A 266,374-nucleotide genomic window follows, 5' to 3' on the forward strand; every position below is an offset into this window, starting at 1 on the left:
CAACAATTGGCCAGGACTCATTTTCCTTTAACAAGCCAAGAAGGGTCACAAAAGGAAGCACAGGATCAGACCTCTGTGCTACCGCCAGAGCAGTATTAACTCCTGAGATGGGAGTGCAACTTATTCCTACAGATTTAAAGGGCCCTCTACCTCCCAAGATGGTTGGAATTTTTTTGGGAAGAAGCTCTAGTGCACTTAAGGGACTTCTAGTTGTCCCGGGAGTTATTAATCCAGATTTTACAGGAGAGATTAAGGTTCTTGCATCCTCCCCACAAGGAATAATTTCTATAACACCAGGAGATAATATAGCCCAACTCATGATTTTCCCCAGCTGCCATAATAATTATCCTTCTGCCATGACAACTCGTGGAGACGCAAGTCCACTGGGATCAATTTAGCTTGCCTTACTATGGATTTAAAATGAAGACCAATGATGACTCTGTCGATTAAAAATAAACAATTCTCTGGACTCCTTGATACAGGAGCTGATACTAGTATTATTACTTTTAAAGATTGGCCAAAAGATTGGCCTCTAGATGAAACAGAATAGACATTAAGGGGACTGGGCGTTGCCACAAGTCCAAAAAGGAGTAGTGCCCTATTATCCTGGAAAAATTCAGAAGGCCAACAGGGAACATTTCAACCTTATGTTTTAGAACACCTGCCTGTCAATTTATGGGGCATGTTCTTACACAAATGGAACTAAAACTTACAACAGAAGGTCATTATGGATCAAAAGCTCAGGCTATCATGCTAAAACAGGGACATTTATGGGGTAAGGGGCTTGGTCGCCATAATCAGGGAGTTATTCAACCTATTGACATTCAAAGTAATCAAGGTCGCATGGGCCTGGGTTTTTCTTAGGGGTCACTGAACAACAAAAGATTAAAATAACCTGGAAATCTGATTCACCAGTTTGGGTCCCTCAGTGGCCCCTTTACCCAGGAAAAACTCAAAGCGGCCCAAGAATTGGTGCAGGAACAATTAGCAGCAGGACATATTAAATCCTCTACCTCTCCATGGAATACTCCTATTTTTGTCATCAAAAAGAAATCAGGTAAATGGCGACTTCTTTATGATCTTAGGGCTATTAATGCCACGATGCAACCCATGGGTCCAGTTCAGCTAGGCCTTCCAGTCCTCACAGCCCTACCTAGAGGCTGGCCTACTTTAATTGTAGATATCAAAGATTGTTTTTTCTCTATTCCATTACATCCTACTGATAGTGACAGGTTTGCATTTACTCTTCCATCCTTAAACCATCGTGGACCTGATCAATGGTTTGAATGGGTAGTATTGCCACAGGGTATGGCTAATAGTCCTACTATGTGTCAGATCTAGGTTGACCAAGCTTTAAAACCAATTCAACAATTGTGTTCTAAATTAATTATTTACCATTACGTGGATGATATACTGGTATGTCACCCTGAAGAAAATGAGTTAAAGAATGTCTATTCTCAGATGGCAAAACAACTTAAGTCCTGGGGGCTTATTATTGCTCCAGAAAAGGTACAATTTGACAATACTCAGGAATTTTTAGGAACCCTTTTAAATAAAACTATAGTTAAACCCCTAAAAACTACCATTAGAATAGATCATCTAAAAACTTTAAATGACTTTCAAAAGCTGCTAGGAGATATAAATTGGATCCTACCTTACATACGGCTATCTACAGGGGAGTTACTTCCTCTTTTTAATATCCTTCAAGGGGATACTCATCCAACATCTTCCAGAGTACTTACTCCTGAGACACGCCAAGTTCTAAAGCTAGTACAAAAAAACTTGACCTAGCACAGGTGGACAGGATTGATCCAGAAAAGCCATTACAATTCATTGTTATTCCAGATGCAAAACTACCTACTGGAATATTCTGGCAAGAAGGACCTTTATTTTGGGTTCATTTAGCTTGTTCCCCTGCTAAAACATTGTTACCATATCCTGAAGCTGTAGCTCAATTGATATTAAAAGCACTAAAATCCTCTATTAATGTGTTTGGGTTTCATCCAACTACCATTGTAACTCCTTATGACAAAAGCCAGCTTCTGTGGCTTTATAATTCCTCAAATTCATGTACTATTATTAAATGTTCCACCCAAGATATATTTGATAACCATTTTCCTAAACATCTCTATCTTCAATTTTTCATCAATAATCTTATAATTTTTCCAAAATTTACTAGGCATCAGCCTATTCCGATGGCTCCTGTAGTATTCACTGATGGCTCAAAGACAGGGACTGGAGCTATTAGTTACCAGGGTAAAGTTCAGACATTTATTTTCCTGGTCACCTCTGCTCAACATACTGAAATTCTTGTTCTTGAGGCTTTCAAATTATTCTCTGACACCCTGATTAACATTCCCTGGGACAGTCTCTATGTGGTTCAAGCTCTTTCTAATCTAGAATGTGTAGGACTTATTGCTCTCACCTCTACTGTCTCTGGTCCCTTACGGACTCTACAACAATTGATATGGGATCACAGAGACCCCTTCTTTATTGGACATCTTAGGGCCCACACTAATCTGCCTGGACCCTTAACTGAGGGAAATAATCTGGCAGATATGGCTACTAGAGATATACATATTTTTTCTGTGGTGGAAACTGCTCAAAAGTTCCATCAACAGTTTCATGTTAATTCCACCACTCTAAAACTCAAGTTTAACATTACTAAGGATATTGTCTGTGCTATTGTTAAATCCTGTGGTCAATGTGCAGTCCTCCATCATCCACCCTCAATAGGTATTAATCCAAAAGGACTTTTACCTAATCATCTGTGGCAAATGGATTTTACTCATATCCCAGAATTTGGTAATCTTAAATTCATTCATGTGTCCGTGGACACTCACTCAGGAATTATATTTGCATCTCTCCATAGAGGAGAAAAAACTAGAGATGTGATCACCCATTGTCTTCAGGCCTTCTCTAATTGGGGAGTACCTAAACAGATCAAAACTGATAATGGCCTAGCATATACCTCAACCTCTTTTAAACAATTCCTTAAAAAATTTGAAATCACCCTTACTACAGGAATACCTTATAATCCTCAAGGTCAAGGCATTGTTGAACGTGCCCATCTCACCCTCAAAAATACACTTTATAAACAAAAAGGGGGAATAGGGGACACCTTCTTGTCCCCAAAAGACAAACTTTCTGTTTCCCTTTTTATTATAAATTTTTTAACCTTGGATAATGAGGGTCGCTCTGCCACAGAACGGCATGCTAACCCTATGAAAAGCAACAGGGCCACCATAAAATGGAAAGATGTTCTTGATGGACAATGGCATGGCCAGGATCCAGTTCTTTACTGGAGTTGAGGCTCTATTTGTGTCTTCCCACAGGATAAGCCAATGCCTATCTGGGTGCCTGAAAGACTGGGGCAAGTGATAACAACTATACCACAAACGGAAGACATAAGGACAGAAGATGAAAAGACATCTGAGACGTGATCATTTTGACCTGCCTTATCAGTATGGTGACTAGTCAACAGTTTTGGGGGCGGTTGAAGACATCCCCTACCCACTCCCTTTAACTAACACTTCCTCAGTGTACCCAGCCATATTTTCCACCAATAATTCAGCAGGATTGCCCTATATTCCTTATGATAAAACACAAGCAACTGTGAATTGGAGGTTTGTCTTTGAGTTACCAGGAACTCTGTTTTCAGATTTCCGGTTACTCACATAATCCTTGCATTTACCTAGCTAATCGTACTGATGGACACTTACTCAGCAAAGATACTAGAACCCCATCATAAAGGCCCTGTTTTTCACAAGGTAAAGTCATAAGTGATGGATGGGGAGAAGGAACTATATTACAAGGTATTGCACCAAGATTGGACTATAATAAAACTTGTTATAAAATAAATTTTCCTTTTAGATGTGAGGATAGGCCACCTCAATGGCCACCTATTAGGCAGTCTTGTATAGACTGGTATTATCCAAAATGCCTTGCCCAAAGATCATTTTTTTACCGAGGACCAGGAACAGAACAAAATGAAACCTGTTATGGAACTAATTTTACAACAAACTATGATACTTTAACTGGTCCTTCTCATCCTTTTACTTTGTGGACAGTATGCGGATCATGGGCCTATCTCAATATTGCCCCCATGACATTTCTTTTAGGGAGACAAGTAAGATACTCCAATTATTCATATAATTATACTTATTATAGTAATGGCAATACAACATGGGAGGATAATGTAAAAGTAAACTGGAAGAATCAAGATGGAAAAAATCGTACCTATTCACCTACCCCTGTGTGTGTGTCCCCAACTTTTGTGTTTCTTCTCACATCCAATGTAACCAACTCTACGACACTAAATTGTTCAGATTATTCTTGTGTTTTAGCTCAATGTTGGAACGCATCTACTCATACCCTGGTGATAATTTTACGAGTACCAAGATACCTGCCTGTTCCAGTGGATATCAGTTCTCTTTCTAATACTCTCGTAAAAAGACAAAAAAGAGATTTTGGTATAACAGCTGCAATTATTACAGCAATAGCTGCATCAGCTGCTGTCCTTGCCACTGCAGTTCCTACAGCTCAAGCTTTAAATACACTTTCTTCTGCTACATCAGAAGCATTACTTACTCAGGATCAGATAAGTACCCACTTACATACAGGAATCCTGTAACTAAACCAAAGGATAGATCTACTCCAAGAACAATTAGATATTGTAGAACAAATCATTTCTATGGGGTGCTCTTATCATTCTATTGCCCTCTGTGTTACTACAGCTCCTTATAACAATTTATCTCTTGCTGCTAATATTTCCAAACAACTATCTTCTCTATTATTGGGCACTTGGACCCATAAATTTGACAATTTAACCACACGATTACAACACCAAATTACTATAATTAATCACACCAAAGTAGACACCCCAACCCTGGCATCTACTGTTCATACACTATCCAACAAGTTCTAGGATGGGTCTGACAAAATTGGTTACAGACTGCTATCTTAGGAGTGATAATTTTAATAGCAATTATTTGGATTTACAACAGGATTAGACAAACCTGCCTACTACAAAGAGGACAAGCTGCTGTGATTAAACAGGCATTTGCAGTTCTAGGTACAGAAAAAAAAAAAACATATATGGCTTAATATGCTGGATCGGTAGTCAAAGACCAGTAAAATTCATGGGAACACATACCAACCTAAGACAGGGTCCTGATGCCTAGAGGTTAGGATTCCAATGACGGGTAAGGATGATGTTCGCATGGACAACCTAAGACAGGCATGCTCTGGAGCCATATAATTAAATAAATAAGGGGGAGATGTTGGGTTCATTTGCTGGCACCCCCCAACATTGCTCTCTCCAAGATGGCACCTGGCATGGTGATACAATGAGTCTGCAGTGCAATGCTGAACAACAGGAAGTGCATCTGATTGGCGTTTGACTCCTTTCCCGGTTCATGCTGAGCTCGTGACCAGTGCATGCATCCATTTCCTTAGCCTAAAGCCCATGTAGTTTACACATGAATATTCACATGCACTTACTCTGATTGGCTTATGCTTTACTTCTGCTTATCAGTTTATCTTCACTTAGATATATATGAGAGGGAACAAAAAATAAAAGACAGACCCTTACTACATATTGGTGTGTGTGTGTGTTCCTTTATTGCCACTGGACGATGATACTGTAGTTTTTTGAGTTCTTTATATACTCTGGAAATTAGTGCTCTATCTGAAGTATGAGTGGCAAAGATATTCTCCCACTCTGAAGACTCTCTGTTCCCACTGCTCATAGTTTCCTTTGCTGAGAGAAAGCTATTTCGTTTGAATCTATCCCAGTTATTGATTCTTGATTTTATTTCTTGTTCTATGGGAGTTCTGTTAAGGAAATCTCATCCTAAGCCAACAAGGTAAAGATTTGGACATACTTTTTCTTCTATAAGATGCAGGGTCTCTGGACTGATTTCAAGGTCCTTGATCCATTGTGAGTTGATTTTTATGCAGGGTGAGAGATAGGGGTTTAGTTTCATTCTGTTGCATATGGATTTCCAGTTTTCCCAGCACCATTTGTTGAAGAGGCTATCTTTTCTCCATTGCATATTTTTGGCATCTTTGTCTAGTATGGGAAAATTGTATTTATTTGGGTTTGTGTCCGTGTCTTCTATTCTGTACCATTGATCTACCTGGCTATTTTGGTGCCAATACCATGCTGTTTTTGTTACTATTGTTTTGTAGTATAGTTGAAGTTCTGGCATTGCAAAACCCCTTTTTTATTCTTCCTGCTAAGGATTTCATTAGCTATTCTGGGTTTCTTATTCTTCCAGATGAATTTCATGATTGCTTGCTCTATTTCTGTGAGGTACATCATTGGGATTTTAATTGGAATTGCAATGAATCTGTATAGCACTTTTTATAGTATGGCCACTTTGACAATATTAATTCTACCTATCCAAGAACATGGGAGATCTTTCCATCTTCTAAGGTCTTCCTTGATTTCTCTCTTCAGTGTTTCATAGTTTTCATTGTAGAGATCTTTTACCTCGTTGGTTAGATTGATGCCCAAGTATTTTTTCTTTTTTTGAGGCTATTGCAAATGGGGTTGTTTTCCTCATTTCCCTTTCAGCTGTTTCGTCGCTTGCATATAAAAATTCTTTAGATTTATGTGTGTTGATTTTATATCCTGCTATATTGCTGAATTCATTGATGAGGTCTAGAAGTTTTCTGGAGGAGGTTTTTGGATCCACTAAATACAGAATCATGTCATCCGCAAATAGTGACAGCTTAAGTTCCTCTTTTCCTTTTTGTATCCCTTTAATTTCTTTAGTCTGTCTAATTGCTCTGGCTAGAGTTTTGAGGACAATGTTGAACAGAAGTGGTGAAAGAGGACATCCCTGTCTTGTTCCCATTTTTAAAGGGAATGGTTTCAGTTTTTCTCCATTAAGAATGATGTTGGCCATGGGCTTAGCATAAATAGCTTTGACAATGTTCAAGTATGTTCCTACTATCCCTGTTTTTTCTAGTGTTTTCAGCATGAAGGGTTGTTGTATTTTCTTGAACTCTTTTTCTGTGTCAATTGAAATAACCATATGATTCTTATCCTTAAGTCTTTTGACATGATGGATTACATTCATTGACTTACGAATGTTGAACCATCCTTGCATTCCAGGGATGAACCCCACTTGATCATGGCACACAATTTTCTTAATATGCTTTTGGATACAGTTTGCCAATTTTTGTTAAGGATCTTTGCATCTATATTCATCAAGGATATTGGTCTAAAATTTTCTTTCCTTGATTTCCTGGTTTGGGTATGAGGGTGATATTAGCTTCATAGAATGAGTTTGGTAGGGTACCTCCTTTTCTATTTTCTTGGAATACTTTGAGAAGTATTGGAATGAGTTCTTCTTTGAAGGTCTTGTAGAACTCAGTTGAGAATCCTTGTGGTCCTGGGATTTTCTTGGATGGTAGATTTTTAATGGCTTCTTCTATTTCATGCTTGATATTGATCTGTTTAAATTGTATATATGCTCCTGGATCAGTTTGGGAGGAGCATATGTCTCTAGAAATTTGTCAATGTCTTTGGTAGTATCTATTTTTTTGGAATACAGATTTTCAAAGTAGCTTCTCATTATGTTCTATATCTCAGTGTTGTCTGTCGAGATATTTCCTTTTTCATCATGAATTTTAGTAATTTGAGTCTTCTCTCTCCTTCTCTTTGTTAGTGTGGCCAAGGGTTTGTGTATTTTGTTTACTTTCTCAAAGAACCAACTTTTTGTTTTGTCAATTTTTTGAATTGATTCTTTTGTTTCAATTTCATTGATTTCAGCTCTGATTTTAATTACTTCCTGTCTTCTACTACTTTTGGTGTTGTTCTGTTCTTCTTTCTAGGGCTTTGAGGTGTAATGTTAGGTCATTTAGTTGTTGACTTTTCATTGTTTTCTGGAATGGGCTCCATGCAATGAATTTTCCTCTTAGTACTGCTTTCATAGTGTCCCAGAGATTTTGATATGTTGTATCATCATTCTCATTGACCTCTAAGAATTTTTTAATCTCCTCCCTGATGTTTTTTGTTATCCATGTTTCATTCAGTAGTATATTATTTAGTCTCCAGGTCTTGGAGTAATTTCTGTTTTTTATTTTGTCATTGATTTCTCTTCTCAGTCCATTATGATCTGATAGAACACAAGGCAGTATCTCTATTTTGTTGCATTTCCTAAGGGCTGCTTTTTGGCATAACATATGTTCTATTTTTGAGAAGGTTCCATGTGCTGCTGAAAAGAAAGTGAATGTGCTCGTTGATGGATGGAATATTCCATATATGTCTAGTAAGTCTAGGATATTGATTGTGTTATTAAGTTCTATGGTTTCTTTGGCTGGATTTTTTTGGAAGATCTATCTAGTGGTGACAGTGGTGCATTAAAGTCAGCCAGAATTATTGTGTTGTGGTCTGTGTGATTCCTGAAATTGAGAAGGATTTGTTCGATGTACAGGGATGCACCATTGTTTGGGGCATAAATATTTACTATCGTTATGTCTTCCTGATTTATGGTTCCCTTAAGCAGTATGAAATGTCCTTCTTTATCCCTTCTGACTAACTTTGGCTTGAAGTCCACTTTATCTGATATAAGGATGGAAACCCCTGCTTTTGTACTGAGTCCATGTGCATGGTAGGTTTTTTCCCATCCTTTCACCTTTAGTCTGTGGATGTCTTTTTCTATGAGATGAGTCTCTTGCAGGCAGCATATTGTTGGGTCTTTCTTTTTAATCCATTCTGCCAGTCTATGTCTTTTGATTGATGAGTTTAGGCCACTAACATTCAGGGTTGTTATTTAGATATGATTTGTATTCCCGGTCACTTGGCTTATTTTTGGTTTATATGTTGGCTTGGTTTCTCCTTTGAGTGGTTTTTCTCTAAGGTAGTTCCTTCCTTTGCTGACCTCCATTGTTGTTTTTCATTTCCTCCTCATGGAATATTTTTTTGAGAACATTCTGTAGTGCAGGCTCTATTTGTAAATTCTTATATTTTGTTTATCATGAAAGGATTTTATTTCATCTTCAAATCTGAAAGTTAGTTTTGCTGGGTACAGGATTCTTGGTTGGCAACCATGTTCTGTCAGAGCTTGAAGTATGTTTTTCCAGGCTCTTCTAGTTTTTTGAGTCTGGGTTGAGAAGTCTGCTGCTTTCCGTATTGGTCTCCCCCTATGTGTAATCTGATGCTTTTCTCTTGCGGCCTTCAAAATCCTATCTTTATTTTGAATGCTAGGCATTTTCATTATAATGTGCCTTGGTGTGGATCTGTTGTGATTCTGTGTATTTGATGTTCTGTAAGCCTCTTGTATTTGATTTTCCATTTCATTCTTCAGGTTTGGGAAATTTTCTAATATTTTTTCATCAAATAGGTTGTTCATTCCTTTTGTTTGTATCTCTGTGCCTTCCTCAATCCCAATAATTCTTAAATTTGGTCTTTTCATGATGTCCCATAGTTCTTGGAGATTCTGTTCATGATCTCTTACCATCTTCTGTGTTTGGGCAACTTTATTTTCAAGATTAAATATTTTGTCTTCATTGTCTGAGGTTCTGTCTTCCAAGTGGTCTAGTCTTTTGGTGATGCTTTCCATTGAGTTTTTTATTTGGTTTATTGTCTTCTTCATTTCAAGAATTTCTGTGTTTGTTTGTTTGTTTGTTTGTTTTGAGAATCTCTATCTTTTTGTGAAATGATCTTTTGCTTCTTGTAGGTGCTCTTTCAGCTTATTGGTATTATCAGTCATTGCCTGCATTTCCTCTCCTATCTCATCCTTTGCTTTGCAAATCATCTTAATCATGTATAATCTGAAGTCCTTTTCTGACATTTCTTCTAACATACTGTCATTGGATTCTGTTAATATAGAATCTAGATTATTTTGGACCATTTTCTTTCCTTGGTTTTTCATGTTGAAAAGAGACTCTGAGGGAACAGGTTAAAAAAAAAGGAAAAGAGAGGAAGAAAAGTAAAGAAATAAAAACAATTTTTTTAAAAAGGAGAAAAAAGAAAATCTACTGTATTACAGTCATATACTAATGTTACCTCCCAGTGTTCCATATCCTGATGTATGAGAGGTATCTGACAATGAGTTTCAAGCCTCCAGCAGGCATCACAGGATGGGATTTGCCCCACCCAATGATCGGAGCTATGGCTTCAAGGATTATCCAAGATGGCCGCTCTGGCTTCAACATGTTCTGGCAAATGGGGAGCTGCAGCTCAGGAGTGGACGTGGTCAGTTGGAGGTCCTGAAGATGGGATGCGGTTGGTCATGCAGGGGTCCTGGAGGTTCGGTGTGTTTGGTGTGGTTGTGTGATCCTGGAGGCCGGGTGCAATCAGTCGGTCTGGGGTCCTGGTGATAGGGCACAGTCAGTTGGTCTGGGGGTCCTGGTGGCAGGGAGCAGTCAGTCGATGTGAGAGCTTCAGAGTCAGGGAGTGATTGGTCGGGCTGAGGGATCCAGGAGACGGGGCTCAGTCAGTCCGGCCAGGGGTCCTAGGGGGCCGGGCTGTTGTCTCAAAATGGCGGCAGCCACGTGTAATCAAACCTGCAGATACTGTAACAGTGAACTTCCAGGCAACAGCAGGCAGCTGGTTCTCCACTGGTGGTCGGCAATCAGTTTGCTGACTGTTGTGAACCTCGTGCATTGGGTGATCGGGCAGTGAACCTCGTGTGTTGGGTCATGGATAGGTGTAAGGCAAGATGGACAGGCAAGAGGCAGGCAAATGGCGGATGACAGATGCCTGACAGTGAGCAATCTGCACTCAAAAAAGGCGATGATATGCTGGCAGACTGTAGGTCATCACAGCAGATAAATGGATTAAGTACCAGGGGATTGATAAGCAGAAAAATCTGCCTCACTGAGGAACAGATATCCTCTGCTTGAAACTGGAGTTATGGAGCGACAAGGAACACAGCCTCCCTCTAGTCCACCATCTTGGATCTCTGGCATATTGTCTTAACTCAGATTGTTTTGTTTTACCCAGGTATTGGCACTCCAAAGAGAGGAAACCAAAAAGAGAATAAAGAGTGTCTCTCACATTCAACCCTTTAGATATTAAGCAGAGCCTGTCATAGATTTTACATTATGACTTAAACATAGGGAGGACTTGGCAATTAGGGATATTATGAGTAGAGTCTGCCAGAACTGGTGGCCACTGAAATCAAAGGATTGGGGGGGTCACCTTTCCCTCTGTGGGTTAAATTCACTTCTGTCAGCAGCACTGTTAAATAACTCCAGTAAGACAAAACAAGTCTGATCATAAAGAAAAAAAAATATATATATATATATAAAATATCAATATGTATATATTGTTGCTCCCTGTCAAGCAACAAGGTCTGATGTATCTCCTCAGGGCCCACCTGAGGAGAATATGGGGCCAAGAAGGATGATGAGTGTCAATGACAATGGAAACCCACCAGAGCCGGAAGGTCTGTCAGCACACAAAGCACAGCAGGAACTCGTTAATTGAGGAAGTTACACAGCTTTTATGTAGGGTGGGGGCTAGGTGGGAACCAATTAGCTTAAAGGTCAGCAAGGCACCAGGGAATCATGCAGGGGAGAGTCCTATAGGACTAAATGGCAAGCATGAGCTGATCACGTTCACAGAACTGCTGGTAACCAATCCCTGACAGTAGTGGATATAGATGAGCAGGCCAATCAGGAAGTTGCTGGGTAAGAACACATTCGTCAGTTTCTGGGGGACAGTGGCAGTACAAAGATGTCCGGGTAAACTGTTGGTGGATCAGGCAGTGCCACGTATGAGGAGGAGGTTGCCACGAGGGTGCAGGCGCCATTAGGGTGCATCCCCTACAATTCCCCTTTTTGGTTTTATTAGCCCCCCCCCCCCCCCCCCGGAGCCAGTTGGAAGGTGGAGCTTCTGTCTTAGGTTGTCTCCTCTTTGGAGATCTTATCCGTCTCTGAATACTCCACAGCACCTCAACAGCTCAGGGGGGAGGGAAACCTCATTAAGAGCCTGTCTTAGGTTGTCCCACTGCACCTGGGATCTTATCCGTCATTGGCTCAAGGGGTCTCTGGGGGTTAAACTTGCATTACCATCATATGCTTCCTCATAACCAGTGGCTAGCCATTGGTATTGTACTTGGACATTCATTAATTGTACTGCCTTCAAAAGTTTCTGTATGAACTGTAGAAGGGAAGTAAGTAAGGGAGCCAGCTCTGTAAGCCCATCCAGAAGAAGCTCGATTGAAGCTCGGTACACTGTTTTTCTTGCAGTTGCTTGATCTTGTCATGGATGATTCTGGACCGATCAGCATAACAGCAGCATTCCTCCTGAAGAAACAATAAAGCCCTCCTCCCCTGGCAGTTAGTAAATTTAATTCTTTCCCATGTTGTAGGACTACTGCTGCAAGGGAATCTAATTGTGCCTGGAGGTCTAAGATTGCACTAGCTATTTATTGCATATCATCTATTAATTGTTGTGAAGGTTTATTATATAAGGTAAGAGAGGTGCGTAGTCCCACAATTTTGGCTCCTGCTTTAGTAGCTACCTTGTTCTTAACATGTTGTTCATAAAGAGGGATCATGCTCATTTGGATATTGTGCATATCCATCCTCTGGGGCCAGTACTCTCACGTATTGTTGCCTTAACATCATTAATTGGACTGTGCTTACATGGTCCTTAATAAAAGCTATTAACCTATTTACAATGCAGGGGCTGAAGGTTAGGAGTAAGAATAAAATAATAAGAGGCCCCAAAAGGTAGACATCAAGGTGGTCAACCAAGGGGAGGAATTAAACCATGATTCAAACCAGCCTTGCTGTGCTTTTTCTCCTTCTTCCGTTTGGTTAGTCCTTATCTAACTTTAGCCATAGATTCTTTAATTACTCCTGAATGGTCAACATAAAAGCAACATTCTTCACCTAGGGCTACACACAATCCTCCTTGCTGTAGGAAAATCAAATCCAATCCCCTCCTGTTTTGCATTACTACTTCTGCTAGGGAAGTGAGGGATTCTTGAAGGTGGGAAAAGGAGTTTTCTAGCTTCTCAATATCCAGATCAACAGCTGCTCTTAAACCAGAGTAATGTTGGTTCTGAGTTATCAAGGAAGCTGTTCCTGTTCCAGCTCCTATGAGTCCCATACCCAGAATCATACTTAGGGTTAGGGCCATAAGAGGTTCCCTCTTGGTCCTAGGGGGTGGTTCCCTCTTAGTCATAGATAGAAGTCCTCATCTGAATGATATAATAGCCTGGGAACTAACCTAACAAGCACACAGAAGCCTTGGGAGTTACTGATCACTTCTGTATGGGCACATGGTGTGAGTCCTGTAGAACAAGCCCACCAAGTGTCCTGCTGGGGGATTAGATATTCACCTGAGTTGCTCAGTGTTACAGTTTGCTTGCATAAAGATTGATGAGATACAGGGATATAGCCTACACAGAGCCCTTGTCCAGTAACTTGTTGTAAGGTCAGGGAACCTTTTGATTGCCAGTGCCATTTGTTAGAGTTGTGGGAAGAGGTATAGTTTCCTAGAGTTGCTATGCCTTCATAATATGGTGGGGCTGTATCATAACAGCCAAAAGGATTTAGTTATATTGGGATTAGAGCTGTTTAGGACTAAGTAGGATTGTTCTAGAAGAGCTAACAGGGGGTCCTCGAGGGTCCCCATTGGGAGAGTGGTAGACTTCAGTAGCAAGGTCTTGGTGCTAGGAGATGTGTTTGAGAGATATGTTAGGCTTGGTTTCAGGGTACTGGTTTGCTGAATGGGTTGTTTGCTTGGATTAAGTACCTGGTTGGGCCCAATGCTGTTTTGCTTAGGGGTTTCTGGACCAACTTAATTGTGAAGATTAGTCCAGGATTATACCCGCTGCGGTAAGGCTTTAGTCCCCAGGTTTTTCCAGCCTCCCAGTTTGCCTTTTTTCCTGTGGGGGTGAACTTTATGACTAATGGGTTGCGGCGTCCCCCTGGAGTAGCTAATGGGAAGGTAGAATATTCTGATTGGTTTTTGTCATAACATGGCCCACAGTTTACCTTTTTACCTTGCTGGTGGCAATAACCTCGTCCCACTTCTTGCATGTTTTCACCCCTTTCCACTGAGATTAGTTCTCCAGTGATGGGGGGGTCCACGTGATACACCCAGTAGATTCACAACCCCATGCTTTACAGTAGGTGCTTTTAGGACCTCTGCACTTGGCAATTTGCTTTCTGTCTCTTGAGTGAGCGGGGCAGACATAGAACCCTAGGCTTCTGGTATTGCTGCGACCTCCAGGAGTTAAACACCCATACTCTGGGAAGTGTTCCTGATCTGAAGGGTCCCATGTATTCCCCACAAGGTCACACAAGTCCACAAGGAGGTCAGGGAACCAAGTTCCTAGAGGGAGGAACTAAGGAGGTGGGGATTTCCTTGAACTAGTATAGTACTTACAGTTAGGAAGCAAAGAGTTACTAAAGGTCCCATGGTAAGCTGAGGGATTTAGGGTTTAGTATGGTTTTGATACTTATGGTATAGCTCCAGGTGCTCCAAGAAAGCTTGGATGATGATGGCACTAATGAACACCAACAGAGAGATGATGAGCAGTTTGGTGATGATGAGGCAAAGAGTCCACCAAGGTTTTTGCATACCTGTCAAAGACAAGAGAATACCATACCTCAAGAGGTGGAGCTCCTTGGGTCAGTATTATCATTTTGTGAAGGGAGGGCATCATTTGGAGGGGGGTGATATTTAATGTTCTTTGCAGGGACCCAAATGGGCTTGTCCTCACCAATAGGAAACACACATCCAAATCCCCTTCCAACAGTTATGAGAGGGTCAGGACCTCCCCAGGCCCCTGTGAGAGGGTCTTTCCATTTTACTTTGATGTTGTGATAGGGTTACCGCAGTTGCCCAATGCTTTTGGAAAGGGGAGAGATGATCATTTTTGGAGAAATTTAAAATATTTAGAGTGCATAGTGTCATCCTTAATTGATCATGGGGGGATGATACTCCCCCTTTTTGTTTTAATAGCTGGGTTTTTAGGGTTCTGTTTTGTCATTCAACAATTGCTTGACCAGTGGGATTGTAGGGTATGCTGGATGCTCCAGCATTCTACAAATGTGGAGAATGATTTACTGGCAAAGCAAGGGCCATTGTCAGTTTTGAGTTGTTTGGGTAGGCTGAGAACTGCAAAACATTGTAGCAAATGATTGATAGCATGTTTTGTCTTTTCTCCGGCATGGGGTGTGACCCAGCAGGCATGTGAGAAGTATCAATGGTTACAAAGACATATTTGAGCTTTCCAAAAGGAGCATAATGGGTGACATCTGTTTGCCACAGATGGTTAGGTGTTAACCCACGGGGATTGACTCCAGCTTCTTGCAAAGGAGGTACTTGTAGAAAAGGTGAACAAGATTTACAGGTCCGGGTGATTCATTTTAGCTCCTTAATAGGGACCTGGGGATACCTGTGGTGTAAGCCCCACCAATTAGCATGAGTAAACTCATGAAAGGAGGTAGCCTCCTCTTGGAAAGAATAGCTTTGCAGAGAAGATGCTAAGGAGTTAGTAATTGTACTGCCCTGAGATAAAATACCTGGGAGGCGTTCATGCCTCCAGAGGTGCTGCAGGAATATAGGGTTAGTCCTCAACTTTAACAGGTTTCTTGCCTGAAGCATTAAAGGGGTGATGGGATTATCATCAAGTTTAATGTATGACCAGGGGAAGTTAGGGAGCAGATTGGCAGCATAGAGGCTATCAGTAAACAGGTTGAAAGGCTCTTGTATCTCATTTAAGGCTAGAACAATGGCATAAAGCTCTTTGAATTGTGCTGAACCTTGGATGTTATGGACTAACATCCTGGGGGTTTCATCACCCTGCATAGAAAGTGGTAAAATAACTATTTCTGCTCCTCTTTTTCCCCCATCTGAGAACACTGTGAGAAAGGAAGGATTAGCCTCAGGTAAAAACAATCTTGGTGGGAAAAGTAACAAATTTTACATACACCCTATTGATAACAGGTACTATAATAGAATATTAAATGATAGAAATAAATCCCCAATAAAATTTACTGTTTATAATTACCATTACAGACAAGTTTAGTTTGGAGAATAGCAGCTTGATAAATTCCCTGCTTTAAAACTTGTATACCTGGAAAATATGAACACATTTAATATACAAAGAGTGACCATTTCACAATTACCTTGACACTTTTATATTACCCAATTTAGTTTTTAAACCTCAATTTTCAAGACTAATTGTCTAAAGAATGAAACTTAACAGATATAATGTTAAGAGTAAATTAGTGTCTGTAAGAAATCCTTGTCAATTTAGCATATAAATTAAACTTTGGTTTATATCAGTGTAGTAGTAGTTGACTTTAAGAAAAACCTTAAACAGCTTTAACTGATTGTCTTACATACTTGTAACCAAATTAGTTACATGCAAACTTGTTGACAGTTGCCCTTTACTTACAGACTTTATTAGCACTTACTTAGACCCTCATGTATTTCATTATATAACACTTTCTTATCCAGAAAGATTTTGTTCTTCACTAAATATAGTTCCATTTTTAGAGCCTTTTATTTTCTCTTTCCTATCCATTGAACCCTTTTTGTTCACATTCTGAAACAACTCTTATGAAATTTCTGAATGTAGATAAATTACTCCATTTTAACAAGATAAAACACTTTGTTGTTTATAGTACTCTAACTGAAACACAGTCGAAACCTTTAGAACCCTTTGTATATAGAATTGTACCTGTTAGGACATAAATCTTAGTAACCTTGTTTTTAGTCAAGGTATGAGACAAGTGTCCTGAACAGTATTTGCCATCTTTTTCCTGTTGAAGAAAAGTCCTAGAAATAATTGATATTAGACATTTCATTAACATCAACATTTCATTAGTTTGACCTTAGAGACTTGCAAGTTATTTCTAAAGACATTTCACTTTTATTAGTTTACCCAATTTAAATTGAACCTTTTTAAATCACGTGAATTAAAAATATTTGGATCCATTTTTAAATTTTAATTTTAGGAGTGCTCAGTTTTGATACAGACAAAACATGACATCAGACAGCAAGACATACAAATAACACAAAATCAAAGGCCTTGTAACTTTATAGGTGAATTTCCATTTCAATGTAACAGATGTTCAATAATAACTCTAGAGTTGGATAAAAATAGAACTGATCAAAAAAAATCATTAACCTAGGTATGTAGGATCAAAATTATGAGCTCAAAAGTACAGCACTAAAGAAAAACAAAACAAAACAAGAATACTGGAAAATGAGTTAGTTCTGTGTAGCAGCCCAGGAGTTTAAGTCTCAGGTTGCTCCCCCACTGAGTCTGTTGCAGTTTTTCATTCCAATGCAGGCTTCAGCAAGACCAGGCAGGGGCAAGGAGTGACCCTGTGCTCAAGATAAGTTTTGTATCCGGATAGGGTGGAGGAGGGGCTGAAGAAGCCTGGAAAGGGTTAGAAGAGGGAGTGGACTCCAGGGAGGACTGCTTCAAGGACATGGGTGTTCCCTCCCTAAGTGGCCATGGAGCTGCATCAAAGGGATCAAGAGGGGGGCCTGTTTCTGTCTCTTGTGATAGTTTCTCTTGGCCCTTGCACGGGAGGACCTCAGGACAGTCCTTTGGAGAGCCAGCGCCTTTGGAGAGGCCCCTATCTTTATCTGGGTTGTGAGTAGGACGCAGTGGGAAACAGCTTTTAAGGGCTGCAATAGTGAGGAAGGCCCTGAGAGGGGGGATATCTCCCTTATTAACTTGTGCCTTACGAAGAAGTTGTTCAATTCTGTCCCATGTTTCCCAGTCAAACAAGTTTGCTTCAAGCAGCGAAGGGGCTGCCTTAATGAGAGCCTTCCAAGTCTGAAACGCCTGGCTATCTGAGAGTTCTAATCCTCTACTTCTTAGGAGAATCCTAAGGGAGTCAAGGTAGGGGTCCAACTTGGAATTGGACCATCCCATATCTTATGGGAGTACACTCACTCGCAGTCCGATTGACCTGTTGGCGACTTCGTGATCCTCACACGGGGCACCAGTTGTTGCTCCCTGTCGAGCAACAAGGTCCGATGTATCTCCTCAGGGCCCACCTGAGGAGAATATGGGGCCGAGCAGGATGATGAGTGTCGGCGACAATGGAAACCCACCAGAGCCGGAAGGTCTGTCAGTGCACAAAGCACAGCAGGAACTCATTTATTGAGGAAGTTACTCAGTTTTATGTAGGGTGGGGGCTAGGTGGGAACCAATTAGCTTAAAGGTCAGCAAGGCACTGGGGAATCATGCAGGGGAGAGTCCTATAGGACTAAATGGCAAGCATGAGCTGATCATGTTCACAGAACTGCTGGTAACCAATCCCTGACAGTAGTGGGTGGAGATGAGCAGGCCAATCAGGGAGTTGCTGGGTAAGAACACATTCGTCAGTTTCCGGGGGAGAGTGGCAGTACAAAGATGTCCGGGTAAACTGTTGGTGGATCAGGCAGTGCCACGTATGAGGAGGAGGTTGCCACGAGGGTGCAGCTGCCATTAGGGTGCATCCCCTACAATATATAAAGTGTATGTATAACATATAAAGTACATATGTATAATATATAATGTATATATATAAAATATATAAATCTATATGTATATATCTATATCTCTCTCTATATATAGTATATATTTAGGTATACAGGATGAAAGAAGAAGTCAGCAGGAAAAAAAAAAGAGAGTTTTCCCCTAAAGATGAAATGGTCATAATTACCCTAGCAAAGTAGCACATGAAATATCTATCAAAGCAGAGAACAATTTTGGATCAGAGTCAGGAGTCAGCCATTTACCTTTGTCTCCCCTTTTCTTCAGAACCCCAGAATACAAGAAAGTTTTATAGCAGTTTGGATTTAAAAGTGAAACCTTATTTTCTTTGGTCTGAAATCAATTTCAGAAGTTGTTTCTGCATTTCTAGGTGTTAAGATGGTGTTCATCTTTCTCTTGAGCTATCACTCTCAAACTTCCAACTAGTATTTGGGTCAGCCTTGAATACTGAAAAAGATTAGACATTTTCCCCCCAGGTTTAAGGGTCAAGGCAATTCCAGCCTATGAGGCCTGTGCCAGATGTATTACCCATCTGAATGACAAAGGAGGAAGAAGATGCCCCTTGGCATCCTTCCATTATCTGAAACGAATTGAGAGTCCCTTGAACCCTGTGGACCTCAAAGCCATGGAGGACTATCCCTTAAGACCTGCTGGTTGGATTAGTCACTCTTTTTTTTTTTTCATACAAGGAACTTTATTTTGCGCAGACGAATTTACATCTGCATGGGAGAAGGGGGAAAAAGAAAAGAAGAAAGATGGTGCACGGTTCCTCTCAGACATAGGAATGTCGTGGGCTGAGAGGAACCAATCATGAAGGAGAATTCTTACAGACTGACTGATGGGCCAATGACATATTAGGACATAATGCTGGAGGCAGGAAGATTACAGCAACATAAGCTGGAAATTCCTGTAACGTGAGAGGCGGGCTAACGCAGATTGACAGGTGGTGGGGGAAGCCGGGAATTCCTTACATTCCCCCATTTCATTTTATATAAAAAATTAAAAAATCTTGCTCTCCAGTTCTTTTTGAAGCCTTCTCTCCTTCCTGCCTAGGTGACTGGGGTTGGTTTTGCAGGTGAGATGTAAAAAGTTTATTCTCCTCCCAGGCTTCCAAAGGCAGATGATTTTCATGGACTTCATTTTCTCAATTTGATTGAGCCCCTATTTCTGCATTAACTGCCTGTCCCCAATTCTGACTTCATTTACCCCTCTAATTCTAGGAACTCCTTCACTGTTTAGGGAAAAGGGCCGATGACCGATCTGACTTCTTCGAGCTGGTAGTGGACAGCATGGGGCAAGCAGTTTGGAGGTTCCTTTTTAGAAATCGGGTCAATTGAAGGGTTCATGGTAGAAGTCCAGTTGCGGGGAGAGCAGGCTGTAAAGGCATCTGGGGATGGGTGCTTCTATGGGAGAAGAACAAAAAGACATGAGTACTGAAATGAGATTGATACAATATAAATGTTGCAGGATCTGGAACATGCTAATGCATATTATAAAGATGACAGAAATCAATAATTCCTCACCAGGGGGTGGAAGAACTGAGAAGTTGTTCCCATAACAAGGCCTAGCAAAGGCTGGAGAGGATTATAAAGATGACAGAAATCAATAATTCCTCACCAGGGGGTGGAAGAACTGAGAAGTTGTTCCCATAACAAGGCCTAGCAAAGGCTGGAGAGGACAGGCCTTTATTTGGGAGCTTTAACATTGTCTAGGTTATCAGGAATGTGAACACAACATTTAGTAGAGATCTGTATACTTCTGTTACTAGCAAACATAGATTAAGCCTACCTGTGTCTGTAGGCCTTAAACTGACTAAAAACTTCTGACTCTGGCAGTTTCTCTTGATAGTTACTATTATTTTTAAATGCCCAAGAATGGCTATACTTTGGTTTTATCTGATTTTCTAGGTGTTTAAGATCAAGCTGGTCAAAGTGACCTGTTTCTGTCTGTTAAAGAGTCAGCTGAGTTTCCACAGGGGTCACTCATAGAGAACTTAAGAGCAGCTTCTTAGCTCCATTAGTGCCATTTGGTTAGGCAGGGTCTTCTCCATGACGTGACTTTCTTTGAAAGCATCAGGGAAGTCTCCCTTTTTCCATGACCCTCCTCTACAGCAGGTGCACTGAGTGGCTTTTCCTCTAGCGGCCTCATCAATCTCCTTGATCAGGAGGTTGTGTGACCCAGAGTTGCAAAGCTCCTTGGAGAAGTCCTCTTGTTCCCTGGGTTCAGGCTGACTTTGAGGGCAAGACCCAAATATGGACTTTTCTTGACCTCTCTATTTAAAATCTCTATTTCTAAGTTTGATCTTAACCATCAAGCAAGTCAGTCTCACCAGTCATAAAGTAAGAGTACTGGGCTTTGGCTTTAATGTCTATAACTTTACAGTTATTTACCCCCTTTTATCTAATTGGGGTTTACATTATCTGTTCTATAGGTGATGGCTTACTATTCCAAGTTAATTTATGATGTTTCCTCTTGAAGCAGTACTTCTGCAAAATATTGATCAGGCAACAATTAGAGTTTATAAGAAAAATACAAAATGGAGTCCTCAACAGTAAAACATTCAGTTTGTCAAATAGGTATTTTGAATTTTGGCTGAGTTCCCATTTGAGATCACAGTAATCTTCACAACAAACATTAAACTTTTGAACACAACTTTAAATGAGTTAAAGTCAGGCTTACTTGGGAGCCATTGTAATATGTAGCAGGGTGGTAAGGCAGAGTCTTATCTCAGGTAACGTGGGGCTTTTCAGTGAGGGGCAAAGGAGTATCTAAACACAGAGTTTGAAGATTAAGCTGAGATCAGATGGAGCTCTGCTCTCTGATGGAAATGTGGATCTAAAGAGTATTAGCAATCTTAGCAATCTTTATATGTGTGCAATGTCAGGTTATATATGCCCTATTGATGACAGGTAATAGAACATTAAATGATAGGTTTACCATTACAGACAAGTTTAATTTGGAGAACAGCAGCTTGATAAATTTTCTGCTTTAAAGGCTTGTATACCTGGAAAATATGAACACATTTAATATACAAAGAATAATGTTTTTAAATATGTTACTCCATGGAATAGCTTTATAAATTAATCAGATGTCTCTAACAAACACATTTGAGTAATCCCATACATGTTGCTTATTGTAGAAAAACCAAGACATCAGACAAGTGTGCCACTAGTATTTGCCATCTCTTTCCTGTTGAAAAAAAAGTCCTAGAAAAATTGATGTTAGACATTTTATAAACATTAATATTTTATTAGTTTGACCACTTAGAGACTTGTGAGTTAATTTTAAGGACATTTTACTTTTATTAGTTTACCCAATTTAAATTGAACCTTATTAAACCTTAAAATTGAACCTTATTAAACCTTAAAATTGAACCTTATTAAATCACGTGACTTAAAAATATTTGGATCTATTTTTAAATTTTTAATTTTTATGTGCTTATATTTAACACAAAAGCAAAGGCCTTGTAATATTTATTTCCATTGCAATGTAATGGATGTTCAAAAATAACTCTAGAGTTGGATAAAAAGAACTGATCAGAAATTATTAACCTAGGTCCGTAGGATCAAAATTGTGAGCTCAAAAATACAGCATTTAAGAAAAATTAAGTCCTGGAAGAAAAATGATAATGGTTATTAATTAAAGCATGAGAAAATGAGAAGGAGAGAAAAGTTGAAAGGGAGAAAAGTATTCTGAGTTGTAGCCAAGGAGAAATTTAAAATGGACACTTTTACACTTTTTTTTTTCCCCTTAGGTTTGAAACTGGTTTCCTACTGCGCCTTTCTTCATTCACATGTTAATGTAACCCTTGACTGAGATCTGAATCTGAAAGGGGCCAATATGTTCTAGCAGAAACTTGATGCTTAGGTACTTTTAATTTCTTGAGCCTGCAGGGAGAGCTGAGAGAGAAAGAAAAGATTTGAAAATAAGGAATTAGCCAAGAGAACGTGTTCAGGTTTTACTCCCTCCATGCCAACCACCTCCCATAAAGAAGATAGAATGTGTGTACGAGACCATGTGGTGGGGGGACTTGGTGGGCTGGATGGTGGAGCGGAAGTAGAAACAGAATGAGGAAAAGGAGAGAAATGAACAGGAACTTTTGCAGTAGGAGACCTGTAAGGACATGACTCATCAGCTGGATTAAATTTAGAAGAGAAAGGATTAAAAGGGGGAGGAGAAGCAGCAAGAAAGAAAGGAAAAAGATGAAAGGGAAAGGTTCCTTTCCATTCACCAGGTTGCCCGCATATGTATTTAATTATAACTAGTACAATTAGGCATATTTTACCTAGTATAAAGCTAGAATTTAGGGTGCCATAAATAGACCATTCTGACTTACTATCTAAAGGACAATTTAGCTCTGATTTAGGGAATAGGTGAAGGAGTTTGAGATGATTCAATAAACATCTCAGGGGCAAGTTTGCTGGGGTGGATGTCCTGAGTCCCATGGTAAACTGAGACCCATCTGGCTAGTGATTTCAGCATCCCAAGACCATGATGCCAGGCAACGAGAGGTTAGAACAAAGGCTTGGTCGTCACCAAAAAAAAACCCAATGTTTAACCGGGCATATGCCGAGAGGTTCTGAACACCTGGCCAGGATTTCAAGCAAGATGCAGCGGGAAATAAGAGAGAGAGAGGTTCAGACCCTGAGAAAGAATCTCAGCACCATAAAACCCAGGAGTCCACCCAGCAACTAGGACCAGCTCTGGGTACCATGGAGATACCCCCACACCTCGGCAGTCCGGCGGCCGAGCCACAGCCCAGGCGGCGGAAGCCATGAGAGGGAAGGGGGAGCCTCGGGTGGTGAGCGAGAGGGAATGGGACCACTGTGCCGTGGGCTGCAGAGATGTTTCTGGTCAGGGGCCTAAGGAAACTCACCAATTCTGGAGTCCGGTGTTGTGTGCAGAAAACTGGGCATCCCGGTAAATGGAAGATGAGCCTGTATAAGGGGTGCAGGAGCTTGCGGATAGGGTACTGCCTGCTTAGGCAGCAGAAAAAAAAACCCATCCCCGAGTCTTCAGCACCAGATGTTAGGTTGTAAAAAAGAGGCGTGCAGTTGTGGTTCGTCGCTAGCTCCCAGAAACGCTTCACAGATACAGGTCTCATACAAGGAACCCTTTATTTTGCGCAGAGGAATTCACGTCTGCACGGGGGAAGGGGGAAAAGAAAAGAAGATGGATTAGTCACTCTTAACCATGCAAAGCACTGAAAAAAATTTTTCTTTGTCTCCTGTGATCCTCAAAATGTGGGTGACCAAATATTGAGGCCTGTCTCTAATTTACATGGGATTAGATGAGCTGTCCTTCTCAACATATGGCACATACTCCCTTTTCTTTGTTTGATTTCCCTTTCGAGAGGAGAAACCTTGATTTTCTGTACTGCATCTACCCTCAATTATGGAGACACTGTACACAGCATTGTGCATCTCAAAGGGGCTCAGTTTTGCTAAAGGAGAGACATGTCCCTAAAGGTCATTTGCCCTGGACAAGTTCTCAGGCTTTCTTGATGTATTTGCCATCACACTCCTACTTAGATTCACTATTGTCCTATTCTATTTGTTATAAAAAATTTCATCTTTAGTCATTCAAGGGTGTTTTGGTTGTGTTTGTTTTCTGTTTATAAGTTTAAAATTATTGAAAGAGCAACTGGAAGTGTTGGAAACCTAGGGCATGGGACCCTCCTCATGAGTGGGAGCATACCAGGGAAAATTATGGAGTTAGGGTCCTAAAAGGCACTCAAGGTATTGAAAATTCCCAATAATCTTATCTATGTGTTCTTATACACTGGAATTCAGAAGGGTATTAAAAACCTGGGTCTACATGATTATTGCAGTGCATGTGGGAAATACAGTAGAGAGACACAGAGACCCTGAGGCTTACATTCTAGGGATTAGTGGGTTGCCTCTTTCACAAAGACCTCTGACAGACTAAGACTTTGTTTCAGAATCCAAGATATATCAGGAGATAGAGCCTTCCACCATCATACTAAGTTAGTCTGAAAGTGAACGAAAGAAGCAGAACCATGAACTGACCTGTCAACCTGTTCATGTTTCATGGAGAGGAGCTGAGACAAAGCTTAACCAATATTCCTCCATCAGGAATGAAGCAAATTGAGCAAGTCTCCTTCAGTAAGCCTTCTTGCTACCCTTGTCTTTGGAATGGTGGCCAGGTTGTCCACCTTTAAGTAACTGACAGGTGCCCAGTACTTCGACAGAGACTTTTTCTAAAATCTATAGGTCCACTTCACTCACCTTGCTGGTGATTACCCCTCATTGGACATCCATATTAAACCAGAATTGTGAGATGAAACACACTTCTTTGCTTTTGATGGAAGGTGCAGATTTCTGTAGTTGAGAATTGGTTCAGCTCTTACTTGCAGGTCATGCGCTCTTGTGTTGCAGCATGTCCCAGAAGGTCACTATCAATTTCTTGCTCTTTCTTGGTTCTTGTCTCCTGAATTAGAAGAATAAAAATCCACAGACCAGGATGAGTCAGTTTAAGAATATGATTTTTTGAAGAACTGGAACAGAACTTTCACAGTGCAACAGGGGACCCAACAGCAGGTTTTCTCATTGTGTGTTTTTCTAGAAATTCTTGTAGCACTTGGGTCACAACTATTGGTCCTAACTTATGCTTATTAGGGTCTGGAAAAGTACTAAAACTATTGGTCAACACTTCAGTCCCAACTAACATTCGAGTCTGCCCCAATTTCATTTTATTGCTGTAGGTCAGGAAGTGGGAGATTGAGGTTGTCAGATTCTCTACGCTCACAAGTAATTGGCAGAAGCACTGAAATGTGTACGCTGCTACACCATGTCTCTGCACTGTGCCCAGGCCTGGCCACTACAGGGTGACAGGTCAGCATTCCTTGGGTCGAAGTGCCTTAGGCCCACTAGGCTTCAGGCTCAAGGCCCTGCAAGGCAGGCTCTTTGCCACAGTGGTCCATGTTTTCCACTTGCCTTAAAAACCACCTGGACTGCTGTTCCACTGCTATCCCACTCTGTTGCTGCTGCTCAGCAAGGACCAGTAGGCTGACTGTGTGTCTTGGCATGTGGGGAGCCATTTTATCACTTTATGAATCAATATAACTCATAGCCAAAGGCAAATAAAATAATTCCCTCAAATGTGGAATCTACAGGAAAAAACTAGAAAGTAAATCAGGTTAAAGTTGAAGGGGTACTGTTAGTTGAAAGGAAAATGATAAGGTAAAGGATGTGTAGGGGGCAAGGGTGAGTTTTGTTGGGGTGTAACTGATCAAAATGTATGCATACAAAAGTATTACACAATGAATTACACTCTTCTGTATAATTAATGGGTACTAATAAAAAAAGTGAATAGTGGCAGAGTAGAGGATATGTGTGGATTCCAAATGATTTGTAATTCAGGATTCAAGCATCAGGAATACTGCTTCCCAGAGCAGTGGGTGGCAGTGGTAATACACCAAATCTCAATATCAGAATCATAGCAACAGAATTCAAGAGTTTTGAACTTAGGACAAGGAAGAATATCTTGGGAATCCAGCAGATAGCACCTGATTGCACTCCACTGTGCAGGGGATGGGCAACCCAAGCAGAACGCAAGAATGAATTTGTGAAGAAAGTTTGGCACAGCAGAACCCACATAATAGAGAGATAATCTGAACTTGACTGTCCCAGAGGCAGCACAGTGATCAAGTGTGTCACGGGTGCTCCATGCTCCCTGACTGGAGAGCAGTGAGCTGATATGAGTCACTGTATTAGGAAGGCCAAAGCAAGTTTCTGCTGTGATTTTCCATGGAGGGAGCCAGGTAGTTCATAACAGACATGAGCCCACTATTCCAACATGCATCAGGTATGAGAACTAGAGTCCTTCTGGCAGGGCACCACTGAAGCAGACACAGAGGAGATTTTCCCAGAGGGACAGAGGGCAGTGATACAGTGTAGAGCACATTCTGTTTGTCCTTTTCATTTGGCAGTTTACAGGACATGCCAGAGAAATCCCAGAAGCACATTTGTGGTTGTGGGCACATTTGTGCTCATGCTCTGATCCTGCAAAAATAAAATGGTGGGTAGATAATTGTATGAATAGAGAGAAAAGTTGGTACTTTGCCTAAAATGTGTAGCCTTCAGGATGACTAATTTTGTTGTAGCTTAAACTGATGAGAAGGGAATCTGAGAGACAAAAAAAATACCTTTTCCCAGGCCACTCCAGCAGAAAGCATAGCTAACATTACAAAGAAGATGGATTCAACAACCCCAAGCCCATTTTCTCTGTAAGTGATATACAACCCAAGAAGAAACAGAACAGTGTAGCACAGGCAGCCAGCATCCATTCTTCTCTACAGCTTTCACCACTTCAGCAGCAGAGAAAACCCTTATATTTTTGCAATAGGATTTTTCTTTATTTTTTCTTTATGTTTTATTCAGTTTTTTCACTGATGTGAGTGACAGACATGACAACAATTGGAGGAGAATAAGTTTATTGGACACATGGTTTCAGAGGACTCAGTCCATAAACAGTTCATCCATTGTTCTGGGCTTGAGATGAGGTAGAATATCATGGTGAAAGTGTGTGGAAGAGGAAAGCAGCTAAGGACATGACAATCAGGAAACAGGGTGAGTGCTCAACCCAAAATCATTACACCACTGACCTACATTCTTCAGTCACAACATCTGCCTAAAGTTAGCACACAGTTAATCCTTATCAGTCTATCAATGCACTGATTGGGTTAAAGTACTCACAGCACAACCATGTCACCTCTAACTTGTGTTGCATTGTCTCACACATGAGTCTTTGTAGAACAACTCATATAAAAATGATAGCATCTATCCATTGGCCTTTAAGAGCTCTTGTCCATTTCATACTACAAAATGCATTTACACCATTAACAAGCGTCCCCATAATCTAAAAAGTTCCAATATTATCCCAAAGTCCAAGTTGAATGTGCTCTCTTAGACTCAAGGCAAACTCTCAGCATGAGCTCCTGTAGAAATCAAAAGTATGCTATATATAGCCAATATATAATGACCCAGAGTAAACTTTTCCGCTCTACAAGGAAGAAATCAGGGCACAGAAAGAAAGAATGGGACCAAAGTGAGACTGAAATCCAGCTGAGTGAATAAGCTCTGTAGCTCCAAGACTCTGGGACACGTGATATTGTGATGTTCTCTCTACAGTGCTCATGTAACTCCAACCCTATGACCTTGATTTTTCAGGCCAAACTCCTTTCTCTTGGTTCATTTTGGCTCAATTCTTCAAGATTTCTTTGGCAGAGAGACCACATAACTTACATCTTTCAATCTCAGGGTCTTTCATTACATTTTTACTTTCCTTCTCACTTCCTTATGCTCCACCCTCTCCAGGGCAGCCCACATGGACCCTGGCCCTACTGCAATTCTCCTACCTTCCCGGTGTTCCTTCGAAATTTCAGTGGAAGTTTTCATTACTCACTAATTCTAGCATCCTGCATTCCTGAAACACCACCACCAAGAGGCTTATGCCAAGTTCTGCTGCCATCTCAAGCAGTAGACAAGCCTCATGAGATCACACCTGTGTCATCCTGTGAGTGTCTGGGCAGCTGAACATGATGAAAAATGCCTTTCTAGGATCCAATGGACCAGGAGGGTGCCCCAAGGGTCTCTTCTCAATGGAGTTTCTACTTTTACAACTGTAAGTCTGCAGTGGGTGTGGTCTTTACAATTTCTCAGATGCTCCCAAGCCATCTTTCCTACTCGTTAGAGTTAATGTACTTAGCAGCATCCCTCTAGGGACTGTAATCTCTTTGACAATGACATCTTCCCTATCGCCATTACTCACACTTTTCTAGCCAAATTGCAGTTTTTCAAATCTTTATGCTCTTCCTTCAGCTCCTGGTTATCACAGTAAACTTGACTAAAACCACCAGCAAAATCCATGCCACACCATGAATGCTGTGCTGCCTTGAAATTTTCTCCAAGTTTATTTAGTACATCACCTTTAAATTTAGTCTCACCCAATGTCCCAGGGCATGGGGAAAATGTGCACATGTTCTTTGTCAGAATATACTATGAGTGACGTCTAGCCCAATTTCCAATATAGCTGTCCCTCTGCCCTGAATGCTCATGATTGCAGTCTTCACTGTCCACAGTTCTACAGACATTCTTGTCTTCTGAGCTCCTACCAGAATGATCCATTAAGCCCCAATCACAATATTCTAGGCCTTTTCCTGTTTGTATTTCTAAACTTTTAAAAATTCATCCCACAAAACAGCTCCAAATCCTTTTGAACCACATGGTCGTATTAGTCATGGCAATGACTCCTCACTTTTTGGTACCCCTTTCTGTTTTAGTCAGATTTTCACCAAAAAAAAAAAAAAAAAAAAAAAAAAAAGACATAAAGATGTAACAAAACATTTTAGTGAAGGAAGTTTATTCAGCACTTATAACTTCAGAGATCTCAATATGATGTCCAGCCCACTCTATATCTCTGGGCCCAAGGTGAGCAGGGACATCTCAGCAGAATTCTGTGGAGAAGGAAAAGAGCTCATGATATACAAATCAGGAAGCAGAGACAGTGACCCAATCACCAGGGACAAAATATAAAACCCAAAGGTATTCCTCAAGGAACTATAAGTTACACTTACAATCTACCTGTCTACAATAACCACCCAGTTAAACCATGTTCATGGACCAATACATCAACTAGATTAAGGCTCAAATAACCCAATCATTTCACTTCTAAATGTTTCTGCATGCATTGCCTCACATGTGATCTTTTAAGGATAGTTTATATCTAAAACACATCCCTTCTTTCCTCCAATTTTCTATCATGCATTGATGTGAATGTGTTTATGTGTAGGTGGGTAAGATCTAACTGTGATGATTTACTCATGGACATATATGTATGTATAAATATTTTCATTTTTATTCTATTTTCTTCCTTGCTTTCATTTTGTTACATTTTTCTTTCTTCAGCCATTTTTATTTCACCTTGTTTAGACTTCAGGATGTAGGATTTTTAATTTTCTTTTATTTGTTCTGAATAGTCTTACATGACTGTAGAATGCATTTATACAGTTTGACAGGTCATACATAAATAGAGTATAATTTATCTGATTATACATAAGAATTGTTTTAGGTGTCTTCATTTGGCATTTTGTTTGATTTTGTTGGTATTTTTATTTCTGTTATCTCCTCTATTCCCCCTTTAGTAGTCTTTCCCTCTCTCTTTTTTTTTTTTTTACCTATTATGTTTCCATGGGTCTTGCTCCCCCTATTTAGCCATTACTTGCTACCTCTCACATACTCTATCTTAGTTCCCATTTTGAATATTTTCAACTTTCTTTCACCTTTCTACCTCATTATCCTTACTCTTAATAAAGTGAACAATAATTTAGCATAAATAATTGCTACCACCATCATTCATGTTTTCACATTTACTTGTACTGGTAAGGACATATTTACATCTGCAATTTGCTTTAATGCTAGATCTACTTCATGGCAGATTATCATTATTGTTGCTAAATGCTGACTCTGTCATTTCTCTTTTCATGGAAAAGATCAGTGCACATGCCAAAGTAGGCATTGGACATTTATTCTAATATTGATATAATATTAATATCTAATATTCTACTGCAGTTGCTCTTCCATGCTTATGCTTTGTCCAATAAGGAATGCAAAGTACAACTTTTCATTTCTATGTTTCTGCACAATGTAGATTTATACCATCTGTGTAATCATACATCTACATAGGGTAATGATGTCTATCCCATATCACCATTTTTAATATGCCCACTCCCTCTTCTCTTTCATTTCCCTCTACATAATCTAAAGTTTCTCCATTCTTCTCTCATTTCCCACTGCATTACCCCCATTATATATCAACATATGAGCTCACAGGATAGAGACTCTTTCTGAAATACAGCCACAATTCAGCAAAATTAGTGTACACATTCCTCTCCACACTACCCAACCCCACTAGAACTCAAACAATACTTTAACACAAAAAATATGTGATTTGTGACAGCCACAGTGGCTGAGATATGGGCGATGGGGGAGATGAAGTGGGATGAAAGACTGGCTCCTCTGCTGCTTGAGCAGAACCCAAGGGAGATCCCAGCAAAATAGATGCCCAGTCCAGACTGGAAACAGCTGGGCTCTGGAGGTGTGCTGATTCAAAAGTTTCACCAATAATCATTTCACAAACCGCAGAGCTCTAGATAGACCCAAATCCTGCCTCTAGAAGTTCCACTTCTGGATACCCATTTCACAGAACTCTACGATTACCCCCTCACTGTGAGTTAAGTATACATCACTCACCAACACACCCCAACTCATACTGCTGAGAAGAAAAGCTGACAATGGGCAATATGACTAGGTACACATAAAAAAGAAGGAATTGACATCCCCAAACTACTACTCCTGCATGCAATACGTACCTCAAGAAAAAAAAAGTGGAAAGAAAGACAATTAGAAAGTGCCAACCAACATATAATATTATAGACAAGTTTTTGACCATCACAATGGAAACAATTTTTTAATCTTCCACCAAGTCCCTTTTCTTAATTACAAGTTCAGCACTTTTTTTCTAGTTTTAGATGGACAAAGTACATTTATTTTATTTTATTTATTTATTTATTTGTGGTGCTGAGGATTGAATGCAGTGCTTCACATATGTTACACAAGCACTCTACCACTGAGCCACAATCAAGACCCATAAAGTACCTCTTTGGTTTTAATTTGTACATTCTGAATGATTCATGGACATTTGTACACATACACATTTGTTTCACAATTCTTGTTACTAGCATTTCTTAAAGGTACATATTTTCTTTCCTTTTTTTATTTTTACAGACTGCATTTTGATTCTTTGTATGCAGATGAGGTACAACTTTTCATTTCTATGTTTCTGCACAATGTAGATTTATACCATCTGTGTAATCATACATCTACATAGAGTAATGTGTGCTTGATAATAGCCATTCTCATAGAAGTAAGATGAAGTCTTAAAGTTGTTTTAATTTGCATTTCTATAGTTACAGGAGATGTTGAATACTTTTTCCTGTTTATTAATTGCCTGTATATCTTCTATAAACTGTCCAATCCTTGGTCCATTTATTGATTGGGTTCTTCATATTTTGGTGTAAAGTTTTCTAAGTTCTTTATAAATTTTGGAGATTAGAGTTCTATCTGAAGTGCATGTGGAAAATATTTTCTCCAACTCTTTAGACTCTCTTTTCACATTATTGATTGTATCCTTTCCCGAGAAAAAGTTGGTTAGTTTGAATTCACCCCATTTATTGATTCTTGCTTTGATTTCTTGTATTTTGGGAGTCTTGTTAAGGGAGTCTGATCCTAAGCCAACATGATGAAGATTCAAGTCTTCTTTTTCTTCTCTTTGGTGCAGGATATGTGGTCTAATTCCTAAGTCATTGATCCATTTTGATTTGAGTTTTGTGCAGGACGAGAGACAGAGGTTTTATTTCATTTTCTACATATGAATTTCCAGTTTTGCCAGCACCATTTGTTGAACAGGTTATCTTTCTTCTATTGTATGTTTTTGGCTCCTTTGTCTTGTATGAGTTAACTGTATTTTTGTGTGTTTGTTTCTGTGCTTTCTATTCTGTACCTTTGGTCTGCCTGTCTATTTTTGTGCCAATACCATGTCATTAATGTAACTACTGCTCTGAAGTATAGTTTAATGTCTGGTATTGTGATACCTCCAGCTTCACTCCTTCTACTCCAGATTGTTTTGGCTATTCAAGGTTTCTTATTTTTCTAGATGAAGTTGATGATTGCTTTCTCTATTTCTGTGAGGAATGTCATTGGGATTTTAATTGGAATGGCACTGAATCTGTATAGCACCTTTGGTAGCATGGCCATTTTGACAATATTAATTTTGCCTATCCAAGAACATGGGAGATCTTTCCATCTTCTAAGGTTTTCTTCGATTTCTTTCTTTAGTGTTCTATAGTTTTCATTATAAAGATCTCTCACATCTTCTGTTAGATTGATTCACAAGTATTTTTATTTGAGGCTATTGTGAATGGAGTGGTTTTTCTAATTTCGCCTTCAGATAATTCAGCACTTATGAATAGAAATGAATTAGATGTATGCATATTGATTTCATATCCTGCTACTTTGCTGATAGTTCTGGAAGTTTTCTTGGAATTTTTTGAATCCTCTAAATATAGAATCATGTCATCAACAAAGAGTAACACCTTGAATTCTTCTTTTTCTGTTCATAATCCTTCAATTACTTTGGTCTGTCTTATTTCTCTGGCTCATGTTTCAAGGATGATATTGAATAGAAGTGGTTAAAGAGGGCATCCCTGTCTTGTTCCCAATTTTTAGGGGGAATGCTTTCAGTTTTTCTTTGTTTAGAATGATGTTGGCTGTGGGCTTAGTACAGATAACTTACAATGTTGAGGAATGTTCCTACTATCCCTAATTTTTCTAGTGTTTTAAGCATGAAGGGATGCTGTATTTTATCAAGTGCTTTCTCAGCATCTATTGAAAAAATCATATGAGTCTTAAATTTAAGACTCATATGATGAATAACATTGATTGACTTCCAGATGTTGAACCAACCTTGCATCCCTGGGATAAACCCCAGTTTATCATGGTGCACTATCTTTTTAATATGTATTTTTATGCAATTTTCCAGAATTTTGTTAAGGATTTTTGCATCTATGTTCATCAGGGATATTGGTGTAAAGTTTTCTTTCCTTGATGAGTCTTTGTCTGGATTTGGTATCAGAGTGATACTACCTTCATAGAATGATGTCGTAAGGGTTCCCTCATTTTTTATTTCTTGGAATACTGGAGTATTGTTGTTAGTTCTTCTTTAAATGTCTTGTAGAATTCGGCTGAAAATTCATCTGGTCCTGGGCTTTTCTTGGTTGGCAGGCCTGTGATGGCTTCTTCTATTTTGGTGCTTGAAACTGATCTGTTTAAGTTGTGTATGTCTTCCTGATTCATTTTAGGTGGATCATATGTCTCTAAAAATGTGTCAATGTCTTCAATGTTTTCTACTTTGTTGGAGTATAGACTTTCAAAGTAGCTTCTAATTATTTTATGTATTTCAATGGTTTCTGTCATGATCTTTCCTTTTTCATCATGAATTCTAGTAATTTGAGCTTTCTCTGTACTTCTCTTTGTTAATGTGGCTAAGGGCTTATCTATTTTGTTTACTTTTTCAGAGAACCAACCTTTTGTTTTGTCAGTTTTTTGAACTGTTTCTCTTGTTTCAATTTCATTGATTTCAGCACTGATTTTAATTATTACCTGTCTTTCACTACTTTTTGTGTTGATCTGTTCTTCTTCTAGGGCTTTGAGATATAATGTTAGGTCATTTAGTTGTTGACATTCACTGAAAACAAATGGGGTAAAATTTTGTCTCTGGTTGTACATGAAGTAGAAGCATACCATTTGTGTAATCATACAAGTACATAAGGTTTGATTAATTGTTATTTTTCCTTCCCCCACCCCTCCTACCCCTCTTTTCCCTCTATACAGTCCCTCCTTCCTACATTCTTGCCCCCCTCCCACCCCCCATTATATATCATCAACCACTGATCAGCGAGATCATTCGTCCTTTGGTTTTTTGAGATTGGCTTATCTCACTTAGCATGATATTCTCCAACTTCATCCATTTGCCTGCAAATGCCATAATTTATTTTATTCTTCTTTATGGCTGAATAATATTCCATTGTGTATATATATATATATATATATATATATATATATATATATATACCACAGTTTCTTTATCCATTCATCAACAGAAGGACATGTAGGTTGGTTCCACAATCTGGCTATTGTGAATTGAGTAGCTATGTGGCTGCATCACTGTATGCTGATTTTGGGGTATAGGCCAAGGAGTGGGATAGCTCGGTCAAATGGTGTTTCCATTTCAAGATTTCTAAGGAATCTCCACACTGCTTTCCAGAGTGGCTGCACTAATTTGCAACCCCACCAGCAATGTATGAGTGCATCTTTTCCCCCACATCCTCACCAACACCTATTGTTCCTTATATACTTGATAAACACCATTCTAATTGGGGTGAGATGGAATTTTAGGGTAGTTTTGATTTGCATTTCTCTTATTACTAGACTTATTGAACATTTTTTCATATATCTGTTGATTGCTTGTAGATCTTCTTCTGTGAAGTATTTGTTCATTTCCTTAGCCCATTGTTGATTGGGTTATTTGTATTCTTGGTGTATAGTCTTTTGAGTTCTTTATAGATTCTGGAGATTAGTGCTCTATCTGAAGTATGAGAGGCAAAGATTTTCTCCCACTCTGTAGGCTCTCTCTTCACATTACTGATAGTTTCCTTTGCTGAGATAAAGCTTTTTAGTTTGAATCTATCCCATTTATTGATTTAGTTGTTGACTTTTTTTTAGTGTATGAATTCAATGCTATGAAATTGTTTTCCTCTTAGTACTGCTTCAGACTGTCTCAGATATTTTGATATGTTGTGCCATTGTTCTCTTTTACCTCTAAGAATTTCTTTATTTTCTCCTTTTTGTCTCTTGTTTTAATTGCATCATTCAATAACATATTATTTAGTCTCCAAGTGTAGGACTAGTTTTTGTTTTTTATTTTACCATGGATTTCTATATGAATTTCATTATGGTCTGACAGAATACAGGGTAGTGCATAGATACTCCATTGTTTGGGGCATGAATATTTAAAATAATTTAAATAATAAAATAACAAATAATAATAAAATAATTTAAATAAATATTTAAAATAATATTTGTCTTGCTGGTTTATGGTTGCCTAAAGCAGAATGAAATGTCCTTCTTTATCACTTCTGACTAACTTAGTTTTGAAGTCCATTTTATGCGATATGAGGATGGAGACCCCATGTTCTTTCAGAGCATCAAATATATTGTTCCAGACCTTTCTTGTTTTTAGGGTCTGAGCTGAGAAATCTTCTGATATCCTTACTGGTTTCCCCTTATATGTAATCTGACACTTTTTCTTATAGCCTTTAAAATCCTATCTTTTTTTGTATGTGAGGTATTTTCTTTATAATGTGCATTTGTGTAGATCTGTTTTAATTTTTTCATTTGGTGTTCTGTATGTCTCTTGTATTTGATTTTCCACTTTATTCTTCAGGTTTTGGAAATTTTCTGATATTATTTTATTGAACAGGTTGTTCATTCCTTTGGTTTGTATCTCTGCCTTCCTGAAACCCAATAATTCTTAAATTTGATCTTTTCATGATATCTCATAATTCTTGGAGGTTCCAGTCATGATTTCTTACCATCTTCTCAGTTTGGTCCACTTTATCTTCAAGATTAAACATCTGTCTTCATTGTCTGAGATTCTGTCTTCCATGAGATCCATTCTGTTGGTGATGCTTTCTATTGCATTTTTAATTTGGTTTATTGTTTCTTTCATCTCAAGTATTTCTGCTTTTTTTTCAGAACCTCTATCTCTTTATTGAAGTACTCTTCTGCTTCCTGCATTTGCTCTTTTATCTGTTCATTGGAGTGATCATGTATTGCCTGCATTTGCTGTCTTAACTCTTTCTTGATGGATTGTTTTAATTATATAGATTCTAAACTCCTTTTCTCTCATTTCTACTGTGATACCATCATTGGATTTTGTCAAAATTGCATCTTGGTTTGTTAGGGACATTTTCTTCCCCTGTTTTTTTATATTATTTCGTTATATTCCCATCTATCGGTGAAGATCTGAGGTATTACATCTTCCCCCTGTAAGGTTATTGTGACCCTACAGGTTTCCAATAACTCCTCTTTGAGGGGAAGATCAATATTAGTAGCACCCAATACAAACATTATGCTGCCCTAATCCAGATAGCCCCTATACAGGCATTAATAGTATTGAAATAAATAGAATGAGTTCAAATATTTTCTACAGTATAGCCAAAAGGCTTGCAATGAGCTCTACAACTTCTAGTGGGGGACAAAGAGGATGGAGAGGGGTGTAGGATGTAACTGTTAGTGGCATAAGAAGTGAGTAAATAGAGGTACCTGATCAAGGGAAGACTGAGAGTGGGATCAAAAGAAGTTGATCTTTAGCATGAGAAAAGGGAGAAAGAGACTCCATGAGAATAGGTAAATAAAAGGAAAATAGAGTGGGAGAAAAATAAAAAATAAAAAAAGAACTCTATGGTTCACAACAATTCACCACTCAAACCTCCCAGTTCTCAGTATCTTCATGCAAGTGTGGTACCTGTCAAAAGGCCTCCAGTCTCCTGCAGGTGTCTCAGGAAGGGAGCTACCCTCCCCCAAAATGGTGGCCACAGACTCAGGAATAATTCAAAAAGTCTGCACTGGCCTCCAAAGAAGCAGGGGAGCGGTGGTGTGGGCATCGATTCTGTGCGTGGCAAGGGTGCAAAGGTCCAGAAGCAGTGCAGGGTGGCGGGCACCTAGACTTGACTCTATATGTTGAGGACTAGCAGTTTTATTATGCATTGGTTATGTTTTATATGTTTTATGTTAGTATTGTTTCATATTGTTTTTCTCTGTCTATTCCCTTGATTCTCTTCCTTCCTTTACTCTGGCAAACAGTCAAATTTTATTATTCTCTCCTTCACTCTTCCTTTAATACTTCACTACTACTGCCTCTCATTCTCCCTCTCATACATTGTATCCTACATCTCCTATACATTCTTCCTCTTCACCTTTTTAAAATAACCAACAATTCAGTAAAGGTGTCTCTACTGTTGGCATTTGCCTGTACAATACCATTTCTGTTTGGAGTGTCAATTAACAGTGTAGATGCCAAAAGAGGAACAAAATGTAATGGTTTGGATGTGAGATATCCCCCAAAAACTCACATGTGAGACAATGCAGGAAGATTCATTGAGGAAATGATTGGGTTTTAAGAGTCTTAACCCAATCAATAAATTAATTCCTGATGGAATTGATTGAAGTGGTAGTATATGACTGGAGGAGGTGTGAATTGTGGTGTGGCTATGGGGTATATATTTTGTATCTGGAGAGTGGAGTCTCTCTCTCTGCTTCCTGATGATACAAGCTACTTCCCTCTGCCACACTCTCCCATCATGATGTTCAATCTCACCTTGTTTCCCAAGGAATAGAGCCAGACTATTTTCTATGGGTTAAGACCTCTGAAACCATGAGACTTCAAATAAACCTTTCCTCTTTATGGTTGTACTAGTCAGGACATTTAGTCACAGTAACAATATAACTGACTAAAACAGATATTGGTACCAAGATGTGGGGGTCCTTGCTGGACTAACTGAAGCATATAGTTCAGTAAATTTTGGAGTTTCCTGGAATTTCCGGGAGGAATTTTGAGATGCTTAGAAGTACAAGCTGAAATTGATTTAGATTGTTGTAGGTGGAGATTAATGGCCAATTCTGGTGGGAGCTCAGAAGACCAGAATGGCAATAAGAACTTAGGTAGTGATGACAGGCCTCAAGAGGATTCAGAAACGGAGGATTGTATTGGAAGTTGGAGTAGAGACTATTCACATTATGTTTTGGCTGATAAGTTGTCTGCATTTTGCCCATGTCCAGAGACTTTCTATGAGGTTCATATTAGAGTCAATGGATATCTTAATTGGACAGAAGAAATGTCTAGACAGCATACCATTCACTAAGTGGCTGGGTATTACTGGTGGTTTTTTGCCAAACTTATTGTGATAATCAGGAGCAGAAAGCAGAGCAGAAAGATTTGGAAAAAGTGAACTTGAAAGGCTGAAATAAAACTAGGGCTAAGGAATTTGCAGTTGTTAAAGACATTACTGCCACTACAGAAATGCTAAAGACTTTCCTAAAAACATTAAGAAACATGGCTTGAGGGCATCTCAGAAGCTGTCAAAACCACACTCACCTCAAGTTCAAGGGAATAGAGATGAAAATTCTCTTGAGAAGAGACCAGTGGGGCACCCCTCTTTGCACAATGGGACCCAGGAAGCTTTTTGAATGTGTTCAGTCACCCAGACACTCAAAGGCTGCTGTAGCCAGGGTCCCTGGAGGCTTGGCTAGTGCTCAAGATGGCAATAAACCTTGTCAACAACCATGTGGTGCTGGTTCTGCAAGAATGTAGTATAATGGAATTAGGGAGTCATGGAGGCTTTCACCAAGATTTCAAAGGAAGGACTTGGAGGCCAGGCAAGGTGCATTGGGGTGGGAGTCCATGCAGGCAACCCCTGGAAAGATGAAATGTGGAGATTTGAAAGGGAAGCTAAAGTTGCAGTGGAGAATCCCAAGATTAAAAAATGCCAGTAAAGTGGGACATCATCCTAGGAAAGCTGCAGGAATTGAGCAGAGACCAGACATCAGGAAGGCCACGTGGGCTGCAGCCAATAAGGTCACAGTGGTGGAGCTACATAAGTCCTTTGGAGAGAACCTGAAGATGTCATTTGCCCCAGATTTTAGAAATAGAGCTACAGGACTTGTTCACCCAGCTGGATTTCTTTCTTGCTTTGATCCCATTCCTTCTTTCTATGCCCCTATTTTTGTAAATGGAAGTGTTTATTCAGTACCTTTATATATTGGGTATTTGTAAGTTTCTTTTAATTATATAGGAGCTCACAATGCAAGATTGCCTTGAGCCTCAGACTTTGCACTTTAACTTTGAGCAATCTTGGAACTGAGGACACTATGGGGACTCTTAGAAATGGAATAAATGTATTTTGCATGGTCAGAGGGTTGTGAGTTTTGGGGGGCCAGGGGCAGAGTGTTATAGTTTGGATGTGAGGTATGGCCCAAAATCTCACATGTGAGACAATGCAGGAAGGTTCAGAAGAGAAATTTTGGGTTGTAAGAATCTTAACCCAATCAGTGAATTAATCCCTGAAATGGTAGGGTATGACTGGAGGAGGTGGGGATTGGAGTGTGGCTATGTGGTATATATTTGTATTTGGAGAGTGGACTCTCTCTCTCTCTCTCTCTCTCTCTCTCTCTCTCTCTCTCTCTTCTTCCTTGGGATGCAAGCTGTTTCCCACTGCCACACTATTCTGGCATGATGTTCTGCTGCACCTTTAGCCCCAAGGAAATGAGTCAGTCTTCTATGGGCTAAGGCCTCTGAAACCATGAACCTTCAAATAAACCTTTCCTATTTTATAGTTGTGGTAGTCAGGTCATTTAATCACAGTAGCAAAATAGCTGACTAAAACACCAAGTGCTTAGTTTAATCCTGAATATTGATTGCTTTGGTTGTTGTTATTTGTCTCCACATAAACTGTGAGGCACTAGAAATATTCAGGAACATTATAAATTCATAGGACAGAGTTCTTCCATCTCTGATTCTTACTGATAAATGAGTTTACCACCATACAGAATGAAAAACAAGGGAACAAACCATCCCAAACAAACCAAACTATCCCATTAACAGAATCAAAAGATCTTGAAATGGAGGAATTTAAAAAGTTCGTAGTTAAAATAATCTGCAAGTTAAAACATGACATAAGGAGGAAATTTGAAGAGAAAAATTCAGGAAGTGAAAATCTACTTCAATAAGGACATATAAATACTGTAGGAGAATTGGTCAGAAGTTCTCAAAATGAGGAAATTAATAAACCAAATTTAAATTCAGCAGACACCATCCCAGAAAATGAGATCACTAGAAAGATAAGAGTTTCAGGCATCAAAGACAAAATATATAATCATGAAAATAAAGTTGACCAGTGAGAAAAGATGTTAAGAGAACACAAACAGAATTTTATGACCTATGGGAAAACAAGAAAAGGGCAAATTTATGATTTTTGGGGATTGATGAAGGCTCAGAGATACAAACCAAATGGACACAGAGTCTTATCAATGAAATATTTTCAGATCATTTCCCAAAATTTAAGAACAAAATGTAAAAGCAAATATAGGAGGCTTATAGGACAACACATATACAAAATTGTGACAGACCTACACCAAAGCACATAATTATGAAAATGCCCAACATACAGAATAAGTTTAAAATTTTAAAGACTGCTACATTAAAAAAAAAATTGTTTTGAGGGAATCCAAACCAGAACTCTTCTAATTTCTCAACACAGACTCTAAAAGCTGAAAACTGTGCTTGCTTCAGCAGCACATATACTAAAAGCTGAAAACTTGGAATAATATATACCAACCTCTGAAAGAAAGTGAATGCCAAACAAGAATATTATATCTACCAAAAGTAATCTTCAGATGTGATAATGAAATAACATTTCACTAACAATATTTAAAGGAATTCACTGCACTATAAAACAAACTCAATAAAATATTTCATGAAGTGAAAAATGAAAGTAAAAACCAGTAAAAGGAGGAACCTCACTAGAAGAATATTCAAAGGAGAAACTAATTAAATTAAAAACCAGAAGTTAATTCAAATGATAGGGAATAAAATTTATTTCTCAATAATCACCTTGAGTGTAAGTGGCCTAAAACTCATCAATCAAAAGTCATGGATTGGAAGGTTGAATTAAAAAAAAAAAAAAAAAAAAAGAGATTCAAGATGGCGGACTAGTAGAGGGTGGCTGCGTTTCGTGTTGCTCCAGGACTCAGGACTCAAGAAGAGGAGATATAGAGAGCCTTGGGACCAACTCAAAGCAGCCGGGCGAGAGTCCCCCACTGGGCAGGCGTCCCAGACGGGGCAGGAGTCCTGGACGGGGCGGTAGCCCTAAAAGCAGGGATCTTTGCAAAGTAGAACGGCCGGCGAGGCGCCCCTCCCCCGCCCCGGAGCAGTGATCGCAGACAGCTGGGAGCATTGAAGAGGGGGCTGCCCAGAGGAGAAGGAGAAATACCGGCTCGGCACGTCGCTTGGAACTGGATCAGCTGCACCAGGGCTCCGGGCGGCTATCCAGAGGAGCAGCGTGGACTCAGGACTCAAGAAAAGGAGATATTGAGAGACTTGGGACCAACTCAAAGCAGCTGGGTGAGTGTTTCCCACTGGGCAGGCATCCCGGACGGGGCGGTAGCCCCCGGACAGGGCGGTAGCCCCGAAAGCAGGGATCTTTGCAAAGTAGAACTGCCGGCGAGGCGCCCCTCCCCCCGCCGGAGCAGTGATCACACACAGCTGGGAGCATTGGAGAGGTGGCTGTTCACCACAGCGCTTGGACTCGGCGCAACCCACCCGCGCTCTGGGAGGCTGCCCAAAGGAGAAGGTGCTTGGTGAGCTGTTTGGACTGAACGTGACCACCCCTGAAAACAGGGGGCTGCCCAGAGGAGAAGGAGAAATACGGGCTCGGCACGTCGCTTGGAATTGGAGCAGCTGCGCCAGGGCTCTGGACGGCTATCCGGTGGAACAGCGTGGTGAGTGGTTTGGTCCCAGAGCATCCACTCCTGAACATAGGGGGGTTGTCTGGAGAAGGAGGAGGAGCGCGGAGGGGTGCTTGGGCTCGAAGTGACTGCACCAGGGCTACGGGAGGCAGTCAGACAAGACGGTGCACAGTGAGTTCTTGGGACTCGTGAAGCACCAGATCTCTGGGTGACTGCCTGGTGGAGAAAGTGGTGCGTGGTGGGTCACTTGGTCTTAGAGCGACCGCACGGAACAACAGGTGGCTGCCAGAGGAAAAGGCATGTGGCGGGTCACTGGGACTCGGAGCGACTGTAAGGGGCTCCAGGTGGCTGCTCAGAGGAGGGGCCTCATAGCCAGGCGAAAAGTGCAGAGCAGGGTCCTAGACGGCTTCTTGGTGGAAGGGCCCCACAGACAAACTGAGGGGCGGAGCAAAGGCTCCAGGACTGCAGGCAGCTTCTCTGAGGAGAGGCATCCGAAGGAGATTCGTTTGCGAAGGGTGAGGCTTCCAGGCCCAGGAGGTAGGTCCGGGTCCCTGGGAACATTGCAGAAGAAGGCTGCCCAGCCCAGGCGGTAGTTGTGAATGGAACGGAACCTCTGGGAGGAAAACCGACCAGCGAGACCTCCCCACTGGGTGACTCCTCCCTGTTGGGTGAGGTTCTCCCAAAAGGACCGTAAAATCAGAGACACAGGCCCAAACTGGTCTTGCATCAGCCCATAACCTACTTCCCTTCTAGATGACCATTCATCAGCAAGTGAAGGTACCTCTGCCCACTAGCAGGGAATATACCCCACCAGAAGGCCACCACCCCTAGGGAGTCAGCTCCCTTGTGGAGCACTGCATTATCAACTTCCTCCAAGATTTCAGGCTACTGAAGACTAAGAGGGGATATAATAGAAATCTTCAGGGATATTATAAGACAATAGAGGAAATCTGCAATATCACAGCGGTCAACTGATACCTGAACAATATGAGAAAACAAGGAAAGAAAATGCTGCAAACAAATCTAGATGTTACATCAATGAAACCCAACGAAAGCATGGCAGAAGAAATGACAGAAAGGGAGTTCAGAATGTACATAATTAAAATGCTCAGGGAAGCAAATGACGAGATGCAAGAGCAAATGCAGGCACTGAATGATCACACCAATTGACAGTTAAAAGAGCAAATATAGGAAGCAAAAGATCACTTCAATAAAGAGTTAGAGATATTGAAAAAAAACCAAACAGAAATCCTTGAAATGAAGGAAACAATAAACCAAATTAAGAACTCCATAGAAAGCATAACCAATAGAATAGAACACCTGGAAGACAGAACATCAGACATTGAAGATAAAATATTTAACCTTGAAAACAAAGTTGAACAAACAGAGAAGATGGTAAGAAATCATGAACAGAATCTCCAAGAATTATGGGATATCATGAAGAGGCCAAATTTGAGAATTATTGGAATTGAAGAAGGCTTAGAGAAACAGACCAAAGGAATGAACAATCTATTCAATGAAATACTATCAGAAAATTTCCCAAATCTGAAGAATGAAATGGAAGATCAAGTACAAGAGGCTTATAGGACTCCAAATATACAAAATATCAACAGACCCACACCAAGGCACATTATAATGAAAATGCCCAACATACAAAATAAAGACAGAATTTTAAAGGCCGCAAGAGAGAGGAATCAAATTACATTCAGGGAGAAACCAATACAGATATCAGCAGATTTTTCAATCCAGACCCTAAAAGCTAGAAGGGCCTGGAACAACATTTTTCAAGCCCTGAAAGAAAATGGATGCCAACCAAGAATCTTATACCGAGCAAAACTTACCTTCAAATTTGATGATGAAATAAAATCCTTCCATGATAAAACAAAAGCTAAAAGAATTTACAAAAAGAAAGCCAGCATTACAGAACATTCTCAGCAAAATATTCCATGAGGAAGAGATGAAAAACAAAGAAACAAATCAGCAATGGGAGGAACCATCCTAAAGGAATTGTCAAATAAAGGAAGAACCAAGTCGTCTCAAAATAAATAAATAAATAAATAAATAAATAAATAAATAAATAAATAAAATGAACCAAATGACCGGGAATACCAAGCATATCTCAATAATAACCCTGAATATTAATGGCCTGAACTCATCAATCAAAAGACATAGACTGGCAGATTGGATCAAAAAGAAAGATCCAACAATATGTTGCCTGCAAGAGACTCACCTCGTAGAAAGAGATACACATAGACTAAAGGTGAAAGGATGGGGGAAAACATATCATGCACATGGACTCAGCAAAAAAGCTGGGGTATCCATCCTCATTTCAGATAAGGTGGACTTCAAGTCAAAACTAGTCAAAAGGGATAAAGAAGGACATTACATACTGCTTAAGGGAACCATAAATCAGCAAGACATAACAATCATAAACATCTATGCCCCAAACAGTGGCTCATCCATGTATGTCAAACAAATCCCTCTCAATTTCAGAAACCAAATAGACCATAACACAATAATACTAGGTGATTTGAACACGCCTCTCTCACCACTGGACAGATCTTCCAAACAAAAATTGAACAAAGAAACCATAGATCTCAATAACAAAATCAATAACTTAGACTTAACGGACATTTATAGAATATACCATCCAACCAAGAGCGAATACACTTTCTTCTCAGCAGCACATGGATCCTTCTCTAAAATAGACCATATATTATGCCACAAAGCTAATGTAAGCAAATACAAGAAGATAGAGACACTACCTTGTATTCTATCAGATCATAATGGTTTGAAGTTAGAAATAAATGAAAGAGTAAAAAACAGAAGGTACTCCAATACCTGGAGAATAAACAATATGCTATTACATGATGAATGGATAACAGAAGATATTAGGAAGGAAATTAAAAAATTCCTAGAGGTAAATGAGAACAAAGAAACATCATATCAAAATCTTTGGGACACTATGAAAGCAGTACTTAGAGGAAAATTTATTTCATGGAGCGCATTCAATAAAAGAAGTAAAAATCAACAAATAAACAACCTAACACTTCAGTTCAAAGCCCTAGAAAAAGAAGAACAGACCAACACCAAAAGTAGTAGAAGACAGGAAATAGTTAAACTCAGAGCTGAAATCAACGAAATTGAAACAAAAGAAACTATACAAAAAATTGACAAAATAAATAGTTGGTTCTTTGAAAAAATAAACAAAATTGATAAACCCTTAGCCACTCTAACAAAGAGAAGACGAGAGAAAACCCAAATCACCAAAATTCGGAATGAACAAGGAAATATCACAACAGACACGATTGAAATACAAAACATAATTAGGAGCTATTTTGAAAATCTATATTTTAACCAAATAGAAAATTTCGAAGACATCAACAGGTTTCTAGAGACATATGAATTGCCTAAATTGAACGAGGAGGACATACAAAATTTAAATAGATCAATTTCAAGTAATGAAGTAGAAGAGGTCATCAAAAGCCTACCAACAAAGAAAAGTCCAGGACCAGATGGGTTCTCAGCCGAGTTCTACAAAATCTTTAAAGAAGAGCTCATTCCAATACTTCTCAAAGTATTCCATGAAATAGAAGAGGAGGGTACCCTCCCAAACTCATTCTATGAAACCAATATTACCCTGATACCCAAGCCAGACAGAGATAAATCGAGGAAAGAAAATTTCAGACGGATATCATTAATGAACATTGATGCAAAAATTCTCAATAAAATCTTAGCAAATCACATACAAAAATATATTAAAAAGATAGTGCACTATGATCAAGTGGGTTTTATCCCAGGGATGCAAGGTTGGTTCAACATCCGGAAATCAATAAATGTAATTCACCATATCAATAGACTTAAAGTCAAGAACCACATGATTATTTCAATAGATGCAGAAAAAGCATTTGATAAAATACAACACCCCTTCATGCTCAAAACACTAGAAAAAATAGGGATAGTGGGAACATTCCTTAACATTGTAAAGGCCATCTATGCTAAGCCCATGGCTAATATCATTCTAAACGGTGAAAAACTGAAAGCATTCCCCCTAAAATCTGGAACAAGACAGGGATGCCCTCTTTCACCACTCCTATTCAATATCGTTCTTGAGACTCTAGCCAGAGCAATTAGACAGACCAAGGAAATTAAAGGAATACGAATAGGAAAAGAAGAACTCAAACTATCCCTATTTGCGGATGATATGATTATATACTTAGAGGAACCAGGAAATTCCACCAGAAAACTGTTAGAACTCATAAGTGAATTCAGTAAAGTGGCAGGTTACAAGATCAATGCTCATAAATCCAATGCATTTTTATACATAAGTGAGGAATCCTCAGAAAGAGAAATTATGAAAACTACCCCATTTACCATAGCATCAAAAAAAATAAAATACTTGGGAATCAATCTCACAAAAGAGGTAAAAGACCTCTACAATGAGAACTACAGAACACTAAAGAAAGAAATTAAAGAAAACCTTAGAAGATGGAAAGATCTCCCATGTTCTTGGATAGGCCGAATTAATATTGTCAAAATGGCCATACTACCAAAAGTGCTATACAGATTCAATGCAATCCCAATTAAAATCCCAATGACGTACCTTACAGAAATAGAGCAAGCAATCATGAAATTCATCTGGAAGAATAAGAAACCCAGAATAGCTAAAGCAATCCTTCGCAGGAAAAATGAAGCAGGGGGTATCGCAATACCCGAACTTCAACTTTATTACAAAGCAATAGTAACAAAGACGGCATGGTACTGGTACCAAAATAGACAGGTAGATCAATGGTACAGAATAGAGGACACGGACACAAACCCAAATAAATACAACTTTCTAATACTAGACAAAGGTGCCAAAAATATGCAATGGAGAAAAGATAGCCTCTTCAACAAATGGTGCTGGGAGAATTGGAAATCCATATGCAACAGAATGAAACTAAACCCATATCTCTCACCCTGCACAAAACTCAACTCAAAATGGATTAAGGACCTTGGAATCAGACCAGAGACTCTGCAGATTATAGAAGAAAAAGTAGGTCCCGATCTTCAACATGTCGGCCTAGGACCAGACTTCCTCAACAGGACTCCCATAGCACAAGAAATAAAAGCAAGAATCAATAACTGGGATAGATTCAAACGAAAAAGCTTTCTCTCAGCAAAGGAAACTATCAGTAATGTGAAGAGAGAGCCTACAGAGTGGGAGAATATCTTTGCCAATCATACTTCAGATAGAGCACTAATCTCCAGAATCTATAAAGAACTCAAAAAACTCTACTCCAAGAATTCAAATAATCCAGTCGACAAATGAGCTAAGGAAATGAACAGACACTTCACAGAAGAAGATGTACAAGCAATCAACAAACATATGGAAAAATGTTCAACATCTCTAGTAATAAGAGAAATGCAAATCAAAACCACCCTAAGATTCCATCTCACCCCAATTAGAATGGTGATTATCAAAAATACAAGCAACAGGTGTTGGCGAGGATGTGGGGAGAAAGGTACACTCATACATTGCTGGTGGGGCTGCAAATTAGTGCAGCCACTCTGGAAAGCAGTGTGGAGATTCCTTAGAAAACTTGGAGTGGACCCTCCATTTGACCCAGCTATCCCACTCCTTGGCCTATACCCAAAGGATCTAAAATCAGCATACTACAGAGATACAGCCACATCAATGTTCATAGCCGCTCAATTCACAATAGCCAGACTATGGAACCAACCTAGATGCCCTTCAATTGACGAGTGGATAAATAAACTGTGGTATATATACACAATGGAATATTACTCAGTCATAAAGAATGACAAAATTATGGCATTTGCAGGCAAATGGATGAAATTGGAGAATATCATGCTAAGTGAGATAAGCCAATCTCAAAAAGACAAGGGACGAATGATATCGCTAATAAGTGGAGGATGACACATAATGGGGGGGAGGGAAGGGTTAGTGTTAGGGTTAGAGTTAGGGTTAGGGAGGGGGGCAAGTATGGAGGAAGAAAGTACTGTATAGAGGGTAAAGAGGGGTGGGAGGGGTGGGGGGAAGGGGAAAAAAATAACAGAATGAATCAAAGAACATTACTGTATGTGGATTTATGATTACACAAATGGTATGCCTTTGCGCCATGTACAAACAGAGAGGCAACATGTATCCCATTTGTTTACAATAAAATTAAAAAAAATAAAAAAAAAGGATGTGTAAGAACCCAGAAAACCACACACCAGACATGGGAACTCATATAAGGAAGTTTATTGAGCACACACACTGAGTGTCTCCCTGTAGGGTAAGAGAGAAAATGAGAGGAAAAGAAAAAGGGCACAAACACAGGAGAGTGAAATGGAGGAGATAGAATGAAAGCAAGGAGGAGAGAAAGAAGAATGAAAGCGAGGAGAGGAGAAGAGAGAGAAAATGGCAGGGAGCTATCCTTAAGCCGTCAAATTTCATGGGTTAATGGGACCAATAATGGAGAAGGATACTTGCAAGCTGACTGATGAACCAATAGCTAGCAAGGATGTTCACAGACTGACATGTAGTTGGAAGGCAGGGAAATGACTACAGCAAAAAGGGCAGGGAAGCAACAAGAAGTTGGGAAAAGGGAAAATGACTGCAGCTTAAAGGGCAGGGAAGCAGCTTTATATTATATTACATTCCCCCATTTCTGTTTTTGTAAGAAAATCTTTTGTTTTTTCCCACCTTATCTCTCCTTCCTGCCTATGTGACTAGGCCTGGTTTTGAAGGTGAGATGTAAAAAGTCCATTCTCCCAGGGGCAGTCTTCAACTTCCAGACTTCCAAAGGCTTTCATGGACTTCATTTCCTCAATTTGACTGATCCCCTATTTCTACACTAACTGCCTGTCCCCAGTTCTGCCTTCATTCCCCCCTCTAGTTTTAGGAACTCCTGTACTGCTGTAGGGAAATGGGGACTATGACTGCTCTGGCTTTGTCAAGTTGGAAGGGGGCAACATGAGGCAAGCAGTTTGAAGTTCCCTTTTTAGAAATTGGGTCAATCGAGGGGTCCATGGTAGAAGTCTGGTTGGAGAAGAGCAGGTTGTAAAGTCATCTTGGGTGGGTGCTTCTATGAGAGAAGAACAAAAAGACATGAGTACTGAAATGAGATTAGTACAAGATAAATGTTGCAAATCTGGAACATGCCAATGAAAATCATGAAGATGACAGAAGTCAATAATCCTTCATCAGGGGGTGGAAGAACTGAGAAGTTGTTCCCATAACAAGGCTTAACAAAGGCTGGAGAGGACAAGGCCTTTATTTGGGAACTTTAACATTGTCCAGGTTATCAGGAATGTAAACACAACACTTAACTCTTAATGTCATTGATGTCCCCAGAAAATATAGTTAAGCTACTTAATGTCATCTGATTTTTGTAAAATATCCCTTTATTGGTATAACCTGTGTTTAGTAGAGATCTCTGTATTTCTGTTACTTAGTGCTAGAAAATCATACTAGCAAACATATATTAAGCCTACCTGTGTAGCATAGGAAGGTCTGCAGGCCTTAAACTGACTAAAATTTTCTGACTCTGGCAGTTTCTCTTGATAGTTATCAGGCACATTTGCCTAAGAATCTCACTTTTGTAGCTTTTAGTCTTTATTCTAGTGGACTAATGCAAGTGTACATCTTAAGTTACATTTAACTAATATTTCTTTTAAATGCCCAAGAATGACTATATTTTGGTTTTAACTGTTTTTCTAAGTGTCTAAGATCAAGCTGGTCAAAGTGATCTGTTCCTGTGTGTTAAAGAGTCAGCTGAGTTCCCACAGGGGTCACTTGTAGAGGACTTGAGACCAGTTTCTTAGCTTTTGTGCCATCTGTTAGGTAGGGTTTCCTCGATGAGGTGGCTTCCCTTAGAAGCACCAGGGATGTCTTTTCCCATGACCCTCCTCTATAGCAGGTGTACTGATTGGCTTTTCATCCTCTAGTGTCCTCATCAATCTCCCTGATCGGGAGGTCATGTGACCCAGAGTTTCAAAGCTTTTTAGAGAAGTCCTATTGTTCCCTGGGTTCAGGCTGACTTTGAGGGCAAGATACTGTTTTTTTTTTTTTTTTTTTTTTCCTTGTCCTCTGTATTTAATTTCAATCTCTAAGTTTGATCTTAACTATCCAGCAAGCCTGTCTCACCAGTCATAAAGTAAGAGTGCTGGGCTTTAATTTCAATGTCTATGTCTTTACAGTTATTTATCCACTTTTATCTAATTGGGGTCTACATTATCTGTCCTATATGTGATGGCTTACTATTTATTTCAAGTTAATTTATGGCGTTTGCTCTTGAAGCAGTACTTCCACAAAATATTAATCAGGCAACAATTAGAGTTTACAAGGACAATACAAAATGGAATCACCAACAGTAAAACATTCAGTTTGTGCAATAGCTATCTTGAATTTTGTCTGAGTTAGTATTATATCCCCTGTTTGAGGTCACAGTAATGTTTACAACAAACATCAAATTTTGAGCACAACTTTAAATGAGTTAAAGTCTGGCTTACTTTGGAGCCATTCTAACATGCAGCAGGGTGGGAAGGGAGGCAGAGCCTTATCTCAGATAAGGCGTGGCTCTTTACAAATCTTAAGTGAAGTGTTCTAATTCTGATGTTGATCTTTACTCCTTTCTTAAATGTCATTTTAAGAAGTTTACATATATTGATTCCTGAGTCTATATGAACATTAGTTAACACAATTTAACATTATATCTAAAACATAAAATAAAGACTGAGAGAGCTTTTAACTTTCCTTTTGTGTGGCAAAGTAGTAAAATACTTTCATGTTTCATGATATTAACCTTTAAACAAATCAGGCTCTCACTAACTTTTAGATATACATTTACATTTTAAAATTTTTTATCTCAGTGTAAAAAGTAACAAATTTTACATATATCCTATTGATGAAAGGTCCTATACTAGAACACTAAATAATAGAAATAGGTTCCCAATAATATTTAGTCTTCTTATAAGTTTAAAATTACCATTAGAGACAAGTTTAATTTGGAGAATAGAAGCTTGATAAATTTTCTGCTTTAAAGACTTGTATACCTGGAAAATATGAACACATTTAGAACCTAACAGACATATTGAGAGTAAGTTTTACCAACCTATGAAAACACCAATAATGTTTAAGTATATTATAAACATCAACATTTTATTAGTTTGACCACCTAGAGACTTGTGAGTTAATTTTAAAGATATTTTACTTCTATTAGTTTACCCAATTTAAATTGAACCTTTTTAAAATCACATGAATTAAAAGTATTTAGATGCATTTTTTAAATTTTTTTAATTTTATGCACACTTATATTTAATACAAAAGCAGAGGCCTTGTAATGTTCATCTCCATTGCAATGTAATGGATGTTCAAAAATAACTCTAGAGTTGGATAAAAAGAACTGATCAAAAATCATTAACCTAGGTATGTACGATAAAAATTATGAGCTCAAAAATATCCTAGAAGAAAAATGATAATGGCCATTAATTATAGCATGAGAGAATGAGAAAGAGAAAGACAGAGAGAAGAGGTGAGAGGGAGAGATAAAGTGTTCTGTGTTGCAGCCCAGGAGAAATTTTAAATGGACACTTTTTTTTCTTGGACTTGAGAGTGTCTCCCACTGCCTTCTGGCTTCCTCTATTTACATTTCAAGGTAAGCCTTCACTGAGATCTGAAAGGGACTGAGATAACAGGTTCTTGGATGCAGAAAATGAAACATTATCTCCCACTACTTGTGAGGAATGGAGCTGCTATATCATACTCCTTACTGGGACATGCCACTGATTGTTGGGCTGGTTACTCCCTCCATACTGGTGTATGTGGGACCTCATGACAGGAGGACTAGGAGGGCTGGGCAGGGGAATGGAAGCAGAAACAGAGCTGTGTCGAAGTTGGAGAAGGAGAAGGGTTTAAAATGGGGAGATGAAGCCAAAAGAGGTGTTCAAGTTTGCAGGAAAAGCCAAGAAGGCCAGGAAAGAAGAGACTTGAAGATAAGAAATCCCTTTCCATCTACCCACTTGCTCACAGAAGCTGTGTGCCATTACATGGCCATTTTGGATTGATTATCTAAAGGGTACTGTAACCAAGTATCATTAAGTTTTGATGACTTTAAGTCGGGGTCAGGTGAAGGGTTCTAAAGTTGTCTAATAGACATCCCAGGGGTGAATCTGCCAGAATGGAGGACACAGATCCCATGATGGAGACCGATACACCCAAGTCTGTGGCCAGGGTGTCCCAAGGCCAGAGTAGTCAGCTGGAGATGAGGAGGCAGCACATTGATGGTGTCATCACACAAGCATCAATGTGCGCCAGCAAAAAAGAATGGTGGGGACCTGACATCAGGTTTTCAAGAGGGGATGAGGGTGAAGATGAGCCTCAACCCTGAGAGAGAATCTCCACCATAAAATCAGAAACCCACCCAGCAGATGAGATGGACTAAGGGGGCCAGCTGTAACTATCAAAGTTGTGGCTGGGGGTACCTGCACCCCTGAGCCGCCTCAAGGACCCTGGACACTCAACAGTCACTTCTCAGGTTGACAGAGGAGTGTTTGAGTCAGCCTAGGGGAGCCTGCCTAGGGAACTCACCAATCTGAAGTCCAGTGTTGGATGCAGAGAACTGAGTGTCCAGTTGAATGGAAGGTAAAACTAGAATCTGGGGGTCTGGGGCAACAGATGGTATTCCACCCATCTAAGTGGTGGTAGAAGACTCATCGGAGTCACTGCACCAATGTAAGAACCCAGAAAACCATGCCAGACATGAAAACTCACATAAGGGAGTTTATTAAGCACACAGAGTGTCTCCCTTCAGGTTAAGAGAGAAAATGAGAGGAAAAGAGAAAGGGTGCATGTGCAGGAGAGTGAAATGGAGGAGACAGCATGAAAGCAAGGAGGAGAGAGAGAGGCATGAAAGTGAGGAGAGGAGAAGAAAGAGAGAAAATGGTGGGGAGCTATCCTTAAGCAGTCTAATTCCACAGGTTAATGGGACCAATAATGGAGAAGGATACTTGCAAGCTGACTAATGAACCAATAGATAGCTAGGATGTTCACAGACTGACAAGTAGTTGAGGGGCAGGGAAATGACTGCAGTGTAAAGGGCAGGGGAGCAACTTTATATTATATTACAGAATGTCTTCAAGAGACTACCTCTTAGGCAGACATACAAAGACAGAAAATGATAAGATGGGAAAAGGTGTATCAATCACATAGCTGTCTTCAACAAGAAGGGGTTCCTTTTCTCACATCAGATAAAGTGGATTTCAAAGTTAGTCAGAAGGCACAGGAAATTCATTTTTATAATACTTAAGATAATCCTACATCAATAACATTTAACAATTATTAATATGTATGCCCCAAACAGTGAAGCATCTATGTACTTCAAACAAAACCTTATCAATTCCAAGAATCAAATAGACCGCAATGCAATAATAGTAGGGAACTTTAACATGCATCTAATCACTGGATAGACTGATCAAACAAAAACTAAACAAAGAAGTTATGGAAATAAATAATACAATTACTAATTTTGGCTTAACCAAGATATACAGAATATTTCATCCATTAATGACTGAAAACACTTTCTTCTCTGCAGTACACAGATTCTTCACTAAACTAGACTTTATCTAAGGCCACAACTAAACTCTTAGCCAACACAAAAGGAATAGAGATAATACTTCTTTGCATTCCCTCATACCATACTTGAATGAAATTAGAAATCATTAATAAAATATAAAATAGAGTCTATTCTAACACTATGGGACTAAAAAATATGCTATTGAATGAACAATGGACAGTAGAATAAATCAGAGATGAAATTTAAAAAATACTTAGAGGTAAAGGAGAATCATGACACAACTTATCAAACTTTCTGGGATACTATGAAGGCACTGCTGAAAAGAATGTTCATTACACTGAGCATGTTCTTTAAAAGAAGAGAAAGCTACCAAATAAATAACCTAACATTTCATCATAAAGCCCTATATAAAGAAGAAGAAATCAACACTAAAAGAAGTAGAAGGCAGGAAATAATTGAAATCAGAGCCCCAAATCAATGAAATTGAAACAAAAAATTTTAAAAAATAGACTGTCAGGAGCAGTGAATGAATTATGGTCTTTGAGCTGTCTGGAGACATAGGCAATACCTCTTGTGAATTCTCAGGGTGAAGGTGTCGATTTGAGATTTCCTGGTTGCTATGGTGATGCCCTAATCAAAGGGAGATTCTGTGATGGCTACAGAGTTTATCAGATCTTAATCTTGGGTTTAAATGCCACCTGCTAATGGATAAAGAATTATGGGCATGAGCTGATAGTCTTATCAGGTTATTCATACTCATGACCTTGATTCTACTTGCTTTGAAGAAACCTTCTCACAATAAACCTTCTTAAGTTGTTTAAAGCTATATAATAAATGTGCCAAGTTTGATCATGGTCATCTTCCCCCATCAGTTCTTTGCTGAACCAACAATTCCCAGAGTTTTCTCTATTTGTGTGCCTATCTTTTCTCAATACCCTCATCATAGCTTTAGGGGACTTAATTAAATGAGTATGCAGGACAAGGCAGTTGGTGCCCGAACAGGAACCCCAAACACTTGAGTTCTTTTCATCTGTCAGGCAAGTGGGGTGTTTTTAAAAAGATGCAGGTGGATAAAGGAAGGACAGGAGGGAGTTTCTATATAGCTTGGTATAAAATATGGGACAGCTAGGATCCAAAGAAAGGGATCTCCATGTTGCTGTGCTTATGCTTAAGCCTATGCTTAAATCAAAGAAGGCACTATTGTTACCATTTTTTAAATTATTTTTTTGAAATTTGTGCCTGGTTCCTTAAAGAGGGAGCATTAAATGTAGACACAATGTAGGCAATTTGTGCCCTACTTAATGTAATACTTAAGGCTCAAGGAATAAAAAGGATAAAAGGGGCTCTTCAGAGAAAACACATATCAGAGCACCATGCTTTAAGAGAATGAAACAGCAGGTTCCCTTACTTCTTAGCTTCTGCTATATCTCTATCTTTTTTAAGCTTGCATTTTAAATGTAAATTGTGGAGACCTTCAAGAAAGACTTACAGAGAACTGGTTAAGACAAAAGAAATAAAGGGTATCACTTTTAAATTATGAGAAAGACTTCCAGAGAAATGGTTAAATCAAAAGAAAAAAGCTTTACTTTTAAATATTAACCATGTGTGTTTTGCTGGCTATCTTTTCCACTTTTTTGTTCTTAACTATTTTCCACCCTAATCTTACAGCACCAATAGAAAAACAATGGAAAAAATCCAAATGTGCAAGCTTTCCTTTTCTTAAAAATCTTTTCCTGAAACAAAATCTGGAGGATATTGCAGGCTCCTGCATTCTTTACATATTTAAACTGACTCTAATTTAAGTTAAAAATAAACTGAACTGATAAAGATGTTTCACATGGTCTTTTACTAAAGTATTGTAGACATGTAATTTTTCTCATGAACTTCTCTTTTTTTTAAGGTCCTGGGTTTTTGGGTCCATGATTTTATGGTGAATTCACATTTGATCTTGCACACCTAAATTAATATATTCTCCTAATAGGTTTTATTTTATCTAGCTAAAGAGGGTTTCATACTCTATTTTTGTTCAGAGGCCAATTTTCTAGGGATGCTGATGTTTGGGGTGCATCCAATAGCCATTAATGATGAGTTGTGGCCAGCTACCTATATGTTTGTTTTTAGTGTTCATCATGGATGTTAGATCTCACATCTGGCATTTCCAAATATTTAAGTTATATTTAAATATTGGCCTGCCCTATATTTAAGTTATAATGTAAATGTCTGATTGGCTGTGTTTGAACTTCCGATTATTTAAATCTAATACAGGCTTTAATGAACATCTGTAACATTGCCTCCTACCCATGGAACCCCACTAAGAAAAATACAAAATCATTTTTTTTTCTGTTTTATATTTATGTGCACACCTGTGTGTTATTATTATTATTTTTTTGTTTGGATGTCACTGAGGGATTTTAATGAGGGAGGAATGATGTAATCAACACTTTTTTTAAAATACAAGTTTGGCAGAAAGGCTGAGGATGGAAAGGCAATGGTGCACACACGGAGACTCACAGAAAGCTATTTCCATATTCAACAGATTGTATGTACTGGATAAGGATGATTTAGTGGAAATGCATTAAATGGGTCAGCTTCTGTACATATTTAGGAGATAAAACCTACAGGTCTTGGTAACTGATTAGATATGGAGGGTGAGTGAGAAGAAAGGGCCAAGAAAGTCTCTATACTGTGGATTTTCTTATGGTGAGCAAGGTGTGCACACTGTCTGAAAGACTTCCTGCAAACTTTACATTCATAGGGTCTTTCCCCAGTGTGGTTTCTCTGATGCAGAGTAAGTGACCCACTATAGCTAAAGGCTTTCCCACAGATATTACATTCGTAAGGTTTCTCTCCAGTATGAATTCTCTGATGTTGAGCAAGGCCTGAATTCTGGCTGAATGTTTTCCTACATTCCTTGCACATATAAGGTTTTTCTCCAGTATGACTTCTCTGATGTTGTGCAAGTGAGGAGCTATTGCTAAAGGCCTTCCCACATTCTGCACATTCATAGGGCTTCTCGCCAGTATGAACCCTCTGGTGCTGATCAAGGTATGCAATCTGACTGAAGGCTTTCCTACATACTTTACATTCATAAGACTTCTCCCCAGTATGAACTCTCTGGTGTTGAGCTAGGTGTGCATACTGACTGAAGGCCTTCCTACATTCCTTACATTCATAGGGTCTCTCTCCTGTATGAATTCTGATGTACAATTAAGTATCCATGATGACTAAAGTCCTTCCCACACACATGACATATGTAAGGTTTCTCTCCAGTGTGAATTCTCTGATGTTGAGCAAGAAATGAACCATTACTAAAGGCCTTTCCACACTCAATACATTCAAAAGGTCTCTCTCCAGTATGAATTCTCTGGTGTTGAGTCAGGTGTGCAATCTGGCTGAAGGCTTTTTTACATTCTTGACACTGATAAGGTCTCTCTCCAGTAGGCACTCTCTGGTGTTGAGCTAGGTGTGCATTCTGGCTGAAGGCCTTCTGACATTCTTTACATTCAAAAGACTTCTCCCCAGTATGTATTCTCTTATGTTGAGCTAGGTTTGCACTCTGGCTGAAGGTTTTCCCACATTCAACACATGCATAGGGTTTCTCTCCAGTATGAATTCTCTGATGGAGAGTAAGGGATGAACTCTGATTGAAGACTTTCTCACATTCATTACATTTCAAAAGTTTCTTTTCTACACAGACCTTCTTATGTTTCATTTCAACAGATTTTTTTTTGGATAACTTCTCTTTTGTGGTTCACACTTATGTACTCTTTCTTTGGTGGGGAACCTCTGATGTGAATCTAGTCTTGCATCCAGATTGAATGTTTCCCAAGATCTATTATACTCATTACTTTGATCTTCAGGGAGGATTTCTTCATGAGTGGTGATCAACTGATTAGAGAGTATCTCCTGACTTCCCACCTTGTTCTTAAACCAGCCCTCACTTTCACAGTCTTTCAAATTGGGACAAACAAGACTCTGAGTGAGATGACTTCTTCCCATTGTCACTACTTTGGCTGATACTTGATAAACATCTTGCTTTGATGAAAAGTCACTGTTTTTAAATAGATGCTCCCAATCAGGGCATGTTCCTCTTGTTCCCTCCTTCTTCGCCATCCAGGGCTCTTTTCCTTGCTCCAATAATGAGATCACATCTGGCTTAGAAAAATAAATCCCCAGTGATACCAGGGTTCTGTAGTTCTCCAACATGACCCTCCTGTACAAAGTCCTCTGAGTGGGATTCAGCCATTCCCATTCCTCTTGAGTGAAACTTACAGACACATTCCCAAATGTCACCAAATCCTTTGACATGGCTTTAAGACTTTTAAGAGTTTATGACAGTTCTTCTGTCCTTCTCCTTCAAACTCTTCTCTGGAAGAAGGGCAGTGTCCTGAGAAAATAGAGCCTCAGCCGCGAGCTTGGCCCGTGCGCACTGGCATGGTGTCACACTGTCACACACAGTGTCACAATCAGCCTCAGCCGAGAGCACAGCACGTGGGTGCGGTCGCACGGTTGCGTCCTCCCATGCTGTCCCCTGGCCCCTGGCCCCGGCCTGCCCCTGCTCACTGCCTCCTTGCTCGGGGAGCGCGTTGGCGGGCCCAGGACTGGATCTCCACCACCCTCCATGCTCACAAAGGCCCCGCGTTCTGGTGCAGGCGGCTGGAAGTAGGGGCAGCAGGGGTCAGTGTGGGGCATGATGGGAGGCTGCAGGACTATGGCCACAGGACCTGCCCATGGCAGCCGCCGTGTATATTATATTATTGTGTCTAATATGTATTTGTGTTCATATGTCATGAACATGGTATCAAAATTTATGTGAAGGAAGGGTTTCAAGATGGTGGACTAGAGAGTAGCTGCATTTCATATTGCTCCAGGGCTCAGGATTCATGAAGAGGAGGTATTGAGAGACTTGGGACCAACTCAAAGCCGCTGGGTGAGTCTCTCCCATTGGGGAGGTGACCCGGATGGGGCAGTAGTCCCAGAATGCAGGAAACTTTGTGACGTAGAGTTTCCAATGAGACACCCCTCCCCCAGCTGGAGCAGTGAACTTGGACAACTGGAAACATTGTAGAGGACGGTCACTCAGCACAAAGCTTGGACTCGGAGCAACCCAACAGAGCTCCGAATGGCTGCCCAGAGGAGGAGGCATGTGGCAAGTTGTTTGGACTCAGAGTGACCACACGGGAACTCCAGGCAGCTGCCCAGAGAAGAAGGAATGTGGCAGGTCACTTGGACTTGGAGCCACCACAACAGAACTCCGGGCGGATGCCCGGAGGAGGAGGCATGCAGCGGGTCGCATCCAGGCAATTAGGGGCAGAGCACGGTCCCAGGACCTAGGCAGCTTCTTGGTGGAAGAGCCACACAGAGACAAGCTGAGGGGCAGAGCAAAGGTTCCAGGACTGCGGGCAGCTTCTCTGAGGAGGGGCAGCCTAAGGATACTCTTCTGCATAGGGTGAGACTCCCAGACCCAGAAGGTAGGTACGGGACCCTGGGAACATTGCAGAGGAAGGCTGCCCAGCCTAGGCGGTAGTTGTGGATTGAGGGGAACCTCTAGGAGGGGAACTGACCAAAGAGACCTCCCCACCAGGTGAGGCTTCCCTGCTGGATGAGGTTTTCCCACAAGGATGGTAAAACGAGACACAGGCCCAAACAGGCCTTGCCTCAGCCCGCAGCCTAGTTCCCCTTTGGATGACCATTGGTCAACAAGTGGAAGCACTTCTGCCCACTAGCAGGGAATATAACCCACCTGAAGGCCAACACCCCTAGAGAGGCAGCTTCCTTGTGGAGCACTGCATTATCAACTCCCTCCAAGACTTCAGGCTACTGAAGATGAAGAGGGGGCATACTAGAAATCTTCAGGAACACTATAAGTCAACAGAGGAAATCTGCAATATCTAAGTGATCCACTGATAACTGAACAATATGAGAAAACAAGATGAGAAAATGCCCCCCAAAAATCTAGATGTTACATCAATAAAATCCAATGACAGCATAGCAGAAGAAATGACAGAAAAGGAGTACAGAATGTACATATTTAAAATGATCAGGGAGCAAACAATAAGATGAAAGAGCAAATGCAGGCATTGAATGATGAGATGAAAGAGCAAATGCAGGCATTGAATGATCTCACCAATTGACAGTTAAAAGAGCAAACACAGGAAGCAAAAGATCATTTCAATAAAGAGTTAGAGATATTGAAAAAAACCAAACAAAAGAAATCCTTAAAATGAAGGAAACAATAAACTAAATTAAGAACTCCATAGAAAGCATAACCAATAGGATACAACACCTGGAAGACAGAACCTCAGATATTGAAGAAAAATATTTAACCTTGAAAACAAAGTTGAAAAAACAGAGAAGATCATAAGAAATCATGAACAGAATCTACAAAAAGTATGGGATATCATGAAAAGGCCAACTTTAAGAATTATTGGGATTGAGAAAAGCTTAGAGAAACAAACCAAAGGAATGTACAATCTATTCAATGAAATAATATCAGAAAATTTCCCAAATCTGAAGAATGAAATGGAAAATCAAGTACAAGATGCTTATAGGACTCCAAATACACAAAATTACAACAGACCCACACCAAGACACATTATAATGAAAATACCTTACATACAAAATAAAGACAGAATTTTAAAGGCTGTGAGAGAAAAGAACCAAATTACATTCAGGGGGAAATCAATACGGATATCAGCAGATTTTTCAATCCAGACCCTAAAAGCTAGAAGGGCCTGGAACAACATTGTTCAAGCGCTGAAAGAAAATGGATGCCAACCAAGAATCTTATACCCAGAAAACTTACCTTCAAATTTGATATGAAATAAAATCCTTCCATGATAAACAAAAGCTAAAAGAATTTACAAAAAGACAGCCAGCATTACAAAACATTCTCAGCAAAATATTCCATGAGGAAGAAATGAAAAACAATGATGCAAATCAGCAAAGGAAGGAACTATCCTAAAGGAATTGTCAAATATAGGAGGAACCAAGCCATGCAAAACAAAACAAAAAGCCAAGTGACCAGGAATACAAATCACATCTCAATAATAACCCTGAAAATTAATGGCCTGAACTCATCAATCAAAAGACATAGACTGGCAGACTGGATTAAAAAGAAAGATCCAACAATATGTTGCCTACAAAAGACTCATCTCATAGAAAAAGATACCCATAGACTAAAGGTGAAAGGATGGGGAAAAACATACCATGCACATGGACTCAGCAAAAAAGCTGGGGTATCCATCCTCATTGCAGATAATGTGGATATCAAGCCAAAGTTACTCAGAAGGGATACTACTTAAGTGAAACATAAATCAGCAAGACATATCATAAATATCCATGCCCCAAACAGTGGCTCATCCATGTATGTCAAACAAATCCATCTCAATTTCAGAAACCAAATAGACCATAACACAATAATACTAGGTGTTCTTAACATGCCTCTCTCACCACTGGACAGAACTTCCAAACAAAAATTGAACAGAGAAATCATAGATCTCAATAACACAATCAATAATTTAGACTTAATGGACATATATAGAATATACCATCCAACAAAGAGTGAATGCACATTTTTCTCAGCAGCACATGGATCCTTCTCTAAAATAGAGCATATATTATTCCACAAAGCTAACGTTAGCAAATACAAGAAGACAGAGACACTACCTTGTATTCTATCGGATGATAATGGATTGAAACTAGAAATAAAAAGAGTAAAAACAGAAACTACTCCCACACCTGGATGCTAAACAATATGGTATTATATGATGAATGGATAACAGAAGATATCAGGAAGGAAATTAAAAAATTATTAGAGGTAAATGAGAACAAAGAAACATCATATCAAAATCTGTAGGACACTATAAAAGCAGTACTTACAGGAAAATTTATTTCATGGAGCGCATTCAATAAAAGAAGAAAAAGTCAACAAATAAACAACCTAACACTACAGCTAAAAGCCCTAGAAAAAGAAGAACAGACCAACACCAAATGCAGTAGAAGACAGGAAATTGTTAAAATCAGAGCTGAAATCAATGAAATTGAAACAAAAAAAAAACAATTAAAAAATTGACAAAATAAATAGTTGGTTCTTTGAAAAAATAAACAAAATTGATAAACCCTTAGCCACACTAACAAAGAGAAGAGAGAAAACTCAAATTACTAAAATTTGGAATGAACAAGGAAATATCACAACAGACATGATTGAAATAGAAAACACAATTAGAAACTATTTTGAAAATCTATACTCCAACAAAATAGAAAATTTCGAAGACATCAACAGGTTTCTAGAGACATATGAATTGCCTAAATTGAACGAGGAGGACATACAAAATTGGAATAGACCAATTTCAAGTACTGAAATAGAAGAAGTCATCAAAAGTTTACCAACAAAGAAAAGTCCAGGACCAGATGGGTTCTCAGCCAAGTTCTAAAAAACCTTTAAAGAAAAGCTCATTCCATTAATTCTCAAAGTATTCCATGAAATAGAAGGGGAGTAAACCCTCCCAAACTCATTCTATGAAGCCAATATCACCCTGATACCTAAACCAGACAGAGACACATCAAGGAAAGAAAATTTCAGACCAATATCCTTAATGAACATCGATGCGAAAATTCTCAACAAATTTTAGCAAATCGCATACAAAAACATATTTAAAAGATAGTGCACCATGATCAAGTGGGTTTCATCCCAGAGATGCAAGGTTGGTTCAACATCAGGAAATCAATAAATGTAACTCACCATATCAACAGACTTAAAGTCAAGAATCATATGTTTATTTCAATAGATGCAGAGAAAGCATTTGATAAAATAGAGCACCCTTTCATGTTCAAAACACTAGAAAAAATAGGGATAGTGTGAACATTCCTTTACATTGTAAAGGCTATCTATGCTAAGCCCATGGCTAATATCATTCTAAATGGTGAAAAACTGAAAGCATTCCCCCTAAAAACTGGAAGAAGACAGGGATGCCCCTTGCACCACTTCTATTCAGCATTGTCCTTGAAACTCTAACCAGAACAATTAGACCAAAGAAATTAAAGGTATATGAACAGGAAAAGAAGAACTCAAACTATCCCTATTTGCTGATGATATGATTATATACTTATAGGAACCAGGAAATTCCACCAGAAAATGTATAGAACTCATAAGTGAATTCAGGAAAGTAGCAGGATATGAGATCAATGCTTATAAATCTAATGCGTTTTTATACATAAATGATGAATCTTTGGAAAGAAAAATTAGGAAAACGACCCCATTCACAATAGCTTCAAAAAAAATAAAATACTTGGGAATCGATCTAACAAAAGACATGAAAGACCTGTACAATGAGAACTACAGAACACTAAAGAAAAAAATTGAAAAAAATCTTAGAAGATGGAAAGTTCTCCCATATTCTTGGATAGGCAGTATTAATATTGTCAAAATGGCCATACTACCAAAAGTGCTATACAGATTCATTTCAATTCCAATTAAAATCCCTAATGTTGTACCTTACAGAAATAGAGGAAGCAATCATAAAAGTCATCTGGAAGAATAAGAAATCCAGAATAGCTAAAGCAGTCCTTCACAGGAAAAATGAAGTTGGGGGTATCGCAATACCAGAACTTTAACTCTACTACAAAGCAATAGTAACAAAAACGGCATGGTATTGGTACCAAAATAGACAGGTAGATCAATGGTACAGAATAGAGGACATGGACACAAACCCAAATAAATACAACTTTCTCATACTAGACAAAGGTGCCAAAAATACGCAATGGAGAAAAGATAGCCTCTTCAACAAATGGTGCTGGGAAAATTGGAAATTCATATGCAGCAGAATGAAACTAAACCCATATCTCTCACCATGCACAAAACTCAACTCAAGATGGATTAAGGACCTCAGAGTCAGACCAGAGACCCTGCATCTTGTAGAAGAAAAAGTAGGTCCAGATCTTCAACATGTCAGCTTAGGACCAGACTTCCTCAACACAACTCCCATAGCACAAGAAATAAAAGCAAGAATAAATAAGTAGGATAGATTCAAACTTAAAAGCTTTCTGTCAGCAAAGGAAACTATCAGCAATGCGAAGAAAGAGCCTACAGAGTGGGAGAAAATCTTTGCCACTCATACTTCAGATAGAGCACTAATCTCCAGAATATATAAAGAACTCAAAAAACTATACACCAAGAATACAAATAACCCAATCAACAAATGGGCTAAGGAAATGAGCAAACACTTCACAGAAGTAGATCTACAAGCAATCAACAAACATGAAACAATGTTCTACATCTCTAGTAATAAGTGCAAATCAAAACCACCCTAAGATTCCATCTCACCCCAATTAGAATGGTGATTATCAAGAATACAAGCAACAACAGGTGTTGATGAGGATGTGGGGAAAAAGGTACACTCGTACATTGCTGGTGGGATTGCAAATTAGTGCAGCCACTCTGGAAATCAGTGTGGAGATTCCTTAGAAAACTTGGAATGGAACCACCATTTGACCCAGCTGTCCCACTCCTTGGCCTGTACCCAAAGGACTTAAAACCAGCATACTACAGAAATACAGCCACATCAATGTTCATAGCTGCTCAATTCACAATAGCCAGATTGTGGAACCAACCTAGATGCCATTCAATTGATGAATGGATGACGAAACTGTGATTTTATATATATATATATATATATATATATATATATATATATATATAGAGAGAGAGAGAGAGAGAGAGAGAGAGAGAGAGAGAGAGAGAAAGAGAGAGAGCAAGCAATCATAAAATTCATCTTGAAGAATATGAAATTCAGAATAGCTAAAGCAATCCTTCACAGGAAAAATGAAGCTGTGGGTATCACAATACCAGAATTTCAACTATACTTCAAAGCAATAGTAACAATAACGGCATGTATTGGTACCAAAATAGACAGGTAGATCACACAATGTAATGTTAGTCAGCCATAAAGAATGATAAAATTATGGCATTTACAGACACATAGATGCAATTAGAGAGTATCATGCTAAGTGAGATAGGCCAATCTCAAAAAAACAAAGGTCGAATGATCTCTCTGATAAGTGGATGATGACACATAATGGGGGGTGGTAGGGGTTAGTGTTAGGGTTAGGGTTAGGGAGGGGGCAAGAATGGAGGAAGGAAAGACTGTATAGAGGGAAAAGAGGGGTGGGAGGGGTGGGGGAAGGGAAAAAATAACAGGATGAATCAAACAACATTACCATATGTAAATTTATGATTACACAAATGGTATGCCTTACTGCATGTACAAACAGAGAAACAACATGTATCCCATTTGTTTACAATAATAAAAAAAGAAGAAGAAATGTGAAAATGAGTGTTCATAAATTAAACTTAAAGAAGATATGAATCCAATTTTTTTAATTTACATGACTTTAAAAAAGGAGTTCAGTTTAAATTGGGTAAGTAAATAGATTAAAAAAACATGTCTTTAGATTTACTAATTTAAAAGTTTTTCTAGCTGGTTAAAAAATTTAAAAAGTCTGTGGTTTCTACTAAATGTCTGAAATGTAATATCCATTGTTTCCAGTTTTCTTCAGTAAGAAAGAGATGGCTACTATTGTTAACAACATTTACTTGATATCTGGGTTTTGTATTTAAATATGTTAATTATATTTAACATAAATGGGATTAATCATAAATTTGTTAAGGAGACACTTGATTAATATACAAAGTTAAAATGCTACAATATCAACTGCTTAATATAAAGTCAGACACCCTAAACAAATATATTGAAAAATTATATGTTTTTATAAATTGTTAAATGAAAATGTTTTGAGATTGCTTTGTTTTTGTGTCTTCACTATAAATGCCATTACTGGGTGTTAAAATTCTCTTCTGTGATTTGTATACAAAGAGTATTAGAGGTTTTGATTCCATTACAATTATGTACTATGAAAAATAGCATTTCATCTTATTAAAGTGGAGTAATTTGCCTAAACTCAAAAATTTCAAGAGTTTTGTTTCTAAGTACAAATCTGAAAAGAGGTCAGTAACTAGGTAAGAGTTTTTTTGGGGGGGAATCAATGGTTATTTTATTTTTTTAATTTATTTTTATTGTACACAAATGGAATACATCTTGTTTCTCTGTTTGTACATGAAGTAGAGGTATACCATTGTGTAATCATACATTTACATAGGGTAATAGTTTTCGATTCATTCTGTTATTTTTTCCTTCTCCCACCCCTCCCACCCCTCTTTTCTCTCAATACAGTCCCTTTCTCCATTCTTGCATTCTTGCCCCCCTCCCAACCCCCATTATGTGTCATCATGCACTTATCATCAAGATCATTCATCCTTTGGTTTTTTGAGATTGGCTTATCCATATTCACATATTCCATTGTGTATATATGTATTATATATATATATATATATATATATATATATAATAGTTTCTTTATCCATTCATCAATTGAAGGGCATCTAGGTTGGTTGCACAATCTGGCTATTGTGAATTGAGCAGCTATGAACATTGATGTGGCTGCATCTCTGTAGTGTGCTGATTTTAAGTCCTTTGGTTATAGGCCAAGGAGTGGGATAGCTGGGTCAAATGGTGGTTCCATTCCAGGTTTTCTAAGGAATCTCCACTCTGCTTTTCCACAAAATTTTGTGTTACTATTTACCATAATGGGAACCTAAATACATATTTAAAAGACACTGCACTAATTTGCAACCCCACCTGAAATATATGAGCGTACCTATCACTTCCCACTGCCCACGGAGGAAATGATAACACATACGCCTTTTTTGGTGCAGTGAAGCTTCTTCTCTTTAATGTGGACACAAGGCTTTCCAATGCAGAACTACTCCAGGTTATAAAGAATACAGGGACCAATCAGAAAGTTGTCTCTGCGGTGAATGCATGGACATATCAAGTAAATGTCTAAAACATTTTCTGTACACAAGCCAAGCACAAGGTACATCAGCCAATCAGGAGTACTTCCTGAAACTTGTTAACAGCTTCAAGCTTTTTCTGGCACCGTGCCAGGCACCATCTTGAAGATCAGGCCAGGGCATGCCCACCTCCACGGGCCCTTAGAGGCAAGTGTCCCTTACATCTCCCCCTTTTCTTTATATTAATTTGGATTGGGACCGTGCATGTCTTATGTTGTCCATGGTGAACAGCATCCTTAACATTTTATTCTCCCAGGGGCAGTCTCCAACTTCCAGAGGCAGATGAGTTTCATGGCTTCATTTCCTCGATTTGACCAGATTCCCTATTTCTACACTAACTACCTGTCCTTAATTCTGGCTTCATTCCCCCCTTTAGGAACTCCCAACTGCTGTAAGGAAAAGGGGGCACCGATCATTCTGGCTGCTTCAAAGCTGAAAGGGGGCAGCGTGGGGCAAGCAGTTCGGAGTTCCCTTTTTTAAAAATTGGGTCAATCAAGGGGTCCAAGGTAGAAGTCTGGTTGGGGAAGAGCAGGTTGTAAAGTCATCTGGGGGTGGGTGCTTCTATGAGAGAAGAACAAAAAGACATGAGTACTGAAAGGAGATTAGCACAAAGTAAATGTTGCAGCATCTGAAACATGCCACTGAGTATCATGAAAACGACAGAAGTCAATCTCTCACCAGGAGGTGGAAGAACTGAGAAATTATTCCCATAACTAGGCCTAATAAAGGCTGGAGTGGACAAGGCCTTTATTTGGGGATTTTAGCATTGTCCAGGTCATCAGGAATGTAAACACAACATTTAACTCTTAATGTCATAGATGTCCCCAGAAAATATAGTTAAGCTACTTAATGTCATCTGATTTTTGTAAAATATCCCTTTATTGGTATAACCTGTGTTTACTAGAGATCTCTATACTTCTGTTACTTGGGGCTAGATAATCATACTAGCAAACATAGATTAAGTCTACCTGTGTAGCTTAGGAAGGTCTTAAACTGACTAAAAACTTCTGACTCTGGCAGTTTCTCTTGATAGTTATCAGGCACATTTGATGAAGAATCTTTCTTTCATTTGTAGCTTCCAGTCTTTATTCTAGTGGGCTAATACAAGTGTACATCTTAAGTTACATTTAACTATTATTTCTTTTAAATGCCCAAGAATGGATATAGTTTGGTTTTAACTGTTTTGCTGGGTGTCTAAGATCAAGCTGGTCAAATTGACCTGGTTCCTGTCTTGTTAAAGAGTCAGCTGAGTTCCCACAGGGGTCACTCGCAGAGGACTTAAGAGCAGCTTCTTAGCTCCACCAGTGTCATTGGTTAGGCAGGGTCTTCTCAATGATGTGGCTTTCCTTGAAAGCATCAGGGATGTCTCCCTTTATCCATGACCCTCCTCTGCAGCAGATGCACTGAGTGATTTTTTATCCTCTAGTCTCAACAATCTCCTTTATCAGGAGGTGGTGTGACCCAGAGTTGCAGTGCTCCTTAGAGAAGTCCCCTTATTCCCTGGGTTTAGGCTGACTTTGAGGGCAAGATACTGTTTTGTTTTTTTTTTTTTTTTTTTTTTTTTTTCTTGGCCTCTGTATTTAATTCCAATTTCTAAGTTTGATCTTAATCATCCAGCAAGCCAGTCTCACCAGTCATAAAGTAAGAGTACTGGGCTTTAGCTTCAATGTTTATAACTTTACAGTTATTTACCCTTTTATTAAAGTACTACCACATACTATCTGTTTTGTAGGTGATGGCCTATTATCAAAAGTTACCTAGGTTGTATGTTCTTGAAGCAGCTACTTCTGCAAAACAGTAACAGGCAACAGTTTTACAAAATGAAATTAGCAAGAGTAAAAACATATTCAGCTTGTATAATAGCTATCTTGAATTTTGACTGAGAATCACATTATATACCCTTTTTGAGATCATAGTAATTTTACAACAAAAACCAATCTTCTGACTATAACTTTAAACAAGCTGAAGTCTGACTTATTTTGGAGTCACTCTAACATGCAGTAAGGTGGGAGGCAGACCCTTATCTCAGGTAAGGTGTGGCTCTTTACAGATCTTAAGTGTTCTAATTTTGATGTTGATCTTTGCTTCTTTCTTAAATATCATTAAGTGGTTTACATATACTGTTTCCTGAGTCTATATAAACTTTATAATTAACATAATTTAACATTGTATCTAAAACATGAATCAAAGAAAGGCTGAGAGAGCTTTTAACTTTTCTTTTGTGTGGCAAAATGCTTTCACCTTCTACGATATGAACCTTTAAACAAATCAGGCTGTCACTAACTCTTAGATATACATTTACATTTAAATTTTTATCTCAGTGAAATAAGTAACCAATTTTACATATATCTTATTGATAATAGGTCCCATAATAGAATATTAAATGATAAAAATAAATCCCCAATAAAATGTACTCCTTAAGTTTAAAATTACCATTACAGACAAGTTTATTCTGGAGAATAGCAGTGCTTGATAAATTCCCTGCTTTAAAAACTTGTATGCCTGGAAAATATGAACACATTTAATATGCAACTAGTGACCATTTCACAATTACCTTGACACTTTTATCTTACCAAATTTAGTTTTTAAAGAAAAATGTAGACTCTGTAACATAGTACAATACTCTCACAGTTGTTTAACCATAATTGTATACACCCCAATTTTAAGACTAATTGTTCTAAAGAATAAAACTTAATAGACACAAAGTTAAGAGTAAATTAGTGTTTCAAAGAAATCCTTGTCATTTTACCATGTCATTTTACCATATAGACTAAACTCTGGTTTATATCAGAACATTAGTATTTCACCTTAGGAAAAACTTTAAATAGCTTTAGCTGTCTCACATACATACAACCAACTTAGTTACACACAAACTTGTTGAAACTTGCCCTTTACTTACACAGACTTTCTTAGCACCTACTTAGACCCTCATGTATTTCATCACACAAGCACTTTCTTACCCAAAAACATTTCCTTTTCGCTTTTACTAAATATATTTTCAAACCCAGAACCTTTCATTTTCTCTTTCCTTTCTGTCAACACATTTTTGTTCACATTCTGAAACAACTCTCATGAAATTTCTGAATTTAGATAAATTACTCCATTTTACTAAAATAAAATACTTTGTTGTTTATAGTACTCTAACTGAAACACAGTGAGAGGAGAGATGGTAACTCTAAATCCAAATCTAAGAGCTCCTTGGAGCTTTGCAGAACTGGAGGGGGAGCAGGAGGAAGTGGTAAGGAAGCAGATGGAACGCTCACCCTCTGGGTTGGGGTTTTACCTGTTAGAACATAACTCTTAATAACCTTGTTTTTAGCAATGACACAAAGCAATTTTAAACACTTTTTAATTTACCAACCTATGAAAACACCAATAATGTTTAAATATGTTACTCCATGGAATTTAAGGACTTAAAAGTACTTGATGTTATTTAACAGTTAGCATTTTAACTTTGTAAATTAACCAGATGTCTCTACAAATACATTTGAGTAGTCCCATACATGTTAACTCTTGTAATGTAACAGATGTTTAAAAACTCTGGTTGAATAAAAATAGAACTGATCAAAAAAATCATTAACCTAGGTATGTAGGATCATAATTATGAGCTCAGAAATACAGCATTAAAGAAAACCAAATCAAAATCCTAGAAAATGAGTTAGTTCTGTGTAGCTACCCAGGAGTTAAAAAACGAACACCTTTCTCTCTCTTTTTTTTTTTTTTCAGGTTACTCCCCCCTCTCCCGCTGAGACTGCTACAGTTTACATTCCAATGCAGGCTTCAGCAAGGCCAGGCAGGAGAGAGGGAGGGATTTACTTTGTACTAATCTCACTTCAGCACTCATTTTAAAATACAGCTACGTAAATCTATCAGCACACAAAAATAAATCACCTTAATAGCAATAGAAAAAGCAAAAGCACACAGATTAACTTTTCAATAGACACATCTCAGTCGCAAATCCCTGTGAACTTTATCTAGTTGCAAATTCCTGTGAACTTTATCTTGTCGCAAATTTCTGCAAACTTTATCTTGTCGCGAATTCCTGCGAACTTTATCTGGCCAAAATTTTCTTTTATAATTTTACCTGATTTATCTCCTGCTTTGTTTCTCTGAGTTCCCGGGGTTTGGCACCACTTATCACTTCCCACCACCTTTGGAGGAAATGATAACAAGTACGTCTTTTTTGGTGCAGTGAAGCTTCTTCTCTTTAATGTGGACACAAGGCTTTCCAATGCAGAACTACTCCAGGTTATAAAGAATACAGGGACCAATCAGAAAGTTGTCCCTGCGGCAAATGCATGGACATATCAAGTAAACACCTAAAACATGTACTGTACACAAGTCAAGCACAAGGTACATCAGCCAATCAGGAGTACTTCCTGAAACTTGTTAACAGCTTCAAGCTTTTTCTGGCACCGCGCCAGGCGCCATCTTGAAGATCAGACCAGGGTGTGCCCACCTCCGCGGGCCCTCAGAGGCCAGCGTCCCTGACATGTACCTTTTTCCCCACATCCTCATCAACACCTATTGTTGCTTGTATTCTTGATAAATACCATTCTAATTGGGATGGGATGGACTCTTAGGGTAGTTTTGATTTGCATTTCTCTTACTACTAGAGATGTGGAACATTTTTTCATATATATGTTGATTGCTTGTAGATCTTATTCTGTGAAGTGTTTGTTCATTTCCTTAGCCCATTTGTTGATTGGGTTATTTTTATTCTTGTATAGTTTTTTGAGTTCTTTATATATTCTGGAAATTAGTGCTTTATCTGAAGTATGAGTGGCAAAGATTTTCTCCCACTCTGTAGGCTCTCTCTTCACATTGCTGATAGAAGGCTTAGGTGTGGAAATACATTTTAATATAAAAAGAAAAGGAAAATGGTTTTGGATCAAAAAGAGTTTTTGTCTGATATAGTAAAAAAAAAAAATTTAAATGTCTATGTAAGTTACCAAAATGTTTGAAGGATAAATTTCAAAAAGTTTGTATATGACTAATTTGGTTATATGTAATCAGGTAAAGAAAGTTATTTAAGGTTTTTCTACTTGTAGAAAGAAATTTTCTACTCTATGAGACTGAGGGCCTGGCATGGAGCGTGCTCTCAGAAACAGATAAGAAAAAGTGGTTCTTCACAGATACCTGTTATATTTCAAGAGGTTAATTAGATTTCCTAAAAGAAAAAAGTAAAAAATGACCCTTTCCCCAGACACAAGTGAAAATTTAAAGTACTGACCATCAAATGCCAGAATCTCATTCTTCTTAAAATTTGAGTACTAGCCCATAATATGCGTGTGTGTGTATATATATAATATAATATTATATATAATATAATTATATATATATATAATATAATATTATATATATCACATTTTCTTTATCCTTTCATCTGTTAAAGGGCATCTAGGTTGGTTCCATAGTTTAGTTTTTGTGAATTGAGCTGCTATAAACATTGATGTGGCTGCATCATTGTACCATGTTGATTATAAGTTCTTTGGGTATATATGGAGGAGTGGAAATTTATTTATGCCACTTAAAATTTTGTAATGACATAAATATAATGTCATAAGTTACAAAATTTTGTGTTACTCTTTACCATAATGGGAACCTAAATACATATTTAAAAGACAATAAGGGGAAATTGGTTCATTTAAAGGTTAACAATATAAGATGTAAAGATATTTTGCCATTCTCCCACAAAAAAAAGGGGATTAAAATCTCTGTTAACTTCTTTGATTCATGTTTTAAATGTTGTGTATAATTATGTTAACTTATTAATATTGACTCAAAAATTGATATATAAAAAAAATAAAAGCTACCATTTGAAAATTCTGACATAAGTTTCAGAAATAGAACACTTTACCTAAGAATTGTCAAGAGGCCACCTCACCTGAGTTAAGACCCTACCTCTAATGTTATTCTATGTTAAGATAACCACTCAAGTTTATTTAAACTGAACTTCCAAAGATGGATTTTTGTTATAAAGATTACTGTAATTTTAATATAAACAGGAAGTATAATTATATAAATAAGTAAAGGTTTGAGATTACCAAAAATTTATGCTTCTTGGTTCATAGCTTCAAAAGTAACTTCTAATATTACAATCTGAGATGATTTGAGATAATAAGGACATCACCTAGAGGACAAAAATATGTAAGGCAGACTTTCAGTTCTTATACTAACCCCATTTCATGATTCCATTGTCCAGCTTATTGTTAAAAACAAAAGTCAAGTCATACAATTGGTGAAAGTTGAGCATTCTTTTCTTGTGGTGCCCCTTTTGGTTCAACAACAATATTGACTTTGGCAATCCTTACATGCTTGAGAGGTGAGTTTGCAGATTTTCCTGGCTAAGTGAAAAATACTCAAGTCTTTTCCCACTGTTTAGCTACTTTTACAGTACAGGGATGTTCTCTACAATAAAATTGATAATGCTCCAGCTTATATTCATTCTTCTTTTTAATAGCTTTATGTTCAATATTATATCGATCACCAAACAAGAATGAACTCACTTGTCCCTTAAGTTACAATTACAAAAACTAAAGGTGGGTGGGAGGTAGAAACCCACAAAGTTGTTTGAATCAGTTTAAATTTCTTTTTAAATTTTTTAAATAGTAATGCTGAAATTGTCACTGCTGTTTGAGCAACATGTTTCTCACTGCAGTAGGTTTGTCAGGCCTAGTCTGGTGGAGACTAGGACAATGGAATGAACAAACAAACAGGACAATGGAATGAAACAGATCTGGTAAAAATGTGGGGCAGAGGCCATGATTGTGTCATACCAGAAGGAACAGTTCATCCTATCAAGGTGCCTGAGCACATTATTCATCACCACAATGGAGGATCTCAAGGTACAGGTCAAACAACTGAAGAACCTGACACATCAGGCTGAGCAGACTTACAGCAGAAGGAACTAAGTCTCCAGCCACCATGTCTGTGGCTATGATAGTTTAATTAAGCTTTCAGGTAAGTAAGTTTCATGGGGAAGCTTATTGGACTTACTTCCCAGATCCACCTTTAGTACACCAAGCTGTGTGGACCATAGAATCCATTACAGTATTTACTAGTAATACTCAAATGATGGGAGGTTTTTCAGATAAGCATATTATACTTATTCATTCAATTGGGTTTAATTACACTGTATATAGTGGGAACTTCACAATAGGTTGGTCCCACAAAGAAGTTGGCTGTTTAAAGTGGTCCCAAAGGAAAAGGTAACATATGGGGGAGCCAGGGTGGTCAATCTCACTGGCCACTTGGACTTAAAATTATAAGTTTGGACAGTTACAATAATGGGAATTTCCAATGTAAAAAAGTGTTTCCCATGGGGCATCCACCAATAATTATTGCCCTATTCATGCTACAACAGAATTGGGTACCTTTCTTAAATGGATAGAATGTGCTAATATTTTCCAGTGTGATATAAAGTCCCTGATAGTAGTGAATATATTTTGGACTGGTCCCTCAGAATTGATGAGACAGCTATGTCAGGATTCCATGACTCCTGGATGATTGGTTAGGAAAGTTCTTACCTTCTGTAGTGGTGGCATGGGAAAAGATTTATGGTGTTTTGTAGCAGCCTTAGATATCAACAATTATACAGGCAGTCCCACAGCTGACTTTATGGATAGGAAATATAAAGCAGCTTCCTGCTATGTCCTATGGGCCTGTGTCCAATCCGCTTATGTTTTGATTTCTGGAAAAGTGAAAGTAAAAAGAATTGGAGAAAAATATTGTGTAATTTGTCAAGAATATAATCTGATTAACTGCATTACTAGGTATAATAAAAGACATCGAGTGTTTGTATTAGTTCAACCCCACTCTGTATTACTCCTAGCTAACATTTCAGAGCCCTGGTATTCTGATGTTGGAGTTCAATTCTTAAAATAGATGCATGCCCATCTAAATAGACTCTGGAAGCTATTGGCCTTATTGTACTTGGTGTAGTCACTTTGGTATCTGTTTTGTTCTCTGCTATAATATCCACCATTGCCTTGTCCCAAAGCATTAAAAATGCTCATTTTATTAATAATTTGACTCAAAAAATTTCAAAAACACTACAGAATCTGGTGAATATTGATGAAAAGATTGAGACTAAATCAAATACTTTGGAAGCTATGGTCATAAATATAGGAAATAAGCTTGCTGCCCTCAAACCAAGGTAGCAGCTCTGATGCCACACTGGCTACAAATTTGTGTTACAGTGGTCAAATATAATGCTTCCCAATGGGACAGAGAAAAACTTAAAAATCATTTAATGTGCATTTGGCAGAGAAATAATGACAATCTAGACCTTATGGAGTTACATTATCACACCCATGATATTCAGTAACAAAATAAATTGAAGAAGACCTTAGACAATAGAAAGACCTCCTGTGTTCTTGAATAGACAGAATTAATATTTTGAAAAATGGCTATACTACCAAAAGCACTCCACAGATTTGATGCAATTCCCATTAAGGTTCCAATGATGTTCTTCATATAAATAGAAAAATTAGCTATGAAATTCATTTGGAAAAAAGAAACCAAGAATAGGCATAACAATCCTTAGTGAGAAAAGGAATGCAGAAGGCAACATAATGCCAGAATCTAAATTATACCACCTAACTATAATAACAGAAACAGCATGATAGTGGCAAAAATAGAATTGAACACAAATGTAACAGAAGGACCAGATACATAGCTACATAAATACAGTTATCTCATACTAGATAAAGGTACCCTAAACATACTTTGAAAGATAACCTCTTCAAGAAATGGTGCTAAGAAAACTGGAAATTCATAGGTAGTATATTGAAATTGAACCCTTATATCTGATGCTGCAAAAAACTCAACTAAAAGTGAATTAAGAACCTTGGACAAACAACATTACTCTATGTAAATTTATGATTACACAAATGGTATGCCTTTACGCCATGTACAAACAGAGAAACAACATGTATCCCATTTGTTTACAATAAAAAAAAATAAATAAAAATAAAATGAAGTAAAAAAAAAAAAAAAAAAAAAAAAAAAAAAGAACCTTGGCATTAGACCAGAGACCCTGTGCCTAATAGAAAAAAGACTAGGCCCAACTTTCCATCATGTCGATTCAGGAACAGACTTCTTCAGTTAGATGCCTAAAGCACATAAAGTAAAATCAAGAATCAGTAAAAGATATGGCATCAAACTAAAGAGCGTCCTCATAGCAAATGAAACAATCAAGAACATGAACAGAGAGCCTACCTAAGAGGAGAAAGTTTTTACCACCTGCACCTCAGATAGAATATTCATCTCCAGGATATTCAAAACACAAAAAACATAACAACAAAATAAGAAATAACCCAATTAATAAAGGAGTAAAGGAACTGAACAGGCATTTCACAGAAGAAAAAGTATGAATGGTCAAAAAATATACTAAAAACTATTCAACATCTCTAGCAATTAGAAAAATGCAAATCAAAACAACACTGAGATTCCATCTCAATGCAGTCAAAATGAATATTATCAACAATACAGTTAACAGTAAATGTTGGCAAGGATGTGGGGGAAAAGTGTCACTCATACATTACTGGTGGGACTGAAAATTGGTGCAACGACTCTGGAAAACAGCATGGAGATTCCTCAGAAAACTTGGAATGGAACCACCATTTGACCCAGCTCTCCCACTCCTTGTCTCATACCAAAGGACAATATCAGCATGCTATAGTGACATGGCCACATCAATGTTTATAGCAGCTCTATTCACAATAGCCAAGCTATGGAACCAAACTAGTGCCCTTCATAGATGAATGGATAAAGAAAATGTGGTATATATACACAATGAAATATTAATCAGCCATAAAGAAATATGGAATCATTGAATTTACCAGTAAATGGATAGAGCTAGAGAATATCATGCTAAGTGAAATGAGCCAGTCCCCAAAAAACCAAAGGCCAGATGTTCTTTCTGATACATGGTGGCTAATCCATAACAAGGGAGGATAGGTTGGGGAAGTATAGAATTTCATTGGATTATACTGGGGGAAAGGAAGGGAAGGGAGATGGGAGAGGATTAGGAAAGACAGTAGAATGAATTGGACTTAACTTTCCTCTGTTCATATATGAATACACAACCAGTCTAGCTTTACATCATGTACACCGACAAGAACGAGATCAAAATTGGAATGAGTTTCACTCCACATATGTCTAATATGTTGAAATGTACCCAACTGTTTTGTATATCTAAAAAATACAAATAAACAAATAGACAAATAAAAAACAAAAAGTCAATATATAATGACCCAGAGAAAACATTTTCATTCTACAAGGAAGAAATAGGGGCATAGAAAGAAGGGATTGGACCAAACAAGACTGAAAACCAGCTAGGCAAATAAATTCTATAGCTCCAAGTTCAGACTCTGGGACACATGATATTGTGATATTCTCTCCAACCGGCTGGTGTGACTTAACCCCTGTGACCTTTATGGTTTCAAGCCACATGGCCTTTCTCTTGGTTTGTTTCTGCTCAATTATTGAAGTTTTCCTTGGCTAATATCCCATGTTACTGGCTATTCTTAATTTGAGTTATCTCCATTGCATGCTTCTCCCCTTCTCAAACCTTCATATATCATCCTCCTTGGGACAGCCTGCAAGAACTCTGACCATACAGCAATTTGCCTGGCTTTTCAGATTTTTCTTCAAATATGAGTGGAGTCCTTCATGACCCCCTAACTCCAGCATCTTGCAATCCTGTGGAAACAGCACCACATAGTTAATGGAAGTTCTATCATCAGGACTGTTAGGAACATGACTACTGCAACTTCTGAGTGCTTGGCAGGTGAGAGTGGTAATAAAATCTTTCTAGGCACCCCTGTGAAAATGGGTTGACCCTGGGTTTAATTCTAAAAGAAACTTTTACTTTGGCACTCTCAAGTCTGCAACAGGTGTCTTTCTAGGTTCCCAGTTGCCCTCAAGTTATCTTTACTATTTTTTTAAGGGAATGAAATTAATAGCATCCCTTTAGTGGCTATAATATCTGTGCTGATAACAACTTTCCTAGCACCAGTTTTACTCACACATTTTGGACCAATCTGAAGTTTTTCCAATTTTTCTGCTCTGCTTTGCATTCCTGATTATCACAATACACTTGGCTAAAAGCCACCACCAATATCCATACCATGACATAAATGCTGTGCTACCTTGCAATTTCCTCCACCAGATTATTTAGACCAACGTATTTAAATTTAACCTCACAGAAAATCTCATGATGTGAGCACCTTCTTAACCTAAATGTAACATGAATGACCTCTAGTCCAGTTTCCAACAGAATCTTCCTGCTCCTCCAAATCTTCATGAGCCCAGTCTTTCTCCCGTCTTATCCATATTCTGGTCTTTTAAGCTCCCACAAGAATCACCTATATCTTTGTTTACAATAGTCTAAGACTTTTTCAACTTCTATCTCTAAATCTTTTAAACATTCTTCCCCCACAAACCAGATTCAACTGCTTCTGAACCACATGACCAGGTTAGTCAGAGCAACAATCCCACTTCTTGGTACAAATGTCTGTTTTAGTCTGCCTTTTGTCATAGTCACACAGTATCCTGAAAACAACAATGAAAGGATTGTTGTTACTTGGCTTACAGTTTCTGAATTCTCAGTCCATGGATACCCACATTCATAGCTCTGGGCCTTGGGATAGGCAGAAAAATATGACAGAAAGATGTGGAGGAGGAAAGCAGATCAGAAAATGGAAATCAACAAGCAGAGAGAGCTTTACTCTCTGGAGACAAAATATAAACCCCAAAGGCATATCCCCAGTGATACCTCCTCCAAACCCTCCCTGCCTGTACAAAATTGTACAGTTTATGTAATTCCCAATCACTAAAGTTGTGATTATTAACATGTTAGATGACATAAGAGACAACTGCTCTTTAATGTCTGAACTAGTTGGTGTTTTTTTTTTTTCCCCTACTGTTAAAGCTGATGTTATATGCTGACCCCATCATTCCTATATAGGAGGTCATTAGTTTCAGAGATATCAAAGTAGACACTGGACATTTATCTTAAGGCTGTACATGTGTTGCTAATGACATGACTCCCTGACTGTAAAGCCATGCAGAAAAGCAGCAGTGGAGCTTTAAGGCAATGGAGCAGCAGAATGGAGGCCTAAAAGTGTGAGAGTGCATGCTGGCAAGCACAGTAGGCAGCTGCATGGAGCACATGTTACAGGCACTACAGGCTTGATGCATAGCACGCCAGCATTGAAGCAAGCCAGCAACACTGATCTGTCATTGCTCTGTGGGCAGGCCTGTGCATGGTATAGATGCCTACTGCCAAAGCCCACTCCACATGGCACTGCAGACCTAAACTCCCACTTTCTGATATGCCAAAGAAAATGGAAATGGTACAAACTTGAACAAAGTTTGGGACTCAAGAATTGACCAATAGGGTTAGCACATTTCTGAACCCTAATCAGCATAAAGTTAAAACAACAGGAGTGAACCCAATTTCTATATACATCCCCACACTAGAACTGTTGGATGGTTAGAGAAAGCCTGTTGTTGTTTCCCCTCTTGTACAGCAAGAGTTCCACTCCTCTTCTTCCATAAACCCTACTGATACACTCACTCACTCTTGTCTGTGGAATTCATTCTGTGATTTCATGAAACAAGAACTCAGGAAGAAGAAATTGATGGTGAGTTGCTGGGGTCTGGGACTGCAACATTGGAGGGCACAGTCCACCATTAAATGCTGCAACACTACTTGGTTGCAGAGGACTGCACCTCACACAGAACTCACCTTCCTGCATAAACAGAAAAACTTTAGTCTCACCCACTAGCAGAAGCAAAGGATCAAATTTCATCTCAAACTCCTGGTTTCAACTTTAACTACTGAACATGGGGCCACATGGTAAGAGTGAGTGAAATGGACAACAGAACTATTGATTTTTTTATGGGGTTCTACATACTGTTACAAAATTTCCATAAAAATTACTGGAAACCTGTTGGCCAGTTGAAAGTGGAGAGAGCAGTAGTCAGTCTAAAGGCATAAGTGACAGGCTTCCTGGAAGCGGCATGCCCAATCCCCTTCATCCCTGACAGAGAAATGAAGGCCAAGCTCTGCTTCAGTTTCTCTCTGTGTAACTCAGAAGAGGTCAACAGATAAGTTTATGTCTGCTTCTTTCTTGAATTTTCAGACTGGCTTGGCCCAATGGTGGAGAGTTGCCCTTGCCCACTGTTTCTTGGATCCTAAGACAAAGTCTTAGTATTATTTGAGGTCTTGGGGAAAGAGGCCACTCACTAGTGCCCAAAGATTGAGCCCAAAAGTCCATTTTCTCTACTCTCTCTCTCACACATGCATCACAAAAAAACATGGAGGTCTTCTTTTCTTTTACCACTCTGAACCTCAAATAATTCATTAGGACACATAGATAAGGTTGCAGAGAAATTTTTAATTCTAGAGCACCTTTTAAGACCCAAACTCCATGCTGTCTCTGGTGAGCACTCATGCACAAGGAAGTTCCCAATCCCTAGGTTTCCTAACAAGTCCTGTCTGTTTTTCTTTGGGTGATGGTAAACACATCAAATGAATAAAATAAAAATCCAAGCAAAGATTCTGAAGTCATTTAAGATCAACTACTTACAGAAAAATGAGCAGGGCTCAGGGGCCCTAAGTATGAGTATAATAGCAAATACATCACAAAAGGCTGAGAACCTATCCAAGGCACGCAACCTTCAAGGACATGTCTATCATTAGCATAATAACTGAATGCCTCCAGGTCATGAAACACCATTTATACTGCCTCCATAATAGAGGGTAGACACAATACAGTAAAACCAGGGTTTCTGCTTTTAAGGGGGAAATGACACAAGGAGAAGGAAATTTGGGTCTTACCTTTTTTATCCAACCAGCCCGAAACATACTCAGGTCTCAATATATGGTCACTCATAGTTTGAGGATCATGGGAAGCTTCAAGTACTTCATGTTGGATGTCTCAATACTCAGCTGAGAATCACAGGAAACTAAGTACTTTGAATCAGTAAAAGCAACTAATCCAACCAGCAGGTCTCAAACGGTGGTTGCTATTGGCTTCAAGGGCAACAATATTGAGGGAAGACGCAATTTCATTTATACAATCGAGAAATGCTAAGAAATACCTTCTTCTGCCTTTGCCTTTCAGATGGGCAATACTTCATCTGGCACAAGTTCTCCTTTAGGAAACATTTTGAGACCCTGGGGTTCCTTTGACCCACGAACATGAAGAAGAAGAGGCTAATGCTTTTCTGTGCACAATCTTAACCTGAATACTGGCTGGAGGATATGGGGAAATGGCCAAAAGGGGCAATATAAACAATGATAGCATTTTACAGTTACACTTACTTTTTAAAAGGAAAAGTTAATGAGAGGCATCCTAAATAAAATATTTTTTTGTTTTTGTTTTTGTTTTTGCTTGGAGATCTAACCAAAATTTATGCAACCAATTTGAACTAGATTCTGCTCTCTTGGCAGCACTAACAGGCATCAGAGAATCAGTTTTTCTTAGAGAAAAATCAAATAGATAAAAGCCTTTTCCTGAGTTGTTATGCTATCCTTTATCAGAGTTTTGCTGCAGAGTGTCAATATCCTTGGGGTTCATAAAATGAGTCTCCAACCTACCCACAAAGCAATAGGAAGGGGTCTAAAGGGCCAACTAGGCTAGAGGTCCCTTTTTCTCTGTGACTTGACACAAATACTGACTGACTTAGGAAGATTCTCTGATGACCCTGATAAATATATACAGGTATTTGAGGGCCCAACACAAATTATTGACCTAACCTGGAAATACGTAATGTTGCTGCTAAACTAAATACCTTTAAGCACTTAAAAACAGGCTGCTTTACAGGCAGATGAAACCTACAGATATCAACTAAATGTAGTTCAAGGCCCAAGAAAATTAATCATTCAAAATGAAGCAGATTCAGAAAAAACCACCCAAGAGGATGACAGGCAATTCCCTGGGAGGACATGAAATGGATTTCAGATGACCACATGGGAGAATGGGAACAAAAGTATTTTCAGACCTTTGTGCTAGAAGGATTAAGAAGAAACCATATTAAACTCCTAAGTTATTCCAAACTGTCTCTGGTAATGGAGGGGGTTGAAAAATTCCCTCCACATTTTCAGAAAGACTCAGGAAATTATTAATTAAATAAACCCTCAGATTCCCCAGAAGGTCAACTTATATTAAAAGACTAATTCATAACTCAGTCTGCTCATGATGTTAGGAGAAAATTACAAAAGTCAGCTGCAGAACAAGAGAACATTCTAGATAGTGTAATTACAACTGTCACTGTGCTCTTTTACAATTGAGACCAGGAGACCAAAGAGTAAGAGAGAGAAAGGACAAAAGAAAGGCAGCTTTTCTTACAGGCAGTTCTGCAGATGGCTAATATCAGAGGCCATGCTCCCTGGATCATAATGCTACCACCATAGTCTTCTACAGCTTTGGCCAAAAGGGACATGACAATAAACACTGCCCACAAAAGCAAAAAAGGTCACTATCTCTCTGTTCTATTGGGTGGTCAGATTTTCCTCAAAGGCAAGGACTCCAGGGACAAATTTCTCACTTCAAATGGTCTCACAAAAAAGAATGATGGGAGGGAGGCTAGAGCAACCCACAGTCACTGAGTAAGACTTCCCTGCCAGGGAGATAAGCTGGACAGGCATCAGTTGAGACTTCCCTGCTGCAGAGGTAGGCCCAGAGAGCTGGGAACAGACCAGGTGGGCCCCAATCCATAGTCTAGTGCCCTTGCAGCTGACCATCTGTCAACAAGTAGAGGTGCCTCTGCCCACCAGAAGGGAATATACCCCACCTGAAGTCCAGCATCCCTAGAGGGGCAGCATACATTTTGGGTCATTGCATTATTGAGACCCGCCAAGACTTCAGGATACTAAAGAGTAGGAGAGGGGAAGATACATGAGAAATATGAGCAAACAAGGGAAGAAAGGTCCCGAACAAATCCAGATGCTACATCAATAAAATCCAATGACGGCATGGCAGAAGAAATGTCTAAAAGGGAGTTCAGAATGTACATAGTTAAAATGATCAGAGAAGTGAATGATGTGATAAGAGAGCAAATGCAGGCATTGAATGATAGCACCAATCAACAGTTAAAAGAGCAAATGCAGGAAGCAAAGGATGATTTCAATAAAGAGATAGAGATTCTGAAAAAAGAAAAAAACAAAAATTCTTGAAATGAAGTAAACAATAAACCAAATTAAAAACCCCATAGAAAGCATAACCAATAGGATAGAACACCTGGAAGACAGAACCTCAGACACTGAAGACAAAATATTTAATCTTGAAAACAATGTTGACCGAACAGAGAAGATTGTAAGAAATCATGAATGTAATCTCCAAGAATTATGGGATACCATGAAAAGACCAAATTCAAGAATTATTGGGATTGAGAAAAGCACAGAGAAACAACCAAAGGAATGAATAATCTATTCAATGAAATAATATCAGAAAATTTCCCAAATCTGAAGAAAGAAATGGAAAATCAAATACAAGAGGCTTACAGGACTCCAAAAATACAAAGTTACAACAGACCCACACCAAGTACCATTATAATGAAAATACCTAACATACAAAATAAAGACAGAATCTTAAAGACTGTGAAAGAAAAATATCAAATTACATTCAGGGGGAAACAAATACAGATATTAGCAGATTTCTCAAACCAGACTCTACAAGCTAGAAGGGCCTGGAAGAGCATTTTTCAAGCTCTGAAAGAAAATGGATGCCAACAAAGAATCTCATACACAGCAATACTTATTTTCAGATTTAATGATAAAATAAAATCTTTCTATGATAAATAAACACTAAAAGAATTTACAAATAAATAGCCAACACTACAGAAAATTCTCAGCAAAATATTTCATGAGGAAGAAATGAAAATCAATGATGTAAGTCAGCAAAGGTAGGAACTACCCTAAAGGAATAGTCAAATAAAGGAGAAACCAAGTTAAGTTAAAAACCAAAAACAAAAGCCAAAATGACCAGGAATATAAATCACATCTCAATAATAACCCTGAATATTAATGGCCTGAACTCATCAATCAAAAGACACAGACTGCCAGATTGGAATAGAAAGAAAGACCCAACAATATGCTGCCTTCAAGAGACTCATCTCATAGGAAAATATGCCCACAGACTAAAGGTGAAAGGATGGGAAAAAATATACCATGCACATGGACTCAGAAAAAAGCAGGGTTATCTATCCTCATATCAGATAAAGCAGACTTCAAGCCAAAGTTAGTCAGAAGAGATAAAGAAGGACATTTCATACCACTTAAGGGAAGCATAAATCAGCAAGTAATAACAATCATATATTTATGCCCCCCAAAATGGCTCATCCATGTACGTCAAAGAAATCCTTCTCAATTCCAGGAACCAAACAGACCACAGCACAATAATACTTGGTGACTTGAACAGACCTCCTTCATCACTGGACAGATCCTCAAAACAAAAATTGAATGAATAAACATAGATCTCAATAACACAATCAATAATTTAGACTTCACAGACATATATAGAATTATTCCATCCATCAAAAAGCTAATATAATTTCTTTGCAGCAGCACATGGATCCTTCTCTAAAATAGATCATATGTTATGCCACAAAGCTACTCTTAGCAAATACAAGAACATAGAGATATACCTTGTATTCTATCAGATCATAATGAAATGAAGTCAGAAATAAATGACAGAATAAAAAACAGATTGCTCCAACACCTGGAGATTAAATAATATGCTATTGAATGATACAGGGATAACAGAGGGCATCAGGGGAGAAATTAAAAAATTCTTAGAGGTAAATGAGAACAAAGAAACATCATATCAAAATCTCTGGGACACTATGAAAGCAGTACTAACAGGAAAATTCATTTTATGGAGCACATTCAATAAAAGAAGAAAAAGTCAACAAATAAACAACCTAACACTTCAGCTCAATGCCCTACAAAAAGAACAGATCAACACCAAAAGGAGTAGAAGACAGAAAATAGTTAAAATCAGAGCTGAAAGTAATGAAATTGAAACATAAGAAACAATCAAACACATTGACAAAATAAAAGTGGTTCTTTGAAAAAAATTAAACAAAATTGATAAACCCTTAGCCACACTAACAAAGAGAAGGAGAGAGAAAACTCAAATTACTAAAGTTCAGTATGAAAAAGGAAATATCATGACAGACACTATTGAAATATAAAACACAATTAGAAGCTATTTTGAAAATCTATACTCCAAAAAATAGAAAATCTCAAAGACATTGACAGGTTTCTAAAGACATATGATCCACCCAAACTGAATCAGGAGGACATACAGAATTTAAATAGATCAATTTTAAGCAATGGAATAGAAAAAGTCATCAAAAGCCTACCAACAAAGAAAAGTCCAGGACCAGATGGATTCTCAGCTGAGTTCTACAATACCTTCAAAGAATAGCTCATTCAATACTCCTCAAAGAATTCCATGAAATAGAAGAGGAGGGAACCCTTCCAAACTCATTCTATGAAGCTAATATCACCCTGACACCAAAACCAGACAAAGACACATCAAGGAAAGAAAACTTCAGACCAATATCCCTAATAAACAGAGATGCAAAAATTCTTAACAAAATTTTAGCAAATTGCATACAAATCGTATTAAAAATATAGTACACCATGGTCAACTGGGTTTCATCCCAGGAATGCAAGGTTGATTCAACATCTGGAAATCTATAAATGTAATTCACCCTGTCAACAGACATAAAGTTAAGAATCACATGATTATTTCAATAGATGCAGAAAAATCATTTGATAAAATATAGCACCCTTTAATGCTCAAAACTTAGGGATACCAGAAAAATTCCTAAACATTGTAAAGGCAATCTATGCTAAGCCTTCAGCCAATATCATTCTAAATGGAGAAAAAATGAAAGTCTTCCCGCTAAATACTGGAACAAGGCAGGAATGCCCTCTTTCACCACTTCTATTCAACATTGTCCTTGAAATTCGAACCAGAGCATTTAGACAGACCAAAGGAATTAAAGGGATAAAAATAGGAAAAGAAGAACTTGAACTATCCCTAATTGCTGATGACATGATTCTGTATTTAGAGGAGCCAAAAAATTCCACCAGAAAACTTCTAGAAATCATAAATTAATTCAATAAAGTAGTAGGATATAAAATCAATGCTCATAAATCTAATGCATTTTTATTCATAATAGATTAATTTTCTGAAAGAGAATTTAGGAAAACTACACCATTCACAATAGCCTCAAAAAATAAAATAAAATACTTGGGAATTAATCTAACAAAAGAGGTGAAAGAACTCTACAATGAGAACTACAGAACACTGAACAAAGAAATTTAAAAAAATCCTCAGAAGATGGAAAGATCTGCCATGTACTTGGATAGGCAGGATATTGTCAAAATGGCCATACTACCAAAAGTACTATACAAATCAATGGAATTCCAATTAAAATACCAATGATGTTCCTCATAGAAACAGTAAGCAATCATGAAATTCATTTGGAAAAATAAGAGACCCAGAGTAGCTAAAGCAATCCTTAGCAGGAAGAGTGAAGCAGGGGGTATCGCAATACCAGAACTCCAACTATACTATAAAGCAATAGTAACAAAAATGGCAAGGTATTGGTACTAAAATAGACATGTAGATCAATTGTACAGAATAGAGGACACAGAGACAAACCCACATAAATACAGTTTCTCATACTAGACAAATGTACCAAAAATATGAAATGGAGAAAAGATAGCCTCTTCAACAAAAGATGCTGGGAAAACTGGAAATCCATATGCAGCAGAATGAAATTAAACCCCTATCTCTCACCCTGCACAAAACTCTACTGAAAATGGATCAAGAACCTTAGAATCAGACCAGAGACCCTGCACCTTATAGAAGAAAAAGTAGGTCCAAATCTTCAACATGTTAGCTTAGGATCTGACTTCATTAACATGACTCCCAAAGCACAAAAAATAAAAGCAGGAATCAATAATTTTGATAGATTCAAACTAAAAACCTTTATCACAGCAAAGGACACTATCAGCAATGTGAAGAGTTAGCCTACAGAGTGGGAGAAAATCTTTGCCAATCATATTTCAGATATAGCAGTAATCTCCAGAATCTATAAAGAACACAAAAAACTTTACACCAAGAATACAAATAACCCAATCAACAATGGGCTAAGGAAATGAGCAGAAATTACACAGAAGAAGATCTACAAGCAATCAACAGATATATGAAAAAATGTTCAACATCTCTAGTAATAAGAGAAATGCAAATCAAAACTACCCTAAAATTCCATCTCACCCCAATTAGAATGGTGAGTATCAAGAATACAAGCAACAATAGGTGTTGGTGAGGATGTGGGGAAAAAAGAACACTCATACATTGCTGGTGGGATTGCAAATTAGTGCAGCCACTCTGGAAAGCAGTGTGGAGATTCCTTAGAAAACTTGGAATGGAGCCACCATTTGACCCAGCTATCCCACTCCTTAGTCTATACGCAAAGGACTTAAAATCAGCATACTACAGTGATGCAGCCACATCAATGTTCATAGCTGCTCAATTCACAATAGCCAGATTGTGGAACCAACCTAGATGCCCTTCAATTGATGAATGGATAAAGAAACTGTGGTATATATACACAATGGAATATTACTCAGCCATAAAGAATGACAAAATTATGGCATTTGCAGGCAAATGGATGAAGTTGGAGAATATCGTGGTAAGTGAGATAAGCCAATTCCAAAAAAAAACCGAAGGCCAAATGATCTCTCTGATAAGCAGATGATGATACATAATGGAAGGTGGGAGGGAAGCAAGCATGGAGGAAAGATGGATTGTATAGAGGAAAGAGGGGTAGGAGGGGTGTGGGGAAGGGAAAAATAACAGATTGAGACAAACATCATTACCCTATGTACTTGTATGATTTCACAAATAGTATGACTCTACTTCATGTACAACCAGAGAAATAAGTTTACCCCATTTATTTACAATGAATCAAAATAAATAAGTTTAAAAAAAGAAGGAATGACATGCCAAGAGACATTCTCCTTTGACTCCAGGTATCAGATATTTACCTCATACAGAATCCCTGGGTGATACTGACTATTAAGGGAAATGAAATTAATTTTCTCCTCAACACTGAATCCATATTTTCTGTCATCTCAAACCCAGCCTTCCTCTCCTGCCACAGTACAACCACAAGGGATGTGTCTTGAAAGACTGTGACTAGACTCATAGTGCTGTTAGGATGATCTCCTCTTTTCATATGCCTTTGTGATAATTCCTGAAAATACTCTCCCATGAGGGGGAGAGAAATTTTGACCCAACTAGGCACCACAGTTCTTTAGAACAGGTTCTTAAGAACAGTTATCCAGAACAGGTACTTTGTATGCGCCTGCTAGAAACTAACTTTAACCCAGAAGTCTGTGCTACACAGGTCAAAGGAGCAATAGGAGGCACCCTTGTCCAGATCAGTCTCAAGGATCCTACATTATTTTCCCACCAAAAACAGTATGTCCTGAAACCAGAAACTAAAATGCTTACAAGGTATATAGATTGCTTAATGGTATAGGATGTAATTAGACCCTGTAACATTCCATGTAGTACCACCATTCTGGGAGTACAAAAATCCAATGGGGAATGGAAGCTAGTACAGTACAGCAGATCAAGAAATGAGGCATTTGTTCCCATACATTCAGTGGTCCTTAATTCTTACACATTGTTATCCCAGATTCCTGAAGATTCTAATTAGAATACAGTTTTAAAAGATGAAATTTTTATAGAGATCATTGCAACCAGGTTATCAATACCTGCTTGCTTTTTGGGAACACTCTGACTAGTCCACCCACTCACCTGGACTCTTCTACTTCACATGATCAGAGACAGGTCCCAACTCTTGGGCCACACATTGGCTCAAGACCTATTTCATTTCAGTTACATACATGTTAAGATCATACATTATGTAGATAACATGCTTTTGGTGCTTCAGCTGAGGACACCTCACAGGAAGATACCCAAAATTACTTAATTTCCTGACAAGAAAGGAAATAAAATTTCACAATCCAAAGTCCAACTTTGGCAAATTTTTGTAAGATTTTTGGGTTAATATTGGTCCAGGGAATCTGGATGTTAGCAGAAGACAATTAAAACTAATTCATCCTTGAGCACCCAAGACATTCAAAGAGTTAAGGGCATCCCTTGGTGTAACAAGATTTTGGAGATTATGAATCCCAGGGCATGAGGAGATAGTTTGTCCTATATCAAGTAGTAAGGAAGGATGAAATGGCAGGAACACACATTCTGGAATGAGAACCTGCTACCTGATTATCATTGCCCATCTTATGAAATCTCTCCTTTATGCTCCAACCTTCTGACTACCATAGGATATAATTTTAATTTGTAGGTATCTGAAAAAAATGAAATGAAGTCAGGAGTCTGAACACAGCTTGAGGCCCCACTCAACAAACTGTGGGACACTTAAGTAAAGAATTAGACATACTAGCAATAGGATGGCTAGTCTGGGTATGACCTGTGGCAGCAATAGCACCTCTGATTTCTGAGGATACAAGATACTTTGGAAAGAGACTTGACAGTATTGACCCCCCAGAATGTAGTGACTGCTCTCCTGCAAGGGAAGTTTGTGGCTCTAAAACAATTACCTCCTCAAATTTCAGAAATTATTACAAGAAAGACCATCAATACTAAAGATTTGCCCATCTTTAAACCCTGCAACATTTCTTTCTGAAATAGGAATTGAAATTGAACACAATTATTAACAGGTGCTTCATAACTATTCTGCTTGGGAAGATATGAAGGACACCACTTGAGAGAATCCTGACCTGACACCTGCAGTGATGGAAGCTCCTTTATGGAACAGAGGATCTCCAATACTGGGGGTTCTGTGGTTATCTTGGAACAATTGAGAGTTCATCTCTCCATCAAGCAGCAGAACTGAGCTTGAAGAACTCACTACTCTCACCGTAGCATTGGAGCTCAGCATGGATAAAAGAGTTAACAGATATATAGACCCTAAGTATGGCTCTAATCCCCATGTTCACGTTGCCATATGGAGAGAAAGACATTTTTTAACAGTCAATGGATCCCCTATGGGATACTTTAAGGTGATTAATTAACTTGTCAGTCTCTTTTCCTTCTAAAGTAGACGTCATACATTGTTAAGGACACGAAAAATGAACTCAAGGTATTTCTGAATGTTATAAGTTAGCTGTACCTCACTTCCAAACAGATATCCAATGATCCATTGCTGCTGGAGTCAACAGAATCACCCCCAACCTTGGAGGTGTTGCTTAAAGTGATGTAACCTCAATACACTTATGTGAAGAAAAAAAAATAAACATGCAATCTTTTGAGAGTATATTATTCATCCTTCAGGATAGTACGAAACAGAGGAAAAGAAATAACTCATACCAGTAGCCATCAATAGGAGGTTCATCAAGACCTTCCATGAGATCAATTTGAGGAAAGGAAAAAGAAAATATCAGATGACTCAAAGACTATTTGCAGGAAGAACATCTTAAAGATGGCCTAACAAGTCATCAGGGCTAGTGAGGTTTGTCAGAAAAATTAATCTTCCTAACCAGACAATTTTCACACCAGGCATCCAGAGAGCCTGGATCTTTTCCTTATCCAGGAAAAGATTGGCAAATTTATTTAACTCTCATATTTAACATTATAGGCATACAACACCTCCTAAGGTGGGTAGAATTTTTTTTAATGGCAAGGAAACCTCATAGACCCCAAAAGGTCTCTGTTCTCTGAAATCACACCTAGATTTGGACTCCTTCGAAAGCTTAGAAAACTTACTCCAAAAATCACCTTCCTGGTTCCACTCTGCTTCCTATAGCTTTGGTAAGACTTAGAAATACCCCACAAACTCAAGGTCTGAACACTTATGAAATGTTAGGTGGGCAACCATTCCTTACAAATGATGTATTGGTAGATATGGAAACATGGGCCCAATAGCACGATATAACAGCCTTAGCCAAATTACAATAAACCTTACAACAGCTGTCAGAAGTCTATCCTAGGGATATTGATCCTCCTTTATTTCACCTTGGAGAAATTGGTACTGGTAAGTTTGCTTCCTTATCTCTCTCCAACTCTGGAACCTATTTGGGACGGACCATACACTGTGATTCTATCCACCACAGAGGCAGTAAAGGTAATGGTGAGTGATTAATGGTTCATCACCTTCAAGTTAAGACTTGGAACTCAGAAAATGACGCTGAAGAAGAACACTTCCAGAAAGAGGAAAACGACATCCAATGTTCTCATTAAATGTTAGAGGACCTGAATATGCAGATAAATGCTAACCTGAATGTCTTTATCATTACTTATCTTTGTATGGACTCTTCCCATTTGAGCTCTTATTATAATAATTGTGTTTACCTTAGTTATACTTAATGTTCTTGTAGAATTTATTCCCTCTTGCATATTCCCTCTATCCACACAGAGATGATCATACAAACTGAACCCAGGGGTTGAACAGTCCAATCTACTGGGACTCGTGGGTATGCCCTGTGTAAGATCCTGACCTGTGTTCCCCCTTCTACACCCTTTTACATCTTGATAGAGCCTGAGCAGCCATCATCATTTTTCAATAATGGCAGTTAGCTGTACTTCTCCAAAGGGGGATTGACAGGCTCCCCAGGTCCCAAGCTGTTCAGCTGGCCTACTGGGCTCTGCAGAGGGGCAGCAGAGTGGTGGAGTGATGAACCAGAGGAGTGGTTGTGGGTTAGAATTTGGTGCCAGCAAGCAGAGTCTGTGACCATATAGACCTCTGCTGTATCCACTGGTGGGCCTGAATTGAGTCAGTGCCCAGGTGAGCAGCGCTGACCTGTCATTCTTCTGGGTCTAGTCCTGGGAACAATATTGATGCCTGCTGCAGCAGCCCCAACCAAGGTCCTCAACCTACTGCTTCCTGACCAGTCATGAGAAAACAGAAGTGAGACAGACTTGAATGAATGTTGAGACTCAAGAAATGACCAATAGCATTACTGTATTTCCAAGTCCTTATGAACATAAATTTGGATCAAGAGTGTTAGTACTTTTCCAAACTCTAATTAGCATAAGGATGGACTACAAGCAGTGAACCAAGTACTATATAAACCCTCAGACTAGAACACTTGGGTAGAGGAAGCTTGCATTGAGTCACCTCTTGCACTGCAAGAGTTATGTTCCTGTACTTAAATGAACCGTACCATTAACCTCACTCAACCTGATGTGTGGAATTCATTCTTTGAATTCATGAGAAAAAAAATCTGTGAAGAAGAAATTGACAGTGAGCCTGCAGCCTTGGAGAGCATAGCCCACAATTGAGAACTGCAACACTTCTCAGCTGCAGAGACCTATACATTTCACAGATGTCTTTTGCCACAGAAGCAGAAAAACCCCAGTCTCACCTGCTAGTAGAAGCAGAGGATCAAGCTTCATCTCAAAACTCTGACTTCACTAATATTAATGCTGTTCTTGTTTCTTTCCTTCTTCTATTTTGGGATAGAAAGTGATTGAGTTGCTGAATAGTCACAGAGAAATATTCTGCTGTTGTGAAATCCTGACAACTCAGCCAAGTAACAACAAATCTCACCCCACACAGGTCTATCCCCATTTGAGACACAACAATAATTCAACTCACAAAATTCTGTAGACAAAAGCTCAAACCAGCAATCAGATCTCAGATCTCAGAATGCCACATCAAGTTTCACTCAAGACCTCTGTAAACATAAGGAAACAGAAAACAAATCTTCCCCCAACATTCATAATCCCCACCAAATATCCCACAGATGTGTGAGTAGATTAAATTCCATGGAAAGAATATCAATATAATTATTATAATGTTCTCTGAACTAAAATAAGATCAAAGTAATGAACTAAGAGAAAACATAGAGAAGAAAAGGACCATTTCAAAAATAAAGTAGAAATAATAAAAAAAATCAATCAGAACTCCTGGAAATGAAGAACCCGATGAATTAAATTAAAGTTTTATTTAAATCATCACCAACAGACTAGATTACATAGACTTTAGAACTTTGGGCCTCAAATACAGAACTTTGGGCCTTGCAGAAAGCGTATATGAAATTGAATTCTCAGTAATTTTAAAGAGACCATGATGACAATAGGCAAGAACTTTGGTAAAGCAAAAGAGAACAGATCTAAGAATCATTTGAGGGCAGAGGAGGACATGGAAATATAGCCTAAAGACATTTAGAACATCTTCATTGAAAGTGTAAGAAAATTTTCACCGTATGTGAAATGAGATAGATGTACAAATACAGAACTCATATAGAACCCCAAATAGACAAGATCAGAACAGAATCTCTCCAATGCATACCAAAATCAAAATGCCTAACATAGAAAATAATGAAAGACTATTAAAAGCTACAAGAGAAAAGCATCAGGACATATTTAGAGGAAAAATGAAGTGAGTTAAATGAATTAAGAGACTTCAGGGGAAGGAGGAGAAATTGAGGGAATTATGGAATTAAATTGTTCAAATCAAATCACATCATGTACACATTTGAAAAATAAAGAAATAGAAGTAAGACCAGTTGAGTACAGAAAGGGCATTAATGGAGGGAGAGGGGGAAGAAAGTGGAAATACTGGTGATTGAAATGGAGAAAATTACATTCCATGCATGTTTTAATATGTCAAAATGAACCCCATTACTATGTGTAACTATAATGTACAAATAAAAGCATTAAGAAAACTGATTCTGGTACTGTGCAGTTCTCTCGACCATCAATATGTCAGGACTATAGAAAGTATTAATTCAAAACAGTAGTCTTGAATGAAAAATAAAAATAAATTAATAAAGGGACCTGGAATTACACACACACACACATATATATATGTTACATATATATAAGTATACGAATAATATATGTATATAATCTTCACAAGTATTTGGCATCTTTTGACTTTTGTAATACCCTTCATAATATGTGTGAAGTGATACACATAGTAATTTTAATTTTCATGATATTTATTCCTGATAATAACAGCTTTTGCATGGTGTTATGGTTTGGATGTGAGGGGTTCCCCAAAAGATTACATGTGAGATAATGTAAGAAGGTTCAGAGGAGAAATGATTGCATTTTGAGAGTCTTAACCTAATCAGTTAATTAATTCCTGAAGGGATTAACTATGTGCTAACTGGAGGCTGCTAGGGTGTAGCTATAGTAAGTAGGAATTGGGGCATGGTTTGGAGACAAATATATATTTTTTTATCCGGCAAGTGGAGTCTTTCTCTCTGTTTCCTAATGATGTGAGCTGTTTCTCTCTGCCACACTCTTTCACCATGTTGTTCTGTCTCACTTCAAACCAGAAGGAATAGAGCCAGTCTTCTATGGATTAAGACCTCTGAAATGGTGAACCCTCAAAGAAACTATTCCTCCTCCATAATTATGCTAGTCGGGTCATTTAGTCACAGCAGCAAAATAGTTGACTAAAACATATGGTATCTTTGAAAAATGTCTATTCAGACCTTTGCCCATTTTTACATCGGGTTATTTTTTATTGGCAATTGAATTTTTAAATATATTTTGTATATTAATCTTTATGAATATGGTTTGAAAATACATTCTCCCTTTCTTTTTTTAATTCAGTTTTTTGGTTCATTGTACACAAATGAGGTACAATTTATCATTTCTCTGGTTGTCTACAAAGTAGAGTCACACCGTTTGTGTAATCACACATGTACATAGGGTAATGATGTTTGTCTCATACCATCATCTTTGATCCCCCATCCCCTCCCCATCCCTCTTTCATTCCATCCTTATTTCATTCTTTCCTTAACCCTACCCCCCCATTGTATATCATCATCCACTTATCAGAGAGATTATTTGGATTTTGGTTTCTTGGGGATTGACATATCTCACTTCTCCAACTCCATCCTTTTACCTGCTAATTCCATAATTTTATTCTTTTTATAGCTGAATAATATTCCATTGTGTATATATACCACAGTCTCTTAATTCATTCATTTATTGAAGGGCATCTAGGTTGGTTCCCCAATCTAGCAATTGTGAATCGAGCTGCTATAAACATTGATGTGGCTTCATCACTGTAGTATGCTGATTTTTAAGTCCTTTGGGTATAGATCAAGGAGTGGGATAGCTGGGTCAAATGGTGGCTCCATTCCAAGTTTTCTAAGGAATCTCCACACTGCTTTCCAGAGTGGCTGCACTAATTTGCAGCCCCACCAGCAATGTATGAGTGTGCCTTTTCCCCCACATTCTCACCAACACCTATTGTTGCTTGTATTCTTGATACTCGCCATTCTAATTGGGGTGAGATGAAATCTTAGGGTAGTTTTGATTTGCATTTCTCTTATTACTAGACATGTTGAACATTTTTTTTCAAATATCTATTGATTGCTTGTAGATCTTCTGTGAAGTTTCAGCTTATTTCCTTAACCCATTGTTGATTGGGTTATTTGTATTCTTGTTGTAAAGTTTTTGAGTTCTTTATAAATTTTGGAAATTAGTGCTTTATCTGAGGTGCATATGATAAAGATTTTCTCCCTCACTGTAGATGCTCTCTTCACATTGTTGATGTTTCCCTTGCTGAGAAAAAGATTTTTAGTTTGAATATATCCCATTTATAGATTCCTGCTTTTATTTTTTGTGCTTTGGGAAACTTGTTGAGGTCTGGTCCTAAGCTGTCATGATGAAGATTTCGGTCTACGCTTTCTTTTATTTGCTGCAAGGTCTCTGGTCTAATTTCTAAGTCCTTTATCCATTTTGTGTTCAGTTTTGTACAGGATGAGAGATAGGTGTTTAATTTCATTTTGCTGTGTATGGATTTTTAGCTTTCCCAGCACCATTTGTTAAAGAGCACCATTTTCTCCATTGTATGTTTTTGGCACCTTAGTCTAGTATGAGATAACTGTGTTTATGTGGATTGTCTCTGTGTTCTTTATTCTCTACCATTGGTCTACCTGTCTATTTTGTGCCTATACCATGCTGTTTTTATTACTATTGCACTGTAGTATAGTTGGAGGTCTGGTATTGTTATACCTCCTCCTTTACCATTTCTGCTAAGGATTGCTTTAGCTAATCTGGGTCTCTTATTCTTCCGAATGAATTTCATGATGCTTTCTCTGTTTCTATGAGCAATGTCATTGGATTTTCATTGGAATTGCATTAAATCTGTATAGCACTTTTGGTAGTACAACCATTTTGATAATAAAAATTGTGCCTTTCCAAGAACATAGGAGATCTTCCATCTTGTAAGGTTTTCTTAATTTCTTTCTTTAGTATTCTGTAGTTTTCATTGTAGAGGAGTTTGACATCTTTTGTTAGATTGATTCCCAAGTATTTTTTTCCCTAACGCTATTGTGAACGGGTTAATTTTTATTTCACAGGATGTATCACTTATGAATAAAAATGCATTAAAATTTTTAGTGTTGATTTTATATCCTGCTACTTTGCTGAATTCATTTATTAGTTCTAGAAGTTTTCTGTTGGAATTTTCTGATTCTCTAAATATGTAATCATGTTGTCAGCAAATAGGAATAGTTTGAGTTCTTCTTGTCCTATTCATATCCCTTTAATTTCTTGGTCTGTCTCATTGCCCTGGCTAGAGTTTCAAGGACAATGTTGAATAGAAGTGGTGAAAGGGGCATCCCTGTCTTGTTAGTTTTTAGAGGGAATGCATTCAGTATTTCTCCATTTAGAATGATGTTAGCCATGTGCTTAGCAGAGATAGCATTTACAGAGTTGAAATATGTTCCTACTATTCCTATTTCTTCTAGTGTTTTGAGCATGAAGAGGTGCTGCATTTTATCAAATGTTTTTTCAGCATCTATTGAAATAACTGTATGATTCTTAACTTTAAGACTGTTGATGTGGTAAATTACATTTATTGATTTCAGGAAATTGAAACAACCTTGCATCCCTGGGATGAAACCCACTTAATCATGGTGAACTATCTTTATAATATGTTTTTGTATGGAATTTGCCAGAATTTTGTTATGAACTTTTGCATCTATTTTCATCAGGGATATTGATCTGAAGTTTTCTTTCCTTGATTCATCTTTGTCTGGTATTTGTATTAGGGTGATACTAGTTTCATAGAATGAGTTTGGAAGGATTCCCTTGTTTTCCATTTCATGGAATGCTTTGAGGAGTATTGGTATTAGTTCTTCTTTGAAAGTCTTGTAGAACTTGGCTTAGAATCCATCTGATCCTGGCCTTTTCTTGTGCCAGGGTGATAGGCTTTTGATAGCATCATCTATTTTATTGCTTGAATTTGATCTGTTGAAATTATATGTCCTTCTGATTCAGTTTGGTTGGATCATTTGTCTCTAGAAACCTGTCAAACTCTTTGAAATTGTCTATTTTGTTGGAGAATAGATTTTCAATATAGCTTCTGTTTTGTATTAAAATAGTGTCTGGCATGGTATTTCCATTTTCATCATGAATTTTAATAATTTGAGTTTTCTGTCTCTCTTTGATAGCACAGCTGAGGGATTTTCCATTTTGCTTATTTTTTCAAATAATCAAGTTTTTATTTGTCAGTTTTTTTCAATTGTTTCTTTGATTTCAATTTCCTTGATTTCAGCTCTGAGTTTAATTATTTCCTGTCCTCTAATACTTCTGGTGTTCATCTGTTCTTTTTTCTAGGGCTTTCATCTGTAATATTAGGCCATTTATTTGTTGACTTTTTATTTAATTCAGTCTTTTGATTCATGAGTTTAAGCAATTAATTTCAGGGTTATTTTTGAGATCTGAGTTGTATTCCCAGTCGTTTTGGCTTACTTTTTGTTTTTTACTGGTATTGTTTTCTCCTTTGATTGACTTTTCCATTAGAGTAGTTCCTCCCTTTGCTAACTTACATTGTTGTTTTTTATTTTACTCCTCATGAAATATTTTGCTGAGAATGATCTGTAGTGCAGCCATTTTAGTTGTAAGTTCTTTTAACTTTTGTTTATCATGGAAGGATTTTATTTCCTCATCAAATATGAAGGTAAGTTTTGCTGGGTATAAGATTCTTGGCTGGCAACAATGTTCTTTCAGAGCTTGTAATATGTTATTCCAGGCACTTCTAGCTTTTAGGGTCTTGGCTGAGAAATCTGCTTATATCCTGGTTTCTCCCTGTATATAATCTAATGCTTTTCTCTTGAAGTCTTTAAAATTCTATATTTATTTTGTATGTCAGGCATTTTCATTATAATGCGTCTTGGTGTGAATTTGTTGTAATTTTGTACATTTGGTGTCCTGTAAGCCTCTTATATTTGATTTTCCATTTCATTCTTCAGATTTGGGAAATTTTCTGATATTATTTCATTGAACAGATTGTTCATTCCTTTGGTTTGTATCTCTGTGCCTTCCTCAATCCCAGCAGTTCTTAAATTTGGTCTTTTCATGATATCCCATAATTCCTGGAGTTTTTTAAATAATTTCTTACCATCTTCTCTGTTTGGTCAACTTTATTTTCAAGATTAAATATTTTGCCTTCATTATCTAAGGTTCTGTTTTCCACATGATCTAGTCTGGTGGTGGTGCTTTTCTATTGAGTTTTTAATTTGGTTTATTGTTTACTTCATTTCAAGGATTCCTCTTTAATTTTTTTTTCATTCTCTAACTCTTTATTGAAGTGATCTTTTGCTTTCTGCATTTGCTCTTGTAACTGTTTATTGGAGTGATCACTTATTGCCTGCATTTTCTCTCTTGTCTCATTCTTTGCTTCATGGATCATTTTAATTTTGTACATTCTGAACACTTCTGACATTTCTTCTACCATGATGTCATTGGATTCTATTGATATAGCATCTTGGTTTGTTTGGGACATTTTCTTTCCTTTTCTCTTTATGTTTTTCATGTACCTTTTCTCTTGAAGTCCAATCTGAGGTATTGTGGTTTCCCCCTATAGGCTTATAGGTCCCTGTAGGTGTCCAATGACTTACCTTAATAGGGAGATCAATATTAGCAGCACACAATACAAACAGCATGCAACCTTAAACCAAATAGTCCCTATGAACATATTAACATAATTTTTATAATAAATAGAGATGATGAGTTTGATTATTGTACACAGCATAAAAATTGTTTTGCAATAAGGTCCATAATTCCTAATGGTGGACAAAGAGGATAGGAAGAGGTGCAGGATGCAATGTTAATGAGATAAGAAGTGAGTATAATGAGGTACTGGATCACAAGGAAGAGTGAAGGTCGAATCAAAGAAATTGGTTGTTAGCATGAGAAAAGAAAGAAAAAGATCCCGAGGAAACAGATAGATAAGGGGAAAATAGAGTGAGAAAAATTATAAAAAATAGAAAAGTAGGAGTAATAGAAATATTATTAATAATAATAATGTACAACAGAACTGTAATGTACTATTCAAACTTCCCAGTCTCCAGTAGCCTGATTCATGAAAGGTACTTGATAATGCAGTCTCCCAGGATGGGAACTGCCTCATTTAAAGATGGCATCTGGGCTCTAGATAATCCATGATAGTGGGCAGCGGCATCCCCATGTGTTGATAGATGGGGAGCCTCAGCATAGCCTTAAGTCTGCATGGGGCACAGGACTGAGTTATTGGGTGGATGTGGCAGTGCTAGAGTTCCTCACAGGTGTGAGCTGGGCTTGATCCTGGGCAGTGTGGCACTGAAGTCCATTCCCCCTTTCTGTAGGTTACATTTTCATTCTTTCAATTGTTTCCTCTGTGGAAACTTTTAAGTTCTGTATAGTCCTATTTGCTTGGTTTGCTTTTTTTTTTTTTTTTCCTTGTGTTATTGGTGTTGAATTCAAAAGTTCATTACAAACAAAATGCCACAAATATTTACCTTATTTTCTTCTAAATATTTAATGATTACAGGTCTTATATGTAAACTATTTTTGTGTGTTATAACATAAGGGTTACATTTCATTTGCATGTGAATATTATTTCTCAACACCATTTATTAGAGACTTATTTTCCCTCATGTATTCTTGGTGCCTTTGTGGAATATTAATTGACTATATGTGTGGTTTATATTTATCTGTTCTATTTTTTGGTCTTTATGTGTCCTAGCCAGGCCTATATGGTTTTGACTACCAAAATCTTTTTTTCAGTTGTATTGAAGAAAAATTAACAAAATTCATATATGTTCAAGACATACAAAGAGATTGTTTGATAAGCTTATACCATGAAGTTATTACAACAGTAAAGCTGATTAACATATTCACTACTTAGTTACTATTTTGTGGTGTTTGTTGGTGGAAATAATTTATACTCAGTAAATTTCAAGTATATGATGCATTATTAACTACACACAATCTCTTGCACTTTAGGTTTCCAGAATGTATTTATATTATAACAAAAATGTGTACACTTTGACCATTTCCCCATTTCCTTCAGTCATTTACTTCAGCCATCAAACATTCTACTATTTCTATGATTACCATAATTTAATATAATTTGAAACCAGAATTTATATCTTAAGCTTTGTTCTTCTTGCTTAAGATTATTTTGTCAGTTCAGAGTCTTGTGCTCCCATGTGAATTTAAGATTTTTTTCTGTGAAAATTTTCCATTTGCATTTTAATAGAGATTGGCATATTCCTTTGAGTAGTATGGAAATTTTAGGAATATTAATTGTCCCAAGAAATGAAAATGGTATGAGATTCCATTTATTTATTTATATAATCTTTAAAATCTTCATCAATGTTTTATAGATGTAAGCGTATAGGACTTTCATCTCCATTAAATTTATTTCTAAGTATTTCACTCCTTTGGTGTCATAATAAATGGACTATTTTCTAATTTTCTTCATATCATATTTGTTAATTTTCAAAGTCACATCTAATTGCTCTTTGTTGATCTTTTATCTTGAAATTTTCTGAATCATTTTTTCTAATTTTTTAAAAATATGATGTATTTAGGGCCTTCTGTATATAAGATTATGGCATCTGAAAAGAGAAATAATTATCCTCCTTAATGTCTGAGTGGAATGCCTTTCCCTCTTGCCTAATTGCTATAGTATGACATTTGGTACAATGTTTAATGTAAGTGATTATTTATCCTTGTTTTAGGTGTGGGCTGGCAATACCAGCCAGGGTACAAGTTAGGGTTCTCTAGGAATGGAATCAACAGGAGATATAATTATAAGGGAATTTATTAGATTGGTTTACACAATCAGAAGCTGGATAGTCCACAATGACCACTTGCAGGTTGGGAAGTTGGAGGAACCAGTTGCTGGGCAGCCCAAGATGCTCAAACCTCAGAATAAGAGGGATCAATTTTGGTACCCCAGTCTGAGAGTGAAGGCTTCTGGAAACTCCCTGGAGAATCACTGGCAGTGTGCTTTGGACAAGTGAAGTAACAAGTGTCTGATGTCCTCAGGGTATCACAGCAGAAATCCAAAACTCATTCAAAAGAATCAAGCTTGCATCTGCTTCTGCTTCCTTGTATTTCCTACTTTTATTCCATCCAAGCCTCCAACCTATGAGACTATGCTGCTCATGCTTAGAGAGGGTCTCTACTCCAGTTTGCTACCCACATGCCAATCATTCCTAGACACACCCTCTTTGACACACTCAGAAACCTCTTAATGTTCAGCAACTCTTAATCCAATCAAGTTGACAATTCAAATTAAGCATAATGTGTGCTTTTTCACATTAAAATGTTACTTTAATATATTTCTAGTATTTTTTTGTTGTTGTTATAAGAAATACTGAGTGGCTAATTTTTTCTTCTTTTTTCCACATTTTTATTTGTGCATTACAGGTGTATATACTGATTAGGTTTTTGATACAAAGTTGAATGCACAAAATAAAACTATAATTTTGTCAGAACAACTCCTCTTTCCTCTCCCCATCTCCTACCATTTGTTGGTCCCTTTACTCCACTGATCTCCCTTTGATTTTTAGAAGATTCACCACCACTTGGTTTTCCTTTTTCTTCTATAGCTTCCACATGAGAAGAACATATAAACTTTGACCTTCTGAGTTTTCCTTATTTTGATTAAAATTATGATCTTTAGTTGCAACCATTTTTCTGCAAATGCCATAATTGGTCTTTTCTTCTTGACTGAGTAAAATTCCATTGTGTATATTTACTGTATTTTATTTATCCATTCATCCATTGAAGAATAACTGATCTGTTTCAATAGTTTGGATATTATAAATTAGGCTGCTATAAACATGAGTATACATGTGTCAACTGTAGTTCTTCAGGATAAGCACTGGACAGTAGAATAGCTGGGTCATATGTTGGTTCCATTGTCCAGTCTTTTGAGGGACCACCATAATGATTTCCATAGTGGTTTTATTAATTTACAGTCCAACTGATATTATAAAAGTGTTACTTTTTCTCCACATCCTCTCCAGTGTTTACTATTATTTGTATTCTTGATGATTGCCATTCTAACTTGTGTAAGATGAATCTCAGTGTAATTTTGATTTGCATTTCCATAATCACTAAGATATTGAACATTTGTTAGAAATTTGTACTTTTTGTTTTGAGAAGTGGCTTTTTAGCTATTTTCCCATTGATTAATTGGTTTATTTGATTTTTTGGTGTCAAAATTTTTAAATTCTTTATATAATCTAGATATCAATCCTCTGTGAGAAGAGGAGTTAGCAAAGATTTTCTCCCATTCTGTAGTTTCTCTCTTCACATTCACTTCTAATAGTTCCTTTTGCTTTTCAGAAGTTTTTTAACTTAATGCCATCCCATTTATTAGCTCTTGGGATTATTTCCTGACTTTTAGGGGTTCTGTTGAGAAAGTGGTTGCCTGTGATTAAAAGTTGGAGTGTTGACACTATGTTTTCTTCTAGGATTGGCATAATTTAATTTCTTCTCTAATTCTGAGGTCTTTGATCCATTTGGGGTTGGGTTTGATGTTGGTACACAGTGAGAAATAAGGGTCTAGTATTATTCTTTATCACATGAATAATGAGTTTTCCCAGCACAATTTGTTAAAAAGACTGTTATCTCCAATGTATAACTTTGTCACTTTGGCAAGAATCAGATGATCATAGGTGTGTGGGATTTTGTCTGTCTTCTACTATGTACAATTGATCTCTGTGTGTGTACATCTGTGTACCAGTAGATACAATTTTTGTGAATATAGCTCTGTAGTATAATTTGAAATCAGGTACTGTGATGCCTCCAGTATTGCTATTTTGACTTAAAATTGCTTTTGCTCTTCTGGGTCATTTTTTCTTACAAATGCATTTTTCAGGTCTGTTTCTTTCTAGTTTTGTGAAGAATGTCATTGGTATTTTGATGGGAACTGCCTTCAACCTGTATATTGCTTTTGGTAGCTTGTGAATTTTAACAATTTTAATTCTGCCTATATATGAACATTAGGGGTCTTTCTGGCTTCTAAGTTTCTTTCTTCGATTTATTTCTTCAATATTCTATGGACTTTATTGTAAATATCTTTGACCTCCTTGGACAGATTTATTCCTAGGTATTTTTTGAAACTTATGTGAATGGAATTGTTTCCCTGGTTTCTTTGTCACCATATTCCTTTTTAGTATTTAAGAAAGTGATTATTTTTTTGTATTTTGATTTTGTAAGTTGCTACATTGCCAAATTTGTTTATTAGTTCTGGAAGTGTTTTGATATACATTTTATTTTATTTTCTAGGTATAGGATCATATCATCTGCAGTGATGATTTGACTTCTTACTTTCCTATTTTTATCCTGTTGTTTTCCTTGTCTTGCTTAATTGCTCTGGATAGAATTTATATCCCTATATTAAATAGAGTTAAAAGTGGACATTCTTATCCTGTCCCAGATTTTAAAAGGATGCTTTCAGTTTTTGCCTATTTACTGAAGTTAGCTTTGGGTTTTTCATATATAAATTTTATGATGTTCAGATAGATTTCTTTTATCACTAGTTTCTTTTATGGTTTTTAATCATGAATTGTTACTGAATTCTGTTGAGAGATTCTTTAAGTCTATTGACATGAATAAGTGAATTTTGCCTTTAATTCTTTCTATGTGGTGAATTGCATTTATTGATTTGCTTATATTAAAACATCCTTGCATCACTGGAATAAACCAACTTGGTCATTGTGTACAATCTTCTTAATATATTGTAGAAAATGGTTTGCTAATATTTTATTAAGTAATTTTGCATTTATATTCACCACAGACATTGTTATGTAGTTTTCTTTCCTTGATATGGCAACTGGTTTTGGAATAAGGGTGATACTTGCTTCATAGAATGAATTTGGAAGAGTCCATTTCCATTCCGTGTCATGGAATAATTTGAGAAGTATTAAACCTAGTTATTTTTAAAGATTTATGTAGAATTCAGCTGATAAATCATTGGATACAGGGTTCTTAATTGTTGGAAGGCTTTTTATTATTGCTTGTTTCTCATTACAAATTATTGGTCGGTTTAAGTTCTATTTTCACTCTTGTTTCAGTTTTAGCAGATTGTATTTACCTAGAAATGTATCCATTTCTTCTAGGTTTTCTACTTTATTGGAGTATATGTTTTCAAAACAGTCCCTAATGATCTGCTGCATCTCTGAGATGCCTGTTGTGATTTCTTTTTGTATCTCTATTAATTTGGGTTTTCCCCCTTTCTCTTTTGGTTAGTTGGTCTAATGGATCATAAATCTTGTTTAGCTTTTCAAATAACAAAGTTTTTGTTTTATCAATCTTTTGTATTGTTTTTTGTTCTTAAGTATTAATTTTGTCTCTAATCATCATTTTCTTTCTTCTACTGATTTTGAAATTGGATTATTCTTTTTCAAGGGCCTCAAGCAGAATCATGAAGTTGTTTATTTGGGATCTTGTTCTAATTTGTAAAGGTTAATTGGGGTCCAGCTATAAGGGTTAAGGAGAGACCAAGAAGAGGCAAGAACACAGAATGGCAAAGAGCAAGATGTGACTCCTGTGGGAAAGCCAGTCCAGTGTTACTATCTATTCCAGGATCATATCAAGTTATCTAGGTTACATAGTACAGTTAGTTTTGCACATGAGCAGATCACATAACTTGCTTGCTTCTCAGTGTCCACTAGTACCAGAGGTTATTATAATAAGATAATGTCTCCAGGTCTCAAGGACAGAGGAGTTGCAGAACATTCTAAGCCATTCAAACAGAGTATCTTTTGTCCTGAGGAGTTTGCTCGACTTGAAGGACTTTCACTCCTGTGTACATTGACCTGAAATCCCTACAACTCCTCTATTTTGTTTTTTAATGGCCTTTTCAATAGATATGATTTGCCTTCTATTTAAGAAAGGTGGAGGAGAAAATGAGACAAATATTGGCAAAAACAAGCACAGAAGAATAAGGCAAGTGTCAATGAACATCCTCCAATGAAAACTGTTTGATCCATGTAAAATTTGGGCAAAAAAAAAAAATGTAAAATTTGGTAGACGTGAGGTTAACCAATCTAATATATTCCAACTACCATCATCTTGTTGTACCTTCTTTACAATGTCTTTAAGATGATCCAATTGCCTTTGAATGGGGGTGACTATTATCAGTTAAATTGAAAAAACATATTGTTAAAATCTTGGCATCTCATATGATGCAACAACAACAAATAATCAATAGCAGCCCTATTATCAAGAATAGCTTGATAATTACAAATTTCAGAAGCATTAACAATTTCTATTAAGTATGGAGGCACCACCAATTACAGAGAAATAACACAACAATAGCCAACATATGTATAGAATTTTGAGTAAGTTTGGCAAACAGAGCTATAACCAAATTTTCTGGGGTACATTCTAAACCCATCTAGACTATCAATTGTTGAGTAGATGTTGTTAAATTCTTTATGTCCCCCCAAGTCACTAGATGATTCAAAGACAGGTCTCTTGAACTTCTTGTTCTTTTTGGAGGCTCCATCTTTGAATTAGAGTCTTCTTTATCCAGGGGCAAATGGAATTTGGGAATCTGTGAAGTTATCAATGCCAGCTCATGATTGACAGGTCTCACGCAATTGTCAGGAATCCAGACAGGACCTTTAGGAGTAAGAACAGCAGCATATCTCTTCCCCTATGTAATCAAAGGTGCAGGGTCCCACCATATAAGGTCTTGTGGAACTTGGTATTTTACATAAATTTTCAGTAGTGTTTCCTCAGGGGTAAATTGCCTATCGGAGTCAGAAGACAAGTGATGTGTATTATCTTTATACTGTACATTAAGAGCATTTATTATGAACAAGGCAATATTGAGAGCATTATTAACATGAGCAAAGCTAGGTTCCCTTTTTTGTTTTTTATTTAAAAGGCAAGTTTTAAGTGTGTGATGTTCATGTTCAACTAAGGCCTTTCCAGTAGGATTGTGAGGAATTCCATGGGTTAGAATTATATTCCATTGATTGCAAAACTGAGTAAAGGCACTAGACGTCTAAGAAGGGGAATTTTCAGTTTTTAAACAATGAGGTTTGCCCATGGTGGCAACGCAAAGGAGCATATGAGAGACACAGGCTGAGACCTTCTCTGAGCTATGCACACTGGCCCATATAAGGCCTGAGGATGTATCTATGGTAACATATAAGAAGGAATAGGGATGCAAAGGAGGAAAATGAGTTACATTTATCTGCCAAAGGCCATTAGAGTGTAAACCTTGAGGGTTTACAGTTTCCCAAGTAGGGCAACCAAAGAGTGTGCAATGAATGCAATTATTAATGATGAAATGGACCTGTTGAGAGGAAATAGAAAGGTTTCCATTAAAGAATAAGCATTTTAATGAAAAAGATTGTGTGATTTCATGGTATCAGAAGAGAGAATAATGTGATTTTATAGCAGCCTCAGCATGAGCATTTCCTTCACTGAGTGGTCCAGGAATCTTAGTGTGGCTGCATATGTAAGCAAGAAATACTGGGGCTGTACAATCCTGTAAAAGAGATTGAAGAGTGATTAAACAGGGATAACAAATTACAGTCCAAATGACAGATTGGACATTTCTGATTAGGCCATTTTTGTGGCCTTTTTTTTTTTTTTTTTTTTTTTTAAATCTTACACTCCTTTTGAAGATGGCCACGTTTTTACAGTTGTAACAAAGTTTATCAGGGGACTTTAGAACAGCAGCAAGTAAAGCCTCTTTATGAGTTTCAGTTCCAACATTTTGACCTGTGTTTATTAAATCGAAAGTGTAGTATCCATGTTATGGTAAACAGATTTCATCACTTCCTTACAATCTTGGTTGGCATTTTCATAAGCCAGTTACTTGGTCAGAATATTGGCAGCTTCCAAATTGTGTACTTGTCTTTCAATAGCCTTAGTCAATTGATTAACAATGAAAGTCTCCCCCAGATTTGCCAAATTACAGCAAAGGACTTGGAAGTATCCCAAGTGTGTCTGGGACCCTCCTCCATGCATTACAATCTAAGGTTCTAATCTGGGCAATGGTGGCTACAAGCTGCCGCTTGCCGCCCACCAGGGCGGCAAGAGTTCATGAAGAGTTCATGAAGCAGCTGCCGCTTTATTCAGATAACACCCTCAATATATAAGCAGTCTCATGTATAAGCAATTGTAACCAGATATGCCCATCCAATCCTATTAAAGGTCAAGTGATCACGAGCTCAAGCATATATGTAAGATATATCTGTCCACACGTTAAGCAGCTGAACTAATTATCATGCAGCCAATGGTAAATGCTTCCTGTTTTTCTCAGGGCGCATTCAGCACACCCTTTGGCTCTCTGCCAGTCGCCATCTTGGATGCATGTGGCGTAACCCTGGGCCTGGGGTCTCACCCGCCACATCTCCCCCTTTCTCTTTATAAAAGAGATCGTACCTGTCTTAGGTTGTCCACGGCAGAGCAACATCCTTACTTGTCATTGGACAATGAGGCTCTAGCCCTCATTTCCTGTCTTAGGTCGGTATGAGCTCCCATGAATCTTACTTGTCTTTGACTACCATCCAGCATATTTAACCAGATTTGGGGGGGATGAGCCAGCATCAATTGTGATGAGAGCTTGGCGAGTAATGGCTGTTTCTCTGCACCAATGTATACACATTTTGTGTAAACACTATATGCACAGAACAGATACAACACACAATAAACCTCCCATGGACAAAAACACAAACCATTCTTTTCCCCTTTGAACAGTGGACTGGAGAAATGTGGCCAATTGTTGTAAAAATAGGAGGATATAGAATAGAAGAGTTGGTAAGGAGTACAGGATAGGGCCACATCTTTACTATCCCCCATAGTTCACGCGAGTCTCCTCCATTAACTTGGTGAGAAATTGCCAGTACCATCAGTGGGAGAAGCCTCCTCATCTTCTTCCTGTTTTGGGGTCTCTGTTGAGGCCTTGACCAATCTCTCCAGCACCCAAATTGGTGATTATGTGTCCTGTGGGAAAACTCAAACAGACCCTTGGGCCCAGAATAATACCAGATCCAGGCTTTTCCATCGTCCTGATAGAATGTCTTTCCAGAGCATTTGTTAAGATGAACAAGGCAACAGATAATTTGTCCTTTGGGGATCTGTATGAAGCCCCTATTACTCCTTTTTGTTAGAAAGCATGTTTTTTAAGCATTAAAATGGGCAAGCTCAACAATGCTTTGTCCAGGAGGATTATAGGGAATTCCCTGTGAACAAGTTGAATACCAAAGGTGGAACAAAGTTGTTTAAGGCCTGGGATATATATCCAAGACCATTATCTGTTTTAATTTGTTTGGGAACCCCCAGGATGGAGAAAGAGTATAAACAGTGTGTTATTACATCTTTGTTTTTTCTCCAGTATGAGCAGAGGCCATAATAAATCCTGAAAAGGTATCAATAGACACATGAATGAATTGTAGTTTTCCAAATTCTGAATAATGAGTTACATCCACTTGCCAAATATGATTGGGCTGAAGCCCTTTTGGATTTACTCCTAACGAGGGATTAGGAATCTGTAACATTAGCTATAGTAATAGCACCAGTAACCATTTTTTGATCCATCAGTAAATATAAGGGTAGCTCCTTTAAATAGGATCTTTTTTGGTGACTTTAGGGAAAATTATAGGATGTTGACTCCAAAATTGGAGAAGAGAATCAGATGGCAAATGATTGGACAAACACAGCAGAAGTACTAGTAAGACTATAGCCCATGAATTTGAATTATTAATAAGATATTGTATCTGATCAGTAGTATATGGAGCAGAGATTGTTGAGGGATGTGATCCAATGGTGGAAAGGGATACTTTTAATGCCTTAAGGATTAATTCTGCCACAGAGTCAGTAAACAAAGATAAGATCTTGTTAGGGGCATAATTCATGTGAACCCATAGAATAGGAACCTTTTGCCAAAACACTCCTGTGGGGGACTTATTGTGGCTCAGACAGTGAATGATAAGGCCTTAGCTAGGTCAATACGATCAAGATGAACCTTTTCCATAGCTGTTTCAACAAGCTTGAGAGCTGTTCGAGCCTTAGCGGTAAGCACCCGCTTAGAAAGGGGGTCAGAATCACCTTTAAGAATATCAAACAGGGGGCCCAAACTTGAAGTGGGTAAATGAAGGTAAGGTCTAATATCCAATTAATATCACCCAAAAATTTTTGAAAATCATTTAAAGTTTTAAGTTTTCCACCCTAACAGAAATTTTTATGGGTTTAACCATAGTTGGCATTTATGATAGATTCCAGGAAGTTTTTGGTGTCTGTGATTTGTACTTTATCAATGGCAATATGTGAAGCCCCATCTTTCCAATGACTTTAGTAAGGAATTATAACATTGCTCTAAGACAGGTTTTTCCTTATGAGCTAGCAAAATATCATGCATATAATGATAGATTAAAAGTTGAGGGTTAATTTGTTGATACACACTGAGGTGGAAATTAATTTGATTACCTTGCCCTTCATATGGTCCTTGGCCTGTCAGCATGTTTAGATTCCATTGAGGATTGCCCGCAACTGCATTACATCAGGCAATATCAGAGCATAACTCCTGGTTAGTCACCTTCCACATGAGATATTGTCCCCCAGATAAACAGGCCTTTGCTATATTACCCCAATCAGTCAGAGTAAGATTTTGACTTGCAACACCTCTAATAAAGAAATGGTAAATGCAGCTTGTACTCCATAGGACATAACTGCCTCTTTTAACTGTTTTACTAATTTTATATCTAATATTTGATGATATCTCTGATTGTTTTGATTTTCAAATACCGGAAATATTGGGAACACTGATCGAGAATTCTACATCAGCCCACTGTCTGGGGGCCGCCCTGTGCAGCAAGCATATGCGCCCCTACAACTTGGAAAAGAGTGGTGACCTGGATTATATGCCGGAGGGCATGGTGCAGTAGGAGTTAAATGCCACTGAGAGAATTCTTTTCTATCTCTGTCTTAGATAGCTCCTGTTCTTCAGAGTCACATCCCTGTTCTGAGTCTGAACATCTACTTTCTCTTTCAGAAGCTCGACTTGATTGTTCTTCTTTTACAGCTTCTAATATCTTTTTCCCTTCTCTTAACTGTTTCTTGAAATTTTGGTTTTTTGGAAGTCAGACAGAAACCAAATTAATGTCCATATTGCCACAACAACAACAAACAGAAACAAAACAAGAAAAGGTAACACAAATAACCCTTACACATATTCAGTTTACTACAGGATGTCCTTCACTGTCGCCTTGGGACAGCCTTTCATTACATTCCCTCACCAGGGGAATCTTCCATTACATTCCCTCTCTGGGGAACTTCCATTCAAAACATTAAGGCAACCATTTTCCTCAAATAATGAAACCTGCTAGTAGACTGTGCTAGTGAAAAAAATTTTCTTCTTTATTACTTACCTGAGCGCTCACCATTCCCCGTAGGGGCCACCACTTGCTGCTTGCTGCTGACCAGTGGGACAAATGACATTACTCTTCAAAGTTCATGAAGCAGCTTCCCACTTTATTCGGATAACACTCTCAATATATAAGCAGTCCTCATGCATAAGCAATTATGTAACCAGATATGTCCATCCAATCCTATTAAGGTGAAGCAATCATGAGCTCAAGCATATATGTAAGATAGATCTGTCCACGTGCTAAGCAGCTGAACTAATTATCATGCAGCCATGGTAAATGCTTCCTGTTTTTCTCAAGGCACATTCATCATGCCCTTTGGCTCTCTGCCAGTCACCATCTTGGATGCATGTGGCGTAACCCTGGGCCCGGGTCTCGCCTGCCACAACAAGCAACTGAGCTTGTTGTAATGTCCCTCTTTGCCCCACACAAACAAGTCAATAATCAATATTAACATCTTCTTTGGCATTATCCTTGGATTGAACATGGGGTTAAATCAGAGTATTCTTGTAAAAACACTGTATTTGGGGCAGGAGAAGTAACCATTTTCACCAATGCCTTCCAACAACTAGGAACCAAGGCATACCCATTCCCAGCCCCTCTATCATATTAAGAGTGAAATTACTATTATCCCACTCTCCATCACTGTCCTTCTTAATTCTTTAAACACAGAAAAAGCAAATGTTCATATTCTGGTTTATTAATATTGTTTAATATAATGGGGTAGACAGCCAAGGTCTGAGTTTCTCCCTCCTGCAGCTGCCTGCCTGAGACATTTAGATAAATGAGACTGGGCTTGGAAGGAAAAGGATAAGGGGGGGGGGGGTAGGAATGCAGAGACAGCAGAGAAAAAAACTAGTCTTAGAAATTACCAGAGAAGTTTGTGGCTCCATCAAGGCTATTTTTGAGATAGAGTCTCAACACAAATACCAAGCATGTAACACAAGTATAGGAGCCCTCAGTTCCTCATGAAATTTTTACTTATGTCTTCCAATCTTGGGGTCTTAAGGACCACTCTCAGGATGCCATGAACAGCAAGAATCTGTTTCAGACAGCAAAGCACCAAGATCAGCATATACAGTGTTTTTAACCCCTGACAAAGCAAATAATAAAGTTCAGCCCAATGACAATATTGAATGTCAGACAGAGAATTCCCCATAGCTGACCAGTGGGATCAGTACCAGATGATGAGTGACATGCATCAAAGCCTGTTCCAGATAGCAAGCTATCTCCTTCTCACATCAACAGGTCCAGAAGGGTCTCTGCTCAGGGCACCAGTTGTAAGGTTAATTGGGGTCCAGCTATAAGGGTTAAAGGGAGAGCAATAAAGAGGCAAGCACACGGGATGGTGAAGAGCAAGACTTGGATCCTGTGGGAAAGCCAGTCCAGTGTTATTATCTATTCCAGGATTATCAAGGTTATCTAGGCTACATAGTACAGTTAGCTTTGCACATGAGCAGATCACATAACTTGCTTGCTTCTCAGAGTTCACTACTACCAAAGGTTATTATAATAAGATAATGTCTCCCAGGTCTCAAGAACAGAGGAGTTACAGAGCATTTCTAAGTCATTAAAACTGAGTATCTTTTGTACTGAGGAGTTTGCTCGACTTGAAGGACTTTCACTCCTCTGTACATTGACTGACCTGAAATTCGTATACTAATTAGTTATAAATGACAGCAGAATGAATTTTGACATTATACACAAAAGGAATACAACTCTTCATTCCTCTGGCTGTACACAATGCTGAGTAGACACTCATAGAAGATACAAATTTTCCTCTTAGATTTGCCTCCCTGGTGTCCCAGAGGTGCTGGCATTTTGTATCACTATTCTCATTTGAGTCTAAGATATTTTTAAATATATGCCTTACCTTCTTCTATCACCCACTTATCAGTTAAAAAATCTTCAATCTGTGTTTATATACTTTGGAAGGGGTTTCCTTGTTGTTTTCTTTTTTTTTAGTCATGAATTATTCCAACATTTAATGAAAAAACAATACTATCTGTGTACAAAATATTTCAGAAAATAGGAGAAAGTATTTCTCCATTTATTTTATAAGGTTAGAATTACTCTGTTTTTCATTGTCACTTGTAAAAGTTTTATTCAAAAAGTGATACTAAAACCAGAAAAAGGCAATACAATAGAAAAGTACAAATATCTTTCTGAACATTAAGAAGCAAACAACAAAAAGAAAAAACAAAACCAAAATATTAATAACATTTTGACAAATCAAATCTTCAGATTCATGAAAAATAATAATAGATCATCCTTAAGGTATCTTTAAACTAGGAACTTAAAGATATTTAGTAATGTAAATCAACAATCTATTGCATATCTGTGTGCTTTTTTTTACCTTTTTCCATAAATTATAATTATTTTTATTGTTTTATTTTTTACAGACTGCATTCTGATTCATTGTACACAAATGGTGTACATCATTTTTTTTCTATGGTTGTACATGATGTAGATTCATAGCATTCATGTAATAATACATGTACATAGGGTAATGATGTCTGTCTCATTCCATGATTTTTCATACCCCCCTCCCTCTCATTTCTTTCTACATAATCTAAACTTTCTCCACTCTTCTTTCACTCCCCATCCCCCTTCCCCCATTATATATCATCATCCAACCTATCAGGGAAAACATTTGCCTTCATTTTTTTGGGATTGGCTTATTTACCCATAATATTCTCCAATTTCTTCCATTTATTTGCAAATACTATAATATTATTCTTTTTTATGATTGAATAATATTCCATTGTGTATATATACCATAGTTTCTTCATCTGTTTCTCTGTTGAAGGGCATCTAGTTGGTTCCACAATCCATCTAGTGAATTGAGCTGCTATAAACATTGATGTGGCCTGCATTACTATAATATGCTAATGTTAAGTCCTTTGGGTATAAACTGAGGAGTGGGATAACTGCTCAAAAGGTGGGTTCATTCCTAGTTTTCTGAGGAATCTCAACACTGCTTTCCAGAGTGCTGCACCAATTTGCAACTCCACCAGCAATGTAAAGTGTGCCTTTTTCCCCACATCCACACCAACAGCTATTATTGTTTGTGTTCTTGATAAGAGCCATTCCAATTAGAGTAGGATAAAATCTTACAGTTGTTTTAATTTGCATTTATCTAATTACTAGAGATGTTGAACACTTTTTCATATATTTATTAATCACCTGTATGTCTTCTTCTGTAACATGTCTGTCCAGTTCCTTGACCCATTTGTTGATTGGGTTCTTTGTACTTTTGGTGTAAAGTTTTGTAAGTTCTTTATAAATTTTGAAGATATGTGTTGTATCTGAAATGTGTGTGGAAAAGATTTTCTCCCATTCTGTAGGCTTCCTTTTTACATTATTGAATGTATCCTTTGCTGAGAAAAAGCTTTTTAGTTTGAGTACAACCCATTTATTGATTTTTGCTTTAATTTCTTGTGCTTTGGGAGTCTTGTTAAGGAAGTCTGATCCTAAACAAACCTGATGAAAATTCAGACATACATTGTCTTCCATTTGGTGCAGGATGTGTTGTCTAATTCTTAAGTCCTTGATCTATTTTGAGTTGAGTTTTGTGCAGGGTGAAAGATAGAGTTTTAATTTCATTTTACTGCATATGGATTTCCAGTTATTCCAGCACCATTTGTTGAACAGGCTATATTTTCTCCATTGTATGCTTTTGGCACCTTTGTCTAGGTTGAGGTGGCTATATTTATGTGAGTTCATATCTGTGTCTTCTATTCTGTACCATTGGTCTACCTATTTTGGTGCCAATACCATCCTGTTTTTGTTACTATTTCTCTGTAGTATAGTTGAAGCTCTGGTATTGTGATACCACCTGCTTCACTTTTACTGCTCAGAATCGATTTTGCTATTTGAGGTTTCTTATTCTTCCAGATGAAGTTCATGATTGCTTTCTCTATTTCTATGAGAAATGTCAATGGAATTTTAATTGGAATTGCATTAAATCTGTATAGCACATTTGGTAGAATGGCCATTTTGACAATATTAATTCTGCCTACCCAAGAACATGGAAGAGCTTACCATCTTCTAAGGTTTTTTTCAATTTATATCTTTAGTGTTCTGTAGTTTTCATTGTAGACATCTTTCACCTCTTTTGTTAGACTGATTCCCAAGTATTTTATTTTTTCAAGGCTATTGTGAATGGCGTGGTTTTCCTAAATTCTCTTTCAGAAAATTCATCACTTATGAATAGAAATGCATTAGATTTATGCATATTGATTTTATATTCTGCTACTTTGCTCAATTTATTTACTAGTTCTAGAAGTTTTCTAGTGGAGATTTTTTATATATTTTTTATATATTTTTATATATTTTTATATATTTTTATATATTTTTTCAAAATATATAATCATGTCATTCGCAAATAGTAACAGTTTGAGTACTTCTTTTCCTATTTGTATCCATTTAATTTCTTTGGTCTGACTAATTGCTCTGGCTAGTGTTTCCAGGATGATGTTTAATAGAAGTAGTGAAAAAGGGCATCCCTGCCTTGTTCCAGTTTTTAGAGGTTTTTTTTTTTTTCCATTAAGAATGATTTTGGCCGTGGGCTTAGCATAGGTAGCCTTTACAATGCTGAGGTATGTTCCTATTATTCCTATTTTATCTAGTGTTTTAAGCATAAAGGAGTGATGTATTTTATCAAATGCTTTCTCAGCATCTATTGAAATAGTCATATGATTCTTAACATTAAATCTATTGATGTGATGAATTACATTTATTGATTTCCAGATGTTGAACCAACCTTGCATTCCTGTGGTAAACAACACTTGATCATGGTGCACTATCTTTTTTATTATATTTTTGTATGCAATTTGCCAGTGTATTTTTAAGGATTTTTGCATCTGTTTTCATCAGAGATATTGGTCTTTCCTTGATGAGTCTTTGGATTTGGTATCAGAGCAATTCTAGCCTTATAGAATGGGTTTAGAAGGGTTCCCTCTTTTTCTATTCCCTGGAATACCTTATGGAGTAATGGTCTTAGTTCTTCTTTAATAGTCTTGTAGAATTTGGCTGAGAATCCATGTAATCCTGGGCTTTTCTTTGTTCGTAGGTGTTTGATGGCTTCTTCTATTTTAGAGCTTGAAATTGATCTGTTTAAATAGTGTACCTCTTCTTGATTCAGTTTGGGAGGATCATATGCTTCTAAAAATTTGTCAATGTCTGATAATTTCTACTTTGTTGGAGTATAGACTTTCAAATTACCTTCTAATTACGTATGTATTTCAATGGTGTCTGTCATGATCTTTCCTTTCTCATCACAAATTCTAGTAATTTGAGTTTTCTCTCTCCTTCTCTTTGTTAGTGTGGCTATGGGTTTATCAATTTTGTTTACTTTTTCAAAGAACCAACTTTTTTGTCAATTTTTTGAATTGTTTCTCTTGTTTCAATTTCATTGATTTCAGCTCTAATTTTAATTATTTCCTGTCTTCCTGTCTTCTACTCTTTTTGGTGTTGATATGTTCTTCTTTTTCTAGGGCTTTGAGATGTAATGTTAGGTCATTTAGTTGTTGACTTTTTTTTTTTTTTTAATGTATGAGCTCAATGCAGTGAACTTTCCTCTTAGGAATGCTTTCAGAGTGTCCCAGAGATTTTGACACATTGTGTCATTGTTCTCATTTACCGCTAAGAGTTTTTCTTATTTCTTCTGTGATATCTTCTGTTATCATTGCATCATTCAATAGCATATTATTTAGTCTCCAGGTGTAGGAGTAGTTTTTGTTTGTTATTTTATTGTTGATTTCTAAATGCATTCCATTATGGTCTGATATGATACAAGGTAGTATCTCTATTTTTCATATTTACTAATGGCTTCTTTTTGGCATAGTATATGGGTCTATTTTGGAAAAGGATCCATGAGCTGCTGAAAAGAAAGTATATTTGCTCAATGATGGATGAATTACAATATAAATGTCCATTAAATCTATATCATTGATTGTATTTTTAGTTTAATAGTTTCTTTGTTCAGTTTTTGTTTGCAGGATCTATCCAGTGGTGAGAGAAGTGTATTAAGGTCTCCTACTATTATTATGTTTTTGTCTATTTGATTCTTAAAATTGAGAAGGGTTTGTTTGATATGCATAGATGCTCCATCGTTTGGAGAATATTTATTGTTATGTCTTGCTGATTTATGCTTCCCTTAAGCAGTATGAAATGTCCTTCTTTATCCCTTCTAACTAACTTTGGCTTGAAGTCCTTATTATCTGATATGAGGATGGATACTCCAACTTTTTTGCTGAGTCCATGTGCATGGTATGTTTTTTCCCATCCTTTCACCTTTAGTCTCTGGGTATCTCTTCCTATGAGATGAGTCTCTTGAAGGAAGCATATTGTTGAGTCTTTCTTTTTAATCCAATCTGCCAGTCTTTTGATTGATAGTTCAGGCCATTAACATTCAGGGTTATTTTTGAGATATAATTTGTGTTCCTGGTCATTTTGGCTTATTCTTGGTTTCACACTTGACTTGCTTTCTCCTTTAATTGGATTTCCTTTAGGGTAGTTCCTCCCTTTGCTGACTTGTATTGTTTCTCACTTCCTCCTTATGAAATATTTTGCTGAGAATGTTCTGTAGTGCAGGCTTTCTATTTGTAAATTCTATTCACTTTTGTTTATCATGGAAAGATTTTATTTCTTCATCAAATCTGGAAGTTAGATTTTATGGGTATAGGATTCTTGGTTGGCATCCATGTTCTTTCAGAGCTTGAAATATATTGTTCCAGGCTCTTCTTGTTTTTAGGGTCTAGGCTGAGAAATCTGATATCTGTATTGGTTTCCCCTTATAAGTAATCTGATGCTTTTCTCTCACAGCTTTTAAAATTGTATCTTTATTTGGTATGTTAGGCATTTTCATTATAATTTGCCTTAGTGTGAATCTGTTGTAATTTTGTGAACCTGGTGTTCTGTAAGCCTCTTGTATTTTATTTTCCATTTCGTTTTTCAGGTTTGGGAAATTTTCTGATATTATTTCATTGAACAGGTTGTTCAATCCTTTAGTTTGCGTCCCTGTGCCTTTCTCAATCCCTATAATTCTTAAATTTGTTCTTTTCATGATATCCCATAATTCTTGCAGGTTCCATTCATGATTTCTTAACATATTCTTAGTTTGTTCAACTTTATTTTCAAGGTTAAATATTTTGTCTGCATTGCCTGAGATTCTGTTTTCCACGATATCTATTCTGTTGGTGATGCTTTCTATTGAGTTTTTAATTTGGTTTATTGTTTTCTTCATTTCATGTATTTCTGGGTTTTTTGTTCCAGAATCTCCATCTCTTTATCGAAGTACTCTTTTGCTTCCTACAATTGTTCTTGTAACTATTTATTAGAGTGATCATGCATTGCCTACATTTGCTCTCTTATCTCATCTTTTGCTTCATGGGTCATTTTAATTATGCAGATTTCTAAATTCTTTTTTCTGCCATTTCTACTGCCATGCTATCATTGGATTCTATCAAAATAGCATCTTGGTTTCTTAGGGACACTTTTCTTCCCCCCCCCCCTTTTTTTTTATATTGTTTCTGTATCTTCCCCTCTTGCAGTGAAGCTCTGAGGTGGGTGAAGTTTCCCATACTGCAGGCTTATTGTGACCCTGCTGTTTTCCAGTACCTCTCCTTTGAAGGGGAGATCAACATTAGCAGCACCCAATACAAAGAAAATGCAGCCCTGAACCAGATAGCCCCTATAAAGACTTTAACATTATTGTAATAAACAGGATGAGTTCAATTATTATTTACAGTATTTCTGGTGGTGAACAAAGAGGATGGGGAAGGGTGTAGGATGTAAGTGAGTAAATAGAAGTACCTATCAAAGGGCCTCCAGTCTCCTGTAGGTGTGTCAGAAAGAGAGCCACCCTTCCAATGATGGTGGCCACACCCTCAGGAATAATTCAAAATGCCTTCACCAGCCTCCAAAGAACCTGGGGAACCCCAGTGAAAGTGGGCTTAGTGTCTGGCCTCCATCTGCAGTGGGGTTGGGCAGGCAGGCAGGGTGTCCAGCATCTGTGGGTGGTGGGTGGTGGGCAGGCATGGTATTGGGTGGGCACAGTGTCTGATGTCTCTCTGTGGGGGGGGGGCTCCTCATTGTCTTGATTTATAATATTATTCAATTGTGTTCTGTCAAGATGCAAGGTGTTATATCATGTTTTGCATTTGCTAAGTGTTGCTTTGTGTCCTAATATATGGTCTAATTTGGAGAAGGTTTGCATGAGCAGTGAGAAGAAAGTGTGCTAATCTGTTATTTTGTGAAATATTATGTGGATATTTATTAAGTCCATTTGATTCAGAATATTTTTCAGGTCAATATTGTCTTTAAGGAATTTAATGTCTAGGTGACCTATCTAATGTTAAGTGAGGTGTGTTGAAATTACCCAATATTATTATACTCAGATCTATCTGAGGCTTCAATTGGAGTACCATTCCTTTTATGTAATTAGATCACCCATGGTTGTGGCATGAAAAATTATTGTTATTATATATTTATGTTGTCTTTTTCCCTTTACTATTGTGAAATGACATTCTTTGTCTTGTTTGATTAAATTTGGTGTGACTTCAACTTTGTCACATGAGAGTAACTACTCTTGCTTGTTTTCAGGCTCCATTTGCATAGTTGTCAAAATACATTTTTTACATTCAGGCTGTCTTTGCATGTAAGGTGCATCTCTTGAAAACAAAATATAGTTGGACCCTGTTTCTTAATCCATTCTGATAGTCTATTTCTTCAATTGCAATATTCAAGACCATTTATATTCAGCAATATTATAGGAAAACTTTTATTAATGTCTGCCATTTTGATTTATTTATTGGTCTTAATATAGTGTTATTTCTTATTTGCTTAACTACTCTTCAAATGAGATGTGTTCTTTTATGAGCACTAAGTTTGTTTTTTCTTTCTTCTTTGTGTGATATTTCTTTAAGTAAGTTCTATAGTGCTGGTATAATAGTCATGAGTTCTTTTAGTTTCTGCATATATTGGAAGAATTTTATTTCATCTTTGATTTTGAATAATAGATTTGTTGGACATAGCAGTCTTGGTGGACAGATATTTTCTTTTAGGAGTTGGAACTCATCATTCCAAGCCCTTGTGATCTGTGAAGTTTGTGCTCAGAAGTCAGAACTCCTTCTAACTGACTTGCTTCTAAATGCAACCTGATGTTTTTCTCTTCAGAGTTTTTAAAATTGTATCCTGTTCTGTTTGTTTGGAATTTTAATTATAATGTATCATGGAGAGGTTCTTTTTTGATATTGACTATTGGGGGTTCTAAATACTCCTGTGCCTGATGTCCATCTCATTCTCAAGGCTAGGAATTTTTCTCTTATTTCCCTGAAGAATTTATCTATTCCATTAAACAGCAACTCATAGTCTCCTCAATTTCTACCTCTGAAGAAGTACTTCTAACTGCCGTTAGTAATAATTGGGTGAGGGCCACTCCATCTGCCTAATGTTGAGAAAGGATATTGACTGTGGCAATCAGATACATCTCATAAATGGACTATCTAGAAGTCAGGAAACTGCTCCATGAAGGATTGCATATTTATGACCATCTGGTGTTTAATGGACTCTGTACATCTCTCAAATAATGGTAGCCCAGAGGTCCATGATGGCAGCTGGTGAAAGATTGAACAAGTTGTACATGGGGCAGGGATCATGCTAGGAGAGCAATAAACAAGAGAGCAATAAATTTTCTGCAAATCATTAGAACAACCCCCACCCCCCAGTATTGTCAACAAGCCTCTGGAAACCATGAAGACAGTAATATTAGAGCTTAAATTGTGGACCAGCAGAACATGTATTTGTGAGTGTAGTAATTTTAAAACTTTGGAAACATTGCACAGATGTCCCCTTGAGCTGTGATTAAGATACCTAATGCCATTCAATTTCTATAAAATAGCTTTCTCATTGATAGTTCTTCTGTATTAACAGAAGTATTCCTTTGCAGTGTCACTTAGGACTCTCAATAAATTTAGGGCTTTTATGTTCAAATTACATCCTTTAGGCCAATATAAGGAATGGAGGGTAGATAATAATTCCAGTGAAAAGACATTTTGAGCTTATTTATTATTTATTATGAGCTTATTATTTTGCAGAAAATTTTGTTAGACTCAAATTGACTTAGAACAAATCTGTAACTCAAAGTTTCTTTTGTCACATAACATTCCAGTTTTACATGTGGTAGGACTGACACAGTGTACTTTTTAAGTTATATTGAAAGAACCACTGCCTTTTTTCTTAATGCCCATGTATGACTATACTTTTGTTACACTATCATATTAGATGTTTAAGACCATATTGAAAAAATTGACCTTTTTCCTACCTATTGTTAAGAGGCAACTGAAATTTTTCAGAAGTCACACTTTGAAATGTGTGACAAGACTCTTGGCTTCTTTAACTTTTCCTAATAGTTTTGATATCTGCCAGGATGTTGATGACCACACATGGCTTCCCTCAGAAGCATCAGGAATATTTCCATTTCCAATGATGCTCCTCTTTACAGAATGTGCCCTCATTGACTTTGTATTTTCTAGGAACCTCATCATTCCCCCTGAAAAGGGAGTTGTGTTCCTCACTGGATATGCAGAGCCCATAAAAGAGTCCCATCATTTCCTGAGTTCTGACTGATCATGGAGGGCAAGGGCCAAAATATTGACTGAGTTTTCCTTGGACTTTTTTATTTCTTGACTTTGGCCTCTAAGTTTTAGTTTTAAACATTCATCAGGCCAGTTTCAACATTCTTGAAACAGGAGTGATGGGTCTTAGCATTATTGCCTATAATTTTAAAGTTGCCCCTTTTGTTTAATTATAGTTAGCATCAGTACTAGAAGTCAACATTATATCTTATCTGTATGCCTTATTGTCTTAACTCAGACTCTTGTGCTTGAAGTAGTACTTTTGCAAGACAAGATTTTCAGGAAATGGTAAAAGTTTTCTCTTTGTTAGCAAAAGAGAAACACAGATGACTCTAACTACCAGGGGAACAATGGGTTCAAAAGATGATTTAATGCCTGCATTTTAGTTGGGCCCTTTCAAAGGGTCATAATTTGTTGCTCTGAAAGACAGCCATTTGTAAAATGTTTTGGCATCACTGAATTCTGACTTCATTTTCTGGTGTGTGAGTGGAGTGTGTGTTTGTGTGTGTGTGTGTGTGTGTGTGTGTGAACATGCATACTTAAGAACAGATAAGTTGGTCTATAATGGGAAGAAGGGTAATCTTACTTCCCCAATTTTCAGGAAGGTATGGAGGGAGATGGGAAAGTGGAACAAACTATGGTCGGTTTTAAAAATAGTCACAATGGAACAGCAACAAGTATTAAGTCCAAAACATGAAGTGGGCCTCTGTTAAAATAAGAGTATATAAATGAATTAGACTTTGTTCTACATCAACATATTAACACTGACCTTAGGAATAAAACCTTGAATAAATTTAACTTATTATTTTGATTTTAAACAACTTAAACAACAGAAACTATCTGAGATTTGCCTTTCAAAACCTTTTGTAACTTACTTGGGGAGCTTATAACTTGTTTACTTCCTTAGTTTTGTCTTTTCCTTTATCTTGGACATTAGAACAACCATATTATTTCACCCACAAAACATGTTTTGGTTCAGAAGTATATTTTTTCCTATTTTTTTAAGAAAAGATATTTCATATAACAAACCAAAGAAATGTATGGGTTATTAATTTTAAATACACTGTTACTTTTATGTATTTAACAAAATTAATCCATGTTAACTGAAAGGCATTTGTGTCCACTACTTTTACATTTGTGAGCTCTTGTCATAGCTATATACCAAACCTGGGATCATATACATGATTTATAGACACAGGCATACAGATAAAACAAAAATACAATACATAGGTGTGAACACACACACACATATATATATATATATATATATATATATATATATATATATATATATATAAACTAACAGATTCAAATATTTTTAGCTCATGACCAGGTATTAGAACCATCCCTGGTAGAAGACAAAAGAGCTACAGATGTTTAATTATACAAATTGTCATAATTAACCCTTTAGAAATGAAAAGAGGGCCTGTCATAGATTTTTACATTATGAATCTTACATTGGAATGGCCTGTGCAGTTGCAGATATTAGGAGTGGAGTCTGTCAGGTATGTGGAACACTGAAATCAAAGGTTCATGTGGCTACTCCTCCTTCATGGGACAGATTCACTGCCATCATTACCACCATTTATTTCCCTTCCTTAGGAAAATTTAAGGGGAATACCTCTTTTCTTTCCAGAGCAATTGAGTGTCAACCTTTGAATAATTGACTCCTGAATAAAGAGAACAGGCAAACAAACAAAAACAAAAACAGAGTGTTAGAGCCAAGCATGTGACTTGGAGGATGAATCAGGAGAACTGAATTCAAAATTAGCTTCAGCAACTTAGCAAGGCCCTAAGCAATGTAGTGAGACCCTGCCCTATTGCTAAATAAAATTTTAAAAAGGGGTAGGATTGAGATGTGACTCAATGGTTAAGCATATCTGGGCTAAATCCTCAGTACCATAAACAAAACAAAACAAAACAAAACAAACAATCAAGAAACCAATCTAGAAACTCCAGTTAGTCAAAAAAAGACTAATGGGTGTGGACCAAAAGTGAATTCACAAGAAAATCCGTGCCTCAGAAAAAGTTAGAGGCTTTTAAAAAATGGCATGGCCATCATTACTCTAAAAAAGGAGCACACAAAAATCTTTATGATACACAGTGTATTTTTTTTTATCAAATTAGAGTCAGTTCAGGCATTAAAAGAATTTGAGAGTCCATGAAGTCCTTAGAAAATATTTCCAACAAAAAGAAAATTTTTCATATGGAATCCTTTCATTTTACTTCACTGTGCCCATCTGAGGAAAAGAGAAAAGCCCATAGGAATTAGGGCATTTCCTGATATTCTTGAGCCTGTTATATCAGCTGTCTGTAGTGGAGTCCTTGTGATGTGGGGCAAAGACTGCTAAGTTGTCCCCAAATAAAATGTGAACTTCTTAAGGATCCTTAAAACACTGGGAGTCTGGTGGAGCTGAATTGTCCAGATTTTTTCCTTTTTGTGCCCTGTTTTGTTTGTTTGTTGCTTGTTTTTAGCATATAGGGAAGAATTTACTAAAATAACATAATCCCATAGTACAAGAAAAGATGAAACAGTCTTTTGTGTCTCACACAGCAGTTTAGTTTTAAAACTGACACTTTCCCCTTCTGTTCTTGGATAAATTTGTATATCTGCTCGCTATGTCGCTTACATTTCAGATGGTTACCAGGCGTCATTGGTGTTTTTTTTTTTCCCCTACTGTTAAAGCTGATGTTATATGCTGACCCCATCATTCCTATATAGGAGGTCATTAGTTTCAGAGATATCAAAGTAGACACTGGACATTTATCTTAAGGCTGTACATGTGTTGCTAATGACATGACTCCCTGACTGTAAAGCCATGCAGAAAAGCAGCAGTGGAGCTTTAAGGCAATGGAGCAGCAGAATGGAGGCCTAAAAGTGTGAGAGTGCATGCTGGCAAGCACAGTAGGCAGCTGCATGGAGCACATGTTACAGGCACTACAGGCTTGATGCATAGCACGCCAGCATTGAAGCAAGCCAGCAACACTGATCTGTCATTGCTCTGTGGGCAGGCCTGTGCATGGTATAATGCCTACTGCCAAAGCCCACTCCACATGGCACTGCAGACCTAAACTCCCACTTTCTGATATGCCAAAAAATGGAAATGGTACAAACTTGAACAAAGTTTGGGACTCAAGAATTGACCAATAGGGTTAGCACATTTCTGAACCCTAATCAGCATAAAGTTAAACAACAGGAGTGAACCCAATTTCTATATACATCCCCACACTAGAACTGTTGGATGGTTAGAGAAAGCCTGTTGTTGTTTCCCCTCTTGTACAGCAGAGTTCCACTCCTCTTCTTCCATAAACCCTACTGATACACTCACTCACTCTTGTCTGTGGAATTCATTCTGTGATTTCATGAAACAAGAACTCAGGAAGAAGAAATTGATGGTGAGTTGCTGGGGTCTGGGACTGCAACATTGGAGGGCACAGTCCCCATTAAATGCTGCAACACTACTTGGTTGCAGAGGACTGCACCTCACACAGAACTCACCTTCCTGCATAAACAGAAAAACTTTAGTCTCACCCACTAGCAGAAGCAAAGGATCAAATTTCATCTCAAACTCCTGGTTTCAACTTTAACTACTGAACATGGGGCCACATGGTAAGAGTGAGTGAAATGGACAACAGAACTATTGATTTTTTTATGGGGTTCTACATACTGTTACAAAATTTCCATAAAAATTACTGGAAACCTGTTGGCCAGTTGAAAGTGGAGAGAGCAGTAGTCAGTCTAAAGGCATAAGTGACAGGCTTCCTGGAAGCGGCATGCCCAATCCCCTTCATCCCTGACAGAGAAATGAAGGCCAAGCTCTGCTTCAGTTTCTCTCTGTGTAACTCAGAAGAGGTCAACAGATAAGTTTATGTCTGCTTCTTTCTTGAATTTTCAGACTGGCTTGGCCCAATGGTGGAGAGTTGCCCTTGCCCACTGTTTCTTGGATCCTAAGACAAAGTCTTAGTATTATTTGAGGTCTTGGGGAAAGAGGCCACTCACTAGTGCCCAAAGATTGAGCCCAAAAGTCCATTTTCTCTACTCTCTCTCTCACACATGCATCACAAAAAAACATGGAGGTCTTCTTTTCTTTACCACTCTGAACCTCAAATAATTCATTAGGACACATAGATAAGGTTGCAGAGAAATTTTTAATTCTAGAGCACCTTTTAAGACCCAAACTCCATGCTGTCTCTGGTGAGCACTCATGCACAAGGAAGTTCCCAATCCCTAGGTTTCCTAACAAGTCCTGTCTGTTTTTCTTTGGGTGATGGTAAACACATCAAATGAATAAAATAAAAATCCAAGCAAAGATTCTGAAGACATTTAAGATCAACTACTTACAGAAAAATGAGCAGGGCTCAGGGGCCCTAAGTATGAGTATAATAGCAAATACATCACAAAAGGCTGAGAACCTATCCAAGGCACGCAACCTTCAAGGACATGTCTATCATTAGCATAATAACTGAATGCCTCCAGGTCATGAAACACCATTTATACTGCCTCCATAATAGAGGGTAGACACAATACAGTAAAACCAGGGTTTCTGCTTTTAAGGGGGAAATGACACAAGGAGAAGGAAATTTGGGTCTTACCTTTTTTATCCAACCAGCCCGAAACATACTCAGGTCTCAATATATGGTCACTCATAGTTTGAGGATCATGGGAAGCTTCAAGTACTTCATGTTGGATGTCTCAATACTCAGCTGAGAATCACAGGAAACTAAGTACTTTGAATCAGTAAAAGCAACTAATCCAACCAGCAGGTCTCAAACGGTGGTTGCTATTGGCTTCAAGGGCAACAATATTGAGGGAAGACGCAATTTCATTTATACAATCGAGAAATGCTAAGAAATACCTTCTTCTACCTTTGCCTTTCGGGTGGGCAATACTTCATCTGGCACAAGTTCTCCTTTAGGAAACATTTTGAGACCCTGGGGTTCCTTTGACCCACGAACATGAAAGAAGAGGCTAATGCTTTTCTGTGCACAATCTTAACCTGAATACTGGCTGGAGGATATGGGGAAATGGCCAAAAGGGGCAATATAAACAATGATAGCATTTTACAGTTACACTTACTTTTTAAAAGGAAAAGTTAATGAGAGGCATCCTAAATAAATATTTTTTTGTTTTTGTTTTTGTTTTTGCTTGGAGATCTAACCAAAATTTATGCAACCAATTTGAACTAGATTCTGCTCTCTTGGCAGCACTAACAGGCATCAGAGAATCAGTTTTTCTTAGAGAAAAATCAAATAGATAAAAGCCTTTTCCTGAGTTGTTATGCTATCCTTTATCAGAGTTTTGCTGCAGAGTGTCAATATCCTTGGGGTTCATAAAATGAGTCTCCAACCTACCCACAAAGCAATAGGAAGGGGTCTAAAGGGCCAACTAGGCTAGAGGTCCCTTTTTCTCTGTGACTTGACACAAATACTGACTGACTTAGGAAGATTCTCTGATGACCCTGATAAATATATACAGGTATTTGAGGGCCCAACACAAATTATTGACCTAACCTGGAAATACGTAATGTTGCTGCTAAACTAAATACCTTTAAGCACTTAAAAACAGGCTGCTTTACAGGCAGATGAAACCTACAGATATCAACTAAATGTAGTTCAAGGCCCAAGAAAATTAATCATTCAAAATGAAGCAGATTCAGAAAAAACCACCCAAGAGGATGACAGGCAATTCCCTGGGAGGACATGAAATGGATTTCAGATGACCACATGGGAGAATGGGAACAAAAGTATTTTCAGACCTTTGTGCTAGAAGGATTAAGAAGAAACCATATTAAACTCCTAAGTTATTCCAAACTGTCTCTGGTAATGGAGGGGGTTGAAAAATTCCCTCCACATTTTCAGAAAGACTCAGGAAATTATTAATTAAATAAACCCTCAGATTCCCCAGAAGGTCAACTTATATTAAAAGACTAATTCATAACTCAGTCTGCTCATGATGTTAGGAGAAAATTACAAAAGTCAGCTGCAGAACAAGAGAACATTCTAGATAGTGTAATTACAACTGTCACTGTGCTCTTTTACAATTGAGACCAGGAGACCAAAGAGTAAGAGAGAGAAAGGACAAAGAAAGGCAGCTTTCTTACAGGCAGTTCTGCAGATGGCTAATATCAGAGGCCATGCTCCCTGGATCATAATGCTACCACCATAGTCTTCTACAGCTTTGGCCAAAAGGGACATGACAATAAACACTGCCCACAAAAGCAAAAAAGGTCACTATCTCTCTGTTCTATTGGGTGGTCAGATTTTCCTCAAAGGCAAGGACTCCAGGGACAAATTTCTCACTTCAAATGGTCTCACAAAAAAGAATGATGGGAGGGAGGCTAGAGCAACCCACAGTCACTGAGTAAGACTTCCCTGCCAGGGAGATAAGCTGGACAGGCATCAGTTGAGACTTCCCTGCTGCAGAGGTAGGCCCAGAGAGCTGGGAACAGACCAGGTGGGCCCCAATCCATAGTCTAGTGCCCTTGCAGCTGACCATCTGTCAACAAGTAGAGGTGCCTCTGCCCACCAGAAGGGAATATACCCCACCTGAAGTCCAGCATCCCTAGAGGGGCAGCATACATTTTGGGTCATTGCATTATTGAGACCCGCCAAGACTTCAGGATACTAAAGAGTAGGAGAGGGGAAGATACATGAGAAATATGAGCAAACAAGGGAAGAAAGGTCCCGAACAAATCCAGATGCTACATCAATAAAATCCAATGACGGCATGGCAGAAGAAATGTCTAAAAGGGAGTTCAGAATGTATATAGTTAAAATGATCAGAGAAGTGAATGATGTGATAAGAGAGCAAATGCAGGCATTGAATGATAGCACCAATCAACAGTTAAAAGAGCAAATGCAGGAAGCAAAGGATGATTTCAATAAAGAGATAGAGATTCTGAAAAAAGAAAAAAACAAAAATTCTTGAAATGAAGTAAACAATAAACCAAATTAAAAACCCCATAGAAAGCATAACCAATAGGATAGAACACCTGGAAGACAGAACCTCAGACACTGAAGACAAAATATTTAATCTTGAAAACAATGTTGACCAAACAGAGAAGATTGTAAGAAATCATGAATGTAATCTCCAAGAATTATGGGATACCATGAAAAGACCAAATTCAAGAATTATTGGGATTGAGAAAAGCACAGAGAAACAACCAAAGGAATGAATAATCTATTCAATGAAATAATATCAGAAAATTTCCCAAATCTGAAGAAAGAAATGGAAAATCAAATACAAGAGGCTTACAGGACTCCAAAAATACAAAGTTACAACAGACCCACACCAAGTACCATTATAATGAAAATACCTAACATACAAAATAAAGACAGAATCTTAAAGACTGTGAAAGAAAAATATCAAATTACATTCAGGGGGAAACAATACAGATATTAGCAGATTTCTCAAACCAGACTCTACAAGCTAGAAGGGCCTGGAAGAGCATTTTTCAAGCTCTGAAAGAAAATGGATGCCAACAAAGAATCTCATACACAGCAATACTTATTTTCAGATTTAATGATAAAATAAAATCTTTCTATGATAAATAAACACTAAAAGAATTTACAAATAAATAGCCAACACTACAGAAAATTCTCAGCAAAATATTTCATGAGGAAGAAATGAAAATCAATGATGTAAGTCAGCAAAGGTAGGAACTACCCTAAAGGAATAGTCAAATAAAGGAGAAACCAAGTTAAGTTAAAAACCAAAAACAAAAGCCAAAATGACCAGGAATAAAATCACATCTCAATAATAACCCTGAATATTAATGGCCTGAACTCATCAATCAAAAGACACAGACTGCCAGATTGGAATAGAAAGAAAGACCCAACAATATGCTGCCTTCAAGAGACTCATCTCATAGGAAAATATGCCCACAGACTAAAGGTGAAAGGATGGGAAAAAATATACCATGCACATGGACTCAGAAAAAAGCAGGGTTATCTATCCTCATATCAGATAAAGCAGACTTCAAGCCAAAGTTAGTCAGAAGAGATAAAGAAGGACATTTCATACCACTTAAGGGAAGCATAAATCAGCAAGTAATAACAATCATATATTTATGCCCCCCAAAATGGCTCATCCATGTACGTCAAAGAAATCCTTCTCAATTCCAGGAACCAAACAGACCACAGCACAATAATACTTGGTGACTTGAACAGACCTCCTTCATCACTGGACAGATCCTCAAAACAAAAATTGAATGAATAAACATAGATCTCAATAACACAATCAATAATTTAGACTTCACAGACATATATAGAATTATTCCATCCATCAAAAAGCTAATATAATTTCTTTGCAGCAGCACATGGATCCTTCTCTAAAATAGATCATATGTTATGCCACAAAGCTACTCTTAGCAAATACAAGAACATAGAGATATACCTTGTATTCTATCAGATCATAATGAAATGAAGTCAGAAATAAATGACAGAATAAAAAACAGATTGCTCCAACACCTGGAGATTAAATAATATGCTATTGAATGATACAGGGATAACAGAGGGCATCAGGGGAGAAATTAAAAAATTCTTAGAGGTAAATGAGAACAAAGAAACATCATATCAAAATCTCTGGGACACTATGAAAGCAGTACTAACAGGAAAATTCATTTTATGGAGCACATTCAATAAAAGAAGAAAAAGTCAACAAATAAACAACCTAACACTTCAGCTCAATGCCCTACAAAAGAACAGATCAACACCAAAAGGAGTAGAAGACAGAAAATAGTTAAAATCAGAGCTGAAAGTAATGAAATTGAAACATAAGAAACAATCAAACACATTGACAAAATAAAAGTGGTTCTTTGAAAAAAATTAAACAAAATTGATAAACCCTTAGCCACACTAACAAAGAGAAGGAGAGAGAAAACTCAAATTACTAAAGTTCAGTATGAAAAAGGAAATATCATGACAGACACTATTGAAATATAAAACACAATTAGAAGCTATTTTGAAAATCTATACTCCAAAAATAGAAAATCTCAAAGACATTGACAGGTTTCTAAAGACATATGATCCACCCAAACTGAATCAGGAGGACATACAGAATTTAAATAGATCAATTTTAAGCAATGGAATAGAAAAAGTCATCAAAAGCCTACCAACAAAGAAAAGTCCAGGACCAGATGGATTCTCAGCTGAGTTCTACAATACCTTCAAAGAATAGCTCATTCAATACTCCTCAAAGAATTCCATGAAATAGAAGAGGAGGGAACCCTTCCAAACTCATTCTATGAAGCTAATATCACCCTGACACCAAAACCAGACAAAGACACATCAAGGAAAGAAAACTTCAGACCAATATCCCTAATAAACAGAGATGCAAAAATTCTTAACAAAATTTTAGCAAATTGCATACAAATCGTATTAAAAATATAGTACACCATGGTCAACTGGGTTTCATCCCAGGAATGCAAGGTTGATTCAACATCTGGAAATCTATAAATGTAATTCACCCTGTCAACAGACATAAAGTTAAGAATCACATGATTATTTCAATAGATGCAGAAAAATCATTTGATAAAATATAGCACCCTTTAATGCTCAAAACTTAGGGATACCAGAAAAATTCCTAAACATTGTAAAGGCAATCTATGCTAAGCCTTCAGCCAATATCATTCTAAATGGAGAAAAATGAAAGTCTTCCCTCTAAATACTGGAACAAGGCAGGAATGCCCTCTTTCACCACTTCTATTCAACATTGTCCTTGAAATTCGAACCAGAGCATTTAGACAGACCAAAGGAATTAAAGGGATAAAAATAGGAAAAGAAGAACTTGAACTATCCCTAATTGCTGATGACATGATTCTGTATTTAGAGGAGCCAAAAAATTCCACCAGAAAACTTCTAGAAATCATAAATTAATTCAATAAAGTAGTAGGATATAAAATCAATGCTCATAAATCTAATGCATTTTTATTCATAATAGATTAATTTTCTGAAAGAGAATTTAGGAAAACTACACCATTCACAATAGCCTCAAAAATAAAATAAAATACTTGGGAATTAATCTAACAAAAGAGGTGAAAGAACTCTACAATGAGAACTACAGAACACTGAACAAAGAAATTTAAAAAAATCCTCAGAAGATGGAAAGATCTGCCATGTACTTGGATAGGCAGGATATTGTCAAAATGGCCATACTACCAAAAGTACTATACAAATCAATGGAATTCCAATTAAAATACCAATGATGTTCCTCATAGAAACAGTAAGCAATCATGAAATTCATTTGGAAAAATAAGAGACCCAGAGTAGCTAAAGCAATCCTTAGCAGGAAGAGTGAAGCAGGGGGTATCGCAATACCAGAACTCCAACTATACTATAAAGCAATAGTAACAAAAATGGCAAGGTATTGGTACTAAAATAGACATGTAGATCAATTGTACAGAATAGAGGACACAGAGACAAACCCACATAAATACAGTTTCTCATACTAGACAAATGTACCAAAAATATGAAATGGAGAAAAGATAGCCTCTTCAACAAAAGATGCTGGGAAAACTGGAAATCCATATGCAGCAGAATGAAATTAAACCCCTATCTCTCACCCTGCACAAAACTCTACTGAAAATGGATCAAGAACCTTAGAATCAGACCAGAGACCCTGCACCTTATAGAAGAAAAAGTAGGTCCAAATCTTCAACATGTTAGCTTAGGATCTGACTTCATTAACATGACTCCCAAAGCACAAAAAATAAAAGCAGGAATCAATAATTTTGATAGATTCAAACTAAAAACCTTTATCACAGCAAAGGACACTATCAGCAATGTGAAGAGTTAGCCTACAGAGTGGGAGAAAATCTTTGCCAATCATATTTCAGATATAGCAGTAATCTCCAGAATCTATAAAGAACACAAAAAACTTTACACCAAGAATACAAATAACCCAATCAACAATGGGCTAAGGAAATGAGCAGAAATTACACAGAAGAAGATCTACAAGCAATCAACAGATATATGAAAAAATGTTCAACATCTCTAGTAATAAGAGAAATGCAAATCAAAACTACCCTAAAATTCCATCTCACCCCAATTAGAATGGTGAGTATCAAGAATACAAGCAACAATAGGTGTTGGTGAGGATGTGGGGAAAAAAGAACACTCATACATTGCTGGTGGGATTGCAAATTAGTGCAGCCACTCTGGAAAGCAGTGTGGAGATTCCTTAGAAAACTTGGAATGGAGCCACCATTTGACCCAGCTATCCCACTCCTTAGTCTATACGCAAAGGACTTAAAATCAGCATACTACAGTGATGCAGCCACATCAATGTTCATAGCTGCTCAATTCACAATAGCCAGATTGTGGAACCAACCTAGATGCCCTTCAATTGATGAATGGATAAAGAAACTGTGGTATATATACACAATGGAATATTACTCAGCCATAAAGAATGACAAAATTATGGCATTTGCAGGCAAATGGATGAAGTTGGAGAATATCGTGGTAAGTGAGATAAGCCAATTCCAAAAAAAACCGAAGGCCAAATGATCTCTCTGATAAGCAGATGATGATACATAATGGAAGGTGGGAGGGAAGCAAGCATGGAGGAAAGATGGATTGTATAGAGGAAAGAGGGGTAGGAGGGGTGTGGGGAAGGGAAAAATAACAGATTGAGACAAACATCATTACCCTATGTACTTGTATGATTTCACAAATAGTATGACTCTACTTCATGTACAACCAGAGAAATAAGTTTACCCCATTTATTTACAATGAATCAAAATAAATAAGTTTAAAAAAAGAAGGAATGACATGCCAAGAGACATTCTCCTTTGACTCCAGGTATCAGATATTTACCTCATACAGAATCCCTGGGTGATACTGACTATTAAGGGAAATGAAATTAATTTTCTCCTCAACACTGAATCCATATTTTCTGTCATCTCAAACCCAGCCTTCCTCTCCTGCCACAGTACAACCACAAGGGATGTGTCTTGAAAGACTGTGACTAGACTCATAGTGCTGTTAGGATGATCTCCTCTTTTCATATGCCTTTGTGATAATTCCTGAAAATACTCTCCCATGAGGGGGAGAGAAATTTTGACCCAACTAGGCACCACAGTTCTTTAGAACAGGTTCTTAAGAACAGTTATCCAGAACAGGTACTTTGTATGCGCCTGCTAGAAACTAACTTTAACCCAGAAGTCTGTGCTACACAGGTCAAAGGAGCAATAGGAGGCACCCTTGTCCAGATCAGTCTCAAGGATCCTACATTATTTTCCCACCAAAAACAGTATGTCCTGAAACCAGAAACTAAAATGCTTACAAGGTATATAGATTGCTTAATGGTATAGGATGTAATTAGAACCTGTAACATTCCATGTAGTACCACCATTCTGGGAGTACAAAAATCCAATGGGGAATGGAAGCTAGTACAGTACAGCAGATCAAGAAATGAGGCATTTGTTCCCATACATTCAGTGGTCCTTAATTCTTACACATTGTTATCCCAGATTCCTGAAGATTCTAATTAGAATACAGTTTTAAAAGATGAAATTTTTATAGAGATCATTGCAACCAGGTTATCAATACCTGCTTGCTTTTTGGGAACACTCTGACTAGTCCACCCACTCACCTGGACTCTTCTACTTCACATGATCAGAGACAGGTCCCAACTCTTGGGCCACACATTGGCTCAAGACCTATTTCATTTCAGTTACATACATGTTAAGATCATACATTATGTAGATAACATGCTTTTGGTGCTTCAGCTGAGGACACCTCACAGGAAGATACCCAAAATTACTTAATTTCCTGACAAGAAAGGAAATAAAATTTCACAATCCAAAGTCCAACTTTGGCAAATTTTTGTAAGATTTTTGGGTTAATATTGGTCCAGGGAATCTGGATGTTAGCAGAAGACAATTAAAACTAATTCATCCTTGAGCACCCAAGACATTCAAAGAGTTAAGGGCATCCCTTGGTGTACAAGATTTTGGAGATTATGAATCCCAGGGCATGAGGAGATAGTTTGTCCTATATCAAGTAGTAAGGAAGGATGAATGGCAGGAACACACATTCTGGAATGAGAACCTGCTACCTGATTATCATTGCCCATCTTATGAAATCTCTCCTTTATGCTCCAACCTTCTGACTACCATAGGATATAATTTTAATTTGTAGGTATCTGAAAAAAATGAAATGAAGTCAGGAGTCTGAACACAGCTTGAGGCCCCACTCAACAAACTGTGGGACACTTAAGTAAAGAATTAGACATACTAGCAATAGGATGGCTAGTCTGGGTATGACCTGTGGCAGCAATAGCACCTCTGATTTCTGAGGATACAAGATACTTTGGAAAGAGACTTGACAGTATTGACCCCCCAGAATGTAGTGACTGCTCTCCTGCAAGGGAAGTTTGTGGCTCTAAAACAATTACCTCCTCAAATTTCAGAAATTATTACAAGAAAGACCATCAATACTAAAGATTTGCCCATCTTTAAACCCTGCAACATTTCTTTCTGAAATAGGAATTGAAATTGAACACAATTATTAACAGGTGCTTCATAACTATTCTGCTTGGGAAGATATGAAGGACACCACTTGAGAGAATCCTGACCTGACACCTGCAGTGATGGAAGCTCCTTTATGGAACAGAGGATCTCCAATACTGGGGGTTCTGTGGTTATCTTGGAACAATTGAGAGTTCATCTCTCCATCAAGCAGCAGAACTGAGCTTGAAGAACTCACTACTCTCACCGTAGCATTGGAGCTCAGCATGGATAAAAGAGTTAACAGATATATAGACCCTAAGTATGGCTCTAATCCCCATGTTCACGTTGCCATATGGAGAGAAAGACATTTTTTAACAGTCAATGGATCCCCTATGGGATACTTTAAGGTGATTAATTAACTTGTCAGTCTCTTTTCCTTCTAAAGTAGACGTCATACATTGTTAAGGACACGAAAAATGAACTCAAGGTATTTCTGAATGTTATAAGTTAGCTGTACCTCACTTCCAAACAGATATCCAATGATCCATTGCTGCTGGAGTCAACAGAATCACCCCCAACCTTGGAGGTGTTGCTTAAAGTGATGTAACCTCAATACACTTATGTGAAGAAAAAAAATAAACATGCAATCTTTTGAGAGTATATTATTCATCCTTCAGGATAGTACGAAACAGAGGAAAAGAAATAACTCATACCAGTAGCCATCAATAGGAGGTTCATCAAGACCTTCCATGAGATCAATTTGAGGAAAGGAAAAAGAAAATATCAGATGGCTCAAAGACTATTTGCAGGAAGAACATCTTAAAGATGGCCTAACAAGTCATCAGGGCTAGTGAGGTTTGTCAGAAAAATTAATCTTCCTAACCAGACAATTTTCACACCAGGCATCCAGAGAGCCTGGATCTTTTCCTTATCCAGGAAAAGATTGGCAAATTTATTTAACTCTCATATTTAACATTATAGGCATACAACACCTCCTAAGGTGGGTAGAATTTTTTTTAATGGCAAGGAAACCTCATAGACCCCAAAAGGTCTCTGTTCTCTGAAATCACACCTAGATTTGGACTCCTTCGAAAGCTTAGAAAACTTACTCCAAAAATCACCTTCCTGGTTCCACTCTGCTTCCTATAGCTTTGGTAAGACTTAGAAATACCCCACAAACTCAAGGTCTGAACACTTATGAAATGTTAGGTGGGCAACCATTCCTTACAAATGATGTATTGGTAGATATGGAAACATGGGCCCAATAGCACGATATAACAGCCTTAGCCAAATTACAATAAACCTTACAACAGCTGTCAGAAGTCTATCCTAGGGATATTGATCCTCCTTTATTTCACCTTGGAGAAATTGGTACTGGTAAGTTTGCTTCCTTATCTCTCTCCAACTCTGGAACCTATTTGGACGGACCATACACTGTGATTCTATCCACCACAGAGGCAGTAAAGGTAATGGTGAGTGATTAATGGTTCATCACCTTCAAGTTAAGACTTGGAACTCAGAAAATGACGCTGAAGAAGAACACTTCCAGAAAGAGGAAAACGACATCCAATGTTCTCATTAAATGTTAGAGGACCTGAATATGCAGATAAATGCTAACCTGAATGTCTTTATCATTACTTATCTTTGTATGGACCCTTCCCATTTGAGCTCTTATTATAATAATTGTGTTTACCTTAGTTATACTTAATGTTCTTGTAGAATTTATTCCCTCTTGCATATCCCTCTATCCACACAGAGATGATCATACAAACTGAACCCAGGGGTTGAACAGTCCAATCTACTGGGACTCTGGGTATGCCCTGTGTAAGATCCTGACCTGTGTTCCCCCTTCTACACCCTTTTACATCTTGATAGAGCCTGAGCACCATCATCATTTTTCAATAATGGCAGTTAGCTGTACTTCTCCAAAGGGGGATTGACAGGCTCCCCAGTCCCAAGCTGTTCAGCTGGCCTACTGGGCTCTGCAGAGGGGCAGCAGAGTGGTGGAGTGATGAACCAGAGGAGTGGTTGTGGGTTAGAATTTGGTGCCAGCAAGCAGAGTCTGTGACCATATAGACCTCTGCTGTATCCACTGGTGGGCCTGAATTGAGTCAGTGCCCAGGTGAGCAGCGCTGACCTGTCATTCTTCTGGGTCTAGTCCTGGGAACAATATTGATGCCTGCTGCAGCAGCCCAACCAAGGTCCTCAACCTACTGCTTCCTGACCAGTCATGAGAAAACAGAAGTGAGACAGACTTGAATGAATGTTGAGACTCAAGAAATGACCAATAGCATTACTGTATTTCCAAGTCCTTATGAACATAAATTTGGATCAAGAGTGTTAGTACTTTTCCAAACTCTAATTAGCATAAGGATGGACTACAAGCAGTGAACCAAGTACTATATAAACCCTCAGACTAGAACACTTGGGTAGAGGAAGCTTGCATTGAGTCACCTCTTGCACTGCAAGAGTTATGTTCCTGTACTTAAATGAACCGTACCATTAACCTCACTCAACCTGATGTGTGGAATTCATTCTTTGAATTCATGAGAAAAAAATCTGTGAAGAAGAAATTGACAGTGAGCCTGCAGCCTTGGAGAGCATAGCCCACAATTGAACTGCAACACTTCTCAGCTGCAGAGACCTATACATTTCACAGATGTCTTTTGCCACAGAAGCAGAAAACCCCAGTCTCACCTGCTAGTAGAAGCAGAGGATCAAGCTTCATCTCAAAACTCTGACTTCACTAATATTAATGCTGTTCTTGTTTCTTTCCTTCTTCTATTTTGGGATAGAAAGTGATTGAGTTGCTGAATAGTCACAGAGAAATATTCTGCTGTTGTGAAATCCTGACAACTCAGCCAAGTAACAACAAATCTCACCCCACACAGGTCTATCCCCATTTGAGACACAACAATAATTCAACTCACAAAATTCTGTAGACAAAAGCTCAAACCAGCAATCAGATCAAGAAGGAGCAATCAGAATGCCACAAGTTTCACTCAAGACCTCTGTAAACATAGGAAACAGAAAACAAATCTTCCCCCAACATTCATAATCCCCACCAAATATCCCACAGATGTGTGAGTAGATTAAATTCCATGGAAAGAATATCAATATAATTATTATAATGTTCTCTGAACTAAAATAAGATCAAAGTAATGAACTAAGAGAAAACATAGAGAAGAAAAGGACCATTTCAAAAATAAAGTAGAAATAATAAAAAAAAATCAATCAGAACTCCTGGAAATGAAGAACCCGATGAATTAAATTAAAGTTTTATTTAAATCATCACCAACAGACTAGATTACATAGACTTTAGAACTTTGGGCCTCAAATACAGAACTTTGGGCCTTGCAGAAAGCGTATATGAAATTGAATTCTCAGTAATTTTAAGAGACCATGATGACAATAGGCAAGAACTTGGTAAAGCAAAAGAAACAGATCTAAGAATCATTGAGGGCAGAGGAGGACATGGAAATATAGCCTAAAGACATTTAGAACATCTTCATTGAAAGTGTAAGAAAATTTTCACCGTATGTGAAATGAGATAGATGTACAAATACAGAACTCATATAGAACCCCAAATAGACAAGATCAGAACAGAACTCTCCAATGCATACCAAAATCAAAATGCCTAACATAGAAAATAATGAAAGACTATTAAAAGCTACAAGAGAAAAGCATCAGGACATATTTAGAGGAAAAATGAAGTGAGTTAAATGAATTAAGAGACTTCAGGGGAAGGAGGAGAAATTGAGGGAATTATGGAATTAAATTGTTCAAATCAAATCACATCATGTACACATTTGAAAAATAAAGAAATAGAAGTAAGACCAGTTGAGTACAGAAAGGGCATTAATGGAGGGAGAGGGGAAGAAAGTGGAAATACTGGTGATGAAATGGAGAAAATTACATTCCATGCATGTTTTAATATGTCAAAATGAACCCCATTACTATGTGTAACTATAATGTACAAATAAAGCATTAAGAAAACTGATTCTGGTACTGTGCAGTTCTCTCGACCATCAATATGTCAGGACTATAGAAAGTATTAATTCAAAACAGTAGTCTTGAATGAAAAATAAAAATAAATTAATAAAGGGACCTGGAATTACACACACACACAACATATATATGTTACATATATATAAGTATAATAATATATGTATATAATCTTCACAAACATTTGCCATCTTTTGACTTTTGTAATACCCTTCATAATATGTGTGAAGTGATACACATAGTAATTTTAATTTTCATGATATTTATTCCTGATAATAACAGCTTTTGCATGGTGTTATGGTTTGGATGTGAGGGGTCCCCAAAAGATTACATGTGAGATAATGTAAGAAGGTTCAGAGGAGAAATGATTGCATTTTGAGAGTCTTAACCTAATCAGTTAATTAATTCCTGAAGGGATTAACTATGTGCTAACTGGAGGCTGCTAGGGTGTGGCTATAGTAAGTAGGAATTGGGGCATGGTTTGGAGACAAATATATATTTTTTTATCCGGCAAGTGGAGTCTTTCTCTCTGTTTCCTAATGATGTGAGCTGTTTCTCTCTGCCACACTCTTTCACCATGTTGTTCTGTCTCACTTCAAACCAAAGGAATAGCCAGTCTTCTATGGATTAAGACCTCTGAAATGGTGAACCCTCAAAGAAACTATTCCTCCTCCATAATTATGCTAGTCGGTCATTTAGTCACAGCAGCAAAATAGTTGACTAAAACATATGGTATCTTTGAAAAATGTCTATTCAGACCTTTGCCCATTTTTACATCGGGTTATTTTTTATTGGCAATTGAATTTTTAAATATATTTTGTATATTAATCTTTATGAATATGGTTTGAAAATACATTCTCCCTTTCTTTTTTAATTCAGTTTTTTGGTTCATTGTACACAAATGAGGTACAATTTATCATTTCTCTGGTTGTCTACAAAGTAGAGTCACACCGTTTGTGTAATCACACATGTACATAGGGTAATGATGTTTGTCTCATACCATCATCTATCCCCCATCCCCTCCCCATCCCTCTTTCATCCATCCTTATTTCATTCTTTCCTTAACCCTAACCCCCCATTGTATATCATCATCCACTTATCAGAAGATTATTTGGATTTTGGTTTCTTGGGGATTGACATATCTCACTTCTCCAACTCCATCCTTTTACCTGCTAATTCCATAATTTTATTCTTTTTATAGCTGAATAATATTCCATTGTGTATATACCACAGTCTCTTAATTCATTCATTTATTGAAGGGCATCTAGGTTGGTTCCCCAATCTAGCTATTGTGAATCGAGCTGCTATAAACATTGATGTGGCTTCATCACTGTAGTATGCTGATTTTAAGTCCTTTGGGTATAGATCAAGGAGTGGGATAGCTGGGTCAAATGGTGGCTCCATTCCAAGTTTCTAAGGAATCTCCACACTGCTTTCCAGAGTGGCTGCACTAATTTGCAGCCCCACCAGCAATGTATGAGTGTCCTTTTCCCCCACATTCTCACCAACACCTATTGTTGCTTGTATTCTTGATACTCGCCATTCTAATTGGGGTGAGATGAAATCTTAGGGTAGTTTTGATTTGCATTTCTCTTATTACTAGACATGTTGAACATTTTTTTCAAATATCTATTGATTGCTTGTAGATCTTCTGTGAAGTTTCAGCTTATTTCCTTAACCCATTGTTGATTGGGTTATTTGTATTCTTGTTGTAAAGTTTTTGAGTTCTTTATAAATTTTGGAAATTAGTGCTTTATCTGAGGTGCATATGATAAAGATTTTCTCCCTCACTGTAGATGCTCTCTTCACATTGTTGATGTTTCCCTTGCTGAGAAAAAGATTTTTAGTTTGAATATATCCCATTTATAGATTCCTGCTTTTATTTTTTGTGCTTTGGGAAACTTGTTGAGGTCTGGTCCTAAGCTGTCATGATGAAGATTTCGGTCTACGCTTTCTTTTATTTGCTGCAAGGTCTCTGGTCTAATTTCTAAGTCCTTTATCCATTTTGTGTTCAGTTTTGTACAGGATGAGAGATAGGTGTTTAATTTCATTTTGCTGTGTATGGATTTTTAGCTTTCCCAGCACCATTTGTTAAAGAGCACCATTTTCTCCATTGTATGTTTTTGGCACCTTAGTCTAGTATGAGATAACTGTGTTTATGTGGATTTGTCTCTGTGTTCTTTATTCTCTACCATTGGTCTACCTGTCTATTTTGTGCCTATACCATGCTGTTTTTATTACTATTGCACTGTAGTATAGTTGGAGGTCTGGTATTGTTATACCTCCTCCTTTACCATTTCTGCTAAGGATTGCTTTAGCTAATCTGGGTCTCTTATTCTTCCGAATGAATTTCATGATGCTTTCTCTGTTTCTATGAGCAATGTCATTGGATTTTCATTGGAATTGCATTAAATCTGTATAGCACTTTTGGTAGTACAACCATTTTGATAATAAAAATTGTGCCTTTCCAAGAACATAGGAGATCTTCCATCTTGTAAGGTTTTCTTAATTTCTTTCTTTAGTATTCTGTAGTTTTCATTGTAGAGGAGTTTGACATCTTTTGTTAGATTGATTCCCAAGTATTTTTTTCCCTAACGCTATTGTGAACGGGTTAATTTTTATTTCACAGGATGTATCACTTATGAATAAAAATGCATTAAAATTTTTAGTGTTGATTTTATATCCTGCTACTTTGCTGAATTCATTTATTAGTTCTAGAAGTTTTCTGTTGGAATTTTCTGATTCTCTAAATATGTAATCATGTTGTCAGCAAATAGGAATAGTTTGAGTTCTTCTTGTCCTATTCATATCCCTTTAATTTCTTGGTCTGTCTCATTGCCCTGGCTAGAGTTTCAAGGACAATGTTGAATAGAAGTGGTGAAAGGGGCATCCCTGTCTTGTTAGTTTTTAGAGGGAATGCTTCAGTATTTCTCCATTTAGAATGATGTTAGCCATGTGCTTAGCAGAGATAGCATTTACAGAGTTGAAATATGTTCCTACTATTCCTATTTCTTCTAGTGTTTTGAGCATGAAGAGGTGCTGCATTTTATCAAATGTTTTTTCAGCATCTATTGAAATAACTGTATGATTCTTAACTTTAAGACTGTTGATGTGGTAAATTACATTTATTGATTTCAGGAAATTGAAACAACCTTGCATCCCTGGGATGAAACCCACTTAATCATGGTGAACTATCTTTATAATATGTTTTTGTATGGAATTTGCCAGAATTTTGTTATGAACTTTTGCATCTATTTTCATCAGGGATATTGATCTGAAGTTTTCTTTCCTTGATTCATCTTTGTCTGGTATTTGTATTAGGGTGATACTAGTTTCATAGAATGAGTTTGGAAGGATTCCCTTGTTTTCCATTTCATGGAATGCTTTGAGGAGTATTGGTATTAGTTCTTCTTTGAAAGTCTTGTAGAACTTGGCTTAGAATCCATCTGATCCTGGCCTTTTCTTGTGCCAGGGTGATAGGCTTTTGATAGCATCATCTATTTTATTGCTTGAATTTGATCTGTTGAAATTATATGTCCTTCTGATTCAGTTTGGTTGGATCATTTGTCTCTAGAAACCTGTCAAACTCTTTGAAATTGTCTATTTTGTTGGAGAATAGATTTTCAATAGCTTCTGTTTTGTATTAAAATAGTGTCTGGCATGGTATTTCCATTTTCATCATGAATTTTAATAATTTGAGTTTTCTGTCTCTCTTTGATAGCACAGCTGAGGGATTTTCCATTTTGCTTATTTTTTCAAATAATCAAGTTTTTATTTGTCAGTTTTTTCAATTGTTTCTTTGATTTCAATTTCCTTGATTTCAGCTCTGAGTTTAATTATTTCCTGTCCTCTAATACTTCTGGTGTTCATCTGTTCTTTTTTCTAGGCTTTCATCTGTAATATTAGGCCATTTATTTGTTGACTTTTGATTTACTTCAGTCTTTTGATTCATGAGTTTAGCAATTATTTCAGGGTTATTTTGAGATCTGAGTTGTTTCCCAGTCGTTTTGGCTTACTTTTTGTTTTTTACTGGTATTGTTTTCCTCCTTTGATTGACTTTTCCATTAGAGTAGTTTCCTCCCCTTGCTAACTTACATTGTTGTTTTTTATTTTACTCCTCATGAAATATTTTGCTGAGAATGATCTGTAGTGCAGCCATTTTAGTTGTAAGTTCTTTTAACTTTTGTTTATCATGGAAGGATTTATTTCCTCATCAAATATGAAGGTAAGTTTTGCTGGGTATAAGATTCTTGGCTGGCAACAATGTTCTTTCAGAGCTTGTAATATGTTATTCCAGGCACTTCTAGCTTTTAGGGTCTTGGCTGAGAAATCTGCTTATATCCTGGTTTCTCCCTGTATATAATCTAATGCTTTTCTCTTGAAGTCTTTAAAATTCTATATTTATTTTGTATGTCAGGCATTTTCATTATATAAGCGTCTTGGTGTGAATTTGTTGTAATTTTGTACATTTGGTGTCCTGTAAGCCTCTTATATTGATTTTCCATTCATTCTTCAGATTTGGGAAATTTTCTGATATTATTTCATTGAACAGTTGTTCATTCCTTTGGTTTGTATCTCTGTGCCTTCCTCAATCCCAGCAGTTCTTAAATTTGGTCTTTCATGATATCCCATAATTCCTGGAGTTTTTTAAATAATTCTTACCATCTTCTCTGTTTGGTCAACTTTATTTTCAAGATTAAATATTTTGCCTTCATTATCTAAGGTTCTGTTTTCCACATGATCTAGTCTGTGGTGGTGCTTTTCTATTGAGTTTTTAATTGGTTTATTGTTTACTTCATTTCAAGGATTCCTCTTTAATTTTTTTTTCATTCTCTAACTCTTTAGTGAAGTGATCTTTTGCTTTCTGCATTTGCTCTTGTAACTGTTTATTGGAGTGATCACTTATTGCCTGCATTTTCTCTCTTGTCTCATTCTTTGCTTCATGGATCATTTTAATTTTGTACATTCTGAACACTTCTGACATTCTTCTACCATGATGTCATTGGATTCTATTGATATAGCATCTTGGTTTGTTTGGGACATTTTCTTTCCTTTCTCTTTATGTTTTTTCATGTACCTTTTCTCTTGAAGTCCAATCTGAGGTATTGTGGTTTCCCCCTATAGGCTTATAGGTCCGGTAAGGTGTCCAATGACTTACCTTAATAGGGAGATCAATATTAGCAGCACACAATACAAACAGCATGCAACCTTAAACCAAATAGTCCCTATGAACATATTAACATAATTTTTATAATAAATAGAGATGATGATTTGATTATTGTACACAGCATAAAAAATTGTTTTGCAATAAGGTCCATAATTCCTAATGGTGGACAAAGAGGATAGGAAGAGGTGCAGGATGCAATGTTAATGAGATAAGAAGTGAGTATAATGAGGTACTGGATCAACAAGGAAGAGTGAAGGTCGAATCAAAGAAATTGGTTGTTAGCATGAGAAAAGAAAGAAAAAGATCCCGAGGAAACAGATAGATAAGGGGAAAATAGAGTGAGAAAAATTATAAAAAAATAGAAAAGTAGGAGTAATAGAAATATTATTAATAATAATAATGTACAACAGAACTGTAATGTACTATTCAAAACTTCCCAGTCTCCAGTAGCCTGATTCAGAAAGGGTACTTGATAATGCAGTCTCCCAGGATGGGAACTGCCTCATTTAAAGATGGCATCTGGGCTCTAGATAATCCATGATAGTGGCAGAGCGGCATCCCCATGTGTTGATAGATGGGGAGCCTCAGCATAGCCTTAAGTCTGCATGGGGCACAGGACTGAGTTATTGGGTGGATGTGGCAGTGCTAGAGTTCCTCACAGGTGTGAGCTGGGCTTGATCCTGGGCAGTGTGGCACTGAAGTCATTCCCCCTTTCTGTAGGTTACATTTTCATTCTTCAATTGTTTCCTCTGTGGAAACTTTTAAGTTCTGTATAGTCTATTTGCTTGGTTTGCTTTTTTTTTTTTTTTCCTTGTGTTATTGGTGTTGAATTCAAAGTTCATTACAAACAAATGCCACAAATATTTACCTTATTTTCTTCTAAATATTTAATGATTACAGGTCTTATATGTAAACTATTTTTGTGTGTTATAACATAAGGGTACATTTCATTTGCATGTGAATATTATTTCTCAACACCATTTATTAGAGACTTATGTTCCCTCATGTATTCTTGGTGCCCTTTGTGGAATATTAATTGACTATATGTGTGGTTATATTTATCTGTTCTACTTTTTGGTCTTTATGTGTCCTAGCCAGGCCTAGATGGTTTTGAACTACCAAAATCTTTTTTCAGTTGTATTGAAGAAAAATTAACAAAATTCATATATGTTCAAGACATACAAAGAGATTGTTTGATAAGCTTATAACCATGAAGTTATTACAACAGTAAAGCTGATTAACATATTCACTACTTAGTTACTATTTGTGGTGTTTGTTGGTGGAAATAATTTATACTCAGTAATTTCAAGTATATGATGCATTATTAACTACACACAATCTCTTGCACTTTAGGTTTTCCAGAATGTATTTATATTATAAACAAAAATGTGTACACTTTGACCATTTCCCCTTTCCTTCAGTCATTTACTTCAGCCATCAAACATTCTACTATTTCTATGATTACCATAATTTAATATAATTTGAAACCAGAATTTATATCTTAAGCTTTGTTCTTCTTGCTTAAGATTATTTTGTCAGTTCAGAGTCTTGTGCTCCCATGTGAATTTAAGATTTTTTCTGTGAAAATTTTCCATTTGCATTTTAATAGAGATTGGCATATTCCTTTGAGTAGTATGGAAATTTTAGGAATATTAATTGTCCCAAGAAATGAAAATGGTATGAGATTCCATTTATTTATTATATATCTTTAAAAATCTTCATCAATGTTTTATAGATGTAAGCGTATAGGACTTTCATCTCCATTAAATTTATTTCTAAGTATTTCACATCCTTGGTGTCATAAATAAATGGACTATTTTCTAATTTTCATTCATATCATATTTGTTAATTTTCAAAGTCACATCTAATTGCTCTTTGTTGATCTTTTATCTTGAAATTTTCTGAATCATTTTTCTAATTTTTTAAAAATATGATGTATTTAGGGCCTTCTGTATATAGATTATGGCATCTGAAAAGAGAAATAATTATCCTCCTTAATGTCTGAGTGGAATGCCTTTCCCTCTTGCCTAATTGCTATAGTATGACATTTGGTACAATGTTTAATGTAAGTGATTATTTATCCTTGTTTTAGGTGGGGGCTGGCAATACCAGCCAGGGTACAAGTTAGGGTTCTCTAGGAATGGAATCAACAGAGATATAATTATAAGGGAATTTATTAGATTGGTTTACACAATCAGAAGCTGGATAGTCCACAATGACCACTTGCAGGTTGGGAAGTTGGAGGAACCATTGCTGGGCAGACCCAAGATGCTCAACCTCAGAATAAGAGGGATCAATTTTGGTTACCCAGTCTGAGAGTGAAGGCTTCTGGAAACTCCCTGGAGAATCACTGGCAGTGGTGCTTTGGACAAGTGAAGTAACAAGTGTCTGATGTCCTCAGGGTATCACAGCAGAAATCCAAAACTCATTCAAAAGAATCAAGCTTGCATCTGCTTCTGCTTCCTTGTATTTCCTACTTTTATTCCATCCAAGCCTCCAACCTATGAGACTATGCTGCTCATGCTTAGAGAGGGTCTCTACTCCAGTTGTGCTACCCACAATGCCATCATTCCTAGACACACCCCTCTTTGACACACTCAGAAACCTCTTAATGTTCAGCAACTCTTAATCCAATCAAGTTGACAATTCAAATTAAGCATAATGTGTGCTTTTTCACATTAAAATGTTACTTTAATATATTTCTAGTATTTTTTTGTTGTTGTTATAAGAAATACTGAGTGGCTATTTTTTCTTCTTTTTTCCACATTTTATTTGTGCATTACAGGTGTATATACTGATTAGGTTTTGATACAAAGTTGAATGCACAAATAAAACTATAATTTTGTCAGAACAACTCCTCTTTCCTCTCCCCATCTCCTACCATTTGTTGGTCCCTTTACTCCACTGATCTCCCTTTGATTTTTAGAAGATTCACCACCACTTGGTTTTCCTTTTTCTTCTATAGCTTCCACATGAGAAGAACATATAAACTTTGACCTTCTGAGTTTTCCTTATTTTGATTAAAATTATGATCTTTAGTTGCAACCATTTTTCTGCAAATGCCATAATTGGTCTTTTCTTCTTGACTGAGTAAAATTCCATTGTGTATATTTACTGTATTTTATTTATCCATTCATCCATTGAAGAATAACTGATCTGTTTCAATAGTTTGGATATTATAAATTAGGCTGCTATAAACATGAGTATACATGTGTCAACTGTAGTTCTTCAGGATAAGCACTGGACAGTAGAATAGCTGGGTCATATGTTGGTTCCATTGTCCAGTCTTTTGAGGGACCACCATAATGATTTCCATAGTGGTTTTATTAATTTAACAGTCCCAACTGATATTATAAAAGTGTTACTTTTTCTCCACATCCTCTCCAGTGTTTACTATTATTTGTATTCTTGATGATTGCCATTCTAACTTGTGTAAGATGAATCTCAGTGTAATTTTGATTTGCATTTCCATAATCACTAAGATATTGAACATTTGTTAGAAATTTGTACTTTTTGTTTTGAGAAGTGGCTTTTTAGCTATTTTCCCCATTGATTAATTGGTTTATTTGATTTTTTGGTGTCAAAATTTTTAAAATTCTTTATATAATCTAGATATCAATCCTCTGTGAGAAGAGGAGTTAGCAAAGATTTTCTCCCATTCTGTAGTTTCTCTCTTCACATTCACTTCTAATAGTTCCTTTGCTTTTCAGAAGTTTTTTAACTTAATGCCATCCCATTTATTAGCTCTTGGGATTATTTCCTGACTTTTAGGGGTTCTGTTGAGAAAGTGGTTGCCTGTGATTAAAAGTTGGAGTGTTGACACTATTTTTTCTTCTAGGATTGGCATAATTTAATTTCTTCTCTAATTCTGAGGTCTTTGATCCATTTGGGGGGTTGGGTTTGATGTTGGTACACAGTGAGAAATAAGGGTCTAGTATTATTCTTTATCACATGAATAATGAGTTTTCCCAGCACAATTTGTTAAAAAGACTGTTATCTCCAATGTATAACTTTGTCACTTTGGCAAGAATCAGATGATCATAGGTGTGTGGGATTTTGTCTGTCTTCTACTATGTACAATTGATCTCTGTGTGTGTACATCTGTGTACCAGTAGATACAATTTTGTGAATATAGCTCCTGTAGTATAATTTGAAATCAGGTACTGTGATGCCTCCATATTGCTATTTTGACTTAAAATTGCTTTTGCTCTTCTGGGTCATTTTTTCTTACAAATGCATTTTCAGGTCTGTTTCTTTCTAGTTTTGTGAAGAATGTCGATTGGTATTTTTGATGGGAACTGCCTTCAAACCTGTATATTGCTTTTGGTAGCTTGTGAATTTTAACAAATTTTAATTCTGGCCTATATATGAACATTAGGGGTCTTTCTGGCTTCTAAGTTTCTTCTTCGATTATTTCTTCAATATTCTAATGGACTTTATTGTAAATATCTTTGACCCTCCTTGGACAGATTTATTCCTAGGTATTTTTGAAACTTATGTGAATGGAATTGTTTCCCTGGTTTCTTTGTCACCATATCCTTTTTAGTATTTAAGAAAGTGATTATTTTTTTGTATTTTGATTTTGTAAGTTGCTACATTGCCAAATTGTTTATTAGTTCTGGAAGTGTTTTGATATAACATTTTATTTTATTTTCTAGTATAGAAGGATCATATCATCTGCAGTGATGATTTGACTTCTTACTTCCTATTTTTATCCTGTTGTTTTCCTTGTCTTGCTTAATTGCTCTGGATAGAATTTATATCCCTATATTAAATAGAGTTAAAAGTGGACATTCTTATCCTGTCCCAGATTTTAAAAGGATGCTTTCAGTTTTTGCTATTTACTGAAGTTAGCTTTGGGGTTTTTCATATATAAATTTATGATGTTCAGATAGATTTCTTTTATCACTAGTTTCTTTTATGGTTTTTAATCATGAATTGTTACTGAATTCTGTTGAGAGATTCTTTAAGTCTATTGACATGAATAAGTGAATTTTGCCTTTAATTCTTTCTATGTGGTGAATTGCATTTATTGATTTGCTTATATTAAAACATCCGTGCATCACTGGAATAAACCAACTTGGTCATTGTGTACAATCTTCTTAATATATTGTAGAAAATGGTTTGCTAATATTTTATTAAGTAATTTTGCATTTATATTCACCACAGACATTGTTATGTAGTTTTCTTTCCTTGATATGGCAACTGGTTTTGGAATAAGGGTGATACTTGCTTCATAGAATGAATTTGGAAGAGTCCATTTCCATTCCGTGTCATGGAATAATTTGAGAAGTATTAAACCTAGTTATTTTTAAAGATTTATGTAGAATTCAGCTGATAAATCATTGGATAAAGGGTTCTTAATTGTTGGAAGGCTTTTTATTATTGCTTGTTTCTCATTACAAATTATTGGTCGGTTTAAGTTCTATTTTCACTCTGTTTCAGTTTTAGCAGATTGTATTTACCTAGAAATGTATCCATTTCTTCTAGGTTTCTACTTTATTGGAGTATATGTTTTCAAAACAGTCCCTAATGATCTGCTGCATCTCTGAGATGCCTGTTGTGATTCTTTTTGTATCTCTATTATTTGGGTTTTCCCCCTTTCTCTTTTGGTTAGTTGGTCTAATGGATCATAAATCTTGTTTAGCTTTGTCAAATAACAAAGTTTTTGTTTATCAATCTTTGTATTGTTTTTTGTTCTTAAGTATTAATTTTGTCTCTAATCATCATTTTCTTTCTTCTACTGATTTTGAAATTGGATTATTCTTTTTCAAGGGCCTCAAGCAGAATCATGAAGTTGTTTATTTGGGATCTTGTTCTAATTTGTAAAGGTTAATTGGGGTCCAGCTATAAGGGTTAAGGAGAGACCAAGAAAGAGGCAAGAACACAGAATGGCAAAGAGCAAGATGTGACTCCTGTGGGAAAGCCAGTCCAGTGTTACTATCTATTCCAGGATCATATCAAGTTATCTAGGTTACATAGTACAGTTAGTTTTGCACATGAGCAGATCACATAACTTGCTTGCTTCTCAGTGTCCACTAGTACCAGAGGTTATTATAATAAGATAATGTCTCCAGGTCTCAAGGACAGAGGAGTTGCAGAACATTTCTAAGCCATTCAAACAGAGTATCTTTTGTCCTGAGGAGTTTGCTCGACTTGAAGGACTTTCACTCCTGTGTACATTGACCTGAAATCCCTACAACTCCTCTATTTTGTTTTTTAATGGCCTTTTCAATAGATATGATTTGCCTTCTATTTAAGAAAGGTGGAGGAGAAAATGAGACAAATATTGGCAAAAACAAGCACAGAAGAATAAGGCAAGTGTCAATGAACATCCTCCAATGAAAACTGTTTGATCCACGTAAAATTTGGGAAAAAAAAAAAAATGTAAAATTTGGTAGACGTGAGGTTAACCAATCTAATATATTCCAACTACCATCATCTTGTTGTACCTTCTTTACAATGTCTTTAAGATGATCCAATTGCCTTTGAATTGGGGGTGACTATTATCAGTTAAATTGAAAAAACATATTGTTAAAATCTTGGCATCTCATATGATGCAACAACAACAAATAATCAATAGCAGCCCTATTATCAAGAATAGCTTGATAATTACAAATTTCAGAAGCATTAACAATTTCTATTAAGTATGGAGGCACCACCAATTACAGAGAAATAACACAACAATAGCCACATATGTATAGAATTTTGAGTAAGTTTGGCAAACAGAGCTATAACCAAATTTTCTGGGGTACATTCTAAACCCATCTAGACTATCAATTGTTGAGTAGATGTTGTTAAATTCTTTATGTCCCCCCAAGTCACTAGATGATTCAAAGACAGGTCTCTTGAACTTCTTGTTCTTTTTGGAGGCTCCATCTTTGAATTAGAGTCTTCTTTATCCAGGGGCAAATGGAATTTGGGAATCTGTGAAGTTATCAATGCCAGCTCATGATTGACAGGTCTCACGCAATTGTCAGGAATCCAGACAGGACCTTTAGGAGTAAGAACAGCAGCATATCTCTTCCCCTATGTAATCAAAGGTGCAGGGTCCCACCATATAAGGTCTTGTGGAACTTGGTATTTTACATAAATTTTCAGTAGTGTTTCCTCAGGGGTAAATTGCCTATCGGAGTCAGAAGACAAGTGATGTGTATTATCTTTATACTGTACATTAAGAGCATTTATTATGAACAAGGCAATATTGAGAGCATTATTAACATGAGCAAAGCTAGGTTCCCTTTTTTGTTTTTTATTTAAAAGGCAAGTTTTAAGTGTGTGATGTTCATGTTCAACTAAGGCCTTTCCAGTAGGATTGTGAGGAATTCCATGGGTTAGAATTATATTCCATTGATTGCAAAACTGAGTAAAGGCACTAGACGTCTAAGAAGGGGAATTTTCAGTTTTTAAACAATGAGGTTTGCCCATGGTGGCAACGCAAAGGAGCATATGAGAGACACAGGCTGAGACCTTCTCTGAGCTATGCACACTGGCCCATATAAGGCCTGAGGATGTATCTATGGTAACATATAAGAAGGAATAGGGATGCAAAGGAGGAAAATGAGTTACATTTATCTGCCAAAGGCCATTAGAGTGTAAACCTTGAGGGTTTACAGTTTCCCAAGTAGGGCAACCAAAGAGTGTGCAATGAATGCAATTATTAATGATGAAATGGACCTGTTGAGAGGAAATAGAAAAGGTTTCCATTAAAGAATAAGCATTTTAATGAAAAAGATTGTGTGATTTCATGGTATCAGAAGAGAGAATAATGTGATTTTATAGCAGCCTCAGCATGAGCATTTCCTTCACTGAGTGGTCCAGGAATCTTAGTGTGGCTGCATATGTAAGCAAGAAATACTGGGGCTGTACAATCCTGTAAAAGAGATTGAAGAGTGATTAAACAGGGATAACAAATTACAGTCCAAATGACAGATTGGACATTTCTGATTAGGCCATTTTGTGGCCTTTTTTTTTTTTTTTTTTTTTTTAAATCTTACACTCCTTTTGAAGATGGCCACGTTTTTTACAGTTGTAACAAAGTTTATCAGGGGACTTAGAACAGCAGCAAGTAACGCCTCTTTATGAGTTTCAGTTCCAACATTTTGACCTGTGTTTATTAAATCGAAAGTGTAGTATCCATGTTATGGTAAAACAGATTTCATCACTTCCTTACAATCTTGGTTGGCATTTTCATAAGCCAGTTACTTGGTCAGAATATTGGCAGCTTCCAAATTGTGTACTTGTCTTTCATAGCCTTAGTCAATTGATTAACAATGAAAGTCTCCCCCAGATTGCCAAATTACAGCAAAGGACTTGGAGTATCCCAAGTGTGTCTGGGACCCTCCTCCATGCATTACAATCTAAGGTTCTAATCTGGGCAATGGTGGCTACAAGCTGCCGCTTGCCGCCCACCAGGGCGGCAAGAGTTCATGAAGAGTTCATGAAGCAGCTGCCGCTTTATTCAGATAACACCCTCAATATATAAGCAGTCTCATGTATAAGCAATTGTAACCAGATATGCCCATCCAATCCTATTAAAGGTCAAGTGATCACGAGCTCAAGCATATATGTAAGATATATCTGTCCACACGTTAAGCAGCTGAACTAATTATCATGCAGCCAATGGTAAATGCTTCCTGTTTTTCTCAGGGCGCATTCAGCACACCCTTTGGCTCTCTGCCAGTCGCCATCTTGGATGCATGTGGCGTAACCCTGGGCCTGGGGTCTCACCCGCCACATCTCCCCCTTTCTCTTTATAAAAGAGATCGTACCTGTCTTAGGTTGTCCACGGCAGAGCAACATCCTTACTTGTCATTGGACAATGAGGCTCTAGCCCTCATTTCCTGTCTTAGGTCGGTATGAGCTCCCATGAATCTTACTTGTCTTTGACTACCATCCAGCATATTTAACCAGATTTGGGGGGATGAGCCAGCATCAATTGTGATGAGAGCTTGGCGAGTAATGGCTGTTTCTCTGCACCAATGTATACACATTTTGTGTAAACACTATATGCACAGAACAGATACAACACACAATAAACCTCCCATGGACAAAAACACAAACCCATTCTTTTCCCCTTTGAACAGTGGACTGGAGAAATGTGGCCAATTGTTGTAAAATAGGAGGATATAGAATAGAAGAGTTGTAAGGAGTACAGGATAGGGGCCACATCTTACTATCCCCCATAGTTCACGCGAGTCTCCTCCATTAACTTGGTGAGAAATTGCCAGTACCATCAGTGGGAGAAGCCTCCTCATCTTCTTCCTGTTTTGGGGTCTCTGTTGAGGCCTTGACCAATCTCTCCAGCACCCAAATTGGTGATTATGTGTCCTGTGGGAAAACTCAAACAGACCCTTGGGCCCAGAATAATACCAGATCCAGGCTTTTTCCATCGTCCTGATAGAATGTCTTTCCAGAGCATTTGTTAAGATGAACAAGGGCAACAGATAATTTGTCCTTTGGGGATCTGTATGAAGCCCTATTACTCCTTTTTGTTTAGAAAGCATGTTTTTAAGCATTAAATTGGGCAAGCTCAACAATGCTTTGTCCAGGAGGATTATAGGGGAATTCCTGTGACAAGTTGAAATACCAAAGGTGGAACAAGTTGTTTAAAGGCCTGGGATATATATCCAAGACCATTATCTGTTTTAATTTGTTTGGGAACCCCCAGGATGGAGAAAGAGTATAAACAGTGTGTTAGTTACATCTTTGTTTTTTTCTCCAGTATGAGCAGAGGCCATAATAAATCCTGAAAAGGTATCAATAGACACATGAATGAATTGTAGTTTTCCAAATTCTGAATAATGAGTTACATCCACTTGCCAAATATGATTGGGCTGAAGCCCTTTTGGATTTACTCCTAACGAGGGATTAGGAATCTGTAACATTATCTATAGTAATAGCACCAGTACCATTTTTTGATCCATCAGTAAATATAAGGGTAGCTCCTTTAATAGGATCTTTTTTGGTGACTTTAGGGAAAATTATAGGATGTTGACTCCAAAATTGGAGAAGAGAATCAGATGGCAAATGATTGACAAACACAGCAGAAGTACTAGTAAAGACTATAGCCCATGAATTTGAATTATTAATAAGATATTGTATCTGATCAGTAGTATATGGAGCAGAGATTGTTGAGGGATGTGATCCAATGGTGGAAAGGGATACTTTTAATGCCTTAAGGATTAATTCTGCCACAGAGTCAGTAAACAAAGATAAGATCTTGTTAGGGGCATAATTCATGTGAACCCATAGAATAGGAACCTTTTGCCAAAACACTCCTGTGGGGGACTTATTTGTGGCTCAGACAGTGAATGATAAAGGCTTAGCTAGGTCAATACGATCAAGATGAACCTTTTCCATAGCTGTTTCAACAAGCTTGAGAGCTGTTCGAGCCTTAGCGGTAAGCACCCGCTTAGAAAGGGGGTCAGAATCACCTTTAAGAATATCAAACAGGGGGCCCAAACTTGAAGTGGGTAAATGAAGGTAAGGTCTAATCCAATTAATATCACCCAAAAATTTTTGAAAATCATTTAAAGTTTTAAGTTTTCCACCCTAACAGAAATTTTTATGGGTTTAACCATAGTTGCATTTATGATAGATTCCAGGAAGTTTTTGGTGTCTGTGATTTGTACTTTATCAATGGCAATATGTGAGCCCCATCTTTCCAATGACTTTAGTAAGGAATTATAACATTGCTCTAAGACAGGTTTTTCCTTATGAGCTAGCAAAATATCATGCATATAATGATAGATTAAAAGTTGAGGGTTAATTTGTTGATACACACTGAGGTGGAAATTAATTTGATTACCTTGCCCTTCATATGGTCCTTGGCCTGTCAGCATGTTTAGATTCCATTGAGGATTGCCCGCAACTGCATTACATCAGGCAATATCAGAGCATAACTCCTGGTTAGTCACCTTCCACATGAGATATTGTCCCCCAGATAAACAGGCCTTTGCTATATTACCCCAATCAGTCAGAGTAAGATTTTTGACTTGCAACACTCTCTAATAAAGAAATGGTAAATGCAGCTTGTACTCCATAGGACATAACTGCCTCTTTTAACTGTTTTACTAATTTTATATCTAATATTTGATGATATCTCTGATTGTTTTGATTTTCAAATACCGGAAATATTGGGAACACTGATCGAGATTCTACATCAGCCCACTGTCTGGGGGCCGCCCCTGTGCAGCAAGCATATGCGCCCCTACAACTTGGAAAAGAGTGGTGACCTGGATTATATGCCGGAGGGCATGGTGCAGTAGGAGTTAAATGCCACTGAGAGAATTTCTTTTCTATCTCTGTCTTAGATAGCTCCTGTTCTTCAGAGTCACATCCCTGTTCTGAGTCTGAACATCTACTTTCTCTTTCAGAAGCTCGACTTGATTGTTCTTCTTTTACAGCTTCTAATATCTTTTCCCCTTCTCTTAACTGTTCTTGAAATTTTGGTTTTTTGGAAGTCAGACAGAAACAAATTAATGTCCATATTGCCACAACAACAACAAACAGAAACAAAACAAGAAAAGGTAACACAAATAACACCTTACACATATTCAGTTACTACAGGATGTCCTTCACTGTCTCTTGGGACAGCCTTTCATTACATTCCCTCACCAGGGGAATCTTCCATTACATTCCCTCTCTAGGGGAACCTTCCATTAAAACATTAAGGCAACCATTTCCTCAAATAATGAAACCTGCTAGTAGACTGTGCTAGTGAAAAATTTTCTTCTTTATTACTTACCTGAGCGCTCACCATTCCCCGTAGGGGCCACCACTTGCTGCTTGCTGCTGACCAGTGGGACAAATGACATGTACTCTTCAGAAGTTCATGAAGCAGCTTCCACTTTATTCGGATAACACTCTCAATATATAAGCAGTCTCATGCATAAGCAATTGTAACCAGATATGTCCATCCAATCCTATTAAAGGTGAAGCAATCATGAGCTCAAGCATATATGTAAGATATATCTGTCCACGTGCTAAGCAGCTGAACTAATTATCATGCAGCCAATGGTAAATGCTTCCTGTTTTTCTCAAGGCACATTCAGCATGCCCTTTGGCTCTCTGCCAGTCACCATCTTGGATGCATGTGGCGTAACCCTGGGCCCCGGGTCTCGCCTGCCACAACAAGCAACTGAGCTTGTTGTAATGTCCCTCTTTGCCCCACACCAAACAAGTCAATAATCAATATTAACATCTTCTTTGGCATTATCCTTGGATTGAACATGGGTTAAATCAGAGTATTCTTGTAAAAACACTGTATTTGGGGCAGGAGAAGTAACCATTTTCACCAATGCCTTCCAAGCACTAGGAACCAAGGCATAACCCATTCCCAGCCCCTCTATCATATTAAGAGTGAAATTACTATTAATCCCACTCTCCATCACTGTCCTTCTTAATTCTTTAAACACAGAAAAAAGCAAATGTTCATATTCTGGTTTATTAATATTGTTTAATATAATGGGGTAGACAGCCAAGGTCTGAGTTTCTCCCTCTGCAGCTGCCTGCCTGAGACATTTAGATAAATGAGACTGGGCTTGGAAGGAAAAGGATAAGGGGGGGGGGGTAGGAATGCAGAGACAGCAGAGAAAAAACTAGTCTTAGAAATTACCAGAGAAGTTTGTGGCTCCATCAAGGCTATTTTTGAGATAGAGTCTCAACACAAATACCAAGCATGTAACACAAGTATAGGAGCCCTCAGTTCCTCATGAAATTTTTTACTTATGTCTTCCCAATCTTGGGGTCTTAAGGACCCACTCTCAGGATGCCATGAACAGCAAGAATCTGTTTCAGACAGCAAAGCACCAAGATCAGCATATACAGTGTTTTTACCCTGACAAAGCAAATAATAAAGTTCAGCCCAATGACAATATTGAATGTCAGACAGAGAATTCCCCATAGCTGACCAGTGGGATCAGTACCAGATGATGAGTGACATGCATCAAAGCCTGTTCCAGATAGCAAGCTATCTCCTTCTCACATCAACAGGTCCAGAAGGGTCTCTGCTCAGGGCACCAGTTGTAAGGTTAATTGGGGTCCAGCTATAAGGGTTAAAGGGAGAGCAATAAAGAGGCAAGCACACGGGATGGTGAAGAGCAAGACTTGGATCCTGTGGGAAAGCCAGTCCAGTGTTATTATCTATTCCAGGATTATATCAAGTTATCTAGGCTACATAGTACAGTTAGCTTTGCACATGAGCAGATCACATAACTTGCTTGCTTCTCAGAGTTCACTACTACCAAAGGTTATTATAATAAGATAATGTCTCCAGGTCTCAAGAACAGAGGAGTTACAGAGCATTTCTAAGTCATTAAAACTGAGTATCTTTTGTACTGAGGAGTTTGCTCGACTTGAAGGACTTTCACTCCTCTGTACATTGACTGACCTGAAATTCGTATACTAATTAGTTATAAATGACAGCAGAATGAATTTTGACATTATACACAAAAGGAATACAACTCTTCATTCCTCTGGCTGTACACAATGCTGAGTAGACACTCATAGAAGATACAAATTTTCCTCTTAGATTTGCCTCCCTGGTGTCCCAGAGGTGCTGGCATTTTGTATCACTATTCTCATTTGAGTCTAAGATATTTTTAAATATATGCCTTACCTTCTTCTATCACCCACTTATCAGTTAAAAAATCTTCAATCTGTGTTTATATACTTTGGAAGGGGTTTCCTTGTTGTTTTCTTTTTTTTTAGTCATGAATTATTCCAACATTTAATGAAAAAACAATACTATCTGTGTACAAAATATTTCAGAAAATAGGAGAAAGTATTTCTCCATTTATTTTATAAGGTTAGAATTACTCTGTTTTTCATTGTCACTTGTAAAAGTTTTATTCAAAAAGTGATACTAAAACCAGAAAAAGGCAATACAATAGAAAAGTACAAATATCTTTCTGAACATTAAGAAGCAAACAACAAAAAGAAAAACAAAACCAAAAATATTAATAACATTTTGACAAATCAAATCTTCAGATTCATGAAAAATAATAATAGATCATCCTTAAGGTATCTTTAAACTAGGAACTTAAAGATATTTAGTAATGTAAATCAACAATCTATTGCATATCTGTGTGCTTTTTTTACCTTTTTCCATAAATTATAATTATTTTTATTGTTTTATTTTTTACAGACTGCATTCTGATTCATTGTACACAAATGGTGTACATCATTTTTTTTCTATGGTTGTACATGATGTAGATTCATAGCATTCATGTAATAATACAGTACATATGGGTAATGATGGTCTGTCTCATTCCATGATTTTTCATACCCCCCTCCTTCTCATTTCTTCTTACATAATCAAACTTTCTCCACTCTTCTTTCACTCCCCATCCCCCTTCCCCATTATATATCATCATCCACCTATCAGGGAAAACATTTGGCCTTCATTTTTTTGGGATTGGCTTATTTACCCATAATATTCTCCAATTTCTTCCATTTATTTGCAAATATATAATATTATTCTTTTTTTATGATTGATAATATTCCATTGTGTATATATACCATAGTTTTCTTCATCTGTTTTCTCTGTTGAAGGGCATCTAGTTGGTTCCACAATCCATCTAGTGAATTGAGCTGCTATAAACATTGATGTGGCTGCATTACTATAATATGCTAATGTTAAGTCCTTTGGGTAATAAACTGAGGAGTGGGATAACTGGCTCAAAAGGTGGGTTCATTCCTAGTTTTCTGAGGAATCTCAACACTGCTTTCCAGAGTGGCTGCACCAATTTGCAACTCCACCAGCAATGTAAAGTGTGCCTTTTTCCCACAATCCACACCAACAGCTATTATTGTTTGTGTTCTTGATAAGAGCCATTCCAATTAGAGTAGGATAAATCTTACAGTTGTTTTAATTTGCATTTATCTAATTACTAGAGATGTTGAACACTTTTTCATATATTTATTAATCACCTGTATGTCTTCTTCTGTAACATGTCTGTCCAGTTCCTTGACCCATTTGTTGATTGGGTTCTGTGTACTTTTGGTGTAAAGTTTTGTAAGTTCTTTATAAATTTTGAAGATATGTGTTGTATCTGAAATGTGTGTGGAAAAGATTTTCTCCCATTCTGTAGGCTTCCTTTTACATTATTGAATGTATCCTTTGCTGAGTAAAAAGCTTTTAGTTTGAGTACAACCCATTTATTGATTTTTGCTTTAATTTTCTTGTGCTTTGGGAGTCGTGTTAAGGAAGTCTGATCCTAAACAAACCTGATGAAAATTCAGACATACATTGTCTTCCATTTGGTGCAGGATGTGTTGTCTAATTCTAAGTCCTTGATCTATTTTGAGTTGAGTTTTGTGCAGGGTGAAAGATAGAGTTTTAATTTCATTTTACTGCATAGGATTTCCAGTATTCCAGCACCATTTGTTGAACAGGCTATATTTTCTCCATTGTATGCTTTTGGCACCTTTGTCTAGGTTGAGGTGGCTATATTTATGTGAGTTCATATCTTGGTCTTCTATTCTGTACCATTGGTCTACCTATTTTGGTGCCAATACCATCCTGTTTTTGTTACTATTTCTCTGTAGTATAGTTGAAGCTCTGGTATTGTGATACCCACCTGCTTCACTTTTACTGCTCAGAATCGATTTTGCTATTTGAGGTTTCTTATTCTTCCAGATGAAGTTCATGATTGCTTTCTCTATTTCTATGAGAAATGTCAATGGAATTTTAATTGGAATTGCATTAATCTGTATAGCACATTTGGTAGAATGGCCATTTTGACAATATTAATTCTGCCTACCCAAGAACATGGAAGAGCTTACCATCTTCTAAGGTTTTTTTCAATTATATCTTTAGTGTTCTGTAGTTTTCATTGTAGACATCTTTCACCTCTTTTGTTAGACTGATTCCCAAGTATTTTATTTTTTCAAGGCTATTGTGAATGGCGTGGTTTTCCTAAATTCTCTTCAGAAAATTCATCACTTATGAATAGAAATGCATTAGATTTATGCATATTGATTTTATATTCTGCTACTTTGCTCAATTATTTACTAGTTCTAGAAGTTTCTAGTGGAGATTTTTATATATTTTTTATATATTTTTATATATTTTTATATATTTTTATACTATTTTTTTCAAAATATATAATCATGTCATTCGCAAATAGTAACAGTTTGAGTACTTCTTTTCCTATTTGTATCCATTTAATTTCTTTGGTCTGACTAATTGCTCTGGCTAGTGTTTCCAGGATGATGTTTAATAGAAGTAGTGAAAAAGGGCATCCCTGCCTTGTTCCAGTTTTTAGAGGTTTTTTTTTTTTTTCCATTAAGAATGATTTTGGCCGTGGGCTTAGCATAGGTAGCCTTTACAATGCTGAGGTATGTTCCTATTATTCCTATTTTATCTAGTGTTTTAAGCATAAAGGAGTGATGTATTTTATCAAATGCTTTCTCAGCATCTATTGAAATAGTCATATGATTCTTAACATTAAATCTATTGATGTGATGAATTACATTTATTGATTTCCAGATGTTGAACCAACCTTGCATTCCTGTGGTAAACAACACTTGATCATGGTGCACTATCTTTTTATTATATTTTTGTATGCAATTTGCCAGTGTATTTTTAAGGATTTTTGCATCTGTTTCATCAGAGATATTGGTCTTTCCTTGATGAGTCTTTGGATTTGGTATCAGAGCAATTCTAGCCTTATAGAATGGGTTTAGAAGGGTTCCCTCTTTTTCTATTCCCTGGAATACCTTATGGAGTAATGGTCTTAGTTCTTCTTTAATAGTCTTGTAGAATTTGGCTGAGAATCCATGTAATCCTGGCTTTTCTTTGTTCGTAGGTGTTTGATGGCTTCTTCTATTTTTAGAGCTTGAAATTGATCTGTTTAAATAGTGTACCTCTTCTTGATTCAGTTTGGGAGGATCATATGCTTCTAAAAATTTGTCAATGTCTGATAATTTCTACTTTGTTGGAGTATAGACTTTCAAATTACCTTCTAATTACGTTATGTATTTCAATGGTGTCTGTCATGATCTTTCCTTTCTCATCACAAATTCTAGTAATTTGAGTTTTCTCTCTCCTTCTCTTTGTTAGTGTGGCTATGGGTTTATCAATTTTGTTTACTTTTTCAAAGAACCAACTTTTTTGTCAATTTTTTGAATTGTTTCTCTTGTTTCAATTTCATTGATTTCAGCTCTAATTTTAATTATTTCCTGTCTTCCTGTCTTCTACTCTTTTTGGTGTTGATATGTTCTTCTTTTTCTAGGGCTTTGAGATGTAATGTTAGGTCATTTAGTTGTTGACTTTTTTTTTTTTTTTTTAATGTATGAGCTCAATGCAGTGAACTTTCCTCTTAGGAATGCTTTCAGAGTGTCCCAGAGATTTTGACACATTGTGTCATTGTTCTCATTTACCGCTAAGAGTTTTCTTATTCTTCTGTGATATCTTCTGTTATCATTGCATCATTCAATAGCATATTATTTAGTCTCCAGGTGTAGGAGTAGTTTTTGTTTGTTATTTTATTGTTGATTTCTAAATGCATTCCATTATGGTCTGATATGATACAAGGTAGTATCTCTATTTTCATATTTACTAATGGCTTCTTTTTGGCATAGTATATGGGTCTATTTGGAAAAGGATCCATGAGCTGCTGAAAAGAAAGTATATTTGCTCAATGATGGATGAATTACAATATAAATGTCCATTAAATCTATATCATTGATTGTATTTTAGTTTAATAGTTTCTTTGTTCAGTTTTTGTTTGCAGGATCTATCCAGTGGTGAGAGAAGTGTATTAAGGTCTCCTACTATTATTATGTTTTTGTCTATTTGATTCTTAAAATTGAGAAGGGTTTGTTTGATATGCATAGATGCTCCATCGTTGGAGAATATTTATTGTTATGTCTTGCTGATTTATGCTTCCCTTAAGCAGTATGAAATGTCCTTCTTTATCCCTTCTAACTAACTTTGGCTTGAAGTCCTTATTATCTGATATGAGGATGGATACTCCAACTTTTTGCTGAGTCCATGTGCATGGTATGTTTTTTCCCATCCTTTCACCTTTAGTCTCTGGTATCTCTTCCTATGAGATGAGTCTCTTGAAGGAAGCATATTGTTGAGTCTTTCTTTTTAATCCAATCTGCCAGTCTTTTGATTGATAGTTCAGGCCATTAACATTCAGGGTTATTTTTGAGATATAATTTGTGTTCCTGGTCATTTTGGCTTATTCTTGGTTTCACACTTGACTTGCTTTCTCCTTTAATTGGATTTCCTTTAGGGTAGTTCCTCCCTTTGCTGACTTGTATTGTTTCTCACTTCCTCCTTATGAAATATTTTGCTGAGAATGTTCTGTAGTGCAGGCTTTCTATTTGTAAATTCTATTCACTTTTGTTTATCATGGAAAGATTTTATTTCTTCATCAAATCTGGAAGTTAGATTTTATGGGTATAGGATTCTTGGTTGGCATCCATGTTCTTTCAGAGCTTGAAATATATTGTTCCAGGCTCTTCTTGTTTTTAGGGTCTAGGCTGAGAAAATCTGATATCTGTATTGGTTTCCCCTTATAAGTAATCTGATGCTTTTTCTCTCACAGCTTTTAAAATTGTATCTTTATTTGGTATGTTAGGCATTTTCATTATAATTTGCCTTAGTGTGAATCTGTTGTAATTTGTGAACCTGGTGTTCTGTAAGCCTCTTGTATTTTATTTTCCATTTCGTTTTTCAGGTTTGGGAAATTTTCTGATATTATTTCATTGAACAGGTTGTTCAATTCCTTTAGTTTGCGTCCCTGTGCCTTTCTCAATCCCTATAATTCTTAAATTTGTTCTTTTCATGATATCCCATAATTCTTGCAGGTTCCATTCATGATTTCTTAACATATTCTTAGTTTGTTCAACTTTATTTTCAAGGTTAAATATTTTGTCTGCATTGCCTGAGATTCTGTTTTCCACGATATCTATTCTGTTGGTGATGCTTTCTATTGAGTTTTTAATTTGGTTTATTGTTTTCTTCATTTCATGTATTTCTGGGTTTTTGTTCCAGAATCTCCATCTCTTTATCGAAGTACTCTTTTGCTTCCTACAATTGTTCTTGTAACTATTTATTAGAGTGATCATGCATTGCCTACATTTGCTCTCTTATCTCATCTTTTGCTTCATGGGTCATTTTAATTATGCAGATTCTAAATTCTTTTTCTGCCATTTCTACTGCCATGCTATCATTGGATTCTATCAAAATAGCATCTTGGTTTCTTAGGGACACTTTCTTCCCCCCCCCCTTTTTTTTTATATTGTTTCTGTATCTTCCCCTCTAGCAGTGAAGCTCTGAGGTGCTGAAGTTTCCCATACTGCAGGCTTATTGTGACCCTGCTGTTTTCCAGTACCTCTCCTTTGAAGGGGAGATCAACATTAGCAGCACCCAATACAAAGAAAATGCAGCCCTGAACCAGATAGCCCCTATAAAGACTTTAACATTATTGTAATAAACAGGATGAGTTCAATTATTATTTACAGTATTTCTGGTGGTGAACAAAGAGGATGGGGAAGGGTGTAGGATGTAAGTGAGTAAATAGAAGTACCTATCAAAGGGCCTCCAGTCTCCTGTAGGTGTGTCAGAAAGAGAGCCACCCTTCCAATGATGGTGGCCACACCCTCAGGAATAATTCAAAATGCCTTCACCAGCCTCCAAAGAACCTGGGGAACCCCAGTGAAAGTGGGCTTAGTGTCTGGCCTCCATCTGCAGTGGGGTTGGGCAGGCAGGCAGGGTGTCCAGCATCTGTGGGTGGTGGGTGGTGGGCAGGCATGGTATTGGGTGGGCACAGTGTCTGATGTCTCTCTGTGGGGGGGGGGGCTCCTCATTGTCTTGATTTATAATATTATTCAATTGTGTTCTGTCAAGATGCAAGGTGTTATATCATGTTTTTGCATTTGCTAAGTGTTGCTTTGTGTCCTAATATATGGTCTAATTTGGAGAAGGTTGCATGAGCCAGTGAGAAGAAAGTGTGCTAATCTGTTATTTTGTGAAATATTATGTGGATATTTATTAAGTCCATTTGATTCAGAATATTTTTCAGGTCAATATTGTCTTTAAGGAATTTAATGTCTAGGTGACCTATCTAATGTTAAGTGAGGTGTGTTGAAATTACCCAATATTATTATACTCAGATCTATCTGAGGCTTCAATTGGAGTACCATTCCTTTTATGTAATTAGATCACCCATGGTTGTGGCATGAAAAATTATTGTTATTATATATTTATGTTGTCTTTTTCCCTTTACTATTGTGAAATGACATTCTTTGTCTTGTTTGATTAAATTTGGTGTGACTTCAACTTTGTCACATGAGAGTAACTACTCTTGCTTGTTTCAGGCTCCATTGCATAGTTGTCAAAATACATTTTTTACATTCAGGCTGTCTTTGCATGTAAGGTGCATCTCTTGAAAACAAAATATAGTTGGACCCTGTTTCTTAATCCATTCTGATAGTCTATTTCTTCAATTGCATATTCAAGACCATTTATATTCAGCAATATTATAGGAAAACTTTTATTAATGTCTGCCATTTTGATTTATTTATTGGTCTTAATATAGTGTTATTTCTTATTTGCTTAACTACTCTTCAAATGAGATGTGTTCTTTTATGAGCACTAAGTTTTGTTTTTTCTTTCTTCTTTGTGTGATATTTCTTTAAGTAAGTTCTATAGTGCTGGTATAATAGTCATGAGTTCTTTTAGTTTCTGCATATATTGGAAGAATTTTATTTCATCTTTGATTTTGAATAATAGATTTGTTGGACATAGCAGTCTTGGTGGACAGATATTTTCTTTTAGGAGTTGGAACTCATCATTCCAAGCCCTTGTGATCTGTGAAGTTTGTGCTCAGAAGTCAGAACTCCTTCTAACTGACTTGCTTCTAAATGCAACCTGATGTTTTTCTCTTCAGAGTTTTAAAATTGTATCCTGTTCTGTTTGTTTGGAATTTTAATTATAATGTATCATGGAGAGGTTCTTTTTTGATATTGACTATTGGGGGTTCTAAATACTCCTGTGCCTTGATGTCCATCTCATTCTCAAGGCTAGGAATTTTTTCTCTTATTTCCCTGAAGAATTTATCTATTCCATTAAACAGCAACTCATAGTCTCCTCAATTTCTACCTCTGAAGAAGTACTTCTAACTGCCGTTAGTAATAATTGGGTGAGGGCCACTCCATCTGCCTAATGTTGAGAAAGGATATTGACTGTGGCAATCAGATACATCTCATAAATGGACTATCTAGAAGTCAGGAAACTGCTCCATGAAGGATTGCATATTTATGACCATCTGGTGTTTAATGGACTCTGTACATCTCTCAAATAATGGTAGCCCAGAGGTCCATGATGGCAGCTGGTGAAAGATTGAACAAGTTGTACATGGGGCAGGGATCATGCTAGGAGAGCAATAAACAAGAGAGCAATAAATTTTCTGCAAATCATTAGAACAACCCCCACCCCCAGTATTGTCAACAAGCCTCTGGAAACCATGAAGACAGTAATATTAGAGCTTAAATTGTGGACCAGCAGAACATGTATTTGTGAGTGGTAGTAATTTTAAAACTTTGGAAACATTGCACAGATGTCCCCTTGAGCTGTGATTAAGATACCTAATGCCATTCAATTTCTATAAAATAGCTTTCTCATTGATAGTTCTTCTGTATTAACAGAAGTATTCCTTTGCAGTGTCACTTAGGACTCTCAATAAATTTAGGGCTTTTATGTTCAAATTACATCCTTTAGGCCAATATAAGGAATGGAGGGTAGATAATAATTCCAGTGAAAAGACATTTTGAGCTTATTTATTATTTATTATGAGCTTATTATTTTGCAGAAAATTTTGTTAGACTCAAATTGACTTAGAACAAATCTGTAACTCAAAGTTTCTTTTGTCACATAACATTCCAGTTTTACATGTGGTAGGACTGACACAGTGTACTTTTTAAGTTATATTGAAAGAACCACTGCCTTTTTTCTTAATGCCCATGTATGACTATACTTTTGTTACACTATCATATTAGATGTTTAAGACCATATTGAAAAAATTGACCTTTTTCCTACCTATTGTTAAGAGGCAACTGAAATTTTTCAGAAGTCACACTTTGAAATGTGTGACAAGACTCTTGGCTTCTTTAACTTTTCCTAATAGTTTTGATATCTGCCAGGATGTTGATGACCACACATGGCTTCCCTCAGAAGCATCAGGAATATTTCCATTTCCAATGATGCTCCTCTTTACAGAATGTGCCCTCATTGACTTTGTATTTTCTAGGAACCTCATCATTCCCCCTGAAAAGGGAGTTGTGTTCCTCACTGGATATGCAGAGCCCATAAAAGAGTCCCATCATTTCCTGAGTTCTGACTGATCATGGAGGGCAAGGGCCAAAATATTGACTGAGTTTTCCTTGGACTTTTTTATTTCTTGACTTTGGCCTCTAAGTTTTAGTTTTAAACATTCATCAGGCCAGTTTCAACATTCTTGAAACAGGAGTGATGGGTCTTAGCATTATTGCCTATAATTTTAAAGTTGCCCCTTTTGTTTAATTATAGTTAGCATCAGTACTAGAAGTCAACATTATATCTTATCTGTATGCCTTATTGTCTTAACTCAGACTCTTGTGCTTGAAGTAGTACTTTTGCAAGACAAGATTTTCAGGAAATGGTAAAAGTTTTCTCTTTGTTAGCAAAAGAGAAACACAGATGACTCTAACTACCAGGGAACAATGGGTTCAAAAGATGATTTAATGCCTGCATTTTAGTTGGGCCCTTTCAAAGGGTCATAATTTGTTGCTCTGAAAGACAGCCATTTGTAAAATGTTTTGGCATCACTGAATTCTGACTTCATTTTCTGGTGTGTGAGTGGAGTGTGTGTTTGTGTGTGTGTGTGTGTGTGTGTGTGTGAACATGCATACTTAAGAACAGATAAGTTGGTCTATAATGGGAAGAAGGGTAATCTTACTTCCCCAATTTTCAGGAAGGTATGGAGGGAGATGGGAAAGTGGAACAAACTATGGTCGGTTTTAAAAATAGTCACAATGGAACAGCAACAAGTATTAAGTCCAAAACATGAAGTGGGCCTCTGTTAAAATAAGAGTATATAAATGAATTAGACTTTGTTCTACATCAACATATTAACACTGACCTTAGGAATAAAACCTTGAATAAATTTAACTTATTATTTTGATTTTAAACAACTTAAACAACAGAAACTATCTGAGATTTGCCTTTCAAAAACCTTTTGTAACTTACTTGGGGAGCTTATAACTTGTTTACTTCCTTAGTTTTGTCTTTTCCTTTATCTTGGACATTAGAACAACCATATTATTTCACCCACAAAACATGTTTTGGTTCAGAAGTATATTTTTTCCTATTTTTTAAGAAAAGATATTCATATAACAACCAAAGAAATGTATGGTTATTAATTTTAAATACACTGTTACTTTTATGTATTTAACAAAATTAATCCATGTTAACTGAAAGGCATTTGTGTCCACTACTTTTACATTTGTGAGCTCTTGTCATAGCTATATACCAAACCTGGGATCATATACATGATTTATAGACACAGGCATACAGATAAAACAAAAATACAATACATAGGTGTGAACACACACACACACTTATATATATATATATATATATATATATATATATATATATATATATATATATATAAACTAACAGATTCAAATATTTTATAGCTCATGACCAGGTATTAGAACCATCCCCTGGTAGAAGACAAAAGAGCTACAGATGTTTAATTGTACAAATTGTCATAATTAACCCTTTAGAAATGAAAAGAGGGCCTGTCATAGATTTTTACATTATGAATCTTACATTGGAATGGCCTGTGCAGTTGCAGATATTAGGAGTGGAGTCTGTCAGGTATGTGGAACACTGAAATCAAAGGTTCATGTGGCTACTCCTCCTTCATGGGACAGATTCACTGCCATCATTACCACCATTTATTTCCCTTCCTTAGGAAAATTTAAGGGGAATACCTCTTTTCTTTCCAGAGCAATTGAGTGTCAACCTTTGAATAATTGACTCCTGAATAAAGAGAACAGGCAAACAAAACAAAAACAAAAACAGAGTGTTAGAGCCAAGCATGTGACTTGGAGGATGAATCAGGAGAACTGAATTCAAAATTAGCTTCAGCAACTTAGCAAGGCCCTAAGCAATGTAGTGAGACCCTGCCCTATTGCTAAATAAAATTTTAAAAAGGGGTAGGATTGAGATGTGACTCAATGGTTAAGCATATCTGGGCTAAATCCTCAGTACCATAAACAAAACAAAACAAAACAAAAACAAACAATCAAGAAACCAATCTAGAAACTCCAGTTAGTCAAAAAAAGACTAATGGGTGTGGACCAAAAGTGAATTCACAAGAAAATCCGTGCCTCAGAAAAAGTTAGAGGCTTTTAAAAAATGGCATGGCCATCATTACTCTAAAAAAGGAGCACACAAAAATCTTTATGATACACAGTGTATTTTTTTTTATCAAATTAGAGTCAGTTCAGGCATTAAAAGAATTTGAGAGTCCATGAAGTCCTTAGAAAATATTTCCAACAAAAAGAAAATTTTTCATATGGAATCCTTTCATTTTACTTCACTGTGCCCATCTGAGGAAAAGAGAAAAGCCCATAGGAATTAGGGCATTTCCTGATATTCTTGAGCCTGTTATATCAGCTGTCTGTAGTGGAGTCCTTGTGATGTGGGGCAAAGACTGCTAAGTTGTCCCCAAATAAAATGTGAACTTCTTAAGGATCCTTAAAACACTGGGAGTCTGGTGGAGCTGAATTGTCCAGATTTTTTCCTTTTTGTGCCCTGTTTTGTTTGTTTGTTTGCTTGTTTTTAGCATATAGGGAAGAATTTACTAAAATAACATAATCCCATAGTACAAGAAAAGATGAAACAGTCTTTTGTGTCTCACAGCAGTTTAGTTTTAAAACTGACACTTTCCCCTTCTGTTCTTGGATAAATTTGTATATCTGCTCATGTAGCTTACATTTCAGATGGTTACCAGGCAGTCAACTAAGGAACAAAGAGAGCTGCTCTTGTGACCATGAAAGGCAAAAATCTTATACAAAATGATATGACACCCTGTCTTCCAAGCCACACAGCCAGCTCATGTGTTCCTGCCAAGAGGTGGCAGCAGAGTAGCAGAGCAGAGGAATGTAAAAGCAGCGGTTGAACCACAGCCTGGGCAGACTAGAGCACAGATGGGCACAATGGGTCAGAGCTGAATGGAGCCTTCCATGCTGGCAGATCTGAGGTGGGTGGGCCTGAGGCATGATAGGCCAACGCCTAATCAAGTAAAGCCAAGGTATATTGACATGTCATCCCACAGGTAGCCCAGACTGGGGACCAGTACATATTCCTACTGTAGAAGTTTGATTCACACTGTGCACAACTGGAACCCCTGAGCATACCCAATCTTATAACCTCAACCTCTCACTTCCTCATAAACTGTGGAAAAATGATAGTGGGGCAGACCTGAATGGGATTACAAGGCTAATCATTACAATTAAAAAAAATAGTGATAGTACTTTTCCAAAACCTTATTAGCATAAATTTTGTGCCAGTAGCATTGGTAATTTTCTGAACCCTCATTAGCATAAATGTGGACAGATAGAGTTGACCCAAGTGTTACATAAACCACTACACTAGCACTCTTAGGCAACAACCCTTGTTACAACCCCTCTAGCCCTGTCAGAGTTCTATTTCTCCTCACATTTCAACAGATCTTACTCTTACACTCACTCATCCATATCTGTGTATTTCATTCTTTAAATTCACAAGAACCCAGAAAGAAGAAATTGGTAGTGAGTTTCTGGGGTGTGCAGAAACACTGGAGGGCATACCCTGCCATTAAGAGCTACAACATGTTTCTTGGCTGTAGAGACCTTAAGGATACACAGATTCCAGCCAATAGAAGTGGAAAACATTTGGTTTCAGTAGGGCACTTTTAACTATCTTTCTGAAGTCTAGCTGAAGAGTGGTGTTATATTTTAAGTGTCCCTTCAGAGGCCCTTTTTCTCCAGCCCACAGCTGATAATAAGGCCAGGCTCAGCTTCAGAAAAAAAAAAAAAAAAAACTGTTTCTTCCTTAAGATCTGGGGTCAAATTCCTATGACAATTCCTTTTGATTCATTGCAGAGGAATGAAAACTTGATTTCCCATCTATGACATAGGGAGAAGGGCAAAGGCCTCCCCCAATATTCCTTGCTTTTTTGAACCAAAGCATCCCCTTTTTTCCCCTCATGCACAGTAGCAAGTTCTTCAGAGTAGCAGGTTTTTTTTCACATGCAAACATGAAGAGAGACATAGGCCTATTGGATTATTCATACTTACCAATGTGGCCCAATTTGGGATCTCCTCTGGTGAGCTGGGTAATTACCTAATGGAAACAATTTGGACCTGTTTATTTCTGGTCTGTCTTGAGCCAACCACCAGTTGAAAAATATTTGAAGAAAGATCTGGAGATCACTCAGTATGAAGTACACTAACTGCTTAACAATTGTTCAAATTAAGGGAGGGCATTTGCCAACTGTTTATACCTTTAAATTGTGTCTTCATTGTTCCATTGTCCTCATGGGCCCTCATACTCAGGACCATGTCCTCTTGTTATGCTCCTCAACTTAAACAATGAAGAAAGCCTGATAGCATTTTGGGTGATATCCCCAATTGAGAAGGCAAATAACCAGACCCCCTGAATTAGGAGAGATAACTGGTAGTCTATTGTAACTAAAAATGAAAAAGACTGTCTTGTCACTTCTTGCATAATGAGGGGGGAATATAGACAAGGTATCTTGTGAATGTCTAAATGATTCAGTCCAATTGTGAAGCTAGAGGAGCTCTATCTTGTTAATCTCATGTAATGGATCTCTGCTTAAGAGGAAGACAGGGACAGATGTAGAGTTTGAGTCCCAGAAAGAAGTTGAAAGCCTAGAGTCACCTAGAGACTTGTTTTAGGCACTTGAGAGAGAAATTATGAAAAAAAATGAGAGTCCACAAGACATACAGAGTAATTGGTATTATCCTGGGCCCCAGTACATACATGTGGAAGAGGCATTTTTATGGAGAAGAGAGAATTCTTGCCTTGTACTTTGGGGATTAATGGGTCACCTCCTTTCAAAAGACCTCCATAAGATTTCATGTCATGATTCAATACAGTGAGGGGCCCTCCACCACTTGGCCATGTCAGTTGAACAAAAAGACAGGTAATGGTTAAAATATGTTGTAGGCGAACTTGGGGCATAAGACCTTCACGCAGCACCAGCTTGTCTCAAGCATTCATCTCTTTTATGCACCAATTCTCTCCCACCGAAGAACCTGAAGCAAGTCAGGACCAATATTCCCAATGCCTAGGAAAAGGGAAATTGGCCCTGCCTGCCCAGAAAGCCTGTCCTCTAAGTCTTGTTTACCAGCATCCATGTTATTCACTCTTAGGTGGCTCACAGATGCTTGGGTTTGTTTGCTTGTTGGGGGTTTTTTGTTGTTGTTTTGTTTTGTTTTGGTTTTGGTTTTTTTGTTTGTTTGTTTGTATTTCCTGAGCCAAGACTAAACATTTGAATGGATTTTAGGGCTCCCAGAAAAGGCAATGAGTTCTTGGTTTGTTTTATTTATCCTTTCTTTGGTCCCAGATGAGGTCCCATAAATATAATATGGAACGTTGTTGGGTGGTTTCTTTGCCTCATGAATTCAAAGAATGAAATCCACAGAAACAAAGATCAAAGAAAAGAAAGAAAGAAAGAAAGAAAGAAAGAAAGAAAGAAAGAAAGAAAGAAAGAAAGAAAGAAAGAAAGAGAAAAGAAAGGAAGGAAGCAGAGCTCACAACGATAGCAGGTTCAAGAGAGGGCTGCCAATGTCTCTTGTCTAGAAGTTTTTGCAGGCTTGACCTGTCCCTATAGGCAATTGGTGGAGTGAAATATAATATAGTATTTTTTAAGGGGCCAGTCAACACTCTATATCATCTTCTTCAGCCAATCTGGATAAAGGTGATTTCTAAGACATCAGTAGCACAAGGGTAGGGATGAGGGTTTGTTGGGGAATGATGAAGTGCTTTTGAGAGCATTTTGCAGTTGTCCATTGCTAGAGTCTGTTAAGAAACTGTGTTTGTGGTTATAAATTTGCTTTCCCAATTTTTCTCTTTCTTCATTTCTTCTCTGAGACCTTTTTACTAGCTGGCTTCTGTGACTTTACAAGTGTAAAAACCTAACAGGGAAAACAACATTAAAATATAAAATATAAGATAATCTTTCCTGATGCCATATCTCAGCTTACAGCCATATTAGGGTAGAAGTTGAGGGCAGGTAGCACAAACTACTGAAAAACTTCAGCCCCACATTTTCAATGGGGGTAAGACACTCTTTACCTCTTAAATTTTGGAATTAGAGGTTATCATCTCTAGAGATCTGTGGCCTTGAGAACAATTCTCCCTTTCCCATGGATCCAATAAGCATTGCCTTAATGGGGGCTTTCTGTAGGACTCTGACAAGGTAGTAAGACCATAGAAATTATCCAGTTAAATGTACATGGAAGTGATGATGCCTCTACAACTTTCTAACTTTTCAGTCCTTCAGATTTATCATAGGAAGCTTTTTATTGGAATATGAGGAGTAACTGCTCCCAAATGGCATGGTCAGTGAGCACAAATTACCATGGGGGTCCTGAACTTGTCTTTATAAACAATTCTGCCTTCAAGGCCAGAGTATTCTTTGATTTTGATGGGAAGGGCAAGTTTAAACATCTCCAAAATGAGATCATTCTACCATTATCTTAGTTAATGATACCTGGTTTTTTTCTATTAAAACTAATATCCTTATCAAAAGGTCATATGGACACATGCTTGTTTTCATCTCATAATCATACACTTTTTAAAATTCTATACCTGATCAGACTGACAACTGTCCAAACTTATGCTCTTCTTTGTTTTTAATTATAAATTTAATATTTTAATTGTTTCTTCTTGCATTTCACTACAAGTAGTGAAGAGAACACACACAATATTTTGATATTGTGTTGCTTAATAAGTTGAGCAACAAAATTATGAAATGGGGTTAAAAATTTTGGAGGAGAGTAAGCCAGGTGAAGCCATTTAATAACTTGAAGACTACCTTATGGCCCCTGCAGCAGTATGAGAAGTAGGAAATACATAGTCTCCTGTAAATTATATTTAGTAAGTTAGTCTTGAGAGCAGTTTCAATTCTCATTAATGTAGGTCTTTCTTCTGTAGTAAGCCATGGAGGAGAGGCCAGAGAGGGATCTTCCACATAATGAATCAAACTATAAGCCAGGTCGTAACCAGTTGAAATTTTCCAGTACCTTTTGGAAATCATTGATAATATGTAAAACAACACTCATAATTTGTAAGTTTTATGGATGAGTCAAGTGTCCTATAATTAGGCTGCCCACATATAAAAAGGAAAGGTCTTTTGTACGTCTGTAAAGCACTAACAGACAGCAGTTATAAAGTTTACAAGGAAAATACAAATAAAATTTAACAAGAGTAAAACCATATTTAGTTTGTACAATAGCTATAAGTCAATGAACATGCTTTTTATAATTCTAGATCTTTATTTATCTATATATTATATTTCATGTTTATTTTAAGATTATTGTAATTTTTATAGCAAAGATCTATATTTTGAACTAAACTTTAAATAAACTTGAGTGATTATCTTAACATGGAATAAGGTGAGAGGCAGAGTCTTAATTCAGGTGAGGTGGCCTCTTGACAATTCTAGGTAAGGTGTTTTATTTCTAAAACTAATGTAATCTCTTTCTTAAATATTATTTTAAAACTTTATATCTTACTTTTTGATAAAAGTTTATATTAATTTATATGAATTATATGAATCAGTTAACATAATTTAACATTACATTTGAAATATGATTTAAATGAATCAAGAGAGTTTTAATCCTCTTTTGTATGAAAATGGCAAATGTGGTCATGTCCCATATTATCAACCTTTAAATAAACCAGGTTCTCCTTATTGTGTTTTAAAAATATATACGTTTATCTCTCAGTGTAGAGAGTAACACAAAATTTTATAATTTGACAGATTATTTTTATCTAATTACAAAATAAATCACATAAACTAAATGTTATTTTCATAATAGACCACTGCACGAGAACATTAGCTCTGTAATGTTGTTCTCTTAAACCTTATACTTCACACTTTTATGAATACTTTTAGAATATAAGAAACCCATTCACAGCACCACAATTGCACTGATGTTTTTATATCAACCAAGTTTAGCTTTTGAAAAAAATTAAGATTCTAGACTGTAGTGTTATACTCGAAAACAATAGTTATTGTTTAACCAGAGTTGCACAAACAATAACTACTTTAAGACTATTTTATCTATTGATTCATTTATTTATTTTTAATAAAACTTCACAGGCATAAGAAATTATCTTGATAAGTAAGATCAAATTAAAGTTTAAGAAATCTTTATTAATTTAACACATAGAGAATTAAACTTTGGTTCACATCAGAAAATTAGTATTTTATTTGTGTCTGGGGAAAGGATCACCTTTACAAACATTCTACCACTTACACAAATCATTTTGTCACTTAAACAAACCTTCCTGTCACATACTCAGACCTTCTTATCACTCAGATCTTTTTTCCTTCACAAACCTTATATCTCTTTCCTACCTCTTGATCTCTTTTTAAATTTACATTCTGGAACAATCCTTATGAAATTTCTGAATTTTTTCCATTTACTCCTCTTATGAGATGAAATATTTTATGTTGTTTACAGTATTTTAATTGGAACACAGTTGAATCTTTTGGATCTTTTGCATATAGAATTACCCCTGTTAGAATTTAACTTTTAGTTACCTTGTTTTAGTGAAGACCCACAACCAAAGCAATCTTAAACTTCTTTTGTAATTTATCCATTTACAAAAACATATTTATGAAGATTAATCCTGCTTATGTTAAATCTAATTTACTCATTTTAACGTAAAGTAAAAATATCAACAAATGTAGTTAACAATATTAAGCATCATTTTCATATTGAAAAAAGATCCTAGAAGCGATGGATATTACATTACTTTTTTGATGTTTGTCAAAATCAACTCTTTATTGTCTAAACATAGAAAAAACTGGTAAAATTGTTAAAGACATCTTTGTTTTTTAAAGAAAGCTTCGTTTTTATGTGATTACTTGACTTATATTAAATTATTTGGGTTCATCTCTATTTAAATTTTAGTTGATGAGTGCTCATTTGTCTAAATGTCAATTTTCATACCATCTACATAATATACAGACCAATAACAATACACAGTTGTGCACACATATACAAAAGAGACAGAAACAAAGATTTTGTAACTTTTTGTACATGGAGCTACACAGGTTAGAGGCAATGTTATTGATATATATGAAGGCCTCTATTAGAATTAAAATAGAGCCCATCGGACTTTTATATTATGACTTAAATATAGGACAGGCCTGTCCAATTGGAAATGCGAGGTATAAAATCTAACAGCCTTGATGGACACTGAAATCAAAAGTTTCAGGTAACCAGCTATTTTCTTCATGATTATCAGACTTATTCCCAACATAAGCATGTCTATGTCCTCCTAAGATTTATTGAAAAGAATTTTTGAATGTATTTAGAGCTAACCCCAAAGACATTGGCTTCAGAACAAAGATAGCATGTAAAAATCTCTATAGTTAGGTAAAATAAGACTAGTCAGAAAAATACATTAACTTATGTAGAACTTCAAAAAACAGGAGTTTTTTTTTTAATTACATGACCACAATACTAACATGTTCATCAGATCAGAGTGTACTTTTATCTCAGATAAGAGTCAATTTGGATATCTAAATAATGTGGAAGCTTATGAAGTCCTCAGGGGGAAAAATTAGAAAAAGAAAGTTTGTACATTCAGAATCTTCTCACTTTTCTCTTTCTGTGCTGTAGCATTAGGAAGGAACTGGTTTAAAAACTCAGCTGAAAATACATAAGACAGCCAGTCAAGCAGTCCAAATTTAAAAGGGACACTATTTTACTTTTATCTTAACTGGTTTTTCGTAAGCCTTATAAATATTGAGGGCTCTGTAATTTACATATTTAAATATAACTTAGAAACTAAGAAGCAAAGTCCTGTAATTTTTTTTTTGTAAGACTATTCTCTTAAAGCATGGTGTTAGAGTTCATATTTTCTCTAGCGAGTCCCCTTTTTTCTTTTTTCTTTTTTCCCCTTGAGCTGTAAGCAGAACTAGAGGCAGGAAGCCAGTAGCTCATGTCTTTACATTTACCTTTTTCTCTGTAGGGAACCAGGGGCAATTTTCAGTAATATTTTCATTAATAAATTTTATAAACTAACAACTTGGCTCTTCTAACATAACTACCTCTTTTCTTAAACATATCCTTAAGGAGAGAAACATAACAATCCCTTTCTTTGAACCCTATATATCTCATACTTTACACCTGACTCTGATTTGCTCCCCACCACCTCCTTACCTTGAGGAATTCTTTAGTTTATATAGTGACCCTCAGAGGAACGTCCCCCCTTCTATTGACTAAAGATGTTGCCCTGTTTCCCGATCCATATGGGCCAACAACTGCCACTACAAGTGTGGTCAATCTACTGGTTCTGGTAAGGGGTGATGGGGGATTAGAAAATAAATACTCACAAACACAGATTTTGAAGATGAAGTTGGGATCAGCAGGAGATCTGCTTGCTGATAGAGATGCAAATCTAAAGAGTTACACAACAATCTTTATATATGTCTCATTATCAGGTTCAAGAACATGCAAGCAGGAAATTCACAGAAACCAGGACATTCATGTAGCTTTTCTACAGTTGCAATCCACATTTGCAAAGTAGAATGTTAGGAGATTTGTGTGGCTCTCAAGAACATCCATTGCTAAACGTAACTATGAAGTGGGCAGGGTGTGGCGGGCGAGACCCGGGGCCCAGGGTAACACCACATGCATCCAAGATGGTGACTGGCAGAGAGCCAAAGGGCATGCTCAATGTGCCTTGAGAAAAACAGGTAGCATTTATCATTGGCTGTATGATAATTAGTTCAGCCACTTAACACGTGGACAGAAATAACTTACATGTATGCTTGAGCTTGTGATCCCTTGACCTTTAATAGGATTGGATGGACATATCTGATTACAATTGCTTATGCATGAGCCTGCTTATATATTGAGGGTGTTATTTGAATAAAGCAAAAGCTGCTTCATGAACTTCTGAAGTGTATGTGTACTTTGTCCTGCTGGTCAGCGGCAAGTGGCAATGGTGGCCCATACAGGGAATGGTGAGTGCTCAGGTAAGTAATAAACAAGAAAAAATTTCACTAGCACAGTCAACTAGTAGTCAACTAGCAGGTTTCCCTATTTGAGGAAATGGTAGCCTTAGGTTTAACAGAAGTTTCCCCTATTGAGGGAGCATAATGGAAGGTTCCCCTAGTGAGGGAACATGACAGAAGGCTGTCCTAAGAGACAGCAAAGGACGTCCTGTAGTAAATGAATATGTGTAAGGTGTTATTTGTGTTACCTTTTCTTGTTTCATTTCTGTTTGTTGTTATTGTGGCAATATGGACATTCATTCATTTCTGTCTGACGTCCAAAAAAACCAAAATTTCAAGAACAGTTAAGAGAAGGGGAAAAAATATTAGAAACTGTAAAAGAAGAACAATTAAGTCAAGCTTCTGAAAGAGAAAGTAGATGTTCAGACTCAGAACAGGGATGTGACTCTGAAGAACAGGAGCTATCTGAGACAGATATAGAAAAGAAGTTTTCTCAGTGGCATTTAACCCCTACCATGCCGCACCCTCTGGCATAAAATCCAGATCACCACTCTTTTCTAAGTTGTAGGGGCGCATGTGTCTCCTGCACAGGGGTGGCCCCCAGATAGTGGACTGATGTAGAATCTCGATCAGTGTTCTCAGTATTCTGGTATTTGAAGATCAAAACAATCAGAGGTATCATCAAATATTAGATATAAGATTAGTAAAACAGTTATAAAAGGCAATTATGTCCTATGGAGTACAAGCTGCATTTACCATTTCTTTACTAGAGTATGTTGCGAGTCAAAAATCTTACTCTGACTGATTGGGGTAATTTAGCAAAGGCATGTTTATCTGGGGGACAATATCTCATGTGGAAGGTGGCTAACCAGGAGTTATGCTCTGATATTGCCCGGTGTAATGCAGTTGCGGGCAATCCTCAATGGGATCTAGACATGCTGACAGGCCAAGGACCTATGAAGGGCAAAGTAATCAGATTAATTTCCACCCAGGTGTGTATCAACAAATTAGTGTTGCTGCCACTAAAGCTTGAAAAACGCTTTCAGGTGCTGGTGATCTTCAAGAACAGTTATCTAAAGTCATTCAAGGTCATAATGAACACTATGCTGATTTTGTAGACAGATTGATTCAAACAGCAGGACATATATTTGGAGATGTGGACCAGGCTATGCCTTTAGTCAAACAGCTTGCATATGAGCAAGCAAATAAATGGTGTAAAGAAGCAACAAGACCTTGGAAAACAAAGACCTTGGAGCCTACTTAAAGGCTTGTAGGGATATTAATGAGTCTTTTATTCAAGGTCAGGTGATGGCTACAGTGCTTGCACAGGGTCTTAGAGGTAATACCAGCTCCTGCCCAGGCCATCAGTGTTATCAATGTAAACAATTTGGACACATGAAAAAGGACTGCCCCCAAGGTTCTGTGCCAAAACTATGTCCCCATTGAAAAAAAGGGAAACACTGGGCAAGTGACTGTAAATCAATTAGAGACAAAGATGATAACCCTTTACCTTCACAAAATGGGAATCAGGGCCCCCAGCCTTGGGGCCCACAAATATACAAGGATATCCAGTCTGTGCCTTGGACACATTACCCCTTGACTCCCCAGTTATACAAACAAGAGGAAGCACAGGATTGGACCTCTATGCCTCTGTCAGAGCAGTATTAACTCCAGAGATGGGAGTACAACCAATACCAACTTCTGTTGTCAGCCCATTACCTAAAGGAACAGTGGGACTAGTTCTGGGGAGGAGTTCTTCTGCTTTAAACGGGTTAAATATTGTCCCTGGAGTTATAGACCCTGATTTTACAGGAGAAATAAAAATCCTTGCTTCTACACCAAGAGGTGTAGCAATAATAGCTCAGGGTGATCGCATAGCACAACTGTTGGTCTTACCCAGCTGCCATGATCAATATCCATCAAGAATATTATTAGGGGAAATAAAGGATTAGGTTCCACTGGCCAAAATGTGGTCATGTTAACATTGGATTTAAAAGATAAACCTATGACAAAGTGATAGAAGGAAAAATTTTGAGGGATTATTAGATACTGGAGCTGACAAAAGTATTTTCAAAATTACAGAATGGCCCAAAGTCTGGCCATTTCAACAGGCAGATCAGACTTTAAGGGGATTGGGTATAGCTTCCAATCCTAACAAGAGTGCAGCCATATTAAAATGGAAGGATGAGGAAGGTTACAGTGGTACTATCCAACCATACATCCTTGAACATCTCCCGGTAAACTTGTGGGGGGAGAGATATCATAAAACAGATGGACTTACATCTCACATCTGAGATCCCATATAGTAATCTAAAAGCTAATCAAATGATGTTAGCCCAAGGACACATATGGGGAAAAGATCTTGGGAAAAATAGTCAAGGACCTACTTCACCCATTTTAGTTACTTCAAAACAAGATAGAAAGGGATTGGATTTTCATTAGGGGCCACCGAAGCAATTAAAATAACATGAAAATCTGATAAACCTGTCTGGGTCCCTAAGTGGCCCCTCTCAAAAGACAAATTAGAAGCAGCAGCTCAGCAATTGGCTAAAGAACAACCATAGGCTGGACACATCAAACCATCCACCTCTCCTTTCAACACACCAATATTCATAATAAAAAAGAAATCAGGAAAATGGAGGCTCTTACATGACCTAAGAGCAGTAAATTCTATAATGGAGCCCATGGGACCTATTCAATTAGGATTACCTGCTTTATCGACTATCCCAGTTAATTGGCCATCCATTGTAATTGACATAAAAAATGCTTCTTTACCATTCTGTTACATCCCTCAGACACCAAAAGGTTCACATTTACTGTGCCCTCACTTAATAATAGCTCTCCTAATAAAATATATGAATGGATAGTCCTCCTACAAGGCATGACTAATAGCCCCACTATGTGTCATATATATGTAGGCAAGATTATTGAACCCATATGCCTAGCAAACCCTCAACTTTTAATCTATCATTATATGCATGATATTTCCTAGCTCATAAGGAAAAACCTGTCTTAGAGCAATGTTATAATTCCTTACTAAAGTCATTGGAAAGATGGGGCTTACATATTGCCATTAATAAAGTACAAATGACAGACACCAAAAACTTCCTGGGATCTATCATAAATACAACTATGGTTAAACCCATAAAAATTGCCGTTCAGTTGGACAAACTTAGAGCTTTAAATGATTTTCAAAACCTTTTGGGTGATATTAATTGGACCTTAATTTACCCACCTTAAGTTTGGGTCCCTGTTTGATATTCTTAAAGGTGATTCTGACCCCTTTCTAAGTGGGCGCTTACCCCTAAGGCTCGAACAGCTCTCAAGCTTGTTGAAACAGCTATGGAAAAGGCTCATCTTGATCATATTGACCTAGCTAAGCCTTTATCATTCATTGTCTTGGCCACAAATAAGATACCCACAGGAGTGTTTTGGCAAAAGTTTCCTATTCTATGGGTTCACATGAATTATGCCCCTAACAAGATCTTATCTTTGTTTACTGAATCTGTGGCAGAATTAATCCTTAAGGCATTAAAAGTATCCCTTTTCACCTTTGGATCACATCCCTCAAAATTCACTACACCATATACTACTGATCAGATACAATATCTTATTAATAATTCAAATTCATGGGCTATAGTCTTTACTAGTACTTCTGCTGTGTTTGACAATCATTTGCCATCTGATTCTCTTCCCCAATTTTGGAGAAAACATCCTATAATTTTCCCTAAAGTCACCTGAAAAGAACCTATTATAGGAGCTACCCTTATATTTACTGATGGATCAAAAAATGGTACTGGTGCTATTACTATAGATAATGTTACAGAAACATTGTCATTTAATACTCCATCTGCACAACAAACAGGACGATTAGTAGGTATACAAGTATTCAAAACTCACCATGAACCTTTTAACCTATTCTCTGATAGTAAATACGTTGTTAATGCTATTCAAAATTTAGAATAAACTGTTCTGATTTCCCTCACCTCTACTATTACTAGATGTTTACAATGCTTACAAAAACTTATCTGGGACAGAAAAGGTCCTTTTTTTATTGGGCATGTTCAGGCTCATACTGGCCTTCCAGGTCCTCTAAGTTTACACAATGATTTAAGAGACACAGCCACCAGAGACCCACACATCTTTAATATGCTTGAAAATGCAAAAACTTTTCATTCCAAATTTCATGTAAATGCTTCCACTCTACGTACACGCTATAAAATTACTAAGGCAACACCTCAGGACATAGTCAAGTCTTGTGCTAAATGTGTTACACTTGTTCCTAACCCCTAGATAGGAGTAAATCCAAAAGGGCTTCAGCCCAATCATATTTGGCAAATGGATGTAACTCATTATTCAGAATTTGGAAAACTACTATTCATTCATGTGTCTATTGATACCTTTTCAGGATTTATTATGGCCTCTGCTCATACTGGAGAAAAAACCAAAAATGTAATGACACACTGTTTACACTCTTTCTTCATCCTGGGAGTTCCCAAACAAATTAAAACAGATAATGGTCCTGAATATATGTCCCAGGCCTTTAAACAATTTTGTTCCACCTTTGGTATTCAACATGTCACAGGAATTCCCTATAATCCTATTGGACAAAGCATTGTTGAGTGCGCCCATTTAACGCTTAAAAACATGCTTTATAAAAAAAAGGGGGGGAATAGGGGCTTCATACAGATCCCCAAAGGACAAATTATCTGTTGCCTTGTTCATCTTAAATTTTTTAAATCTTGATTCTAAGCGCTGATCGGCTGCTGACCATCATTCAGAGCCTAATAAAAAAACATCTACCTCAAGTGCTCTGGAAAGACATTCTATGGGGACAATGGAAAGGCCCAGATCGGTGTTAATCTGAACATGTGGATCTGTTTGTGTTTTCCCACAGGATGCACAATCACCAATTTGGGTGCCGGAGAGATTGGTCAAGCCCTCAACAGAGACCCCAAAACAGGAAGAAGATGAGGAGCTTCTCCTGCTGATGATGTTGGTGATTTCTCACCAAGTTAATGGAGGAGACTCGTGTGAACTATGGGGGATAGTGAAGACATGGCCCTATCCTGTACCCCTTACCAACTCTTCTATTCTATATCCTCCTATTTTTACAATTGGCTACATTTCTCCAGTCCACTGTTCAATGGGGAAAAGAATGGTTTGTGTTTTTGTCCATGGGAGGTTTATTGTTTATTGTGTGCTATATCTGTTCTGTGCATATAGTGTTTATACAAAATGCGTATACATCAGTGCAGAGAAACAGCCATTACTCGCCAAGCTCTCATCACAATTGATGCTGGCTCATCCCCCCCCCCAAGTCTGGTTAAATATGCTGGACTGGTAGTCAAAGATGGGTAAGATTCATGAGGAGCTCATACCGACCTAAGACAGGAAATGAGGGCTAGAGCCTCATTGTCCAGTGACGGGTAAGGATGTTGCTCTGCCGTGGACAACCTAAGACAGGCATGATCTCTTTTATAAACAGAAAGGGGGAGATGTGGTGGGTGAGACCCGGGGCCCAGGGTTACGCCACATGCATCCAAGATGGTGACTGGCAGAGAGCCAAAGGGCATGCTGAATGTGCCTTGAGAAAAACAGGAAGCATTTATCATTGGCTGCATGATAATTAGTTCAGCTGCTTAGCATGTGGACAGATATATCTTATATGTATGCTTGAGCTTGTGATCCCTTGACCTTTAATAGGATTGGATGGACATATCTGATTACAATTGCTTATGCATGAGACTGCTTATATATTGAGGGTGTTATCTGAATAAAGCAAAAGCTGCTTCATGAACTTCTGAAGTGTACATGTCATTTGTCTCACTGGTCAGCAGCAAGCGGCACAGGGACAGGAGAAGCAGAGCTAGTGAAGCATAGTGGTTGTCTAACATAAGAATTTCTGTATTCCCAGGAGCTATGTGCCTGAGATAAAGTTCAAAACTGTTAGTACTCTTGCACAGAATCTCTTCATGGAAGGCAGTGCTAATAACAAGTAAGCATCCTGTGCCCTTGCATAGAAACATTCCCAGTCACCAGGCATATCACAGACATGAGGTCATGAGAAACCCCCAATATCAGTCACTGCTTTCCCATGCTCTGTCACCACATTTTGCCTGTAAGGTGAGACTCTTGGAGACAGCATATATTGTTGTGTCTCATTTTCTAATCAATCTGATTATTTAGTTAAGGCCTTTTATATAAGTGTTATTATTGAGAAATGATTTTATTCCCTGTCATTTTCATTTATTTCTGGTTTTTAATTTGAATTTGTTTCTCCTTTTATTGACTATTATTCTAGTGTAGTTCTTCTCTTTGCTGGTTGTCACTTTTTTTAATTTCTTCTTCATGAAATACTTTACAGACTGTGTTTTGTAGAGCAGTCTTTCTAGTTGTAGAATTCTTTTAAATTTTGTTTATCATGGAACATTTTTATTTCATTGTCTATTCTGAAGCTTAATTTTGCTTGGTATCATATTCATGAAGGGTATCCATTTTCATTCAGAATTCATATACATTAATCCAAGGCCTCTAGATTTGAATGTCTAGATTGAGAAATCAACTGAGATTTGATAAGTTTTCCTGAAAATGTGATTTGTCATTTTTTTCTCTGACAATCTTTAAAATTCTATCCTTAATCTAAATACTAGGCATTTTCATAATAACATGCCTTACTATGGATCTTTTGCAATTTTGTAGATTTGGCGTTCTGTAAGCCTCCTGCATCTGATTTCCCATGGCATTATTTAGGTTTGAAAATTTTTCAGGTATTTCTTTGAAAATACTGTGTATTCCTTTGGTTTGTAACTCTGATCCTTCATTTATCCCAATAAATATTAAATTTCATCTTTTTAGGTTATTTCACATTCCTTGGAAATTCTGTTCATGTTCTCAACACCTTTTCTCCACAATCAACATTTTTTTCAAGAGAATACACTTTTGTCTTCATTGCCTGACACACTGTCTTCCAGGTGATTTAGTATCAGTGATGCTTTCCATTAAACTTCAATTTGGTTAATTGATTCCTTAATTTTAAAGATTTCTGCTTGAATTTTTCAAAATCTTTTCTCTTTATTGAAGTTACCTTTCACTCCTTGTATTTTTTTCTGATATCACTCCTTAGATCATCCTTTAACCCACAGAATAATTCATGCACATTTTAAAATCCTTCTTGTACATTTTTCTATTGTGGTATGAATGGATTCTGTAACTAAAGTATCTTGGTTTGTTTTGGGCAATTTGCTCCCTTGTGTTTTTATGATTTGGGGGTGTCTACCCATCTAACAGTGTTGATGTGAGGTGGTAGATTTTCTACTCTGTAGACTTACAATATCCTTAATGGTTTCCAGTACCTCACTGTTTAGGGGGAGACAAATAATAAAAACAACATTGCAAATAATAAATAGTATTGAATCAAACATTTCCTGGTATGATACCTGCATTTTTTACAATAAACAGAAAAGATATGATCAATTATTGCCTATAATAAAAACAGTAAGTTTGCAAAAAAGTTTAAGATTTTAGTGTACAGGGAGAGAACTGAAGTGGTGTATGATGTGATGTTCATAAGGGTAGAGGAGAGAAGATAGAAGTAAAAATAAAGGATAAGTGAACTAATATTGCTTTGGCAATTCTGGGTCTCTTATTTTCCCAAATGAATTTCATGACTCATTTTCTAGTTCATTGAAGAATGTGTTTGGGAATTTAACAGGAATTACATTAAATCTATATAATACTTTTGGGAGTATGGCTATTTTGACAATATTAATTCTGTCTATCCAAGAGCATGGAGATATTTTCATATTCTAACATCTTCTTCGATTTCTTCCTTTAGCATTCTGTAGTTTTCACTATAAAGAATTTTCACCTATTTTGTTAGATTAATTTCTAAGTATTGTTTAAAGCTATTGTGAATGGGGTACTTTTCCTAATTTCTCTTTTAATTGATTCATCAGTGATATATAGGAAGGTATTTGATTTATTAGTGTTGATTTTATATCCTGTTACTTTGCTGAATTCATTTATTAGTTCTAGGAGTGTTTCAGTGGAATTAATGTGCATTACAATACCAGACCTTAAATTATACAACAAGACATATAGTAAAAACAGCATGATATTTGCATCAAAACAGACACATGGGAAAAAAAAGGACAGAATAGAAGATACAGAGGCAAACCCATATAAATAAAGTTATCTGATACCAGACAAAGGCACCAAAATATTCACTGGAGAAAAGATAAACTCCTCAACAAATGGCACAGAAAAAATAGGAAATCCATACATAACAAAATGAAATTAAACCACTAAATTTATCATCCTGCACCAAACTCAACTCAAAATGGATCAAAGACTTAGGTAATAGAACATAAAACCTATGCCTAAGAGAAGAATAAGGAGACTCAAATCTTCTTCATGTAAGTTTAGGACATGACTTTCTTAACAAGGTTATTAAAGTTCAAGAAGCAAACTCAAGAATTAATAAATGGAATGAATTCAAACTAAAAATTTTCATTTCTGCAAGGTAAACAATATTATGAAGAGTCTACAGAATGGAAGAACATCTATACCACATACACCCCATACAGAGGACTGATCTCCAGAATATACAAAGAGCACAAAAATTCAAAGCCAAGAAAATAAATAACCCAATCAATAAATGGGCTAAGGAACTGAACAGACACTTCACAGAAGAAGAAATGCAATCAGTCAACAAACATAGGAAAAATGTCCAACATCTGTTGCAATTAGGGAAATGCAAATCAAAGTTTTCTGAGATTTCATCTCACTCCACTCAGAATGGCAATTATCAAGAATACAAGTACTAATAAATGTTGGCAAGGATGTGTGGGAAAAGGTACACTCATATATTATTTTGGGATTCAAAATTGGTACAATTTTATGGAAAGAGGTTTGGAGATTCATCAGAAAACTTGGAATACAACCATCATTTGACCTGGCTATCCCATCCTTTGGTTCATACAGAAAGATTTAAAATCAGCATACTACAGTGACAACCACATCAGTGTTTATAATGGCTCCATTCACAATAGCCAAACTATGGAACCTAGATGTCCTTCAATAGATGTATGGATAAAGAAAATGTGGTAGGAACCAGGCTCAGCCCAGTGCCACTGGGTGAGACTTACACACTGAGGAGGCAGGCCCAGTGAACTAGACAAGTTCAGAGCTGCTGGCTGAGACTTTTGTGCTGGGGAGGCAGACCCAGAGATCCAGGCCCAGCTCAGCACCACCAGGTGAGACTTCCACACTGGGGAGGCAGGTCCAGAGACCCAGGCCTACACCAGCCTAGTCACAGCCTGCATTCTAATGCCCACAATGCATTGAGTAACTGTCAACATGTAGAGATTCCTCTGCCCACTGGAATTATACACAAACTGGAGGCCACAGTCCCTAGAGGGGCAACATCCTTTTTGGGTCACTGCACTATCAAGTTCCTCTAAGACATCAGACTACTGAAGACTAGGAGTTTTAAACAGTACCATATAGTTTTATTGTAGATTTTTTATTAGTAGTAATATTACAATTATTCCTATGATGCCTACTATTATTCCTACTTTTCTTTTATTATTATTTTTCTCATCCTCTGTATTTTCCTCTTAACTATGTGTCTCCTTGGAGACTCTCTCTCTCTTTTCACATGCTAACAACAAATTTCTTTTAATTCAATTTTCACTACTCCTATGACATAGTACCTCTATAGACACAATTCTTATCTCATTAATGTTATGTCCTACACCCCTCTTGATCCTCTTTGTCCACCATTAGAAATTGTGGTCCTTATTCCAAACCTATTGGCTAAGGTGTATATAATAATCAAACTCATAATCTCTGTGTATTAAGATAATATGGTTAATATCTTCAAAAGGGACTATTTGAGATAAGGATGCATATTGTTTTATAGTGTGCTGCTAATATTGATCTTTCACTTCAAGGTGAGTTATTGGAAACCTTCAGGGACACTATAAGTCTATAGGGGGGAAACTGAAATACCTCCAATTTGCACTCCTAGAGGGGAAAATACATGAGCAATATGAGAAAACAAGGAAAGAAAATATCCCAAACAGACCTAGATGCTACATCAGTAAAATCCAATGACAGCAAGGCATAAGAAATGTCAGAAAGGGAGTTCCGAATGTACATTATTAAAATGATCAGAGAAGCAAATTATGAGAAAAGAGAGCAAATGAAAGCATTGAATGATTGCACCAATCAAATGTTAAGAGAGCGAATGCCGGAAGCAAATGATTATTTCAGATTTCAGATCATTCTGAAAAGAAAAATCAAATATTCTTATAATGCAGAAAACAATAAACCAAATTAAAAACTCCATAGAAAGCATAACCAATAGGATAGAACACCTGGAAGACAGAACCTCAGACATTGAAGACAAAATATTAAATCTTGAAAACAAAGTTGACCAAACAGAGAAGATGGTAAGAAATCATGAACAGAATCTACAAGAATTATGGGATATTATGAAAAGGTCAAATATAAGAATCATTGGGATTGAGGGAGGCACAGAGAAACAAACCAAAGGAATGAACAATCTATTCAATGAAATAATATCAGAAAATTTCCCAAATCTGAAGAATGAAATGGAAAATCAAATACAAGAGGCTTATAGGACGCCAAATGTACAAAATTACAACAAATTCACACCAAGTCACATTGTACTGAAAACAATTAACATACAAAACAAAGATAAAATTTTAAAGGTTGCAAAGGAAAAAATCAAATTACATGTGGGGAAAACCAATACAGATATCAGCAGATTTCTCAATCCAGACCAGACAAGGTAGAAGGGCCTGGAACAGCATTTTTCATGCTCTTAAAGAAAATGGATGCCAACCAAGAATCTCATATCCAGCAAAATTTGCATTCAGGGTTTCAAGATGGCGGATTAGAGGGTGGCTGCATTTCATGTTGCTCCAGGACTCAGGATTCAAGAAGAGGAGATATTGAGAGACTTGGGACCAACTCAAAGCCACCAGATGAGTCTCTCCTACTGGGGAGGCGTCTCAGATGGGGCGGAAGTCCCGTAACGCAGGGAACTTTATGAAGTAGAGTTGCCCAACAAGACAACCCTCCCCCCCCACTGGAGCAGTGAACACGGACAACTGGGAGCATTGTAGAGGAGGCCACCCAGCACAACGCTTGGACTCGGAGCAACCCACCAGGGCTCTGGTGGCTGCCCAGAGGAGGAGGTATGTGGTGAGCTGTTTGGACTCAGAGTGACAGCTCCAGAACACCTGGGGACTGCCTGGAGGAGGAGGAGGAGTACAGCGGGTTGCTTGAACTCGGAGTGACTGCACCAGGACTACGGGCAGCGGCCCAGAGGAGGAGGCACCCAGTGAGTTGTTTGGACTCAGAGCAACTACTCCTGAACACCAGGGGGGCTTCCCAGAGGAGGCAGAGGAGCGTGGCGGGTCACTAAGTCTCCAAGCGGCCGCATTAGAGCTCTGGGCGGCTGCCCGGAGGAGGAGGAGGAGCACGGCGGGTCACTTGGACTTGCAGTGACTATACCAGCTCTACGGGTGATTGTTGGGAGGAAGAGGTATGCAGTGAGTTGCTTGGACTCCTAGAGACTGCACTGGAACACCAGGTGGCTGCCCGGAGGAAGAGGAGTGCGGCAGGTCGCTGGGACTCAGAGTGACTGTATGGGGCTCCAGGTGGCTGCTCAGAGGAGGGGCCGCATATCCAGGAGATTAGGTGCAGAGCAGGGTCCCAGGGCCTAGTCCGCTTCTTGATGAAAGAGCTACACAGAGACAAGCTGAGGAGTAGAGCGAAGTTTCCAGCACTGCAGGCAGATTCTCTGAGGAGAGGCAGCCTAAGGAGACTCTTCTGCGAAGTGTGAGGCTCCCAGACCCAGGAGGTAGGTCCAGGCCCCTGGGAACATTACAGAGGAAGGCAGCCCAGCCCAGGTGGTAGTTGTGGATTAAGGGGAAACTCTAGGATGGAAACTGACCAGCGAGACCTCCCCACCAGGTGAGTCTTTCCTGCTGGGAGAGGTTTTCTCACAAGGATGGTAAAACTAGACACACAGGCCCAAACAGGCCTTGCCTCAGCCCGCAGCCTAGTTTCCCTTTGGATGACCATTGGTCAACAAGTGGAGGCACCTCTGCCCACTACCAGAGAATATAGCCCACCTGATGGACACCAAACCTAGAGAGGCAGCTTCCTTGTGGAGCCCTGCACTATCAACTTCCTCCAAGACTTCAGCCTACTGAAGGCTAAGAGGGGATATCCTAGAAATCTTCAGGGATATTATAAGTCAATAGAGGAAATCTGCAATATCTCAGTGGTGCACTGATACCTGAACAATATGAGAAAACAAGGGAAGAAAATGCCCCAAACAAATCTAGATATTACATCAATAAAATTTAATGACAGGATGGCAGAAGAAATGACAGAAAGGGAGTTCAAAATGTACATAATTAAAATGATCAGAGAAACAAATGATGAGATGAAAGAGCAAATGCAGGCATTGAATAATCAGATGAAAGAGCAAATGCAGGCATTGAATGATTGCACCAAACGACAGTTAAAAGAGCAAATACAGGAAACTAAAGATCATTTAAATAAAGAGTTAGAGATATTGAAAAAAAAAACACAGAAATCGTTGAAATGAAGGAAACAATAAACCAAATTAAGAACTCCATAGAAAGCACAACAAATAGGATAGAACACCTGGAAGACAGAACTTCAGATATAGAAGACAAAATATTTAATCTTGAACAAAGTTGACCAAACAGAGAAGATGGAAAGAAATCATGAACAGAATCTCCAAAAACTATTGGATATTATGAAAAGGCCAAATTGAAGAATTATTGGGATTGAGGAAGGCTTAGAGAAACAAACCAAAGGAAGGAACAATCTATTCAATGAAATAATATCAGAAAATTTCCCAAATCTGAAGAATGAAATGGAAAACCAAGTTCAAGAGGCTTATAGGACTCCAAATACACAAAATTACAAGAGAACCACACCAAGGCACATTATTATGAAAATACCTAACATACAGAATAAAGAGAATTTTAAAGGCTGTGAGAGAAAAGAATCAAATTACATTCAGGGGGAAACCAACACAGATATCAGCAGATTTTTCAATCCAGACCCTAAAAGCTAGAAGGGACTGGAACAACATTTTTCAAGACCTGAAAGAAAATGGCTGCCAACCAAGAATCTTATATCCAGCAAAACTTACCTTCAAATTTGACGAAGAAATAAAATCCTTCCATGATAAAAAAAGGCTAAAAGAATTTACAAAAAGTAAGGAGCATTACAGAAAAACTCATCAAAATATTCCAGGAGGAAGAAATGAAAAACAAAAAAACAAATCAGCAAAGGGAGGAATTTTACTAAAGGATTGTTAAATAAAGGAGGAGCCATGTCGTGTCAAAAATAAATAAATAAATAAAATTTTAAAAATGAACCAAATGACCGGGAATATAAATCATATCTCAATAATAACCCTGAATGTTAATGGCCTGAACTCATCAATCAAAAGACATAGACTGGCAGATTGGATTAAAAAGAAAGATCCAACAATACTTTGCCTGCAAGAGACTCTCCTCATGGAAAGAGACATCCAAAGACTAAAGGTGAAAGGATGGGGAAAAATATACCATGCACACGGACTCATCGAAAAAGCTGGGGTATTCATCCTCATTTCAGATAATGTGGACTTAAAGCCAAAGTTAGTCAGAAGGGATAAAGAAGGACATTTGATACCGCTTAAGGGAAGCATAAATCAGCAAGACATAACAATCATAAACATCTATGCCCCAAACAGTGGCTCATCCATGTATGTCGAAGAAATCCTTCTCAATTTCAGAAACCAAATAGAACATAACACAATAATACTAGGTGATTTTCTCACCACTGGACACATCTTCCAAACGAAAATTGACAAAGAAACCATAGATCTCAATAAAACAATCAATAATTTAGACTTAACAGACATTCATAGAATTACATCCAACCAAGAGCAAATACACTTTCTTCTCAGTGGCACATGGATCCTTCTCTAGAATACACCATATATTGTGCCACAAAGCTAATGTTAGCAAATGCAAGAAGATAGAGACACTACCTTGTATTCTATCAGATCATAATGGATTGAAATTAGAAAGAAATGAAGGAGTAAAAAACAGAAAGTACTCCATCACCTGGAGATTAAACAATATGCCATTATATGATGAATGGATAACAGAAGATATTAGGAAGGAAATTACAAAAATTTTAGAGGTAAATGAGAACAAAGAAACATCATATCAAAATCTTGGGACACTATGAAAGCAGTAATTACAGGAAAATTTATTTCATGCTGCTCATTCAATAAAAGAAGTAAAACTCAACAAATAAACAACCTAACACTACAGCTCAAAGCCCTAGAAAAAGAAACAGACTAAAACCAAAATAGTAGAAGACAGGAAATAGTTAATTCAGAGCTGACATCAACAAAATTGAAACAGAAGAAACAGTACAAAAAATTGACAAAATAAATTGTTGGTTCTTCAAAAAAATAAATAAAATTGATAAACCTTTAGCCACACTAACAAACAGAAGACAAGAGAAAATCCAAATCAATAAATTCAGAATGAACAAGGAAATATCACAACAAACATTGTTGAAATACAAAACATAATTAGAAGCTATTTTGAAAACCTATACTCCAAAAAAATAGAAAATTTTGAAGGCATCAACAGGTTTCTAGAGACATATAAATTGCCTAAACTGAACGAGGAGGACGTAAACAATTGAAATAGACCAATTTCAGGTACTGAAATAGAAGAAGTCATCAAAAGCCTCCCAACAAAGAAAAGTGCAGGACCAGATGGGTTCTCAGCCGAGTTCTACAAAACCTTTAAAGAAGAGCACATTCCAATACTTCTCAAAGTATTCCATGAAATAGAAGAGGAGGAAACCCTCCCAAACTCATTCTATGAAGCTAATACCACACTGATACCTAAACCAGACACAGACACATGGAGGAAAGAAAATTTCAGACCAATATCCTTAATGAACATCAACGCAAAAATTCTCAACAAAATTTTAGCAAATTGCATACAAAAACATATTAAAAAGATAGTGCAGCATGATCAAGTGGGTTTCATCCCAGGGATGCAAGGTTGGTTCAACATCAGGAAATCAATAAATGTAATTCACCATATCAATAAACTTAAAGTCAGGAATCACATGTTTATTTCAATAGATGCAGAAAAAGCATTTAACAAAATATAGCACCCCTTCAAGCTCAAAACATTAGAAAAAATAGGGATAGTGGGAATATTCCTTAACATTGTAAAGGCCATCTATGCTAAGCCCATGGCTAATATCATTCTAAATGGTGAAAGCATTCCCCCTAAAACCTGGAACGAGGCAGGGATGCCCTCTTTCACCATTTCTATTCAATATCGTCCTTGAAACAGTAGCCAGAGCAATTATACATACCAAAGAAATTAAAGGGATACGAATAGGAAAAGAAGAACTCAAACTATCCCTATTTGCTGATGATATGATTATATACTTAGAGGAAACAGGAAATTCCACCAGAAAACTTTTAGAACTCATAAGTGAATTCAGTAAGGTAGCAGGTTACAAGATCAATGCTCATAAATCAAATGCATTATTGTACATAAGTGATGAATCTTCAGAAAGAGAAGTAAGGAAAACTACCCCATTCACAATAGCTTCAAAAAAAATAAACTACTTGGGAATCAATGTCACAACGGAGGTGAAAGACCTGTACAATGAGAACTACAGAAAACTAGAAAAAGAAATTAAAGAAAACCTTAGAAGATGGAAAGATCTCCCATGTTCTTGGATAGGCAGAAGTAATATTGTCAAAATGGCCATACTACCAAGTGCTATAGAGATTCAATGCAATTCCAATTAAAATCCCAATGACGTGCCTTACAGAAATAGAGGAAGCAATCATAAAATTCATCTGGAAGAATAAGAAACCCAGAATAGCTAAAGCAATCCTTAACATTAAGAGTGAAGCAGGGGATATTGCAATACCAGATCTTCAACTCTACTACAAAGCAATAGTAACAAAAATGGCATGGTATCGGCACCAAAATAGACAGGTAGATCAATGGTACAGAATAGAGGACACGGACACAAACCCAAATGAATACAATTTTCTCATACTAGACAAAGGTGCCAAAAATATGCAATGGAGAAAAGATAGCCTCTTCAACAAATGGTGCTGAGAAAACTGGAAATCCATATGCAACAGAATGAAACTAAACCCCATCTCTCACCGTGCATGAAACTATACTCAAAATGGATTAAGGACCTCAGAATCAGACCAGAGATCCTGCAGATTATAGAAGAAAAAGTAGGTCCAGATCTTCAACATGTCGGCTTAGGACCAGACTTCCTTAACAGGACTCCCATAGCACAAGAAATAAAAGCAAGAATCAATAACTGGGATATATTCAAACTTAAAAGCTTTCTGTCAGCAAAGGAAACTATCAGCAATGCAAAGAAAGAGCCTACGGAGTTGGAGAAAATCTTTGCCAATTATACTTCAGATAAAGCGCTAACTCCAGAATCTATTAAAAACTCAAAAAATTGTACACCAAGAATGCAAATAACCCAACTGACAAATGGGCTAAGGAAATGAACAGAGACTTCACAGAGGAAGATGTACAAGCAATAAACAAATGTTCCACATCTCTAGTAATAAAAGAAATGCAAATCAAAACCTCCCTAAGATTCCATCTCACTCCAATTAGAATGGTGATTATCAAGAATACAAGCAACAGGAGGTATTGGAGAGGAAGGAGAAAGGTACGCTCATACGCTGCTGGAGGGGTTGCAAATTAGTGCAGCCACTCTGGAAAGCAGTGTGGAGATTCCTTAGAAAACTTGGAATGGATCCACCATTTGACCCAGCTATCCCACTCCTTGGCCTATACCCAAAAGACTTAAAATCAGCATACTAAAGAGATACAGCCACATCAATGTTCATAGCTGCTCAATTCACAATAGCCAGATTGTGGAACCAACCTAGATGCCCTTCAGTTGATGAATGGATAAAGAAACTGTGGTATATATATATATACAATGGAAAATTACTCAGCCATAAAGAATGATAAAATTATGGTGTTTGCAGGCAAATGGATGAAATTGGAGAATATCATGCTAAGTGAGATAAGCCAATCTCAAAAAACCAAAGGTCGAATGATCTCGCTGATAAGTGGATGATGACACATAATGGGGGTGGGAGGGGTTAGTGTTAGCGTTAGAGTTAGGGTTAGGGAGGGGGCAAGAATGGAAGAAGGACTGTATAGAGGGAAAAGAGGGGTGGGAGAGGTGGGGGAAGGGAAAAATAACAGAATGAATCAAACAACATTACCCTATGTAATTTTATGATTACACAAATGGTACGCCTTTACTCCATGTACAAACAGAGAAAAAACATGTATCCCATTTGTTTACAATAAAAAAATAGTTAAAGCTCTATAAAAAAAATACATTCTACTGTCATGTATAACTAAAAAGAACAAATAAAAAAACTTTAAGGATAAAAAAATAAAAATTTTACATTCAGATTTAATGACAAAATAAAATCTTTCATGATAAACCAAAGTTAAAAGAATGTACAAATAGAAAGTCAGAACTACAGAACATTCTCAGCAAAATATTTCATGAGGAAAAAATGAAAATCAACGATGTAAGTCAGCAAAGGGAGAAACTACCCTAAAGGAATAGCCAAATGAAGGAGAAACCAAATTAAGTTAAAAACCAGAAACAAAAGCCAACATGACCAGCAATAAAAATCATATCTCAATAATAACCCTGAATATTAATGGCCTGAACTCATCAATCAAAAGACATAGACTGCCAGATTGGATTAAAAATAAAGACCCAACAATACACTGCCTTCAAGAGACTCATCTCATAGAAATAGTTACCCATAGACTGAAGGTAAAAGGATGGGAAAATATGTCATGCACATGGACTCAGCAAAAAAGCAGGGGTATCCATACTTGTATCAGATAAAGCAGACTTCAAGCCAAAGATAGCCAGAAGGAATGAAGAAGGACATTTCATACTGCTTAAGGGAACCATAAATCAGAAAGACAGAACAATCATAAATATTTATGCCCCAAACCATGGCCATCCATGGACATCAAAGAAATCCTTCTCAATTCCAGGAACCATATAGACCACAACAAAATAATACTAGGTGATTTTAACACACCTCTCTCGTCACTGGACAGATCTTCCAAACAAAAGCTGAACAAAGAAAATATAGATCTCAATAACACAATTGATAATTTAGACTGCACAGATATATATAGAATATTCTATCCATCAATGAGCAACTACACTTTCGTGTCAGCAGAACATGGATCCTTCTCTAAAATAGACCATATGTTATGCCACAAAGCTACTCTTAGCAAATAAAAAAGGTAGAGATACTACCTTGTATTCTATCAAACAATAATGGAATGAAATTAGAAATCAATGACAAAATAAAAAACAGAAGCTGCTTCAACATCTGGAGATTAAATAATATGCTCTTGAACGACACAAGGATAACATAAGATAGCAGGAAAGAAATAAAAAAAATTCTTGGAGGTAAATGAGAAGAAAGATAAAACATATCAAAATCTCTAGAACACTATGAAAGCAGTACTGACAGGAAAATTCATTTCATGGGCACATTCAATAAAAGAAGAAAAAGTCAACAAGTAAATGACCTAACACGTTAGCTCAAAGCACTAGAAAAACAAGAACAGATCAACACAAAAAGTAGTAGAAAACAAGAAATAGTTAAAATCAGAGGTGAAAGCAATGAAATTGAAACAAATGAAACAGTTGAAAAACGTGACAATAAAAACAAGTTGATTCTTTAAAAAAATAAAGAAAATTGGTAAACAGCCACACTAAGAAAGAGAAGGAGAGAGAAATCTCAAATTACTAAAATTCAGGATGAAGAATGAAATAATACAACAGACATTATTGAAATGCAAAACATATTAGAAGCTATTTTGAAAATCTATACTCCAAAAAATAGAAAATCTTGAACATTAACAGTTTTCTAAAGACATGTGATCCACCCAAACTGAATCAGGAGTACTTACATAATTTAAATAGATCAGTTTCAAGCAATGAAATAGAAGTCATCAAAAGCCTACCAACAAAGAAATGTCCAGGACTAAATTTATTCTTAGTCAAATTCTTCAAGACCTTCAAAGAACAGCTCATTCCAAATCTCCTCAAAGTATTACATGAAATAGAAAAGGAGGGAACCCTTCTGAACTCATTCTATGAAGCCAATATCACCCTGATACCAAAACCAGACAGAGACACATATAGGAAAGAACATTTCGAACCAATATAGTTAATGAACCTCAATGCAAAAATTCTCAACAAAATTTCAGCAAATTGCATTAAAAAAATGATGAGAGTTCACCATGATCAAATGGGTATTATCCCAGGGATGCAAGGTTGATTCAACATCTAGATCAATAAATAATATTCACCGTATCAACAGACTTAAAGTTAATAATCACATGATTATTTCAGTAGATGCAGTAAAGGCATTTGATAAAATACAGCACTACTTCATGCTCAAAACACTAGAAAAAATATGGATAGTAGGAACATCCCTCAACATTGTAAAGGTTATCTATGCTAAGCCCATGGCCAACATCATTCTAAATAGAGAAAAACTGAAAACATTCCCCCTAAAAACTGTAACAAGGCAGGGATGACCTCTTTCACCACTTCTATTCAACATTGTCCTTGAAACTCTAACCAGAGCAATTTGACACACCAAAAAAAAAAAAAAAAAAAAAAAATTAAAGGATAGGAATAGGAAAAGAAGAACTCAAACTACCCCTATTTGCTGATATGATTATATATTTAGAGGAGCTGAAAAATTCCACCAGATAACTTCTAGAACTCATAAATAAATTCAGTAAAGCACCAAGATATAAAATCAATACTCAGGATATAAAATCAATACTCATAAATCTAATGCATTTTTATTCATAAGTGATGAATCCTCTGAAAGAGAATTTAGGAAAACTACTCCATTTACAATAGCCTCAAGAAAATAAAATAAAATTCTTGGGAATCAATCTAACAAAAGAGGTTAAAGACCTCTACAATGAGAACTACAGAACACTGAAGAAAGAAATTAAAGAAAACCTTAGAAGATGGAAAGATCTCCCATGTTCTTGGATAGGCAGAAGTAATATTGTCAAAATGGCCATACTACCAAAAGGGCTATACAGATTCCATGCAATTCCAGTTAAAATTCTGATGGCGTACCTCACAGAAATAGAGCAAGCAATCATGAAATACATCTGGAAGATTAAGGAACCCAGAATAGCTAAAGCAATCCTTAGCAGGAAGAGTGAAGCAGGACATATCACAATACCAGAACTTTGACTATACACAAAGCAATAGTAACAAAAATGGCATGGTATTGGCACCAAAATAAACAGGTAGATCAATGGTACATAATAGAGGACATCGACACAAACCCAAATAAATACAATTTTCTCATACTAGACAAAGGTGCCAAAAATATGCAATGGAGAAAAGATAGACTCTTCAACAAATGATGCTGGGAAAACTGGAGATCCATATGCAGCAGAATAGAATTAAACCCCTATCTCTCACCCTGCACAAACTCAACTGAAAATGGACCAAGGACCTTGGAATCAGACCAGAGACCCTGCATCTTATAGAAGAAAAAGTAGGTCCAAATCTTCAACATGTCAGCTTAGGATCAAATTTCCTTAACAGGATTCCCAAAGCACAACAAATAAAAGCAAGAATCAATAACTGGGATAGATTCAAACTAAATAGCTTTCTCTCAGCAAAGGAAACTATCAGCAATGTGAAGAGAGAGCCTGAAGAGTGGGAGAAAATTTTTGCCACTCATACTTCAGATACAGCACTAATTTCCAAAATATATGAAGAATTAAAAAAACTCTACACCAAGAATACAAATAACCCAATCAACAAATGGGCTAAGGAAATGAGCAGACACTTCACAGAAGATCTACAAGCAATCAACAGATATATGAAAAAATGTTCAACATCTCTAGTAATAAGAGAAATACAAATCAAAACTACCCTAAGAATCCATCTCACCCCAATTAGAATGGTGATTATCAAGAATACAAGCAACAATAAGTGTAGGCGAGGTTGTGGGGGAAAAGGATACACTCATACAATGCTGGTGGGAATGGAAATTAGTGCAGCCACTCTGGAAAGCAGTGTGGAGATTCTTTAGAACAGTTTGAATGGAGCCACCATTTGACCCAGCTATCCCACTCCTTGGTCTATACCCAAAGGACTTAAAATCAGCGTACTACAGTAATACAGCCACATCAATGTTCATAACTGCTCAATTCCCAGTAGCTAGATTGTCGAACCAACCTAGATGTCCTTCAATTGATGAATGGAGAAAGAAACTGTGTCATATATGCACAATGGAATATTACTCATCCATAAAGAAGAATAAAATTGTGGAAGTTGCAGGCAAATGGATGAAATTGGAAAATATTATGCTAAGTGATATAAGCCAATGCCAAAAAACCAAAGGCCATATGATCTCTCTGATAAGTGGATGATGATACATGATAGGTGGGAGGGGGCAATAATGGAGGAAGAATGAGTTGTATAGAGGAAAAAAAGGGGTGGGAGGAGTGGGGGAAGGGAAAATAACATATTGAGACAAACATCATTACCCTATGTACATGTATGATTACACAAATGGTATGCATCTACTTCATGTACAACCAGAGAAACAAGATGTATCCCACTTGCTTACAATGAACCAAAATAAATAAATTATTAAAAAAAAGAAGTAGCCAGAGTGGTGGGATCATACCGTCTTCTTACCTTCCACAGAATTTTTGACAGATTTAGACTACACTTGATTACTTCCATGCATGAGAAACTCACCGCCTCATGAGGTTCTTGGTTTAACCTGTTATGTCCCATCATCCCATTTATGAAACACCCATAAAAACTTAATTTGAGCAAGAAATATACCTCTCATGATTAACTCTGAAATGCATATTTATGTTTTTAGAGTTCTCTTCTTTTGAGAAAATAGGTTAGTGGATAGTGATAATACTCACTAATATTTTAAGATCATTAATATTACCAATGATAATAAATTATAAAATAAACTCTAAAAAGATGTGGTATATATACATAATGGAATATTACTTAGTCTTAAAGAAGAATGACATCATGACATTTTCAGAAAATTGAATAGACCTGGAGAATATCATGCTAAGCAAAATAATAAAATCCTTACAAACTAAAGGCTAATTTTTTTTCTGATCTTCAGATACTAATTCCCCATAAGAGGGGCTAGTGAGAAATAGAGTTACTTTTCAGGCAGAGGGGAGTGAAGTGAGGGGAGGGAATACAGGTGAAATACAGTAGAATGAATTTGACATTATTACCCTATGTACATATAAGATTACATGACCCATGTGCTCCTATTATATTTACAACCAGAAGAACAAGAAGTCATACTCATGTATTGTGTGTCAAAAATTATTCTATTGTCATGTATAACTAAATAGAACAAATAAAAAGTCATAAAAATAAAAACAATTATTAAAATAGTGAAAGGGAATAGAGATTGGCAGGAGAAAATATAAAAATCAAGGGAAATATTTAAGTGAGAGAAAAACATATAAAGTAAACCTTTTAAAATTTAAAAATAAAATTAGTAGAATACAAAGAAAATTGAAAATACTAATCAAACTTCCTAACATCACAAAACTGATACGTGAGAAATAATTCATTTCAAAAATGTTATAAATGATAAAAGCAAAAACAAAGATGAATATATATAAATGTCCCTGAATCATTAAGGTCACAATTAAACATAGAAAAGAAAAAAAAAGTGAACTAAAATTCTCAGTTAAAAGTTAATAAGTGTTTCCATTGAAGTTCAAAAACTTCTCAGCTTCCCTTCTCAGCAGTTAGTTGGGGTTTTCTGCAGTATGATGTCTGCTCCCCCTATGTGTCAGTTTGCTAGGATGAGAGGGGTAATCCCATAGGCAGAACTCCAGGAGGGAGGGTTTAAGCTTAGATAGGCTCTAGATTCTTTGCTTGATGCCAACTATTCTGAAGATTTTAAATTAGTGCACATCCAGGGCCCAGCAATTGCTGGTCCCCACTGGAAGACTGCGCCCTAGGGATCTCCCCTGGGTTCTGTTCCGTCCAGCTGAACCAGCGTGGAGAAAGGAGACACCACTAATCTTTAGTTTGACAAGATTTATTATGCCCTCCCTGTTTCTTTTTCTCCTGCTTCTTTCTTCTTCTCCCTTCCTCTTCTCCTCCCTCCCCCCCCCCAAGCTCCTCACTTATCAGCAAATTATAGCAAAGCTTTTTCTCACACAGGAGAGCATGTAGGGGAATGCCAGCATAACACTATATAAATCACGAGCTGTCCACACGTGGCATAATTTTAGATAGCGAATCCTTGACCCTGGCGTTAACACATCATAAGTCTCCAAGGAACTAGTAACTGCAAACAGCTTTAGGAACATCCTCATTTTGGCAGCCAGTGTCCTTTGGCTCACTGCCAAGCACCATCTTGTCCAAGATGACCCTCAACAGCTCCCCCTTTTTTTTTTTTTATAAGAAAAGAACAGCAACTGTGCCTGTCTTAGGTGCCAGAGTCAGACTTTATCCTTACCCGTCATTGGGAGTCAAAGAGCTGTTGGCATGCTTTGATCCCTGTCTTAGGTTGGTATAAAGTCCACCCTGTGCTTACCCACCTTTGACTACCAGCCCTGTAATTGGGAGAGCCAAACCTGGATCAGAGCCTTGGTCCATGGCCATAAGGGCTTCCCGTACCACTAAGGCTTGCTGTTTTTGATGACTCCTTAGAGACAACAGATATCTGAGTAGCAATAATAAAAGCAAGAACAACAATCCCATCATAGCAAAACTTCCCATTCATTGTTTTCCAAATTGTAATGCTGACTGTAAGAAACTAATGGCTTCTGGCATACCCGGGACCTTGACCTGAGTACAATTTATCACAAATATAGAATTTCTTAATAGGGTAGTAGAATTAGTAAGCTCTTTAGTCCATGTCCCATTAAGCATGCTTCCAAGCTGTTTGGACAGATTTGCAGCAGTAGTAATATTAGAATAGGGTATAGGGGTAGCACATAATGCTTGGGTATGTACTAGACAGCCCATCTGTGTGGTAACAGTCAACATGTCCACTTGTTCTTGTAGTAAGTCCACTCTTCAGTTTAGAATCAGGATTCCCATGGCAAGATGTGCATTGATGTTTTCCTGGGCTGTCAATGCTTCGGCAGTAGCTCATTACAGGTTGTTGAGCACATGAGCAGTAGGAATAGCAGTTCCTAGGGCAAGTACAGCAGCAGTGGCCTCAGCTGCAGCAGGAGCCACAGCAACAATGATGGCTATAATTGCTGAGATACCAAAATCTCTTTTGGCTCTCACGGGTAGGAAATTCTACTCACTATGATTTAAGGTCACTGGGACTGGAATACATTTAGGAATCCTGCAATCACAGCCAGAGGAAATAATGAAGCATTCCAACAACTAGATACATAACACTCTTGGTTAGTGCAGTTAAGGACCTCAGTATCATTATCATTGTTATTAGTAATGTTAATATTAAACTTAGAACTGGTAGAATGAACACTAATGGAGACATGATGCATACAGGAGTAGGGGGGAAAGATTGATTAAAGGAAGTGAAATTGGCCACGCACCCTGTATAACTATAAACAGGTATATTACTTCCCTCTATATAGGCTTGCTTTTGACTGCACCTTTGTTGAATGAGAGAGAGACTGCCTCCCTGTATCATACTAAGTGGACTACTGTCGATACAAGCAGACGCACCACAAAGAGACCACATGGAAAGAGAATAGTCATTGGTTAAAAAAAAGTCAGTATCTATAGCGGCATACATATATGATGCATTTTCTTTCTCAATATTTCTTTAACAGTTCTCCAATCTATGACAAATGGCCCAAAGGAAAAGTAAGGAGTCACCTTATAAGCCATAACATCCCCTTGACACCTATCCCATTCAATATGTCCAACATTGCCATAAGAAGTTGGTGTACAAGTGGGACCCTTTCTAGGCTGTTGTGTATAATTTACACTACCAACGGCCTTGGATATATTTAAAGCAAAGGCCTAAAAGTCCTTTCCATGCTGATACCCATAAGGAAGATTCCAATCAGGGTAAGTAACCATCAGTGGTTTCTGAGGTGGCTAACCAGAGGAAGCAAAGACTATCCCTTCTCAAAAGTTTTAGGAAGAGCTAACAACAGCAGGCTTACCACCATCACTATCATTTTGTGTTTCGGTGCCATTTTCTTTCTTATGGATAGTTCTTATCTAGTGCTCTGGGACCCAGATAGGTGGTTGTTGGTCCTGAGGAAAAACACAAACAGATCCTCGCCCCCAATTTATACGGGGTCAGGTCCTTTCCAGAACCCAGTCAAGATCTTTCCACATTGCTTGTGGATGGCCACCAGACTTTCCACTAAAATGTCTATCAGCCGCAGTACAGCCCATAGCATCCAAATTTAAAAACTTGAGGGTGAATAAAGCAAGGTTAAGTCTGTTCTTGGGAGGAGCTAATGCACCTATTCGCCCTTTTAGTTTAGTTAAGCAGACTTTTAGTGTTTGATTAGCCCTTTCCACAATAGCTTGTCCTTGTGGATTGTAGGGCAATCCTGTAGAATGATAAATATTAAAATTTGAGCAAAACTGTTGAAATGAAGAAAAAGTATATGCAGGCCTATTATCTGTTTTAAATTATTTTGGCCTTCCCATAGTAGCAAAGGCTTGAAGGCAATGACTGATTACATCTTTTGTTTTTTCCCCTGTATGGGCGGTAGCAAATATATATCCTGAGTAGGTATCTATAGTTACATGTACAAATCTTAAAGTACCAAATTTAGGGATATGGGTGACATCCATCTGCCATAGATGATTTGGAAGGAGTCCTCTAGCCTTGACTCCAAAATGAGGAACAGATAAATGAGGCACACAGGCAGGACACTGTTTTACTATATTTCTGGCTTGTTCTTTTGTAATGTTATATTTTATCTTGAGAGTAGTAGCATTGACATGAAAATCTTTATGGAAATTAATTGCTTCTCCTAAAATATTAAATACATGAGGATCTCGAGTAGCTGAGTCTGCAGTGGAATTTCTTTGAGCTAAAGGCCCAGGTAAGCCTGAATGTGCTCTGATATGGCCTATATATAAATGTTCTTTGTGAGTCCACAGAAAAGTTTGTACCTGATAAAAGCATTGTTGTAAGGTAGATTGAGGACTAATAGGTCCAGCTGTCTCAAGCTGTGGCACAAGCTGGGCAATATAGAGACTGTCAGTATAAATATTTAAAGGTTCCTCAGGAAATGTTTGTAAGGCAGTTATTATTGCTTTTAGTTCAGTTTTTTGAGCAGACTTCTGAGAAGTAATAATAGTCGTACTTTATCAGAAACTACTGTAGCTGTACTGGAGGAGGAGCCATCTGTAAAGATTGTTTTTGCTGCTTGGATAGGTCGAGCCTTAACAACCTGAGGGAAAATAATAGGATGTCTTTTGAAGAAGCTGACAATAGGTGAACTTGGCAAGTGATTATCAAATGTGTCCATGGTGGAACAATAGACAATTGCCCAATTTTCATTATTGTTAACTAGCATTTCAATTTGTTTTGTCGTATATGGGACAATAACTGTGTGAGGATGAACTCCAAAAACTTGAAGGGCCGTCTTAAGTCCTACTGCAACTAGATTTGCCACCATCACAAGATATGGGGAAACAACATTTTTGGGGGACTCTGGCAAATGGATCCATATCAGGGGTCCAGTTTGCCACAATAGACCTGTAGGAGTATATTCAGAATCTAATACTATGAGATTAAAAGACAAGGATAGATCAACTCTATCACTATGAGCATTTTCTAAAGCTTGTTCTACTAACTTTAAGGCTTTTTTACCTTCAGGAGTTAAATTTCTAGGGGATGTGAGGTCTGAATCTCCTTGGAGAATATCAAACAAAGGCTTAAGTTGACTAGAGGTGACTCCCAAATTTGGCCTTATCCAATTTATATCACCTAATAATTTCTGGAAATCATTTGGAGTCTTAAGCTTTTCCATTGCTAATTGAATTTTTTGTGGCCTAACACAGGTATTTAATATTTGATGTCCTAGAAAAGTAATAGGGCTTCGGGTTTGCACCTTTTCTGGGGCCACATGTAATCCCCATTTTTTTAGGGTTACAACAATATTGTCAAATACCCTTAATAAAGTCTCCTCTTCCCTATGAGCCAAAAGAATATCATCCATATAATGGAGACAATAAAGTTCTTTACAATTCTGTCTAATCTGTGATATAGCCTGGCCAACATATATTTGACACATAGTGGGACTATTTGCTATTCCCTGGGGAAGGACCACCCATTGGTATCTAGTATTAGGCCCTTCATTATTTAAAGAAGAAATGGAAAAGGCAAATCAAGGGCTATCCTTGGGATGAACAGGAATGGAAAAGAAACAATCTTTTATGTCTATAGAGATGATATGATAATGTTTTGAAATAGCAGCTAATGAGGGGAGACCCGGTTGCCCCGGGCCCATAATCTGCATACTGGAATTTATGGTTCTCAGATCTTGTAAGAGTTGCCATTTCACAGACTTTTTTTTTTTTTATGACAAAAATGGGTGTATTCCAAGAGTAAGTGGAAGGAATGATATGGTTTTCCTTTAATTGTTGACTAACTATTTCCTGGGCCACCTCTATTTTTTCTTTAGAAAGGGGCCACTGGGGAATCCAGATAGGATTATTGGATTTTCATATTATCTTTAATGGTTCAGTGGCCCCTCTGGAAAACCCAGCCCCTTCGTCCCTATTTGTCCTTTGGCTTGAATGGGGCAGGTTGATTTGCCCCTTGTTGTTCTCCAGTCTTAGGTGTTCCCCTGGGCTTTAGTCCTGTGGGTCCTTCAGGGCAGTCTTTTCTGAAGTGCCCTTCTTGCCCACACTTAAAGCATGTTCTTCCTTTAGCTCCTAATGGCCCCTGATTTGGCTCATGAAGAGCAGCAGCTATTACTTGTCCTGTTATGACTGCATCATTGATATCCCTGCAGACCTTTATATAGGTGCTTAAATCTTTATTTTTCCATGGTCTTATAGCTTATTTACACCATTTATTTGCTTGTTCATAAGCTAATTGTTTTATTAAGGGCATTGCTTGTTCTGAATCCCCAAATACTCTAGCAGCAGTTTGGATTGATCTATCAACAAAATCTGCAAATGGTTTGTTACTTCCCTGAATCACCTTGGACAACTGTCCCTGCAAGCCTCCTGTCCCTTGAATTAATTTCCAGGCTTTAGTCACAGCAGCAGCAATTTGTGCATACACCCCAGGATCATAAATAATCTGCTGCTGAATACCTTCATAGTTTCCTTCTCCTGTTAGCATTTCTACATTTCTTTGGGGAAAGCCTGTGGCAGCATTATAGTGTGCCGTTTCTAATGAGGCTTTCTGCCATGCAGTTTTCCACACTTGGTATTGCCCCCCCGGATAGCACAGCTTTACATAGTCTTTTTCAATCTTCCAGCACTAGATTTAGTCCCAATACTGATTCCAACATACTAATTGTAAATGGGGCCTGAGGACTGTACATAGCTACTGCTTCCTTAAAATTTTTTACTGTTTTGAAATCCACAGCTTGTTGGAATCTTTGTCTATTTTGGTTCTCTAGCACAGGGAAGAATTGTGGGACTGCTAAGGTTTCTTTAATGGGGGTTTCTTCTCCCTGCAGTGAAAAACCCATCTGATTTATAGCATGAGCTAACTCCTCCCAAGGGTACCTTGGGGGATGTAGGGGGAAGGCTGCTGCCTCCAGGAAGGGATTGGTGTTCCTTCCTGACATAACTGGTGGGGGCAACTGTGTCCCTGATGCTCTTTCTAATTCCTCCCAGTAAGCCCCTCTTCCTTTTCTTCCTCTTTTTGAGAAGTTAAACTTAGTTGTTCCTTTATCTCTTCCAGACACATATTTCCTTCTTCTACTAAAATTGTATTTTGCCTTTCTCAGATATTAGACATTCCTTAATGAGCTGCCACATGGGATTCTGCTTGCACTTTTTTGTATTTTGTCACTCTTCATGATTCAGTTTGGTAAATTGTATATTTCTAGGAATTAGTTTATTTTTGTGGATTATAAACTTTTTAATCTATCAAGATCCTTCATATTTCGGGGATATCAGTTGTAGTCTTTTCTTTATCAATTCTGATTTTATTTATTTGAGTCTTCTCTAATTTTTATTAGCTTAGGTTAGCCAATTGTATCTTTTAAAAAAGTCAACTCAGTTTTATTGATCTTTACTATTTCTATTCATCTCTATTTCATTTATTTCTTTTCTAATCTTTGTTATTGTCATTGTTCAGTTTACCTTGGGATTAGTGGTTTTGCCTTTTTTTCTATTAACATGTAAAGATAGGTTATTTAAAATAATTGTCACTAATTTTCACATTTATCAATTTAAATTTTACTCTAGTAATTTCATTTGTTTCATCCCATAAGTTTTTGTATGGTGTGTTTTCATTCTCAATTATCTAAAAATTCCTTTTTGCAGTGCTAAGAATGGAACTGAGGATGTTGTACATACTATGCAAATGCCTCTATACTGAGCTATAAGAACAGCCTTAATTACAAATTTATTTACCATTTGATTTTTTTGTGTAACTGTTGGTTGTTCAGGAATGTGTGGCTTCATATATTTTTCATGCTGTTTTTTTATTAAATTATTTTTAGTTAAGTACAACACCAGGATACCCTCTGGCATAATCAAAAAGCATGAAACACAATCTTCTCCAATTCGGTCACCAGCACTTTCCCCCTTGCCTCACTTCACCTCCCAAAGCCCTCCCTCCACTCCACATATCTCTCTTCAATCCATTACATGTTAATTGTTTTTAGTAGTGTCCCACGGATACACACACAATTTTAAGTTTTTCTTCTGTTATTGATTTTTAGTTTCCTGTCACTGTAGTTTGAAAATCTACTTGACATAATTTCAATCTTTTAAAATTCTGTGAGATTCTAACTTCTACCCTGAACCAACATATGCTCTATCCTGGACAATTTGATGTGCACACTTGGAAGGATTTAAATTCTATTGATTTTATACAAAAGTTCTGTAGATATTTGTCAATTCCCTTGAGATGAAGTATAACTGAAGCCCAATATTTTCATCTTAGGTGATCTATCCATTTTTCAAGTTGTGGTATTGAATTCCACTGTATATTTCAACAATCATATCTATTAATATCTGCTGTATACCTAGGAATTACAATGTTGGGTTCATATATATTTGTAATTTTTATGTCTACTTGATGAATCATCCCTTTTGTCTTTACACAGTACCTTCTTTGCTTATACGACTAAAATTTATTTAAGAATCTATTTTACCTGATATAAGAATAGATACTCCTGTCTTTTTTGACTCTATCTCCATACAATTTCTTTTTTAAATCCCTTTATTTTCTTGTATGTACCCTTAGAATCTAAATAAGTCTCTTTCAGGTAAGTCATACCTGGGTCTTTTTAAATCTTTTCAGCCAATTTATGAATTTTGATGGAAAAATTTAAACCATTTTCTTCTACACAAATTATTGATAGCTAAGAAAACACTATTTCCATTTGTTTGTTGTTTTATGCTTTTTTAACTTCCTTAGTCACTTGTATCCTCTTGAGCTATATTCCTTAGTGATTTGATGAGTTGATAATTTCCTGTAATGATATGTTCTGTTTGTTCTTTTATTCCTGTGGACATGATATGAAATATTGCTTTGGGACTGCCATGAAACTTACAAAAAGCATTTCAGAGTTATCTTAAACTATCTTAAACTGATAGCAATGTAAATTTTATCATGCACACCTCTCTACATTTTTATTCCTCCTTCCCATTTTAATGCCACAGATATCTTTTTCTAGTGTGTATCCTTTAACAAATTTCTTTGCATAGTTAATTTTAATGCTCTTGTCTTATATGTTTGGCACTATAATCACAAGTTATTTATAATCCATCATTACATCCTTTAACTAATTTGAATTTGACCATTTACTTATTTGTTACCAGAATTTTTTGGACTTTCATATTGTCTTATTTTACTAGTTAGTATTTGTTTTTATTCCATCTTAAATAACTAGCTTTTGTATTTATTGTAAGGCAGGTCTAGTGCTGTGAACTCCTTCATTTTTTTTTCTGGGAAAATTAGTATTTCTCCATTGATTCTGAAGATAGCTTTGCTGAGTAAATATTTGGGAAATATTTATTTTTCCCTTTTAGCACATTGAACACATCTCATTCTTCCCTGGCTTGCAAATACTTTTTGAGAAAATCAATGATAGACTCTGAAAGCACCCAGAAACCACTTTGGACACAGGAATTCATGCAAGAGATTTTATTAAGCAAAAAGGCAGAGTGTCTCCCTGCAGGGTAAGAGAGAGAAAATGAGAGGAAAAGAGAGAAAGCACATGCAAGAGAGAGAGTGAAAGCCAGGAGGAGAGAGCATGAAAGTGAGGAGGAGAGAAAGAGAAAATGGTGGGGGAGCTATTCTTAAGTAGTTCACAGGCTAGTAACAGACCAATGACTGACAAGTACGTTCACAGGCTGACAAGCGGACCAATAGCTGGCTGAGATGTCCACAGACTGATAATCTGGATTGTAAAATGGTGTGGGGGAGGGAGAACAATGGCAGCAGCAAAATAGCAGATCTGATGCCAACATTCCTCCCTTTTTGTTTTTATAGATACTGGGGGTGGGATGATGGTCTTTCTTCTGTAGCTTCTTCCTACAGGTTAGGGGGCAAAGATTCTCATTCCTGTAAAAAAAAAAAAAAAAAAAAAGAGGATTAGGCAGGACTTTACTGGGAGCAGACTTTTTGGAGCCAGAGGTGTCAATAGTAAATCACAGGTCTTGGCTTTTGGCATCAGGGTCTGGTAGTCTTGGAGGAGAAGCCACTGACTGGTCAATTGATTGGTGAACTTGTTTGTGTCCACCAACTCTAGAACTTGTGTATCTGATCTTGTTGGAACATCTGTAGACAATTTAGCAGGCATGGATCTCTTTAGGAAGATCTGTAGATGTTAAAATGACCAAAAATTTCTCACTTTGGCAGTTTCTCTTAATGGTTATCAGTCACTTCTGCCTAAGAATCTCTTTGTTAGCTTCCAGTTTTACTTATTCTTGGGGCTAACATAAGTGTACATCTTAAGTTATGTTTAACTAATGTTTCTTCTTTTAAATGCCCAGGAATGGCTATGTTTTGGTTTTAGCTGTTTTGCTAGGTGTTCAAGACCAAGCTGGTGAAATTGACCTTGTTCCTATCTGTTGTTAAATGTCAGGTGAGTTCCCACAGGGGTTACTCATGGAGAATTTGAGAGAGAAGCTTCTTAGCTCCTATAGTGCCATTTGCTAGGTACGGTTTTCTTGATGAGGTGGCTTCCTTTGGAAGTATCAGGGATGTCTCCCTTTTTCAATGCCCTCCTCTTTGCAGCAGGTGCACTGGTTGGCTTTTCTTCCTCTAGTGCTCTCATTAATCTCCCTGATTGGGAGGTCATGTGACCCAGTGTTGCAAAAGCTCTTTAGAGAAGCTCTCCCATTCCCAGGATTGAGGCTGACTCTGAGGACAAGAGCCAAAAACTGGCTTTTCTTGACCTCTGTATTTAATCTCAATTTCTAAGTTTGATTTTAAACATTCAGCAAGTTAGTATCACCAGTCATAAAGTAAGAGTACTGGACTTTAATTTCAATGTCTATGACTTTACCATCATTTATCCCCTTTTATCTAACCAGGGTCTATATTATCTGTCCTATCAGTGATGGCTTACTATTTCAAGTTAATTTATGGCGTTTTCTCTTGAAGCAGTAATTATGCAAAAAAAATTAATCAGGCAACAGTTATAGAGTTTACAAGGAAAATACAAAATGGAGTCACCAACAGTAAAACATTTAGTTTGTGTAATAGCTATCTTGAATTTTGGCTGAGCTCGAGAAAAGCAGCTTGATAAATTTTGGCTGAGATCATAGTAATTTTACAACAAAAACCTATCTTTTGAATATAACTTTAAATAAGGTGAAGTCTGGCTTATGTTGGAGCCATTCTGAAATGCAGCAGGGTGGGAGGCAGAGCCTTATTTCAGGTAAAGTGTGGCTCCTTACAATTCTTGGGTAAAGTGTTCTAATTCTGATGCTGATCCTTGCCCCTTTCTTAAAATTTTAAGAAGTTTACATATATTGTTCCCTGAGTCTATGTGAACATTAGTTAACACAACTTAACATTATATCTAAAACATGAATCAAAGAAAGACTGAGAGAACTTTTAACTTTCCTTTTGTATCAAAGTGGCAAAATGTTTTTATGTTTCACAATATTGACCTTTAAACAAATCAAGTTCTCACTAACTTTTAGAAATTCATTTACATTAAAAAAATTTTATCTCATAAAAAGTAACAAATTTTATATATACCCTATTGATAACAGGTCCTGTCATAAACTCTTAAATGATGTACATAAGTCCCCAATAAAATTTGCTATTTTTATAAGTTTAAAATTACCATTATAGACAAGTTATTTGGAGAATAACAGCTTGATAAATTTTCTGCTTTAAAGGCTTGTATACCTGGAAAATATGAACACATTTAATATACAAAGAATGACCAATCCACAATTACCTTGATACTTTTATATTAACTAAATTAAGTTTTTAAAGAAAAATTTAGGCACTGTAATGTAGTATAATACTCTAACAGTTGTTGTTTAACCATAATTGTATGAACCCCAATTTTTAAGACTAATTGCTCTAAATAATAATATTTAACAGACACAATGTTCAGAGTAAATTAGTGTTTTTAAAGAAATCCTTGTCATTTTAACATAAGATTAAATTTTGATTTCTATCAGGCCATTAATATTTGACCTTAGGGTAAAACCTTAAATAGGTTTAACTGATTGTCTCACATACATATAACCAACTTAATTACATGCAAACTTATTGAAATTTGCCCTTTACTTACACACAGACTTTCTTAGTGCTTACTTTGACCCTCATGTCTTTTCCCTTCTACTAAATATATTTAAATACCCAGAAACTTTTATTTTCTCTTTTCTAACTTTTGTTCACATTTTGAAATAACTCTTACACAAAATTTCTGAATTTAGATAATATACTCCATTTTAATAATATGAAATACTTTATGCTACATGCAATACTCTAATTGAAACACAATTGAAATTTTTTGGAATCCTTTGTATACAGAATTGTACCATTTAGGACTTAACTCTTAGTTACCTTTGTGATGACACAAAGCAATTTTAAAACCTTTATATTCACCAATCTATGAAAACACCAATAATGTTTATTTTGTACCATGGAATTTAAAGAGTTAAGAGTACTCATTGTTATTCAACAGTTAGCACTTTATCTTTGTAAATTAATCAGATGTCTCTAACAAACATACTTGAGTAATCCCATACATATCAAATCTAATTCACTTATTCTTCTGTAAAAAACAAGACATTAGACAAGTGTTCTGAACAGTATTTGCTGCCTCTTTCCTATTGAAGAAAAGTCCTAGGAACAATTAATATTAGACATTTTATAGATATTAATTTGACCACCTAGAGACTTATGAGGTAAGTAATTTCAAAGACATTTTAAATTTTAATTTTATGAATGCTTGTTATTTATGTCAATTTTGTTAGCAGGTACATACATAGACAACACAACATTTGACATATGATGTACACATAACACAAAAGCAAAGGCCTTGTAGCTTTTATCTCCATTGCAATGTTACAGATGCTCAAAAATAACTCTAGAGTTGAATAAAACTAGAACTGATCAAAACATCATTAACCTAGGTATGTAAAATCAAAATTGTGAGCCCAAAAAAATATATAATTTAGGAAAAACAAAACTAGAGTCCTAGAAGAAAAAGTGATAGTGACCATTAATTATAGCATGAGAGAGTGAGAAAGAGAAAGGAGACAGAGAGAAGGGGTGAGAGGGAGAGAAAGAGAAAAAGAGTGAGTTAGTTCTGTGTTACAGCTTAGGAGAAGTTTAAAATGGACACTTTTTTTTTCTCAGTCTAGGTTGGTCCCTCACTGAACCTGCTGCATTCCAATGCAGGCTTCAGCAATGCTAGGCAGGGGAAATTGCCTAGGGCTTCTTAACCCTTTTTTCTGATTAGTAATCAGATCAGGTTTGGATGCGGAAAAATATGAAACATTATCTCCCACTACTTGTGAGGAATGGGGCTGCTATATCATACTCCTTACTGCAACACACCACTGGCTGTTGGGCTGATTAGGGTTACTCCCTCCACACCAGCCATCTCCCATGGGGAGCTAGAGTATGTGCACAGGACCTCGTGGCAGGAGGATTGGTGGGCTGGGCAAGGTAACGGAAGCAGAAACAGAATGGTGCAAAGGAGATGGAGGAGCAGGGACTGGAGAGGCCTTTGCTGCAGCAGACTGGTATGGGGGTGGTTTTCTAGCTGAATCAAAGTTGGAGGAGGAGGGTTTAAGAGGGTTTAAGCCAAAAGGAGGTGTTCAAGTGTGCAGGAAGAGCAAAGAAGCACAAGAAAGAAAAAACTTGAAGATAAGGAATCCCTTTCCATCTGCCCACTGCCTCACAAAAGTTGTGTGCCATTATGTGGTCATTTTGGATTGATTAACTAGGGAGAAGTTCAGGTAAAGGGGTTTAAGATTGTCTAGTACACACCCCAGGGGTGAATCTGCTTGAGTGGAGGACCTAGATCCCATGGTGGAGACTGATACAACTGAGCCAGTGTCCAAGGTGTCTTGAGGTCACAGACTAGTTGGCTGGAGACAAGAAGGCAGCACAGTGATGGGGTCATCACCCAAACATCAGGGTGGCCTGGCAAAAGCCAAGAGAGTTGAGGACCTGACATCAGGATTTTCGAGAGCAATTGTAAAGAGAAGCCTCAACCCTGAGAGAGAACATCCATCATAAAGATCAGGGACTCACCCATCAGATAAGGTCAACTAAGGGGGCCAGCCACAATTGTAAAAGTCACATCTGGGGGAATCCTCACTCCTCAACCACTTCAAGGGTGCTATACAATCAATGATCTCATCTCAGGTCAGCATAGGAGTGTTGAAGGCGACCAATCTAAAGCTGGTGGTGGATGTGGAGGAGAGCATCTGGGTGATAGGAATATGAGACCAGTATCTGGGACTCTGGGGTGTCAGATGGGATTCCACCCACCTAGGTGGCAGTAGAAGAGCCCATCTGAGTCATGGCACCAATGAAAGCACCCAGAAACCACTCCAGGCACGGGAACTTACACAAGAGATTTTATTAAGCAAACAGGCAGAGTGTCTCCCTGCAGGGTGATAAAGAGAAAATGAGAGGAAAAGAAAGAGAGAGTAGGTGCATGCAAGAGAGAGAGTGAAAGCCAGGAAGAGAGAGCATGAAAGTGAGGAGGAGACAGAAAGAAAATGGTGGGAGAGCTATTTTTAAGTAGTTTGCAGGCTAATAACAGACAAATGACTGACGAGAATGTTCTTGTCAATCTGGCTGACAATATGGATTGTAAAATGGGGTGGGGGAAGAAGAATAATGGCAGCAGAAAAATAGCAGATCTGTTGCCAACAGACTTGATGGGGAATTTTTTGCTGTGATGTCTTTTTTCCTTAATGTTTTCAAAAATATTTTTGCCTTCATTTTAGTGTTTCAATGTAACATGTCTCACTGAAAACCCCCAGTTGAATCTCATGGAGAATTTTGAGCTTAAGTAACTGAATAACTACAACTTTCTTCATATTTGGGTAATTTTCAGTGGTGTATTTAAAAGAGCTTTGTACACCTTTAACTCTATTTTAGGTATTTCCATAAGGCACACTTGGCCCTCCTGACAATGAATGACAATTCAGAAAACTTTTTGGTCACTCATTTTGACTTTTTCCCTTTTCACTCCTCTAAGAGAATAATTTCAAATGACTTGTTTTCATGTTCATACCTTCCTTCAGTTGCTTAATCAACCCTCCTATTGACACTATATTTTATTTTCATTTACATATTATGTTTTCCAGAATTTTTATTTGGTTCTTTTATGATTTATTGCTCATTTATATTTTTTATTTGTCCCAATTTATTGTACATGACAGTAGAAGGCATTTATACATTTTGATAGATCATACATAAAGGGAGTAAAATCTCTCATTTTTCTGATTATATATATTGTAGGATCACATCAGTCATGCAGTCATCCATGTACATGAGGTAATAATGTCTTTTTCACTCTACTATCATTCCTTCTCCCGTATCCCCTCCTCTCCTTTCACTCCCCTCTACTTAATATGAAGTAAATTTATTCTTCCATATGCCCACCCCCTTTCTGTGAATTAGCAACCACATATCAGAGAAAACATTCGGGCTTTGGGATTTAGGTTCTGGCTCTTTTTGCTTAGCATTATATTCTCCAATGCCATCCATTTACCTGCAAATGCCAGAATTTCATATTCCATTTTTTTAAAAAACAGGGTAAAATATATATAAATGTGTGTGCCTACATTATACATATATAAATATGTACTTATATATATCACATGTTCTTTATCATTCATCTTTTTTAAATTTAATTTTATTGTAAACAATGGAGTACATCTTGATTCTCAGAATGTACATGAAGTAGAGGCATACCATTTGTGTAATCATACATTTACATAGGGTAAAGGGGTTGATTCATTCTGTTATTTTTTTCCTTCCCACCAACCCATCCCACCCTCTTTTGCCTCTATAAAGTCTCTCCTTCCTCCATTCTGACCACCCTTCCACACCCCTTATGTATCATCATCCACTTATCAGTGAGATCATTTGGCCTTTGTTTTATTGAGATTGGCTTATCTCACTTAGCATAATATTCTCCAACTTCATCCATTTACCTAAAAATCACATAATTTTATTCTTCTGTATGAATAATATTCCATTGCATATACATACCACAGTTTCTTTCTCCATTCATCAATGAAAGGGTATCTAGGTTGGCTCCACAATCTGGCTATTGTGAATTGAGCAGCTATGAACATTGATGTGCCTGCATTACTATAGTATGCTGATTTTGAGTACTTTGGGTATAGGCCAAGGAGTGGGATAGCTGGGTCAAATGGTGGTTCCATTCCAAGATTTCTAAGGAATCTCCACAGTGCTTTCAAGAGTAGCTGCACAAATTTGCAACTCCAACAGCAATGTATGAGGTGCCTTTTTTCACACATTCTCACCAACACCTATTGTTGCTTGTATTCTTGATAATGGCCACTCTAATTGGGGTGGATTGAATCTTAAGGGTCATTTTGATTTGCATTTCTCTTATTACTAGAGATGTTGAACATTTTTTCACATATCTGTTGATTGCTTGTAGATCTTCTGTGAAGTGTCTGCTCATTTCCTTAGCCCATTTGTTGATTGGGTTATTTGTATTCTTGGTATAGAGTTTTTTGAGTTCTTTATATATTTTGGAAATTAGTGCTCTATCTGAAGTATGAGTGGCAAAAATTTTCTCCCACTCTGTAAGCTCTCTCTTCACATTGCTGATAGTTTCTTGGCTGAGAGAAAACTTTTTAGTTTGAATCTATCCCAGTTATTGATTCTTGCTTTTATTTCTTGTGCTATTGGAGTCCTGATAAGGAAATCTGATCCTAAGCCAACATATTGAAGATTTGGACCTACTTTTTCTTCTATAAGATGCAGGGTCTCTGGTCTGATTTCAAGGTCCTTGGTCCATTTTCAGTTGAGTTTTGTGCAGGGTGAGATTTAGGGATTTTTATTTCATTCTGTTGCATATGGATTTCCAGTTTTCCTAGCATCATTTGTTGAAGAGGCTATCTTTTCTCCATTACATATTTTTGGCACCTTTGTCTAGTATGAGAAAATTGTGTTTATTTGGGTTTGTGTCCATGTCCTCTATTCTGTACCATTTATCTACCTGTCTATATTGGTGCCAATACCATGCCATTTTTGTTACTATTGCTTTGTAATAGAGTTGAAGATCTGGTATTGCAATACCCCCTGCTTTGCTCGTTCTACTGAGGATTGCTTTAGCTATTCTGGGTTTCTTATTCTTCCAGATGAATTTCATAATTGCTTGCTCTATTTCTGTAAGGTACATCATTGGGATTTTAATTGGAATTGCATCAAATCTGTATAGACTTTTGGGTAGTATGACCATTTGACAATATTAATTCTGCCTATCCAAGAACATGGGAGATCTTTCCATCTTCTAAGGTTTCCTTTAATTTCTTTCTTCAGTGTTCTGTAGTTCTCATTGTAGAGGTCTTTCACCTCTTTTGTTAGACTGATTCCCAAGAATTTTATTTTCTTGAGGCTATTGTAAATGGAGTAGTTTTCCTAAATTCTCTTTCAGAGGATTCATCACTTATGAATAAAAATGCATTAGATTTATGAGTATTGATTTTATATCCTGGTGCTTTACTGAATTTATTTATGAGTTCTAGAAGTTATCTGGTGGAATTTTTCAGCTCCTCTAAATGTATAATCATATCATCAGCAAATAGGGATAGTTTGAGTTCTTTTCCTGTTCCTATCCTTTAATTTATTTGGTGTGTTGAATTGCTCTGGTTAGAGTTTCAAGGACAATATTGAACAGAAGTGGTAAAAGAGGTCATCCCTGCCTTGTTACAGTTTTTAGGGGGAATGCTTTCAGTTTTTCACCATTTAGAATGATGTTGGCCATGGGCTCAGCATAGATAGCCTTTACAATGTTGAGGGATGTTCCTACTATCCCTATTTTTTTCTAGTGTTTTGAGCATGAAGGGGTGTTGTATTTTATCAAATGTTTTTACTGCATCTACTAAAATAATCATGTGATTCTTACCTTTAAGTCTGTTCATATGGTGAATATTATTTATTGTTTTAGATGTTGAATCGCCGTTGCATCCCTGGGATAATACCCACTTGATCATGGTGCACTATCTCTTTCATATATATTTTTATACCATTATTTTACTTAATCACTTTTATGTGGTGCTGAGGATCCAACCCAGTGCCTCACATGTGCTTGGCAAGTGCTCTACCACTGAGCCACAACCACAGTCCTGTAATAGGTTTTTTTTTTTTTTTTTTTTTTTTTTTTTTTTTGTTGGTGCTGGGGATTGAACCCAGGGCCTTATGCTTGCAAGGGAAGCACTCTACCAACTGAGCTCCAGCCCCTCTTTCATATATTTTTGTATGCGATTTGGTAAAGTTTTGTTGAGAATTTTTGTGTCGATGTTCATTAAGGATATTGGTCTGAAATTTTCTTTCCTCAATGTGTCTCTGTCTGGTTTAAGTATCAGGGTGATATTGGCTTCATAGAATGAGTTTGGAAGGGTTCCCTCCTCTTCCATTCCATGGAATACTTTAAGGAGTATTGGAATGAGCTCTTCTTTAAAGGTTTTGTAGAACTGGGCTGAGAACCCACCTGGTCCTGGACTCTTTATTGTTGGTAGGTTTTTGATGACTTCTTCTATTTCATTACTTGAAATTGATCTATTGAAATTGTGTAAGTCCTCCTGTTTCAGTTTATGTAATTCATATGTTTGTAGAAAGCTGTTGATGTCTTCGAGATTTTCCATTTTGTTGGAGTATAGATTTTCAAAATAGCTTCTAACTATGTTTTGTATTTCACTCTTGCCTATTTTGCTATTTCCTTCTTCATTCCAAATTTTAGTAATTTGAATTTTTTTGTCTCCTTTTCTTTGTTAGTGTGGTTAAGGGTTTATCAATTTTGTTTATTTTTTCAAAGAACCAACTATTTATTTCGTCATTTTTTTCTATTGTTTCTTTTGTTTCAATTTCATTGATTTCAGCTCTGATTTTAACTATTTCCTGTCTTCTACTACTTTTGGTGTTGATCTGTTCTTCTTTTTCTAGGGCTTTGAGCTGTAGTGTTAGGTCGTTTTTTGTTGACATTTCTTTTTTTATTGAATGCACTCCATGAAATAAATTTTCCTCTAAGAACTGCTTTCATAGTGTCCCAGAGATTTTGATATGATGTATCTTTGTTCTTGTTTACCTCTAAGAAATTTTATTTCTCCCCTGATGTCTTCTGTTATCCATTTGTCATTCAATAGAATATTGTTTATTCTCAAGTTGTTGGAGTAGTTTCTGTTTTTTATTTTGTCATTTATTTCTAATTTCAATCCATTATGATGTGAGAGAATACAAGGTAGAATCTCTATCTTCTTGTACTTGCTAACATTAGCTCTCTATTTTAGAGAAGGATTCATGTGCTGCTGAGAAGAAAATGTATTTGCTCTTTGTTGGATGGTATATTCTATAAATGTCCATTAAGTCTAAATTATTGATTGTGTTATTGAGATCTATGGTTTCTTCACTCAATTTTTGTTTGGAAAATCTGTCCAGTGGTGAGAGAGGTGTGTTAAAATCACCTAGTATTATTGTGTTGTGGTCTATTTGATTCCTGGAATTGAGAAGGATTTGATTGTGGTACATGGATGAGCCACTGTTTGGGGCATAGATATTTATGATTGTTATGTCTTACTGATTTATACTTCCCTTATGAAGTATGAAATGTCCTTCTTTATTCCTTCTGACTACCTTTGGCTTGAAGTCCACATTATCTGATATGAGGATGGATACTCTGGCTTTTTTGCCTTGTCCTCGTGCATGGTATGTTTCCCCCCATCTTTTCACCTGTAGTCTGTGGGTATCTCTTTCTATGAGATGTTTCTCTTGCTGGCAGCATATTGTTTGATCTATCTTTTTAATTCAATCTGCCAGTCTGTGTATTTTGATTGATAAATTCAGACCATTAACATTCAGGATTATTATTGAGATATGATTTATATTCCCGGTTATTTGACTCATTTTTGTTTTTTGACATGGCTTGGTTTCTCCTTTTTTTGTCTATTGCTTTAGTGTAGTTCCTCCATTTGCTGATTTACATCATTATTTTTCATCTCTTCCTCATGGAATATTTTGCTAAGAAAGTTCTGTAGTGCCAGCTTTCTTTTTGTAAATTCTTTTAACTTTCATTTATCATGGAAGGATTTTATTTCATCGTGAAATCTGAAGGTAAGTTTTGCTGGGTATAAGATTCTTGGTTGACATTCGTTTTCTTTCAGAACTTGAAAAATGTTGTTCCAGGCCCTTCTAGCTTTTAGGGTCTGGATTGAAAAATCTGCCGATATCTGTATTGGTTTCTCCCTGAATGTAATTTGATTCTTTTCTCTCACAGCCTTTAAAATTCTGTCTTTATTTTGTATGTTAGGTATTTTCATTATAATGTGCCTTGATGTGAATTTGTTGTAATTTTGTATTTTTGGAGTCCTATAAGCCTCTTGTATTTGATTTTCCATTTCATTCTTCTGGTTTGGGAAATTTTCTGATATTATTTCATTGAATAGAGTGTTCATTCCTTTGGTTTGTTCTCTGTGCCTTCCTCAATCCCAATGATTCTTAAATTTGGCCTTTTCGTGATATCCCATATTTGTTGTGGATTCTGTTCATGATTTCTTACCACCTTCTCTGTTTGGTCAACTTTCTTTTCAAGATTAAATATTTTGTCTTCACTGTCTGAGGTTCTGTCTTTCAGTTGTTCTATCCTATTGGTTATGCTTTCTATGGAATTTTTAATTTGGTTTATTGTTTCCTTCATTTCAAGGAATTTTTTTTTCAGTATCTTAACTCTTTATTGAAATGATATTTTTTTCTTACCACATTTGCTCCTTTAACTGTTGATTGGTGCAATTATTCAAAGCCTGAATTTGCTCTTTCCTCTCATCATTTGCTTCTCTGATCATTTTCATTATGTACATTCTGAACTCCCTTTCTGACATTTTTTCTGCCATGCTGTCAATGGATTTTATTGCTGTATCATCTAGGTTTGTTTGGGACATTTTCTTCCCTGTTTTCTCATATTGGTCATGTATCTATCCCTTTAGTAGTGACACTGAGATATTGCAGATTTCCTCTATTGACTTCTATTGTCCCTGTAGATTTCCAATAACTTAAATCCTAGCCTTCAGTAGCCTGAAGTCTTGGAGGAACTTGATAATGCAGTTCTCCACAAGGAAACTGCCCTTCTAGGGGTGGTGTCCTTTAGGTGAGGTATATTCCCTGCTGGTGGGCAGAGGTGCCTCCACTTGTTGACCAATGGCCAGCCAAAAGGGGAACTAGACTGCTGGCTGGGGCATGGCTGGCCTGGGACTATGTCTCTGATTCTACCACACTGGTAGGAAAGCCTCACCTTCTAGGGAAGACTCACTCAGCGGGGAAGTTGCACTTGGCAGGTCTCCTTTGAGAAATTCCCTTCATTCCAGATCTACCACGTGGGCTGGCAGCCCTCCTCTGCAATTTTCCTTGGGGTCCAGAACTACCAGCTTAGCCAGGGAGCCTTGCTCTGTGCCAAAGCATCTCACTGGGCAGCCCCTCCTCCAAGAAGCTACCTGTGGTCCAGTCCTGCTGCCTGGTCCTGGGACCCTGGCTCTGCACCAAAGCCTCTTGCTGAGCAACCCCCTCCTCTACAATGCTCCTGGTTATCTGGGTTCACAGTTCCAGTGGGGAAGTCTCACTGGGCAACTCTACTCCACAAAGTCCCTGTGTTCCAGGACTACCACCCTGTCTGGGGAGCCTTGCCCAGTGGGAGAGACTCACCTGTTGGCTCTGAGCTGGTCCCGAGTCTGTCAATACCTCCTCTTGAATTCTGAGTCCTGGAGTGACATGAAATGCAGTCACCCTCTTAGTCTGCCATCTTGAAAACCTATCATTCATCTTTTGAAGGGAATCCAGTTTGGTTCCAGAATTTAGCTATTGAAAATTGAGCTGACATAAACATTCATGTGCCTGTGTCTCTGTAGTGTGTTGATTTTAAGTCCTTTGGAATAAACCAAGGAATGGGATACCTGGGTCAAATGGTGGTTCCATTCCAAGTTTTCTGAGGAATGTCCATACTGCTTTCCATAATGGTTGCACCATTTTGAATTTCCACCAACAATGTATGAGTGTGCCTTTTTCCCCACATCCTCATCAATATTTATTGTTGCTTGTTTTCTTGAAAGTTGCCATTATGAATGGGGTGAGATGAAATCTTAGACTAGTTTTGCTTTGCATTTCTGTATTTGCTAGAGATGTTGAAATATTTTACATATTTATTGGTCAATTGGAATATTTATTTATTTTTTTTAAATTTATTTTGGTGTTAATTGTTTTGAGTTCTTTATATAGCTTAGAGATTAATTCTTGGCCTGCAGTGCATAGGGTAAATATTTTCTCCCAGTCTATAGGATCTTTCTTCAGGTTATTCATTGTTTCTTTTACTGAGAAGGTTTTCAATTTGAGTCCATTCAATTTATTGATTCTTGATTTAACTTGCTGCACTTTAGGTATTTTGTTAAGGAACTCAGGTCCTAGGTCAACATGGGGAAGATTTGGGCCTTCTTTTACTTCTAGTAGTCACAGAGTCTCTGTTTTATGACTAAGTCTTTGATTCACACTGATTTGAGTTTCAATCAGGATGGAAGATAGGGGTATAATTTCATTTTGCTATATGTGGCTTTCCATTTTTCCCAGCAACACTTGTTGAATATGCTATCTTTTCTCCCGTGAATATTTTTGGCACTTTGTCTCATATAAGATACCTATATTTATATGAGTTTGTCTCTGTGCCTTCTAATCCATACCACTGGTCTACCTCTGTATTTTGGTGCCAATACCATGCTGTTTTTATCCCTATAGTTCTATAGAATAATTTGATGTCTGGTATAGTGATGCTTGCTGCTTCACTTTTCTTGCTAAGGATTGCTTTGGCTATTCTGGGTCTTATTTTTCCAAATGAATTTCATGACTGCTTTGTCTAGTTCTATGAAAAAGTCTTTGTAATTTTAATAGAAATTGCATTAAATTTGTGTAATGTTTTTCATAGTAAGACCATTTTGAAAATATTAATTCTGCCTACCCAGGAGCATGGGAGGTCTTTCCATCTTCTAAGGTCTTCTTCAATTCCTTCATTTAGTGTTCTGTAGTTTTCATTGTACAGGTCTTTTGCCTCTTTTGTTAGATTGATTCCCAAGTATTTTATTTTATTTTTGATGTGATTGTGAATGGGGTAGTGTTTTTTGTTTCTCTTTCAGTAAATTCATTACCAATGTATAGGAATACATTTGATTTATAGGTATTGATTTTATGTCCTCCTACTTTGCAGAGATCATGTATTAGTTCTAGAAGATTTTTGGTGGAAAATTTTTGACCTTCTAAATATAAAATCATATCATTGGAACATAATGATAGTTTGAATTCTTCTTTACCTATTTGTATAACTTTAATTTCTTTGGTCTGTCTAATTGCTCTGGCTATAGTTCCAAGGACAATGTTGAATAAAAGAGGTGAAAGAGGGTATTCTTCTCTTGTTCCAGTTTTTAGAGGGAATGCTTTCAGTTTTTGTCCATTTAGAAGTATGTTGGACTTCAGTTTATCATATAGGGCTTTTGCAATGTTGAGGTGTATTCCTACTATCCCTAGTTTTTCTAGAGCTTTGAACATGAAGCGGTGCTGTATTTTGTCAAATGCTTTTTGTGCTTCTACTGAGATAACATTATCATTCTTGTTTTTAAGTCTATTGATATGATAAATTATGTTTATTGATCTCCATATGTTGAACCAACTCTGCATCCCTGGGATGAGTCACACTTGATCGTGGTGTACTATCTTTTTAATATGTTTTTGTATGTGATTTGCCAGAATTTTGTTAAGGATTTTTGCATCTATGTTCATAGGGATATTAGTCTGAAGTTTTCTTTCCTTGATGTGTCTTTGGTTTTGGTATCAGGGTGATATTAGCCTCACAGAATTAGTTTAGAAAGGATCCCTCCTTTTCTATTTAATGGAATAATTTCAGGGATTCTCGTGTTAATTCTTCTTTGAAAGACTTGTAGAACTCTACTGATAATTCATCCAGTCCTGGGCTTTTCTTAATTGGTAGACTTTTAATGTTGTTTTTAATTTTATTATTTGAAATTGTTCTGTTTAAATCATGTGCAACTTCATGATTCAGTTTAGGTAGGTCATATGTCTCTAGAAAATTGTCAATGTCTTCAATATTTTATATTTCATTGGAGTATACATTTTCAAAATAGTTTCTAATTATTTTCTGTATTTCAGTTGTGTCTGTTGTGATATTTCCTTTTTCATCACATGTTTTAGTAATTTTGGGTTTTCTCTCTTTTTCTCTTTTATTAGTGTGGGTAGGGATTTATCAATTTTATTGATTTTTTTTGAAGAACCAACTTTTTGTTCTGTCATGTTTTCAATAGTTTCTTTTGTTTCCATTTCATTGATTTCAGTTCCGCTTTTAATTATTTCCTGTCTTCTACTGTTTTGGGCATTGATTTGTTCTTTTTCTAGGACTTTTAGATGTAATGTTACATCATTTACTTGTTGACTTTTTATTCATTTAATAAATGAGCTCAATGCAATAAACTCCTCTTAGTACTGTATTCATTTTATCACAGGGATTTTGGTATGACATACCTGTATTCCCATTTAACTCTAAGTATTTTTTCATTTAATCCTTGATTTCTTCTATATTCATTCACCCTTCAATAGTATATTGTTCAGTCTCTATGTGTTACAGTGGCTTTTATTTTTTTATCTTATCCTTCATTTCTAATTTCAGTCCACTATGATCTGATAAAACATGGGGTGATTATCTCCAATTTTTTGTATTTACTGAGAGTTTTTTGTGGTGTAAGATATGATCTGTGTTAGAGAATGATCCATGTGCTTCTGAGAAAAAAAGTGTATTCGCTCATCAATGGATGGTACAGTCTATATATGTCTGTTAAGTCTAAATTATTGATTATATTACTTAGCTCTACATTTTCTTTATTTAGTTTTTGTTTAGAATATCTGACCAGTAGTGAGAGAGGTGTTTTAAAGTTACCTAGTATTATTGTGTTGTAGTCTATTCTGTTCTTGAAATTGAGAAGGCTTTGTTTGACATACATAGATGTTCCATTAAATGGGGCATAAATATGTACAATTGTTCAATTGTTATGGTCTTGTTGGTATGTAATTCCCATCAGTCAAATGAAATGAAATTCTTTGTCCCTGATTAAGTTTGGCTTGAAGTACACTTTATCTGCTATGAGAATGGTTACCTCTGCTTATTTACACAACCCTTATGAGTGATTTTTTTTTTTTTCCCATCCTTTCACCTTCAGTCTGTGAATGTCTTTGCCTAGGAGGTCAGTCTCTTGGAGACAGCATATTGTTCAGTCTTCTTTTTTAATCCAATCTGCAAGTCTATGTTTTTTGATTGATAAGTTTAGACCACTAATATTCAAGGTTATTAATGAGATATGACTGGTATTCTCAGTCATTTTGGTTTATTTCTGGCTTTTAATTTGATTTAGTTTCTCCTTTGACTATTTCTTTAGGTAGTTCCTCCCTTTGCTGGTTTTCACTTTTTTATTTTCACTTCATCATCATGGAATATTTTGTTGAGAATGTTCTGTAGTGATGGCTTTCTAATTGTGAATTATTTTACCTTTTATTTATCATGAAAGGGTTTTCTTCACCTTAAAATCTGAAACTTAATTTTTCTGGATATCAAATTCTTGGTTGATATCAATTTTCTTTTAGAGCTTGAAAGCATGGTGTTCCATGCTTTGAGGGTCTGGGTTTAAAAAAAAATCAGTTGAGATCTGAATTGCTTTTCAAGTACATGTAATTTGCTGTTTTTAAATCTCATGGCCTTTAAGATTTTATCCTTATGTATTTTACTCTTTCATTATATTGTGTCTTTGTGTGGTTCAGCTCTAGTTTTGTACATTTGGGCTTACAGGAATAAGCCTCTTGTATTTGATTTTCCATGTCAATCTTTAGGCTTGGGAAATTTTCTGATATTATGTCATTGAATAGTTGTGCATTCCTTAAGTTTGTATCTCTGATCCTTCATCTATCTCAACAACCCTTATATTTGGTCTTTTCATGTTATCCCATAATTCTTGGAAGTATTTTTCATGGATTCTTACCATCTCTGCATGGTCAACTTTATTTTCAATATTAAATATTTTGTTTTCATTGTCTGAAGTTCTGTCTTTAAAATGGTCTAGTCTGTTGGTGATGCTTTCCATTGACTTTGGTTTATTGATTCCTTCATTTCAAGCATTTCTGCTTGTGTGTTTTTTTTTTTTTTACATTCTCTAACTCTTTATTGAAGTGATGTTTCACTTCCTGTATTTTTTCTTTGATTTCATTCTTTACACTATCCCTTACTTTGCAGATCTGTTTAACTATGTACATTCTAAACTCCTTCTAGGACATTTCTTCCACTGTGTTTTCAGTATATTCTCTTATTGTGACAGCTTGGTTTCTTTGTGGCATTTTGTTCTCTTGTTTTTTCATGTTGCTTGTGTGTTTTCCCATCTAGTTTTAGGGATCTGAGACAGGACAGATTTTACCCTGTAGACCTGTATTGTCCCGAAAGATTTCCAGTATCCCACCTTTAAAACTGAGACCAACACCAACAAAACCCAGTGCAAACTATATACAGCCTCAAATATAATAGCTTCCACCAAGGAGTTCACTGTCCTCCCACTATAAACAGAAATAACGAGTTCAATCACTGTCTACAGTATAAACAGAAAACCTTCCAAAAGGATTTACAATCTCAAATAGTGGATAACGAGAGAACAGAAATAGTGAATGACATGATGTTCATGAGGGAGAGAGGGAAGCCAGAAGCAAATACCACAGGAAGAATGTAAGAGGAACCAGCAGAGATGGGTGTTATGTGGAGAAAAGGAAGAAAGAGAATCCAGCAAAACAAACAAATGAGAGTAAGTATGAAATAACACTTGATTATTTCAACACACTACTAGGAAATTTTATTGAGACATAAAAATCAGCAAAGATACTTCTCACAATAACAAAACAAATCAAATGAATCCATGGGACATCTCTAGTATACTTAATCCAACAAAAACTGAAATCTCTTTCTTCAAAGTAGTTTATGGAATCTTTTCCAAAAGAGACTTAAAGTAGGTCACAAAGCAAATCTTACCAAATATCTAAAAAGCAATATTCTTTGGATTTTATCAGAACATAATGGAGTGAAAATAAAAATTAAAAACAGTAAAACATATAAATAACATGGAAATTACACAATATTCTTTTAAATGAGGAATGATTATGGAAAATTGAAAGTAGAAATTTAAAATGTCTTAGACTCAGATGGGAAGAGAGAAACAACATCTCAAAATTGTGGAACACTATGAACAAAGTAATGTAAGTAAGTAAAAAAAATGTAAACTGATAAAAATTAAAAGTTTATAACTTCGTGTGACTTAATTAAAGAAACTAATGCTTCATGTTGCTTGAAAAACTGAAAAGAACTGTTTCCACAATGAGTAGAAGACAGAAAATAATTCCAATCAGAGCTGAGTTAATGAAATGGAGAAATAAAAATATAAAGAATCAATGTGACAAAGATTTGGCTCTTTGAAAATTTAAATAATAATAAACACTTAGGTAAATTTACCAGAAGAAAGAAAGGGAAAATTCAAATCAACGGAATTAGCTACAAAAGAGTATATCAACACAGACATTTCTGAAGCCCTGAGAGTAATTAGGGATTCTTGAAAACTTAGATCACATTAAATTGCATAATATGGAAGATATTTAACAAATGTCTAAGTACATATGACCTAACCAAATTGAAATAATGGGGTGTAGAAAACTTAAACATACCAATATCAAGCTATGAGACTGAAGGAGTAAGAAAAATTACTCCAACAAACTAAATTCCAGGACCAGATAGATTCCTAGCTGAGATCTACCAGCCCTTTAAATCACTAGTGTAAATATATCTCCAATTATTTTATAAAATGAAAAATAAGGGAACACTCCAAAATACATATTACAAATTTAGTATTCCCCAATACCAAAACCAGATAAAGACACATCAAGGAAAGAAACATACAGAACAATATCCCTGAGGAACATAGATGAAAATATCCTTACAAAAAATATTAGCAATCTGCAATTAAAAATGAGCCGAGGAGTGACCATGCTCACCCTCTATACAGAAATCATCCATGCTGTGGTTTTCCATAGGTCACCAGGGCCGCCTCCTTCTTGGGACACTGCAGCCACCACCATAGCCCCCCCCACCATGTGGTAGCCTCCACCTTGGGACAACAGACAGGGACTGGAGGCCTACCACAACAATGCCCACCACAGTGCTGCATATTTGAACAGGCTGCCTAATTCCACCACACAGCCTGCCCTCACAGCCCCATCTCTTAAAGCAATCAGCTCCATTCTGGGAAACCTCAGCCACCATCTTGGATTACCTCCACTGCTGCCACTATCATTTTTAGTTGGGCATCTTCCATCATAGGACACTGGCCTGGATTTGATACCCGAACATCAAGGCACCTACATGTTTGATTCTGCCACTGCTGACAACTAGGGATTTGGCCACATTCATCTACAGACAGAAGCCAGTTCCTGGAGGTCCATCACCATGGCCCCTCCAGGGTTGATTACACTTGAAATGTCCTTTCTCTCTTCCCTCCTGCTAATAGTAAACTTCTATTTATTCTTTATTCACTCTTCCCATGATCTAATACCTCTATATTCTCACTTCCTACCTTATAAACATCATACCATACAACCCTTTCTCTTCTTGTCCACCATTAGAAACTATAGACACTAGGGCAAACCTATGGTTTATATTGTAGACAATAATCAAACATATCATTTCTGTTTATTGTGACAAAACTGTAAATGCCTTAATAGGGGTTATTTTGTTTAAAGCTGCATGTTGTTTGCCAGTGGGTGCTGTTAATACTGATCTCCCCCTTAAAGGTGAGATGTTGGAAACCTGCAAGGACACTACAAATCTATAGGGTGAAAACTGTAATACCTCAGATCCACACTGTTAGAGAGGAAGACACATGAACAACATGAGAAAACAAGGGAAGAAAGTGCCCCAAACAAAGCAAGGGCTACAATAATAGAATCTATTAACAGCACAGTAGAAGAAAAGTCAGAGAAGGAAGTCAGAATGTACATAATTTTAAAAATCTGCAAAGTAAAGGGTGATGTAAGAATGCAAATGCAGGCAACAAAACATCACTTAAATGAAGAGCTATGAGAGTAAATACAGGAAGCAAACGACTACTTCAGTAATGAGATAGATATTCTAAAAAAAATGGGAATCCTTGAGATGAAGAAAATAATAAACCAAATTAAAAACTCATTAGAAAGCATGACCAACAGATTAGATCACTTGGAAGACTGAACCTCAGGCAATGGAAACAAAATATGTAATCTTGAAGACAAAGTTGATCACAGAGTAAAGATGATAAGAAACCATGAACAAAAACTCCAAGAAATATGGGATAATATGAAAAGAACAAATTTAAGAATTATTGGGACAGAGAAACAAACACAGAGGCACAAACCAAAGAAAGGTAAAATCTTCTTAATGAAATCTTATCAGAAACTTTCCCAAACATGAAGAATAAAATGGAAAATCAAATACAAGAGAGGTTCACAGGACACCAAATATACAAAATTATAACAGATAAATACCAAGATACATTATAATGAAAATGCCTAGCATACAAAATAAGGATTGAATTTTAAAGACTGGAAGAGAAAAGTATCAGATTAAATACAGGGGAAGACCAATTCAGATTTCAGCAGAATTCCCAATCCAAACACTCAAAGCTAAAAGATCTTGGGACAGTGTTTACAAAGCTCTGAAATATAATGGATGCCAACTAAGAATAATATCCACCAAAATTAAGCTTCAGATTCGATAATGAAATGAAAACCTTCCATGACAAACAAGAGTTAAAAGAATTTACAACTAGAAAGCCTGCCCTACAGAACATTATCAGCAAAATATTCCTTGAGGAGGAACTTAAAAACAAGAATGAAAGACAGCAAAGAGACAAACTTCACTAAAGGAAAATCCAATCAAAGGAGAAACCAAGTCAATTTAAAAACCAGAAATAAACCAACATAGCCAGGAATACAAATTGTATCTCAATAATTACCCTAAATGTTAATGATCTAAACTAATTAATCAAAAGACATGGACTGGCAGATTGGATTTTTATAAAGGAACCAACAATATACTGCCTTCAGGAGAAGCTTTTCATACAAAATGACATCCACAACTTGAAAGTGAAATGATGTGGGAAAATATACCTTTCTCATTGACTGCATAAAAAAATGAGTTTCCATGCTCATATCAAACAAAGTGGACTTCCAGTCCAACTTAGAAAGAACAAAGGACATTTCATATACTTTAGAGAATCATATATTAACAAGAAATAACAATCATAAATGTTTATGCCTCCCAAAATGGATCATCTATGTACATCAATAAAACCTTCTCAAATTCAGGGATCAAATAGACCACAACACAATAATACTGAGTGACCCTAACAGACCTCTCTCACCAATGGATTGATCTTCCAAACAAAAACTAAACAAAGAAACAATAGAACTCAATAATGTAAATAACTTAGACTTAACAGACATATAGAATATTCCATCCATCAACAAATGAATACACTCTTCAGCAGCACATGAATCCTTTTCTAAATTAGAACATATATTATGCCACAAGGAAACTCTTAGCAAATAAAAATTTAGAGATACTACACTGCATTTCATCAGAGCATAATGGAATGAAATTAGAAATCAACAATAAAATAAATATAGAAGCTACTTTACCCCCTGGAAACTATGGAAACTAAATAATATGCCATTGAATGATGCAAGGATAATCCAAGACATCAGAGAGGAGATTTAAAAATGTTTAGAGGTAAAGGAGAATACTGATACAACATATCAAAATCTCTGGGACACTGTGAAAGCAGTACTAAGAGAAAAGTTCATTGCATTGAGCTCATTCATTAAAAGAATAAGAAACCAACAAATAAATGACCTAAGATTACATCTCAAAGCCCTTGAAAAAGGAGAACAAATGAACACCAAAAGTAGTAGAAGATAGGAAACAATAAAAATCAGAGATGAAAATCATGAAATTTGAAACAAAAGAAATAATAGGAAAAAATCAACAAAACAAATAGTTGATTCTTTGAAAAAATAAATAAAATTGATAAATCCCTAGCTACATTAATGTAGAGAATGGATAAAATGCTCAAATTACTAAAATTCATGATGAAAAAGGAAATGTCATGATAGACACTACTGAACTACAGAAAATAATTAGAAACTATTTTGAAAATTTGTACTCCAACAAAATAATCTACCAAGAGAGTTGAAAAGACTCTACATTGAAAATTACAGAATACTGAAGAAATAAATTAAAGAAAACCTTAGAAGATGGAAAGGTCTCCCATGTTCTTGGATAGGCAGAATTAATGTTGTCAAAATAGTCATACTACCAAAACCATCATACAAATTCAATCCGATTCCAATCAAAATCCTAATATCTTTCCTCAAAGAAATAAAGAAAGCAATTATGAAATACATTTGGAAAAATAATAGACCCAGAATAGCCAAAACAATTCTTAGCAAGAAAAGTGAAGCAGGAGACATCACAATACCACCATACCTTAAACTATACAACAGATTTATATTAACAAAATATGCATGGTATTGACATCAAAATACACAGGTAGATAAATGGTACAGAATAGAACACACAGAGAGAAACCCACATAAATACAGTTATCTCATACTAGACATAGATGCCAAAAACATACTTTGGAGAAAAGATAGCCTCTTCAACAAATGGTGCTGGGAAAACTAAAAATCCATATGTACAAAATGAAATTAAATCCCTATCTCTCACCCTGTACAAAACTCAACTCAAAATGGATCAAGGACCTAGGAATCAGACCAGAGACCCTGCATCTAATAGAAGAAAACATAGGCCCAAATCTTCATCATGTCAGCTTAGTACCAGGTTTCCTTAAAAAGATTCCTAAAGCACAAGAAATAAATTCTAGAATAACTACATGGAATTTATTCAAACTAAAAAGCTTATTCTCAACAAAGAAAACAATCAATAACATTAAGAGAGAGTCTATACAGTAGGAGCAAATATTTACCATATGTACATCAGATAGAGCACTAATTTTCAGTATATACAAATGCTGGGGTCCAGCCCTAGCAGCAGTCAGGGGTCCTAGGTGGATGGGAGGCATCCACGTGGTGCAGAAACAGCAGAGACACCAACTCTTCTGAGGCTGAATATATCTCTTTATTTTTCAGCTAGCCTTTTTATATGTATTTCATTTTATGGTTAGTTTAAAATAAGAAAAACCTTCAAAAGTATGCTTCTTCTCAAAGTTAGATATTCTCTCTTTATGACAGCACAGACTAAAACAATCTTATTTCCCAGCTAGATTAAAACAACCTTGTCCCCCAGCTAAATTAAAACAACCTTGTCTCCCAACTAAACTGAGGGCACCATGATCTGCCAACCTTCAACCTCCAGAATGAACATGTCATTAGATATTCTGAGAAACTACCCCCACTGTGAACTCCAGTGTTTAACAGCAAAACTTTTACTATCATTAACAAAGGGCAAATAAATCAAATTATAGTTAATATTTAGTCTATTCTAATTCATATAATGACAGATTACAATCTTATTTTGATTCTCAAAGAATTAGACTAAACATAGGAAAAACACAAATTATATTTATGACTAACATAAATATTTTTATTATGTAAAGTATCTCTAGAATCAACTATTAAAACTAGGAAAGCAATAAAGGTTAAACACCGCATCCAAATTCAGAGGAATGCCTCTTTATCCATTTGTATTTAGAAATTATTATACTAAAGCAATCACAGGCTCCTTTTAACTTGAGCATAGGTACAATTATTTATTTTCATATATTTTATCTATGTATTACTACTAATTTTTTATTGTATACTATTTTGTGTCCCAATACAGTAAAACCTTCCCAATGTTTTTCCAATAATTTTCTAATGGTATATTGATTATTAATATTAAAAAGCAACTACACATGGAGACATGCCATGCCTATGGCCCCCAAAAGGGAGTATGATCAACAGAACCATGTCAAATGTTGAGTCCTCTACTCCAACAGAACCGTGTCAAGTGTCAGAGTGGCAGGAAATAGATGTGGCATATAAAGAACTCAAAAAATTAAAACCAAAAAGCCAAATAACCCAATCAGTAAATGGGCTAAAGAACTAAACAGACACTTCACAGAAGATATACAATTGATCAACAAATATATGAAAAAGTGTTCAACATCTCTAGTAATTAGAGAAATGCAAATCAAAACTATTCTAGAATTTTATCTCACTCTAGTCAGAATGGCAATGATTAAGAATATAACCACAATAAATGTTGGCAAGGATGTGAGGGAGAAGTATATTCATACATTGCTGGTGGGACTGCAAATTGGTGCAACCACTCTGGAAAGCAGTATAGAGATTCCTTAGAAAACTTTGACCCAGGTATCCCATTCCTCAGCCTATACCCAAAGAACTTAAAATCAGCATACTACACATCACATCAAGGTTTACAGAAGCTCAATTCACAATACTTAAGGTACAGAACCAACCTAGATGCCCTTTAATAAATGAATAAACTGTGGTATATATACACAATGGAATATTGGAATAAAATTATGGCAATTGCAGGTAAATGGATGGAGTTGAAGAATATGATGCTCAGTGAAATAAATCAAACCTCCAAAACCAAATGCCAAATGGCGATTCATAATGGGGTGAGGGGTAAGGGAAGAATGTAAGAATTTTAGATTTGGCAGAGGGGAGTGAGGGCAAGGGAGCAGGTATGCGGATGGGAAAGATGATGGAATGAAATGGGCATTATTACCCTATATACATGTAAGAGCACATGACTGGTGTAACTCTACATCATGTTTAAAGAGAGAAATAAAAAGTTGTGCTCCATTCTTGTACAATGAATCAAAATGCATTCTGCTGTCATATATAACAAATTAAAACATGTATAAAAATAAATACTATTAATTCTTCCTATCCATGAACATGGGAAAGATTTTTTCCATCTTCTTATGCCTTGAGTTTCTTTCTTCAATGTTCTACAGTTTTATTGCAGAGATTTTTCATTTCCTTTGTTAGATATATTCCTAAGTATATGTTTTAGACTACTGTGAATGGGATTGTTTTCCTGATTTCTTTTGCAGATTCATTGTTGATATATAAGAAAGCTATTGATTTTTGCATGCTGATTTTATAACTTGTTACTTCACTGAATTTGTTTATTAGCTATTGCCATCTCTTGGTATTTTTTAAAATCTTCAACATATAGGATTATGTTATCTTAAAACATTGATAATTTGATTTTTCTTCTCTATTTTTATCCCTTTCATTTTTCTCTTTTCTAATTGCTCTTGCTAGGATTTCTAGCACTATATTAAAGAAAAATTCTGAGAGTGGGCATCCTTGTCTTGCTCCATATTTTAACGTAAATGCTTTCAATTTTTTTCTCATTTACTATGAGGATGTCTTTGGGTTTGTCATATACAGCTTTTAATATATTCAGGTAGGCTCCTTTTGTCCCCAGTTTCTTCAGTGTTGTTTTTTTAATCAGGAATGGGTGCTGAACATTGTTCAAAGTTAAATCTGAATCTACTGAGATGATTATTTGATTTTGTCCTTGATTCTATTTTTTTAAAGTTACATTTATTGATTTTTATATGTTAAACTATCCTTGAATCTCTGGGATAAAGCCAATTTGGTCATGATGCACAATCATCTTAATATGTTGCAGAATATGATTTGCTAATACTTTATTAAGGATTTTGCATCTCAGTTTTTCAGGAATATTCATCTGTACAAATCTTTCCCTGATGTGTCCTTCTGTAGTTTCGCTTCATAAAATGAATTTGAAAGTGTACCTTGTTTTCTATGTCATTGGATAATTTGAGGAACATTGGGATTAGCTCTTTAAAAATCTGTTAGAACTCAGATTCATCAGGTCTGGGGCTTTTCTTTGTTGAAAGGCTTTTGTTTGTTGAAAGGTTTTTATCACTTCTTCTATCTCACAGTAATTATTGGTCTATTGGGGTTTTCTGTGTACTCTTTACTCAATTTTGGCATGTCCTATGTGTCTAGAAATGTATTCATTTCTTCTAGATTTTCCAATTTATTGTAGTAGTATAAATTTTCAAAGTAGTACCTAATGATTCACTGAACTTTTGTGATGTCTGTGGAAATTTCTTCTTTTCACCTCTAATTTTATTCGTTTGGGTCTTCTTTTTCTTTTAGTTAGTTTGGCTATGAGTTTATCAATCTTGATTTTCTTTTCAAAGAACCAACTCTTTGTTTCATTTATTCTATTTATTTTTTAATTCTCCATTTTATTGATTATGGCCCTGATCTTATTTCCCTCCTTCTAATTTTTTTGAAATTAGTTTGTTCTTTTTCAGAGGCCTTGAGATGTATGATTTTTTTTATATGAAGTCTTTATGCTTTTCTTAGGTAGGCATTCGTACTTGTAAGTTTGCCTTGTAGAACTGCCTGCATAGTTTCCCAGAGATTCTAGCACATTTTATCACAATTCTCATTTAATTCTAAGAAATTTTTAATTCTTTCCCTGATTTCTTCTATCACCCATCAATATCTCAAAATCTATTGTTCAATCTCCATATGTTTATATAGTTTCTACATAACTATATAAACTTCTAAATTCATTTCATTATATTCTAAGTTGAAGGGAATTCAAACTTTTTATATTTGCTAAGTGTTGCTTTGTGGCCTAAAATATGGTCTATTTTGTAGAAGTTTCCAGGACTTATTGAGAAGAAAAGTTATTCTGTTTTTGTGGGATGAAATATTCTACAGATGTTTTTTAAGTTTAATTTTATTTATAATAGTTTTCAGGTCCAAAGAGTCTTCATTAAGTTTATATCTGGATGGCCTATCTACTAGTGAGAGAGGTGGATTGAAATACTGGTGATTATATGGAGCTTTAAATTGAGTAGTGAATCTTTTATGCAATTAGTTGCACACATGTTTGGGGCATAAATATTTATTATTGTATCTCCTTACTGAATTGTTCCCTATATCACTATGAAATTACCTTCTTTATCTCTTCTGATTTATTTTGCTTTGAAGTCTGATTTTTCATTTGGGACTAGCTACTTCTGCTTGTTTTGAGGCTCAATTTTAATGGTATATCAATTTCTATCCTTTTGCTTCCAACCTGTGGCTCTATTTACTTGCAAGGTGAGTGTCTTGGAATCGACATGCACTTGGGCCTTGCTTTTAAATGCATTCAGCCAGGCTATGTCATTTACTTGGAGAGTTGAGACCATTTACATTCAACCTTATTATAAAGAGATATTTATTAATTCCTGTCATTATGGTTTATTTATAATGTTTAATTTGCCCCAGTTACTCAAGTGCTTAATTACTCTTCAAATGAGATTTGTTCATTTGTGAGGTCTGGGGTTTTTTATTATTTCTTCTGTGTGGAGTATTTAAGTTTTAACGTAAATTTTAGTAGTTAGGAATGTTTTTTTACCTCCTGCTTATCTTGGAAGGATTTTATCTTCCCTTCAACTGTGATAAAAGCTTTGCTGCATATTGCTATATTGGTTGACAGATTTTTTTTATTAATTCATTTATTTTGGTACTGGGGATTGAATCCTGGTGTGCTGTAACACTGAGCTATATTCCATCCTTTTTTTTTCAATTTATTTTTATTGGAAATAAATGGGATACATGTTGTTTCTGTTTGTACATGGAGTAACAGCATACCATTTGCAAAATCATACATTTACATAGGGTAATGATGTTTCATTCATTCTGTTATTTTTTGCTTCCCCCCACCCCTCCCACCACACTATTCCCTCTATACAGTCCCTCCTTCCTCCATTCTTCCCCCCCCTTGAACCCCCCCAAATGTGTCATCATCCACTTATCAGTGAGATCATTTGTCTTTTGGATTTTTAAGATTTGCTTATCTCACTTAGCATGATAGTCTCCAATTATATCCATTGCCTGTAAATGCCATAATTTTATATTTTATTATTATTTATAGCTGAGTAATATTCCATTATATATATATATATATATAACATATATATATTCCATTATATATATATATATATATATATATATATATATATATATATAACAGTTTCTTTATCCATTCATCCATTGAAGGACATCTAGGTTGGTTTCACAGTCTGGCTATTGTGAATTGAGCAGCTATGAACATTGATGTGGCTGTATCTCTGTAGTATGCTGATTTTAAGTCCTTTCGGTATAGACTGAGGAGTGCGATAGCTGGGTCAAATGGCGGGTCCATTCCATGTTTTCTAAGGAATCTCCACACTGCTTTCCAGAGTGGCTGCACTAATTTGCAGTCCCACCAGCAATGTATGAGTGTACCTTTTTCCCAACATCCTCTCCGACACCTGTTGTTGCTTGTATTCTTGATAATCACCATTCTAATTGGGGTGAGATGGAATCTTAGTGTAGTTTTGATTTACATTTCTCTTATTACTAAAGATGGTGAACATTTTTCATATATCTGTTGATTGCTTGTAGATCTTCTTCTGTGAAGCGTGTGTTCATATCCTCAGCCCATTTGTTGATTGGGTTATTTGTATTCTTGGTGTAGAGTTTTTTGAGTTCTTTATATATTCTGGAAATTAGTGCTCTATCTGAAGTATGAGTGGCAAAGATATTCTCCCACTCTGTAGACTCTCTCTTCGCATTACTGATAGTTTCCTTTGCTGAGAGAAAGCTATTTAGTTTGAATCTATCCCAGTTATTGATTCTTGCTTTTATTTCTTGTGCTATGGGAGTCCTGTTAAGGAAGTCTGATCCTAAGCCACAAGTTGAAGATTTGGACCTACTTTTTCTTCTATAAGATGCAGGGCCTCTGTTCTTATTTCAAGGTCCTTGATCCAATGTGAGTTGAGTTTTGTGCAGGGTGAGAGATAGGGGTTTAGTGTCATTCTGCTGCATATGGATTTCCAGTTTTCCCAGCACCATTTGTTGAACAGGCTGTCTTTTCTCCATTGCGTATTTGTGGCACCTTTGTCTAGTATGAGAAAATTGTATTTATTTGGGTTTGTGTCCATGTCCTCTATTCTGTACCATTGATCTACCTGTCTATTTTGGTGCCAATACCATGCCGTTTTTGTTACTATTGCTTTGTAGTATAGTTGAAGTTCTGGTATTATGATACCCCCTGTTTCATTCTTCCTGCTAAGGATTGCTTTAGCTATTCTGGGTTTCTTATATTTCCAGGTGAATTTCACGATTGCTAGCTCTATTTCTGTAAGGTACGTCATTGGGATTTTAATTGGAATTGTACTGAATCTGTATAGCACTTTTGGTAGTATGGCCATTTTGACAATATTAATTCTGCTATCCAAGAACATGGGAGATCATTCCATTTTCTAAAGTCTTCCTCAATTTCTTTCTTCAATGTTTTGTAGTTTTCATTGTAGAGATCTTTTACCACTTTGGTTAGATTGATTCCCAAGTTTTTTGTGTTTTTTTTTTTTTTGTTTTTTTTTTTTTTTTGAGGCTATTGCAAATGAAGTTGTTTTCCTTATTTCCCTTTCAGCTATTTCATCACTTGCATATAAAAATGCTTTAGATTCATACATTTTTATTTTATAGCCTGCTATTTTGCTGAATTCATTGATGAGGTCTAGAAGTTTTCTGGAGGAGGTTTTTGGAAATCATGTCATCAGCAAATAGTGCCAGCTTAAGTTTCTCTTTTCCTATTCATATCCCTTTAATTTCTTTGGTCTGCCTAATTGCTCTGGCTAGAGTTTTGAGGACAATGTTGAATAGAAGTGGTGAAAGAGGACATCCCTGTCTTGTTCCCGTTTTTAAAGGGAATGGTTTCAGTTTTTCTCTATTAAGAATGATGTTGGCCATGGGCTTAGCATAAATAGCTTTTAAAATATTCAGGTATGTTCCTTCTATCCCTATTTTTTCTAGTGTTTTGAGCATGAAGGGGTGTTGTATTTTGTTGATCACTTTTTCTGTGTCAATTGATATAACCATATGATTCTTATCCTTAAGTCTATTGACATGATGGATTACGTTTATTGATTTACAGATGTTAAACCATCCTTGCATTCCAGGGATGAACCCCACTTGATCGTGGTGCACGATTTTCTTAATATGTTTTTGGATATAGTTTGCCAATATTTTGTTAAGGATCTTTCATCTATATTCATCAAGGATATTGGTCTAAAATTTTCTTTCCTTTATGTGTCTTTGCCTGGTTTGGGTATGAGGGTGATATTAGCTTCATAGAATGAGTTCGGTAGGGTACAATCCTTTTCTATTTCCTGGAATACTTTGAGAAGTATTGGAACGAGTTATTCTTTGAAGGTCTTGCAGAACTTGTCTGAGAATCTGTCTGGTTCTGGGCTTTTAATGGGTGGTAGATTTTTAATGGCTTCTTCTATTTCATTGCTTGATATTGATCTGTTTAAATTGTGTATGTCCTCCTGGTTCAGTTTGGGAGGAGCATATGTCTCTTGAAATATGTCTATGTCTTGGTAGTGTTGGAGGCCGCTGCCCTGTAGGGCCCGCAGTGGTGGCTGGCCTCGCCCTATGGCGCCGAGAAGCCCAGCTGCAAGTGCTTTCTATTGGCTGACTGATCTCCTCCGCGTCCGTGCTTAGCTCGTAATCAGTACATGTCCTCATTACCCACCATTAAGTCTCCACGAGCCAAACGCCTGACCCATTAAGGTGATTGGCTGTTATATCCCATAAAGCTGCGTACTTTGCGCGGCGGCAGGAGCAAGCAAGGCAGAGCAAGCAAGGCAAGGAGGGCAGGCAGCAGCTGCAGGATGAGAAAAGAGGAGAGGCAGCCGCGGCGCAATGAGAGAGGAAGAAGAGAGAAGTGGCAGCTGCATGAGAGAAAAGAAGGAGAGAGAAAGCTGCACGACAAGAGAAGAAAAAGAAGACGGCGGCAGTGGAGGAGGAGGAAGAACCAGGCACTCGACTCAGAAGCTCTCCCATAAAAATAAAGACCTTAAAACTTCATTTGAGAGCCGAGTCTTCATTGTACTCACTGGACGAGACAAGTGGTGCCGAAACCCGTGACCCCTTGCACTGCCACAAAAGAGGTAAGTAATATCCAGGTAAAACAACTGTTAAAACTAAACAAGTCAAGTAAAATAAGTTAAGAAAGGTTAAAGCAGGTACAGGGGGCTGGGTGAAGTAACCCCCAGTGGAGCTGGGTCGAAGAGGGCCCAGGTACAGGGAACTGGGTAAAGTAACCCCCATTGGACTGGCCAGGTATTAAGATTTTGTGTGCTTGTTGTTTGTCAAGAGTTTATGTCTTTGGTTATATTGTATTGTTGCAGAGCGCTACTGTTTTTAGTTGTTTTAGTGTGACTTAGCATTGTAGTGTGGGTAGCATTTAAAGCTTTAGAAAATGGGTGGCAAAACATCACGGATCAGAATGGAGGGTCCGCTTAGAGACTTATTAAAAGCAAATGGAACACCTCTAAAAACAAAAACTGCGAGGCTTTTCCTCAGAACAATAGAGGAAGCTGCACCATGGTTTTTAGATGAGGGACTCTTAAATATACCACAGTGGGATCACTTAGGAGAGGATCTAAGAAACAGGGAGAAAGTCGAACCATTGCCGGTGGGCATGAGCGCAATTTGGAAGTTGATTCGCGGGTGCTTAACTGACCCGAGGCCAACATTTAAAGATATGCTAGAAAGAGGAGAAGACATTTTAGAGGAGAAAAAAGAGGAACAGGAAAAAATTACACAAGGAATGCAAGGGCTAAACTTTGAGAGAGGAAGACCCCCAGGATCATGTTTCCACTGTAAACAACAAGGACACCTTAAAAAACAATGTCCCCAGTTAAAACAGCAAGACAGACCCCAGAGAAGGCCTAAACCTGGAGTCTGCCCAAGAGGTAGAAAGGGATATCATTGGGCTAGTGAATGTAGATCAATGATAAATGTAGATGGTAACCCTATCCTTCCTCATGGAAGTTCAAAGAATGAGGGATGGGGCCCACAACCCCAGGGCCTGGCACAAATGTATGGGGTGATTCAAAAAGTGGCCAGGACACATTATCCAGTGACAGACCAAGGAGAGCGACACCAGGAAGTGTAGGACTGGACCTCTGTTCTACCACCAGAGCAATACTAACGCCAGAAATGGGAGTACAAGTCATACCTGTTGACTTTAAGGGTCCCCTACCTGAGAACACCATGGGGCTATTATTAGGCAGAAGCTCCAGTGCACTCAAAGGATTAATGATAGTTCCAGGAGTCGTAGATCAAGATTATACAGGAGAAATTAAAGTGCTTGCTTCATCACCTCAGGGCATTATTTCCATTTCTCCAGGAGACTGAGTAGCTCAGCTTTGTATACTACCTAGTCTTCATGGCTCATTCCCGTCACAACAACGTTTTAGGGGAGATAAGGGTATGGGATCTACAGGTATCGATTTGGCCTGCCTTACTATGGAACTAAAAAACAGACCTATGTTAGAATTAATTGTAAAAGGAAAAATTATAAATGGATTGTTAGATACGGGAGCAGACACAAGTATCATAGCAGAAAAAGACTGGCCAAAGGATTGTCCCACACAAAAGGCAAATCAAACATTGAGAGGATTAGGTATTGCCACAGAACCAAAAAAGAGCTCCATGTGGCTACAATGGAAAAGCCCAGAAGGTCAAGAAGGACTTTTCCAACCATATGTCTTAGAACAAATCCTGGTGACATTATGGGGTAGAGATATTTTAAATCAAATGGGGATGAAAATAACCACAGAAGGAATATACAGTAATATACAATATATTGTATATTGTAATATACAATATACAAGGGCACAAGTGGGGAAAGGGCTTAGGAATCAATGAACAAGGCATAACGGAACCAATATCAATTAAACAAAAAGGTGATAGACAGGGATTGGGTTTTTCCTCGGGGCCACTGATGAAATAATTAAAATAAAATGGAATATAGAAAAACCAATCTGGGTCCCTCAGTGGCCCCTAAATACAGAAAAACTTAAAGCGGCCCAGGAATTAGTACAAGAACAATTAGATGCAGGGCATATAAGGCCCTCCACATCACCTTGGAATACCCCCATATTTATTATAAAAACGAAATCAGGTAAATGGAGATTATTACATGACCTAAGAGCCATCAATGCCGTAATACAATTCATGGGGCCAATTCAGTTGGGCCTACCAGTCTTATCATCATTACCAAAGGACTGGAAATCAATAATATTAGATATAAAGGATTGTTTTTTCTCTATTCCTCTCCATCCTGATGACATAGAAAAGTTTGCTTTTACAGTCCCCTCTATTAATCATGGACAGTCTGATGCCAGATATGAATGGAAAGTCCTACCCCAAGGGATGGCCAATAGTTCAACCATATGTCAAATTTATGTAAATAGTACTTTAATACCAATCAGAAATAAGTACCCAGATATAATTATATACCATTATATGGATGATGTATTAATTTGCACCCAGAACAAACAATACTAGATAAGGTATTTACTGATCTAATCAGTCATTTAAAGACAAGAGGACTTATTATAGCACTTGAAAAGATACAAAGACAACAAGTTCAAAAATTTTTAGACGCTAAAATAAACAGCACAATCATTACACCCCTAAAAACTTCTCTTAGACTCGACCATCTTAATACCTTAAACGATTTTCAAAGGTTATTAGGTGATATTAATTGGATAAGGCCTTACCTTAGATTAACTACTCAAGATTTAGGACCATTATTTAATATCTTAAAGGGAGATGCTCATCCTTCTTCACCCAGAAAACTTACAGAGGAAGCCAGAAAAACCCTGGATGTAGTACAAAAAAAGACTAGACAAGGCACAGGTTGATCGCATAGATCTGTCAGCATCTCTATCACTCATAGTACTTCCAAATAATTTAGTCCCTACAGGAGTCCTCTGGCAACAAGGACCTTTAATGTGGATACATTTACCCTACTCTCCAGGAAAAATAATAGTTTCTTATCCTGAAGCAATGGCGCAAATAATATTCAAGGCATTAAAATCAGCCATCATAGTATTTGGAAAAACTCCAGACAAGATAATAACCCCATATAATTCAGAACAAATTTCTTACGTAAGCAATAATAACAATGATTGGGCAATTCTTATGTTCACAACTGCTGCCCAATTTGACAATCATTATCCAAAACACCCATATATACAATTTTATTTAAGAAATCCTGTGATTCAAATAAAAATTACAAAAAGGGAACCTATAAGACAAGCAGTGGTAGTGTTTACTAATGGTTCCAATAATGGTACTGGAGCATATTTTCATAAAGACAAGGTACAAACATTTCTTTTTCCAAAGGCTTCTGCACAGCAAATAGAATTATTAACAATAGAACAAACATTAAAAGATTTTCATAAAGTTCCTGTAAATATTCTGTCGGATAGCCATTACGCTGTTAATGCAGTTCAACAACTGGAAGACGCCTGTCTAATCAACAAAAATTCCACCATATCCAACATACTCTTAGCATTACAAAAACTCATTTGGAGTAGAACAGAGCCATTCTACATAGGACATTTAAGAGCTCACACAGACTTGCCAGGTCCGTTAACACAGGGCAATAATATAGCTGATCTAGCCACAAGGGATCCTCATGTTTTTTCTATAATAGAAGAAGCACAAAACTTCAATAGTAAATTTCATGCAAATTCTAAAACCTTACAAATAAAATTCAATATAATCAAAGAACAAGCCCGAACCATTGTAAAAAACTGTAATAATTGTGTAACATACATAAATTCACCTAATAATAGCATTAATCCAAAAGGCCTATTGCCCAACCATCTATGGCAGATGGATGTAACACATATTCCAGAGTTTGGAAATCTCAAATTTGTTCATGTAACTATTGATACCTACTCAGGGGTTATATTTGCTTCATTACATAGTGGAGAAAAAATAAAAGACCTAATATCACATTGCTTATAGGCCTTTGCGACTTGGGGAAAGCCTAAACAATATAAGACAGACAATGGGCCTGCATATATTTCTGCATCATTTAAAAATTTCTTAAGTGCCTTTGATATTTCCCATTCCACTGGAATTCCATACAATCCTATGGGACAAGGAATCATTGAAAGAGCCAATAAAACACTAAAGGCTGTTTTAAATAAACAAAAAGGGGGAATAGGAGACACATACAGGTCTCCTAAAGATAAACTAAACATAGCATTATTTACTTTAAATTTTTAAAATTTGGACAAAGATGGAAAAACAGCCGCAGATAGACATGAAAATCCTACAGCGGCTCCAAAGGTCCTTGTACAATGGAAGGATGTACTCAATGGACAATGGAGAGGCCCAGATCCAGTGTTATTCTGGAGTCCAGGCTCCATATGTGTTTTCCCACAGGGTGAAAAAACACCAGTCTGAATCCCAGAGAGATTAACAAGACCCGCATCTAAGACGTCATCATCCTTTACCATTAACTAATACCTCTTCTATTCTTCCACCTATTTTTAGTACCAATGCTTCGACAGGATTGCCTGCAGTTCTCTTTTATTCACAGACCATTCTTTTAATGCTACATCTTTTTCTTTACCAAGATGATGTTCAGTTAGGAATGAAACGTGTCAATCTTTATGATAACTGGCTTCTGCTTTCTAACACAAAAGGATATACTAATATACAGTCATTTTTCAGCCTTCTGGGAGTGGAACATAAATTGTGCAAGTGGAACTCCTCTAATTGGGACAATTCTTCTTTCCTATCTGCTACTCAGTCTCTTACCTGTAATGGAAGCATAACCTTTCCTCTCATTCCAGTTTGTGTGTCACCATCTTTCATGTTTCTATTAACTAACCATAGTACTACCATCCTAAATTGTTCTGATGCTAACGTAACTTGTTTCCTTTCACAATGTTGGAATGCCTCCCAGTTTTCCGTTGCAGTAACCAGTCTCCATAACTGATGAAGATCTGCCTATGATTTTGTCTAGAAACAAAAGAGACTTCAGCATTACAGCAGCAGTGGTTACAGCAGTGGCTACTACAATACCAATAGCACAAGCTGTCAATAATATAGCTGAAAGAGCCGCCTCAGCTTTACAAACACAAAAGGTTATCAATGCCCACTTAAAAGCTGGCATAACTGATCTTGTACTCCTGATAACCTTACCACTCAATTATGATTAGAGACTGAAACATGGGCAGACATCATGGCTCTTGGAATACTTATGGTACTGGGTTTGGACTAATGATCTGATGCCTTATGCACGTAAGACGCCAACAACAGGGAGAATGTCAGACCATCAAAATGGCACTTATGGTGCTTAAAAGTGGCACATCTCCCCAGGTGTGGCTAAATATGCTGGGTTGGTAGCCAATGACGGGTAAGCAAACAGAGACATATATCAACCTAAGACAGGTCCTCATCCCAAGATGGGTGAGATACCAATGACGGGTAAGAATATGTTCTGCTGTTATGCAACCTAAGACAGGCACGATCCCGGGGATCCAGAGTCACAGATAGGCTCATGGGGGCTACCAACCTAAGACAGGGTTCTGACGCCTGGAGGTCAGAATTCCGATGACGGGTAAGGATGGTGCTCGCCACATGAGCTATCATGATGATCTGATCCTAAGCCATTAATAAAACAGAAAGGGGAAGGTAGTTTCTATTTTGTAGGAATACATATTTTCAAAGGAGCTTCTTATTATGTTCTGTATCTCAGTGGTGTCTGTCATGATATTTCCTTTTTCATCATTAATTTTAGTAATTTGAGTCTTCTCTCTCCTTCTCTTTGTTAGAGTGGCCAAGGGTTTGTCGGTTTTGTTTACTTTCTCAAAGAACCAACTTTTTGTTTTGTCAATTTTTTGAATTGTTTCTTTTGTTTCAATTTCATTGGTTTCAGCTCTGATTTTAATTATTTCCTGTTTTCAACTACTTTTGCTGTTATTCTGTTCTTCCTTTTCTAGGGCTTTGATCTGTAATGTTAGGTCATTTAGTTGTAGAATTTTCATTCTTTTCTGGAATGCACTCCATGCAATGAATTTTCCTCTTAGTACCGCTTTCATAGTGTCCCAGAGATTTTGATATGTTGTATTGTCATTCTCATTGACCTTTAAGAATTTTTTAATCTCCTCACTGATGTTTTCTCTTATCCATGTTTCATTCAATAGCATATTATTTAGTCTCCAGGTGTTGGAGTAATTTGTGTTTTTTATTTTGTCATTGATTTCTATTGTCAGTCCATTATGATCTGATAGAACACAAGGCAGTATCTCTATTTTTTTGCACTTCCTAAGGGCTGCTTTGTGGCATAATATATGGCCTATTTTCGAGAAGGTTCCATGTGCTGCTGAGAAGAAAGTGAATCCGCTCGTTGATGGTTGGAATATTCTATAAATGTCTATTAAGTCTAAGATATTGATTGTGTTATTGAGTTCTATGGTTTCTTTGGTTGGTTTTTGTTTGGAAGATCTATCTAGTGGTGACAGTGGTGCATTAAAGTCACCCAGAATTATTGTGTTGTGGTCTATGTGATTCCTGAAATTGAGAAGGATTTATTTGATGTACAGGGACACACCATTGTTTGGGGCATAAATATTTACTATTGTTATGTCTTCCTGATTTATGGTTCCCTTAAGCAGCATGAAATGTCCTTCTTTATCCCTTCTGACTAACTTTGGTATGAAGTCCACTTTATATGATACAAGGATGGAAAACCCCACTTTTTTATTGAGTTCATGTGCTTGGTAGGTTTTTTCCAATCCTTTCACCTTTAGTCTGTGGATGTCTTTTTCTATGAGATGAGTCTCTTGCAGGCAGTATACTGTTGGATTTTTCTTTTAAATCCAATCTGCCCATCTATGTCTTTTGATTGATGAGTTCAGGCCATTAACATTCAGGGTTATTATTGTGATATGATTTGTATTCCCAGTCATTTGACTCATTTTTGTGTTTTGACACGACTTTGTTTCTCCTTTATTTGGCTGTTCCTTTAGGGTAGTTCCTCCCTTTGCTGATTTACATCATTGTTTTTCATCTCTTCCTTATGGAATATTTTGCTGAGAATGTTCTTTAATGCCAGCTTTCTTTTTGTAAATTCCTTTAGCTTTTGTTTATCATGGAAGGATTTTATTTCATTGTCAAATCTGAAAGTAAATTTTGCTGGATATAAGATTCTTGGTTGGCATCCATTTTCTTTCAGGGCTTGGTAAATGTTGTTCCAGGCCCTTCTAGCTTTTAGGGTCTGGATTGAAAAATCTGCTGATATCCATATTTGTTTCCCCCTGAATGTAATTTGATTCTTTTCTCTCGCGGCCTTTAAAATTCTGTCTTTATTTTGTATGTTAGGTATTTTCATAATAATGTGCATTGATGTGGGTCTGTTGTAGTTTTGTATATTTGGAGTCCTATAAGCCTCTTGTACTTAGTTTTCCATTTCATTCTTCAGATTTGGGAAATTTTCTGATAGTATTTCATTGAATAGATTGTTCATTCCTTTGGTTTGTTTCTCTAAGCCTTCCCTAATCCCAATAATTCTTAAATTTGGCCTTTTCATAATATCCCATAATTCTTGTAGATTCTGTTCCTGATTTCTTACCATCTTTTCTGTTTGGTTAACTTTGTTTTCAAGATTAAATATTTTTTCTTCAATATCTGAGGTTCTGTCTTCCAGGTGTTCTATCCTATTGCTTATGCTTTCTATGGAGTTTTTAACTTGGTTTATTGTTTCCTTCATTTCAAGGATTTCTGTTTGGTTTTTTTTTTTTTTTTTTTTTCAGTATCTCTAACTCTTTATTGGAATGATCTCTTGCTTTCCGTATTTGCTGTTTTAACTGTTTGATTGGTGCAATCACTTAATGCCTGCATTTGCTCTTTCATCTCCTTGTTTGCTTCCCTGATTGTTTTACTTATGTACATTCTGAACTCTCTTTCTGACATTTCTTCTGCTGTGCTGTCAGTGGGTTTTATTGATATAGTATCTAGGTTTGTTTTGGACATTTTCTTCCCTTGTTTTCTCATATTGGTCAGATGTCAGTGGGACTGTGATATTGCAGATTTCCTCTATTGGCTTATTGTGTCCCTGTAGATTTCCAGTGTATCACCTCCCAGCCTTCAGTAGCCTGAAGTCTTGGAGTAACTTGATAATGCAGTGCTTCTGAAGAAAGCTGCCCCTAGCCCACTACTGGTTCCAGGGCTTGGAGATGACTCTGTGTTGAAAGGCTCTCACTGGGGGGCCTGCTCTGATAAGCTGGCCATGTGGGAGGAGCCCACCACTGGAGTGCTCAGGGCTGCCTGGGGAAGACTCTAACTGCCCTGCCCTACTCTAATAAGCCAACCGAATCTGGGTCTGCCGCCCAGGCCAAGCTTAACTGGGTGGGGTAGACTCACCCTGTGGCTCTATTTTAGTCTGAGTCTCTCAATGCCTCCCCTTATTGAATCCTGGGTTCTGGAGTGACTGGAGATGCAGTCACCCACTAGTCCACCATCTTGCATTGCCCCATGAAAAAAGCCTGCGGCCAGAGGGGGCAGGGCCTCCTGGAGAGGTCTCTGGCTGCCCTGCCCTGTTCCCACAGGCTGCTTGCAGGTCAGAGGTCTCCGCTGGCTTGGGAACTTGTGGCTGGCTCTGTGTAGAAAGGCTCTCACTGGGTGGTCTGCTCCGAGAAGCTAGCCTAGAAAGGTGCTTCCCGCTGAGGGAGCCGGGCCACTTGGGGAAGTCCCTGGCTGCCCTGTCCTGGTCTCTGAAGCAACCTGCGGGCCCAGTTCTTTCTTTTTAATCCATTCTGCCAGTCTATGTCTTTTGATTGATGAGTTTAGGCCATTAACATTCAGGGTTATTATTGAGATATGATTTGCATTCCCAGACATTTGGCTTATTTTTGGTTTTTAAGTTGGCTTGGTTTCTCTTTTGAGTGGTTTTTCCTCTAAGGAAGTTCCTCCCTTTCCTGACCTACATTGTTGTTTGTCATTTCCTCCTCATGGAATATTATTTTTAGAGAACATTCTGTAATGCAGGCTTTCTATTTGTAAATTCTTTTAACTTTTGTTTATCATGGATGGATTTTATTTCATCTTCAAATCTGAAGGTTAGTTTTGCTGGGTATAGGATTCTTAGTTGGCAACCATGTTCTGTCAGAGCTTGAAATACATTGTTCCAGGCCCTTCTAGCTTTTAGAGTCTGGGTTGAGAAGTCGGTTGCTATCCATATTCGTCTCCCCTATATGTAATCTGATGCTTTTCTCTTGCAGCCTTCAAAATCCTATCTTTATTTTGAAATGTTAGACATTTTCATTATAATGTGCCTTATTGTGGATCTGTTGTGATTTTGTGCATTTGGTGTTCTGTAAGCTCTTGTATTTGATTTTCCATTTCATTCTTCAGCTTTGGGAAATTTTCTGATATTAGTTCATTGAATAGGTTGTTCATTCCTTTGGTTTGTATCTCTGTGCCTTCCTCAATCCCAATAATTCTTAAATTTGTTCTTTTCATGATGTCCCATAGTTCTTGGAGATTCCATTCATGATTTCTTACCATCTTCTCTGTTTGAGCAACTTTATTTTCAAGATTAAATATTTTGTCTTCATTGTCTGAGGTTCTGTCTTCCAAGGGGTCTAGTCTTTTGGTGATGCTTCCCATTGAGTTTTTTATTTAGTTTATTGTTTCCTTCCTTTCAAGGATTTCTGTTTGGTCTTTTGTTGTTGTTGTTGTTGTTGTTGTTTTCGAGAATCTCTATCTCTTTGTTGAAATGATCTTTTGATTCCTGCAGTTGCTCTTTCAGCTTATTGATATTATCATTCATTACCTGCATTTGCTCTCTTATCTCATCCTTTGCTTCACGAATCATCTTAATCATGTATAATCTGAAGTCCTTTTCTGACATTTCCTCTAACATACTGTCATTGGATTCTATTAATATAGAATCTAGATTTGTTTGGATCATTTTCTTCCCTTGTCTTTTTCATGTTGTTCATGTATCTTCCCCTCTAACAGTGCAGATCTGGGGTATTACAGATTTCCCCTATATGCTTTAGTGGTCCTATAGGTTTCCAAAACCCTTTCTTTAAGGGGAGATCAATATTAGCAGTGCCCAATTCAGAGACTATGCAATCCTAGGCCAAATGGCCCCTATGAGGACAATAACAAAATTGTCCTAATAAACAGAATGAGTTCAAATAGTATCTTCAGTAAAACAAACAGATTTGCAATATGGTCTGCAGTTTCTAATGGAGGACAAAGAGGATGCAGAGGGATGTAGAATGTGACTGTTAATGGGATAAGAAAAGAATATACAGAAGTTCTACATAATAGAAAGTGTGAGAGTGTAATCAAAAGAAATTGGATGTTAGCATGCAAAAAAGGGAGAAAGAGACTCTGAAGGAACAGGTAAACAAAAGAAAAAGAGAGCAAGAAAAGTAAAGAAATAAAAACTTAAATTTTTTCAATAAGGAGAAAGAAGAAAATCTAAGGTATAACAGTCATATAGTAATGAAACCTCCCAGAGTTCAGTAGCCTGATGCATGAGAGGTACCTGACAATGTACTTCAAGCCTCCAGCAGGTGTCTCAGGATGGGTTTTGCCCCACCTAAAGATTGGAGCTATGGTTTTCAGGATTATCCAAGATGGCTGCTCTGGCTTCAAAATGTGTTCCAAAATGGGGAGCGGCAGCTCAGGGTGTGACCATGGTCAGCAGGAGTTCCTGGAGGCAGGATGCTGTTGGTCAGTCAGGGGTCCTGGAGGTCGGGTGTGTTTGGTGTGGTTGTGGGATCCTGGAGACCAGTTGCAATCAGTTGGTCTGGGGTCCCGGTGATAGGGTGCAGTCAATTGGTCTGGGGATCCTGGTGGCAGGAGGCAGTCAGTCCATGTGAGGGCCCCAGAAGCAGGGAGTGATTGGTCAGGCAGATGAATCCTGGAGATGGGGCTCAGTCAGTCCAGCCAGAGGTCCTACAGGGCCTGGCTGTTGTCTCAAAATGGCGGCAGCCACATGTAATCAAACCTGCCCAGATATTTTTTTTCTGGATTTTGAACACATCATTCCACAGCCTCCTGGATTTTAGAGTCTGTGCTGAGAAACCAGAAGTGATTCTGATTGACTTGCCTCTAAGTATGATTTGATGTTTTTCTCTTGAATCTTTAAAGATTCTACTCTTGTTGTATATGTCAGACATTTTATTTATGATGTATTGTATAGAGGTTCTCTTTTTATCTTGTCTAATTGTAGTTCTGAATGCCTCCTGTGTCTGGATGTCCATCTTACTCTCAGTTGGAAATTTTTTCTGTTATTATTACCCTGAAAATGTTATTCATTCCATGAACTTGTATCTCACAACCCTCCTTAATTCCAGTAAATTACTGATTTACTGGTCTCTTGATGTTGTCCTAGAGTTCTTGTATATTCTAATTATGATTACTAGTTTTCTTTGCTTTAATACTGTCTGAATGTTCAAGTACGGCCACTTTATCTTCCATCTGTTAGGTTCTGTCTTCAGCATGGTCTAATCTATTAGAGAGTTTTTCAATTGAACATTGTATTTAATTTATTATGTTTTTCATTTCCAATATTTGTTTTGTTTTTTTCAATATTTCTACCTCCTTATTGAATTTTCATTAATATTTTGTATTGACTTTCTTAATTCATTTGTTTTTCTGTGTTCTTTTGAAATTCATTGATCATTTCTATAATTGTTTTGAATCTTTTATCTGTTGTGTTTTTTTTTTTTTTTTTCACTTCACTATCTTTGGGGTCAGTTACTGGTGAATTGTGAACTTTTGGAGTTCACAATTGAACTCCTAAATATTAAAATTGTTTTCTTATGTTTCTTGTATCCCTGTGTTGAGTTTCATGCATCTTTGGGGTTGGATTTCTCTTGCATTCTTATGTGTTAGCCTTTGTAGGGCACAGTCTTCTTTTGTCAAAGTGTCCTAGAGTGATATAGATTGAGACACTCCCAGTAGGTGTGATATCCACAGTTTTTTCACTATTTTTTCTGTTTTTGCTGTAGCAGTGTATTATGGTTTAGGTGTGAAGGATCCCCCCAAAGCTCATATGTTAGATAATGCAAGAATGTTTGGAGGAGAAATGATTAGATCATGAGAGCTTTAACCCAGTCAGTGACTTAACCACCTTATGGGATCAACTGAGTGGTAACTGAAGGTGATTAGGGGGTGACTGGAGGAGATGGGGCATTAGGGGCATGTCTTTTGGGTATATATTTGCAGCTGTCAAGTGGAGATCTCTCTCTCTCTCTCTCTCTCTCTCTCTCTCTCTCTCTCTCTCTCTCTCTCTCCTTTCTGGTCACTGTGTGAGGTGCTTCTTTCCATTGTACTCCTCTACCATGTTGTTCTGCCTCACTTTGAGCCTCTGGAATGAAGGCAGATGTCTATAGACTGAGATCCTTGAAACTGTGAGCCTCAAATAAACATTTTTTCTTCTAAAGTTGTTCTTGTCAGGTATTTTAGTCACAGCAGTGAAAAAGATGACTAAAACACAATGGATGTCTGAGAGTGGGATCTGAGGGCCCACACCTAGCCCTTCCTACTTGGGGTCTAGCAATTTGCTTCGGTTTTTGTCTCCTTTCATCTTTGCATTAAAATATAGCTAATGTTTGAGTGTCATTAATTTGTGTGTGGAGCAAAGTGCCTTCTGTTCTCTTAGTATAGTTCAGCAGTGGAGTCTCTAGTCTGTAAATTTGTAGTGTCCCTAAAGGTTCACAAAACCTCAAATAATAGGGGGTAACAAATAAGAGTAATAGTTGTTTCCTATTATTGACATCTATGTTGTTGACACAAAAAAAACAGGAATGGTAGGATCAGTAATTGCCAACAGCAAAAGTAATGACTAACCATGACTAGGTCTGGCATTAATGCAACCAGATGGTTTCAACCTTGTCATCCACAGCAGTAATAATTGCCACAATATGAAGATGGTGGCCGGAGTTATGTTAACCAATTAGTTCTAAAATATGGGGAAAATACAGTTCTTCAAGTAAAGAAAAAGTGATAGAAAAGTGGAAGAGAGTTTATGATATTCAAAAAGTAAACAGAGACAGTAAAGAGATGTACCAATGATAAATAATGAATGAGGAAAAGAATTATATTAAAGGGAAAGAGGAAGAAAGAACAAGAAAATCTGGCTGCTAGTGGGAGAAGACAAGAGAGACAGAGAAATGAGAGAAACAAATAAACAAAACAAAACAAAATGAAATAAGTAAACCCAAAATCCTAACTCTCAAAAGATAAATCTAGGAAAAATAACTACTTTTAAAATGCTAAAATGAGAAAAAATTAACATTTATATGTGTGTATGTGTGTGTGTGTGTGTGTGTGTGTATCCCCATGAACCAAATGAGCACAGCAAGAACAGTTAAAAGAAAAAACACAAAAAAATTATTAATGAAAAATGAAGTAATCATCTCCACTGAAGTGATCAAAATAGTCAAAATAGTCAATGAGAATATAAGGTGACTACCTACACCCAACTCTCTTTTTCTGTTTCTTCTTGGATTGTGTACTGAGAGAAATAGAGAGCAAGGCCTGGGAGTGTTAATCCTTTTTCTTTTTTTTTTTTTTTTTTTCTTTTTTCTTTTTTTTTTTTTTTTTTTTTTGGTGTGTGTGAGTCTGTATTGCTCACTGAGCTGTCAGTTGGAATGGCCTAAGACTGAAGTTATTTGAAATAGCTCTCAGCTTTCCTTCTCACAAGTATAAGGTAGGAGGGTTGGAAAATATTGTCAAAGGCAGCTTTTTCTGCACAGACCAGATCATTATACTATGGGACTGCTGCAGAGTTCTATGGAGAATTTCCCATGACTAGAGCTGGCTAGAGCTTAGGTTTAATCAGGACTTACAGGCTTTGTTAAGTAGTATCTGTTTTGAAGAGATAAGGTTAACTTACACCTAGGGCCAACAGTTTTCAGTCTCTGCTGGGAGTCTGGATCTCAAGTTCCACCTAGGAATTCTATGAGAAGGTCAGGGAGCTAATCCACCATGCACTCTGTTGCCCACAAACACAGCTTTCCTAGTATTAGTCCCTGAATGTGTTCACATTTGTATATTTAGATGCCTGTTTATTTTTAACTGGTCTTGTGAATCATAAGATTCACAAGAAAAAAAATTACTTTTTTTTTTTTTAACTTAAATCCCCCTGGGTACAATCTTCTCTGTGCCTGTTTCATTTATGTTCTTCTAGGTACATCCTAGGACACATGAACCATGTTTTCTGGTAAAGTATGGAAATGTTTGCTATGATTGCCTTGACTACTGTAGCAGTAAGCTGCAGTATGGCCTCTTCAATATGACTTTCAGAGAGTTTTTGTTTGCCAGTTGAAAAGTACAAGTTTTCAGTTGCAGTGAAATCCCTGAATATTTTTCCAATTACAGGTTTTTCCATAAAAAATCTTTTTGTCATGGCTGTGTTATCCCTCCCCTCTGTGATGAACTGGTGCCACTGTCACAACTGCCTTGGATCCAAACGTACTTTTTATTATAATAGAACTTGCTTTATTATTTGTTATCCTTTATGTAGCTAAATTTTTTATGTTCCTTTTTATTGGGTCTTCTTAGTTATACATGATATTAGTCAATTTTACATAATAATACAAGCATGGAATATATTTCATTCTAGTTAGTACCCCAGTATTGTGGATGTACAAGATGGTAAAATTCACTGAGGAGTATTCATATATATACATAGAAAACTTTAGTCAGATTCATTATACTATCTTTCCTTTTCTTATCCACCTTCCCTTTATTCCCCTTTGTCTACTCCACAGAATTTCCATTTGTCCCCTCCCCACATTACTGTGGGTCAGCTTCCATGCTTGAGAGAAAACATTTGACATTTTTTTGGGGGGGAGGGGGGACTGGCTTATTTCACATAGGATTACAGTCTCCAGATCCATTCATTTACCAGCATGTCATAAAGTCATTCTTCTTTATGACTGAGTAAAAATTCATTGCATACATATACACAATGCATTTTACTATTTCTATATCTTTATAAATTTGTTCTAATTATTTATACATTAAATTTGTTCTAATTATTTATACATCCTACATGACAGTAGGATGCATTTTGACACATCGTACATAAACGGAGTATAACTTCACATTATACCACTTGTACATGATGTGGAATCACACCAGTTGTGTATCTACATAAGCACACATGGTAATAATTCTTGATCAATTCTATCTTTTCTACCACCATACCCTCTTCCCTCTCTTCCCTCCCCTCTGGAAAATCCAAAGTAACTGTATACAACCTTAGTCTGCCCTCTTATTGTGAATGAGCCTCTGCATATCAGAGAAAAATATTTGCCCTTTGATTTAATGGGATAGACTTATTTCACTTAGCATGATATTCTCCAACTCCATCCATATACTGGCAAATGCCATCATTTAATTTTTCTTTAAGGCTGAGTAATATTCCATTGTGTATATACACACCATGAATGCATCTGTTGAAGGGTGCCTAGGTTCATTCTATAGTTAATCTATTGTGAGTTGAGCTGCTATAAACATTGATGTGGCTATGTTACTATAGTAACTGAGTTTTAATTCTATAGGAATAAACTGAGGAGTGGAATAACTGGATCAAATGGTGGTTCTATTCCAAGTTTTTGAGGAATCTCCATGCTGTTTTCCAGAGTGATTGCACCAATTAGCAGTCCACCAGCAATGTATGCGTGTACTTTTCCACACATCTTCGCCAATTGCTGCTTGCATTTTTTTACAATTGCCATTCTGGAGTAAGATGAAATAATAGAATAGTTTTGAGTTTCATTTCTCTAATTGCTAGAGATGTTGACCATTTTAAAATATATTCTTTGACCATTTGTATTTCTTCTTCTGTGAAGTGTATGTTCAGTTCCTTAGCCCATTGATGGATGGGGTTACTTTTTTTTGGTATTTTTTATTTCCACCTGAGCAAATTAATGCAGATTAGTGCTATATCTGAGGTACATGTGGTAAAGATATTCTCCCATTCTTTAGTCTCTCTCTTCATGTTACTGATTTTTTCCATTGCTGAGAAGATTTTTATTTTGAATCCATTTCATTTATTGATTCTTGATTTTAATTCTTGCACTTTCAGAGTCTTGATAGAAAAGTCAGTTCCCAACCTGATATGGTGAAGATTTGGTCCTACTTTTTCTTCTGTTAGGCTCAGGGTCTCTGTTCTAGTGTCTAAGTCCACAATGAGTTGAGTTTTGAGCAGGGTGAGAGATAGGGGTTTAATTTCATTTTGCTACATATGAATTTCCAGTTTTACTAGCACCATTTATTGAAGAGGCTATCTTTTCTTTAATGAATGTATTTTTCACCTTCATCTAGTATGAGCCATATTTATGTAGGCTTGTCTTTGTGTCTTCTATTTTGTATCATTGGTCTACATGTGTGTTTTGGTGCCAATACCATGCCATTTTTGTTACTATGGCTCTAGTTTAAGGTCTAGTTTTGTGACACCTCCTGCTTCACTTTTCTTACTAAGGATTGCTTTGGCTATTTTGGGTCTCTTATTTTTTCAAACGAATTTCATGATTGCTTTTTCTAGTTCTATGGAGAATGTCATTGGAATTTTAATAGAAATTGCATTAAAACTGTGTAATGCTTTTGGTAGGATAGCCATTTTGACAATATTAATTTGGTCTATCCAAGAACATGGCAAGTCTTTCCATTTTCTAAGTTCTTCTTTAATTTCTTTCTTTAGTGTTCTGTAGTTTTCATTGTAGATGTTTCTTACCTCTTTTCTTAGACTGATTCCCAAGTATGTTATTTTTTTAAGGCTATTGTGATTGGGGTAGTTTTCCTAATTTTTTTTTTCAGTGGATTCATCAATGATGAATAGGAATGCATTTGATTTGTAGGTGTTGATTTTATATCCTGCTTCTTTGCTGAATTCATTTATTAGTTCTAAAAGTTTTCTGGTGAAATTTATTGGATCTTCTAAATACAGAATCATGTGGCTGGCAAATAGTGATAGTTTGAGTTCTTCTTTTCCTATTAATGTCCCTTTAATTTCATTCTTCTGTCTCATTGCTCTGGCTAAATTTTCAAGGGCTATGTTGAACAGAAGTGTTAAAGGCATCCTTGTCTAATTCCAGTTTTTAGAGGAAATGCTTTCAATTTTTATCCATTCAGAGCTATGTTGGCCTTGGGTTTAGCATATCACTCTTACAGTGTAGGTTTTCTAGTGTTTTGGACATGAAGGGATGTTGTATTTTCTCAAATGTTTTTTCTTCATCTACTGAGAAGATCATATGATACTTCTCAGTAAGTCTACTAATGTGATGAATTATGTTTATTGATTTCCATATGTTGAACCAACCTTGCCTCCTTGGGATGAACACCACTTGATCATGGTACACTATCTTTTAAATATATTTTTGTATGTGATTTTCCAAAATTGTGTTGAGAAGTTTTGTATCCATGTTCATTAGAGATATTGGTCTGAAATTTTCTTTCCTTGATGCATCTTTGTCTGGTTCTGTTATCAGGGTGATACCAGCTTATAGAATGAGATTTGTAGGGTTCCCTCCTTTTGTATTTCATGGAATAATCTGAGAAATATTGTTATTAATTCTTCTTTGAAGGTCTTGTAGAACTCTGCTAAGAATCCATCTGGTTCTGGACTTTTCTTGGTTGTTAGTCTTTTGAAGCCAACTTCTATTTCATTGCTTGAAATTGATCTGTTTAAATTGTGTATGTCTGGGTCACTGCTGCAGATGCCCAGAGGTGCTTTCCTTGGGCGCCACATCTGCCCACCCCACTACAGCAGCAGACACCATCACTAATGCTGCTGCCATTTTCCAGAGGTCTTCACAGTTGCACCTGAGACCACTGCTGTAGCTGGAAGATGTATTCTCTGAGTGCTGCTGCTGCTCATGCTGCTGCAGATGCCCAGAGAACCTTTCCCTGGGTGCCACTGTTGCAGAAACTGCACACCTGTCCCTGACACCACTGCTGCAACTTCTGTTGATGCTGTGGCAGTTACCATCACACAGAGGTCTCCTGCCCTTGATGTTGTCTTGGATGCCTGGCTGCCATCTATACTGCTGACACCACTGCTGCTACCATCAACATCACTGCAGTTCCCTGGAGGTTACCTGGATGATCTTTCTCTTGGTGCTGCTGTAGCTGATGCCACAGCTCTGGTCACTGTTACTGCTGCTGCAGTCCCCTCACCTTCTGCCAGTGCCACCAACATCTGCAGTGGCTGCTGACCCCCAGTCTGCTGCCAGCAACTCCTGCTACTATGACTTCCGCCTCTCCAAAGAGGTCTGCTGCCAGGGAGACTCCAGGTTTGGTTGCATGGGGCCACATCTAGTTTGAGATACCAGAGAGAGCCGGGGATTTGTTTGGGGGTGAGGTGGGTTAGTTGCCACTGCCTTCTTAGGGCACAGCTGCCCCTGTCTGGAAACACAAGCCAGAACCTGGAGGCTCAGTGTCAGGGTGTCTATGAGTTTGGCTGCAACTGGGATCTTCTTCCTGGGAGTGGGTGTTGCTTCCATCTGGTTACTGTCTCAAAGATTTGCTCATCCCTCGTGGTCTCTCTTCAAATTCCAGTGGCATTGAGATCTTGAAATTGTAACATAGCTGAACCCACCTCATCTGAGGCACAGATTGGTGAGATAGTGACTGGGTCTGCCAGGGCCTGTCTGGGATGAGCAGTCTTGTGGGAAATCAGAGACAGAGCTGAGAAGCTTTTAGACACTGGCAGAGATAGTTGTTCAATTTTTTACTGAGATTTATTTTATTTTTTTTTTCTTCTCTAACACTTCTCTCCACCACAGGTACTTTTTGTGCATCAGTTTGTTGAAGATGGTGATATATACATGGTGTTTTGAGGTCCTGCTGTATATTCTGTATATTCTCATATGATTAATATTTTTCTAAGTATTCTTCCTCTCTCTTTTCTGTCTTCCTAGATTTCCTATCTACCATTTGTCCACCTAACAACCAATCTCTGTTAGTTCCTCTTCCACACCTCCTGTGGATTTTTGCTACTGCCTTCTCTCCTTCTCCTTCATGAACACTCTGTCCTGCACTTTTTCTGTTTTCTTTGTCCACTATTTGAGATTGTAAATTCACTGGGAAAATTTTTGGTTTTCATTGTGAACAGTGATTGAAATCATCATTGCTGTTTATAGCTAGAAGGCAGTGCACACCTTGCTGGGAGCTATTAGATTTGAGACTGTACATTGTTTGCACTAGGAGTTGTTGATAATGGTGTCACTCTTAAATATGGAATACTGCAAATCCTCAGTGACAATATCAGTCTACAGAGTAAAATCTGTATTGCCACAGATCCATGCAACCAGATGGGAAACACACAAGCAACATGAAAAAACAAGGGAACGAAAGGCCACAAACAAACCAGGATGCCCCAATAAGAGAAGCCACTGACAACACAATAGAAGAAAAGTCTAAGAAGGAGTTTAGAATGTACATGGTTGATCTGATCTGTGAAGTAAAGGATGGTATAAAAAGAGAAAATACAAGAAGTGAAAGATCACTTCAATAAAGAGTTAAGAGATCGTGAAAAAAAAGCAAGCAGAAATTCTCACAATGAAGGAATCCATAAATCAAATTATAAATTCAATGGAAAGCATCACCAACAAACTAGATCATTTAGAAGACAAAACTTCAGACAATAAAGACAGAATAGTTAATATTGAAAATAAACTTGACCATGCAGCAAAGATGGAAAGAATCCATGAACAGAACTTCTAAGAATTACGTGATAATGAGAAAAGACCAAATGTAAGAGTTATTGGGAAAGAAGAAGAGATATAAACCAAAGGAATACACAATCTTTTCAATGACATAATATCAGGAAATTTCCCAAACCTAAAGAATGAAATGAAAAATCAAATACAAGAAGCTTACAGGACCCCAAATATACAATACTACAGCAAAACCCACACCAAGACTCATTATAATAAAAATGAGTAAAACAGAGAATAAGGACAAAATGTCAAAGGCCATGAGAGAGAAAAAAGTCAAATTACATATAGGGGAAAAATTCGGATATTTCCCAACTCAGATCCTCAAAGATAGAAGATCTTGGAACAACATATTTCAGGCTCTGAAAGAAAATGGATGCCAACCAAGAATTTTATATCCTTCCATGAGAAATGAAACGTAAAAGATTTCACAATTAGAAAGCCTGCACTACAGAACATTCTGAACAAATATTCCAAGAGGATGAAGTGAAAAAAGAAAGGGGAGGAAATACACTAAAGAAATAGTCAAAAGAGAAATTAAATCAAATTAAAAGTCAGAAATAAACCAAAATGACCAGGAATATGAGTCATATCTCATCAATAATCTTGAATATTAATGACCTAAATGCATCAATCAAAAGACAGAGACTTGCAGAGTAGATTAAAAAACAAGATCCAACAATATGCTGTCTCCAAGAGACTGACTTCCTAGGCAAAGACATCCACAGTCTGAAAGTGAAATGATGGGAAAAAAATATATCACTATATGAATTATGCAAACAAGCAGAAGTTTCCATATTCATAGCAGATAAAGTGTAGTTTAAACCAAAATTAATCAGAAGGACAAAGAAGGTCATTTCATTCAACTGAATGAAATTATACAGCAGCAACAATTGTAAATATTTATGCTCCAAATAATGGAACATCTTTGTATGTCAAATAAACCCTTCTCAAATTCAAGAATCAAATAAACCACAATACAATAATACTGGGAGACTAACACACCTCTCTCACTACTGGATAGAACTTCTAAACAAAAAGTAAATAAACTGTAGAAATAAATAATACAAGTCAATAATTTAGACTTAAAAGATATATATGGACTATTCCAGCCATCAATGAGTGAATGCATTTTCTTCTTGGCACACATGGATCACTCTCTAACATAGACCATATCTTATGCCACAAAACAACTATTAGTAAATACAAAAAAATTTGAGATAAAACCCTGCACTGTATCAGATCATAATGGATTAAACTTAGAAATCAAGAATAAAATAAAAATAGAAGCTACTATAACACATGGAGACTAAATAATACACTATTTAATGACAAATGGATAATAGAAGAAATCAAGAAAGAAATGAAAAACTACTTAGAGTTAAATGGGAATACAGATACATACCCAAAATCTCTAGGACACTATGAAGGCAGTACTAAGAAAGTTCATTGCACTGAGCTCATTTATTAAAAGAATAAAAAGTCAACAAATAAATGACCTAATATTACATCTCAAAGTCCTAGAAAAAGAACAAATCAACAACAAAAATAGTAGAGACAGGAAGTAATTAAAATCAGAACTGAAATCGATTAAATGGAAACTAAAAAAAAAAAAAAACAATTGAAAAAATTGGCAAAACAAAAAGTTGATTCTTTGAAAAAAAATCAATAAAATTGATAAGCCCCTAGCCATGCTAATAAAGAGAAAAAGAGAGAAAACCCAAATTACTAAAACATGATGAAAAAGGAAATATCACAATGGACACAACTGAAATACAGAAAATAAGTAGAAACTGTTTTGAAAATGTATTCTCCAATGAAATACAAAATATTGAAGACATTGACAAATTTATGAGATATATGACTTACCTAAACTGAATCAGGAGGTCACACATGTTTTAAACACAACAATTTCATGTAATAAAATATAAAACACAATTTAAAAACTACCAATTAAGAAAATTCCAGGACTGGATGAATTATCAGCTGAGTTCTACAAGACCATTAGACCAAAGAAGAATTAACACCAATACTCCTCAAATTGTTCCATGAAATAGAAAAGGAATGAAACCCCTCCGAACTCATTCTATAATACTAATATCACCCCAATACCAAAACCAGATAGACACATCAAGAAAGGAAAAATTCAGACCAATATCCCCAATGAACATAGATGCAAAAAATTCTCAATAAAATTATGACAGCTCTCATACAAAAACATATTAAAAAGATAGTGCACCATGATCAAGTACAGTTCATCCCAGAGATGCAGGGTTGGTTCAACATATGAAAATGAATAAATGTAATTCATCATACCAATAGACTTCAAAACAGGAATTATATGAACATTTCACTAGATGCAGAAATGGCATTTGACAAAATACAGCACCACTTCATGTTCAAAACACTAGAAAAAGTAGAAGTAGTAAGAACATACCTCAACACCATAAAAGCCATATATGCTAAACTGAAAGCCAATGTAATTCTAAACAGAAAAAAAAATTGAAAGCATTCCTTCTAAAATCTGCAATAAGACAAGGATGCCCTCTTTCACAACTTTTATTCAACATTGTCCTTGAAACAATAGCCAGATTAATTAGACAGTTCAAAGAAATTTAGTGTACACAAATACATAAAAAAGAACTCAATCACTGTTTGCCAATGATATGATTCTATATTTAAAAGATCCAAAATATGCCATCAAAAATTTCTAGAACTAATACATGAATTCAGTACAGTAGCAGGTTATAAAATCAATACCTGTAAATCAAATGCATTCCTATACAACCATAATAAATCCACTGAAAGAGAAATAAAGAACACTACCCCATTCATAATTCCTTAAAAAAAATAAAATACTTGGGCATCAATCTAACAAAAGAGATGAAAAAATGCTAAAATAAAAACTACTTTTGGAAAAATAAGGGATCCAGAATAGTCAAAGGAATCTTTAGTAAGAAAAGTGAAGAGGGAGGCATCTCAATACCAGACCTCAAACTACATTACACAGCTATAGTAATGAAAACAGCATGGTATTGGCACCAAAACAGACATGTAGTCAAATGGTACAGAAGAGAAGAGACAGAATGATACCCACATAAATACAGATATCTCATACTAGACAAAGGTGCCAAAAACATTCAATGGAGAAAACAGCCTATTCAACAAATTGTGCTGGGAACAATGGAAAGACACCTGTAACAAAATTAAATTAAACCCTTATCTGTCACATGCATGAAACTCAACTCACTGTGGATCAAAGTCTTAGGCACTACAACAAAGACCCTGTGACTACTAGAAGAAAAAGTAGACCCAAATCTTCACCAGAATTAATATTGCCAATATGGTCATATGACCAAAAGTGCTATACAGATTTAATGCAATTCCTATTACAGTTCTGATAGTGTTCTTCATAAAAGTAGATAAAGCAGTCATGACATTCGTTTGGAAAAATAAGAGGCCCAGAATAACCAAAGCTATCTGCAGTGAGAAAAGTGAAAGTTGGCATCACAATACCAGATCTATACTACAAATTATATTACAGATCTATACTAAACAAAATGGCATGATATTAGCAAATCAACATGAAGAACAATGGTACAGAAGACACAATGATAAACCCATATAAATACAGTTATCTCATACTAGACAAAGGTGCCATAAACTTACATTAGAGAAAAGAGAGATTCTTCAACATATGGTGCTGGGAAAACTGGAAATCCAAATGTACTTACTTGAAATTGAACCCTTATCTCTCACCCTGCAAACACTCAACTCAAAGTGGACTATGGATCTAGGCATTAGACCAGAGATCCTGCATCTAACAGAAGAGAGAGTATGCCCAAATCTCCATCATGTTGGCTTGGGAACTGAATTTCTCAATAAGACTCCTAAAGTGCAAGAAATAAAATCAAGAACCAGTTAGTGGAATGGTATCAAACTAAAAATCTTCAGAGCAAAGGAAACAATCAAGAAAGTGAAGAGAGAGCCTACATAATAGGAGAAAATCTTTGCCACCTGTACCTCAGATACAGCACTCATCTCCAGGACATATGAAGAACTCAAAAAACTTTCCAGAATGATTGTACCAATTTGCAGTTCCACCAGCAATGTATGAGTGGACATATCCCCCCCACATCCTTGCTAACATTATTACTTGTATTCTTGATAATTGCCTTTCTGACTGGAATGGGAGGAAATTGCATTGTAGTTTTACTTGTATTTGTGCAATTGGTAGAGATTTTACACATTTTTAAATATATTTGTTGACTAATCATATTTCTTCTCCTGTGAAGTGCCTGTTCAGCTCCTTTGTCCATTTATTGATTGGGTTATTTTGTGAGTGTTTGTGCGTGTGTTAAGTTTTTTTGAGTTACTTGTATACCCCGGAGGTTAATGCTCTACCTGAGGTGCAAGTGGTAAAGATTTTTCTCCCATTCTGTAGGCTCTCTGTTCATGTTCACTTTTGATAGTATGGCCATTTTGGTAATCTTTCCCTATCCAAGAACATGGGAGATCTCTCCACTTTCTGGAAATTCAAAACTGTGAATCAAAATAACAGATATTTTGTTACAGTGGCATAAATCCAATTAACACAAAATCAAGGACAAGAAACATAAAAAGTGGTTGCTGTTGATAGGATTATCTAAGCCAACTAACCAATAAATTCCTAAGATTTAAATGGATAAAACAATGTCAGAAAATGATGATTAAGTGATTTTGCAGGAGAAATTTTGTACTAAGATAAATGAAAATCTTCAGGATAAAACAGACACAGATACCCAAATCCAGTAAAATCCTGATGGTTTTCAGAGCACTTGAAAAGCAGGGATTTCTATAGTTACTTATTAAATAACTATTTGTGATCTTCAAAAATCTTTATTGAAGCATAAGAGAAATACAATAAAATGTATTTATAAACATGTAATGTGACATATGTATATATCTGTGAAACAATCACAATCAAAATAATAAATACTTCAATGATTCGTTTTCATATGCATTTATATAATTCATTCCCCAGCTTATCCCCATACTACTTATTTACTAGAGATAAACACTGATATACTTAAGATAGATGGACTTTGCCTACTCTTTTATCTTTCTTCTCTCATTCATCACAGTTATCTTCAGATTCATCCATATAGTAAGTAGCATTTATCAATAGTGCATTCCTTTTTCTTGCTTAGTAGTATGGATATAACACATCCACTCATTTGGGGATAGACATTTGGTTTGTCTCTACTTATGCACTATTAAAGTTTTTATGAACATTAATACACGAGTCTTTGTATGGCTAGATTCCTGCATTGCTTGTCTAAATCTGTAAGAATGGAATGGTTACGTTAATATGGTAGGTATGTATTCATTTGTTTTTAAAGGAAATGTCAGTTTTTGAAATGGAATTTTCTTTCTTCTTTATATTGGTAATTTGTTTTTCTAGGATTTTGTCCATTTCAACTAGATATTTATGGTTGCTATACAATTCATTGTATTTCCTTATAATTTTTTATCTTGGAAGGTCAGCAGTAATATGCTTTCATTCCTGATTATAGTAATTGCTTATCTCTCATCACTCTACATGTAGGTTTTTCAGTTTTATTTTCATAAAGAATTATCTTTTATTTTGTTGATTTTCTTTGTTCTTCTGTTCTCCAACTTATTTCCACTGTAATACTAAATTTCCTTTATTTGCTTTTAGTTTAGTTGTAATTGTTTTTCTATTTGCTGAACATTTGCTCATTTATTATCTTTTTCTAATATAAACTTCACTTTAAGCACTGCTTTAGGTGCATTACATCAGTTTTGTTTTCTTTTTCTTCTGTTTTTTCTAACTTCCTTTGTGATTTCTTCTGAGACCCATTGTTCATTTAGTTGTGTGTTCCTTAATTTCTATATATTTCTGAATTTTCCAAGCTTTCTTCTTCATTTCTAATATTATCCCATTGTGGTTGGAGAACATAATTTGCATTATGTCAGTTACATAAAAATTTATTTATCATGTATCTAGGAGTTATCTCTGAGTTTTTATCCTCTTTGGAATTTGTTGACTTTCTTGGTTTTTAGACTTCTTAAATATAAAACTTGGGATGTTTTCAGCCATTCCTTCTCTCTACTCCTCTGACTCTTGAAGTTATCTGATCCTTCTCTGACATTTCAAATCTGCTACTTAGCCCACATAGTGAGTTATTCATTTCCAATCTTGTAGAAAACTGCAAAGTTTTAGTCTTTAAATTTCTATTTCTTTAATGGTAGTTTGTGAACATTGCCCTCAAACTTTGTTTCTGACATGCTTTCTTTTAGTTCAATAAAATGTGATTTGAAATGATTGATTTAGAATATTTTTCTAAGAAGTTCAATGTCTAGACTTTCTTAGAAACAGTTTTCTACTAACTATCTGCCCCCAGCATAGCAATGTTTTATTTCTTTGGATGCCTCATAATTTACCTTGTTGGAAAGTTGACACTTTAAATAGTATGACAACTCTGGAAATTAGATTCTGCTCTCAGGCTTATTGTTACTATTTTTCATTGTTCATTTAGGTTACTTTTTGAACTAAATCTGTAAAGTTTGTATATTTTGTTGAGCTATGAAGTCTTTGCTCAGTTCACTTATCATTGGGTAAATGATTGGATAGAGAATTCCCTAAACACCTAGAACTAGTAAGTCTCTCAGTCCTTGCTGAGCACCTCTGGGCATGTGTTAGGCATACTTTCCACATTGAACCAGGCAATTGTTTAGAAATTCCATGAAACTTTTTGTGTTGGCAATCATATCATCTGCAAATACAGTTTTACTTATTTGACATCCTGGAATTTTTTTCCTTTTGCTTTCTTTATTGTACTGGCTATAAGCTCCAATACTTTTGAATAGAAGTGAGAGAAGATATCTTGTGATTTTTTTAATCATAAGTTCTCAACTATTAATAATGATGTTAGCTGATATTAATTGTAGTTTCATATTTGCCTTTTATCAGATCCTTTATAATCCTGAATGTTGAATACTTTCAGCAGGGATTGAAATTTTTGTCAAATGATTTTTCTGTTTTGGTTGAGATAATCATTTTCAATCTATCCATAGCAATATAATTTGCCCTGAAATTTATTTTGCCTATTATTATTATTATTTTGCCACTCTGGTTTTCTTTTGATTAAGATCAGCATACTATAACTTTTTCAAACACTTTTGTTTATAATATATGTAGGTTTATGCTTCAAGTGCATTTCTTAAAATCAGCATTGTTTGGTTTTTACATTTCTCTCTTCTGACTATCTCAGCTTTTACTTTGGCATGCATAGGCCATTTATATTTAATATTTTTCTTTATATGGTTAGCTTTAAGTCTATCATCCTATCAACTTCATATTTTAAGCATGTAGAAATTATTTGTTCCATGTGACCATTTTTATGCCTCTTTTTGATTAAATGGATATCTATGGCTTTTCTCCATTGGCTTATTGCATGCAACTATTTTGTTATTGCCTAATTATTTCTTCATCTGTATTGTCTCACAGTCTTTCTTTAAATGATATGCCAATTCATTTGTAAGATTGTTACATGTGTAATTTTTTGTAAATACAAAACTTAAAATCTAAGTTTTCTCACACAAAACTTTATGGGTGCATATATACAGCTGTTTGTGTGTGTGTGTGTGTGTGTAGGGAGTGGGGTAGACTGTTTTCAGGGTTTCTTTAGTAGGTATTATCTAGATATTGTTTACACAGGGTATTGTGACCTCTAACCAAAACCGTTTCCATAATTTTATAACTTGAATTTTAATTCCATGGTTCTCATATTAAAAATCTGTGTTGACATCTTTACTGTGTTTGTTGCATTTTTTATCCTGGTTCACTGTGTACTGATATGCCAGATTTCCCCTCTGGTTTAAATTATAATCAGAATCATATTCAGATATTCTTTACTACATGGACTCTCTGATGAATAGGAAGTTTTGAACTCTGAATGAATACCTTCCCACATTTATTGCATTTGTAGGGTCTCTCTCTAGTGTGAACTCTCTGATGAACTCTAAGATTTGTGCTAAAACTAAAGTCTTTACCACACTCTTCACATTTGTAAGGTTTCTCTCCTGTGTGAACTCTCTGATGAACATGAAGATTTGTACTCTGACTGAAGCCTTTTTCACATTCATTACACTTATATGGTCTCTCTTC

General features: G+C 36.8%; 1 long non-coding RNA gene across 2 annotated transcripts; it reads right to left on the reverse strand.

Annotated features, from left to right (window-relative positions):
* Positions 1-14,331: 14,331 nt before the first annotated feature.
* LOC306650462 lies at positions 14,332-210,500 on the reverse strand. Of its 2 annotated transcripts, XR_013760931.1 has the most exons (4): positions 210,482-210,500; positions 68,676-69,009; positions 15,993-16,117; positions 14,332-14,559 (listed from the first exon to the last, which is right to left on the reverse strand). It is a non-coding gene; the product is annotated as an uncharacterized lncRNA (long non-coding RNA). The 2 variants fall into 2 exon arrangements; XR_013760932.1 differs by lacking the exon at positions 210,482-210,500 and having other exon boundaries at positions 68,676-69,204.
* Positions 210,501-266,374: the final 55,874 nt, after the last annotated feature.

Source organism: Sciurus vulgaris (assembly GCF_902686455.1).
Source record: "Sciurus vulgaris genome assembly, chromosome: 2".
Taxonomy (NCBI): domain Eukaryota; kingdom Metazoa; phylum Chordata; class Mammalia; order Rodentia; family Sciuridae; genus Sciurus; species Sciurus vulgaris.